At 38.7% G+C, this 288,358-nt stretch overlaps 3 protein-coding genes and 2 long non-coding RNA genes across 7 annotated transcripts in view; 4 read left to right on the top strand and 1 right to left on the bottom strand.

Moving 5' to 3' along the window:
• The first annotated feature begins 31,369 nt into the window (after nucleotides 1–31,369).
• RAD21 (RAD21 cohesin complex component) lies at nucleotides 31,370–60,799 on the top strand. 3 transcript variants are annotated; one of them, XM_033203561.1, is made up of 14 exons: nucleotides 31,370–31,623; nucleotides 39,393–39,568; nucleotides 42,902–43,031; nucleotides 44,206–44,305; nucleotides 48,071–48,177; nucleotides 49,049–49,255; nucleotides 49,742–49,867; nucleotides 50,222–50,344; nucleotides 52,069–52,292; nucleotides 53,796–53,955; nucleotides 54,399–54,547; nucleotides 55,724–55,873; nucleotides 57,784–57,867; nucleotides 59,045–60,799. In XM_033203561.1, the coding sequence occupies exons 2-14, from the start codon at nucleotides 39,425–39,427 to the stop codon at nucleotides 59,234–59,236; spliced, it is 1,896 nt and encodes a 631-aa protein (XP_033059452.1). In that variant the 5' UTR covers nucleotides 31,370–31,623; nucleotides 39,393–39,424; the 3' UTR covers nucleotides 59,237–60,799. The 3 variants fall into 3 exon arrangements, with proteins under 3 accessions (XP_033059452.1, XP_033059453.1, XP_033059454.1); XM_033203562.1 differs by having other exon boundaries at nucleotides 31,617–31,871; XM_033203563.1 differs by lacking the exon at nucleotides 31,370–31,623 and adding an exon at nucleotides 31,897–32,115.
• Nucleotides 60,800–141,050: 80,251 nt separating this feature from the next.
• On the bottom strand, nucleotides 141,051–146,430 carry UTP23 (UTP23 small subunit processome component). The gene is made up of 3 exons (XM_033202477.1): nucleotides 146,143–146,430; nucleotides 142,595–142,769; nucleotides 141,051–141,495 (listed from the first exon to the last, which is right to left on the bottom strand). The coding sequence occupies exons 1-3, from the start codon at nucleotides 146,328–146,330 to the stop codon at nucleotides 141,109–141,111; spliced, it is 750 nt and encodes a 249-aa protein (XP_033058368.1). The 5' UTR covers nucleotides 146,331–146,430; the 3' UTR covers nucleotides 141,051–141,108.
• A 15,662-nt stretch (nucleotides 146,431–162,092) lies between these two features.
• Nucleotides 162,093–272,162, top strand: EIF3H (eukaryotic translation initiation factor 3 subunit H). The gene is made up of 8 exons (XM_033203381.1): nucleotides 162,093–162,261; nucleotides 193,692–193,848; nucleotides 257,949–258,116; nucleotides 259,611–259,710; nucleotides 260,921–261,070; nucleotides 267,817–267,937; nucleotides 270,381–270,513; nucleotides 271,883–272,162. The coding sequence occupies exons 1-8, from the start codon at nucleotides 162,130–162,132 to the stop codon at nucleotides 271,978–271,980; spliced, it is 1,059 nt and encodes a 352-aa protein (XP_033059272.1). The 5' UTR covers nucleotides 162,093–162,129; the 3' UTR covers nucleotides 271,981–272,162.
• Nucleotides 221,327–225,049, top strand: LOC117079482. Its single transcript, XR_004435471.1, has 3 exons — nucleotides 221,327–223,229; nucleotides 223,490–223,610; nucleotides 224,114–225,049. It is a non-coding gene; the product is annotated as an uncharacterized LOC117079482 (long non-coding RNA).
• Nucleotides 272,163–286,905: 14,743 nt separating the features above from the next.
• The window catches only part of LOC117079479, a 19,885-nt gene continuing 18,432 nt past the window's right edge, over nucleotides 286,906–288,358 (top strand). The window contains exon 1 of the long non-coding RNA XR_004435470.1: nucleotides 286,906–286,955. This is a non-coding gene — a long non-coding RNA (uncharacterized LOC117079479). The remainder of the gene's footprint in view (nucleotides 286,956–288,358) is intronic.

The raw sequence follows: 288,358 nt of genomic DNA, 5'->3' as shown, positions 1-288,358 counted from the left end.
CTTCCTCCTCCGCTATCCTGATTTTATCTAGGAATTGAACTATTAACATCATCCTGTTATTTTGCAAGGTAAGACACCATCATCAGACCTGCCACCATGCATCCTACAAGAGCATGAATCTAAGAACAAACACCCTCTCTCCCACCCTGTCCCATGCCTGTGAAAGCCCTGTTGGGTAGTTGAGAAAGTATCAAAATACCTTCCTATCCTCTCCCCAGAAAAATTATAGTTAATTTTACCATCTTAGAATGATATTAAATTAAATTAAATTACATGTAATTTACCAGGCCACCCAGGCCAGATAGAATAACTCTTGAGACTTTTCTGGAAATATGTGAATAAAAACTTGGAGAATAACCCCAAATCCTTCAAATTTGTGCTGGGTACAATAATTCCAATGCTTACCCACCTCCATTAAATCAGTCATCTCTTCTTTTTTTCATCTCAATTATCTCCACCCTAGTGCCAAACCCATCATTTCACCCCAGTGAATCATTTGAAGACTACTTGACCACTGCAACAGCATTTCTCCCCACTGCAGCCAAAATAATTTATAAATATTCAAATATGATTGCACCAACAACCTGATGCAATTTCTTCAATGATTGCTCATTGCCTTTAAGACAAAGTCGGGACCGGGCACTGTGGTTCATGCCTGTAATCCCAGCACTTTGGGAGGCCGAAGCGGGTGGAGCACGAGGTCAGGAGATGGAGACCACCCTGGCTAACATGGTGACACCCTTTGTCTACTAAAAATACAAAAAATTAGCCGGGCGTGGTGGCACATGCCTATAGTCCCTGCTACTCGGGAGGCTGAGGCAGGAGAATGGCGTGAACCCGGGAGGCGGAGCTTGCAGTGAGCCGAGATCGCACCACTGCACTCCAGACTGGACGACAGAGCGAGACTCCGTCTCAAAAAAAAAAAAAAAAAAGACAAAGACTCGGCCTTGACGGTGGTTGGTGGCTCACACCTGTAATCACAGCACTTTGAAAAGCCAAGGCGGGCAGATCCCCTGAGCTCGGGAGTTCCAGATCAGTCTGACCAACATGGAGAAACCCCACCTCTATTAAAAATCCAAAAAAAAAAAAAAAAATTATGCAGGCATTGTGGCGCATGTCTGTAATCCCAGCTACATGGGAGGCTAAGGCAGGAGAATCGCTTGAACCCAGGAGGTGGAGGCTGTGGTAAGCCGAGTCATGCCCTTACATTCCAACCTGGACAATAAGAGGGAAACTCCATCTCAGAAAAAAAAAACAAAAACAAAAAAAAACAAGAAACAAACAAACAAAAAAGATAAAGTTTCAAATTCTTCATATGCTTTACAAGACCCCTCACATGTGGGTGGTGGGGTGACAAGCAGAATGAGTTCTGGTTGGATGGATTCCATCACCATGTGCAAATGTGCAAACTTATCTAACTACATTAACACATTGTATTAGTCAGGGTTCTCTAGAGGGACAGAACTGATAAGATATAGATAGATAGATAGATAGATAGATAGACTCCCATCTATATATATTTTATACACATACATATATGAGTTTATTAAGTAGTATTAACTCACACAATCACAAGGTCCCACAATAGGCTAGGGAGAAAGGAAGCCAGTCCAAGTTCCAAGACTGAAGAACTTGTAGTCTGGTGTTCAAGGGCAGGAAGCATCCAGCACAGGAGAAAGATGTAGGGCTGGGAGGCTAAGCCAGTCTAGTCTTTTCACATTCTTCTGCCTGTTTTTATCCTAGCCATGCTGGCAGCTGATTAGATGGTGCCCACCCAAGTTAAGGGTGGGTCTGCCTTTCCCAGCCCACTGACTCAAATGTGAATCTTCTTTGGCAACACCCTCACAGACACACCCAGGATCAATACTTTGCATCCTTCAATCCAGTCAAGTTAACACTGAGTATTAACCATCACACATACAGGCTCAAGCCTGTAATCTCAGCACTTTGGGAGGCCAAGACGGGTGGATCACGAGGTCAGGAGATCAAGACCATCCTGGCTAACACGGTGAAACCCCATCTCTACTAAAAAATACAAAAAACTAGCCGGGCGAGGTGGCGGGCGCCTGTAGTCCCAGCTACTCGGGAGGCTGAGGCAGGAGAATGGCGTAAACCCGGGAGGCGGAGCTTGCAGTGAGCTGAGATCCGGCCACTGCACTCCAGCCTGGGCGACAGAGCGAGGCTCCGTCTCAAAAAAAAAAAAAAGAAGTGAATTTAGCAATTAGAGTACCCAAGATATATTAGGACTTTAATAAAATATGCCTACCAGTGTTGTTGTCATTATCATGATCTTCATTATCATTGTTTACATAATATAAAGAGCATTTTAGTTTTCCTAATTTCTGCAAACTGAATGTCTCCAGCTCCCATTACATGTTGCTATGTAACAAACTGCCCTAAAATATAGTTGCATTTAAAAATCAGTCTGTTATGCTCACAATTCTCTGTATACAAAATGTGGTTGGAGGAAAATGGACGTGGCTCATGTCTGCTCCAAAATATCTGGGCCCTCATCTAGGGTAGCACAAATGGCTGAAGAGGGATGAGGTGACTAAATTGGGTCCATATGACAGTGGTCTTGATTTTTCTCCTTACAGCACCTGCCGAGGCTGGAATGTCCAAAATGTCTTTTTTGCTCACATTCCCTGTTCATTGACTGGAATGGCTGGAATAGCTAGGGGCTGACCTACATCACTCTCTCTCCATATGGTTTTACTATATAACTAGTTTGAGTGTCTTTATGTAATGGTGGTTCATAGTAGTTAAACTTTTTAGATAGTGACTGACTTTACTTGGAGCATTCTAAGAGGCCCCATAGGATGCTGAAAAGTTTGTTATGATCTTCCTTGGAAGTCTCAAAACATCACTTCTACTGCACTCTTTGCCAGACCAGATTTAAAGGAAGGGGAGAAGTAGACTCTACCTGTTGATAGAGAAATGGCACGTGTAGGGTAGAATGAATTGATGGTGACCATTCTTGCATTCAGTCTGCTACAGCTCCTCACTGCCTCTCTGGCCCTAACAATCCCTTCCCTTCTGACCTCTGGATAGCACGTATTTATACATCCAGATTTGAAAGTACTACACTTTTCAGTCACAGTACAGAACCACATTAATAGTGATAGCTAAGGCTGGGCGCAGTGGCTCACACCTGTAATTCCAGCGCTTTGAGAGGCTGAGGCAGGCAGATCAGGAAGTCAGGAGTTTGAGACCAGCCTGGCCAACATAGTGAAAACTCATCTCAACTAAAAATACAAAAATTAGTTGGGTGTAGTGGCATGCACCTATAGATCCACCTACTTGGGAGACTGAGGCAGGAGAATCGCTTGAACCTGGGAGGCAGAGGTTGCAGTGAGCTGAGACCACACTATTGCACTCCAGCCTGGGTGACAGGGTGAGACTCTGTCTCAAAAAAAAAAAAAAAGAAAAGAAAAAAGAAAACAGTGATAGCTAACATTAACAGAGCAACAACTCTGTACCAGGCACTATCCTCAGTTCTTTACATGAAAGAATTCATTTAATTCTCTCAACAATCTTATATTTTTATTATGGTATTTTTTAGAGACAATAAAAATGAAGTACACAGAAGTTAACTAACTTTCCACACAACTAGTCCGTGATACTGCCAGGATTGAAACCCAGGCAACATTGCTTCAAAGTCATCTCTCCTAACCACTATGCTGTATTATAAAGATAGTGCCTTTTCATCCATTCATTCCACATCTGTTGAGTACCTGCAGTTGTTCTAGAACATGAGGGATGTAGCAGCAAGTATAAAATAAAAAGTTGCCATCATCATAGAGATAATTTGCTAGTATGTGCACAGGGGGAAGGGAGATCAGACAATAAACATGTAAATAAGAGAATGCGTAGTGTATCAGATGGTAATAAGTCTATCCTAATTTCCTTGAACACAGTAAGGAGTATCTAGGGTAAAAATGGTAGTTACTGTATTCAAAAGAGCAGTTAGGAAAGGCTGATTTGATAATGTAACACTTGAGCAGGACCTGAAGAGAGTGAGTTAGTGAGCCTTGTAGATACTCGGACGAAAAGCCTCCTGAGTAGACGGGACAGCAAGTGCAAGGACAATGAGTGTTATGTTCCGGGAACAATGGAATAGGAGCACGGAGGCCGAGTTAGCTTGCATGGAATGAATCCAAGAAGACATTTATGTTCCTCTAGATCATTGTCATGCTGGACAAGTTTAAAGAGCTTCATTACTAATCCACGTTGGATTCCATTGTGGGTCTTATCCTTCCACACTTGCTCTCCTGTAGCAATTTCTTTTTCAAAAAATTAATTTAGTTATACGTCTGTAAAATTATTTACAAAGTGTAAACAACCCAGATCATAGCCACAAATAGATATAAAAGCTACAAGGAACTTATCCACCCAACCCCTATGATGTTTTGGAGCCAATGAGAATTGAAAGGTGAGGCTGAGCTCTTCCATTCTCTGAATGAAGATATCCAGGCTTCTTAACTTGAAGAATTCCCCAAACTAACTTTGCCTCTTTTGTATCTCAGAGTGGTAGGACATCCTTATCATCATTTATCATTTCCTTTCTAAATGTTTTTCGACCCTGTACTTTCCTGGTTCTCCTCCTTCCTCACTGATTTCTTCTTCTTTGCCTTCTCTTTATTGTCAGGTGTTCTAATAGGTAGTGTCTTGCCAAGGCTCCCCTTTTGGCAAGCAGCTCTTCTCTTGATTTACCCATTTAGCCATTTCATCCACTCCCCGGACAGATGATTTCCAAATTTACAACTTTACCTGTGTCCTCTCACATGGATTCTGATTTCATATTTTCTATTACATAGAGGATATCTTTTTTGGTTGTTTAGTTGTCAGACTCAAATATGACACTGGAGGCCCCTTTTTAGCTCTAAAATGCAAAAAGAAAATTCCTATTACCAATAAACTTTGACCACTTTTCCAAGTAGCCATGCCATCAATGGAACAACTCTTCCACCTCCATGTATTCCTTCTAATCCCTAGGCTATTATATCCTTATAATTACAAAGAAATAATTTTTGCAATTTTGTGGGGTTTTTATTGAGATAAAATATACATATAAAACTTACTATTCTTACCATTTTTAAATGTACAATTAAGCAGTAACGGCTCCATTTATATTCTTTTCTTGTCTTCAAACCCTTCTCCCTTATACCCTTCCTGGCCTTTGGTAACCAACAATCTTCTATCTTCATGAAATCCACTCTTTTATTTCTCACGTATGAGTGATGGCATGTAATACTTGTCCTTCTGGGCTTGGCTTATTTCACTTAACATAATGGCCTCTAGCTCCATCCATGTTGCTGCAAATGGCAGGATTTCATTGTTTGTTATGGCTGCATAATATTCAATTATGTGTATATTCTACATTTTCTTTACCCATTCATCCATTGATTGGCACTTAGGTTGATTCCATATTTTGGCTATTGTGAATAGTGCTGCAATTAATGTGGGAATGCAGATATCTCTTTGATATACTGATCTCCTTTCTCTTGTATATATACTCAGTATTGGAATTGCTGGTAGTTCTGTTTTTAGTTTTTTGCAGAAGTTCCATACTGTTGTCTATATTGGCTGTACTATTTTACATTCCCACCAACAGTGTACAAGGGTCCCCCTTTCTCCACATCTTTACTAGCATTTATTATTGCCTTTTTGATACAATCCATTTTAACTGGAAAGAGATGATATTTCATTGTGATTTTGATTCGCATTTCTCTGATGGTTAGTGATGCTGTATTAATTCATTTTCATTCTGCTGATAAAGACATACTCACAACTGGAAACAAAAAGAGGTTTAACTGGACTCATACTTCCACATGGTTGGGGACGCCTCAGAACCATGGCAGGAGGCAAAAGACACTTCTTACATGGTGATAGCAACAGAAAAATGAGGAAGAAGCAAAAGCAGAAACCCCTGATAAACCCATCAGATCTCGTGAGACTTAGTCACTATCATGAGAATAGCATGGGAAAGACCAGCCCCCATGATTCAATTACCTCCCCCTGGGTCCCTCTCAAAATGCGTGAAACTTCTGGAAGATAAAATTCAAGTTGAGATTTTGGTGGGGACACAGCCAAATGGTATCATTCCACCCCTGGCCTCTCCTAATCTCATGTGCTCACATTTCAAAACCAATCATGCCTTCTCAACAGTCCCCCAAAGTCTTAACTCACTTCAGCATTAACTTTTGGGTCCACAGTCCAAAGTCTCATCTGAGACAAGACAAGGCAAGTCCCTTTCACCTATAAGCCTATAAAATAAAAAACAAGCTAGTTACTTCCTAGATACAATGGGGTTACAGGTATTGGGTAAATATAGCCATTCCAAATGAGAGAAATTGGCCAAAACAAAGGGGTTCCAGGGCCTGTATAAGTCTGAAATCCAGGAGGGCAGTCAAATTTTAAAGCTCCAAAATGATCTCCTTTGACTGTAGGTTTCACATCGAAGTCACACTGACACAAGAGGTGGGTGGGTTCCCATGGTCTTGGGCAACTCCACTGCTATGGCTTTGCAGGGTACAGCCTCCCTCCTGGCTGCTTTCACGGGATGGTATTGAGTGTCTGCAGCTTTTCCAGGTGCATGGTGCAAGCTGTCAGTGGATCTACGATTCTGGGGTCTGGATGATGGTGACCCTCTTCTCACAACTCCTCTAGGCAGTGCCCCAGTAGGGACTCTGTGTGGGGGCTCCAACCCCACAACTCCCTTCTGCACTGCCCTAGCAGAGGTTCTCCATGAGGGCCCCACCCCTGCAGCAAACTTTTGCCTGGGCATCTAGGCATTTCCATACATCTTCTGAAATCTAGGCGGAGGTTTCCAAACCTCAATTCTTGACTTCTGTGTACCCACAGGCTCAACACCATGTGGAGGTTGCCAAGGTTTGGGACTTCCACCCTCTGAAGCCATAGTCCAAGCTGTACATTGGCCTCTTTCAGCCATGGCTAGAGCAGCTGGGACACAGGGCACCAAGTCCCTAGGCTGCACACAGCATGGAGACCCTGGGCCCAGCCCACAAAACCACTTTTTTCTCCTAGGTTTCAGGGCCTGTGATGGGAGAGGCTGCCGTAAAGGTCTGTGATATGACCTGGAGATATTTTCCCCCATGGTCGTGGGGATTAACTTTAGGCTCCTTGCTACTTATGCAAATTTCTGTAGCTGGCTTGAATTTCTTTCCAGAAAATGGGTTTTTCTTTTCTATCACATTATCAGGCTGGAAATTTTCCAAACTTTTATGTTCTGTTTCCCTTTTAAAACTGAATACTTTTAACAGCACCCAAGTCATGTCTTGAATGCTTTGCTGCTTAGAAATTTTTTGCCAGATACCCTAAATCATCTTTCTCAAGTTCAAAGTTCCACAAAACTCTAGGGCAGGGGAAAAAACGCCGCCGGTCTCTTTGCTGAAACATAAGGAATCACCTTTGCTCCAGTTCCCAACAAGTTCCTCATCTCCATCTGAGATGACCTCAGCCTGGACTGTATAGTTCATATCACTATCAGTATTTTCATCAAAGCCGTTCAACAAGTCTCTAGGAAGTTCCAAACTTTCCCACATTTTCCTGAGCCCTCCAAACTGTTCCAACCTCTGCCTGTTACCCAATTCCAGAGTCGCTTCCACATTTTGGGGTATATTTTCAGCAATGCCCCACTCTACTGGTACCAATTTACTTTATTAGTTCATTTTCATACTGCTGATAAAGACATACCCAAAACTGGAAACAAAAAGAGGTTTAATTGGACTTACAGGCCTCCACATGGCTAGGAGGCCTCAGAATCACTGCAGGGAGTAAAAGGCACTTTTTACATAATGGAAGCAAGAGAAAAATGAAGAAGCAAAAGCAGAAACCCCTGATAAACCCATCAGTTCTCATGAGACTTATTCACTATCATGAGAATAGTATGGGAAAGACCAGCCCCCATGATTCAATCACCTTCCCCTGGGTCTTTTTGGTCCCTCCCACAACACATAGGACTTCTGGGAGACACAATTCAAGTCGAGATTTTGGTGGGGACACAGCCAAACCATATCAAATGCTGAATATTTTTTCATATAACTGTTGGCCATTTGTATGTCTTCTTTTGAGAAACATCAATACCAATCTTTTGCCCATTTTTAATCAGATTAATTTTTTGCTATTAAATAGTTTGAGCTTCTTATATATTCTGGTTATTAATCCCTTCTCAGAAGGATAGTGTGCAAATATTTTTTCCCATTCTGTAAGTTGTCTCTTCACTTTGTTGATTGTTTCCTCTGCTGTGCAGAAGCTTTGTAGCTTGAAGTAATCCCATTCGTCTATTTTTGCTTTGGTTACTTGTGCTTTTGAGATCTTATGGAGTAAATCTTTGCCCAGACTAATGTCCTGGAGATCTTCCCCCAATGTTTCCTTCTAGTAGTTTCATAGTTTTAGGTCTTAGATTTAAGTATTTAATCCGTATTGATTGAATATTTGTATATATGAGAGATAGAGGTCTAGTTTAATTCTTCTGCATAGAGATATCCAGTTTTCTAGCACTGCTTATTGAAAAGACTGTCCCTTCTCCATTTTATTTCTTGGTGCCTTTGTCAGAGATGAGTTGGCTGTAAATGTGTGTATGTATATCTGGATTCTCTATTCTGTTCAGTTGTCCTATGTATCTGTTTTTATTTGAGTACCATGATGTTTCGGTTACTATAATTTTATAGTAAGTTTTCAAATCAGGTAGTGTGATACCTTCAGTTTTGTTCTTTTTGTTCAGTATTACTTTGTCTATTCAGAGTCTTTTGTGGTTCCACATACATTTCAGAATTTTTTTTCTGTCTCGGTGAAGAATGTCATGATATTTTAGTATGGATTGCATTGAATCTGTGCATTGCTTCGGATATTATTGTCAGTTTAACAATATTAATTATAATATTAATTTGATTTCTTTTCAGAGGTTTATAGTTTTCCTTGTATTGACCTTGTACTTCTTTGGTTAGATTGATTCCTAGGTATTTTATATTTTCTGTAGCTATTGTAAATGCAATTACCTTCTTGATATCTTTTTCAGATTGTTTACTGTTTGTATATATAAATGCTACTGATTTTTATATGTTAATTTTGTATCCTGTAAATTTACTGAAAAAAAATTTTTTTTTTGCCTAGTCACTCCAGTCAAGACTTGCAGTATTATGCTGAAAAAAAGTAGTGAAAGTGGGCATCCTGGTGTTGTTCCAGTCCTTAGAGGAAAGGCCTTCAATATTTCCCTATTCAGTACAATGTTAGTCATGGGTTTGTCATATATGGCCTTTATTATTTTAAGGTGTGTTCCTTTTATACCCATTCTGATTAGGATTTTCATCATAAAGAATGATGAATTTTAGCAAATGCTTTTTTGGCATCTATTGAAATAACCATATGGTTTTTGTTCTTGATTCTGTGACTGTGATGTATCACACTTATTAGTTTGCATATGTTGAGCCATCCTTGCATCCCTGGAATGAATACCACTTGATCATGATGAATGATCTTTTTCATTGTTGTTGAAATTGATTTGCTAGTATTTTGTTCAGGATTTTGTGCATTTATGTTCATCAGTGATATTGGCCTGTAATTTTATTTTATTTTTTCTTCTTGTGTCCTTGTCTGGTTTTGGTTTCAGTATAATGCTGGCCTCATAGAATGAGTCTGGAAGTGTTCCTTCCTCTTCGGGTTTTTTTAAGAGTTTGAGTAGAATTAGTATTAGTTTATTATCTTTAAATGTTTGGCAGAATTCAGCAGTGAAGCCATCAAGTCTTGAAATTTTTTATTGATGGAAGGTTTTTTATTATGCCTTTGATCTTATTACTCAATACTGGTTTGTTGCGATTTTCTATTTCTTCATAGTTCAATATTCATCAATTGTACATATCCAGAAATTTGTCCATTTCTTCTAGGTTTTCCAGTTTATTGGTGTATAGTTGTCCATAATACTGTCTAAAGATTCTTCGTATTTCTGAAGTCTCATTTATTGTGTGTCCCTTTTCATTACTGAATTTATTTCTTTGGGTCTTCTTTTTATCTCAGTCTAGCTAAAGGTTAATCAATTTTATATTCAAAAACTAACTTCTTGTTTCATTTATCTTCTGTATTTCTTTGTCTCAATTTTATTTATTTTGGCTCTGATCATCATTATTTATTTCCTTCTACTGATTTGGGGCTTGGTTTCTTCTTGCTTTTCTAGTTTCTTCAGGTGCACTATTAGGTTGTTTATTTGAAGACTTCCTACTTTTTGATAAATGTATTTATCGCCATAAACTTCCCTCTTAGGACTGTTTTTGATGTATTCCACAGATTTTGGTATGTTGTATTTCCATTTTCATTGGTTTTGAGAAACTTTAAAAATTTCCTTAGTTTCCTCATTGACTCATTGGTCTTTCAGGAGCATGTTGTTTAATTTTCATGTGTTTTTGTATTTTCTGAGGTCCTTCTTGCTACTGACTTCTAGTTTTATTTCATTGTGGTCAGAAAAAAACATTTGATACAATTTCTATTTTTTCAAATTTGTTCAGACTCACTTTGTGTTCTAACATATGGTCTATCCTGAAGGATGTGCCATGTGCTGATTAGAAGAATGTGTATTCTGTAGTAGTTGGGTGAAATGTTCTACAAATTTCAGTCAGGCCTAGTTGATCTTGTATATAGTTTAGCTATGGTGCTTCTTTGTTGATTTTCTGTCTGGATGATCTGTCCATTACTGAGAGTGAGATATTAAATATCCTATTATTATTATACAGCAGTGTATCTCTTCCTTTAGATCTATCAATGTTTGCTTTATATACTTGGAAGCTCTGATGTTAGGTGCATAGATACTTATAATTGTTATATCCTCTTGCCAAATTGACTCCTTTATCATTATATAGTGACCTTCTTTGTCATTTTTTTATAACCTTAGCTTTTTAGTCTAGTTTATCTGTTGTAAGTGTATCTACTTTTGCTTTTTATTGGTTTCCAGTTGCATGGAATATATTTACCACCCCTTCACTTTCAGCTTATGTGCGCCTTTATAGGTGAAGTGAGTTTCTTGAAGGCAGCATATAGTTGGGTCTTGTTTCTTTATCAGTTTAGTCACTTTATGACTTTTAATTGGAGAATTGAGACCATTTATAGTCAGTGTTATTACTGATAAGTAAGGACTTACTACTGCCATTTTGTTGCCTATTTTCTGGTTGTTTTGAGACTACTCTCTTCCTTTCTCAGTCTCTGTTTTTTTTTTTAATGTTTAAGTGATTTTCCCTGGTAGTATGTTTTAATTTCTTGGTTTTTATTTTTGGTGAATCTATTAAAGGTTTTTGCACTGTGGTTACCATGAGGCTTACCAAAAAAAGCATACATATCACAAGTTATTTTAAATAGATGACAATTTACCTTAGATCACACAATAAAGACCAGAAACAAAGGTAAAAAACACACATACAAAAAAATTTACACTTTAACTCTATCACCCTCATATTTTGAGTTTTAGTTGTCTCAATCTATATATTTTTATGATCTATATCTTTTAATAAGTTGCTGTAGCTGTTATTGTTTTTGACAGATTTGTCTTTTGGTTTTTATTACTAGACGTGTGAGTAGATTGCACACCACCATTATAGGAATAGAGTATTCTGGGTTTGTCTACATACTTAATTCTACCAGTGGGTTTTATGCCTTGAAAATTTTTCTTTTTGTGCATTACTTTTTTTTCTATTTCAGATTGAAGAGCTCCCTGCAGCATTTCTTGTAAGACAGATCTGCTGGTGGTGAATTCTCTCAACTTTTGCTTGTCTGGGAAAGACTATTTCTCTTTCATAGTTGAAGAATAATTTGGCTGGACACAGTATTCTTGGATGGCAGATTTTCTTTTCTTTGAACACTTTGAAAATGTCATTCCATTCCCTCCTGGATACATCTATGCTTTTGTATTGAAAGATTAATTATTTTTTCAAATTTCCTCTGACAGGCTTGTTTTGTTTTTTAGTGGTTATATTTGCCTAGCAAAGCTTTACCACCAGGTTGCAGCCTTCTTTTTGGCCCTAGGTGATGTCTTAAGTCCAGGTTCGCCTTGGCTTTGGTAAATGATTACAGTGACGTCTGTTTTGAAAGGACAAGGTCCTAAAGGGACCTGGAAGTGTGAGAAGGCTAGCTAGGAGTTTATGCCCAAGGAAACTATGAAACGTACCTTCTATGGTGTAATGCTCCTGAACAGCCACTCTGATTTGGTGACTTCTTTTGCCAAGTTGCAGAGCAGAGTTTCCAGGGCTGGGGTTGGTAGTTCCACTTCCCTCCTTTGTCTCTGCCTGTCCTCTGGGATGTTTCTCCCTTCAGGCAGCCACAATGCTTCCCTTGGGTTAAGACAATAACAGGTCTCCTCCCAAGAAATCCAAGATGGTAGAACAATTGGTTGGCCATCTCAATCTCACTTTTTCCTTTGTAGAAACCATGAGTTGGAAAAGATTGTCCAGGAGCTAGTTGACATGCAGAATGGGGGGAAAGGGTGTCATGGATGTGGAAGTCTGATTCTCCCACCATCTGCTCAAAGTATTCTCATTTCTCTATGTCCCCAGGATCTGTCTCATCCTCATATTTGATTCTGGGTTGTTGCTGTATATTTGTTTCTGGTTTTCCGGCAAGAAGGTGGGGTAATAAGACCAGCTTGCTTCTATGCCACCATTTAAACTGAAAGTCTAAGATCACTTTGTCTCACACAAATACTTACCTTCTTAAAATAGGTGTATAATGTGTGAGAGTGAAGTGGTTTGTCAAAGAAAAACAAATGTAAGTCTCTATCTCCTACAGAAATGAGTTTATTTTCTCACTTTTAACCTTCCATTGAAAAAAAGCAGTTTTTCAAAGCCAGCCTACTTGTTATTCTGCACCCTTAAGACACATTTCAGTGATGAATCTGACAAGTTATACTCAGATTTTTTTCAGCTATTATAACTGTGCTATTATAAAGATGAAGTCTGTAAAAATCTTTCAAAAGGTAGAATTCAATCATGTAACTCATTAATTCCACACAAAAGAAGTCACATCAAAGACAGATATGTATTTTTTTATGATTAAAAAAGTCTTATAAAAAAAGGAAAAAGGCCAGGCATGGTGACTCATGCCTGTAATCCCAGCACTTTAGGAGGCTAAGGCAGGTGGATTGCTTGAGCTCAAGAGTTCAAGACCAGCCTGGATAACATGGCAAAACCCTGTCTCTATAAAAAAAATACTAGCTGAGTGTGGTAACATGTGCCTGTAGTCCCAGCTATTTCGGAGGCTGAGGTGGGAAGATTGCTTGAGCCTGGGAGGTGGAGGTTGTAGTGAGCCATGATTATGCCACTGCGCTCCAACCTGGGCAACAGAGCAAGACCCTGACTCCAAAAGAGGGGGAAAAAAAAACCAAACCAGATAATGGCATTGTTAATAGCATGGAATATTATTTAAAATAACAGTAGCTTCAAATATACTGATATTGGTAGCTCTGTCATTTAAAGAAACATACATTCATTTAAATTACATCAAAATCTTTGAATATTTTAGTTCAAAATACTTACGCACTGTCTATATAGAAAACCAAGCAACAGATTACTTAGGAAATTTCTACTTTGAAATAAATGTGAATTTCTGACAGCAGGCTCATTCCTTCACTTACTCCATTCCTTCCATGCTGGCCTCTTTGCTTTTGTTTGCCTTCCAGGGAATCTCCTGTCTCACAGCCTTTGCATTTTCTCTTCCCTCTCCTAGACACTTGTCCACTAAAGACTCACATGGCTCATCCTCTCCCCTTCTTCAGATCTTCACATAAATATCACCTTCTGAAGGAGGTCTTCCTTGACTCTGCTATGGTTTGGATACTTGACCTCTCTAAACCTCATGTTGAAATATAATCCCCAATGTTCAGGGTGGGGCCTAGTGGGAGGTGTTTGAGTCATGGAGGTGGATCCATCATGAATGGCTTGGTGCCATCCTTGAGATAATGAGTGAGTTCTAGCTCTATTAGTTCCTGTAACAGCTGGTTATTCAAAAGAGTCTGACACCTCCCTCTTTCTCTCTCACTTTTTTTCTCACCATGTGATCTCTGCACACGCCAGCTCCACTTCTCCTTCTCCTTCTGCCACAAGTGGAAGCAGTCTGAAACGCTCACCAAAAGTAAATGCTGACATCATGCTTCTTGTACAACCTGCAGAACCATGAGCCAAATAAACCTCTTTTTTTCTAATAAATTATCTAGCCTTGGGTATTTCTTTACAGCAACACAAACAGACTAACGCAGCTGCCCTCAATATCTCTACTCCCATTCCCTGCACTATTTTTCTTCATTGCATTGATCCCTTTCTAATGTATTATGTTTATCCCTTTCTAATGTATTACATTTATCTCTTTCTAATGTATTACATATTTTACTTCTTTATTACAATTCAATAAATATGTATTGCATTAATCAGTAAATAAAAAAAAGGAAGGTGACATACATTTTGCTTGAATTGATTTGTAGGCACCATGAGGCTCTGAGTCTATAATGCTGGTGGCAGCTTCTTACTCCAGTTAATAGCTAAGGTGGTGTGATAGTGGAATCAAGTGTTTGGAATAGTGTCCTCCTGATTCCCCAGCTTTCTGAAGGTTGCAGAGGTAGCCCTTTCTTTGATGAGCTCGTTCTCAATTGACATTCTGGAAGTCAATCCTGGAGACATAGGCTAAAACCAGCTCTTCCCTGTGATTAACCTCTTTCTTTTCAGATTATCCTAATGTTTCCTGTCACCTAAAACTAAGCCCCAATTATACCCCCATTTTACAACAAGAAAACCAAGTATCAGGAACATAAAATGACAACAATAAGTCAAGCCCAAGTTTATATGATCCCACAAACAAAATGAACTGTAAGATATTACAAAGGATATGGATGAATAGCCAGACAGAATACATTCATAGGGCAATGTATGTGGAAGCGAAAGTGAAGTTTCCATGCCCTCTGTGGGTGTGTCACCCTCCAAATACCTCCACATGTTCAGCAATCCAGAAGCTTTTCTGAACACTGTTCTTTTGGTTTTTTATGGAGGTTTCATTACATAGGCATGATTGATTACGTTATTAGCCATTGGTGATCAACTAAACCTTCAGCCTTTCTCTGCTGCTTACAGGGATTGGGGAGTAGGGTTGGGGAGGCTGAAACTCCCAACTCTCTAATCATGCCTTGGTCTTTCCAGTGACCCCTATCCTGAAGCTACCTAGGTGCTCTTAGCCACTGTTATCTCAGTAACATACACAAAAAAACTCTTATCACTCAGGAGATTCCAAGGATTTTAGGAGCTGTACGCCAGGAAATGGAATGAAGATCAAATATGTATTTCACAACATCACAGAACAATTCTAGCTCCCTCTGCCAATGGCTCAGAATATTTAAAACCTACTCAGTCCAAGAAATTCCTCTTCTAATCCTCAGAAACATAGATTTTTGGAATTAATGATAAATGCGTTCCTTCCAGACCACCTCTCTTTCTGGAATTCTTTGCATTTCCTACCAATGCCTGTTAAGGGTGCTCCCAAAAACAATAAAATCTTGCCACTCAATAGTTGAGTGTTTGGCATAATGTACAATGTATGATATTTTAGGAATTTTCAAGAAACATTGCAGTGGAAAACTCAAATTCAGTCACAAAAGTGGCTCTTTGCTTATAAAACAGTCATTGTGGGCTTACAATCTATATTAGAATCAAATCTTCTTTCATCTGAAACTGGCTTGTTTTCCTTTTCTGGTTATTCAGTTGATGACGTGTGATTTGGGACAATCAGGGGCTGAGAATCTGGCCATTACTTCTAGTCTTTTCCACAATCTAAGGCAACTAAACCTATTTCCATGTTTAGTTTTTTTGTGTGTATTTGTGGAGTTTGCTTTTGAAATAGAAACTTTTTTTTTTTTTTGAGAAAACCATCTCAGAAAAAACATGGACAGGGAAAATTCTATCCATTATTTACATAACATCAAACAGACAAGCCAAGGACAGGCTGCTTCTCTGAAGAACTAAATCTGGAAACAGGAGATTTCACAATGTAGAAAGCAAATGAAGTTGGAGAGAGCAGAGGATGAATAGGCCCAATAGGTTTCTTCAGAAATATTTGAAAGTTAGCAATGCAAAGTTATTGAAAAATACGTGGGTTAATTTTATTGTACTTTTATTACACTGTTTCCTTGTGAGTGCAGTCTCAGCTCACTATAGCCTCCGCCTTCCGGGCTCAAGCAATCCTCCCACCTCAGTCTCCTGAGTAGCTGCGACCAGAGGCATGCACCACTATGCCCGACTATTTGTTTGTTGGTTTTGTATTTTGGGTGGAGATGGGGTTTTGCCACATTGCCCAGGCTGGTCTGGAACTCCTGAGCTTAAGTGATCTGCCAGCCTCAATCTTTCAAAGTGCTGGGATTACAGGCAGGAGCCACTGCACCTGGCCCTGTGTTTTTTCTATGTATTTAAAGAGTTATTTCGTAAGTTTTTAAAAAGTGGTCCAAAAAAGTACAGAAGGAATGAATAGTCCCTTCAAAGTTATAAATTAGATAATGAGAAATTGTATAAAAGCTAATAAAAGAAAAGAGAGATTCTCTCTTTGCAATCGCAACATTAAATTTTCCACTGCTCAAATGGAAATCAGATCCTAACAACAAAGAGAATGCCCTTTAAGAACTGCAGTTTCCTATGATTTAATCATTTATTAGATTTAACAGAGAGGGAGACTAGAAAAAAGAATAAAATCTTTGTTACCTATATATATTATATACTAAAAATACAAAAATTTGCCGGGTGTAGTGATGTGTGCCTATAGTTCCAGCTACTAGGAAGGCTGAGGCAGGAGAATCGCTTGAACCCATAAGGTGGAGGCTGCAGTGAGCCAAGATCGTGCCACTGCACTCCAGGCTGGGCAACAGAGTGAGACTCCATTTCAAAAGAAAAAAAAAAGTTTTTATTCTTTATTTCTGAAATCTCTGTTATTCAGGTCATTTATTACATACAGCAAAAAGCATTCCTAATTGATGTATTTCTTTTTCTCTTTTCTCTTTTTTAGTAATAGCAGTGAATGCAGCACCTAACTTATGTACTTCTATTGATGTACTTCTAAAAGGAGGAAATTTTATTTTTTCAAGATCCTTGAAAATATATCCACTCTGATTTGATGGCTCCTTCACCACAGCAGCCCAAAACAAAACAAACAAATAAAATAACTTGCTTGCTTATATCTGCAATTAGTCATTTCATAGAACACTTCACCTAGAACATGTGGTATCAATTCTCACTTGATAGTATAGGACCTACCTTTGACCTTGTCTTTGGGATCTGCTTTAAGAGAATTTTCTGCTTTGGAGATTTTTTGGCTCATAGATTCAGATTATCATCAACATATCTGTTTTTTAATTTAATTAAATCATCAAAATTAAAATAATTTTAATTGTTTAATTTAAACCAGGTTTTCTGGTTTAGCCATTATTAAGCTTTTGTCTTCAAAGTAATCACACTGCTACCCTGCGTTGTATAAATAACCATTTCTGAAATTTTCCTCATAAACCATTTTTTTCTGGATTCTTCCCTCACATAATCACAAATCTCCATCTGTGCCACTTATCAATTTATAGCATCCCAGTTTCAAATTCACCTTTGTCCTGCTTTGTGATAAGGGAGCTGGACTATGCAAAGGGTTCTCTTTTGTCAGAGGGTGCAATGTTAGGCTTTGTCAACAGAGGGCAGAAGAGGGACATTGCAGGGGGAATAGACTTTTCCTGATTTTTGTGTGCCTTTTTGCTTCCGTAGCACTTGACAGCAAGCAGTGTGTGGAACACCCAGCGGCGTTCGTGCTCCAGCAAGTTTTGCCAGCACCACTGTAAAGTCTTGTTAGCTCCTTAAAGGGTGGGTTTCCAGTGAGTTTCACCAGCATTCCAGAGGCCTGATTCCCAATTAGTTCACTGGTAACCCCAACAGGCAGTTTCTAGCCATGCCGTATCTTTGGGACCTCAGCAAATTTCTCTACCATGAAGTGGGCCACACCCTCTCCATGGGAGTTTAGATCTCAATGTTGGCCTCCTTGGAAGTCTCTTCCCTCCGTGGGTTCTTGGCCTCAGCTACAGAGGTAATAGTTACTTCCAATATCTGCTATTATTGTATTCTGTAGAGTTACCCTTATCGCTTCATAGTTAACCCTATCATTAGTTAATTCTTAGTTCATTATAATAATTCTTTATATTTGAAATGTTCCATTCAAGTTACTGAGTAGTTTCTATCTCCTGACTGTACCCTGACTGACACAACATTTCTAGAAGGTTCATATAAATTCTGCATGGTGTTTCTTTTTTGTCACAAATGTCAGGAGCTTACCACATTCCAAACTAAATTAACCTATGTGGTGGAATGTCAGGCATGTAAGGCCAAATAATCTAGTACATTAATTAATCAACATGTATTATTTTGCAAAGATCCAAGAATCAGAAGAGTCTCAAAGAAATTGAACTTCTATTAGGGTAGATTTCCTTAAACCAATTAACTTGTATTTTAATTGTGTCTCCAAGACATGATTTTGAAGATCAGTCTGAGAATTAAATTGTACATCTAAATGCTTTAATGTTTGGGAGAGTGTTTAGACACCAGAAGTAGACTCTACTGTTGCTTACAACTCAAGAGTTTGAAATATTTTTTACTTCTACTAACGGTGAGCATATAGACAAACTGCTCTTGTAACCTATATACTTTCAACCCACACAATTGAATATCAGAATATTTACATTTTTTAAGTTTGTGCTACTCTTTCTCAATAATGACTAATAGTGGAGAAAATATTTGCAAATAATATATCTGATAAGGAATGTCACAGGAGTCTAAGATTTTAAACATATTAAAAACTCATAAAGCTCAACAGTAAAATGACAAACAACCCAATTAAAAATGGGCAAAAGATTTGCATAGACATATTTCTATAGAAGATATACAAATGGCCAACAAGCACATGAGAAGGTGCTCAACATTATTTAGTCATTTGGAAAATGCACATTAAAACCACTATGAGATACCATTTTATATCCACTGAGATGGATCTCTCTCTCTCTCTCTCTCTCTCTCTCTCTATATATATATATATATATTTTTTTTTTTTTTTTTTTTTTTTTGAGATGGAGTCTCACTTTGTCATCCAGGCTGGGGTGCAGTGGCTCAATCTCATCTGGCTGCAAACTTCGGCTCCCAGGTTCAAGTGATTCTCCTGTCTCAGCCTCCCAAATAGCTGGGACTACAGGCATATGTCACCATGCCCAGCTAATTTTTGTATTTTTTTGTAGAGACAGGGTTTCACCATGTGGGCCAGGCTGGACTCAAACTCCGTACCTCAGGTGATCTGCCCACCTCAGCCTCTCAAATTGCTGGGATTATAGGCGTGAGCCACTGCACTTGGCCTGAGATAGATTTAATTTTTAAAAACAGAAAGTAATAAGAGCTGGTGATGATGTGAAAAACTGGAGCCCTGATACATTATTAATAGGAATGTAAAATGATGCAGTGCCATGGAAAAGAGTTTGGCTGTTCTGCAATAAGTTAAACATAGAATTGGCGTATGATATAGCAATTTTACTTCCAGATATATACCAAAAAGAACTGAAAACAGATAGTCAAACAAAAATTTTTGTACACAAACATTCCTAGAAACACTATTCATAGTAGACAAAAAGTAGAAACAAGACAAATGTCCATGAATTAATGACTGCATAAACAAAATGTGATAGACCCATTTAGTGGAATATTATTCAGCCATAAAAAACAATGCTTCAGTGTGGATGAAACTAAAATGTTACGTATTTTAGAGCAGCATGCTGCACATGCTGCAATGTGGATGAATCTGAAAAACATTACACTAAGTGTATTAGTCCATTATTGCATTACTATAAAGAAATACCCTGAAACTGGGTAATTAATAAAGAAAAGAGGATTAGCTCTGGTTCTGCAGGCTGTACAGGAAGCATGGCAGCATCTACTTGGCTTCTGGGGAGGCCTTGGGAAACTTTCAGTCACGGCAGAAGGTGATGGAGAAGCAGGCACATCTCACATGGCTGGAGCAGGAGGAAGAGAGCAAAGGGGAAGGTGCTACACATTTTTAAACAACCAGATCTCATGAAAACTCACTCACTATCATGAGAACAGCAAGGGAGAAATGCACCCTCACAATCCAATCACCCCCAGCAGGCCCCTCCTCCAACACTGGGGGTTACAATTCGACATGAGATTTGGGCAGGGACACTGATCCAAACCATATCACCAAGTGGAAGAATTCAGACACAGAAGACCACATATTGTATGATTCGATTTATATGAAATATACTCAATAGATCACTCCATAGAAAAGTAGTCACCAGGGGCTACAGGGAGGAGGAAATGGGAAGGGACTGCTTAATGAGTAGAGAGTTCCCTTTTGGGTTAGTGAACATGTGCTGGAACTAGATGCTGGTGACTGTAACACAAAGTTGTAAATGTATTAAGTGCCCCTGAATTGTACAATTAAAACAGTTAAAATGGTGATCCTTATACTATGTGTATTGTACTATAATAAAAAGATAGATTATGAGAGGGAAGGGATTGGAGAGGGAAAACATGGACATTTCTTTCAGAACTTTTGCTGTAAATGGAAGTTGATAAATGGTGCAGTGGATATGGAGCAAAGGGAAAAGTTTTAAAATATTGAAGATGTTGCATTTTATAATTATTAAGTAGATGCTGTTGAATGAATGAATAAATGATGTGTGGCTACTGGACAGGCATAGAGAGTGCCAGAGTTCACCTCAAGATGAATAGATGAAGACTGACATTGAATCTTTAGAGCTGTAAGAGGTGATATAACAGATGATATCATGACCCACTTTTTCCACTGACACTCATGGCCTCACTATGCTAAAGAAATGAATTATGGTACTAGGAAAGCAATATAAAATATAGATGACCATAGAAACTAACTGGCACATTGCTTAGAAAAGCAATTAGAGGCCGGGCGCGGTGGCTCAAGCCTGTAATCCCAGCACTTTGGGAGGCCGAGACGGGCGGATCACGAGGTCAGGAGATCGAGACCATCCTGGCTAACACAGTGAAACCCCGTCTCTACTAAAATAATACAAAAATCTAGCCGGGCGAGGTGGCGGGCGCCTGTAGTCCCAGCTACTCGGGAGGCTGAGGCAGGAGAATGGCGTAAACCCGGGAGGCGCAGCTTGCAGTGAGCTGAGATCCGGCCACTGCACTCCAGCCCGGGAGAGCGAGACTCCGTCTCAAAAAAAAAAAAAAAAGAAAAGCAATTAGATTTCACCCCGATTTGTCTTCCTCTAGTGAGATAGTGGATAAAGCTCAGTCATGGGTGCTAATAGCCAGTTGTGTGAATGAGAAATTCTATTCCTATTGATACATTGTTGGTGAATATATCAGATGAATGATCCATAGAATTAGATGGTTGCATATAAATATGCTCCAATAAACTCCAAATGCTGATTGAAAATATTCTATGAATCTTTAGAAATCTGCCTATTGAAGATTCCCATTATTAAATTATTAAAATTAGTATTCATATCTCTATCTAATTGTTTTACTTTTCTAAATCATTTTATTATGGATATACAAAAGTAAAGAGAGATATACACAAAGGTAGAAAGAGGATTAAAATGACCCTCCACATATGTATCACCCAAGTTCAACAACTGTCCACCCACAGCCAATCTTGCTTGGTTTATAACTCCATCCACTCCTTTTCCTACTTATTGGGGATTATTTTGAAGTTAATCCCAGATAATGTATCATTTTACCTGTAGCTATGTTAGTATATATTTTTAAGCACAAGGTCACTCTTTAAAAACATAACCACAATACCATTTTCACATAAAAAATAAACAATACTTGCTAAACATTATCCCTTTTAACCCAGCCTTCCACTGTCTAGTTGACAAAGAGTTTGTCCAGCGTGAAAACCTAAATTCTTCAACTTAAAATTCTATCAGTGGGTTGAACTAACATTGACATAAATTGAATCCAGTTAATTTCAGATAAGAAGTACACAGTTCGTAAGGGAAAGGTTTTATATCAGATGCAACTGAGCCAATGAACAGTGATTGATTCTGGAACATCCAGAGAAAAAGGCTATAGTTACCTATATTCAATAGTGTATCAAAGAGGAAAGGTGCTAGCTAGAAAGTTCTATCCACCCACCCCGTATCCTGATCATTTTATTGAGATGCTCAGCAACTGCCATATGCGGACTTGACATGGCCAAAAAGAGATGCTTTTCGGTTTTAAAGGCAACACCTTGGAGAGAGAGATAATAGAGAGTTTTCCAGGATTCATTAAATTCATCAAAGACTAGCCATTTCAGATAAAATGAAATGCTGCCTGCAGAGGAAACTCATATTGTCAGGGAGCCAAAAGTCTCCAGATGTTAGGGAACTGCAAGTTTTGAGATTAAACATGTAAATTCAGTTTTTCAATTGTGAAGGTACTGACTCTGAAAATAAAAGACATTAGATAAACTGGCCATATAAGTATTGATTTAAAGGTCTTGATCTTCTTCCCCATAGTTTATGTTTTTAAAGAGAAATGGAATGTATGATTAGACTTGGAATAACACATTTTGTGGGAGACTTACCAGAATGATTAAAAAAAAAAAAGAATAATAAGGGAGAAAGAGTATTTGGAAGTGAAGTTTATAGGACGGAAAATTCTCTCAATGAAGTTATAAAATGGTACTCTATGAAAGACAACTGATACGACATAGAAGGCTGAACTTGCAAGGAGAGATCAGACATTAACTTTTGTGCCCCCTGTATTTCATCTTTCTTTGAACCAGGTAAGTGCTTGTATCAGTGAGGATTAGAGTAAGCTACATATAACAGGAAAAAATCCAAGACAGGACTTTATTTCTCATTTACATAAAATAAGTCTGGAGGTAGTCAGTTGCTGGTTTATGAGACAACTCTACAAAGTTGTTATGTGCTCAGATTTGTCCATATCTCTGATTTACTATCCTTAGTTTATCCTTTGTCTTCATTGCCCAAAATGGCTGCTGGAGCACCAGCCATTTCATCTATATTCCAAGCAGCAAAATAAAGAATGAGAAGAACGGTTGCTCCATTTTGCAGATGTCTTGTAGTAATGCCCACATAAAATTTGAGTAAAACATATTCTCTTCGCCACACCTAGATGCAAGAGACAGTGGAAAATGTAATCATTTAGCTGGGTGCCATGTGCCAAACTAAAAAAAAAAAGACAAAGATATTGGGAAACAATTCTCAGCTTTTGCCATAGAACTCCATATAGAATAAAGATAAATTAAGGAAAGAGAGAATAAGTACATTTCAGGAGAAAAAATAGTAAATATGTTGAGGAAAATAAGTATGTGATTAGAGCTGGGCATAGTGGCTCACATCTATAATCCCAGCACTTTGGGAGGCAGAGGTAGGAGGGCTGCTTGAGCTCAGGAGTTTGAGACTAGCCTGGACAACATGGTGAGACCTTGTCTCTATGAAAAATTAGCCAGGCATGTTAGTGAATGCCTGTAGTCCCAGCTACTTGGGAGGCTGAGGCAAGAGGATCACTGGAGACAGGAGGTCGAGGCTAGAGTAAGCTGTGATTTCTCCTGCACTCCAGTCTGGGCAAAAGAGCAACACTCTTTTACCATTGTTTACTGATATCACATAACATGCTAAACACTATGCTAGATGCTTTATACACATCATTGCATGTCATAAACAACACAGCACTGAGGTGGTAGATACAATTAATCTGATTTTACAAATAAGAAAACTCAACCTTAGAGAGGTTGGGCAACTTGCTGAAGGTTACACAGCTACTAGATAGAAAAGCCACGATGTAAACCGAGTTCTACTTGATTCCAAAATGTATTTTTCAAAAATTCTCTTCATATAACAGGGTTGGAGAACAATATAAAATAAAAATAAAGTAATATAAAATAAAAGAAAATAAAAATAAATTGAAAATGATTTAAAATTAAATCAAAGAAAAATCCTCAGTGTGGTCCACGTAGCGGCAGGCAGCCTTGGAGTTACTTGGAAGCTGTTAAAATTAACCAAGACCCCAAGGTAAGTAGTAAGCCCATTATAATTGGAGAAATATCACTCTTTACCACCCTACTATAAATATATCAGATCTCACGGATAATAAAACCCCAAATTTAGTCTTAGGGACTAAATTGCAGTGTGAGTTTCTATAATAACACTAATTCCTCATATGTCATTAGCAAATAGGGGAATGATTTCCAAACAGCATGGAAGTCACCTTGACTCAGGTGTGACTTTTTTTCCCAGCACATTAATTTTTTGATCCCATCAAGTCCATGTAAAACAAATTAACACAGCTGAGCATCTAGCCACAGAGAACAAAGCACGGCACATGGTGCCCATTCACTTCAATTTAGCTTTTGGCTCACTTTATCTCCATGTTGTGTCTTTGAACTGCTTACTGCAGCAAGCACTTAATCTCTGCATTTGACTCTCTTTTCTTATAACTCAGCAACTTCTTCCTTTTCTTATACCCCTTCCACCAAGCACTTTCACCTTCTTTGTAGTAAAAGTACTATATTTGCTATATTATTTCCTTGATTGGTGGCAATTTAACATGTCTTTAGTAATTCTTACTAGGATTGTTAGCACTTTTGTTAGTTGCATTGGTTTTAAGAAATCTATCTCAATCCTATTTTTCCTTAGTTTTCCCAGTAATTTTTCCAATCAATTTTGCAGAATGAAAGGAACAATGTATATTGTATTAAAACAAAAATGTCTGCATTCTAGAATGGCGAAAGGATTTCAGAATAAACACTAACCTTCTGCTTTTAGAAAGCACCCATTATTTTTTATTTCTTTCTTTTTTCTGTTTTTGGAGTTGAGGTTTGCTACATTGCCCAGGCTGGATTTGAACTCCTGGGCTCAAGCCATCCTCTCGAGTAGCTGGGACTACAGGTGCACACTACCGTATCCAGTTAGCACCCATTATTCTCAAAGATGCGGCACAATTATGAAAGATATGATGGGCTTTAAAATAGAGGAAATGCATCAAACTACTCACTGAGAAAAATTCCCAGATAGAGTTAAAAATGCTCCCAGCGGCCGGGCGCGGTGGCTCAAGCCTGTAATCCCAGCACTTTGGGAGGCCGAGACGGGCGGATCACGAGGTCAGGAGATCGAGACCATCCTGGCTAACACGGTGAAACCCCGTCTCTACTAAAAAAAAATACAAAAAAACTAGCCGGGTGAGGTGGCGGGCGCCTGTAGGTAGTCCCAGCTACTCGGGAGGCTGAGGCAGGAGAATGGCGTAAACCCGGGAGTCGGAGCTTGCAGTGAGCTGAGATCCGGCCACTGTACTCCAGCCTGGACGACAGAGCGAGACTCCGTCTCAAAAAAAAAAAAAAAAAAAAAAAAAATGCCCCCAGCATTGAAATATCATCATAATGAAGTTTTCTGAGAAAAGTCCAAGTGATTAACACAGACCTTGACCCAGCTTCTGCCTCTGAGGCTTCCCCTGGTCTCCACTTCAGTTCTTGACAAACTCACATTTCCATTTGGCACAGAGACTACCCCCTATTATCCCTGGGCCCACTCCTGGGCCCTGGTGATTTTCCATTGCTGATACATACCTGCCTGAGCAGACCCTTAGCCAAGCCATAACAGGGATGCTTGCAGCTGCTCTCTGGAGTCCTGCCTCAAACCCCAAACCTCAACTCAAACGTTAAAACTCAAACCTCAGCTTCTGCTTGAAGTTGAGGATGTGACTGTGAATGAAATCTATGTTTTCTAAGGCTTACAAAACTCTTTCTTTCTCTCTGTTTCTCTCTCTCTCCTTTTCTCTCTCTCTCTCACACACACACACACTATTACCAGTAATTTAATTAATATCTAGTGAATTAAGAATTGTTGTTTCAAATAATGACATTTTGTCTTTAATTCCTCTACATCTCATATAATGCTTATGTCTGATTATGACATTTCTTCCTTGAATTTTGTCCTTAAAATGCATTCTCTTTTTGATCAAAACCCCTTGTAAGGATAGACAAGATACTGTTGGCACTAAAAGAAAAGCCAGAGTCTACAATTTTTTAGTCACTTTCAGTCCATTTTTCTTTGCTTGGCCCAAAATCTTAAAGAGGCTATTCAGTCTTTCTGAACTTTTCTTTGATCACCTTTAGAAACCTCATGTAACAAATATTTTATACCTTGATTTTTATTTAAATAAAAAATTTAAAAAATCTAGTGCACCACATGTTTAATACCCATCTCCCAAACACCGAAATATCTATTTTCTTGTCTTATTCTTCTCTTCATCTAACTCTTCCTACTTACTATAATAATATATATATGTATTCTTTTTTTTTTTTTTTTTTTGAGACGGAGTCTCACTCTGTCGCCAGGCTGGAGTGCATGACCTTGGCTCACTGTAACCTCCACCTCCCAGGTTCAAGCAATTCTCCTGCCTTAGCCTCCCAAGTAGCTGGGACTACAGGCACGCGCCACCATGCCCAGCTAATTTTTGTATTTTTAGTAGAGATGGGGTTTCACCATGTTGGCCAGGATGGTCTCGATCTCTTGACCTTGTGATCCACCTACCTCGGCCTCCCAAAGTGCTGGGATTCTATAATTATTTTAATGTTATAGAGAATCCTGTTTTAAAAGTTTGCCAGTTCAGAGGAACAAGTCTACAATAGTATAGGTAAATCTTAAACGAATCTGCTACTGTAAGTTTTATCGTCTTTTTCTATAACAGTATTTTTTCTTTTTCTTCTTTTTTTTTTGGTATAACAGTTTTTATCTCACAAAAAACTCTCAGTTGTGTGTGTGTGGGTGGGGGTGTCGTCATAAAATAACATGATATAGACAGAACACAGCTGTTTTTATAGATATACTCAAGACAGTGACAACACCCAGTTTCTCAGACAGTGATTTCCCCAAATTATACAAGTCATCAACTGAGTAATCAGAAAAGGAAAGCATACCATTTACAACTGAAGAAAGACAAAATCTGTAATTGAAATCTGTCCTCTCATAGTTTTAGTCAAACAAATTCACAATTACTAATTTTGACAAATGCACATTCCAGGGAGAAGAGATACTGCAGCTAACTCCTGCAATACGAAATTTAACTTGACATTTTAATACAAGGAGATGGATGAGTATGTTGATAAGTGGAGACTCCAAGCCAGAATAAAACATACACTTTGTTCAAAAGAATCAAATCCGGCAGTTTAGGGGATTAGGATTCTATGTGAAGAAACTATATCAAAATCTACAAATGGGAAGGTGGGCTCAGAGTTGAGAGCTCTGAGTAAGAATAAATAGTTAAAGAGAAAAGAAATGTAGTACTTTGGGAGGTAACTTGGGGTAGGAGAACAGCATGTAAGAGAGAGATGGAGAGAGAGAGGAGAGAGAGAGAGAGAGTTTTCAAATATAGACATGAAACAGGACATAGTTAGAATGGGGCATTTAGAGTATCTTGGTGTTTACTGATGTTCTTATAAATTGAATATCTGATAAATATTTCCCATACCTTGCTGGATATCTTATTACTCGGAAAGCAGGTAAAACTAGAGTAATAGCTGCCATTTGTTAACTACTCAGTTCCAAGCACTATACTAAGCACTTTGTGTATGTGATCCTATTGAATTATTTCAACCATCATGACAAGTATTATCCTCATTTTATAAATAAAGAAATCAAAGCCCAGACATTAATTGTACATGTTAAAACAGCTGGGAGGTAGAAGAGAAGAATTTGAACCCAAAGCCCATGTTCATAACCATCCCCCAAAAGTAAAAAAAAAAAATGTCGTAAGAAAAAGGTAAGCCTGTTGATTTAAATATTAGAATCAGACTCGCTGCTAGAAATGAGGAAAAGAGAATTGTTTTTATTCAAATACAGAGGAAAAACATATGGTTCCATGAACAAAAACTCTAAAAGCTAATGTAATATAAGATAGACAGGAAGTACCAATGCATATCCACCTGGCCATCTTCTGAAGCTAAGATTGATTTAAACGGAAATTTAATATGAACAACAACATCTTCACCATGCAACATGGTTGTGTGATTCTTAACCTGACAGGAGACTTTTCCCACGTGATTAGTTTTGAGGTCATTTAGCAGCTGATACGCTTAAATTATTTTGAAGTGAAGGATTAAATTGTTCACTGACAGAAATCTAATTTCTGCTGTAAGGAGTTTGTCAATGAGCGTGTTTTTTTTTTTTTCTTGAGATGATGCAACAACTGCCACTGTTGAGTTTGCTTAAAGCCACACCAGCAGGAAGGATTTAAGTGCTTTGAGTGTCTAATCTATATTGGTCGAGGGAAAGCATGTTTAAAATGTTAAAAGTGCTTGTACCCCTTCACTCTCCAGCTTGGGATTTTAACAACTAGCCTTAATGCCAACTTCTTAAAGTCTCCACTAGAAAACACACCAAAAGAACCTAACATATTTGGCTAACTAAAACAGGAATTCACTTGATGAAGCTTTGAGCTCTGGCCAGTATGGCCACTTAGCTAATGGACTCCAGCCAGTGAGACTAACCTTGCCCCAACCCCAAAACAGTTGACCCACTGCGAGTGGAGCACAAGACTCTCCACTTTCTTATCCACCCCCTATAGCAGCATAAGAAGGGTAAAAGTGAGTTGTTCTGTGTGTCATTAAAACCCTGGAAGTGTCCAAAAGTAGTGGTTGCGGACAATGAGGAGTATATGGACTTAAATGTCTGCTTTTCCTGTTTTACTTTAAAATGAAAATACATTCAGAAACTGGACACAATTTCTTTTTAAAAAACATTTTTATTATTATGGATTTATAACAGGTGCACACAATTATAAGGTACATCTAACATTTCAATACAAGCATACAATGTGTGACAAATCAGTCCAGAAGTAGTGGTTGCTGACAGTGAGGAATATATAGACTTAAATGTTTGTTTTTCCTGTGTGTTTTACTTTAAAATGAAAATACATTCAGAAACTGGACACAAAATTTCTTTTTAAAAAACGTTTTTATTATTACAGATTCATAATAGTTGTACATAATTATAAGGTACATCTGATATTTCAATACAAGCATACAATGTGTAACAAATCATGGTAATTGGGATATCCAACACCTCAAGTATTTATCATTTCTTTGTGTTAGAAACATTCCAATTCCACTCTTTTAGTTATTTTGAAATACACAGTAAGTTATTAACTATAGTTTCCCTATTGTGCTACCAAACACTAGATTTTATTCCTTCTAATTGTATTTTTGTACCAAATCTGAGGGGGCAGATTTTGTACTGATCTGCCCTCTCCCCACTACCCTTCCCAGGCTCTGGTAACCATCATTCTACCTTCTATCTCCATGAGTTCTTTTTTTTTTTTAAGCTACCACACATTAGTGCGAACATTCACACTAATGTCTTTCTGTGCCTGGTTTATTTCACTTAATGTCTTCCAGTTCTATCCACGTGGCAGCAAATGAAAGGACTTTTTTTTCTTTTTTATGGCTGAAAAATATTATCTTATGTATATGTACCACATTTTCTTTACCCATCTATCCACTGATGGACACTTACGTTGATTCCGTATCTTGACAATTGTGAATCTTGCTGCAATAAATGTGAGACAGCAGCTACCACTCTGATGCACTGATTTTTTTTTTTTTGTATTTACGCAGGAGTGGGATTGCTGGCTCACATGGTGGCTCTATATTTAGGTTTTTGAGGAATTTCCATACTGTTCTTCACAGTGCTGTACATTCCTACCAACAGTGTACAAGTGTTCCTCTTTCTCCACATTTTTATCAGCATTCATTATTGCCTATCTTTTGGATAAAAGCCATTTCAACTAGGATGAGATTATACTTCATCCCAGTTTTGATTTGCATTTCTCTGATGATTAGTGATGTTAAGCATTTTTTTCACATACCTGTTGGCCATTTGTATATCTTTTTTGAGAACTACCCATTCAGGTCTTTTGCTCATTTTTTAATTGGATTATTTTCCTATATTGTTTGAGCTCTTTATATATTCTGGCTATTAATCCTGTGATAGATGAGTAGTTTGCAAGTATTTTCTCCCACTGATGGTTGTCTCTTCACTTCGTTGTTTCCTTTGCTTTGCAGAAGGTTCTTAACTTGGCATGATACCATTTGCCAATTTTTGCTTTGCTTGCCTATGCTTTTAAGGTCTTACTAAGAAATATTTGGTTCTGAAGCATTTCCCTAACGTTTTCTTCTAGTAGTTTCAAATCTTAGATTCCAGTCTTTAAGTCATTTTGGTTTTTTTTTAATACAGCAAAAGATAGTGATCTAGTTTCATTCTTCTACATATAATTATCTAGTTTTTCCAGAACAATTTTTGGAAGAGACCGTCCTTTTCCCAATGTATGTTCTTGGCAGCTTTGTCAGAAATTAGTTGACTGTATATGTATTGATTTATTTATAGGTCCTCTATTCTGTTCCATTAGTCTATGTATAGTAATGTAGTATAGTATAGTAATACTATACTATGTTTAGTAACAAACAGCACCATGCTGTTTTGTTTACTATAACTTTGTAATATAATTTGAAGTCTGGTAATGTGATGCCTTCAGCTTTATTCTTTTGCTTAGGATTGCTTTGGCTATTCTGGGTCTTATTGTGGTTCCATATAAATTTTAGGATTTTTTTCCTCTTTCTGTGAGGAATGTCATTGATATTTTGATAGGGATTACATTGAATCTGTAGATTGCTCTGGGTAGTATGGAAATTGTAACAATATTGATTCTTCCAATCCATGAACATGGAATATATTTCCATTTTTTGTGTGTCCTCTTCAATTTCTTTCATCACTGGAAAGATCTCTACAATATTTTAACAAAAGTAAATTTCTTACAAGTAAGTCTTTTAAAATAAGAAATTTTAAGATTCCTCCCAAGCTATACTGAAAATTTCCAAAGAGCAGGTATTATCTCTGTTATATTAATCACTACATCCAGAGCCCAAAGCATAGCAAACAGAAGACCCTCTATAATACAGGTCGACTGAATAAATGAACCTCTATATTTGAAGGAGTTAGTTTGAGGTTTTTATGTTACCTCATCCCTATAGAGCCATAAAATGAATTTTTTGGTGGGGGCACACAAAATTGCACCACTACAGCTTTTTTCTTTAAAACAAGCACAAGAATAAAGCTAAACGCAAATATTCGCCGCACTGGAAAGCACTCGGCGTGCGCTATCCCGCGCTATTGGCTAACACCGCAACTCTCAAAGACCCTGTCGCAAGAGAATCACCTTTGCGCTTGCTCAGTTGCGGACTCCACAAACAGGGCGGGTTCCAAAGAAAAGGAAATAGTCATTGCGCCTGCGCCGCTCCTTCTGCGGCTTAGGCTGGCTGCGCAGGCGCACAGGTACCATTTTGACCGTAAACATCCTGCCGATTTGAACCGAGGATTTGGGCGGCAGGAAGAGCCGCGGCGTAACGGCAGCCATCTTGTTTGTTTGAGTGAATCGGAAAGGAGGCGCCGGCTGTGGCGGCGGCGGGAGGTGCTCCGAAGCTACACCTCGCTAGGGCTCCCCCCTTTCCCCGCCCCCTCCCCCGACCCTTTTCCCCTCCCCGGGCCACCCAGCCCGCCCAACTCCCGCGGAGAGCAAGGTAAGAGACTCGGCCGACCCCTTCTTTTCCTCCAGCTCCCTCCCCCCACCCTTTCCCCGCCGCGCTGCCGTCGGGGAGCCGGACTGCTGGGGGCTGGAGGGCGAGGGAGAAGGCGGCCCTCGCCGCGCCCCCGCTAGCTGCCACCCTCCCGGCGCCCAAGCGGCGGCGCCACCCGCCCAGCCCCCTTCGCCCCGGGCCCGCCCTCGGCCCGGACCCATGCAGCTTGGGCCCGCATCATCGCTTGTTCGGTAACAAATGGTTCTGATCCATTATGAGATCTACAAAGGCTGTTACTCTGCGGGTCCATCTCACGTCCCCCAGGAGGCCGGGGAAACCCTGGGCTGCGGAGGGAGGGGAGGAGGTTTGAACGAGCCCGCTCTGGGGACCGGGCCGCCTACTCCGCGGGTAAAAATGGCTGTCTGGGAGGAGGCGGTGGCGGGCCCGACGCCCGCGGTGCCAGCCCCAGGAGCAGCAACCTTCCGCCAAACTCGGGTGCGGGGCTCAAGAACGTGCGGACCTGGTGGGGCGGGCGGTGTGGGGGAGGTCGGTGGGTGCCCCTCAGCCAGTGACTGCTGCTGCCCTCCTTTTTTAAAAAGATAATTTTTACGTTGGGAATGCTAAATATTGCCCCGACCCGTGGAAAAAGCGACGGAGGGAAGTTGCTTCTTATTCCAAGGATATTTGCATAATTGGTTTTCCCTTCAACTTTTCCAATCATTCTTTAAAGTGATTAAGGATATCGGGTGTTGTAGAGACTCTCTGGGGAAGTGTGTGTTTCTGATAAATGCTTGATGCCCTTTTCGTCGCTGAAAAAGGCTTTTTGCGAATGATCCGCTCTGATAGTGTGGGGTGACACTGTCGGGTTGTGCTGCCAGACTTAGCGGCCTTCTTCAAATTTGTAAGAGGGAAACATTGGGGGATTTACTTGGTCACTCTGATTTGTCAGTGTCTTCAGCGTGAAAAAAAAAAAAGCGTTTGTGTGAAGGGTTTCTGGGAAAGGCTCGTGTTTATCGGCTTCTTTTTGCAAGGGAAAGTTAATCTTTGCTGTCATTATACTGGCTAGAAGAGTAATTGGTTTTCCGGCAAAAATTTCTATTTTCTTAAATTGGATGTAAATGCCAGCGGGCTGTGCGAGTCTGTAGGATTTTAGAGACAGGCAGGAGAAGGTTTCTGAAATCGTGAAGTCATTAAATACCTTTGTTAATGTCGGAGGCAACCAATTATTTTTGGAAAGGCGTTGATGAGGACATACGCCGTATCTAATCTTCAAATAAGTTAACAGTTTGTATAGTTCAGGTGACAGCAGTGTATAACTGATAGATATAGTGCTTTTTATACACAAGTCGGGATTACAAAAGATAATTTCTGGTGAATTATTATTTTGTGAAACATACAAATTCTGAGAAACTCTGTCTTTTACGTTTGGTACAGAATGGAAGTTTTCTAATTCTTGAGGAATAAAAGTTGTGCTTTTAGTTTAAATGTCATACCAGAGTTGGCAGGCATGATTATACTAGCTGGTTAATGTTTTGCTGCAAGATTGTCTTCAGTTACTCTTTGCATCAGCAGTGGTACTATGTTAGGTGTGCCCTTGTATTTAATTTTCATAATCTTTTTCGGTGAGTATTATCCTACTTTATAGTTGAGAAATAACTTATTCACCGTTACAGAACAACCAAGCAAAGAGGGAGCTGAATTTGAACCTAAGGCTGTCTGATTGTAAAACCTTTAGTCAAAGAATGTTAGAACCAAAATGGAGTTCTAGTGTGCAGGGTTAGAAATACCTTCTGAGATCCTTCCCACCACTCCCCTGCAGAGGTAGCTCCATTCTGATCTGAATTAGGTATTGATGTTTTCAAAGATTAGGTAAATCACCAGATTTCAACCTTTCAGGTTTTTATAGTAGGGAAACTGAACTGCATAAAGGTTAGGCAGCTTAACCTGCTAGTTAATGACAATAGCAGGATTATGTCTTTACTTCTGAAATAGTTTTTACTTTGAATAGGTGGTGTACATGTCCCGAATTAAAATATATGTGTGTGTGCGCATAAACAGTACAAAAAGGTAGGTCTCGCTTGCCCAGCATACCTACTTTCCAGAGGTAACCAGTATCACCAGTTTCGTGTGTACATCACAGATATTTTAAGCTTATTCAAGAACTCGTAAATATATAGAGAAAGAGCATTCTTTTTTGAAACTCCAACTTTTCTGCACTTAACCTGGAGATTTTCCATGTTAGCCGAAATGTTGTATTCTTGTTTAAAGCTGTATTGTACAATCGTCCCTTGGTATTAAAGGGGAATTGGTTCCAGAACCAAAACCACGAATGCCCAAGTCCCTTATATGAAATAGTGTAGTATTTGCGTATAACCTACTCACATCCCATATACTTCAAATCATCTCTATTTATAATATTACAATGTAAATGCTATGTTAATAGTTAATATAGTTGTTATAGTTTTTAATTTGCATTATTTTTTGTCTCCTCCCCCCCGCCAACAATTTTTGATCCTGGGTTGGTTTAGTCCATGGATGCAGAAGCCATGGATAAGGAGGACGGACTGTATTCCGTTGTTTGGGTATATTAATTTTTCATATCCTTTATTGATGGCCAAGTAGGTTATTTCGAATGTTCTATTCTGCTCTGGCAAGGCAGCATAGTGTTGTACTTAGAAGTGTGGATTCTGAAGTTCAAGTTCCACTTCCATTAAATACTAGTGACATTTACTTATCTTCATCTGTTTTCTCCATTTGTAAAATGGGCCAATATTTACTTCTGTAGGACAGTCATGAAGAGGTTGGATACATAAAACACGTAGTGCTTTAGTAAGTTTTTTGGGGGTTTTTTGGTGTTTGGATTTTTGGTTTTGTCTTTAGTAATATGCATCTCCAAGTATATCTTTTGTATTGATTACTGAAAGTGCAATTTTTGGCTAGAAAGTGTAAGTGAAATTTTTATAAAATGTTGTCATATTGTCCTTCAGAGAGGACAGTACCAATTTACACAACCACTGTCCTGCCATGCTTTCTAATGAGTGAAATTTTGGTAATGACATACTATCCTAGAAGCATGAGCCTCAGTTTGACTGATTCTTTGAAACAGTCTTAAATTGCCATTTTTTGCATTCTTGAATATGTTCTAAAATAGCAGTCTTTCTGCTGTTTCACATCAGATTTTAATTTTTTAGGATCAATTGAAAAAAAATGTTGCCGCTTTAGAAAAAAATGATTCTCAAATCATGAAATGCTAAGTTGTGCTCTGGTATCAAATGCAGATTTTCTGCACAGGGTTTTCATAAAGGATTTAGCAGAATATAGAATCTTCAAAACCTGAAGAGATTAATCGACTTTTTAAAAGATTGGGTAAAGTTTGGTGTTATCAAGGAAAAAAAAATGGGCTTAAAAGGCAATTATAATTACACTTTCTCCTTATTCAGATACACACCAGGAGTCCATCCACCACTGCTCCTTTGGCTTCCTTTGGCTATTAGAGTGATTTCCTCTTGCTAATTGTTTCCCACATTAATTTTAGCATCGCTCTGCCTTCCTTAGCCCCATCCTATGCCAAACAGACATCTATTTAGGAATCTCTGCCTCTGCATAGCTGGGATATTTTAGGCACGATGCTCTGATCAGCAGCTGAAGTGCTGGCCATGAGCTACTGACACCTGTTGAAAAATGCCAGTAGTTTTAATTTTTAAAACGTCTAAAATTTTTTACATATGTCAATTATGAGATCACTTGGTGGATCTTATTTACTTATTCATTAAGCACATATTTAGTAATTGTCCTGCGACAGATAGTATTCTAGAAGCTTAGTATTAGGGAGTTTTTTGTTTAGGATACAGTTGCTTGCTTCCGTAGTGGAACTTGGGGCTTGTCCTGTACAACAGTGATTATATTTCTCAGAAAACGCTGCCATGTTGGATTTCTATGAAGTTCTCTAGATTTTATAACACAGTAAGAGCAGCTTAAGTTTTGTTAGAACATTTTAAGACTTGAAGTAGGCACTGATTTGAAACATAGGAGGCTCTCTTCCAGTACGGGAAGCGTGTTTTAATCTGTAAAATACTAAATGGCAAATAAAGCACCTTTTAGGTGTTATTAGTTAATGCTCGTACGTTAAGAGTATTTTGTCTGAGTTCTTAGTGTAGAACATAGTATTTCTTCATTTTTTTTTTTTTTTTCAATAAAAACAGAGTCTTGCTATATTGACCAGGGTGGTCTGGCACTCCTGCCCTCAAGCAATCCTCTTACCTTGGCCTCCCAAAGTGCTGGAATGACAGGTGGGAGCCACCACGCCTACCCAATTTCTTCCTTCCTTAACTCCAAATTTAGGAGGAAGAGTTTACAACATTAGACAGTTGACAAAGCCTGTTTGTTTTTCTTTTGAGAGAAAATTTTTTTTGGTATGAATTAATAATCCTTTAGGAACATTAGATTGAGAGAATGAGAATTTCAAGGCTCTTTACTGTTAAGTGATGGAAATGGAGATGAAGCAAACCTGACTGCATTAGTCTTACACCACAGCCCCCCACCCTGCCAAATATTTTTGACATGTAAGAAATCTGTTGCTTGTGATATGCTTAATTAAAATATATTTTCTCTACATCATTGGAAAGAATTGGCACATTTTTAATTGAAAGTACAGTAAGCAAAATTCTCATTTTAAGATTTACAGACTCTGAAAACATGAAAAACAGTTACTCTGTGTCTTTTAGAAAAAAGCTAATTCAAAAGAGATTTTAGTCACACCTGCGGTGTAAGAGATCCAGCTTCTCTGTCTTTGCCAGCATTTGATGTTGCCACTATTTTTTAGTTTAGCTCTTATATTAAGTGTGTGGTGATAACATTTTTGGCCTTAATTGGTATTTCTCAAATGCCTAGGATAAGTGAACGTCTCATGTTCTTATTTGTCATCAGTAAACTTTTTCTGTGAAATTTCTCTTCTTTGGCTCACTTTTTTTTTTTGTTTTTAGACAGTCTTGCTGTGTCACCCAGGCTGGAATGCAGTGTCGCTTTCTCAGCTCACTGTAACCTCCACAGCCTGAGTTCAAGCAATTCTCCTGCTTCAGCCACCTGAATAGCTGGGATTATGGGTACATGCCACCACATGTGGCTAATTTCTGTGTTTTTTGGTAGAGACGGGGTTTTGCCAGATTAGATTGCCCTGACTGGTCTTGAACTCCTGGCCTCAAGTGATCTGCCTGTCTTGGCCTGCCAAAGTGCTGGGATTACAGGCATGAGCCAGCATGCCTGGCCTCTTTGCTTACTTTCTAATTGGATTTTTTTTTCTTTTTACCCCTGAAGTTTTGAGAATTCTTTACATATTCTGTATCTGAGTTCTAGTCAGATGTGTGGTTTGCAAATATTTTCCCTAGTCTATAGTTTGTCTTTGCATTTCTCTCGTAGAGCAGAAGTGTAATTTGATAAAGGCGAGTTTATTGAGCAAGAACTTTTCTTTCATGGGTTGTGTTTTTGGTGTTGTGTCAAAATTTTTACCAAGCTTTAGATACTGAAGGTTCCCCCTGCCATTTTTTAAAAGTTTTGTCTGTTTTGAATTTTTATATAATGTGTGAGATTTAGGTGGAGGGTTTTTGTCTTGCCGTTTTTGTTTTGTTGGGGGTACGTGCGTGTGTGTGCGTGTGTGCGTACATGCGTGCATGTTTTCTGGCCTTCAGATCGTATTTAATCACTCCAGCACCATTTGTTGAAAAAATCTATCATTTCTCCATTAGATAGCTTTTGCATCTTCGCAAAAAAAAAAAAAAAATCGGTTGAACTTAGTTGTGCGGGCTATTTCTGGGTTCTCAGTTCTGTTTCATTGACTATGTGATTCCTCTGCCAATACCAATCTTGAGTATTATAGCTATGCAGTAAGTCTTGAAATCAAATAGACTAATTTTTCTCACTTTAAAAAAAAATAGTTTTAGCTTTTTTAGTTTATTTTCTTTTCCATATAAATTTGATGATCTTGTCTATAAATGTAAAAAAACTCACTTATTTTGATAACTGTATTAAAATTTCTTTAAAAACTAAACAAACACGATACTTGTCAGCAGTCACACTTCGGGACAGTTGTCCTAGAGAAATGAAAACTTAACGTTCACCAAAAATACGTACATGAATATTTATAGCAGCTTTATTTGTAATAGCCCAAAACTGGGAAACAGCTAAATGTCCTTCAGTAGGTGAATGTCCAAGCATATGGTGGTACATGCATCTCATGAAATGCTGTCCAACAGTTAAAGGGAATATACTATTGATAAATATAATAGCTTGGATCACAGAAGCATTGTGCTAGATCCAAAAAGCCATTTCAGAAAGTCACATAGTATATGATTCATTTATATAACTTTCTCAAAACAACAAAATTAAGTCCAGTGTGGTGACTTATACCTGTAGTTCCAACTACTTGAGAGGCTAAGGCAGGAGGATTGCTTGAGCCTAGGAGTTCAAGGCTGCAGTGAGCTATGATCACATCACTGCACTCCATCCTGGCAGACAAAATGAGACCCCATCTCTTAAAAGAAAAACAGTGACAAAATTAGAAACGTAGAATTAGAAATTAGAAATGGTGCTTGTCAAGACTTAGGAATGGCAGGAAGAGAGGGATGAATGTGAAGAGTTTTATAGTGATGGAATAACTATGTATCTTTTTGCAGTAGTGATTCTACAAATCTGCACATGTGATAAACTGTTATAAAAGTCTATAGACATATTGAACCAATGTCAGTGCCCTGGTTTTGATACTATATTGTGGTTATTTAAGATGTCACCATTGGGAGAAACTAGGTAAAGTACACGGGGCCTACTATCTGTATAACTCCCTGTGACTATTTCAAATTAAAATTTTAAAGTACTTTTTATGTATTGTACATGTACTTGATTTTTGTTTCTGTAAAGCAAGGCATATATTGTTTTCTAGTCGTGGACATTTTAGAAAAAAATTAATAGATTTGTTTTAAATCTGGAAATTCATGCAGCTGATATACTCTTCTGAACTGGGATTTGCAGGCTGCCTTTCTTAATACATTAGAGTGCTGAAGGAAAGTAAAATGTCAGTAACATATTTGTGATTCCAAGACTTTCAGTCATAAGATAAATCTTCTGCTCTACCATTGTCCCTGATTTCATATTTAAATTATAAGTAGACAAATGCTTTGTAAGTTCTTGAGTTAAGAAAACTATATATATAATTCCTTACCTTTTTTGAACCTCGATTTTTCTAAACTACCCACCTGTAAAATGGGGCCAGCCCACCTGCTTAGCTTTGCTTGGTGGAATGTGAAATGCTTACTACAGTACTTTTTGTGTGGTAGCAATTTTAGAGATAATTTATCCCGGAATCACGATTTTTAATGGGATTCTAAAAATAGAAATTTCCACAGATTGATACCTGTATCTGAGTATCTTTCTTCATAGATTTTCTTTTCTTGCTATGAAAAATATATTCTCTTAACTTCTGGCCAGTAAACAGACTATTTCCACTGTCAGTCATGATAGAAATGAAACAAGGCATGAAAGCAATTTGACTCTTGGCCCTTTTACTTTCAGCTCTTAGTATTTTGGGGTCTATTTTTTTTTTTCTTCTCTCAAAATTAAAGCAATAGATTTGTGTTTAATCTGTTGTTTTTAAAATACATATTAAACATTTACTCGGGCCTTTTATAGTTTTTATATTAGTGAAGAAAAATTTTAGATTTCTTATGTCTTAATAAGTATTTCAATTGTCAGATGATATTTACATTAACTGCTTTTCCCCTTAGGTTTTCTTCTATTTTCATAGCCAACCAGAACAATGTTCTACGCACATTTTGTTCTCAGTAAAAGAGGGCCGCTGGCCAAAATTTGGCTAGCGGCCCATTGGGATAAGAAGCTAACCAAAGCCCATGTGTTTGAGTGTAATTTAGAGAGCAGCGTGGAGAGTATCATCTCACCAAAGGTATGTTTGATGTTGACATTTTTATTCACTTTGTTGATTTTTTATTGATATGTGAAAATAGAACTTCTAAAACAGTTTTAGGTGCATTGGAGGGCAAGGAAAATCTTTTGAAGTTTTTATTATGTGAAGTCCTTATCATCTCTAGATAAATTTGATATGATTACGGTGTGATTCTCTTTTTCTTTAAAAAAAATCTCTATATGCCCTGATATTTTGATTTGCCTATTTTGAATGGCAAATAAGCATCAGTCAGGGCAGTGCCCAAATATTGTTTACTGATCTGTTCCTTAGAGGAGCTTTTATTTGAGACCCTGTATCAAAAAAAAAAAAGAGGTAGAAGTGCTGTAAATGCATATTACTTAGTAAAATAAGCCAATCTAAAAAGGCTATATATTATGTGATTGCAGCTGTAGGACATTCTGGAAAAGCCAAAACTATACAAATGAGACAGTAAAAAGATGGGAAGTTGGGGAGAGAATGGAGGGTTGAGTAGGCAGAGCACAGACGATTATTTTTAGAGCAGTAAAACTGTTTTACCTGATAGTGTAATGCTTAACAAATGTCATTTACATTTGTCCAAACTCGTAGAATGTCTAACACTAAGCGTGAACCCTGTTGTGAACTACGGACTTTTGGTAATGATGTGTTACAAGTTTATCAATTTTAATAAATGCTACACTGATGAGAGGTGTCAATTGTGGGTAAGATTATCTGTGTGTGAGGAAGGGGGTGTTTATGAGAAATCTGTGCCTTTTCCTAAGTTTTGCTCTATTTCCTGGATGCAGCCTTCTAACAATCGTTATGTTAGTTTTTACGTATATACACAAAGAAAACTTGTGTACATGTACACAGGAAAGCCTAGAAGGCATATCAAAAGATTATTACAGATTTCCTAGGTGGTAGGATTACAGGTTGTTTTGTTTTCTTTTTAAAGACTAGCCATTTAGTAAACATTTCTTGTTAAATGTTTGTTCACACCCTTAAGTGTTTCTTAAGATTTATTTTTAGCATTATAATTGATAGGCCAAGTGATGTACATGTTTTTGAGATTTCTGATACATACTAACAGTTTGTTCTGGTGAGATTGTACCAGTTTGCAGTGCTGGTCAAATTGTATGAGAACATTGGTATTTTCCATTTTTTTTAAATAGGTATGCTTACTGGGATAAGTTAATGGAAAAGGCAGAAATTGTACTCTTTTCTGGAAAGTATATGTGTGGCTAATCTTTAACATCCGTAAGCAAGTATCGAGTGTTCAGCTTAAAAGGATAACAGATTTTTTCATGATATGTACCGAGTACTTTGTGCCCCTTTAGGGTGGGGACACTACAAAAGAGTATGAGACAATCTGATAATGAACATATACATGAACAGCCACAAATGAAAGCAGACAGTTCAAGAATAATGTAAAAGATTGTAATGTGTTTATGAGAGAAAGTGATTTCTCTTACTTCAAATTTTTTAAACCATTTCTGATTGAGCTTTTATCTATTTGGTAACAAGATGTAAAGATATTTCCACAGAGTGAACTGGCCTGAAATTTCTAATGTTTGCTTTGGTGTGCAGTTCGTGTCATGAAAATGTTGGTTTAGTTGTTTAGCATAAGTGTCACATGTGGCTCATTTGCAACTGCGAGCTTGCATACTCTTTTTCTCTTCTCTCTTCCACTCCCCCACTGGAAGAGCCACGGGCCCCCTTTGCAGAACCTTCCCAGAATATGTAGCCTGAAATCTTTATTATATTTATGTTTACACTTTAACACACACTGGCTGAAAAACATATACCATACCTCATTTTACCTACTGCTAGGCTAAACTCTGAACCAAACTAATCCAGAAAGAAAGCTTTTGCCCAAACACCACTTTTTGAAAGTTGCTAGTGCTACATAAGATAATAGTTAGCAGAGGTTTTTTTCCCTCCTCCATTCTTAGGTGAAGGTTCAGTCAATATTAATTTTAAATTTCATAGCACCACATAACAGATTCTGTTTTTCCATTAGGAGCAACATTTTAATTTGAATTTTTTTTTAAATTAGGGATTCATCATCTGATACATTCTGAATCTGATCACACATTTGGTATAATTTCAGATGTCTAAAAATGTATGGCCATAGACATCATCCTTTATGCTGTAAGTCACATAAAATGCTCACAAATACAGAACCTGAGTGTCATAAGCAGGGTCCTAGAGTGCTATAGAGAATACACATAAAATTTAAAATACAATATTTTCTTTTACAAATAACAATAAACTAAGCGTAATTGAAACATTAAGCAAATGTTTAAAAGCTTTTTTTGTTACCTTAGAACTTGTTGCGTTTTATGGCATGGTTTGGGAAAGTGTCTGGGGATGTTTGAGTTCATATTGCCTTGTTCTTTCAGTAAATTTTCCTTATTGCTAGAGTAATTTTGAATACTTGTGTTTAGATGGAGTCTTGTCTCATTATTTTATCATGTACTGCTTTTCTACCTACTGTATCCCATATTAATGTTGATCAAGATCTGCCTTGAAAAAAGGTTGGGAGTATATTTTCTGGTGAAAGGCTATGGCTACTATTGTTCTTTATCAATTAGTATGCTTTCCAAACTTTGTTTTTAAATCAGTATGCTTTCCAATTAATGGAAACTTAGTAAAAAGTAACTTAAACAATAAGGGAAATAACAGACTTAATTAACTAAACTTTTGGAAACAGGGAGATCTGAGATTGGTTCAGCAGCTTGATTATGTCATCCAAGGATTCTCCATCCTTAGAGTGTTGGCTTCTTGTCCTCATACTTTAGCATTGTGGTTTACAGGGTGACCGCATGAAGCACCAAGCAAGCCCTACCTATTCACAAAGCAGGAAAGAGGGAAGGAAGAGAGAGATGTTCTTTTTGGGGAAAAATCTTTCTCGGAAACTCTCTGGCATACTTCACCTATTACTCAATTGACTGTTTCATGCCCACTCAGGAACAGGTATTAGTAGAGAGGAATGAGACATCTGTCAATGTGGGGACATTTGCTTCTCAAACAAAATCAGAATTGATGTAGCCAGCAAGAAACAATGGCTCTGGTCTGGCAACCAAAAGTGTTACGTGCTCCTTAATGTGCTAATGACACAATTCATGGAATGGTTTAGTGCTTGCTTCCTAGCTTCCTTCATATTTGTGTTAATTCATGAATTACCACTCACTGTGTCTTTTCAGGAGATTCAATTTTCAGGGAATTTATAGATAAGGACAGTGAGAAATGTACGTGATTATAAGGCAACTTTAAAGGAAAAAGATAAAAAAATAAAGACTATAAATAGCACGAAATGCAGGTTTTGAAATATGATTAATGTTTTATTCATAGGTGAAAATGGCATTACGGACATCAGGACATCTCTTACTGGGAGTAGTTCGAATCTATCACAGGAAAGCCAAATACCTTCTTGCAGACTGTAATGAAGCATTCATTAAGATAAAGATGGCTTTTCGGCCAGGTATTGTTGAACTTGTTTTTTTAATTTTTTTTACTTTGGAGTTTGTCTTGTTTTTTTTGTGTTACTTAGCTAAACGCATTTTCTAAATCTACTTGCTTTATTATAATTGCAATACAAGGAACCCTGCAAAGATAGTGCAAGGCTTGGGGAGGCAGTGCTTCAAGGGAGGAAACCTACTTGCATCTCTTCTCCCTGTGAGGTAATGGAGCTCACCCCCTTTTTTGTTTTGCCTTTGGAGCTGCCTTTTTAATACTTTTTTCAGCAGCTTACATGACTGAGTCATCAAGAGGTTGAAATGTTGAAAGCTAATTGTTATGTAATGATTTTTTAAAATATAGCTCAGAAAAGACAATTTTAGGATTTTAAACTTTTTTCCTAAGTAAATATTCTTTGTAGTTTTTTTGTTGTTTTGTTTTAGGTAATAATCGGTTATAAAACTGGAGTCTGCCAACCACACCACCGTCTAAGTAGATAATTAATATTTAAATTCACGTATCTTTCTATAATTTTTAAAAAGCATTGATGAAATTTTTATTCTAATGAAAATAATGTGTATAGTAGAAACACCTTAAACAGTTTCTACTGAGGATACATTCTAGTACTTCAGTTTATGTCAATATTTGAACAGTAAAATGTTTGAGATCTAAGATTTTATTTAAAAGTAAAATATTTAGGAAAAGACTACAATACTTAACATGTGACCAATAAGCACATTTTATCTAAATAACATGCTTTTTGTCTTTCAAAGTAAGGCATATTTATTATAGACAACTTGAAAAATGTAGGAAAAATATAAAGAAAATTAAAATTGTGTAATTCTTTCTCTATAATAACCAGCTCCTTTTAACATTTAAGGTACTCTTTTGCAGTCATTCTTTTTCCGCCCTCATAAATATCATGTTTAATTAGGAAACTATTACTGGTTATTTGTTGATGTGTCTGTTTAAACATTTATGAGCTTAATGCATAATTAGCGCTTTGACTTTTTCCTAAAGCAAGGAATACGATTTATGAGCATGGTAAAAGAGAAATAGTTGTGCTTCAAGGTATTTTGCATATGTTATCAACCTTTCTATTAGAATATAAACTTAGGAAATTATACCTACTTGTCTCTCTCTAATCCCTAGATAATTTATGGGTAGCTGGATATTCACGCTTAGCATTTCTTTTCTAGGTGTTGTTGACCTGCCTGAGGAAAATCGGGAAGCAGCTTATAATGCCATTACTTTACCTGAAGAATTTCATGACTTTGATCAGCCACTGCCTGACTTAGAGTATGTGTCTTCTTTTAAAAAAGATTGTTGACTTGGTCTACAAAAAGCAGTAGTATTAGCTTCCAAATGTATAGTTTTCCTTGGAATGTTTTACATTAACAGGTAGCTAAAATGCATATATATGTTTATTTAGGATAGTATGTAAATATGGAACATAAAACCTAGAAAGTTGTTCTTCTGTAAGAAAATCATGTGGATATCAGCTTTAACACAGCTAAGATGTGAGAGTTTTGAGGCGCTTAGGCCAAAGCTTATGTAAACTGAAACAGTCAGGTATGCTTGTTACATAATGATAGCAGGGATTGTAAACTGTTGCTTCATGATATTTTTCAGAATTATATGTTAAAGTCAGCTACTTGTTATCTGCTTGGCCAGGCTATACTCAGAGCCATAATTCTGTTCTGGTTTGTTTTTTTGTTTTGTTTTGTTTTAAATGAACATGCGAGATAACATTTTATGAAGAGCAACAAAGGGTCATTGTCACGACACACATTTGAGAGGAGAGAGTTACACAGAAATGGCCGTTATAGCAGAGTACTGTAGTATGTTTCCCTTTTCTCAAGCCCTTACCACCCAGCTATCATGCCATGATGTTGGAACGTGACTATAGCTTTCCAAGGGACTTAGTAGCATAACTGACAACCAAGCCACTCTACACCATTACAAATTTCTCTGCTTTTTGAAATGATCTGTGACTTCTAATTAGAGTAAATTCATGACCTATTTTGTTATTGCATATGTATTGATTAGTTCTAGGCTCTATCTAGCTATTTAACTTTTTTCTCTCCTTTTGACATTGTATTTGAAAATTTTTTATTGTGGAAATTTTTAAACATAACTAATAACTAGAGAAATTAGGATTATGAGCCATATATGTCAGTTATTCAGCTTTTAAAATTACAAGTGTATTGCCAGTCTTATCACATCTATTTTTCCCCCAGCTTACCTCACAGCCCCCACCAGATTATTTTAAATTAAGTAACAGATAATCTTATTTCATCTGTAAATAGTTCGATATTTGTCTCTTAGAGGTAAAAGAATTTTTAAAACCTCCATAATACATCACACCTTTAAAAAAATTATCAGTAATTCCTTATTATAGACATACCTTGGAGATACTGTAGGTTTGGTTCCACTGCAGTAAAGCAAGTTACACAAATTTTGGGGTTTCACAGTGCATATAAAAGTTATGTTCACACTGTAGTCTATAGTCTATTAAGTGTGCAGTAATAGCATTATGTTTAAAAAAGCAGTGGGCGTATCTTAAAAATACTTCACTGCAAAAAAAAATGCTAGTGATCATCTCAGCCTTCAGCAAGTTGTAGTTCTTTTGGTGGTGGAGGATTTGCCTCCATGTTGATGGCTGCTGACTGAAATGGGTGGTGGTTGCTGAAGTTTGAGGTAACTGCGGCAATTTCTTAAAATAAGACAACAGTGAAGTGTGCTGCATCGATTGACTCTTTCATGGGAGATTTCTTTGGAGCATATAATGCTACTCGATAACATTTTACCCCAATAGAACTTCTTTCAAAATTGGAGCCAATCATCTGAAACCCTACCACTCACTGCTTTATCAACCAAGTTTATGAAATATTTTAAACCCTTTGTAGTTGTTTCAGCAGTATTCACAGTATCTTCACTAAGAGTAGAATCCATCTCAAGAAACCACTTTCTTTGCTCATCCATAAGAATTAACTCCTCATTTGTTAAAAGTTTTATTCCAAGATTGCATCAATTCAGTTACACCTTCAGGCTCCACTTCTTTTTTTTTTTTTTTTTTTTTTGAGACGGAGTCTCGCTCTGTCGCCCAGGCTGGAGTGCAGTGGCCGGATCTCAGCTCACTGCAAGCTCCGCCTCCCGGGTTTAGGCCATTCTCCTGCCTCAGCCTCCCGAGTAGCTGGGACTACAGGCGCCCGCCACCTCGCCCGGCTAGTTTTTTGTATTTTTTAGTAGAGACGGGGTTTCACTGTGTTAGCCAGGATGGTCTCGATCTCCTGACCTCGTGATCCGCCCGTCTCGGCCTCCCAAAGTGCTGGGATTACAGGCTTGAGCCACCGCGTCCGGCCCAGGCTCCACTTCTAAGTCTAGTTCTCTTGCTTTTTTCACCATATCTGCAGTTACTGCCTCCACTGAAGCCTTGAACCCCTCAAAGTCATGCATCAGGGTTAGAATTAATTTCTTCCAAACTTTCTGTCTATTCCACTGAAACTTGCTCCGTATGAGCAATAAGGTAGTTTTGTTTTCTTATTCATGTTCACTAGAGTAGTATTTTTAATTTCCTTCAAGAACTTTTCCTTTGCATTCACAACTTGGCTGTTTGGTGCAGGAGGCCTAGCTTTTAGCCTAAATCAGCTTTAGACATGCCTTCTTCACCAAGCTTAGTTATTTCTAGCTTTTGATTTAAAGTGAGATACGTGTGACTCTTCGTTTTACTTGACCAAATGATAGCCATTGTAGGGCTATTAATTGGCCTTATTTCAATTTGTTGTGTCTCAAGGAAAAGGGAGGCCCAAGAAGAGGGAGAAACATTGCAGGGGGCAGGGTGAGCAGGAGGGCAGGAGCAGTCAGAACACACAGAACATTTCTTAAGTTTGCCATATTATTTGGGCATCCTTTGTGGCACCCAAAATAATTAAAATAGTAGCATCAAAGATCACTGGGCCGGGTGTGGTGGCTCACACCTGTGATCCCAGTGCTTTGGGAGGCTAAGGTGGGAGAATAGCTTGAGGCCAGGAGTTTGAGACTAGCCTGGGCAGTATAGTGAGATCCCGCCCCCCCATCTCTACTAAAAAATAAGCAAAAAAATTTAAAAGATCATTAATGAAGATCACCATAACAGATATAATAATGAAAAGTTTTTAAATAGCATGAGAATTACCAAATATGACACAGAGACATGAAGTAAGCTTGTGCTGTTGGAAAATGGCACCAATAGACTTGCTCGAGGCAGTGTTACCACAAACCTTTGGTTTGTTAAGAACTCAGCATCTGCGAAATTCAGTAAAAAAAAGTGCAGTAAAACAAGGTATGCCTATATGATATCCAGTCAGCATTCAACTGTCCCCAATTGACATGTTGGCTTCTTTTTTTTTTCCTCTTTCCAGTTTGAGTTGAGGCTAAACAAAGTCTACAAACTGCTTCTGGTTGATACAGCTTATGGGTCTCCTAAGAATCTATTACAGCTTTGCCTCCCTCGTATTTTTTTCCTTGCCGTCTATTTTTTTGTACAGACTTGGTCAGTTGTTTTGAGGTATTAATGTTCTGGATATGGCTGATAGTGTTTAGATTGGTGTTTAGCATTGTACACTTTTTATTTTTTAGTATTTTTAAACTATATGAGAGATTATTCTTTATTAGAGGAAGAAACTGAGTCTCAGGGAAGTCAGGGAACTTTAGAGTTTACACCGCCTGTAAGTTGCAGAGTCCTAATGAAGACCCATGCCTATCTAGCCCATCATTTCTAATTTTTTCCTCTATACTTGGTTTAGTGACTTCTGCATATTACGTTGTATTTGCTGATTTTTGATGCTTTTCAAATTTAAATACAAGTTAATTTCCAAATCACTTGCATTCTTGGATTACACTGGAATGTATGAAGGTATTAAATATTAAGGCTTCTAAAACTTGGTGGGTTGTGTGTGTGTGTGTGTGTGTATATATAGATATATATATTTTTTAATTTTTCTTATAGAGAGAATTGGGATTTTTTTTTCTTATAAATACAGTGAGACTTGAGACTAAAATGTATTTGACCTTCTTTTAAAGTGACATCGACGTGGCCCAGCAGTTCAGCTTGAATCAGAGTAGAGTGGAAGAGATAACCATGAGAGAAGAAGTTGGGAACATCAGCATTTTACAAGAAAATGATTTTGGTAAAAGAGAAACAAATTACTGGCCATTAGTTCATAATGTTATATTGTGCCACTAATAGCAATTTCAGAAGAAAATCAGACTATATTCACATTGACAGAAAGACTTAAAATTTCATGTAATGCATTTTCATCAAGAAAAGAATTTGGCTTTCTTACCAGTATATTAAGCATTAGTTTCATATTTAGAGCTAATTGTTTACCTATTCCTCTCCCTATATACAATCATAGAACCTATATGTTGATTTCTGCGAGGAGTCCCAATATTGAAGTAGTGATCATGTTTAAACCAACCATTTTGGAACGGTTAGTTTCCCTATTATACTTGCTATTCAAAAACAGGTATTCAAAACTAGTAGCAAGTCATATTCTTTTTTAAAAGACGGGGTCTGTGCTGTGTTATCCAGGCTGGAGTGCAGTCTTCACAGGCAGGATTATAGTACACTACAGCCTCGAACTCTTGGATTCAAGTGATCCTCCCACCTCAGCCTCAAGTAGCTGGGACTACAGGCACATGCCACTGTACCCAGAACCAGATTATTTTCTTGATGAAACACATTATAACAAAGTTTAAGCTGTGACTGTTAATGTAACTTCACATATGTACATATTTAGAGTTTAACATATTTTAGGATCATTTAAATCTAGATCTAAGGTTGAGTTTGTTAGTCATGCCCAAGTATTGTAGCTGTGTGTAATTGAGTCATTTTAAAAAATTCAGATGCTAAGATTTAAAGTTTAAACTAGATATTTTAACATTTGAAGATAAGACTTCAGTAAGCAAATATGACATAATTATAATAAATCATTAGCTGTTTTCTTTTATCACAGTGCTATTTCTAATCTTTCTAAACTAATGACAAAATTTGTTTAGGTGATTTTGGAATGGATGATCGTGAGATAATGAGAGAAGGCAGTGCTTTTGAGGATGACGACATGTTAGTAAGCACTACTACTTCTAACCTCCTATTAGAGTCTGAGCAGAGCACCAGCAATCTGAATGAGAAAATTAACCATTTAGAATATGAAGACCAATATAAGGATGATAATTTTGGAGAAGGAAATGATGGTGGAATATTAGGTATGTGAGAAAATGATGGTTACTCGAACATAAGCAGAATTTCTTTATTGTAAAGTTTTGGAAGCAGTTGCTAATTCTGAGTCTTGAACAGCTTTTAGATATGTATGAGTGAATTGTGATCAGTTGGTTCAGTAAGACATTTTGGTAAAATTAGCCTCTTAAAATATAACAAAACTTAAATATGCTTATCAGAATGCTAAATTTTATTAGTACTTAAAACTGTTCTGTTTGTGTTTGATAGCTGTGTTAAGTAAATATTTTTTAAAATAGATAAATGAACTAGAAAATACAAATGAAGAATGAGAATTTTTTTATATACTAAGTGTTTTATACTTTTATAAACTACCTGGAGGAGAAACAGATAAAAATTGAATATATGTTTAAATTTTATCCCTTTTAACGTAATTTTGTTTTTCCATTGATTGGCTCTTGTGGTTTTGGCATTTCTTCTAGAAATTATAACTAACTTAACATTCCTTATTTCAGATGACAAACTTATTAGTAATAATGATGGCGGTATCTTTGATGACCCCCCTGCCCTCTCTGAGGCAGGGGTGATGTTGCCAGAGCAACCTGCACATGACGATATGGATGAGGATGATAATGTATCAAGTAAGCGTTTCATGTTTAGTGATTCTAGGGATGATTGTATGGCATCCAAAAAGATACTTACCATAGAAGATGACAAACTAGAAGTTGTAGTTTTTGATGAATAACAAATATCTTTAAGTACAGTGCTTATGATTGATTATTGGTTCTGATTCTGTGTTTAATCTTGCGCCCCTCCCCATTTTTTGGCCAATTGAGTTACAAGTCTGGTGGGGCTTTCCCATTAACTAGAAAAATATTTTTTTTAGTAATAATAGGATTTCTTTCTATTTCATGAAGAGATTTTTCTCCCACCATTTGTAGGATATAACATACCAAAGCTTTTTGTGACTGTATTTTTTTTTTTTTTTTAAACAGTGGGTGGGCCTGATAGTCCTGATTCAGTGGATCCCGTTGAACCAATGCCAACTATGACTGATCAAACAACACTTGTTCCAAATGAGGAAGAAGCATTTGCATTGGAACCTATTGATATAACTGGTGAGCATATGAACCCTTAGATTTATACAGCATACAACATAAGGTCTTACTTCTGGTTTTTGCCTGTCTTCTGATCTGCTACTGTTGTTTTAGATAACTAGGCTTCTTGCTTTTTTCTGGTTTTTTGCCTGTCTACTGATCTGCTACTGTTGCTTTCGTTAACTAGGCTTCTTGCTTTTATGTCACAGTCATCTGTCATAGTCTTTCTTCTATCCAATTATAATTTTGAGTATTTTGTAGAATGTCTGTGCAAGTTGCTGTGAAATATAAAAGTATAGAACAAGCTTTCTGATAATGCGTATCTTAGTCTCCTGGGGTTCCCAAAATGTTAGCAGCTCACATGTGTAACAACTAGAAAACATTGGAAAGCATTTTTCAATAAATTACAATTCTAAATGCTGTACAGTTGGGCTACAAGCTGGAAAAAAACTAAAAGTATTCTTTAAAAAAAAAAAAAAAATGGAGGCTGGTGTGGTGGCTCCCACTTGTAATTCAGTACTTTGGGATGCCCAACCAGGAAAACCATGTGAGGCCAGGAGTTTGAGACCAGCCTGGGCAGTAAATATAGTAAGACCTGTCTCTTCAAAAAGAAATTTTTTTTTTTTTTTTAATTTTATGTGCTCTTAGAATTTGCCTTTTTCCACACGTTCTGAAAAAAATCTTTTTAAATTTAAAAACTAGAAACGTCAAAAATTCTAGAATAAGTAATCTTTTTATTATAGTTTTTTTAAGTAACATTGCAAGACAAATTATTTAATTTGAGGAGGGCTGCTTCTAAATGACAGACAATTTGAGATAATGGGGATATAAAACTTAGTTTCTAGATGGTTTATGAGGACAGTAGGATAGAATACTTGAAATCGATTACAGTGTAATTTAGACATAGTTTTTACCTTTAAGTAGAACAAGATTACCCTTTTGGGTTTCCCATTGATGAGGGAAATGGACAATTAAGTAAAATATATACTTCATTAGATAGATTAGAGAAGAGACTCTCACTGTGTGTAACATCTTTTTGTGTATATATATATATATATATATATTTTTTTTTTTTTTTTTTTTAAGTGTTGATCCAAAAACCTTTGGGGTATGTCTGACAGGGTGAAATTTTGAGGATTTTATTTAACCCCATGAGCTTTTCTGCATTTTAAAAAAGTGAGACAATACCACCTACTTGTAAGTTTTAAGGACTAGAAATGACTCTTTTAAAATGTCTAGGATGGAGTTACAGGTCTATCTGACTGGGCTTGGGCTTGTTTCATTCTATCAAGCAGCTTCCACAACTGCCGTATATGAATTATAACTTTCTAATAAAAATAATAGTATTTGCAATCATTAAAGAAAACTCAGTCTGTGAGTTTGAGTGATGGGCCCTGTTTCAAATGAGAAAATGAGCCCAACTCTGAAGGGTATGATTGTTCATTGTTTGCGGTATAACACTACATAGGCAAAAATGTATTGGACCTTACATAATTTTACTTATTTTGTGCTAAAAGTCTATACTTATTCAGCAAGTTTTTGTTGGATGCCTATTGTGTTCCAGCCTCTATTCTAAATGATGGTTGGAAAACATCAGTTAAAACATTCTATACTCATGAAGTTTAACTTTTCTGCTAGAGTCTGTGTGTAGAAAAGCAGGGGAATATAGTCAGTCCAGATCTTGTAACTGTGTGTTCCATGCTGGCCTCTCAGGAAAATGATCTTATTTTTTATTATCATTCCAGTTAAAGAAACAAAAGCCAAGAGGAAGAGGAAGCTCATTGTTGACAGTGTCAAAGAGTTGGATAGCAAGACAATTAGAGCACAACTTAGTGATTATTCTGATATTGTTACTACTTTGGATCTGGCACCGCCCACCAAGAAATTGATGATGTGGAAAGAGACAGGAGGAGTAGAAAAATTGTTTTCTTTACCTGCTCAGCCTTTGTGGAATAACAGACTACTGAAGGTAATACAGTTTGCAGAATTTTTACTTCATATACATTCTGAGTATCTAAAAAAAAAAGATTCTAAAACCTTTGAATCATTTTTGATCAAGTATTTTGCAACCGTATGTCACGTTTTCTTTTTTCTGCCTTAAATCACAGTGTACTGGGCATAACTTCATTTGAAATATATGGATAAGTGATACCTGCATTTCTAAAAGATGTAAAATGAATTTTCCTTATTTTAAAAAGCCACTGACATGTTTAATAATACTTCTCTCTGTAATAAACTATTAGTTATATCGTCTTAGTGTGTTTTACGTCTGAATTCTTGAAATGTTTTCTGAATAAAACATGAGTGGTTCTGCTTTTTCCATGGTAAAGAATTCTGGCTTCAGGAAGTATTTTGGTTTTTTTGTTTGTTTTTCCATTTATAGGCTCTTTTCTGCTTACATTCCACAATATTCCAAAATAAGATTCATAGGTATCTGGTGAATGAAGCAGTGCTGTTAGGCTACTATTCTGTCTGAAGTTGAGATATGCACAGAACCTATTGATTTTACTGTGTATTTAGAGTATAGTAATATATTCTAAATCTAAAGTATCCGAGAGCAACAAAGTTGTGCTCTTTATTGTAAGCACTGTCATATAATTATTTTTAAGAAGGTCGTTAAACTGTTTATTCTTTGACTCAGTAATTTCATTATTAGAAATTTTTCCTAAGGAAGTAATTCAAAGTATGGAAAAGCTACCTCTGTTAATATTGATTACATTCTTGTTCACAGTTTTAAAAAGAGAGAAGCCTGACATTTTAAGAGTAGAGGAATGGTTCAAAATGAAATATGTAACCATTAAAAGTAGTTTAAATGAGACTGGGAGCAGTGGCTCACGCCTGTAATCCCAGCACTTTGGGAGGCTGAGGCAAGTAGATCACTTCAGGTCAGGAGTTAGAGACCAGCCTGGCCAACATGGTGAAATCCCGTCTGTACTAAAAGTATAAAAATTAGCCATGTGTGGTGGTACACTGTAATCCCATCTACACAGGAGGCTGAGGCACAAGAATCACTTGAACCCGGGGGGCAGAGGTTGCAATGAGCTGAGATTGTGCCACTGCACTTCAGCCTGGGCAACAGAGTGAGACTCTGACTCAAAAAATAAAAATAAAAAATAGTTTAAATGATAGCTAATAAGGTTACCATGTAAGTGAAGAAAACACAATTTAAAGCTGTTTGGTATGAGACCAGTTAGGATGAGTTTTAGTTGATGAATATAAAAATAAACTGCAGGCAGATAAATGGAAAATCCCTTAAGGTTGTGAGATAATGGATACACTTTTTTTAGTTTATCTAAAATGTCTGCAGTTATAATTTGAAAACTCATTTAAAATCCTTTTCAGATGGAATAAAATGTGAATATGATAAAAGCTATGCTAAATTATACACTTAGAATATACTTTTGGAAGATATAAATCAGTGATGACTTTAGATTTATTTTATCATTGAAATTTTTCTTTTTTTTTCCTATAGCTCTTTACACGCTGTCTTACACCGCTTGTACCAGAAGACCTTAGGAAAAGGAGGAAAGGAGGAGAGGCAGATAATTTGGATGAATTCCTCAAAGAATTTGAAAATCCAGAGGTTCCTAGAGAGGACCAGCAACAGCAGCATCAGCAGCGTGATGTTATCGGTTTGTTCTGTTGGAATAGTTCCTTGATGAAATTCACATGAGTATTTGGCTTAAAATTTACCTTTATAGTGTCAGACTGAAAGAAATGAGGAATCAAAGATATACTCAAATGTTTGGGCAGGGAAATGCATTGGACCTGATTGCCTTATTTAAGTATGAAGCTTCCTGTCTTTCCAGAGGTTTAAGGTTCAGAACTGGCCGGGGAGATAGTCTGCTAAAGAATTGTCCTACATTGTACTGGGGGTAGGACTTCTCCTTTTAAGATCCCCTTTATGTATATTGCTAAAAAATTGGCTAAACCTTTATGGAACTAAAATTTTATCTGGCCTTCTTCATTAAAGAAAACATTACATATGTCTTAGTGTACTAGTTTAAAAAATAAATGGTTCTATAATGTTCAAAACTGTATGACCTATGTTTTGTCTTCATATGACCAATTGCAGATGAGCCCATTATAGAAGAGCCAAGCCGCCTCCAGGAGTCAGTGATGGAGGCCAGCAGAACAAACATAGACGAGTCAGCTATGCCTCCACCACCGCCTCAGGGAGTTAAGCGAAAAGCTGGACAAATTGACCCAGAGCCTGTGATACCTGTAAGTAAGCAGATCTATCATTAAGTCATTTGAAGGTATTCATACAGTCAGTAGCAAGTGGTATTTAGGGAGGCCTTGTAAAGTATCTTGGTTTTGACAGAAAATGGTAAGGAATGAGTCCCGAGGAAGAAGAACAACAGGATATAGACAGTCCACTCCTAATGGGAGAATATGTTCTGGGAGTCTCTGCAGTCTTTCTGACTCTTTTTGAATAGTACTGCTTTAGAGTGCTCCAGAGTGAGCGTCCTTGACTCTGAAGTTGGTTCTGATTTATTATTTGGCAAACATTCCTGCATACCTTCAGTACTAGGCAGTTTTAGGTCATCTTATTAAGTAATCAGAATAAACTTGTCAAATACCTGAGAAAATGTAAAGCATTATCTGTCTGCTTCATTCAAACTTTGACTACCATTAAGTTCAGCTAGGATAGGAAAGCTAAGCAATTATGAACGAGGAAATAGTAGCGTTTGGTTTAGGGCTTTCCAATCTTAAGTCTATAGAATAAATGAATTTGAGCAAAGGGAGGCTTTTTGATAACTTCAGGCTTCTTGTTCAGCCTCCATCAAGAATACTCTGCCAATTTTAAGAACTAGTTTTCTGTGCCCTCTGGTGGTAACAGTTGTCAATAAGAGCATTTTTCTGTATGAGCTCAGGACTAGGAACACAGTAATGAGTAGGTGACTTTCATAACCACCCTCCTTCTGGTAATTCTTTGGTTTCTTAAAGACTTTGGTTTTAATGTTCTTAACTCTTTATATTAAGCCTGAGAGAAAATAAATATAGGAAGTGGACCCAGAAAAGCAATGTCCTCACTCCTATTATTTGCTGCCGTGAGACATTCAAGACTCTCAGAGTGAAAGCTTATCATTTTTAAGTTACAATATAATAACCTTACAGAAGCTTTAGTAGTTAAAAAGCATTTGACTCCTAAAAAGTAAGTATGAAAATGAAACGTGGTTTAAGGTAACGGTCAGTTTCTTTTGTAAGCTACTTCAATGTAGTTTTATAAAAAATCCAAAAAATATATACTATAATAAATTGTTGCTTGTGGGGAAGTATGGAGATATAATCTCAGTATTTTCGACTAGAAAACTTCAGCCACTGTGTATTTGCGTATTTAAAATAAGGTACTTTAAAAACATACATCTTAAATTGTCTTATTTGTATTGCTTTAAGCCTCAGCAGGTAGAGCAGATGGAAATACCACCTGTAGAGCTTCCCCCAGAAGAACCTCCAAATATCTGTCAGCTAATACCAGAGTTAGAACTTCTGCCAGAAAAAGAGAAGGAGAAAGAGAAGGAAAAAGAAGATGATGAAGAGGAAGAGGTAAACTAATTAATAATTTTCATTCCAGATGTAGCAAAAACCTCCAACCGGCTTTTTTGTTTTTCATATTGGGGCTAACTTAATTGATGTTGAGCATCAGAGTTATATTAAAAAAAGAATATAAGCAAAATTTTACCAAATTCGTAGTGGTATCGATCATCGTTAGAAACATCAAATTTTATGCTGTGCTGTAACTCATTGGCTCACTTGTGGGCTTCTGAAGGACATGGAATTGCCCTTACGCTGATTTCTTGCCTGACTTCTAGACTGCTTGTAGCTGCTCTTACTATCTTGTGATCAGTGGTCGATTCTTAACTGCTGTTATCTACTTCTGCTATAACCTCTTCTGTATCTGTGGTGGCCTGGAAATAAGATAAGCATACATTTTGCACTTGTCTGCGTTTTGTTTTTTGTTTTTCCTTTAGTTGGACCCCAGGGTAAAGCATAACTTTGCTAAAAACCTAGACTGAGTGAAGGCTTGAATGACTTTCTTTTTACAAAGTAAGAGGTGTTTTAGGAATCAATTTCTTTTTCCTGGGGCGTGTTTATGCTGTTGAAGGTCCTCCTTCTTCTCCTTCTCCTTCTCCTTCTCCTCCTCCTCCTCCCTTCCTCCCTTCCTCCCTCCCTCCTCCTCCCTCCTCCCTTCTTCCCTCCCTCTTCCATTCCTTCCTTCCTTCCTCTCTCCCTCCTCCCTTCCTCCCTTCCTTCCCCTTCCCTTTCTTCCTCCCTGCCTTTCTCCCTTCCTTCCTCCCTCCCTCCCTCCCTCCCTTTCTCCCTTCCTTCCTTCCTCCCTCCCTCCCTCCCTCCCCCCTTCCCCCTTCCTTCCTTCCTTCCTTCCTCCCTCCCTCCCTTCCTCCCTCCCTCCCTCCCTCCCTCCCTCCTCCTCCTCCTCCTCCTCCTCCTTTCTTCTTCTTCCTTATTTCTGGATCGTTGAGGTTGTTAAGACTTAGAATTTATTCTTCTGTTTGATATTCTGTCAGATATGTTACTTAAACCTTTTAATTTAAAATAAGGTGTCCTTTAGGTAGCATTGAAACTGTTTAAATTTCTTCAGGACCAAAAAAGGTTATGGATTGGATAAATTTTCATTAACATCTGTTCTTAATTCTAATAATAGTTCATATCTTTAATATGAATACCTTATTTTACAACCAAAATTAGCTTCAGAGCTATTCCTATGTGTGAGGGTATGCCATTATCTCAGACTTAGTTGTGAATAAGTATTAAAATACTGTGGTTTCTGTATATAGTTTCAGCATAGCCTGGGAACATCACAGCTGCTACCTTGTACCCACCTTGGACTTCAGAAGTCATTTAGGCAGCACGTGGCTGAGAACTATGTTGCTCAAGTGAAATATATAATAAGGGTTATAGCCCATTCATTTTAAAACGCTATATAGACCAATAATAAATCCTCAACTTAGCTAGTCTGCAGGCTCTTTGGTACTGCTCCACAATGAGATTAGGGGTCTGCCAGAACGTAAGTCATCTGGAAAATCATGTTGCAATATTTGTGTATGTATATTTAGTTGAAATAGACATTATATTTAGTGGTACAGTTGATTTTTATCCTTAAGTTCTTGAAGAGGGGCCAGTAACCAAAAGCTCCGTGATCAGCAGCGTCCACAGACCACATAGTGTGTGTAGACAGCATCCTTATAGTGCAGTATAGAAGCATACTTATAGCCAAATGTTTGCTTGCATATAAACAGAGGACTTTGCCTTGTAATTTAAGAAAAACTCTTCAGTTTATACTCTAGATGCTAAGTGATTGCTCAGCAGCATTAAGTACAGTTTTCTGTTCAAAATACACAATCTCAAGGTAATTGAGGAGCTTTTAGGAGATGTAGAAGTACTTCATTTTGCATTGGACTTGTTTTGTCAGCTTTTTGGGGGTCATTTTCATTCAGGATGAAGATGCATCAGGGGGTGATCAAGATCAGGAAGAAAGAAGATGGAACAAAAGGACTCAGCAGATGCTTCATGGTCTTCAGGTATTGCTGCTGTTGTCTTAGAGGAAAATGCTTTATCAAAGGGTTTTAGCATTGTTCCCCGGAAAAAAAAAAGTTACATGCTGGAAACAGAAAGCATGCTTTTGTGAAACTTTTCCCAAAACTACATTATTTTTAAATGTTTTAATTAAATACATAAACTGTTGGGCCAAGAGTAAAGCCTGAAAAGCAGAACCATAGTGACATATTACACAACTCCTTTGTATGCCTGCACCTTCTTGTTTTTCGTTGAGTAAATTTAATGTGATGGATCATTACATTTATTGGGTCATTGTGTAACATCAGATGTCACTTTTTCTTGTGCTTTAATGTCCTAGACACAGACAAGATACCTTGAACATCTGCAGAATGCCAAGCAAGTTGCTCAAGGTTTCTTAAAACAGGACAGTTGACATTTAATTTTTTTTTTTACTTTAAAAACTGTAAGTGCTAGATTTTACTATTATATTACATTAGCTGTCTAAATAAATTGATTATTTTAATAATACATGTCAGAACAATTTTGCTGGTTTCTTGGACTTTCTTATTTAGATTATAGATGTACCATAACATACTTTGGCCTTTTACCCTCTTGATTAACATGAGAATCATATACTGTTTTAAAAAGTGCAATCTTTGTCCTGAGCAGAATATATAGTTTGTTTTTTCCGGTAACCAAAATTAGCATCTGTGTTAGTCTGTTTTGTGTTGCTCTAAAGGAATACCTGAGTCTGGGTAATTTATAAAGAAATGGAGTTTATTTGGCTCACAGTTCTGCAGACTGTACAAGAAGCAAAGCACCAGCATCTGCTTCTGGTGAGGCCTCAGAAAGCTTATAGTCATGGTGGAAGGCAGAGGGGGAGCAGGTGTGTCACATGGCGAGAGAGATGGCTAGGCTCTTTTAAACAACCAGCTCTCTTGTTAACTAATGAGCAAAAATTCACTGATTGCTGCGGGGAACCATTCATAAGGGATCCACCACCACCCCCATCCCCACCCCCACCCCCACCCCCACCCTGTGACACAAACACCTCACTAGGCTCCATCTCTAACGCTGGGGAATCACATTTCAGCATGAGATTTGGAGGGGACAGATATTCAAACTGTGTCAGCATCCTCACTGAATTACTACTTTATTTTACAGGTTACTTTAAGTTATCCTTTTTTGGTTTTATTTCAGCGTGCTCTTGCTAAAACTGGAGCTGAATCTATCAGTTTGCTTGAGTTATGTCGAAACACGAACAGAAAACAAGCTGCCGCAAAGTTCTACAGCTTCTTGGTTCTTAAAAAGCAGCAAGCTATTGAGCTGACACAGGAAGAACCGTACAGTGACATCGTTGCAACACCTGGACCAAGGTTCCATATTATATGAGGAGCTAGAAACATTATAGCTAGTGTTTGATTCACTAGTGCTTACGAATTGCCCCCATGTGTAGGGGACGCAGAACCCTTTGAGAAAAACTTAGATTTTTGTCTGTACAAAGTCTTTGCCTTTTTCTTTCTTCATTTTTTTCCAGTACATTAAATTTGTCAATTTCATCTTTGAGGGAAACTGATTAGATGGGTTGTGTTTGTGTTCTGATGGAGAAAACTGCACCCCAAGGACTCAGAAGATGATTTTAACAGTTCAGAACAGATGTGTGCAATATTGGTGCATGTAATAATGTTCAGCGGCAGTCAAAAGTCATGATTTTTATCTTAGGTCTTCATTACTGCATTGAAAAGGACAACCTGTCTGGGAAAATGCCTGACAGTTTAATTTAAAACTATGGTGTGAGTCTTTGACAAGAAAAAAATCAACAACGCCTTTCCATCAGTAACACTGGCAATCTTCCTGTTAACCACTCTCCTTAGGGATGGTATCTGAAACAACAAAGGTCGCCCTCTTGAGATTCGTTTTAAGTGTAATTCCCTAATGAGCAGAGGTGTACGTGAAATTGTGTTGTGACTGATAACCTTCAGCTACAAAAAGATAGGACTGACTCGGTTTAAGTGTTCTATTTTGTAAATCATTCCATTTGAGTCTTTCTGATGAACTTGGCTATCCTGAAATCTGTTACTTTAGTGAGGCTCCAAAATGAGCAAAGCTAGGCCTGATTAGAGTAGAGTGACTATTAAAAAACATAACTTTCTAGGAGCTATAAATCAAAGTTTTTAAAAGATGTTTGGATATATTTGAGTATTCAGATCATGAAAACAGAAATTGCCCTGCCTACTACAAGGACAGACTGATGGGAAATTATGCACCTGGTCAACTTAGCTTTTAAGCAGACATTGCTGTAAAAACTAATGGCTTCTCTGGTATTTATTATAAGTTTTAGTACTGATCTCCTTTTCCAGTGTTGCACACTCCTGTGTTTGGAACTTTAATAGCATTGCAACGAAATCTTATATCCAGTTTCCTGTAATTTAATTGAAGAAAAATACATCCAAATAAAGACTTTATTATTAACAGACCAGATAGCATCAGAAATCATGTGACTATTATGATTATCAGAATATGTCTTAACTTTTTAGGGCAAAGTTAACACTGAAAGTTACAGCTTAAGTGTTGGAACTTTTGTGGCAAAAACATCACTTTTGAAACTCAGACTTCAGTGTATACCCAATAATTTAAAATTATGTGAAATGTTTTAAATTTGTGAACTCGTAATTACTGTTTTAATGATTCAGTTTCTTGAGAGTGGTAATTGTATAAAATTGCTTTTGCAGCTTTATATTCAATATGACGTGCCTGTAAACCAAGGAGTTTTTCCCCGTTTGTAAAAAGACATTGTAGATAATTGAATGTTTGATTTTAGAAAGGTCATTAGTTTCTTGTTACACATTTTGTTAGTCTGATTTTTGTTGCTTATCGGGTTTAATATTGTTCTTGAAAATAGTTGATGCTATGTTATGTATAACTTTTCTAATAAAAGTTGTGTTATAAGCTGTACTTTCTTGAGTATTTGTTATTCAGTTGGTGGTGGTCCCCAAGGGAAAGTTGGCTGAGAAAGTTACTATAGCCCAACACCTCATTTATTTGCTTTATCTAGAATAGTTGTCCGTATAAACCAAATGAATTTTTCAAAAGAGGTCTTAGACTACAAATGGAAGACAGACTAGCTTGTCTCCAACCTTCTTTGTTAACAGAACTATGTGATCTGAAATTTTAATAAATGTATAATTGTTATGTGTGAAGGTATTAAGAATAAAAATGAAACCAGCAAATGGCTGGTACAGAGGAAGCTTTGGGACATAAATATATCTCTGTAACTGCTAAGTACATACAAACTGACATGCTGTGGGTGTACATCCTTGGTGCTCCAAACAAGCTAGGTGGGCAGGCAGGTGCTAGAAGTACCCTAGGTCAGTCTCAGAAGCCTAACTGAAAACCAGGACATTCAGTAACCTGACATGTACCCACTTTTACATTCTAGCCTCTGACTAGTCCTGCTGCCCCTGCCCCCCCGGTCCCCCGGCCCCCACTGTGAGCTTTAAAGCAGTGAGATTTTATGGTTTAAACCCCGATTTGAGTGTAAATATGTTGCTGTTTTTAATAGAAAAAAAATCAGATTTGACTAAGCACCAATTATCCTGAAACCCAAAGCAGCTTGAATTTGGGGCTCACTGCCATAGATACCTCTAGTAAAGAGTTATGATTAATGTGAAAGTGCTGAGAGCCTAGAATGCAGCATGCCACAGTACCTGGGGGAAGTTCAGAAAGAAAAGATTCTCAGATGATAAAAAGCTTATGCTAAAATGTAAAAGATGGCTTCGCATAGTAAAGTGAAATGATGTTTAGAGCAGAACTATGAGTGTTTGACTTGGAATTCAAAGGCCTAGGTGTAGACAGTGGAATCCAGTCTCATGACTGTCCTGAAACTTGGAGTTACCAGAGTGGTATAGTGGGAAGAGCAATGGGCCAGAGGCCTAGGCCCCAGGCTATAATCCTAATTTGATTATAGAACCTGAAACTTCAGATGCTTCATTCTGTATCTGGGTCTAAAAATGAAAATCAAGTCCCACCAATTTCCAAGAGTTGTGAAAACCGTATGAGCTAATTAAAAGCAGTTTGGAAAACAACTAATATTTGTATGATGAAGATAACATTGGCTTTCATTCAGGCTGCTTAGGCGCATGCCGCTTAGGTGCACTTAGGTTGTAAACTTCTAGAGTACGTCGTGAGGTGGACATTTCTACTTGCAGGGACCACATACACTTTAATTTCTGTAAAACTGAATTAATTCTACTTTACTACTTTAGACCTTCCTAATGCTTCATCTTTGGTGAGTGGCTCCTTCACCTTCCATGTCCTCTCGACCTGGTGATTCAGTGTTCCTACATTTCAAATAACCATTCCTTTGCTCACACTATTGAAGACTTGCAGAGATTACTTCAACAGCTCCAGTTACTCAAAATTTAGACTGTTTCCTCTAAACACATTAGAGTCAACTGCAAGTCAGCAGACGGACTTTGAAAAAGGTAGGACAGGAAGGTTTTTATTTCAAGACTATGCCCTAAGAGCCATCTGCCCGGCTTTCTCACCGTGCTGTCCTCCCAGCTGTGCTCCAGGTCATGCGTGCAAATGCTCAGGTGGCCAGGCAGGTCGTGGAAATGAGTGAAGCAGCCAGGTGACCAGCAGTGGAGGTTGAGGAGGAACAGTGCTGAACTGGATGAAATGGGGCAGGGACCCCCTTTGAGCTGAGTACAGCATCTGCTCAAATGTTACTAACCGCTAGTTCAGAAAAGGAGACAGAGCATTGCCTCAGGAAAGGCCAGAGGTCCAGATTCTTCTCACTCCTGATTTTAAAATGTGATATATGATTTAAAACTGTTTGAATACCATGAAGGCCACACACACCTTGGCAGACAGATCCAGCTCATAAACCTCAGGTTTGTGGCTTCTGTTGAGCTGACTTTGAGGACCACAAGGAAAGCAAGTTGTGCCACTTAAAGAAGCAAGGCTTTCTGGGCTCTTTCCTGTCACCGCTTCAAAGGCCACAGGCTGGCTGCTTCCTTTTAAAGAATGCTGTCCAATTGTTTTAAGGCCCTATTTGATGTTCCAGGCCCACAGGCAGCATCCTCACCTGAGTTTATGCTTCATGTGTGCCCTGCTAACTTTGTGTGACAGCTGTTGTATAACATTCCCAACCTAACGGAAATATTTTCTGAAAAGCAGGACTTGAAAAATGCAAACCTGAAGACAAAAGTCTCATTTCCTCATATCTTCCAAAGCCAAACAATGCAAGGATTCTCAGATGTTAGCTCAAGAGTCAGATGGAAGATTGTAAACCTGTAGGCTTGACATTTAGCCAGGGAATCTGCATTTTTAACAAGCACTCCAGTGGTTCTCAAGCAGACAATTCTCGGATTTTTCAGATACCAGAATTCAGCCTTACCTGGGAGCTGCCATCTCAAATGCTCGGCCAGCGTCTGGAGCTGCGGCTCGGGGGAGGACGTGCCCTCCATGATCAGCTGTTACTTATGCTCTAGGACTAATTAGCTCTCAATTGGCCAACAGCTGTTCAGGGGGAAATTCTCATGCAATTCAAGGAGAGAATGAAGCTCTCCAACTTGAGCAAACTGGTACATTGTTATTTCCAGAAGGCATCTGGCCAAAGGGGTTCGCAGGTCCTGTTCTGATTACTCCAACTGTGACAGTCTGCTATGTGCTATGAAAATGAGTTAAGGGCACCAATGGGTGGCCAGTAATCACACCAGCAATGATCATCAAAACAGCAACACAGCTTCTCTAATTGACCTAGTGAGTTTGGTCCAGTGGTTGAGAACATGGGTTGGAATGCAAGAGTAGGGGAGTTCAGGATTAGGTCTGCCTCTAACTAGAAACTGTGGTGACCATCTTCTTTAACTCTTGGTTCTCTCCTGAGGAAGCTTGTAAGGCTCCTGTGAGGATTAAATAACACAATGCAAAGAAAGCACTTAGCATAGTGCCTGGCCAGTGGTCGCTGCTATATATTAGCTGGTTTTCAGGCCAAAATACTTCCTGAGTGCTTTACTCTGAGCAAGGAATGATGCTAGAACTAAGTGTACTGATGGGAACAAAACACACAGTTGCTGTTAAGTTTTGATAAGTTTTTGGTAAATTCAAGAAAGGACGTCTCCAAAGAAGTAAACCTTCTTTCAATTCCCCCAGAGAAACTATTCATCTTCTCTATTTCCACGATATTTTATTCATAACTGATGAAACTTTTCACGATATATCATGCTTCGCCTGTCTACTTCCCTTGACTAGCTGACTATGGATCTTTGGAAGACTTGTCTATAATTCTAGAACTACCTAATCCAGTGTGTGACTCTGAGTTAGGGCGCAATCAGTCTTATTGGCTTCAGCATGACCACGGTAAAGGATGAAAACTCCTATGAAGCCAATTTCTGTGAAAATTGGTTTTGAGAATAGAATATGAATTCTTACAGTTTCTAAACATACAGTTCCTGTAAGCTTTGGTAAGTGTGTGTTATTTTGCTTAGAAAATAAAAAAGGGGCTGGGCATGGTGGTTCACACCTGTAATCCCAGCACTTTGGGAGGCCAAGGCTGGCGGGTTGACTGAGGTCAGGAGTTCGAGATCAGCCTGGACAACATAGTGAAACCCCATCTCTACTAAAAATACAAAAAAATTAGCCGGGCATGGTGGCACGTGCCTGTAATCCCAGCTGCTTGGGGAGCCGCGGCAGAGGAATCGCTTGAACCCGGGAGGTGGAGGTTGCAGTGAACCCAGATCGCGCCACTGCACTCCAGCCGGGGTGAAAGAGCTAGACTATGTCCCCCCCACCCCAACCCACCGCCCAGCCAAAAAAAAAAAAAAACAAACAGAAGAGAGAATAATTTACCTGCCACCTTCCATCTCCCACGAGTCAAACGTTTGCTCTTGGAACATTAGTTACCCATTTCTTCCAGGGCCACCAAGCTATCCCCTACCTCACCGATCAAAAGGCTCCTATGGGGTGTGTCCTTTTGAAATTGGTTCAGAACCCACCTAGCGGAGGTGGTTGGGTCAGAACAAAAGGCTAATGGCCCCCGATTCAGTTGCTACATTGGTCAGTTTGGAAGCGAGCACCTCAGAGTTTAAATATGTGGTAAAATACAGAATACTTGATTTGGGATTTCAAATCCCTACAATAATTCTTGGGTATGAAACCTTGGTTTCCAGAAAACAACAGTATCATTTTCTTCATGCTGTTTGGAGGATTATAGCAGCTGGTAAATTCTGAGTTTCTTTCCCCCAAACCATCCAAAATCTGTTTAGATTGACTCTGCTGAAATAACAGAGACTGCCAGATTCCCTAGATTGTAGGAGTTGTGTATGAAATGTCATCCTCTGCTCAACCAAGCCCCAGGATCACAATGAGTGCTAAACAAGATAATGTATGCACATATACTTTGCAATCTGGAAAGCTCCACAAAAGTAGTTGCTATAATAACAAGGTAGCTTCCTTGGGAAGAAGAGTCCTCATATGAGATGAAGATAACATTATGCCTTCATTTGAAAGTCAATTTCAGCAAGGTAAGAGGATACAAGATAGTTCGGGTTGATTTCTTGGGGGAACCACTGCAAGTGTTACAAGCTTAAACGTCTCAGGGAATTTCAGCACTTAAGGCTTTTCTTGAAGGGACTCTGGGGCAGAAGCAGCTTTCCCCAAATTTCTTGAAACACTAAAGGATAAAATGAATGAAGAAAAGAGGGGGATTTCAACTCAACATTACTGAACACCAGACACCATGCTAGGTGCTAACAGCATACAAAGACATAATCCTTGTGATTACACCTTCAAAGATTAGAAGGAAACAGTGAGTGGCATTTAAACTACACCTTGAAGAATTAGTGGGATTTATTCAACAGGTGGCGTGCAAGGGACAGGAAGAAAGGATGTTCCAGGAAGAAAGAATAGCACAGGCAAAGGCATGGAGGTAGAAAGGCATGACACTGATTTGGAAGACCAAATTAAGGAATCTAAGCCAAGGTAGCAGTCAGAGGACAGAAATCACTCTCAGGCTAAGCAGCTTGGCTAAATTTGCTACTAATTATTAGGCTCAAAGACCACCTTGCCTTCAGATAGTCTGCTGTGCATTTGTATGTTTACAAGAAGTATGACCTCTCCTACAACAGCCTTTTTGGCTTTTAATCAGATCCTGTAGGTTTGTTTTCGTTTTTGTTTATTTTTCTTTTTTACCTCCACAAACCACCAAACAGAATAGAAAGCTGAAAAATATTTCTAGACAAGAGTGTGCTTGTGGAGTGGGACCATTTTTATAATTCCTTCTGGTTCCAGCTCTGTTTGCATATGAGCCTTACTGCCAGGAAACCTGAGTGGGCCCATCATGACTCTGGAGACCACAGGAGTGTCTCACACTGACAGCAGCAGGGGAACACTGAGCCCTGGAAAATCATGTAGGAGAAGAAAGAGCTGGAGGCTTCCAATGTCCTCAGACTCTTCCCTGGGTTGCTGACAGGGGCATTCATGGCCAGGATTGGCAGAAGGGGTAGGACCAAAGGTAGAGTGGAGAAGGGCAGCCACTTGAACAATAAGCTTTCCTAGAATCTTTTGTCAATCTCCCTTTTCTTGATCCTTGAGCACAGTGTACAGCAGAATGCCTTCAGGATGGCCCAAAAGTGACAAATGGTTAAGAGCTTAGGCACAGTCACTTTTGCTTTTAGAAGAATTATATAGTGATAATAATGCTATAACTTATTGCCCACTTAATAATAATAATAATATATTTATTATGGCTAGAATTTGTGAAATACTTTCTATGAGCCAGCACTATGTTAATCATGTCACATGCATTCGTCTTCCCAACATCTCTGTGAGGTAAACCATATTATTATTATAACTTTATCAACAGATGCGGAAACTCAATATGGCCTAGACTATAATTGTCACTGAAGATTCCATTTGTTCCTCTATATTTCACAGCTCAACTAAAGTTAGGCAAGGTCCTGTGACTAGTTCTGGCCAATGGGCTCTGAGAAGAAGTGAAGCACAGCTCTGAATTAAGGCTGTGAGAGCCCATGTGCACGTCTCCTCCATCCTTCTCTTTCCTGGACCACTGGTGGCTAAGGAGGGGAGAAATGCCACAGAAACTACTAGGTGATAGAACCTCCATCAGGCTGGGTCCCTGAGTGACTGGAGGAAACAGAGCTTTTTCGTAGACCTGGAATAGATACACATGAGGACCAAGAGATAAGCCTTTGTTGTGTGAAGCCACTGAGAGGTCAGTGTTAATTCATTATTGCTACATAACCTAGCGTATCCAGGCCTCAAGAAATTTAGTAACTATAGATTGAGTGAAGTGATTGTGCTAGAACTAGAAGCACAATTTCCTGGTTCCCAGACAAGTCTTTTTTTCTACTACACAAATCTGAATCTGTGATAAGAGCCATGGCTTCCATTGCACCATCCACTCTGGTATGTAGGAATGACTTCAGAACCTATCCATGAAAGACCCAACTCATTTGGGATGCCTCTTCATGGCAGCTAATCGATGAGCTCTGACAGGGCAGGCTGGTTAGAGGCAGATGTGCAGACTGAATTTCAAAGTAGACCCTCCTTGTGACAAAGCTTAACTGTCACTAAAGCTATTGTACAAGCACAGTGGTCGCCAAACAGCCTCACAAAGTAACAGAAATTTACCGTGGTTCAGACTCTGAGGCTTGCCCAATTTGTTTTTTTTTTTCAGGCAGGGTCTTGCTCTGTAATCCAGGCTATAGCGCAGTGGTGCGATCACAGCTCACTGTAGCCTCAACCTCCTGGGCTCGAGCAAATCTCCCATCTCAGTGGCCCAAAGTGCTGAGATTACAGGCGTGAGCCACTGCACCCGGCCTGGGACTTACCCAATTGGATAAGGAAACTCAAAGCAGATTCTTTGCTCTAAATGCTCCAACTTGGAGTAAGTATCCAGATCATAGGAGACTTAAATCAGAAATCCAATTTATTGACTGGGCATGATGGCTCACCGATTGGAGATCAGTGATAACCAAGACACCATTCCTGCCCTATCACAGTATCTTAGGGAACACAGATTAATAAGAATGCAATTGAAACGATTTTATAGATGCCAGGATTGGGTTATGCAGCAGGTATTAGGGACTCGGACTGGGGAGTCAGGAAACATTTCTGGACGAAGTGACAAATACTGAGCCTTGAAGGATGCACAAGACTTAGGAAAGGAGAGTGGGAAGCAGAGTTCCGGTTTAAAGGGACAGTATGGGTGATGGTTCAGGGTGTGGACAAGCTTGCTGAGCTGTTTCTCTCCACAGAGTGGGGAAAACCAGGGCTGGGCCTTTCTGGAAGCAAGAGAAAGTCTGTCTGTTACCTGGGCTTCTAGGTGAGTAGCCAGGAAAGGGAGAAACAGCTTGAGATTTTGTTTGCTCTCAATCTTTGCCCGTCCTAAAATGCAGAACACTAAGTCTAGTGGCCTGGGACACATTCGTAGTTTGTCTTTTGATCCTTGCCAGTATTTAAGGCATGTTGAGGGTGGGCATGATGGCTCATACCTGTAAATCACTTTGGGAGGCTGAGGTGGGAGGATCGCTTGAGCCCAAAAGTTCAAGACCAGCCTGGGAAACATAGTGGGATTCCCTTCACTACAAAAAATAAAAATAAAAATAAAAAATGGCCAGGCTGGGTGGCACATGCCTGTGTCCCAGCTACTCGGAAGGCTGAGGTGGGAGAATTGCTTGAGCCAGGGAGTTTACAGCTTCAGTGAGCCAGTGCACTCCGACCTGGAAGACAGAGCAAGACCCTGTCTCTAAAACATAAATGAATACATTCAAGTTATTAGTTTATAATGAAAAATACGGTTGTCACATGGCTCACAATGATTTTGTTGACCTGACTAATCAGCACGTTCTCACAGTTAATGCAGTTGATCACTAGTTCATCCCCGAGACTAATTCTTGACCTGACTTCTGCAATATCTCACTCTTAATCTCTTTGATGTTTGTTTTTCCTGCTTCACTGGAAGCTCATTCTTAAATTCCTTCTTAAATTCCTTTGTTGATTCCTCTTCATCTCCCAGCTCTTAATACTGAAATACCGCAAGGCTTAGTCCATGACTTCTCTTTTCCATCTTTACATTCCCATGACAATTTCTTCCACTCTCAGGACTTCAAATACCATCTACGTGCTGATGACTCTTAACTTGATGTCTCCTTCCAGCTGTGACTTTTCTCCTGAACTCTTGGCTGACTGATTGATATCTCCCCTGGGACATCTAACAGCCATCTCAAATTTACCATCGCCAGAGCTGACCTCCTGACCTTCACCCACAAATGAGCTCTTCTGCTGCTTCATCACAATAATTAGTGGAACTGTCCTGTCAGTTGCTCAGACCCACAACCTTGGAATAGCCCTTAACTCATTAGTTTCTCTCACACACACCACTTCATGCCCTCCGACAAATCCCACTGCTCTAGCTTCAAAAAGTAGCTAGAATTCAACCACTTTTTACCACTTTTATCGCTACTATCCAAATTCAAGTCACCATCCTCTTTTTCCCTAGATCATTGCAGTCACCTCCCAACTGGGGTTCCTTTCCACTAGCATACTCCCCTCCCTCAAACTTCCCAACACAGAAGTCAGAGTGATTATGTTCGTCAGATCACATCATCCCTCTGTTCAAAACCTCCCAGTGGCTTCCCATCTCTCTTGGAGTAAACGACAGTCATTACAGTGGACAATAAAGGTCCCATGCAACTTCTATAGGTCCTGGTTCCTGTAGTAATTCCTTCTCCCCCACCCCACGCCATTATCTCTCTGATAGCATTTTCTACCACATTCCCCCCTGTTCACTCCACCCCTTGTTATGTCTAGAACAAGCCTCCTTGTTACGTCTAGAACAAGCCAAACCCATCCCACTTCAACATTATTTCTACTGGCTACTTCCTTTGCCCAGAACGGTCTTCCCTCAGATGGCTACATGGCTCATTTCCTCGCCTTCTTCAAGTCTTTGTTTAAATTGACCTTCTCAAAGAGGGTTTGCCTGACCACCATAACAAAAACAGAAACACCCCTAGCAATTCCAATACCTCTCCTCTGCTTTAGTTTTCTCCATGGCCCACAATTAGTACTATGTAGTGTGTGTGCATGTGTGTGTGTGTGTGTGTGTGTGCATGCGTGTGTGTGTGTGCCCATACATGCATGGATCTCCATTAGAATAAATGATAAATGTAAACTTCATGAGGATTGGATGTTTTGTTTTATTAATTCACCCCTGTATCTTCAAGACCTAAACAAAAATCCCTAAAGCATAGAAGATATTTGATATTTGTTTTAGATAAATAATTATTCTACAGCTTATACATATAGCAAACTGTGTGTAGAATATTGCCTGGTGAGCATGGATTTGAACAGGGACAGTATCTGATGAGCTAAATATTTTAATGACATCATCTTAGAATGCAGATGTACCTGTCATAGTGACCAAAGTATTCCAGACTGGCCACTGATTTTCCACTGCCAGTGTTAGCTTTCAGAATGAAGTAATTCCCCTGAAAAACTGATCTATTTGTTTTCTTCAAACATATTGTTGTCATCAACCTGGTGATAGTTGAAGCTTACTTTGGTTAAGGAACCATTCTCTGTCTTCTGTAGAGTTACATTGTGTCCATTATGTGCTGATTGTATAATTTAACTCTCAAAGAACAACTCCATTTGAAGTCCCTGTTCCCAAGCTCTTGAGAGCACTGCCCTTTTATGGGGAGTTCATTCTCACATTTTTCTCCTAGGGTCTATTCAGCTGAACTAAGTTCTTCCCTACCACAACATCTGGCAAAGACAGCAATGGGTGTTTAGGTAAGTGAGCAAGCACTCTTGTGTAGCATCGTTTTATCTTTGGCATCAAATAGATGCATGTACAAATTCCAACCAGCAGGGGATGCTATAGTCTGATTCTCCTCTTCTATCCCTCTATGCCTTCCTAAGATGTGTGGTAAAACTTCATGATCAATGATGACGGGGAAACCCTCTCATTGTCTCACACACACAGGATTATGCTAACCAATTATGGATTGGTTTCTACCTTCAGCACTAATTGATACTACTGGTGAATTCCTTCACGAGTGCCTGTACTTTTAATGATTAATTTAAAAGACTTTCCCCAAATCTTCTGCTCATACTCCCTCCCTCGGCTTCCTTAAATTTAGCAGACAACTTGCTACATGCTTATAAGAAAACATTCAAGCACTCACTCTTGTATTTGTGGTCAGCTGGTGGTCCATAGTCTCCCTCACGTGTCTGGTATTTGGTGACTGTGTTCAAGGTTGATGGACGTAAATAACTAGACAAGGTGCCACATACAATCTAGCAGGCTTAACAAGGTTGTTTAAGAGCAGCAAGTGAGGACAAGCCCCAGTGCACAAACATTGTTCAAAGCTCAGCTTTTCATCATGTTTCTTATTGTCTAAATAGCCTAAATAGCCAAAGCAAATCAATTTTTTTTTTGAGATGGAGTCTCACTCTGTTGTCCAGGCTGAGAGCAGTGGCACGATCTTGGCTCACTGCAACCTCCGCCTCCCAGGTTCAAGTGATTCTCCTGCCTCAGCCTCCTGAGTAGCTGGGATTACAGGTGCACACCACCATGTTCGGCTAATTTTTATATTTTTAGTAGAGCCATGTTGGCCAGGCTGATCTCAAACTCCTGACCTCGAGTGATCTGCCCACCTGAGCCTCCCAAAGTGCTAGGATTACAGGTGTGAGTCACACCCGGCCACAAATCAAATTTCTAAGCCCAGACTCAGTATGAGAGGGTGGTACTCAAGCAGTGTGGATTCGGGGAAGGGGATTATTATTGTGGACATTTGAAAAAATAATCCAACATGATGTTGTTGTTTTAAACTATTTGGGAGCCCTCTGTACTATAATTCTCCTCAAAGCAATTTTTAAAATTATAATAATTCAGGGTAACACCAGAAAAAAAAAAATACTTCTTCCCTGTACACTGTTGCAAGAAAACAAATTATTTGAAAATGCATTGTTTTAATTCTGCAGGGTTTATGCATTGTTTTTGTCTCCCTAGCATCCTTTCCTTTGAAGAACCACTTGTCTCCATACAGTGATTCTAGTGGGGTTGTCAGTCACAGTGCCCTATCCTAGTCTTTTCCATCCTACCTCCTGACTTGAGTCTGGCTAAGCCTCAGAGGCTAGTCCAGGAAGAGAACACACGACCAAGGAGAACCAATCAGATGCTTTCCCTGGGAGTGATAGGTTGGGGTAGGTTGGGGTAGGGTAGAGGGAACCCTCTGTCTGCTGGAGGATATGAATCTGGAGCTAAGAGTCAGCCGCCATATTTCCCAGCATATAGAGAAATCTTGTCCACAGAGTGAAACAAATCAGCAAAACAGGGAGGAGAAATTGGAGGCAGTGACCCAGGGGCGTTTAATTCTGGTTCTAGTTTAAGAGGTCCTGGTTCCTACAGTAATTCCTTCCATTCTGCTTTACCAAAATACCCTTTTCTGATGAGTGACCCAATACATTCCTTTTTCCTTAAGCTAACTTGAGCTGAGTTTTCATCACGTGTAGCCAAGAGCCCTTACTGATTTGAAACCCTGTAATAGCTATTAAATCAGCTTATCCTCTCATTCCAGCCCAATCACCGTCTTCAACCATCAGCTCCTGAATGCTTTAAAACCATGGAATACTATGCAGCCATAAAAAAGGATGAGTTTGTGTCCTTTGTAGGGACATGGATGCAGCTGGAAACCATCATTCTTAGCAAACTATCACAAGAACAGAAAACCAAACACCGCATGTTCTCACTCATAGGTGGGAACTGAACAATGAGATCACTTGGACTTGGGAAGGGGAACATCACACACCGGGGCCTATCATGGGGAGGGAGGAGGGGGGAGGGATTGCATTGGGAGTTATACCTGATGTAAATGACGAGTTGATGGGTGCTGACGAGTTGATGGGTGCAGCACACCAACATGGCACAAGTATACATATGTAACAAACCTGCACGTTATGCACAGGTACCCTAGAACTTAAAGTATAATAACAATAATAAATAAATAAATAAACAAAAAAAACAAAAAAACTTCACTAGAGAAAGTGCTGTCATGAAGAGGGCATGGAGGAGCAAGGAAAAGCAGCCTGAAGGAAATGAATGGACCATTGGGATAAGGAAACAGACAGGATGAAAAATTACCTCTCAGACAGCAGAGAGGGGAGACAGATAAATGGGAGACTTTTGGCAGCCAAGAAAGTAAATGAAAGGATAAGAAAGATGACATGGAATGCTAAGAACAGTATTACCCAAAACACTCACAGAAGTAAGAGCTCGGAACAATGGCTCTGGGGTTGTCAGTGGTTGTTTTTTGGGAAAAAAAAAAAATACTTAGGATGATCATGAAAAAGAAAGAGAAAGAGCAATGAGTGAGCCACCCCATTGCACACTGAAATGAAAAATGGGTTGTGAAGAGAATTACTTCTTGAAGGAAGCACAGCCCTGTTACTTTTAAATTTTGGTATTCTATCAAAATTCCATTAAAATGATACAGGCTTATCCTCACATACAGAAGCTAGATTACGCGCAGCTTTCCCCAAGGATCATATTGTAACGTGTGCTCTCGGGTAATTATGTTCCAACATTCTGTTCCTTTGGCGTAAAACTAAATCCTTTTCAGCTGCCTACCTTGTTTTCTCATACCACCTCAATGTTTTTTTTTTTCTGCAACTTTTACATTTGTTTGCCAGTGTCTCCCAGGATCTCAATACCCGCACATTCGTCCACCAAGGGCCACCCCAGGTTTTTCAAAAGCAACACTCTTGCTATCACCCAGAAACCATTTCTATAATGATGCGCACATAATGTAAGTATTCCACTGAACTATGTTCAGGAATTGGCCTAGCATCTGTGTGGTTTTTTTTTGCAGTCCTTTGATTAGGGATGAAAGGGCTCCTGAGAGGCTAAAGGGAGGATGACTCATGGTAGCTGTCAACAGTATCTGACCCACTCTAAATACAGAATCTCTGCTATGCTACTGGAATTAATTGGCCATCCAATAAAATCATGTATGTGGAAATGCTTTAAAAATTAACTTCTAAATGTGCTGATAATTTTCATTATATTTTGGTATTTCCTACCTTTATCCCTTCACTCAATTCACTCAGACTATGGTCTGTTTCTGAGTTATAGAGAAGTATTGCTTGACTCATGACCCACTAGATTTATGATGTGATGACCCTTTCTCACCTGTCCTCAAGAGGTAAATCCTGACATTGTGGAGATGTGTCCAGCACTCCTGCCTCAGTGCAACAGCCTCCCTGTGGCTGTTCCTGGAGGTGCCCCGGCATCCAGAGCTTAGCCCTTCCTGTTCTACCCTCCACCATCCAGAGCTTAACCCTTCCTGTTCTACCCTCCACCCGCCCCTGTGCACCCTACCCACGCACTGACTGGCTCCAGCCTCTGGAGACCTGTTCTGGACAGGATATTTATCAAATAAAGTAGAGAAATTAATCTTAAGAAAAGTTATTAGGGTCAGGCACTGTGGCTAAAATCTGTAATCCTAGCACTCTGGGAGGCTGAGGCAGGAGGATCACTTGAGGTCAGGAGTTTGAGACCAGCCTGGCCAATATGGTAAAAAGTCTACTAAAAATACAAAAATTAGCCAGGCATGGTGGTGCATGCCTGTAGTCTCAGCTACTCAGGAGGCTGAAGCAGGGGAATTGTTTGAACCCAGGAGGCGGAGGTTGCAGTGAGGCCAGATCATGCCACTGCACTGCAGCCTGGGCAATGGCGTGAGACTCTGTCTCCACAACAACAACAACAACAACAAAAACAAAAACAAATAGAAAAGAAAAGAAATGTTATTAGAACCAAAGGCAGAATGGGGGCCAGCATGGGACCAAAAGGAAAGACAAAACAGAGCCCTGAGAAACAACTGTCGCATGGGTTTGAGAATCAGAAGGTGAGATTCAAATTTTAAACTTTGCCACTTACGTACTCTGTGCCATGTAGCTGCCCAATAAATACTAAACAGTTACTTTATTTTCAGAGCTTCAGTTTCCAACTTCTCATATGTAAAATATGGAAGTAAATACTTACTGCAGAGGGTTGTTGTAAAGAGTGAATAAGATAATGTATAAAAAGTGAAGAGAGGAGTTCTTGCTACAGAATTAGTGATCAATAAAAGGTATCTACAACTACTACTATCATCATTATTGTTCTAAAAAGCCTGAAAGAAAACACATCTCTGATTCCCATAAATAGTTGGCCCAGACAACAGGGTATTCAGCATTATAACAAATTTGTCTTTGGTGTAAGAAAACTGGCAGCAAATAAATTACAAGAAAGTCCCACTTTTTCATTTTTGCCTTAAGGTATATATGTTTATCTCCAACCTAGGCCATCCTGATCTGGTTTTTAAAAAATTCTCAGAGAAAAAGTCCAGTTCTATGAAATGAAGTCCATATTGGAAGACTCATATTTAGTACTTAGGAAACCAGTGTTCAAGCCCTGATTTAGTCTCTGTTCCTTCTTATACTTTTATTAATATTTTTCATATTTAGAAACTGGAGATAGGGAAGGGAAGTAACTTCTCAGAAATGCTGAATGATTTTAGGTCTCTGTCTTAGTCCATCTGGTGCTACTCTAACAGAATGCCACAGACTGGGTAATTTACAAAGATGATAAATTTATTTCTCACAGTTCCAGAGGCTGGGAAGTCCAAGATCCAGGCACTGGAAGGTTCAATCTTAGGTTTCAAGAGGGAGCCTTATTGCTGTCATCCTCTGGAATGGAGATATACTGTGTCCTCACATGGTAGGGGGTAGCATGGGTCAAACTTACTCCCAGAAGCCCTTTTATAGTTGGCATTAATCCATTCATGAGAGCAGAGCCCTCATTACCTAAACACCTCCCATTAGGCCCCTCCCAACACTGTTGCATTAAGGATTGCTTCCAACACATGAATTTTGGGGAACACATTCAAACCACAGCAGTTCCTTTCAGCATGAATCAGAATATTGTTCTGTGATTAGCCAAGGGGTAGGAATCAGCACTAATATGATCTCCTGATGCCTTTTTTGTTGGTGACCTTATAGGCCAAACCAGGAATCAACTGATGTTCCATGTATTACAAACTCCAAATGGGTTGTTTCTACCTGGCTGCCTTCAGCTAACAATCAATTTGTGGCTTACCTGGGTTTCCTAGCACAAGGTTGTTAAAAGAACCTCGGAGGGGCCGGGCGCGGTGGCTCAAGCCTGTAATCCCAGCACTTTGGGAGGCCGAGGCGGGCGGATCACGAGGTCAGGAGATCAAGACCATCCTGGCTAACACTGTGAAACCCCGTCTCTACTAAAAAATACAAAAAACTAGCCGGGCGAGGTGGCGGGCGCCTGTAGTCCCAGCTACTCGGAGGCTGAGGCAGGAGAATGGCGGTAAACCCGGGAGGCGGAGCTTGCAGTGAGCTGAGATCCGGCCACTGCACTCCAGCCCGGGCGACAGAGCGAGACTCCGTCTCAAAAAAAAAAAAAATAAAAGAACCTCGGAGAAAGTGACATCTCCTTTCCTTCAGAGCACATCCCAAAAAAGGGATCATAAGAGTTAAATCAGTGGTTTCCCAATAAGAATAATCTGGGGAGTTTTAAAAATTACAGATTCCTAGGGCTCACTCCTGCAGATTCTGATTCAATGGGTCTGTTGTGTAGCCCAGATATCTGTATGTTTTCAAAGCTTCCCAAATGATTACAATGGACCCACGCAATTCAGTCTAAAAATAAACAAGAAGTTATCTAGGTTCATATTTTGTTTCTCCACTTTTGAGATGGAAGTGAGTTCCAGAACTGTTTTCCTTCCTCTTTTAAATCCACTATATGAAAAACAACAGCACAAAGACAATAATAAATGATAACCGATAGTCATAATGTTAGGACAATAGTTAGTGGTGGACTCCACAGTATCTGGAAAATTCACATGCCATCTAAAAGGAGCACCACCACTCAGACCAAGCTATTGGTTGCCTTGGGGTAACGTGGGTCCTATATGGCCATATCTTTTAATTCATTTGAAGGGGGAAAGATCAGGAATATAGATTTTGGTTTGTGATATTTTTGTTCTATTTTTGAGATGGAGTTTTGCTGTTGTTGCCCAGGCTGGAGTGCAATGAAACGATCTGGGCTCACTGCAACCTCCACTTCCGGGGTTCAAGCGATTTGCCTGCCTCAGCCTCCCAAGTAGCTGGGATTAAAAGCATGCATCATCACGCCCAGCTAATTTTGTATTTTTAGTAGAGAAGGGGTTTCACCATGTTGGTCAGGCTGGTCTCGAACTCCTGACCTCAGGTGATCCACCTGCCTTGGCCTACCAAAGTGCTGGGATTACAAGCGTGAGCCACTGCTCCCGGCCAGGATTATAGATTTTGATGTGAAATTTACAAATTTTTAAATGTTGGAAAGTCATACAAATTCTTATAAAACATTGTTTGAGAGAAACAAAACCAATATGCACAACACAAAGAGCAGACAAGCCAGCAAACTGAGGTCTCATGTGTTAGCACATTTTCCTTTTCCTATAGCAAGGAAGTACAGGGCTGTGGAACTAGCATTGCCTCTGGAGGCAGGAATACTAGGTTAGCTCCTCATTCTAGTGCATTTATAGAGCTAGCCTTGAACCTTTCTGGGCTCATATATCTCATTTGTCAAATGGGAGCAAGAAAACTTGATGTCCACAATTGCTCTAAGAATCAAATGAAATCATAACTAAGAAAGCACTTTATCATGCTCATAACTCTTTCAGCTCTGTATGGGATTCCCAAAGTGAACCTCATGTGTATTTATGAACTCGGCACTCTCAGATTCCATGCAGCACCCTTCATTTCCTTGAGCTCCGCTTGCTGAGGTGAAGACTCTGCTGCAAAGGGGCCCCTGCTCCAGTGAAGCTGGTCCCCTTGCTGTGCCTATTCTAAGGAATGGCCATTGCTGATGAAGCTTGCTGGTCTCTGCCCAGGCATGGTTTCCTGTTGCTGCAGAAGCCACTGGATGGTAATATGCTCACGAGGATCCACAGACCCTCAAGTACAGAAATTTGCCATCCTTGAGTTTGACAGGCATTTTAATGGAACACTCTTTCAGCGTATCTCCCTATCATTCAGGTATGCATTTCAGGGGCCAGGCTGGAGGGTGATCTAAGTGACAAGCATGGTACAATGGTAAGTTTTGACCATTGCGTCAGCACTGATCCTCTATTCTTAGACCATACCAACGTGGCTTTTAAAAATTAATATATGATAATAGTTGTACCTATTTATGGGGTACACATGATATATGGATGCATGCATATAATGGGTAATGATCAAACCAGGGTATTTAGGATATGCACCACCTCAAACATGTATCATTTCTATCATAACAAACAAATATTCTTTTCTATCCCTTTTGAAATACACAATACGTTGTTGTTAACCATAGTCACCCTACTGTCCTATCTATCATTAGAACTTATTCATTCTAGCTAACTGTATGTTTGTAGCCATTAGCCAACCTCTCTTTATCCCCCATCCCAGCCCTCCACACACACACATCCTTCCCAGACTCAGGTAGCTGTCATTACGCTCTCTGCCTCCATGATATCAAATTTCTTAGCTCCCACATGAGTGAGAACATGCAATACCTGTCGTTTGGTGCCTGGCTTATTTTTAACATAATGTTCTCCAGGCTCATCCATGTTGCTGAAAATGGCAGGATTTCATTATTTTTACATCTGTTCTCTTAATTAGTGTGACTTCTTACAACTTAGATTTAACCAGAGGCTCTTCCACATATAGTTGGAATTTTATATGTCCACATTTAAAGAGAGTTACCTTGGGATTGACAACATACTTCTTTTGCTTCTAAGTATAAATTTTTATTACTATAATATATTTCACTAATGTATCAAAAATACTACAATTAAAACTACTGCTTTGATCAACAACAAAAAAAGAAAGCACTTTATAAACTGTAAAATGTTCATTTTCATTACTACAGTTAAACCAGAAAATGAGATGTGTGCAGTAAATATGTTCTCAGGTAACAGAGACTGAAAAGTTTTGTCATTGAGTTAATCTTAGAAAAAGAGAGTTCTGGGTCAGCGAGTTTTGTGGTCAAAGAATGACAGGATCAGAGACATAACTCCACATGGCCTTTGCTTTTGGCTCAATTTTGTTTCCACTCTCTTTTTCTCAAATAGTGCAAGCTGATAGCTTGTCTCAGCAGGGGCCTGAAGGCTTAGATGCTGGAATCCTCCAGTATCCTGGCATCACCTCTGCCACAGCTGGAGGGAGTGTGGACAGAGGAGAAGGAGGATGGGGAGGGCAGAGGCAGTGGTAGAGGCGAGTGAGATGACACAGGCCCTGTGCCCTGAATGCAATGGATTCCAAGACAGAGGATGAAATTGGTGCTGATTAAATGAAAGGAGGCTGCAAGCTCAGAATGTCAGATTTAAAGCTCTTTCACTGATGTGGAAAGTCATCTTGGCACCAGCACACAAGGAAAGAAGAGAGGCAAATCTGTCATCAGCTAAGCCTTGCAGAGTAGTTTCAGCCCCAACAACCTGGTGAGCCCTGCCGCTGGTGGAAGCTATTACATCCGATGTATAAACTGCTGGTTTCCTACAGTGTACTGAGCCTGCAATGAGTGCAGAAGTTCGGACTCTCTCGGAGTTAGGTTACATTCTCAAATTTCCAGCTGGGGAGGAGCTGGAAATGAAAAGCTAGGAACTGCTTTTTGCTACCTCTTCTCTTTTTGAGGTGACTCCAGCTAGGAATTATACGAAGCATAACTAAAATAAGGGCTCCTAGTCTATTTTATCCCTTTAGCTGTCTCCCAAAGCCAATTCTTGTCAGAATAATGTTTATATATGAACAAAACAAAACATCTGATTACAAAGAAAACTCATTATACTGAAATACAGTTGCCAAAAGATTTTAAAAACATTATTTGTGGCTGGGTGTGGTGGCTCATGCCTGTAATCCCAGCACTTTGGGAGGCTGAGGCAGGCGGATCACTTGAGGCCAGGAGTTCAAGACCAGCCTGGCCAACATGGTGAAACCCCATTTCTACAAAAAAAAAATACAAAAATTAGCCTGGCATAGTCGTGTGTGCTTGTAATCCCAGCTACTCGGGAGGCTGAGGCAGGAGAATTGCTTGAGCCAGAGAGGCAGAGGTTGTAGTGAGCCAAGATCACACCACTGCACTTCATCCTGGGTGACAGAGCAAGAAAGACTCTGTCTCAAAAAACAAAACAAAATAAAAATGTGTTTGTGATAAAATTGTAATAGTGCTTCTTATTAATGAATTAAATAACAATAACTGGTACTAAGCCTAAAAGCTACCATAATTTTGAAGTAGCAATGAATAGTAATTAAAATAAATGATATTTGCATATAGCTGCAGTAATTATACTGTGATATAAAAATGTGTATGCTTTCTTATTGTTGACAAAGTCACAGGTATTATTAATTAATACTCTTGTGATTTGTTGTCTACATTTATAATTGAAGGAAGTGCTACATTTCAGATTGAAGTTAGTAAAGATGCAATCTTTTTGCTTTCAAGCCCAAAGATCCCATAGGAGTCTGTGGACTTCAGTTTTATTTGTTTGTTTTTTCCTAGAGACAAGGTCTTGCTCTGATGCCCAGGATGGAGTACAGTGGAGCGATCATAGCTCACTGTAACTTCAAGTTATTGGGCTCAAGCAATCCTCTTGCCTTAACCTCCTGAGTAGCTGGGACTACAGACACACACCACCACATCCAGGTAATTTAAAAAAGAAAAAAAGTTTTATAGAGATAGGGCTTCACTATGTTGTCCAAGCTGGTCTCAAACTCCTGGCCTCAAGCAATCCCCCTGTCTCAGCTTCCCAAAATGCTGAGATTACAGGTGTGAGCCACCTCACCTGGCTGAGGTCTGTGGGCTTCACATTAAAAGCCCTATTATAAAGTAATAGAAACTAATTCAGTTGATGCCTCTCCCAACAGAGAGGCAATGATATAACTCTTCAAATTTCTTACTTTGGAGAGCAACAAATTTGTTAACCACTGGTCAAAATATTTGTAAAGAGGGTGGATCTCATCTAAATATTAAGATGTCTTTATTTTCTATAAACTGACTTAATTTCAAGTTCAAGACTCCCTACAATCAAGCTAATTCAAAACCTCATGCCGGTCATTCTTGGTGTCTTCCCCCACCAGCTATAGGAATTTGTCCAAATTCCAGAGTCTTCCCTAGTCACACATGATTCAGGAAGGGCCTACAGGCCGGTTGTGCATAGAGGGTACCATTGTGTTGTCCCCTGTCCTTCTCTTAGAGTTACTTTCAGTGCAGTGGTTCTGTGTTCCTTGGGACACAGACATTTTTCTTTACATCTGCCTAGTGCCTTTCTTCATACAGGTACCGTACAGCCATTCCGATCCGGAGCCCTCAATCTCCCCATGATAGCTCTGCCACATATGTCCTCCAAGGCAATTAAGTATAGGACAGACCACCTGCTTAAATGTGGTAAAGGGAAAAGAGGAATAACAGGAGGGAAGGAATGTTTAAACCTATTATCCAGTCACACATTTCTAAAATTCCACTTTAGGCTGGGCCTGTAATCCCAGCACCTTGAGAGGCCGAGGCGAGCAGATGACTTGAGGCCAGGAGTTCAAGACCAGCCTAGCCAATGGTGAAACCTTGTCTCTACTAAAAATCCAAAAAAAAAAAAAAAAAAATTAGCCAGATGTGGTGGTGAGTACCTGTAATCCCAGCTACTCAGGAGGCTGAGGCACGAGAATCACTTCAACCTGGGAGGCGGAGGCTGTGGTGAGCCAAGATCACACCACTGCACTCCAGCCTGGGTGACAGAAGGAGACCCTGTCTCAAAAAATTAAAATAAATAAAATAAAATTCCACTTTGGAACCAACTTCAGAACAAATGCATGCTCTTGATATAAAAATCAGTCTCTCAACCACAAAAAAAACCTCACGATTTACTCAAAATTATTATCACTCAATTTGTTGTCTCACCTTATTCACCAGCCTTTATTCCAAATAATTTTAGTATGTTGGTAAAAATCAAATATATTCTCAACAAACAAAGAATTACAGCTCTGAGGACAATATGCATCTTTAACATATCACAATCTACTTAGAGTAATACTGTACTATTTCAATAAAGGTCAAATATAAAACCTTTGCTACAACAACCCAAGCTCAGTAAAAGAAAATATTGACAAATTTGACTACATAAAAATTGAAGCAACATACATAAAGTAGAAATTACATAAGCAAATTAGATACATAAAGTAGAAATTACATAAGCAAATTAGAGACTGGAAAATTTACCCAAAAAAGGGAACTAATCTCTATAATATATGACGAGCTTCTAGAAATGAAGAAGAAAATGACCAACAATTCAATGAGCCAAAAAGGAAAAAACAAAGAACATAAAGAAAGGCAAAAGAAATAAAAATAGCCCTTAAATATAATACTGGGTTCTTAATCTCACACATAATGGATAAACACACATTTGAAAACATCTCTGAGAGTATCTTCTTTCAGTCAATATGGAGCTTAGGGATTGGGTTTATCCTCCTGCACAAAGCTAAAAAAACAAACAAAACATATGATACAGTGGGTTTTAGACATTGATCATCAGGCAGCTTAGGACGGCAGTGCCCAAGAGAAAGAAAAGAGACGAGTCCCCTGGTGCCCAAGCTTACCGCCTAGAGACACCTTCCAGGTTGCACTGAGAAAGGGGAAACCAAAGTAGAGCCTGACAGTCTTCCTGAGTTGAGGGGATGAAGCTGGGAGTCCAACAAGGTCAAGATGACTAGAATTCAGAGGGTCAACTTCAAGAGGAGAAGCGTAAAAAAAAAAACTTCAGCTTTTTGAAGAGGGTCCACCTTGAGTCTTCAGCTGAATACTAATCAGTGCATGCATGTGAGCATTGGGAAAGCATCACTCAAAGAAAACAGGGGGTCAATACCGAGAGATCACATGAACATGGGAAGAATTTGTGTTCCATCATCCATAGTGGTGAATCTTGTAATCAGGGGAGATTGGGTAGAATCCTCAGAAGATTATTGCCTCAGCAGAATTGCTTGAACCCGAGAGGCAGAGGTTGCAATAAGCCGAGATCACACCACTGCACTCCAGCTTGGGCGACAGAGCAAGACCCCGTCTCAAAAAAGAAAAAAGATATTGCCTCACTAGTAGGGAAAAGTTAGTCTGAGACTGAAGATTGTTCTGTATCCGCCTAACAAAGCTCATTACCGAGGGAAAAGTTAGTCTGAGACTAAAGATTGTTCTGCATCTGCCTAATAAAGCTCAAAAGCAAGACTTGAAGGAAGCAAATCCCATAAAAGAAGCTCAATACAGGAATATGAAAATATCCAACCAGGTTAAATTCATAGGTTTTGTTCGGTGAACCAGTACAAAAATTCTAGACATGCCTAAAAGGAGGAAGGTGCAATACATAATGTGCCAGAAATGACACAGATTATAGAATTAGTGGACAAAGATAATAAAACAGTTATTATAACTATATCCTATATGTTCAAGAAGATAAAGTTTGAACATGTTAAGTTCAATCAAGTTAAAGACAAGTAAAATCTTTGTGTGTGTGTGTGTATATATATATAATTTTACTTCAGTAGCCATGCTGTAAAATCTTTTTTTTTTTTTTTTTTTTTTGAGATAGAGTCTCACTCTGTTGCCCAGGCTGGAGTGCAGTGGCGTGATCTCGGCTCACTGCAAGCTCCGCCTCCCAGGTTCATGCCATTCTCCTGCCTCAGCCTCCTGAGTAGCTGGGACTACAGGCACCTGCCACCACGCCTGGCTAATTGTTTCTATTTTTTTAGTAGAGACGGGGTTTCACCATATTAACCAGGATGGTCTCAATCTCCTGACCTCGTGATCCACCCGCCTTGGCCTCCCAAAGTGCTGGGATTACAGGTGTGAGCCACCACACCTGGCCATAAAATCTTTTTTAAATGATCAAAATTGAACTTCTGAAAATAAATTTAAAAAAATACAATAATTGAAATTTAAAATGTACTAGATGGGATTAACGGACTATTAGACCCTGCAAAAAAAAATTAGTGAACTTGAAAACATAGCTATAGAAATGATCCAAAATGAAACACACAGAGAAAAAAACATTTTTTAAAGTTGAACAGAGCACAATGAGCTCTGGGGAAAATTCAGGCAGCCTACTATATAAATAGAGTCCCTGAAAAATGTGGAGGGAGACCAAAAAAATATTGAAGAAAATAATGGCCAAAATTTCCCCACATTTGACCAAAAATATATAAAGAAGCTAACAAGCCCCCAATACAATAAACATGAAGAATCCTGCACTGAGGTACATCATAGTAAACTGTTAAAAATTACTCACTGATAGAAAAATCGTACAAGCAGCCAAAGAATAAAGACAGACTATGCAGAAAGAAATCAAGATAAAAATAACAAGAGAATTCCAACAAGAAACACTGCAAGCCAAATTTCTTGCAACATACAGAAGTCCATTTTTACTGTAGAGACACAAGTAGATTAAAAATAAAAGCATGGAAAGAGACATAACATGCAAACACTAAAAGACAACTAGGGCGGGGCGCGGTGACTCAGGCCTGTAATCCCAGCATTTTGGTAGGCCGAGGTGGGCGGATCACCTGAGGTCAGGAGTTCGAGACCAGCTTGACCAACATGGAGAAACACCATCTCTACTAAATATACAAAATTAGCTGGGCATGGTGGTGCACACCTATAATCCCAGCTACTCAGGATGCTAAGGCAGGAGAATCGCTTGAACCCAGGAGATGGAGCTTGAAGTGAGCCGAGATTGTGCCATTGCACTCCAGCCTGGGCAACAAGAGCAAAACTCCGTCTTACAAAAAAAGAAAACTGGAGTGACGATATTAGGAGCAGACAATGTGGATTTAAGAGCAAAGAATATTACCAGGATCATTTCATAATGATAAATGGGTCAATTCATCAAGAAGATATAAAATCCTAAATATTTATGCACCTAATAACAGAACTTAAAAATATACGAAGTAAATCTGCTAGGGCTCAAAAAGAAATAGGCAGATTCAGGCCAGTGCAGTGGATCACACCTGTAATCTCAGCATGTTGGGAGACCAAGGCAGGCAGATGACTTGAGGCCAGGAGTTCAAGACCAGCCTAACAAACCTGGTGAAATTCCTTCTCTACTAAAAATACAAAAATTAACCGGGTGTGGTGATGGGCACCTGTAGTCCCAGCTACTGAGGAGGCTGAGGCAGGAGAATCACTCGAACCTGGGAGGCAGAGGTTGCAATAAGCTGTGATCACAGCACTGCGTTCCAGCCTGGGTGACAGAGTGAGAAAGAAACAAAGAAAGAGAGAAAGAGAGAAAGGGAGGAAGGGAGGAAGGAAGGAAGGAAGGAAGGAAGGAAGAAGGAAGGAAGGAAGGAACGGAAGGAAGGAAGGAAGAAGGAAGGAAGAAAGGAAGGAAGGAAGGAAGAAAGGAAGGAAGGAAGGAAGGAAGGGAGGAAGGGAGGAAGGAGGAAGGAAGGAAGGAAGGGAGGAAGGAAGGAGGGAGGAAGGAAGGAAGGAAGGAACGGAAGGAAGGAAGGAAGGAAGGAAAGAGAGAGAGAAAGGAAGGAAGAAAGGAAGGAAAGGAAGGAAGGAAGGGAGGGAGGGAGGGAGGAGGGAGGGAGGAAGGAAGAAGGAAGGAAGGAAGGAAGGAAGGAAGGAAAGAAGGAAGGAAGGAAGGAAGAAAGGAAGGAGAAGAAAAAAGAAATAGGCAAATTTATAATTAGAGTTGGATATTTCATTGCCCCTTTTATAAAAATTGTGAGAAAAAGTAGACAGTCAGTAAGGATATGAATAACCTGAACAAGACTATTAATCAACTTGACTTAAATGGCATTTACAAAGCTCTCCTACCAACAACAGCAGAATACACTTTCTTTACAAATGTACACAAAACATTTAACAGGACAGACTATATGCTGGGCCACAAAACAAGATTCAAAAAAATTAAAAGGGTTAAAAGCAAATGAAGTATATCCTCTAATCACAATGAAATGAAATTAAAAATTAACAAAAAGATGTGCTAAAAACTTTCAAATCTAAATAACAGCCTTTAAACAATCCAAGGATCAAAGAAGAAATCAAAAGGGAAATTATAAATTGTTTTAAACTGGTAAAACTAAAAACACAAATTACTAAAATCTATGAAATTCAGCTAAAGAAGTACATAGAATGGCATTTATAGTACTGAAGCATGTGTGTCTGATCAATGACCTAAACTTTCACTTTTAGTTTTATTTTATTTTATTTATTTTTTTATTTTATGTTATGTTATTTTATTTTATTTTTTGAGACGGAGTCTTGCTCTGTCGCCCGGGCTGGAGTGCAGTGGCCAGATCTCAGCTCACTGCAAGCTCCGCCTCCCGGGTTCACGCCATTCTCCTGCCTCAGCCTCCCGAGTAGCTGGGACTACAGGCGCCCGCCACCTCGCCCGGCTAGTTTTTTGTATTTTTAGTAGAGACGGGGTTTCACCGTGTTAGCCAGGATGGTCTCGATCTCCTGACCTTGTGATCCGCCCATCTCGGCCTCCCAAAGTGCTGGGATTACAGGCTTGAGCCACCGCGCCCGGCCAACTTTTACTTTTAGAAGCCAGGAACAGACGAGCCAATTAAACCCAACGTAAGCATAGGAAAGGAAATAATAAAGATAAATTTTTAAAAAGTGAAATCAACAGGAGAAAAATTATAGAGGAAACATTAACCAAAAAGGAAACTACACACCAATAACTCATAAACATAGATGCAAAAATTCTCAACAAAATCTTAGCAAATTGAATCCAACAATATAAAAAAGTATAATACACAGTTACCAAGTGGGGTTTATCCCAGGAATTCAAGGTTGTTTAAATATTGAAAATTAAGCAATGTCATTTACCATTTTAACACACTAAAATTCTAAAAAGCATATGATTATCTCAATAGATGCATAAAAAGCATTTATTTGACAAAATAAAAAATCAATTTCTGATCAAAATTATCAGCAAACTAAGAAGGAAATTTTCTCAGCCTGGTAAAGGGCGTCTGCAAAAACCCTACAGCTATATTTAGAGGCAACATTGACTATTTAAGTAAAAAATTCTAGGACATATATTTTTAAATGCTTTAGCAAGGTTGCAAGACAAAGAACTCCTCACTGTTAAAATGTCAGTATCTCCAAGCTGATCTATAGGTTTATTTTATTATTTTTTATTTTATTATTATTATTTTTTTGAGACGCAGTCTCACTTTGTCACCCAGGCTGGAGGATAGTGGCCCACCCTTGGCTCACTGCAACCTCTGTTTCCCCGGTTCAAGCGATTCTCCTCCCTTAGCCTCACGAGTAGCTGGGATTACAGGCACCTGCCACCACGCCCAGCTAATTTTTGTACTTTTAGTAGAGACAGGGTTTCACTATGTTGGCTAGGCTGGTCTTGAACTCCAGACATCAATCGATCTGCCCGCCTTGCCTCCCAAAGCACTGGAAGATCTATAGGTTTAATGGAATACCAGTCAAAAGCCCAGCAAGCTATGGAACTGCAAAGAACCAGGTATAAGTTAAGTATCCCTTATTCAAAATGCTTGGGTCCAGAAATGTTTTGAAGTTTGGATATTTTCAGATTTGGGGATACTTACATAACAGAATGAAATATCATGGGGATGGCACTCAAGTCTTAAACACAAAATTCATTTATGCTTCACATATACCTTATACACATAGTGTGAAGGTAATTTTATACAATATTTTAAATAATTTTGTGCATGAAACAAAGTTTGTGTGCATTGAACCATCAGAAAGCAAAGGTGTCACTATCTCAGGCACTGATGTGGCATCATGTTGGTGCCCAAAAATTTTCAGATTTTTGGAGCATTTTGAATATTGAATCTCCATTTTAGGAATGCTCAACCTGTAAACTAAAATAACTTGAAAAAGAATACCAAAGTTGAAGGAGTTATACTATTTGGTTTCAAGGTTTATTATAAGGTCATAATAGTCAATGCAATGTCATTTTTGGCATCAAGAGAGATAAATAAATCAAGATGATAGAATAGTGAGTCCAGAAATAGACCAACACATAAATGGTCAATTGATTTTTGACAAAGGTGCCAGAACAGTTCAGTGAAGGAAAGAATACACTTTTTAATTAATGGTGCTGGAGTAATTGGCTAGATATATAGAAAAAATGAATCTTAACCATTACCTCACACCATACACAAAAACTAACTTAAAACAGGTCATAGATCTAAGTACATAAGCTAAAACTGTACAACTCGAAAACAAAACAAAGGAGAAGTTTTAAAGACCTTGGGTTTGGCAAAGATTCCTTGAATACAAAAAGCGTGAACTCTAAAAGAAAAAATATCAACAATAGGACTTCATCGATATCATAAACTTTTGCTCTTCAAGAGTCACTGTTAAGAAAACCAAATACTGCATGTTCTCACTTCTAAGTGGGAGCTAAGCACTGGGCAAGCATGGACATGAAGATGGGAACAATAGACACTGGGGACTACCAGGGAGGGGAGAAAGGGAAGGGGGCCAAGTGCTGAAAAACTACATGTTGGGCACTGTGCTCACTGCCTGGGTGAGGGCATCATTCATACCCCACACCTCAGCATCATACAATATACCTGTGTAACAAACCTGAACATGTACCTCTTCAATCTAAAAGATAAGTTGAAGTTAAAAAAAAAAAGTCACTGTTAAAATGAAAAGGCAAAAGATAGACTAGACTAGCAGAGTATACTTTATATGTGCACACACATAGCAATGGACTTGTATCTAGAATATATAAAGAACACTTACAACTCAATAACAAGACAGACAACCCAATAAAAATGGACAAAAGTTCAAATAGACACCAAATTCAAATCCACCAGACAAAAGATATGGAGGGCAAATTATGGCCATAAAAAAAATTGTTCCACATTAGTTATTAGGGAAAGGCAAATTAAAACCACAATGAAATGCCACAACATGTAACTTGTAAAATGGCTAAAATTCAAAGTTTTACCATATTTAATAGTTGGTAAAGTTATGGAGCAAGTGAAAATTCTATTCGTCATTGATGGGAATGCAAAATGGTACAACCACATTTTAGAAAATAGTTTAGCAATTTCTTAAAAAGTTAGATAGATACTTAACATATGTCTAAGTCTTTCCACTCCTAAGTATTTACCCAAGAGAAAAATAAATCATATGTCCTATATAGACTTACACATAGAAGGTTAATTAACAATGGCCCTAAATTAGAACAAATCCCATAATGTTCAGCAACAGGTGAACTTATTCCTCCTCGCTGAAATTTCTTATTCCTTGACCAATATCTCCCCAATCCTCCTCTCTCTGCAGTCCCTGGTAACCAACATTCTACTCTCTGCTTCTCTAGGTTCAGTTTGTTTAGATTCCACATGTAAGTGAGATCAGCCACATTTATTTAAAGTCACTCCTCACTGAGGGTGTGGCAGTCTTTTCAGCCATGTGTTTCCATGTATGGGTGAGTACACACACAAAATAAGCAGGCATCAGATCCACTGCAGAGTCAGACTTCAGAATCTCAACACCCAATTGTATCCATCAAATTTCAAGTTTAACAATGTAATGTAGAGTCTGACTCCATTTTTGATGTTTGACTGTTAACAGCTTTCAGGCCCCATGACTTCCCTTTCCCTTTTAGCCGCAGGTCTGGAAAAGTTGATGAGAAAGCCTATACATGCTCTTCATTGACTCTAATAGGCAAGAACGCAAGCCCCAGGCCCCACATAGAAACCCTCCTCTCAGCCCCAGATCCTAACCAACATAAAACCCCATGCCAGTCTTCTTTCCTTGCCCTCTCAAGCTGTTTTTGGACCAACTTGGGAGCCAGCTCATTATCCTCTTGGTGCATGTGTAGTGGCATCAGTTTCAGCATGTAAAACAAATTTGGGAACAAGGGAGGGGAGAGTCCATCCCATCTATACAGAATGACTACAGCAATTGGGTTCAAGAAGGTATCTGGGCATGGTTCCTTTTATTCACTACTTGCAGGAAAATAAATTGCTAGCATAGGATGGGGGAAGCAACGAATGTGAATATGGTAGGCAGTTTCCAAGGTGGTCCTGAAGATTTTCCCCTCCGGACATCCATACCTTTCCCTCCACTTGAGTGTGGGCTGGGCCTAGGACTTGCTTCGAATGAGTAGAACATGGCAAAAGTGATGAGATGTCACTCTGAGATTCGGTTACAAAAATACTCTGACTTCCATTTCGCTTGCCTTCACTTGCTCACTCTAAGGGAAGCCAGTTACTAAGTTGTGAGCTTCCATATGGGTGAGGCCTCTTGGGACTTGGTCTTCCCCCATTAGAGTCTTCAGAGGAGATGGTAGCCCAAGCCAAAACCGTTGCAGTATTATGAGTACCCATGAGCCAGAGGCACCCACAAACCTGCTCTCAAACTCCTGACACAGCACAAATAATGTTTTTGTTTTAAACCACTGCATCTGGGGATAATTTTGTTACTCAGCAACAGATAACCAATACAAAGAATGAGTTCCTGAGTAGGAGGATTTCTGGAGAATGAAAATAATTATCATTAAAATAAAAAAGAGAGAAGATTCATGCCTTAGAGGATATTGGGAAGAGAAAGAAAGGGGCATAAGCAAGTTTCAAGGAATAAGCTGAAAGCAGGTCTCACATTGACTAGACCAAGGTAGCCAGAGATCTAAGTGAAGCAACAGACTACCACCAGTAACCAGGAATCACGGTGTCCCCTCAGACTGAGAAATCCAGTGATCACATCATTTTGCGAGGAAAGCTATCTGTTTTGTCCACTGGCATGAATCTTTGGTTGATCCTGTGGGAACACTAAGACATGAAGCAATTGCTCTGTTTCTGTGAAAGTGGAGTCCATGAAAACAGCTTAAGCCAGTATCCCTTCATCATCCACAATCTCCTTTTACTAACAGTTTCACAGAGAGCAATTTCACACTAATTGCAGCCTGGTCTTGATTTCCTGTCATTGTTACTTATTGCCTATAAGAAATTTATGTCTTAAATGAGGTGAAGTTCAGCCCCCTGTTCCCTGTTTCAGTCCTAGCAAAACATCATTTTATCTGACATCATTTTTTTAAAGCAGAATTTTCCTCAACATCATCTGTAGAGGGCTTCACCTTGCTATTATCCTGGGATGAGCAAGGGCATGCAATAGGAGCTCTCTCAATTTCTCTTTCCTTCAGATCTCTCTTCATAATTGTCAATCATTGCCTCCCTTTGCCCTGTTTCAGAAACAATAGCAGCTCTCCTTTTTTGCAAGGTTGGCCCTTCCACTACAGCTCTTAGCCCAATTCCTCTCTCTCTTTGCTAAGCCATCAATCACCTCCACTCAGATCTTCCTCTCCACTTGCTCCTTCCTCTTAGGCTGTAAACCTTTTCACCCATAGATATATTCCCTCACCACAGATGCCTCTTCCAGCTACATCCTATATCTTTCCTCTCCTCATCTGAATTACTTCTTGACTTCTCATCCGCTCCTTGACCCACAGCAATTTGTTTTATATAGCTACCATTCTACTAAATTGGATTCAAAATCACCACTGCAAGCAGGATGGATCCTGAGTAGCTGTCAGTTCTAATAAGCTTACAGATATGCCCATGATTCCATCATTCTCCCATGGATCTTTTCACTGCCTGCTGTGTTCCAGGCGCTATTCTACATTTATCATAGATGTGTCATAGTTCATAGATGTGCCAGGAAGTATAACTATTCCAAGAAAACATTAGTAAACACGAAAGAGATCTCTGCCCTCTTGGAGCTTATAATCTAGTGTGAGGAGACAAACAAAAAGGAGAAACAAACAAACATGATCAAGCAAGTATCAAATATGTCAGCTATGAGAAATGTCACAGTAAAAATGAAGTAGAAAAGATAATTAGGCAATGCAGTGGACGTGGAAAAATCGTGAGGCAGAATTTTAGAGAGAGCCTCTAAAACACAATGGTTAGGAGAGAACATTGTGGAGCCAGAGGAACAAGGTTTTTTATCCCATGTCTCTCATTTTTTAACTTTGTGCCCTTAGGCAAGTCATGTAACCTCCTGATCCCTTCATTTCCTCATCTGTGGAATGAGAAGGAGGTTAGAACCTATCACACAGAGCTGTTGTAAGGATTAAACGAATTTAATACAAGTAAAGTATTTAGAACCATGTCTGAGTTCACAGCAAGAGCCCAGTGAATGTTAGCTATGACTCTGCAAAAGCCTGTTTTGAATCAAAAACTGCTGATTAACTGTGTGACCCTGGACAAATGATTTCACCTCCCAGAGCCTGAGTTTTCTGATGGGCAAGATGAACACAATTAGTTTTAGTTCATAAGTTTCATGCAAAGGTGAAATGAGATAATATCTATAAAGCACTTTGCAAATCATTCACCCATAATAAGCACCCAATAAAATGGTAGCTTTAAAAGAAAACAAGACAAAGAGACACACCTCCCTCTGTTCTTTCCGTTTGTCTGCAACTTGATGAATATTTGTATGAAGACTCCAACTCACCTTCAGGCTCAGGAGACAGCCTGTCCATATATCAATGTGTACAGAAATGAAATATGGGAGCCATACCTGAATCCATAAGAATGCATTCCTCCCAAACCGATAATTTTGGTAAACTTCTCATTTTCTTGTAATGCCTATAGTACCAAAATATCATATTTTAAAACTATAGATATAGGGTTTTCTTTTTCCTTTTTTGAGATCTGTACTCAAGCCCTGCTAAGCAAGGATTTCAAAACAACACTGACAATTATGGATATGGTTTGGTTGTGTCCCTACCCAAATCTCATCTTGAATTGCTATCCCCATAATCCCCACGTGTCTAGGGAGAGACTTAGTGGGAGGTGATTGGATCATAGGGTCGGTTTCCCCCATGCTGTTCTCACGATAGTGAATGAGTTCTCATGAGATTTGATGGTTTTATAAGGGGCTCTTCCCCATCACTCCCCATTCTTCTCTCTCCTGCCGCCATGTGAGAAGATCCTTGCTTTCCTTTCGCCTTTTACCATGATTGTACGTTTCCTGAGGCCTCCCCAGCCATGTGGAATTGTGAGTCAATTAAACCTCTTTCTTTTATAAATTACCCAGTCTCGGGTATTTATTTATAGCAATGTGAAAACAGACTAATACAACAGTGCTTGACTCAAAATATAAACTCTTGAAAAGCTTTTGTGTAAATTAGATTTTGTACATCATCTTAAAGGTACAAAGGCAGTTTCAATATAAAGAATATTGAGAGTGGATCCTTTAGAAAAGCAATGGATTGCTGCTAGTTTGACCCAGTTTACATATTTTATCTGCTTTCTATGTGCAGATGTTCAAATATCCAGCTGAACTAAAGTGGTTATCTCTCTTGGATGAAAGCCAGATTTCTTTCTCTAGGAGAGTGTAGCACGAGAGACTGGTGAGAGTGCTGTTTCTCAGAGAGTGGAAAAATGTGTTTGTTTTTAGCAGCAGATCCAAAGCTTAGGAAATTCAGTTTCCACAACCTCATGAAAGCTGTTCGTGGGGGACTTTTTTGGCTAAAATAGGTCCTAAGAAATGTGAGTCTGCACTGAGATAATGAACAATGACCCGGGATGGCACAAAGTTCTCAGACTTCAGCACCCTGGCCATAACCCACATCAATAACTTAGTCCTAAATTCCCCCTTGGTGTCCCAGCTTGCAATTAGAAATGACAATGTGACTAGTAATATCTGACACTTGTATCAAAGGACCTATGATCTTTCTGCATCAGAGAAAGCTTCATGAAAAATGGCAACTCACCGGTCAGAACCATCAGCAACATGTACAGAAACCTGACTGAGAGGCAAAATGAAAGATGAGACCAGACATTACCAAGTTCCAACAAGACATGAAGGTAATGATGTTGGAAATGGAGGAACTGGGCACACAGGTAATGTGTATTCAAAGTATATTCTCGAAGTAGATTTTGTGACTCACAAAAAGGCTACTTAAGCACAGCTGAGGCAACTACCATTTAAAATTATATTTTCCAGATCACATTGCTACAGTTTTTTGTTTTTTTGTTTTTGTGTTTGTTTTTGTTTTTGTTTTGAGACGGAGTCTCACTCTGTCGCCCAGGCTGGAGTGCAGTGGCCCGATCTCAGCTCACTGCAAGCTCCGCCTCCCAGGTTCACACCATTCTCCTGCCTCAGCCTCCCGAGTAGCTGGGACTACAGGCGCCTGCCACCACGCCCGGCTATTTTTTTGTATTTTTTAGTAGAGACGGGGTTTCACCGTGTTAGCCAAGATGATCTCGATCTCCTGACCTCGTGATCCGCCCGTCTCGGCCTCCCAGAGTGCTAGGATTACAGGCTTGAGCCACCGTGCCTGGCTGGTTTTTTGTTTTTGTTTTTGTTTTTTTGGCTGGACCAAAGTGGCAAGATCTCGGCTCACTGTAATCTTTGCCTCCAGGGTTCAAGTGATCCTCCAACCTCAGCCTCCCAAGTAGCTGGGATCAAACACTACCATGCCTGGCTAGTTTTTGTGGTTTTTGGTAGAAATGGGTTTCATCATGTTGGCCAGGCTGGTCTCGAACTTCTGACCTCAAGTGATCCACCTGCCTCGGCCTCCCAAAGTGCTGGGATTACAGGTGTGAGCCACCGTATCCGGCCTTACAATGTTTTGCTACTTGTTAAATTGGGTCTTTTGTTTCAAGGCTTCTATAAGCAGATCTAAATCCTTAAAAGAAAACAAGGAGGTAGGGGGACTTAATTGTGTTGGGCAGGATGACTGGAGAGAGATAAAAAGAAAAAGCCCAATTTCTTTATTAACTAATGAACACCACTTAGATTGCACTTCATCACCATTTGTGGCGCTGGGGTAGGCTCCTGAACTCAGAGAACCAAGGTGGCTCTTGATGTTGGAATAATGAGGCTCTTCCTACCAATGTCCTGCTGGAAATGGCTGGCTTCACTGGCTTCCCTAGCAACAGCCCAGATTATGTCCAGAGACATTAGAGTAAGGCAGTCCTGGGTTTGGATCCTGGTTCTTCTACTTGATAGTGGTGTGATTGGGGTAAGTTGCTTAGCATCTCCAATCTCTGTGTCTTTACCGGTAACACTGGGATCATGATACCCTACTCAGGACCGCAGAGCTCTGTGGTGACAACTGAAGGACGTAATACACGCAGAGCCCCAGGGCAGAGTCTGGCATAGAGCTAGGGCTCTGCATGTCAGCACCAGGTAAGGATGCCACTCAAGCAGGATCATGGACACTTGGAGGATTTTTCCAATGGTGACATTCTTGCTGTGATAGTAAGAGATAACAGTTAAACAGCACTTACTATGTACCAGGCAGGCCGTGTTCTAAGTGAATTACCATGAATTAACTAATTTAATCCTCACAACTTCCCTGTGAGGCAGGTATAATTGTTATGATGGCTTTGTAGAGGGAGGAGACTCAGGGAGGAAATAGTTATATTACTCACGCCAGGTTGCTCTGCGAGTGAGGGATGGAGACAGGGTTTCTGCCTAGGCAGTCGGGCTCCAGAGGCCATGCACATGACCTCAACACTGTACGGCATTACACTGAATGCATTAACATGGCATTCAAAATGGAGCAAAGAGATAGTCATAAACACATGGGTGATCACTTAGCCAAGTGGAGATCAGTACATATTTCAAATTTACATGCACATGCACACACGCATTTATACACAGAAGATGTATAAAACTGCATTCCTAGACTAGAAGGACTTGTACAAGTCAACAAGCTGTCTGCACCATGGACACTGGTGCCTTATTTACATGGCAACCTGAAAATTAGCAAAGGAACACCCAGGGTGATTTTCTATGGTCCCTGCAGCATCACCACGTGGCAACCACTTAGGTCACTAAAATCAGAAACCTAGAAGTCATTTGGAATTCCACTCTTTTTTTTTTCTTCAACACTCTGCCGAGTCTCAGGAATTACCATGAATTACGTAATTTAATCATAAAATTGGGATCTGGAATCCTAAAATGTAATCCTTAATTTTTTTATTTTTATTTTATTTTATTTTATTTTTAGGCATGGGGTCTTGCTCTGTCGCCAAGGGGATGTGCAGTGATGGGATCATAGTTCACTGCAGCCTCATGAGCTATCCTCCTGCCTTAGCCTTCTGAGTAGCTGGAACCACAGGTGTGAGCCACCACGCCAGCCTAATTTTTTTTTTATTTTTTGTAGAGACTGGGTCTTGCTATGTTGTTCAAGCTGGTCTCGAACTCCTGTTCTCAAAAGATCCTCCTGCCTCAGCCTCCTAAGCGCTAGGATTATAGGCTTGAGCCACCATGTCAGGCCTCCACGTTTTCTAATGCTCATCATCTAATGCCGCAGTTCACATTCTATAGATCTGTAGACTCTATCTCCTAGGTTTCTCTTGAATCCACTCCTTCTCCATTCTCAACACCATTGTTTTTAGTTCAAGCACTTATTTCCTTTTAGACAACTGGGCTTGACTCCTAACCTTGCTCCCTGACAATACTACTGTCCACCTCATCCCCAAAAAATCCATTTGCCATATTGCCGTTGAAAACCTGTTCTAAAACACAAACCTTACAATGCTGAGTCTTTGCATAAAGTCCAACATCTCTGAAGTTCAAATTCCTTTTTTAAAGTACATATGTGCCTTTGTAATCTGACCTTTTCATCTCTGTCCATTCCCAGAATGTAACCACACCTGCACTGGCAGATGCTGTTTTTTCTGGAAAACAGCTGGAGATCCCTTTCTCTGCTCCATATCCTCCCCTCTAGCTTCAACCTCCTGTAGCCTTCATTCAGAAACCCCCTACTCAATCGTTAAGTCTCAGGTCAAACATCATCTCCTCCAGGAAGTCTTCCGTGATTCCCCAGATGAAGTTAGATACCTTCACCTCTATGCCTATAGCAGCCAAATCATAACTTTTTCCCTTATACTAGTGTGTATATATATGCATATATATATGTGTGTGTGTATATATATATATATAATTTTGAGATGGAGTTTTTTGCATCTCCAGCTGGAGTGCAATGGTGCGATCTTGGTTCACCGCAACCTCCGCCTCCTGGGTTCAAGCAATTCTCCTGCCACACCCAGCCAGGAATGTGAGCTCTTACGAGTCAAAGACAGTCTCTTTTGCTTCTGTATCCCAACACCTATCACAGAGCCTGGCAAAACGTGAGTGCACAATGTTTGTTAAATGTATTAATGCACAGGCAAATAAATGAATAAAACACACAGGTCTCCAGAGTTTCCATTCCAATCAGCATAACCTAAGCCTGCTGTTTCAGTAGTGGTTAGAGGGAGCTCTCACCAGATGCAAATCAAGTCCAGCTGGAAGATGCCAATAGAAAAGAAACAGATCCCAAGAGATCAAGAGGTGCATTGCTTGCATGTGTCATGAACATAAGTAAACAGATTAATATGTGGCTGGACATAGTGGTTCATGCCTGTAATCCCAGCACTTTGGGAGGCCAAGGCGGGTGGATCACGAGGTCAGGAGATCAACACTATCCTGGCCAATATGGTGAAACCCTATCTCTACTAAAAATGCAAAAATTAGCTGGGCATGGTGGTGTGTGTCTGTAATCCCAGCTACTCCGGAGGCTGAGGCAAGAGAATAGCTTGAACCAGGGAGTCAGAGGTTGCAGTGAGCAGAGATGGCGCCACAGCACTCCAGTCTTGTGAAAGAGTGGACTGTGTCTCAAAACAAAAACAAACAAACAAAAAATTAGTATGTGAACTCTCAATTGTAATATGAGAAAAAAGAACTTTTTCTTTTTTTTTTTTGCAGGATGCCTATTTAGTCCTATTTCTTCATCAACAGGAACTTGGAAAAGCTGTGATTTTATGTGTGGCCTAAAGAGGGCAGAAATTCCACTCAGTTGAGGGTTTATAGAGAATTTCTTTTCACAACCACTCCCAAAACTTTCACGTTCACTACATCACCCACCTGTGGGGTGGGCATTGGGATCATCACTAGGATAAGGAAATGAAAGCATGGAGGGCTTCAACAAGCTCATGATGGAGCAGGCCCTGTGGTCTTATATTATTAAGTCAGGGTGTTATGGGCCAGACATGTCCAGTTACATCACTAAAGCTCCAGAATGACAGGCTGTCTCATGCAAAAAATACCCTGAGATGGGACCTCATTTCCTGAGAGATTCCTCAGTACCTCTGCCAAACACACTCCCACTCATCTTAACACCGGAGCAGGCTGTGGAAACGGCTGAGTTGTTCCATCCCATTTACCTCATTGAACACCTACTATGTTCCCCGAGAGCCTACTGTGCACAGGGCATAATGTGATTTCTGTAAACAGAGAAGAGTGTAGTTGACCCTGAAAGATATAGATGATGCACCAAAACCATGAAAAATTCCTGGTAACGTTGCTGGACTCAATAGAGATGGTGTTCTTGAAGAGGTATTTAAGGATAAGGGAAATTTTAAGTATTAAAAAACGGGGATGTTTATAGTGCTTTGATGATCATATTGGAAGTAAAATCAAAAAGTTTTTAAAGTAAAAATGTTTTGGCCAGGTGCAAGGGGCCATGCCTGTAATCCTAACAGTCTGGGAGGCCAAGGCAGGCAGATCACTGGCACTCAGTCATTCGAGACCAGCCTGGGCTGGCAAACATGGCAAAATCCCATCTGCATAAACAATACAAAAATTAGCTGGGTGTGGTGGCATGCCCCTATGGTCCCATCTACTCGGGAGGCTGAGGTGAGAGGATCGCTGGAAGATCAAGACTGCAGTGAGCCATAATCACACCACTGCACTCCAGCCTAAGCAACAGAGCAAGACCCTGTCATAAAAATAATAATAATAATAATAAAATAAAAATAAAAAATTCAAATTAAAATGAAAAAAACTATTAGAACTAAAAATCTACTAAGGGTTAAAATGTTCCTGGAAGTGGGAAGGGGAGAAATCAAACATACTCATTTCGTGTTTGTAACTTTTTCTCTCCTTTGCTTTCCTGCTAGGACCAGGATCACCCAGACTCATCCATCCCCAAGATGTGGGATTTCAGCTTCCAAGACAAATCAGCCAGGTTTCGTGGTTGATTTGAAAAACAATATTTCCTGAATTGCTACTTCACCAATGTGGTATATTAAATCATAATCAGTGTCAATGGCCAGAACCCCAAGCCTGGAATAGCAACGCCAGCTCCAGCCTGGGAGCCCTGCCTTTGAGGGATTTTAGGTTCTCAGAAGATTTGGTTTCCCTGTAGTGTGGTGTTGGCTTCCAAACCAGGAGGCAGCTGGCAGTGCCACTGCTGCCCAGGAACCAGAAATCCACCATGAAGTCTGAGGGACTCTGCGGCAGAGGGTTTTATTCCTTATGGTGTCTTAATATTGACCAAAAAACACAAGGTCTCAACCCACTTCTTTCTGACATGATAAAGAAAACTCATCCTTCCAGCAAAAGGGCTGAGTGGTAGAGGAAACAGATCAGAAGACATGGCAAAAGGCAACTTCAGTTCTGTCCTCCCAGAGAGCCACGGACCTGCTCTGAGCACCAAAATCCTTCATTTATTCATTCAACAAAATTTGCTGAGCAAGCTGGGTGCAATGGTATGCACCTGTAGTCCCAGTTATTTGGTATGCTAAGGCGAGAGGATGGTTTGAGCCCAGGAGTTTGAGTTCAGCCTGGGCAACATAGGAAGACCCCATCTCTTTACAAAAAACAAACAAACAAACAAACCAAAAATAAAAAATGATTAAGCCTCTGCAACAGCTTGGGCCCTGTACTAAGCCTGGGAAACACAAAGGTGTCTAAAACATGGTGAGTGCCCTGAAGACTCACAGCTTGTGAGTGAGGAAAGATCAGAAAGAGATTGAGTACAGTATAATCTGCAGGGTATGACAGCAGAGGACTGAACCAAGGTGACAGCAACAAAGAGGAGGAAAGGACTTATTATTGGCTGCCATTGTTACCAGGCTTGAGATAGCAGGACTGTCTCTACTTTCCTGAAACCACCTGTGAAGACAGGATTTTGAGACAGCAGGACTTTCTCTATCCTCCCGAGGCTGCCCGTGAAGGCAGGATAATGAGTGGTTAGATCTCACAGTTCACAGTAACTCAGAAAACAAGCCAGTCAGAATTAGCAAGAAGTTTGCATTGAGAATATTTCCTAGGAAATTTCTTTTTTCAACTGGTGAATACATACAATGGTTCAAACAACTTGCCAGAACTGATTTTCAGCAGAAATTATATCAGTACAATGTTTGATGGGCATAGGAGGTTCTGGGAATGGTGGAAAGTTCTCACTATATTATGGTATCTAGTTGTAGTTATCATATCAGCTTCTTAATCTCAGCACTGAGTAACCCAGTATTCCTTAACCCTGACTATATGCTGGGTTAACCTGAGTCTCTTTTACATAATACAATACTCATTGATGTTCAGGCTATATCCAAACCATTTGGATCAGAATCTCTGGAGAATAGATAGGCATTGATCATATTTTAAAAGTTCCCCCAAGTTATTCTAATCTGCAGCCAGCGTTGAGAACATAAATGCAATTTTCATTCATTAATGTATTTATTTTTGAGATAGGGTCTTGCTGTTGCCCAGGCTGGAGAGCAGTGGCATGATCATAGCTCACTGCAGCCTCAATCTCCTGGGATCAAGTGATCCTTCTGCCTCAGTAGCTGGGCCTCCAGGCAGGTGCCACTATGTCTGGCTAATTTTCAAAAACTTTTGTGTAGAGATGGGGTCTTCCTAAGTTGTCTAGGCTGGTCTCAAACTTCTGGCCTCAAACAATCCTCCCACCTCAGGCTTGTAGGTGTGAGCCACTGCTGCAGTTTTTAACAATTGAAATGTAGCAATTCTTTGCAAATGTTTACTTCATGGATTGTTGGTGTGTTGTAGATTGAATATGACCCGGGATCATATAAGTTTCTTGGTGAACAGTCAAAACTGTCTAACTGTTTGTCATCAGCTCTGATCTGAGAAGCCCAAAGTAATATCTTTAGTTTACTATAGTATGAAAATTTATAAGCATCACACATGTAAATGTCATAGAAACCCAAAGTACAAACTGTAGCTGTAAGTTTGGCTGCCCAAGGAGGAAGAAGAAAGGAAGTTCATATTTATTGGCCTTTTTTTTTTTTTGTGAGCTAAGCACTTTATGTGTAATATGCTTTTTAATGGGCAGATTAATCTACCATAGCATTTTTGAAACATTAAGTTATGAAACCACTTTAGTGGGTTACAACCAGTATTTCTTAAATAAAACGTGATGGAAAAAGAAGCATTAAAAAATATGAGTGCATCAAATTCAGTTCTGGGGCACACTATTTTAGAAAAGCTTTGTTTCAGTTATATAAGTGTGGTTATATGTATCTAGCATATTACATTGTAATATTAGATATTTTTTAAGTCAGCTTGCTGCTGAAATATTTGAAAACTACCACCTATAGATACAGTTATTATTAAATCCAATTTACAGATGGATAAACTGAGGCTCAGAGATAAATAATCTACTCAGTGGGCAAATGGCAGAACCCCTTTTATTTACCATTTTAATATACCACACTCTCTCCTGGAGAAGGCAAGCCTTACTGATGAATAAATTAAAGATATCTGCAGAGAGGAGACACACACAAGTTAATTATTACTATTTTTAAGTAACACTACTTTTTTGTTTTTTGTTTTTGTTTTTCAGACAGAGTCTCACTCTGTTGCCTAGGCTGGAATGCAGTGGTGCACTCTTGCCTCACTGCAACTTCTGCCTCCAGGGTTCAAATGATTCTCCTGCCTCAGCCTCCCGGGTAGCTGGGACTGCAGGCACGCACCGCCATGCCCAGCTAATTTTTTGTAGAGATGGGGTTTCACCATGTTGCCCAGGCTGGTCTCGAACTCCTGAGCTCAAGTGATCCACCCGCCTCGACCTCCCAAAGTGCTGGGATTACAGATGTGAGCCACTACGCTGGGCCAATAACACGCGTTTAATGACAGTATGGGAATTTCCTAATTTTATTGTTGAGACTTAACATTTTCCAGACTCACTGATTTATTAACTGTCATAACCCTAGCCACAGTTTGAACTCCAGCTAAGTTTTCTTTTTCACTTTCATCACTTCTCAGCTTGGTAGGAACTCATATGCTGTGGGTTCCTTTTGTTGTGATTTCTTCCCTTTGTGATTCCAGACACATCATTTCACAAAGAGGAGCCAGGCTCCCTTCTTGGCTCCCACCAGCTCTTTGCAAGGTGCAGCCTCCCCAAGGCTAAACCGGCCAGCCCAGGGCTCACCTGACTGTCTTGACAGACCCTTATGGCAGAGTGGCTGAGTGGACAGATTTGCACACAAGCACTGCATCTGGACAAACAGGACTCAAACTTGTCTGCTCCAAGGGCAATATTACTCCATGGGATCATTTTACTGGCTGCATCCTCAGCCATCCAACAGAGAAATTCCTTCTCAACTCAGTTTCTGTAAACCCCAAGAATGCCTCTTGTGAGCAAGACAGACCACAGTGGTTTTGACAATTTGGAAAGACCATTAAAGTGAAAGGTTAGTGATTTTATGTGTTTTTCATCTTGAGCCTCCTGTTTCTTCAAGACCCCATTTTTTTTTTTTTTTTTTTTTTTACTGTGGCTGAGCAGAGCTCTAATCCTGTCCACAAAATCTTTTCTGTCTAATGAGAAACGATCAAGCAAAACCACCCAAACCCACAAAGTTGGAGGGAAAACCCTCGACCCATATACTCACAAGCCCACAAAGTTTTCATGTGAGAGTAGATGTTATTGTGGTGGGATCTGGGGAGACTCTTTGAATGAATGAGGAGGTGCACAAAAAGAAGGGGCTATGGTAGCACAGCTCTGCAAGCAGAACTCTCTCTAATTGAGTTGAACTAACAGCCCCGGCTGCTGGGATACTGGGGAGAAGTCCCATTGTCCTCTACTCTGGAGAGGAGGTAGTGACTATCAGTCTTGCCCTCTCTGGGGAAACACTGCCTTTGATTGAGGGAGACAGGACCAGCTACATAATTGTGGGCCAGCGCCAAAAGAAAAAAAAAGAAAAAAAAATGTGTGGCCTCTTGTTGAAAATTGGTGACGGCATGTGATGGTTAATATTGTCAACTTGATTGGATTGAAGAATGCAAAGTATTGTTTTTAGGTGTGTCTGTGAGGGTGCTGTCAGAGGAGATTAACATTTGAGTCAGTGGACTGGGAGAGAAAGACCCACCCTCAATGTGGGTGGGCACCATCCAATCAGCTACTAGGGCTGCTAGAAAAAGCAGGTGGAAGAAGGTGGAATAAGCTGGCTGTGAGTCTTCTGGCCTTTATCTTTCTCCCGTGCTGGATGCTTCCTGCCCTTGAACTTCAGACACCAGGGCAGGAGTCTTAGACTTACACCAGTGGTTTAGCCAGGGGTTCTCCGGCCTTCAGCCACAGACTGAAGACTGCACTGTCAGTTTCCCCACTTTCAAGGCTTTTGAACTCAGACTAAGCCCCTACTGGCTTCCTTGCTCCTCAGCTTGCAGAGAGCCTATCGTGGGACTTCACCTTGTGATTGTGGGAGTCAATTCCCCTTAACAAACGCCCTTCCATATATACATACATCCTATTAATTCTGTCTCTCTGGAGATCCCTCATACGTAGCAGAACATAAAACCCAGCATGTGACCCTGTAAGCCTGCACAAGCCACACACCCATGAAGCCTGCCTTGAGAGGACACAGCATTTTAAGGACCCACACGGGCCCTGTCACCTGGAAGGAGAGTCATTAAACAAAATGAACGCTCCTTCTAATCCCATCCCCTGTAACCATGTGTGCACATTTTTACATAGACACTCTGATTACCATGTTCTGATATGGTTATATAACTAACATTTAACTAGAATTTACTATATACCAGGCCCTGGACTAATTATTTTACATGCATTATCTCGTTTAATCTTGACAAAAACCCTAGGAAGTGAGAACTCCTGTCATTCCCATTTTGCAGATGGGGAATTTGAGGCTTAGAGGGGATACCTTATTTGCCCCAGATTTACTTGCTAGAATGAGGCACTCAGCCTGAGTGGGGGATGAAATTGAGAGAGGCAGGAGAGGCACTAGCCACGGGAGAAAAATTTAAGAAGCCACAAAAAAACCCTCTCAGTAATCAAGATAGTTACTACTTCAGTGCAATGTTTTAATAATTTTTGTAGATTCACATGCAATTGTGAGAAATAAAACTCAGGCACCCTTTACACAGTTTCTTCCAATAGTAACATACCATAGTATGATATCACAACTAGGTTGTTGGTATTAGTACGGTCAAGATACAGAATGTTTCCATTCCATCCACACAAAGATCCCTCATGTTGCCCTTTTATAAATACCCCCAACATTGCTCCCCATACCCCATTTCCATTCTACCTATTGTCCAAAAGATCCCTGGAGCTCTACCTCCTATCTAGAGTATTAGAAGGTGTAGTCGTCCATTTTCACACTGCTATAAAGAACTGCCTGAGACTGGATAATTTAGGTAGAAAGAAAAAGGTTTAATTGGCTCACAGTTCTGCATGACTGGAGAGGCCTCAGGAAACTTACAATAGTGGCAGAAGGCAAAGGGGAAGTAAGGACCTTCTTCATGTGGAGGCAAGACAGAGAGCAATGATGTAACTGCCAAACACTTTTAAACCATCAGATCTTGTGAGAACTCAGTCACTATCATGAGAACAGCATGCGGAAAACCACCCTCACGGTCTAATCACCTCCTACCATGGCCCTCCCTCAACACGTGGAGATTACAACTTGAGATGAGACTTGGGTGGGGACAAAGAGCCAAGCCATATCAGAAGGAAAATGCGACGATTTCCGTTCTCTGAAACATATCATTGTACCTTTAATGTTATTTCTACTTCTGGTAATGAGACTTATATTTGTTTTACGAGAAAAGCCATAGGAAAACTTTTTGTTAATATGTCAGAGTGACTGTCCCTTCTCCTTAAATCCTTCTCTAGCACCACAGAACCCAGGCATAGAGGAATCTATGCCCTTTTCTACTCTGTGACAGTAAGGTATATCCAATACCAAGGTCCATATTGCCTAGTCATATAGATGTAACCAATTATTTTATCTGAAGAATATTTTAAAATCATTCTTCTGCAAATTTTCTTAGTGTTTCCTCTATGTGTTACTCAAGGTTGGATGTTTCCCTGGTTAGTAAGAGAGTGAAAACTACATGCTTCTCAAGAGGACAGGAGGGCTGGACACAGTGGCTCATGCCTGTAATCCCAGCACTTTGGGAGGTCAAGGCAGGTGGATCACCTGAGGTCAGGAGTTTGAGACCAGCCTGGCCAACATGGCAAAACCCCACCTCTACTAAAAATACAAAAAAAAAAAAAATTAGCCAGGTGTGCTGGCGGGTACCTGTAATCCCAGCTACTTGGGAGGCTGAGGCAGGAGAATTGCTTGAACCTGGGAGGTGGAAGTTGCAGTGAGCCCAAGATCGTGCCATTTCACTCCAGCCTGGGTGACAGAGCAAGACTCTGTCTCAAAACAAAAAAAAAAAAAAAAGAAGACAGGAATCACAGCAGCCCCAGTTGTAAGTCCCTGCAGGTGATGTTTGTAGAATGGAAAAGAAGCCTCATAGGTAATCAATACAATGATACCACACTGTGCTGGCTTCACCCTTGTCTACCCATTTAATTGCAAACACATAGAAGGGCAAATCAGCTGACTCTCTGGGGTGAACCAGGCAGGGACAGAGCCTAAACTGGAGAGATACCAGATTTACTTGGCAAGATCATATCTCCCTGAGGTGCCTCAGGCAGCTTACAGATGACACAGCTGCAGGTCTTGACTATTTGAATTTAGCTGCCTCATGGTCCAAGAAACTGCTATGCAGAGGCAATGATCATCGGTATGAGGATGGTTCTCAAGAATCCGTGGAACGATTTGTTTTTGCTCTGTCTTGCTAAACTGCCCTTACCTGTTCCTGTCCTACATCTATAAACCTTGATTGCTGGTCAGTCAACACAGGCTTTGTCCACATCCACAAAAATCAAAAGACAGAAGTAAGGCAATTACTAGAATGGTGCTTCACAAACATCCATGGGCATTCAAGCTGCCTGGGATATTGTTACGATGCAGACTGTGATTCACTGTGTCCTGAGTGGAGCCTGAGTTCTGCATTTCTAACAAGTTGCCAGGCATTGCTGATAGGCACAAGGACCCAGCTCACCAAGACCTGCAATTGAACTCCCTGAGATTAGATTCGGGCCATGACGAATGAAACTGGGGTTTTTCTTTCTTTTTTTTTTTGTTTAAGGGGCTGGGATTGACCTAATTAAACAAAGGGCTTGTGGTCAGCTAGTGCCTCTCCAGTGGATGAGATCATAACATGTGAGAGAGTGTGAAAAGGACATGAAGGTGAAGTTTGTCCTGGCACTATTAGAATCCATGGTTTCAGTGGCCCCTGAAGCCCTCTAAATCCCATGGAGGCTGGTTGTTAACAGTTCATTGGATTGCCAGAGCCAATAACTTCCTTGCTTTGCTTAACCAGCTTGAATTGGACTCTCTCTCTCTTAGAACCATAATTCCTCCAACCATTGCATCCAAATTGTGACGCAATGACTTTATAAATTATCATACATCCCTACAGAAGAATCAAAAAGTATTATTTCAAAAAATATATTTGGATGGACAAATAATACAAGGGTAAGTGACAAAGGCATAATACCAATGTATAAATACAGAATAATCTGAATCATATAAATTTGAGAAGAATACTAAGTAAATGCCCCAAAACATAGATAGTAGTTAAGGTCTACTGAATAGCCCCCTCAAATATTTCCATATCCTAATCCCCTGAACATATGAATCTTATTTTATATGGCAAAACAGACTTTGCTGATGTCATTAAATTAAGGATGTTGAGATGGAGAGATTGTCCTGGATTACCTGGGTCGGCCCAATGTGATCAGACTGGTCTTTATAAGAACTCGGGAGAAGACAGAGTCAGAGGAAAAGGGGATATGATGACAGAAGCAAAATTGAAGATGAGGGAAGGAGGTTACAAAGAAATGTGGGTAGCCCCCAGCAATAAAAAGGCAAGGAAACATTTTCTTTAGAGCCTCTAAAAGGAATAAACCCTGCCAACACCTTGACTTCAAGCTGGGAAAGTTGATTCAGAATTCTGACCTCCAGAAGAATAAACTTCTGTTATTTAAAGTCATTAAATTTGTGTTAATTTGTTATAGGAGCAATAGGAAACTAACACAATAATTGGCTCTGTACTTCCACTTAATCAACATATGCTACTTTTATGAGAAAAAAACAACTTAATTTAAAGGAAGGAATAAGTATAGCTTGCTATAAGAGGTATTATGAATAAGACTTTTAACAGTTTAATGTAGCCTGGTTGCTGTTGTTTTCTAGGACTGTAGGATATAATCACAGTGTAGTCTAATTTCAACACAGCAAGAGAATGTCACTCTGTAGTAATAGAATTCTGATCTCATCACTCCCTTGGGTAAACTCTTGGCTTCTGCTATTAATATCCAACAGGTGACTTAGCAATGTGTATTCACAAGATCAACACCTTTTGATAATTAAAAGGCCCAGTGGCGTACTCAGGTCACAGAGCACACTGAAGGCAGAGCAAGCTCCTGAGTCTATTTGGAATTCTCCTTTCTCCTCTCAGTATATTCCCAACACTGTGGCTTGGGGATCAGCAAAAACAAAAGGAAAGTGATATGACTGCTATATGCCCTAGGAAGTCTAGTGTAATATTAAAAATCTTAAAACTCTAAATGCTGCTCACGAAGCAAACACACAAGGCTGCAGGATCCTGTTGTAACATTCCCAACCCCAGACTGGGTTCCCCGGCCCCACCTCTGAACCCTCAGAGTCCTCTGTGTACGTTTGTCGTGTCATATTTATCCCATCCTATTGTAATTATTTGTTTATGCACCCACTTTCCCAGCTAGACCTTTGGTTTTCTCTAGCGTAGGGGCTGTGTCTTATTCTTCTTTGATTTTCTAGCCTAAAACAGTGTCTGGCATAGAGAAGGCATTTAATAAATGTTTGTTGAATTAAATTAAATTAAATTGAATCCTGGCCTTAGCAACAGAACGTTAGAGCTCTTACCCAAGATAATAAGAATTCAACTTTCTTGATTTTATCTTCAAAGCACTTTGCTAAAGTGGAACGACATGACGTCTTGACCAACTCTTCCCCCAGGCTTTCGGCAAACATGAGATTTCTCCTGGGAAAGCCCTGTCAACCTCTGTTCAACTTGAGTTTAGATTTCAAAGGTTAAAATTCAGACAATGCCCTGGAACTCCAAAAGCATTTATGATGAGTGAGAGTCCCATTCAAGTTCCCTAGTTTCTCTTCCCTAGGCTTGATTCAATCCAGGCCAATGTTGGTTAATGCCAGCTCTATCTCTTCCTCCTCAGGATGTTTTGCCAAATGTGCAGAGGTGCAGAAATGCTATGGATTTCTTGATTCCTTAGGATCTTTTCAAGAAGTTTCTAAAGTGGCTGTACAGAGTTCTTTTAGCATGCCATAGTATATAAGCATTTTGGCTTTGAAATCATATTGATCTGGGTTTAAATTCCAACTGTAACTTTGGTAGCTATGAGACATGGGGTGTGTTATTTTATCTATCTGAGCTTCAATTCCCTTATTTAAAAACTGAGGGTAAAGTATCTACCTACTGAGATTGTTGTATACTTATATAAATTTGTGTAACATAGCAGGATTCCTGTACATAGAAAGTGCTCAAGAAGTAATGGCTGTTACTATTATGAATAATAATAATTATCCCACACAAGAGTCTCCAGAGAGAATAAGGCCCAATGCTGCATATGCCTAACTACTCTAGGTTTGGAAGACAGATCGTCTCTGGTATTTTTGCGTTTATATAGCCCCGTCTACAGTGAGACCATAAGGAAAAATATGCTCTTCTTAGTCAATAGAACTTCCACCACCAAAGAGAGAAGACTCATCCCTAATAACCAAATAACTCAAATATTCTCATTTGGACTAACCTTGTACATATCCATACAGTTTTTCCTCTTCTTTGAAAATTAACCCATGATTGACCTCTTACCTCCACCCATTCATTTCCAAATATCACTAATATTTTAGGATTGAAGTCTCAAAACACCACAGTTGAGAAACTTCTGTTTTTAACCAAGATGGAATAACAGGGACTAGATTTACTCACCCAGCTGAAATAACAGCAATATATACAAAATAATGGTTTTCAAGATAATTGAACATCAGCAACAAAGTTATGTTTCCTGAGAAGTAAAAAGAAATGAAATGACCTTTATAGCTGTTGTAACTTTCTGCCTAGAGAGAGTTTCCAGGCTACAGAGCACGGAAGGGGAACCCAGGTAGAGCCCATCAAACTTCTTGAGACAAAGTTGGAAGTCCAGAGAGATCAGCTGGCTCGTGTTCCCAGGACAGAGTACCAGAGATGAGTGAGCTGCAGAGAGAGAAGTTGGGAGATCTGCAGAGGGTGCTTGAGTTTTCAGCTGAGTGCTGATCCGCACATATAGGTAAGGAAACTACCTAAGGATAGGAAAAGAACCATTTGAAAGCATTATAAGGGGCAACACTTAGAATTCAAACAGAGCACCCCCCCACCAAAAAAAAGTCCTGTTCCTACCAGCCAGAATGAAGAATATCACAATTTACAGAATGTTGGGTAGGTGCTCCAAAAAAGTGAGGCAGAATTAGCCTTAAACCTAACACAACTGTGATCTCACCTAATAACATTTAACAGCAAACCTAAAATGACATTGTTTCCAAGTAACTTAACTGCCTAAAAAGTCTCAATATCTATAGGAATACAAAAATATAGCCACCCAACAAGGTACAATTGTCAAATGTCTGGCACTTAAATAAAACTTCCAGTCATGCAAATAAACAGGAAAATGTAATGAGGAGAAAAACCAGTCGATGGAAACAGACCCATAAATGACACAGATATAGAATTAGTAGAGAAAAAACACAAAAACAGTTATTATAATGTATTCCATTGTTCAAGAGCCAGAGGAAAGATGGAGCACATTCAATAAAGACACAATGTAAAATTTTTTAAAGATCCCAATCAATCATCTAGAAATGAAAACTATAATGTCTGAAATAAAAAAAAACACGAAGACAAACAATTGAGTGAAATTAATAGCCAACTGAACATTGCAAAGGACAAGATTAATAAACTTAAAGTTATAGCAACAGAAATGATCCAAAATGAAATGCAGATAGAAAAAGACTGAAAACAAAAAATGGAGCATCACTGAGCTGTGGGACAATTTCAGGAAACCCAGCGTATGTGCCACTGGAGTCCAGCAAAGAAAAGAACAGAAGCAGAAAAAAACACGTGAGAAAATAATGGTGGAAAATTTTTCTAATTTGATGAAAACTATAAACTCACAAACTCCAGACTCAATTAATTCCAAGCTTAAGAAACATGAATAAAACTATACAAGGGTACATTATAATCAAATTGCATCTAACCAGTAATAAAGAAAAAAAAAAAAAAAACCTTAAAAGCATCCAGATGAAGAAGACACATTAAATATAGAGGAACAAAAAAAAGAAGACAGAGGTTACATATTGGAAACAATACAAAGCTAGAAGAACGTGAAGCAACATCTTTAAAATCCCAAAAGATAAAAACTATCACCTTAGAATTCTATACCTAACAAAAATGTGTTTAAAAAACGAAGGGGAACTAGAAATCAATAACAGGAGAAATGTAGGAAAAGTTAAAGTTAAATTGAACAACATGCTCCTGAACAAACAATGGGTCAAAAGAAAAATGAAAAGGAAAAATTTTAAGTATCTTTAGAGAAACAAGAATAGAAACAAAACACATCAGAACTTATGGAATACAGCAAAAACAATTTTGACAGGGAAATTTATAGCAATAAATGACTTATTTTGAAAAAGAAGGAAGATCTCAAATAAACAGCCTAAGGTTACCTCAAGAAACCAGAAAAAGAAAAGCCAGCTAAGCCCAAAGTTAGTAGAAGGAAGAAAATAACAAAGATCAGAGCAGAAATAAACAAAATAGAGACTAGAAAAAAAATTGATCAATTAAACTAATAGTTGGCTTTTTGAAAAGAGAAGCAAAATCGACAAATCTTTACCTAGACTAACTAAAAAAGAGAGAACTCAAGTAACTAAAATTAGAAGTGAAAGAAGGACATTACAACTGATATTGCAGAAAAACAAAAAATCATAAGAGATTACTGTGAACAACTATATGTCAAAAGACTGGATAGCCTAGAATAAATGATTAAATTCCCAGAAACATACAACTTACCATAAACCATAAAGAAATAGACTAAATCATAAAGAAATAGAAAATATGAATAGATGAGTAATGAGTAAGGAGATTTAACCAGTTATATAAAATTTCCCATCAAAGGTAAGCCCAGGACCAGATGGCTTTATGGCTAAATTCTACAAAACATTTAAAGAATAACGAATACCAGTCAGGCGCAGAGGTTCATGTCGGCAATCCCAGGACTTTGGGAGGCCGAGGCGGGTGGATTGCCTGAGGTCAGGAGTTCGTGACCAGTCTTACCAACATGGTGAAACCCTGTCTCTACTAAAAATACAAAATTAGCCAGGCATGGTGGCACATGCCTGTAATTCCAGCTACTTGGGAGGCTGAGGCAGGAGAGTCACTTTAACCCAGGAGGTGGAGGTTGCAGTGAGCCAAGATCATGCCATTACACTCCAGGCTGGGCAACAAGAGTGAAACTCCATCTCAAAAAATAATAATAATAATAATAACTAATACCAATCCTTCTCAAACTCTTTCAAGAAAACTGAAGAAGAAGGAATACTTTCAGATTTCAGACTAATTTTACAAGGCCAGCGTTACCCTGACACAAAAGTCAGATAAGAACACTATAAGAAAAGAAAATTATAGGCAAATATCTCTGATGAATATAGATGCAAAAGTTTTCAATGAAAAATTAGCAAGTTGACTCAACAGCACTTTAAAAAGATTATTTACCATGATCAAGAGGGATTTATCTCTGGGATATAACTATGGTTCCAAATATACAAATCAATAAATGTGACAAATCACAATACTAGAATGGAGAATAAAAGCCATATGATCATCTCAATAGATGCAGAAAAAGCATTTGACCACGTACAATATCCTTTCATGATAAAAACTCTCAACAAATTAAACATAGAAGAAATGTACCTCAACACATTAAAGGAAATATATGACAAGTCAACAATTAATATCATATTTGTTTTGACGAACGGAGGCAAGATGGTGCATTTCCGGGTTTTTCATCACCAACTTTTCCCCGTGTGCGCGAGGATGCAGCTGGCGCCCGGGAAGGTGCAGACCAACCAGGCATGCGCCAGGTGATGTCAATCCGAAGAGATCAAGATTTACCTGGTGGCACCTGCGGCGCCTTCCCCCCACCTCCCCTGACGCGTCCGTGCCCCGCCTATTGCCCTTCCACTCCTAGAAAAGCCACTCCCGGCAGATGCACGGGGCAGGCTTCCTCAGCCCCTACCTTTGTCGGGACTGCATTAGGAACTCTGCCCGAGAGCTCTACTGGGTGACTCTCTCGGCCTCCTTTGCCGGAGGCCAACAGACTTCACCCCCATACCTTTTTCTCTGGAGCTAGATGACCAAAGAATAAATTTGCAGTTTTGTTTTTAGCCTTGCCTACTCGCTGGTTCTTTTGTGCTCGCTCTGGTGGTCTTAGAAAAACAAATCAGTTGGTGCCGAAGACCCGGGAGGAGACCCCTCCTCAGGCCTCTAAGGGTTGAGGAAACTCCTCCTGCTCCCACGCGGCAGACGGACCAGGACCTGAGACCCGCTTCCCTCACTCTCACGGCCTTTCTGGGGTAAGTGCCCTTGTCTCCTCTTTACCTCCCTCGGCCAGAAATCCTGCGCAGGTCCGAGGTCCATTTGGAGCCACTATGTGGCTCGGGAGACCCGTTCAGGACGGAGACGTCCGCCTGAAGGTAATTTCCACTTTGGCTCCATGAGCCTCCAGTCTGTCTCTGCTGGTTCCAAAGGATGCTTTGAAGCCAAGCAGAGATCCACTTCCATTTCCATTGTGTCCATTGTGTAAGTAAAGAGGAAACAAACGGGAAACCCTCCAGTCCAAATTTCCAAAGAGCACCCCCTTAGGGTGCCTCCTAGCCAATTTAAAAACCTTACAGCTTGAACAAGACCTTAGGAGGAAGCGGTTAATTTTCCTTTCCACTGTGGCGTGATCGACCTCAGCAATTTCTGCCAGCGGCTAGGCAAGTGGTCCGAAATTAATTACGTACAAGGCTTTGGGCCTTATGCTCTCGTCCCGACCTGCCCTATATTCCTCCTTCTCTCCCCTCTCTCTCCAACCCCTCCCTTCCTGCCCAGACTCCTCCTTCCTCCTCCTTATCTACTAGTAATTCACTCGGTCCCGTGCCTCCTTCGGGGCCCCCAACTGGCTGTCTTGAGTCCCCTATCTCTGCCCACACCCTCCTACAGTGTTAGCACCTTTGCGAGAGGTGGCTGGGGCGGAGGGGGTAGTCAGAGTACATGTCCCTTTTTCATTGGCCGATCTTTCCAAAATTGAGAAGCGTTTAGGCGATTTCTCAGCTAATCCCACCATCTACATAAAGGAATTTAGATACCTTTGTCAGGCCTATGACTTAACTTGGCATGACCTCCAGGTTATCCTAACCTCTACCCTAAACTGACTGAGGTTCTAACCCAGTATACCCGGTTAGATCCGGCCTCCCCCACAGGGGCCACTATTTTGGCGTCTTATTTCATTTCTCAATCAGCTCCTGACATTCGTAAGAAACTTCAAAAGGTAGAGGATGGTCCTCAGGCACCAATACAAGACCTGGTTAAATTAGCCTTTAAGGTCTATAACTCCAGAGAGGAGACGGCAAGCTCGCCTTGAACAGAAGTTACAGCTCCTAGCAGCGGCTTTACAGCCCAGTTGTAACCCCAGGCCAGAGAGTACACACTCCGCAGACTCCAAGGCTACAAAAGGAGTCTGCTATAAGTGCGGCAAAGCAGGACACTATGCCAACAGGTGTCCGCAAGGTCCCCGAGCCCCAACGCAGCCTTGCTATAAGTGCAAGGCATCAGGACATTGGACCAGTGAATGTCCTAACCCTCGTCCACCAGCAACTCCCTGCCCTGCTTGCCAGCAGGGAGGACACTGGAAGTCTGATTGCCCCACCCTGAGAACAGGTGCTGCGTCTCCACGTGACCCCCTTTCCCAGGATCCTGGGAGCTCCTTCCAGCTCCTACATCTAGACGACGACAACTGAAGGTGCCGAGACTCGGGGACCCCCATCACCCTCGCCGAGCCGCGGGTAACTCTCCTGGTAGCGGGTAAGACAATCAACTTTTTAATCAACAGCGAGGCTACCTATTCTGTTTTGCCGTCCTTCTCTGGACCTAGCCTTCCATCCAATATCTCTGTAGTAGGAGTAAGCGGAAAGCCATCCACTCCACAAAAACTCCACTCCTTAATTGCTGCCTGGCCAACAACTACTCTGCGCACTCGTTCCTCATTCCCAGCTAAAAAGGGCCCCTACCGAAAGCAATCAGTGGAAATCAGTTTGGCTTTCCCCCACTCGCCTCAAACTTACTAAATTTTCTTATCTCATACTCCTCAACCTTGCTGGGACCTTCCTTCTGGGTTTTGCCCCTATTCCAACAAATGCTTCCATTCCTCATTCCTATACTAATACTGTGCCTTATTTTATTCTTCATCCATACATCCAAATGCCAACCATGGGCCCCGGCCTTGATGATGCCCCTTAACAGCAGGAAGTAGCCAGACAGACCACGGCGCCCCTTATCACTATTACCAATAAAAGGTTGGAATGTTTTGACGAACGGAGGCAAGATGGTGCAGTTCCGGGTTTTTCATCACCAACTTTTCCCCGTGTGCGCGAGGATGCAGCTGGCACCCGGGAAGGTGCAGACCAACCAGGCATGCGCCAGGTGATGTCAATCCGAAGAGATCAAGATTTACCTGGTGGCACCTGCGGCGCCTTCCCCCCCACCTCCCCTGATGCGTCCGTGCCCCGCCTATTGCCCTTCCACTCCTAGAAAAGCCACTCCCGGCAGATGCACGGGGCAGGCTTCCTCAGCCCCTACCTTTGTCGGGACTGCATTAGGAACTCTGCCCGAGAGCTCTACTGGGTGACTCTCTCGGCCTCCTTTGCCAGAGGCCAACAGACTTCACCCCCATACCTTTTTCTCTGGAGCTAGATGACCAAAGAATAAATTTGCAGTTTTGCTTTTAGCCTTGCCTACCCGCTGGTTCTTTTGTGCTCGCTCTGGTGGTCTTAGAAAAACAAATCAATATTCAATGGTGAAAACATGAAAGCTTTTCCTCTAAGATCAGGAAAAAGATGAGGATGCTTACTCTCACAATTTCTATTCAACATAGTCCTAGAAGTTCTCACCAGAGAAATTAGGTAAGAGAAAGAAAAAGTGTCCAAATCAGAGAGAAGTTAAATTGTATCTGTTTACAGATGACATAATCTTATATATAAAAAATCCTGAAGACTCAGCCAAAAAACTCTTAGAAATAATCAATTCACTGAAGTAGCAGGATATAAAATCAACATACCAAAAATCAGTAGTATTTTAATACAATACCAACAACCGATCCAAAAAAGAAATCAAACAATCCCATTTATGATAGCATAATAAAGCTACAGCAATAATTTTAAAAAAAGTATAGTACTAGTATCAAGATAAACAAATAGATCAGTAAAGCAGAACAAACAGCCCCAACATTGGTCAATGCATTTATTTTCAATTGATTTTTTACAAAGGTGCAAAGGTAACTTGAAGGAGAAAGGATAGTTTTTTCCCAAATGATGCTGGGCAAATTGTATATCAACATGCAAAGCACCACTGCTGATAGATATCGTCGTTGAAATCTTCTCAGTGACACTTCCATGACTGCTTTTTGGACCTTAAGATTGCTGTCTGCAACACCTGCTGGGTCATATATCCCACCACCACCGGGGTACCATGAAAGCTTCTAGTTCTCTGCCGAGTGCAGGATTGTCCATCTTCCTCAGGATTTCCGAAAGAAGCAGAGGGAAGATACAACCACTATAGAAGAGGTTAAAAGCTCTAAGCCAAATTCCCAATTAAAAAACTAACCCGTTAAAAAAAGTAGGCAAAGGATATGAACAGGCACTTCTCAAAGAGATACATGCAGCCAACAAACATATGAAATAAAAGCTCAGCATCTCTGATAGATAAATGAAAATCAAAACCACAATGAGATACCATCTCAAGCCAGTCAGAATGGTGATTATTAAAAAGCCAAGAAACAACAGGTGCTGGCAAGGTTGCGGAGAAATAGGAACGCTTTTACACTATTGCTGGGAATGTAAAGTAGTTCGGGCATTGTGGAAGACAGTGTGGCAATTCCTGAAAGATTTAGAACCAGAAATACCATTTGACCCAGCAATCTCATTACTGGGTATATACCCAAAGGAACACAAATCATTCTATTACAAAGATACATGCACACGTGTGTTCACTGTAGCACTATTCATAATCGCAAAGACATGGAACCAACCCAAATGCCTATCAATGATAGACTGGATAAAGAAAATGTGGTACATATACACCATGGAATACTATGCAGCCATAAAAAGGAACAAGATCATGTGCTTTGCAGAGACATGCATGAAGCTTCCAGTTGTTCCAGGAAAGGAACAACCAGTACCAGCCACTGCAAGGTTGAGCCATTATCCTCAGCAAATTAATGCAGGAACAGAAAACCAAACACCACATGTTCTCACTTATAAGTACGAGCTGAAAATGAGAACACATGGACACAGGGAAGGGAACAACACACACTGGGGCCTGTTGTGGGAGTGCAGTGGAGGGGAAGAGCATTAGGGAAAAGAGCTAATGCATGCTGGTCTTAATACCTAAGTGATTGGTTGATAGATGCAGAAAACCACCATAGCACACATTTACCTATGTAACAAACCTGCACATCCTGCACATGTACCCCAGAACTTAAAAAAATAAAATAAAGTGAGTATAAATATCATTGCTGAATTGCCTCTGGGTTGCTATTTTGGGTCCAGTGCCTATGGCGTGGCCCTGCTCTGTAAGCAGCAGTACCTGTGCTACTGCTGTCTACTGCCACCTCAATAAAACTTGCTGTTTAAAACAAATAAGCAAACACACACACACACAAATCAACAACCAAAAACCAAACTTAAGTGAAACCATTAAGTGAGACAAACACAGAGGGAACAAACTGGCAAGTTTGTAAAAGACTGTTGTAAAAGATTGTGGCCCAATTATCAAGTATTTCAAAAAAGGCTGAAAATCCATATTTTTATGTAAAATCCCACAATGTTTAAGTGTTGGCAAACAAGTCAACATGTTTTAAATACTGTCCAGGATCAGTAGACAAACTACTAGTATGTCTTGGGAAACCAACCTTACTGGTCTGCATTTTGAGACAGGAGAAGATTAAGAGCAAATAAAATCCCAAGCCATTTCTCCCTTTCCTGGCTCTCACCTAGACATTCCATGTGACAGACTTTGTGCTGCCTCCAGAAAGGCACAGCCCAAGTACTTCTCTCTAAGAGGAGGGAAACAGCTCAGCCTGCTTGCCCACCCACTCTGAGCCATCACCCTTACTGTACCCTTATTAAACCAGAACTGTTTCTCATTCTCATTTCCTAACTCTTGCACATCCTTCAGGGTTCAGTTTATGTTACTTATTCCAGAAATGTTGCCTGCATCCCCAAATCCAAGTTCCTAATACCTCCTATATATCCCAATACTAGCATCTATCAAACTGTTTCCATTGTGTTTTTATTCATCGGTCTCCCCCAGAATCCTGTAATAGGGCAGGGATGGTGTCTTGGATACCACTGATCTCCATTACCTAATCCAGTGTCTGGCAAAGAAATTTTTATGGAGTGCGTGAATGAACACGTGTGTCCCAGCTCTTCATTTTCACCTAGCTAAGCTCCTTCCCTGGGCTTTCCCTTCAAAGACGGAGATGCAGCCTCAGCCAGGCACAGTGGTTCATGCCCCTAATACTAGCACTTTGGGAGGCCAAGGTGGGAGGATGCTTGTGCCAGGGGTTCAAGAACAACCTGGGCAACATGACAAACCCCGTTTCTATAAAAAATATAAAAAATCATGTGGTGGTGCATGCCTATAGTCCCAGCTACCCGGGAGGCTGAGGTGGGTGAATCACCCCAGGAAGCTGAGGCTGCCGTGAGCTGTGATCATGCTACTGCACTCCAGCCTGGGTGACAGAGTGAGACCCTTTCTTAAAAAAAAAAAAAAAAAAAAGGAAGCAAAAGATACAGCTTCAAGATAGTCTCCCAGATGGAACTTTCAGTTAAGAAAAAACTGTAGCTTTAAAAAAAAAATTACATGTCTTTGCTGAGCGCGATGGCTCACTCCTGTAATCCCAGCACTTTGGGAGGCCGAGGCGGGTGGATCACGAGGTCAGGAAATCGAGACCATCCTGGGTAACACGGTGAAACCCCGTCTCTACTAAAACATACAAAAAATTAGCCGGGCGAGGTAGCGGGCGCTTGTAGTCCCAGCTACTCGGGAGGCTGAGGCAGGAGAATGGCGGGAACCCGGGAGGTGGAGCTTGCAGTGAGTGGAGATGGCGCCACTGCACTCCAGCCTGGGCGACAGAGCGAGACTCTGTCTCAAAAAATAAAAATAAAAAAATTTTAAAAATGCATGTTTTTTAAAACTACATTTCCAGCTACTCTGGGCACACTGCCTATGGGGTAGCTCTGCTCAACAAGGAGCAAGAAAAAAAGGATAAAATATATTTCTATAGAAAAATAATTGTTTAGAAAAAGAAGTAAACAGAACGAAACACGAAAGTCCCATATTAATTCATCTCATTTTCCACTCCATTGTCAAAAGTTTGGTGAGCAATTTTTCCTTCTGTTTGCTATATGCATTTCTATACTTTATACACATATATGTACATATATTCACATGCATCTTCTTGTTTTAAACATACATGAGATCATATTATAGTATGTTCTGCCTCTTGTTTATTTACCTTCCTTGGTAAAGCTCTTCCTGTAGTCATACATGTATCTTTTTTTTTTTTTTTTTTTTTTTTTTTTTGAGACGGAGTCTTCCTCTGCCCCCCAGGCTGGAGTGCAGTGGTGCCATCTCAGCTCACTGCAACCTCCACCTCCCAGGTTCAAGCAAATTCTTCCTGCCTCAGCCTTCCGAGTAGCTGGGATTACAGGCGCCCACCACCACACCCAGCTAATTTTTGTGGTTTTAGTAGAGACAGGATTTCCCCATGTTGGCCAGGCTGGTCTTGAACTCCTAACCTCAGGTGATCTGCTCGCCTGGGCCTCCCGAAGTGCTGGGATTACAAGCATGAGCCACCACGCCAGGGCAAAACATGTATCTAATCTTTTTAATGGCTATACAGAATTCTATAAAAGACAGACGTGCCACGTTTTATTTAACCACTCCTCTATTGAGAGTATTTAAGTCATTGACTTTCATTTTCCAACTCACATTTCCGTGTTTTAATTTTTCCTATAAATATGTAATACTTTTTATGCAAAAAAAAAAAAAGAGAGAGAGAAAATCTTCAAAACAAGCAAAAATACCATCTCTCAAGAGCTGGCAGTGTGGTCTGCCTCACGCATTGGAGGTGCCACTATCTCTGGCCCTCAGGATTTCAGCCATGTTCTCTGTACCTTTTCCTCTGCAGGCAAGTCATTTAGAATAATTGCTTAACATGCCTCAAATTAGACTCTTCAGTTGTAAAGGCCTAGAGCTACATGTAAATGTTGAGAGCACTCAGCCCCTTGTACTCCATTTTGTCATTGGTAAACAAGTTAATAAAAATTGTGCCAGTGGGTCCTTATGTGAGAAGAAGGCTGAAGTAGACGGTGGTCCCTAGGAGGGGGCTACATGTAATCAGTCATTTCCCAAGAAAACGATAAACCACAGAAAAAAAGAGTAAGAATCTCCTTTGTTTCTTCTCTCTTCACAGAGTTTTAACGCCAGGGTATGCAAGAATCATAGTCAGCCGGTGTTTGTTAAAGATACATTTTAGGAAAGAAGTCATTATATGAAAAAGAGACTTGCACACGCATGTTTATAGCAGCACAATCGCAATTGCAAAAATATAGAACAAGTCCAAAATGCCCATCAATCAGCAAGTGGATAAAGAAACTGTGGTGTATATGTGATGGAATACTACTCAGCCATAAAAAGGAATGAATTAATGGCATTCACAGCAACATGGATGGGACTGGAGACTATTATTCTAAGTGAAGTAACTCAGGAATGGAAAACCAAACATTGTATGTTCTCGCTTATAAGCGGAAGCTAAGTTATGAGGATGCAAAGGCATAAGAATGATACTACGGACTTTGGGGACTCTGGAGGAAAGGGTGGAAAGGGGGTGAGGGATAAAAGGCTTCAGACTGGTTACGTGCACACTGCTCGGGTGATGGGTACACCGAAATCTCACAAATCGCCACTAAAGAACACACTCATATAACCAAATACCACCTGTTCCCCCAAAAACCTATGGGAAAAAAAAAAAAAAGATACATTATAGGTCTCACCTACAAAGGTTTCTATTTCGTTGGTTTAAGTGGGGCCCAGGAATCTGCATGTTAAGCAAGTGATAGTCCAAGTAACGCTGAGGCAGGGGGTCCATGCACAACTTTGGAGAAACACTGGCTCTCCTGGAACTGCAGAGCTGGCCACAGCAGAGCAATTCTGCCTACTGCAGTGATGCCCACACATCACTGGTGGGAAGGAGGAAAAGCAGGCTCAGTTTGGTGGCTCCCGCCTGTAATCCCAGCACTTTGGGGGACCAAGGCAAGAGGATCACTTAAGCCCTGGGGTTGGAGACCAGCCCAAGCAACATGGCCAGCCACCATCTCTGCAAAAAAAAAAAAAAAAAAAAAAAAGCCAGCCATGGCATTGTGTGCCTGTAGTCCCAGCTACTGGGGAGGCTGAGGTGGGAGGATCCCTTTGAGACCCGTAGCTCAAGGTTGCAGTGAGCCATGATTGCACCATTGGACTCCAGTTTGGGTGACATAGCAAGAGCCTGTCCCCCCCCAAAAAAGGAGGAAAAGTGGGGTCCAGCTCTTGCTTTGTTCCCATCCTTGTGACTTCACAAGGGAGGGCCTAAATATGTTCAGAAACAGAACACTGAAAGACAGTTAATCTTGAGTAAATACCGAATACACAACCTAGGAAAGAATAAAGACCCTGAAAACTGTGCCCTAATGCTAGGAAGATCTTAGGGCTGGTTTAATGAAACAGCTGAGACAAGAAATCAGGCTGCTGCGCATTGATTGTACCTGTCAAAGCTTTAGTGTTGAGCCACATAAATTTATTTGGCCTACGTTTGGTTGTTTATGTTACATTCTTTTATTCATTCAGTTAGCCAACTCTGCCAACTATATAATAAGACTTCAAAAGGGCTTTTTCTACCAGAATGGACATAATTTAAACAGGATGGTCAGCTTTTAGACAGGCACAACACTATATATACAGATTTCCAGAAAAACTGGTGCTTGCTTATGCCATTGGTTCATTTGAGAAACATTTATTGAATACCTCTTTGTCTCTGGTGCACATTTTTGTAAAATCACCTTGAGTCCCAGCTCAAATGTCACCTCCCTGTCAAGCTTTTCCCAAAGCTCTCAGGCAGAATGACTCTTTGAAAACTGTATGTAAATAAATGTATTTATTTACCTTTCTGTAGTTTATCTTGCCTGGTATCAAAAAAAAAAAAAAGAATTTAGACTGATGTCACATATTATACAATCCAGTGATTTTATGGTTGGAAGGAGTTTTATTATACCACTAATCTCTGCATAATAAAAGTCACTATTTACCTACCTGCCTCCCCAAGTGGATCACAAACTTCGTGAGGGAAGACTGTATCTTGCTCATCACTGAATCCCAACACATGTAGGTGTTCAGGAAATGAATACAGACACATATATATGAGCAAACACCAAGTGAATGTTATCTTTCAAAGTAGTACCTTGGGAAAGAGTGCGTTTTTCAATAATGCTGACACTGCATAAAATTCCTGTCAAATTTGAAATTATCTTCAGAACAAGTTTCAAAAGCACACAAGAGAACAAAAAATATTATTTTAACTTACTCTTTCATTTTTCCCCGAAACACTTTATTCTCCAGAATTGATTATAAATTTATTTAGGCAGTTTCCAAAAGTCAAATTTCATTTTTCCCCGAAACACTTTATTCTCCAGAATTGATTATAAATGTATTTAGGCAGTTTCCAAAAGTCAAATTCCTTCTCAAAGGATGGTGAATCGCCAGAGAGAAGGTACAAATCTCACTGTAGATGACCTCTAAATATTTTAGTCTTGTCCTGTCACAGCGATTGCATCCCTGTCCCTTACCCAGATCCCCCAAATGACTTAGATTTAAAGATTTCAGTTCAAGCCCAGCTCCATCACTTGTTATTGGTTTAAATATGGGCAAGTATTTGAGCTGTCTGAGCCTCAGTTTTCTCATCTGTGAAACAGGGAAAATAAGAAGCAATATATTTTGATCATTGTGCTAACTATTTTTTAATTAATTAATTTTCACCTGAAAATTAAAATTTTTGTTAGTAATATTATTTTTCATTGACAAATCATAATTGCATACATTTGTGGGATACAATGTGATGTTTCAATATATGTACATTACGTGAAATGATAAATCATGTCAAATAACATATCCATCACCTCACTTACCTATCATTTTTATGGTGATACATTGGAAATTTACTGTTAGTTATTTTGAAATATCGAATACATTATTATTGACTATAATCAATAGTGCAATAGATCTCAAAACCTATTCCTCCTGTCTGTCGAAACTTTTTCTCTTTTTTTTTTTTTTGTTCAAACTTTGTATTTTGTGGTCAACATCTCCTGGTTTCCTCCTTTTCCACCTCCCTAGCCTCTGGTAATCAGCATTCTACTCTCTACATCTATGAGTTTGACGTTTTTAGATTCCACATATAAGTGAGGTCATGAGGTATTTGTCTTTCTGTACCTGGCTTATTTCACTTAGCATAATGTCCTCCAGATTTATCCACGTTATCACAAATGACAGAATTTCTCCCTGTTTAGGTGGAATAGTATTCTGTTGTTCATATATACCACATTTTCTTCATCCATCTATGTTGATGAACACAGGTTGACTGTATATTTGGGATTGTGAAGAATGCTGTAATGAATGTGAGAGCACAGATATCCACTCAACATATTGATTTCAGTGATCCACACTCATTGGAGTGATCCACACTCCTACAAACATGCCCAGGAAATGTTTTTGCCCTTAACAGTTTCTTCTCAATTCTTCTCTTTTAATGTACAGTAAGAAAACCCTGGAGGAGAGTGCCGAGGATGAGATTTATAGAGGAGGCTAGCGCTCCCTCTAGGGGCCAAAACAAAGTATCCTCAACACTGTAGCACTGACTGTGAAGGCAAATTTTTCTTTCTTTTTTTAACAATAGAGACCAAGTCTTGCTCTGCCACCCAGGCTGGAGTGAATTGGCACAATCATACTCCCTGCAACCTCGAGCTCCTGGGAATAGCTAGAACTGAAGGCACACCACCACCATGACTGGCTAATTTTTTAAATTTTTTGGTAGAGATGGCATCTCACTGTGTTGCCCAGGCTGGTGTCGAACTCCTGGTCTCAAGCAATTCTCCCACTTTAGCCTCCCAAAATGTTGGGATTACAGGTGTGAGCCATTGCACCTGCAAATTTCTTTTTTAAGAAAACATTAGTTGATGTGATAAGATATGGCAACATCACCAGAAGTACCTCACAGAGTGACAGATGTAAAAACACTCCTTTGATCACACAGTCATTCAGCAAACATTAAGTAACTATTACATACCAGGCACTGTGTAAAGTACAGGATACTTGGATGTTGAAGTTGATGTTGCTTTTTTAAAAATCAGTCTCAGGGTGTACCGTGCATAGTTGCTGTCCTTCTCTACATATTGTACATTAAATTGTAAAGGAATGTTAGTATTAAATTGAACCTCAGAAGGCATCTAGTTCTGCCACCAAGATATTTCTGAAATTCTCAAATTACATAAATCTTTCTAATGATCAAGATCATGACAGAATTTGGGGGGTTTTGTTATTAAATGCTTAAATACATACATGTTTAAAGTTTTTTGCAATCTACTTTCTAAGGTAATCTTAGAAGAAAGTAAATTTTTAAATTTTTTAGGATGAAATTCTTCAGAAAAAGCAAATGTATTTGTCTCAATATATGTCCATTTTCTGTTCATTGCACCTGGAGACCAAAGCCAGATGAAAGAAATAAGAAGGATGGGCAGCAGCAGATGAAGATAAGTTATAAAGTTCTTTATTTGGATGTTGGGTATTGTCTTAGTCCATTTGACCTGCCATTTAAAAATATCATAAACCGGGTGGCTTCCAAACAACAGAAATTTATTTCTCACAGTTCTGGAGGCTGGGAAGTGCAAGATCAAGATGCCCACAGAGTTGGTGTCTGGTGAGGGCTTGCTTCCTAGTTCATAGGTGGCGTCTTCTCACTGTGTCCTTGCATGGTAGAAGGGGTAAGGCAGCTCTCTGGGGCCTTTTTAACAAGGGCACTAGTCCCATTCATAAGGGTTCTACCCTCATGACCTAATCACTTCCCAGTGGTTTCACCTCCTAATACCAGCACAATGATGGTTAGGTTTCAACATGTGAATTTGAAGGGGACACAAACATTCAGACCATAACAGATGTTGTCTTCATATGATGATGACAGTGAAAGGTCAGTTAAGCATGCTGAGAGCTGACAGTAAGTTTTACCATAGTTTACACAAACTCTGATGAGTATGAAAACATAAAATAATCTGAGTAAAAATTTAATTCACCTCAAATGCCCACATATCAGTAGTGATCGTTTGCTTCTTACGCTCCAGCTTTCACTCCTTCTTCTAATAGTGTTACAGTTTCCCTTGAGGAAACACCTCTTACCCATTCTCTGTTCATGTGATTTAAGTGGAGTTAGCTCCATCACCAGAGCAAAGTTGGTCATGTGACCCAGAGCTAGCCAATCAGAGCATCAATCACATACTGTTGACCTCCATAATTGGTGCAGAATGTGTACATTCTTGGGATATACTGAGACAAGTATGAGAGAAATGAGGAATGAACTCTTTTCTGCATCTTGAAACTACAGCCTCCCAGAGGCTACCAGATGGGAAACATCTACCTGAGCGTAAAACCAGAACAAAGCAAAGCAGAAATGAAAAATGGATTTGGAGGGTGGTCTGAATGAAATCAAACACCTAGATCCAGCTGAGACTGAAGCTAATTCTATCCCAGGACTTTTAGGTTATCATGTGACCCAATAATTAATTGGTAAAAGCCAATTTTCTGTCATTTGCAACCATAAGTGTCTTGACTACTGCAATTTCCATTCTTCATTGGCTCTAAGTCTCTTGTTGCTCCTGTTTCAGATCCTAGCCACCCTCAACCTAGCCCATTCTGTTTCCAACCTAAACTCAAATTATAACTAAGATAATAGTATGTTCCTAAAGCACATAGATTTGTTTATAATAAGACTAATATCTTTGAAAGTAAATTCAATTAGTAAGCTTATAATTAGCTGAATAAACTTCACTTCTGCTAACTATGTGTTTTATGGGCAAAACAAATGACAGACTAATCCGACCTGAGATTCAATTTGACTTCTGAGTAAATGGTAGATGGAGCATGATAAGATATATAAACTATTAATAGAATGATTGTCACGTGTTGTGTGCTGTGGCGTGTGTGTGTGTGTGTGTGTGTGTGTGTGTGATGAGAGAGAATTTGAAAGTTTGCAATGTGATCAAGATTACCCAAGAATAATTGGATTTGGGCTCAGAACAAGGTCATAAACAGATACCACGAACACATCAGATTCCTTCTTTGATAACGTGAAAGACATCTAGACACTTTAAAGAGTTTTAGTTCTATAAATAAGGAAACTAACAGTTGTAAAGATTTCCAAAATAGCCACAGAAGTTGGTTATCACTTTGTCTTTCTTCCTTTTTTCTTTCTTTCTGATCTTTCTTTAACAAGCATTTATTCTGTGTTTACCACATGCTATGGACAGCGCTTAGGCAACAGGGATTCAGCAGTGCACAGAAGAGCAAAAACTTCTGACCTCCAAAAGCTCACAAGTCATAAATTCAAAAAATAAAACTATTGTAATGATATAATTGCATAATTTAATGGAAGTATATTTAAAGGATATTGTGGGAGGTAGGAAGGAATGATCAACTCTGCTTTAGGGGAGGAGAGCTCACAGAAGGCTTTATAAGGGTTGGACTTGAAAGATTTTAGTGGAGATTTTTAGGAAAATCCACTGTAAGGAGCTTTGGATCCCACCACGCGCACCCCAACACAATATCAAAGGTTTTCTTTCAACTAGAGATAGCAGATGGGATCAACAGACCACAATTACCTCAGAGTCTCTTAGAATTCCCTACCATCACAAGTGCCTTTGAGTTGTGTATTTTAGTGGTTAAGGCCATGGGCTTTAGTAGTATCTTCCTTTCACCACTTGCTTGCTGAACAAGTTTGGGCAAGACACTGAAGCTAGGTTGAAGCTAGGTACTCTAAAGGTTGCTATGGTCTTTTCAAAAAGGTAAGTTGTGGGTCTTGAGGGAGGAGAACTTGTAACTCCCACAAGTCCTCTGCTTAAGGTGTTTTTGGTTGAAAAGCTTGCCTGCTTATTCATTTAAGGTACAGAGTTCTATAAATCAGAGTACTTGTCACTTTGCATCCCAAATAAGGTGGATGAAAAGAATAACTGGACATCTCCATGAACTTTTAGTTTCTGTCTGGGAAAGATACTAGAAGTAGTTAGAAGCTTCAACCATCGCCATCTCCAGGGTGCCTTGGAGATCATGTAATTTAGTGACTGTTCCACTGACTCTAGGTTCAAATCCTGGCTCATCATTTGCTAACTGAGAGACCGTGGGCAAGTCACTTAATCTTTCTGCTTAATTTCTTCATCTGTAAAATGGGGACCTTTCCCATGGCGTTGTAAGGATTAAGTAAGATAATACACATTATCATAGACCACTGCAAAGTGACATTGTAAACCCTCCAGAAAAGTTTATTCAGCCCCTTACTATTATTATAATTTGATAGAACAACCAGCTGGTTAGCTGAATACAGGTTTGCCTGGGGACTGGAGCACACACCCCACCCCCACTTCCCTGTACCTGCTCCTATCACAAAAAGCTCTGGTCAGCCCTGGGGCAGGAATGGGTGAACGAATGAAAAATCTCACCTTCTAAGCAGCAAATCTCTCTGCTTATGTTAAGGCATAAAGGGAGAGTGAGTCTCTTTGCTGCAATTGCAATTTTTAAAAAATGAAAGTATAGCCTAGCCCAGACAGATATGACATCTCTTATTTTGGCAGAATTCAAAATAGAATATTATCTTTGTAGGATGTCTGTCCACTCTGCCCTAACACCAGCCCGTTTCATACACATATACACAGGGTGGAAAACGGACACCTTTCCTCAACACCAATGGATTTTAAGCTCCACTGAGAGTGGGGACTTTACTCTGCAATATCCATATAACCTATAAGAGCAAGAGGCTCACAGTAGGCACTCAGTAAACATTTGTCTAATGAATGAACATGACCACGGCCCCCTGACACAGCTGATTAGACAATAAGTAAACACTTTCAAACCCTGGGCCAATCAGATTCCATCTTGTGAAGATGTGAATTCAGGTTCTGGAGAGAATAGATTCTTGAGCAGTCAGCCCTGGCTTTGTAGAGTGATATAAACTCTGAGGCTAAGGGCACCACTGGAGGAGGGGGAGGGAGCATGAGCAGGCAGAAGAGGGGCGACTGCCCATTTGGGAGGGGAAAATGAAGCAAAAACACAGAGCAGAGCAGACACAGAGACAAGAACCCTTGGAACCCTAGAGAGAGACATGGGGCTGGAGAGGGCAGCTGCCTTAGGCCATGTTTCCAGTTCCTGATTCCTGGTCTTCATGAAGCCCAGCTTCTCTCCCCTCCCTGGCATTTTGGGAGATGCTCCAGTAGAGCCTTTCCTTTGTTTACGTCATTTTGAACAGATTTTAGTCTGTACAATCGAATAATCCCTAGGACATTAGAAATATGCCAAGGTGTTCAAAGAAAGATGAAACTGTCTGAAAATGATTCAAAGCTATGAACATTCAGTAACTTTCAACTGAAATATTATAATGACTTTGGCACCCACACACCAAATTTACATAATGAGCTAAGTGTTTACTTAGACTCATCCCCTAAGAGTCATCTCTGCCTACTTAAAGAGTTCAGAAAGCTTTTATAGATTTTCAAAAAGAGTTTTTCCTCTTCAGTGCCAAAACCACCTGTGTACTAAAGGTAAATTTGCAAAAAAAACACAAAGGGGCGGGGGTGGGTCCTGACAAATATGAAAAGCAACTTCCTATTCATTTAAACAATTTAAGCTTTTATTCAGGAAACTGAATAACTGTTTCCTGAATACATATGATTTTCTTATGAGAGCAGTTGCTCTCGGAATTATTTTTGCCATAATCCACATAAATTTACAAGAATGTAATTCTCCCCTCCCTTTTTAGTTGTGGAACAAGAAGCTGATTGTGTATGTAGTACGAGTTGAAATACTTTGGAAATCCTGATCTTCACCCCCAAAATGTGCTTTGTCTGCAGCCTTCTCCATTTTGGCCGATGGCAACTTTATCCTTCCAGTTGCTCAAGCCAAAAACCATCATTTTACCTCTTTTCTTTCCATTCTGGGATGGGTTGAATCATGTTCCTTAAAGAGATTTGTTGAAGTTCTAACTGCCAGTACCTAGGAATGTGACATTATCTGAAAGTTGGGGCCGGGTGCATTGGCTCACGCCTGTAATCCCAGCACTTTTGGAGGCCAAGGTGGGTTGATCACCTGAGGTCAGGAGTTGGAGGCCAGCCTGGCTAAAATGGTGAAACCCCGTTTCTACTAAAAATACAAAATTAGCTGGGCATGGTGGTGGGTGCCTGTAATCCCAGCTACTAGGGAGGCTGAGGAAGGAGAATCTCTGAATCCAGGAGGCAGAAGTTGCTGTGAGCCGGGATCGTGCCACTGCACTCCAGCCTGGGCAACAAAGTGAGACTCTGTCTCAGAAAAAAAAAAAAAAAAAAAAAAAGAAAAGAAAGTAGGGTCATTGCAGATGTAATTAAAGTTGGGAATGAGGTCACACTGGAGTAGGATGGGTCTGTAACCCAATATGACTGATGACCTTATAAGAAGAGGAAAAGAAACTGAAAAGAAAAAAACAACCAACAAAATCCTTCCAGTAGGAGATATCTAAAATAAATAAATAAATAAAAATTTTAAATAAAAATTTAAAGGAAAAAAATAAAGAGGAAAAGAGATGCAGAGACATAGACACAGATGGGGACAGCGCCCTGTGACTGCAGAGGTGGAGGTGGCAGTGCCGCAGCAGGAGGCCTTCCTTAAGTCTGAGGATTGCCAGCAACTGCCGGAAATAAGGAAGGGGCAAAGAAGGATTGATTCTCCCCTGAAGGTTTCAGAGGGAACCTGGCTCTGCCAATACCTCGATTTCAGACTTCTAGCCTCCAGAACTGTGAGACAACACATCCCTTTCTTGGTTTTTTGTTTGTTTTTGAGATGGAGCTTCAGTCTGTGGCCCAAGCTGGAGTGCAGTGGTGCGATCTCGGCTCACTGCAGCCTCCGCCTCCCAGGTTCAGTGATTCTTCTGTCTCAGCCTCCCTAATAGCTGGGATGACAGGTGCCCACCACTACACCCAGCTGATTTTGTATTTTTAGTAACCATTTTAGCCAGTCTGGTCTCAAACTCCTGACCTCAGGTGATCCACCCACCAAAAGTTTTAATGGCTGCATAGTATTCCACTTTAACCTGGAAACTATTTATTGACCATGTATTAGGTGACAGACACTATAATTATTTACACCCCTATCCGTCCTAGTTTACCTATTAGAAAACTGAGAAGGAGAGGCCCAAGTTGATTATTTGAACCTGGAATTACCTGACTCTCAAATTCAAGTTCTTTCCTACACCAGAGATTGTCAACCAACCTGCACATTAGAAACATCTGGAGGACATTTACATTACACAAATGCCCGGACCCATCTCGGACTGAAGAGATCTAATTCTCTCAGGTTGGAGTTGGATATCTATTAGTTTTATTAGCGTTCCCCATGATCCTGGCACACAGAGCTGAGAATCATTGTCTCACAGCATTCTGCTTCTCACACTGATTGTACATATACCTCTTTCTGACTTCCTTTTTCTTTTTCAGACTTCTTTTTTTCAGAAGGTCCTGGGTGTGTTTAGCCAGAGCATGGTAGGGAGCAGATGCATAATGATAGGCTATTATTTCCAGAAAGGTTACAGCACTTTCTCATTGCGGAGATAAATAATGGAGGATGGTTAGGGATCTTCCAGGAAGCCAGGGCAGAGCAGATGTCAGTACAAAGGATAATGACACAGTAGGGAGGACACTGAGTCAGACACTGGTCAGATGATGGCTCTCTTATCAGCTTTTTTTGGTTTACAGAGAGAGAAATGAAACAGTATGTCTCTGTCCTCTTGAAATTAGCAATGATCTCTGGGAAACTGTTTCAGGATTGCTAGAAGGTGAGGGGCAGTAGGCAGTCTTGCACTATTAATTACACTTGTTCTAAAAAATAATAAGTGTTTTATGTGCAACAGAGTGCATGCACACACACACACACACACACACACACATATTCAGAATACTCCCAATCAAAATAATCCATAGAATAGAGTGATGAGGGCTGGGTGTGGTGGCTCATGCCTGTAATCCCAGCACTTTGGGAGGCCAAGGAGAGTGGATCGCTTGAGCTTAGGAGTTCAAGACCAGCCTGGGCAACATCCAAAACCCTGTCTCTATAAAAACTGCAAAAATTAACTGGGTGTGGTGGCACCCACCTGTAGTCCCATAGTCCCAACTACTCTGGAGGCTGAGGTGGGAGGATCACTTGAGCCTGGCAGGCTGAGGTTGCAGTGAGCTGAGATGGTGCCACTGCACTCCAGCCTGGGTGACACAGTGAAACCCTATCTCAAAAAATAAAAATAAAAAAAATGCATATAATATACATATATATATAGAGAGAGAGAGAGAGAGAGATGAGAAAAGCAGTAAATAAGTTTTAGAGGTAAGTTAGTAATATTTCAGTTAAGATACGTATTTGTAAAAAAAAAAATACATATTTGCCAACAATAGATTTCTAACTATTTCTTCCTTTTGGCCACAATGTAAGATTCTTTTCTCTAACTGCTGATTATTTCCAAACGTACAAGTGTTCCAGGCATAAAGTTTTGAACAATACCTATGCTGTATTGACAAGAAAAGTTACATAACTCCTGTTTTGTCATACATAAAAGAAAGAGTGAGAACATGCCTGTGATACTGACAGTCATAAATCAGGAAGGCTGGAGATCGTATGAAACAGGTAATAATAATAGACTTTATTTACTTCAATTCAATTTGTTCATTCATTCATTTACTCATTTATTCAACATTTATTAAGCACTTAGGTGCCAGAAATGACATCAAGCACTACTGGAAAACAAGAGTGGAATAAAATAATGTCTTTGAACTTTAAGCAAAGAAAATCCTAGTTACAGCTTTAAGTGTCAGAATGTATTGTTTCAGGGAATGATGATGAGAGAGAAAAACCCAGAGCTGTCAAAATCAGGGCTGCTGCCCACCTGACTAGCTACCTCGCTTTACAACCATTCTCAGGGGCCTCGGATAGGGAGAGCACATGCTAATAGCAAACATGGGTCTTCTAAACTTCAATGACATTCCTTTCATGCCCTGCTCTTTCTGAATGCAGAAAACTAAGTAAGTCCCAGGATGAATGCTGTTACTTCCGATAGCTAAACTGCACCATGTTCATGTTGCTCAGCACATAAAAGATGTATGTTTACTAATTCAGTTTTGGAGATCAAAGTATTTCATCACATAGGGATTATCATTTTCATATAAAGTTGAACAAAATATCATTGTAAAATAGTTGGGCAAAATGACGAGCATCTGGAAAATTTATCTTCTCAGCATTTAGTACCTGTGTGTAATCTGTAACACTTTGGCAACTGAAGAGAACAGATGGCATCTTTCTGACTGCATGATGTGGTGGACAGTGAGCATTATTAGTAAGCTGGCAGAGACCCACTTGAGATTAATTCATAGGAGAAAAAGAAATCAAATATTAGCACCCAAATAGCTTGTCAGTAAATTTTGCTCCTTTCCCCCTTTAAGGAAACTGGAAACAATTGGATATATTTGCTTTTCTTCTTTACCTACCAGTAAATACATCTAAAGTGCAGAGGTATGTTTTATTCAATCCACTTGGTTACTTGACTAATTCATGAATAAGAATGTATTGTATGCCAGCCGGGTACGGTGGCTCACGCCTGTAATCCCAGCACTTTGAGAGGTCGAGGCGGGCGCATCACGAGGTCAGGAGATCGAGACCATCCTGGCTAACACGGTGAAACCTTGTCTCTACTAAAAACACAAAAAAATTAGCCAGGCATGGTGGTGGGTGCCTGTAGTCCCAGCTACTCGGGAGGCTGAGACAGGAGAATGGCGTGAACCCGGGAGACAGAGCTTGCAGTGAGCCGAGATCGCGCCACTGCACTCCAGCCTGGGCGACAGAGGGAGACTCCATCTCAAAAAAAAAAAAGAATGTGTTGTATCCCTACTGTGTGTACAACACTTTTTAAACAGCGTTATTGATTTATAATTTACATAATATGCAAATTCACTCATTTAAAGTGTACCAATTCAATGACTGTTAATATATTCACATTGTTGGGCATTAATCATAACACTTGACTTTAGAATTTTTTTCACTATCCTCCCAGAAAATTCCTATACCTCCCTCTTCACCCCCATCTCCTCTAGCCCAAGGAATCCACTAATCTGCTTTCTGTCTCTATATATTTACCTATTCTGGACATTTCATATAAATGGAATCATACTGTATATGATCCTTCATGACTGGTTTCTTTCAGTATATTTTCAAGATTCATTCATCTTGTCATGTGTAGCATTTCTTTTTACTGCTAAATAATATTCTATTGTACCACCTTTTGTTTATCCACTCATCAGTTGATGGACATTTGGGTTGTTTCCATTTTGGAGTATAATCAATAATGCTGCTGCAAATTTTCAAGTACATGTATCTGTTTTCATTGTTCTTGGGTATATGTCTACGGGTAAAATTGTGGGATAATATGGTAATTCTATGCTTAACTACTTGAAAAACTGCCAGACTGTTTTCCAAACCAGTTGTACCATTTCACATTCTCACCAGCAATATATGAGGATTTCAATTTCTCCATATCCTCTCTAAGAGTTATTTTCTATTTGATTATAACCATCCTACTAGGTATGAAATGGCATCTCATAGTGGTTTTATTTGCATTTCCCTGATGGCTAGTGATGTTGAAAATCTTTTCATCTTCTTATTAGCCATTTGTATATTCCTTTGGAGAAACGTTTATGCATATCCTATGCCAATTTTTTAATTGGGTTTTTTTTAACTTTTTATGTTGATATAATGTTGGGTGTTTTAAATTATTGACTTGTAGTTTTTCTATATTCTAGATACAGGTTTGGTTTTTTTTTGTTGTTGTTTGTTTGTTTTTGTTGTATTTTTTTTTTTAATTTTGAGACAGAGTTTCACTCTTGTTGCCCAGGCTGGAGTGCAATGGTGCAATCACTGCTCTGTGCAACCTCCGCCTCCCAGGTTCAAGCGATTCTCCTGCCTTAGCCTCCCAAGTAGCTGGGATTACAGGCAAGCACCAACACGCCCGGCTGATTTTTTTGTATTTTCAGTAGAGACGGGGTTTCTCCATATGCTCAGGCTGGTCTTGAACTCCTGATCTCAGGTGATCTGCCCATCTCGGCCTTCCAAAGTGCTGGGATTACGGGCGTGAGCCACCATGCCTGGCCAAGTTTTTTAATCAAATATGTTATTTGCAAAAGTTTTCTTCCATTCTGGGGGTTGTCTTTTCACCTTCCCAAGTTTAAAGATAAACGTAGTGCTTAGATATGATTTTTTTCTGATACCTCCTCACCTCTTTTGGTAATAGGACCTTATATTTTTCCTTTAGTAGACTATGCCTTATTCAATCTCAGTCTATCTAATTTAGGTAGAGGTGATCTCTTCCTCTAGCTCCAGAATGGACACAAGAAACAAGGCTGGCCAAGCAAAATTCTTGTAGTCATCAGGGTCTAGTTAAGAGAAAAAACACAGCAGTAATGTAAACAGAGAGCATTTAATACAAACACATATTAATCAGGTACAAAGTTATTAACCAGATAACTAAATAGCTAAAAAGTGAACTCGAAGGATTCTGGAGGTAGTAACTGGAGGAAGCAGTTTCTGTTCCTAAGTCAAGGAGGACAAAAGGAAAGGGTTACAACTCTTAAAATTTAAAAGCTTGAAAAAGGATCCCTATGGAGCTGAAACCCCTGAGAAGCTAGGCTTTAACCCACAGTTGCTGATGTCTCTCAGCTTAGTGGCAGGGCCAGCTACCCAGACAAATCTCAGAAGAGTGGGCTCCAGCCAACTAGAGCTGGTGTCTGGTTCTCTGGTGGGAGGGAGGTGGGTTGAAGCAATACAGCAGGTTCTGCAAATGTTGCAAACTTGATCTGAAGCCTACTTTGATGAGAAATTGCTGCTGCCTGAAGGGAAGAAATGATATTTACAAAAGCTACAAGCAGTAAGCTCACAGGAAGCAACAGGAGGAATTCAGTCTTTTCCTCCCCCACCAGCCTTCCAGATCCTGCCTCTAGAGTCCATTATTGGCAGAACCCAACAAAAAGTAGCTGTCACTGGAAAATTGTACATTGCAGAGTTCCAGCTTCAACATCACAATGCAGAATATAGAAAGGTGAGCTTGGAAGTGGCACAGCGCACCCCTTTGCCTACACTGCATTCATATGCACCCTTCTATACATATTTAAACTTTCATATATTAACAATCTGTTTCCTTCTTTTTTTTTTTTTTTAGAGATGGAGACTCACTCTGTTGCCCAGGTTGGAGTGTAATGGTGTCATCATAGCTCACCGTAGCCTTCAACTCCTGATTTCAAGAGAACCTCCTGCCTCAGCCTCCTGACTAGTCAGGACTACAGGTGCATGCTACAGTGCCTGGATAATTTTTTTAAAAAATTGTAGAGGCAAGGTTTTTGCCATGTTACCCAGGCTGGTTTCAAACTCCTGGCCTGAAGTGATCCTCCTGCCTCAGCCTCCCAAAGTGCTAGGATTACAGGAGAGAGCCACTGCACTTGGCCCTCCCTCTTTCACCTAAGATGGTGCAACTATTCCTCATACAAATAAATCATTGTAGTGGGCCAGCGTGATGTTGTGTAGAACGTCAAGATGATCAAGATCTCTGCAGACTATATTATGGCTGAGAGCCTATGAGCCAACATATGCATGAAGCAAGACTGTGAAGGTGTACTACTGACCTTGTCAAAGAAAAACAAAGTTTTATTTATTTATTTATTTATTTATTTATTCGAAACAGAGTCTCGCTCTTGTCACCCAGGCTGGAGTGCAATGGCATGATCTCAACTCACTGCAACCTCTGCCTCCTGGGTTCCAATGATTCTTCTGCCTCAGCCTCCTGAGTAGTTGGGATTACAGGTGCCCACCACCACGCCAAGCTAATTTTTGTATTTTTAGTAGAGACCAGGTTTCACTGTGTGGGCCAGGCTGGTATCGAACTCCTGACCTTGTGATCCACCAGCCTCGGCCTCCCAAAGTGCTGGGATTACATGCGTGAGCTACTGCGCCCAACTGAAAAACAAAGTTCTTTTAGTCGTCCTAGAGCATTGATAAAGAGCAGGATATGGGGAAGGGGCCGAGGAGGGTGGGTGTGGGGGAGTGGTGCACATTTTGTATCAGAGCTGTATTTATTGTTCCAGTAAAGACATTACATCTGAAAAAAACTGCTGGAAATAAACCATGCCTGATTAACATTAAAATATTCCACAGTCGGCCGGGCACGGTGGCTCAAGCCTGTAATCCCAGCATTTTGGGAGGCCGAGACGGGTGGATCACGAGGGCAGGAGATCAAGACCATCCTGGCTAACACAGTGAAACCCCATCTCTACTAAAAAAAAATACAAAAAACTAGCCGGGCGAGGTGGTGGGTGCCTGTAGTCCCAGCTACTCGGGAGGCTGAGGCAGGAGAATGGCGTGAACCCGGGAGGCGGAGCTTGCAGTGAGCTGAGATCTGGCCACTGCACTCCAGCCTGGGAGACAGAGCAAGAGTCCGTCTCAAAAAAAAAAAAAAAAAAAAAAAATTCCACAGTCATTGGTTTTAAGATCATCTACCTTCTGCAGAGGCCCAATAGATGCATTAAATGGAGCTGTAATAGGAATGAACACTTCTACCTTATTCTAGCATTTGATGATAGTAGTGTTTAATCTCTGCAATTCCTCCAGTGATGTCCTATCTTTTGGTTTATTATACAGGCAGAAAAGAGAAATTCCAACAGCTTCTACTTGACCCTTCCTATCCTAATGACCCTTAGTCCATAAATGAGAGCCAATATGGGGACATGACCAGTTACCAAGTATGTTTTTAACAACTATACATTCTGAATTAGGAATAAACAGGATGGGCTCAAGTACCTGCTGAGCCCACCGGACTCAAATTTGACCTATAACTCAATTTTTCTGTCACTTCACTACCATAAACTCCCACTTTAAATGGTGGTCCAGTGGCATTTTGAGACCCTAGCAATTAGCATCAATTCACAGCCAGAAATACTCCCAAAGGTCTGAGTATTTCTATTCCCCAATACACAGTCCCTTTAGAAAGTGGCCACAGGTCCCTTTGGGGAAGGGGTAGAGGAAAAATTTTTATATACTGGGTTCTTTCTCAAGAGAACCCAGCCTCCCTTTAAATTAAGGGGCTCTGGCCCTTGAACTGTTTTAGTCTGGAAATTGGATGAGAGGTCATGACTCTCCCTTCTGGTAGACCTGACCTTATTTCATTTTCTTTTTGTTTGTTGAGACAGGGTCTTGCTCTGTCGCCCAGGCTGTAGTGCAGTAGCATGATCAAGACTTGCTGCAATGTCAACCTCCCAGGCTCAAGCGATCCTCCCACCTCACCCTTCCATGTAGTTAGGACCACAGGCATGTTCCACCACATCCGGCACTTTTTTGATTATTTGTAAAGATGAGATCTCCCTATGTTGCTGAGGCTGGTCTCAAACTCCTGGGCTCAAGTGGTCCTACCACCTTGGCCTACCAAAATGTTGGGATTACAGACATAAGCCACCACACTTGGCTTTCATTTTCACTCATTCAACAAGTATGTATTGACACATCCTACTCTTAGTACAAATTCATGTATTATACATTCTATATTCTTATATGGAATATGTATTTTCATAGAATATATTATATGGAATATACAGAATATATTCCTGTATGGAATATATATATAGGGATAGTATTCACAAAAAACAAAACAAAACAAAACAAAAAACCTGAAGTACAAGGATATGAGACTTTTGTTAAAATATCTTCTAATTTTACTGGCAAAATACATCAATGACTAATATATTCCCGTATGTAATATATACAGTATATTCTTATATGGAATATATTCTTATATAGAACATGTATATATACATATGTGTATATACCTATATACATATATCTTGGAGATATAAAACTAATTGGGAAAAATGTCATATATAGAGAGAGATAGTAAGCAAACATTTATAAAAACATTTTAAATATTCCAAACTATTCATTCCATCCACCCACAAAAAAACTAGTAATTAGGATTAGGCCAGGCATGGTGGCTCACACCTGTAATCCCAGCACTTTGGGAGGCCAAGGCGGGTGGATCACGAGGTCAGGAGATCAAGACCATCCTGGCTAACACGGTGAAACCCGTCTCAACTAAAAATACAAAAAATTAGCTGCGCATGGTGGCGCACGCCTGTAGTCCTGCTACTCAAGAGGCTGAGGCAGGAGAATGGCATGAACCCGGGAGGCGGAGTTTGCAGTGAGCCGAGATCGTGCCACCGCACTACAGCCTGGGTGACACAGTGAGACTTCATCTCAAAAAACAAAACAAAACAAAAACTAGTAATTAAACCTGTCAAATGACAGCCATCTTGCTTTACCCAGATTCAGAAACATGAAATCCTTTTACCTTTGAAACTCTAGTTTCAAAGCTGTTCTAAAGTGACTTGGTTTTAATTTCTATACTTGCAAGGATGAGACGTAGATGTAGGGCTATGAAAATGTAAGCAATACAGTATCGTGCCCATACACAACTGCAAACACTTATTTTCAAGTGTTCCTAATAGTGGTCTTCAGAAACACCCTTTTTCAGACTGGCAAACTTTCAGAGTTCAAAAGTGAATGTATTACACTTTTATCCCCAACAAAGCTAGTAGCTGCCCTCTAAAGCAGAGGTTAACATTTTCTTTTTCCAAACCACAGAATGGATATCCCATGTGCATACTCCCATGGTTCCCCTCACCCAGTTTTATGAAAAAATAAAGCAAATAATTATGAGGATTTTAGGGGTAGTGGTATAGGAACAGTATTCACACACAAAAAAACTGAAGTGCAAGGATATGAAACTTTTGTTAAAATATCTTTTAAAGTAATTTTACTGGCAAAATGCATAATGACTAATCAGTTTTTTTAAAACTGATTTTTTATATTATTTTTATATATATTTTATATTTTATATATAAAATATAATTTTTATTAAATATATATTTATATACAAATAAAAATATATTATATATATTAAATATATAAAAATATATATTAAATATATATTATTTTATATTAAACATACTTTTTTTTTGAGATGGAGTTTCGCTCTCTCGCCAGGCTGGAGTACAGTAGCAAGATCTTGGCTTACTGCCACCTCCGCCTCCTGGGTTCAAGTGATTCTCCTGCCTCAGCCTCCCAAGTAGCTGGGACTACAGGCATGCACCACCACACCCAGCTAATTTTTGTATTTTTAGTAGAGACAGCGTTTTACCATGTTGGCCAGGATGGTCTTGATCTCTTGATTTCATGATCTGCCAGCCTTGGCCCTCCAAAGTACTGGGATTACAGGCGTGAGCCACCACGCCCCACCAAAATATTAAACATACTTTCTAATACATTGTAATTTTTAGTACTTCTATAATTACTGCTTCATAAAAAAGTGGATTTTTCCAGCTCTCCAGTTCAGATGCTATTAACAGGTAATCAGATAGCACTGATTAAGTAGAAATAGATTGAGTAATACCTAAAATTAATGTATTTTAGCATATTGAAATGAGTGTCATCAGCATATATTTCATTTGCTTTATCACTGTCTACACTTTATTAGGTGGCCTTAACGCTTGTCATTATTGACAAATGTTAACTTTCCTCACAAAAACTACAGTATTCAGTTTTTTCCAGTATTTTTGCCTTCCTTATTAAAAATGTTTCTACTGTCAAGAATTTAAAACAGAATCATGACACTGCAATCCAAACACTACCTTGGCTTGCCAGATTAAATAGTCTATGTCTTACCCTTTGGTGTAAAGCTCTAATTCCAATTTCCAGCAAAGAAGTATCTCTGAATTCAACTGAGAATGACATTTCTATGGGAATAAATGTGAACTTTCTCACATTTAACCATTAAGAACTTACTCGTACCTCATCATGATAACCTAATGTTAGACTGAGAATCACTGCTCAAGGGCGACTCCAGAAGTTGCCAGTCAGGAACTGTCTTGTCCAATAATTTTATACTTCCATCTTGTAGTACAAAAACATTTTAATTTCGGCCTGATAAATGACTAAAACAATTGCTGGGGGATTGAGACAGACAGGTTTGATTATTCAATTCCTAACCGAATTGACCCTCATTGATCCTCAGACTCATTTAGACACTTTTCAATAATATTCACAATCTTATAAAGAAAATATTATTTTTGAATTCTTGCTATTGAAATTAACATTTACATCTAAAAGAAAATCATCATCCTTATTGGACAAGTGGAACTCAAACAAACAAACAAACAAAAAAACCCTAGTCATAATAATGAAAATACTGAGTTTCTGATGTACAAAGAGTAAAATACTCATGTACCAGAAAAAATGGTGCAGTATAAATGGGCAAAATTTCATTCTTTCTAGTAGGAAGTCAATAAATAATTGATGTATCAAAAAGTAGCAGTATGATCATATAATTTGGAAATATAAATTCTTCAACTACTAGAATTGAAAGAGGAAGTTTCTTCTGTTATTGTGAAAGACGGACTGCCTCTTTTTTGTCACAAGCCTTTTAGAATTAACTATATGATTTTTTAAAACTGTTTGCGCATGTTTGAAGGTGGGAATGGGACCAGAGAGGCAACAATTTTACCTGGAAAAACAACCCCCCAAAACCATTTAGTAAGTAAAGTGAATACCATCATACCTAAACCCATTCACTGTTTTTATTTTTTTTATTTTTTATTTTTTTGAGACAGGTTCTCACTCTGTTGCCCAGGTTGGAGTGTAATGATGCAAACTCGGCTCACTGCAACCTCTGCCTCCCAGGTCAAGCGATTCTCATGCCTCAGCCTCCTGGGTAGCTGGAATTACAACTGTGCACCATCATGCCCAGCTAAATTTTGTATTTTAGTAGAGACAGGGTTTTGCCATGCTGGCTACACTGGTCACTGTTTTTATTTTATATTTAATTTTAGCTAAAACGTATGGGTTCATGTACAAAAATAAGTTTGGCCTTCTTATACAAATACTTCTAGCCGGGCGCGGTGGCTCAAGCCTGTAATCCCAGCACTTTGGGAGGCCGAGACGGGCGGATCACGAGGTCAGGAGATCGAGACCATCCTGGCTAACATGGTGAAACCCCGTCTCTACTAAAAAATAGAAAAAACTAGCCAGGCGAGGTGGCGGGCGCCTGTAGTCCTAGTTACCCGGAAGGCTGAGGCAGGAGAATGGTGTAAACCCGGGAGGCGGAGCTTGCAGTGAGCTGAGATCCGGCCACTGCACTTCAGCCTGGGTGACAGAGCCAGACTCCGTCTCAAAAAAAACCAAAAAAACAAAAACCAAAAAAACAAATACTTCTAATTGTAAAAAATTCATTTTCACACTTGAATGTCCTTAAAAGTATCCAAAGCATTCATTCTCCTTCTGCATTCTGCTTCTCAGAAAGTACTTTTGAGTTAGATCTGTTCCGAATTCTTTTTCTTTTTCTTTTCTTTTCAGAAGCATATGACTGTGTGTCCGGTGCCTTTTTCTTTTTCTTCAAACAGCTAAGAGGATTGGGACCACTTATTTTCTTGTGCTTTTTTCTTCTTCTCTGTTCAGGGTTTTTTACTAAACCCTGTTCCTCTTTGAGATGTTTGATACTTTCTTTCTCATGCACTGAGACAAGCTGACCTGACTCCACCGCTTTTACAAAGGCAATTGTTTTGGGAGAAGGTTTGTCCAAAACCATAGTGTTCTGAATAATAAACATGAGAGGAACTCCAGGCTCCTTCTTTACTTTCATAGACAAATTCTGATCCTATTTAAAAGAAAACAGAATTATTTAGTTCAAATGTCAATTAAAGTACCTGAAATAGGTTTTCAAGAACTGTATTAAAAATAAAAGAGATCACAGATTTTATTTTTCAAATGAGTAAGCTTCACTTATTCATCTGAGTAATGGGGGTATATTTTATGATAAAGGAAGAAAAACATAAAAACTGAGCACAGTGTTAGTAAAGCTGTGTAAATTGGATTTACTGATACTCTAGAGCCACAAATTACAAACTAATGCAAAGGTAAATGTGTTAAGTGGGTTTCTCCTGTTTCCACTCTAAGATATTCTTTGGAAAGGGTCAAGAATGCTTGAAGAGGTTAAAGGAAAAGAAAGTGCGTAGTAATTAGCTACTCAGATTCTAAATTCAGCTCTGCCTCTGTGTAATTTTATAATTCTGATAATCAAATCTGTATGTATGTGAACTTAATATCACCCCCGAAAGTCTCTCTTCTTCTGCCTTCAAGAAGATGGGAATGTTTTTCTTTAAAAGCCTGAAGTATTTCATACTGTTGGTACAGTCTTAAGCAGTATGAAACATGACTTTGAGAAACAGTATGAAATCCAGGAACATGAACAAACATTAACAGAATATAGGAACTTTGCTCTACTTATCTTCTGTTCAAGAACCCTACAACAAATCATCACATCTCATGTCAACGATTTCTCGTTTTAAAAAAAGAAACTTCTGCCTGTGTCCAGCATGATGGCAAACGCCTGTAATCCCAGGTACTCAGGAGCTGAGGTGGAAGGATCACTTTAGCCCAGGGGTTCAAGACCAGCCTAGGCAACATAGTGAGACCCTCAAGTCTCAAGAAACAAGCAAACAAAAAAAGCAAAACAAATGAAACATTAAAAACAACAACAACAAAAAACCAACCTTCCACTACTAAAAAGAATATCACATGCTTAAAGTTTTCCTCAAATTATCAAACGACAATTGCTTTTACTGACTGCAAATTAACTTAGAAGCCTGTATTTTTAAAAGTCTAATCACTCTAACTGTTTTCTGATTATAAATAGTTGCATATGAAGTATAAATAGAAATGGTTAAAATTGCCTGTGGTTTTAAAAGTAGTATCACCTGTGTTGCCACAAAATAATGATGAGGATTTCCCTCTTCAACCATGGAAAGCAGACATTCTGATCCGCTCACTGCATTCTTGAAATGAGGACAATTTCGAACCTGGCATTTTTGTGCAATCAATTTTGCCCCATATAAGTCGTTTCCCAACGTTTCTAACTCTTTTAACACACACCTGAAAAGAAAAATTACAGCAGATACATTTCAGTTGTTTACATAAAGTGTAAAAAACAATAGTCAATTTTTTGTTAAAATAAAACTATGCTGTTACAATCTAAATTTGTCACCTGGTAACCATTTACTTTAAAAGATGACTTGAAAAATGCATTTACCAAGTAGGAAGAACAACAGTTAAAATTTACTGAGCACTTATTATGTTCCATGCAGCATGCAAATTGCTTTTCACATAAATTCTTGCTTAATCTCAAAATAACCCTATGAAGTTAGGTCACTTACCTTGAAATTATCCTTATTTTAGAGCACCTCATTCTGAGATTTCAAGTCACATGCCAAAGTTCAAGTAACTAGTAAGTGGTACCGAGACTTGTAGTTTGACAACAGCTCCCTTGTCCCAACCACAGTGTAATAAGCTTCTGCTTCAAGTACAAATTGGTACACTTTCAAAATATTTTCAATTCAGCACAGTAAAACTTCTCATGTCATCAAGTTGTTTTTAAAAAAACATTCAGTCATATGAGTTCCTCGACCCTAGCCAGCCTTTGCCAGATTCTTTCTCGCCTCATCTCCTTTATCATCTTTCTGTTTTAAGAAGATTTTGCTGCTTTAGTCATTAGACTTGACCTCTATATTGAGTACTGCCAGCCTGTGGATATCCCGCCATCAACTCTTCAAATTCACCATGTCTAAGATCAAACCACTTTCCTGCATCCATATTTATCCTCCAAGACTTGCTATCTCTTTGAAATTATTATTTTCCCAGACACCCTAGACAGAAATCAGAAATCACATTTGACCTTCCTGCCCTTCTTCACCCATACTCCTACGCCATCAGTTGCTGGACCTATCTATCTCAGTAACGGTTCTTTGGAGAACCCTTGGGTTCCTGACTTTCCTCTCCCAGGTTTAGGCTCCCCTTACTTCTTGATTGAACAACTGCAATTCATGCCTTTGCTCTCCTGTTTCTCCTATTTACCCTTCACATCACTGCAGTTACCTTTTCTAAAATAAAACCCAGGCCTGATGACATTCTCCTGTTCTACCTCATCAGTTAACTCCACGTATCTTCAAACCTTCTACCTCTGTAGAGACCTAACTACTAGTGGCTAAGGAATATATTCAAACGAATGACCTGATTTCTTAAAAACATAAATTGCAACATGTAAAGGGAGGGAAAATTGTTAAAATATTTAAAAACTGCCTGGCGTGATGGCTCAGGTCTGTAATCCCTTCGCTTTGGGGGGCTGAGGTGGGTGGATCACCTGCGGTCAGGAGTTCAAGACCAGCCTGGCCAACATGGTGAAATTCTGTCTCTGCTAAAAAATACAAAAATTAGTAGGGCATAGTGTCACACATCTGTAATCTCAGCTACTTGGGAGGCTGATGCAGGAGAATCACTTGAACTCGGGAGGCGGAGGCTGCAGTTAGCCATGACTGCACCACTGCACTCCAGCCTGGGCAATAAAGTGAGACTCCATCCCAAAAATAATTTTTTAAAAAAAACTTAAGCGACATAGAAATCAAATGTAATATATGTGTTTAGTTTGAATCCTGATATTTAAAAGGCTTCTTTCTCTTTTCAAGATACATGCCAAAGAACTGATAGAATAATACGCTCCAAAGTAACCCATCAGTAAGGAGAGGTGAGGGATTCAACAAGGTTGGCCATGTTAGTAACTGCAAAAGCTGGAGAGAGGTTTCATTATATTATTCTACTTTTGAGTTGTCTGAAAAATTCCAGAGTTAAAATAAATTTGTTAGAAAAATTGCTGTAGAACATAATTTTATGTGGCACTTCTCAATCTTTTTAATATCATAGCACTGTATTTAAAATGTTAATATTTCTATGGCACACAGGAGTATATGGACAAATTGCTTGTAGACAAAAGCAATCAATTGAGGGGCAAAGACTACTGAAGGATTTGTTAGCCCTAAAGACTAAGAGAATCAAAACTTTGGGGTTATCTGTAACCCAGCCGAGACACTGCTTGAGAAATTCTGAACAAATACAGAAAGCTGTTTATTAAGTAGTGGTATGTGAGAAAAGGAGACTATTAACACAGTATACACAGAAAAAGCCCATACTTTGTTATGGTTGTAGTTAGAGATGGGGGTTTCCCTATGTTGCTCAGGCTCACCTCAAACTCCTAGACTCAGGCAACCCTCCTGTCTCAGCCTCCTGTGTAGCTGGGATTACAAGTGTGAGCCACCTTGTCTGGCTTAAAAGTCCATTCTTGTGCTTGTGTGAGTGTGTATAAAGAACTGGATGGATGACAATGCACATGTTAACAGTGATTATTCGTGAGTAGTGGCATTATGACTCATTTTAATTTTCTTTTTTTTTGCTTTTTAAAAAGTAAATATTCTACAACGAAAAAACTACTAAATTTCTTAATAGTTCTTCATGGTCTAGCCTCAATTTGCCTTCTTCCTAGTTTCATTCCCAAATATATTCTGTGCTGCAACCTCTTTCCCAGGCATCTCATAACTCCATTCTGTGTGAAGAGGTCTCCACAACAAGAAGTGTCATTCTTTTCTGTCATTCAAAATAGTTCTTCCCCTCAGAATTGAACAAGTGAATGGGCTCAAATGTTATCTGAAATCTGTCACAAATCTCTCCTCCCCCATCTTCATCCCCACAAGCTTCCATCCTAAGTGTTCCCACATTTCAGTGAAGTGGGGAAACATCAGACCTCGAGTGAAAACACATCCACTGCGGACTGACGTATGCACTTTACCGGCCATGAGGGAGCAGTGTGTGGCATATAGGGGGTACTTAATAAAGCGAGTTGAATAAACAAATGTCCTTAGGCAGATTCCTTAATCTCAAGTACTGACTTTTTGCCTTGGACATCAAAGATGGTAACTCAAAGATTCACTGTGAGGCCTGAAGAGTTTTGGTTTAAACTAAGAAGAGCTATGCAAATGACGGCAACCATTTGAAGAGGGGTACACTTTGGATACCGAAAAATGCTCTAGTACGCTATACTCGTTTGAGCTTACAGCAATCTTATAAGCAGTTATGACCTCTATTTTACAAATGAGGAATCCGAGGCTCAGAGAGGCTATATAACTTGACCGAAATCACAGAGCTGGTAGGACTGGGATTAAGATTCGAAGTTAGATCTTTCTGCTATAATGTGCTCTCATTCACCAGGCTAACGACACGTGATATTCACAGGGCACTGTCCAATCTGCCTCTATTACAGGTATTCGCCGGACCACCTTCACCTCTCCACTTAACTGTCAACTCCACGTGGGCGGGGCGTTTTGCCCCTCCTGAGCTCGCAATGAAGGTCTGTGGGCAAGGGCCTCGCCTCTACAACACCCGACGGACCCCCTGTGCCTCCTCCCCGGCCCCCCGGGCCCACCTTGTGGTGCACAGCTGTGTCTCCCCCATGAGGTAGCGGGGCAGCTGCTCTCGCAGCTGGATGCGGCCCCGCAGCGCCGCCTGACAGAAGGTGCCGTCCAGCAGGATCTGGTACGGCTCGCGGACTCCGAAATTATTGCGGAAGAAGCCAAGATGCTTCTTGGCATGTTTCTGCCTTGTGATCTTCATGCCTGGCTTACCGGGACCGAGGCCACCGGACCAGGAAGCATCAGCAAACGCCTCACGCACAACCCAGTACCCTCAATGCCAGTTTCACCCGGAAATGAAGTGCCTTTGGCGCCGGAAGCAAACGCCCCTGTCTTCCGGGCCTGCCCACTGGCTTACGTCATGTCCAGACTGGCGCGCGCTTCCACCGCGGTGCCCGCGCTTAAAGGGGCGGTCCCTTAGGGCGGAACTTGTGCGTACGCGGGAAAATCGCTGGGGTGAGCGATTCCGCATGGGGGCGCACATGCGCAGTCTGGGGCTACGGCAGAAGAAAATCACAGAACACATTTAGCGTGTTACCTACGTTTCAGAGACACGTATCAAGAGCTTCTCTGAAAGACTGGCAGTATCGTAGTAGTCAGTGATAATATTGAGCCTTAATATGTTCCAGACACTGTCCTGAGTGATTTACCTTACATTATTCCCTTGAATGTTTATAATTCCCAAGTGAAAGAAGGAAATGATATATTGGATAGCTATGAGTGGGGAGGTTTGTACTGGCTGCTTTCCCATAAAGAAATTAAGCTCGTTTACGAAGAGCACGTAGTTTGTTAGTGTTTGGAACCCAGTTTTCGTGCCTGAAGTTCAAATGTTCTTGCTACACCACCATAGAAACTAATGTCACTCATGAACCATTTGTCAGGGCAAAGGGTGCCACCATTTTGTATTTCCTCCTGCCTTAGGACTATCCTAAATCACTCGCACGGAGTGTTTTGGAAGAACTCTCAAGAGCTTCGTTTGCCTAGAGTCACAATTCCTAACCTTGAGTCCTGGTTCTGCCACAAACCCAAGCCGTTTGATCTTGGGCAACTCCCCAAGAAAGCTGGGTTCAACTTCCTCACTGTCAAACTGGTTATAGGTCTAGATGAGTTTCAAGGACTCTTTTTATGGCTACAGTCTCTGACATAGGAAGACTACATATTGGGCCGGTAACAGGAAGGCACAAAGCTGAATGAAGGTTTAAAAATTACTTGGTCAATTTGATTAATGAGGAGAATGAATCAGGAAATTTCAAGTTTTCCCATGGCTAACTGTCGAGTATCTACTTCAAGGCAAAATAATCAAAGAATGGGGAGTATGGAATTTTGCATTTTTGTCCTGGCCTGGAATCTGTCCCAGATCTAGTTTTGGCTAAAGATTGAAAGGACCAGCACAGAAAATGATTTACAACGTGATTGAGTGCATTGTTTGCATTTGGGGTTTTATTTCAATATATAGGTTTATGAAATTGGAACTAAGATCTATAATGTTAGCCCTGACCTGAGTCCCAGCACATCACTTAGATGGTTGCTTTCATTTAAACTTAAAATAAATTTAGGAATTGGAAGCCATGAAAACTTTTGCAGGGTTGGATTCATGGTCTTTGAGTGTAATTGCTCAGTACTTTTCAATTTCAATCCTCTTTTTATCCCTGTATGCCAACTCTCTGCTCCAACTATGCGCCTACCACAGACAGAGAAACGAGATACCACCTGAGTCTTGCAAAAACAGTTAAAACATTTTTTCTTAAATAGTCTCGGATTTATCTACCAGCTCCTTGGCCACTTTTCTGTACTAAGAAAAATGTGGGGCAGCACTAGGGATTTTAGTCTTATCTTAGTTTTCTATTGTTGTTTTTTAATTTACCAAACTACAGCATATTTTGTCCCCCCAAGCTCCATGTATATGACAGTGCCAGTTTGCACCCTATCTTTATTATGAAAACATGAAGATGGTCTATAATGGTGATTATCAAGTTTAAAACAAAGTTTTTGGCCGGGCGTGGTGGCTTATGCCTGTAATAGCAGAACTCTGGGAGCCTGTGGCAGGAGGATCACTTGAGCCCAGGAGTTTGAAACCAGCCTGGGCAACATAGGGAGCCCCTGTCTCTACTAAATTAAAAAAAAAAAAGAAATGAGAAAAAAATAGAGTTTTCTATTATAGCAGTGTTTCTCAAAACATGGTCCTGAGATATGCAGAAAAAGCTCTTAGTGTGCTTGTTTAAAATGCCCATTTATGATTCAGAGTAAGTATTGAGGGAAAGGGGTACTATTCAGTGAGGAGGTGACAATTATTACAATCTCCCCAAGTCATTATTATGCTCATTAGTGTTCCTGAAGGACCTTTTTTGTAATAAAGCATCGTTTAGTCAATAAGATATTTGTATTAATTGGTTCACTTAATACACTTTTGTTTAGATGTCAAATGATCTGTAATGGAAAATCAATATTTAGCCACAACCAAGGCGGAAGACAAATACTGCCATTATTGAATGAACTATTTGAATATAAATTTAAATCTGAAATTTTATTTTGAAAATTATGTCATTATTAAAATATTTAATATTCGTTGAAAAATTTTTGACCTTATACTGAAGGAACAATAATTCATAACAGCATTGGTAGCTTTTAGCTTTTTTCTCAAGTCAGTCCACTGGACATTTTCCATGCCAAATAGAAATCCACATTCAGCTGGAGTAAGTAGGCGATTAATTTATTTTTCTTTATTTTTTATGTTCTTCATTTTATTATGTCTGGATCAAATATAGTTTTATAATATTATACTGTTGTACATGATTTTGAAGTTTTTTTCTTCATGAAATTTTGATGAAGCCATGTTGACATGAGAATAATTTATTTTTGAAATGTGTGACTAATTCCCAAATAGCACTTTCTCATGAAAGATTCATGGCCTAAATGGAATTAAACAGGTAAACATTAAACATAATTCATAAAGGTTACTTTGTTGAATTTCATCAATGTTAGTATAATTTTGTTTAATTTCATAAATGTTCGACAGTTTAGCTAACATATCTATTGTGGTATTATTCTGCCTTATATTCATATCTGAATATTTATAAACATTTGTTAATATTCATTAGCTCAAAAAAAAAATTTCTTCCTAACATTATCTAACATACTGTCTAAATAAATAATTTAGCTAAATAAATATTTTAAGACAACTTAGGTAAAGCACTTTTTATTTGAGGTCCTATGAGGTTCTTCGTTAAGATCCTCTAGGATAGGCTCTGTCATGGAATGCCTTACTGCGAAATTTCATATATGTCAGAAGGTGTTATGAAGGTCAGATATGGAGGCTGTCACATTTTTAAACAATCTTTAAAATAAAATAAAATAACAAAAAACTTTATGTATTTCAAATTACAAAAATAACATATGCCTTTTAAAACAAGTGGAACAACACGAAGATAGTAATTTCTTCTCCTCTTCCCAGATAACACCTTGATGATCTATTATGTATCTTTCTGCAATGTTACCGTATTCACATATTGATATATCATATACATATATATACAATTTAATATTTATGTAGAGATACTGTTATGCAAAATTGAATCGTATTTTACAATTCTATACATTTGCTTTTCTCACCTAACAATCCTGTAGAAATCCCTACACACATCTCCCCAAAGTCAATTGGCAGAGTTCTCATTCATTATTTTTCATGGCTGCGTGACATTTCTCACAAAATCACCAAGTATAACATAATAGATATGACACAGACTATGAATTTTCACCCAATATCTCTTCTCTTCTTTATAGGAATAGACTCCTGATTTTATTCTGGAGTGTAATGTGCCCACATAAGCAAATCCATTCCCCAGATTTCTTTTTTTTTTTTTTCTTTTCTTTTTGAGACAGAGTCTCACTCTGTCGCCCATGGTGGAATGCAGTGGCAGAATCTTGGCTTACTGCAATCTCCACCCCCTGGGTTCGAGCGATTCGCCTGCCTCAGCCTTCCAAGGAGCTGCGATTACAGGTACGGGCCCCCATGCCTGGCTAATTTTTGTGTTTTTATGTAGGGACCGGGTTTCACTATGCTGGCCAGGCTGGCCAGGCTTGTCTTGAACTCCTGACCTCAAGTGGTCCGCCCACCTTGGCCTCCCAAAGTGCTGGGATTACAGGCATGAGCCACAGCACCTAGCCCATTCCCCAAAATTCTGTGCAGTTAGGTAGAACCATGGGATTAAGTTCTAGCCAAAGATATGTAAGTGTAAGTGTTGCATGGAATTCTGGGAAGCCAGCTTAAAGGAAGTCAACTTAGCTTGGCAGTGGACACTTTTGTGTTTTATATTTCCTTCTTTCCTACTCCCCGGAATTTGGATGGGATAGACTTAACTCTAGCAACCTATTTTAGACCATGAGGTTTTGAGAATGGAGGTCATTCACTTAACACTGGCAGAGCAGATAAGAGGAGCTTGGATCGCTCGCAACTGTGAAACCGTCTTTCCAAATGTAGACTTTCTACTTCTGGACTTCTTTTACGTGAGAAGAAAAATAAACTTCTACCTTGGTTTTTTACTAAAAAATGTTGTCATAAGTTTATTTTATATGTAGCCAAACTCAATGCTAACTGATAGAAGAAGTTAAAACTACCTGCCAGAATTAGATAATTTTATATGGGCAAATACATTTGATGAAACCTTGATGTTAGTTCTTGTTAGTCAATACAATTGCCGTTCCTTTGAACAGGTTCAGAACATTAGTTTATACGTTTCCTCTAAAAGGGAGAAAGTCTTCAAAGTTAAATAAACCACATCTTTCTTTACATACTATAGAAACTGTCTTGACATTTGTTTCTCTTGAAAGTATAAACAATTTGATTTGAATTTGGTATGTCAGTGGGATATATCTCCTGTTGAGGAAAGTTAGTTAAATGTGAAGAGCCCCAGCTGCTTGGGTAAGGAACATCAAGGAAATGTTAGTGTCACCTGGTTGTCAATTAATGAAAGCAAGCAGAATTCATGCATGTCAGTCCTGCCAGTATCAGTGAGCTCTTCTTTCAGGTCAAATGACAAAGGAGAAGCTGTGTCTTAGAAAAAGATTTCAAGAGATTTCTGTTTCTCGAGGATATTTCTAAACTAGACAGTAAACAGGAAGTGCCCATGATTAGTTATCAGATGACTATTGTCAGATCACTATAAAATTAGACTAGCAAGTTTGCTTTCTGTAATAATGTATTTGGATGAAATCATACTTAGAATAAATACTGCCATGTTAGGTAAATTGAAATATATCTGTTTCTCTAACAGATATATGTATGTATGTATGTATGTATGTATGTATATATGTATTTGAGACAGAGTCTCACTCTGTTGCCCCAGCTGAAGTGCAGTGGTGCAATCTCGGCTCACTGCAAACTCTGCCTCCCAGATTCAAGCGATTCTCTTGCCTCAGCCTCCAGAGTAGCTGGGATTACAGGTGCCCACCACCACGCCTGGCTGATTTTTGTATTTTTAGTAGAAACAGGTTTTTACCATGTTGACCAGGTTGGTCTCAAACTCCTGACCTCAAGTGATCTGCCCACCTCAGCCTCCCAAAGTGCTGGGATTACAGGTGTGAGCCACCTCACCCAGCCTGTCTCTAACAGATTTAAATAGTGCTCTCCATTGGCATTTTACTACAAAATGTTTAATGGCATTAATTTAAATGGTTAAAAAATAAAAACTATTGGAGCAGAGCAAAAAGTTAAGAAGTAGTACCAATGGCAAACAAGTTTTAGTGTAATGCAAAGCCAACTGCCATTTGAAATTTAATTACATTATTATTGAAACTGATAGAGAAGTTCACACTAAATGGGTCTTTCATTTTAATCTACCAAAGGACTTTAGAAGGTTAATGAATCCTTACAAAATTACTGTAGGTAACCAAATATTATTACTGTTACTTAAAGAAGTTTAAAGATTAGAAATTATGTCAGATTACAGCTTTGAAAGGATTTTCTAAGAATCACTATTTATATTTAACAAAATGTTGAAGACAACTCTTTCACTCAAGGTTTTGTATATATTTTTAAGCAGCAGGAGGACTCAGGGCAGAAACTGAACTCCTGATGGCAAGAAATTAAACATGCTTTCAATAATTCAGTAGAATATTATTTCAAAGTCTAGTACTTGTAATTGAATTACACCAATATGAAGTATTAATTGCATGATATACAAAATAAAAGTAACTCAGAATCCTCTCAAATTGCTTTTTTTTTTTTTTTTTACTGCAAGATTACTTTGTTTAAATATTAGTTGGTAAGTGATGAATCAAAATACTGGGATGAAAAGTCTAATGTCATTTTAAAAATTATTATTATTTTAGCAAACATATGGAAAATGCCCACATGCTAATTCTTATGTGTAAATGAATATTATTTTCTTTTTATTGGCTCCAACTTTATACTCTCTATTGTTTCTTTCATAACACTGAACAAATTACTTAGCTCTTCAAAGTATAACCTCCCATAGTCTCGTTTCACATGTGTACACAAAAGGAGGCCAATGACTTAAATTGATCTCAATAAGGCTAATGAGAAAGACCTTTTCTCTATGGCTGGGGGAGAGGTTTTCTTGAAATAAACAAAACAAAAAGTGTATTGTTTCCATTGCTCCTGAGAGCTTGAGATTATAGTGGTAGCCAGTCTGCAGTCAGAACCCAAACATGGCAGGAGACAGAGTCCAGAGAGTCATCAAGTAATGAAACTGGAGTCTTTATGTTGCTTCACTTGGAGTATGCCCTTCTCTAGACATCCAGATCCATGATAGCATATATTTCCCTCTTGTTTAAAATAATTAAAATTGGCAGGCTGAGCATGATGGCTCACACCTATAATCCTAGCACTTTGGGAAACCAAGGCAGGAGGATCACGTGAGCCCAGGAGTTTGAGGCCAGCCTGAGCAACATTGAGGAACTGGTTCTCTACAAAAAGTACAAAAATTATTCAAGTATGGTGCTCTGTGCCTGGAGTCCCAGCTATTTGAGAGGCTGAGGTGGGAAGATCACCTGAGCCTGGGGAGGTTGAGGCTGCTGTGAGCCGAGATCGTGTCATTGCACTCCAGCCTGTGCAACAGAGTAAGATACGGCAAGCGCTTACACACACACACACACACACACACACACACACACGCACACACACACACATTTCTTTTGGCTCATCTGAATATAGAACAAGCCAGATGAACTCCCAAATTTATACTCTCTGTTGTAAGTGAACGCTCTCTATCGTAATAAAATGACATTTAACAATATTTAGGGGTTCATCTTTGGTGTCCTGACTCCCATTTTACTGCATTGAAAGCGATTTAAGTGTCTTAGCCAAGTGAGGGAAAGCAGCTCCAATACTGGGTGGTTCTGAGGCATGGAATGGTCACAGCCTGACTTTTACTGGGCTGTGTTTTTCTAGTGGGTAGAGTTATTATGCCACAAAAGCTGAACTAGTTAGACTGTTTATTTTTTATTTGCTCACTCAGGTGTGACAGGCTGTCCTCTGCTTCCTGTCCTCATGCAGTAATCACACATAGGCAGCACCCACAGCTTAGTTTGGAAGGCCCTCATCAGCCTCTCTCTTTTCGCCTGTAACTAAATTAGAAATATTTCCAGCAATTGGAGAAGTATGCTAAAAACATTAGTTTCTGTGACAAAGAGAATGAAGAACATCTTGTTGTAAATACAGGATAAATTTATTTTATATAATAAATAAATATCCACAATGAAATTAATATCCACAATATTGAACTTCCTTACGAGAGGCCAGAAAGACAACTTTATGGTTGTGACCAACCATCTTTAAGTGATTAAATATATTTAGTTTCTTCTACAATCTGTTATTTACTTTCTTATGCATACTTCAGGTTTATTTTGTTCTTATTTGTCTAGGATGTTAGAGAGCTTAGATGATGGATTTGACACATTTCCTTTTTCTAATGTGGGCAGGTAGCTATAAACTTCTTTCTCAGCACTGATGTATCTGTGCCCCACACATTTTAATATTTTATATTTTCATACTCATCTAGTTCAGTTTGTGTATCTGTTTTAAAATTTTCCTGGAGACTTACTCTTTGATCTGTGGATTAATATTACTAGAAGTATGTTGTTTAGTTTCCAAATACTCAGAAGATTTTGTTATCCTATGTTTTAATTCCCTGTTTAAATATATTGTGATTTGAGAACATACTATGAATAATTTCAATTCAGAAATCATTAAATTTGGTGAGGTTTAAGCTTGCTGAGATTTGTTTATGGTTCAGGATATGACCTGTATGTTCCATGGACACTCGAAAAAAGTGTGTATTTTGTACTTTGAGGGTTCCATAAATACTGATTCGATCCTGTTGGTTGATGGTATTGTTGAGATCTTTATATCCTTATTGATTTTCTCCATAGTTGTTCTATCCATTGTTGACAGAGGGAGTTGACATCTCCAACTATAATTATGGATTTGCCCATTTTTTCCTTTCAGCTCTATGAGATTTTTCTTCACATAAGTTCTGATTTCTGTGGGGGCATACACATTGAGAATTCTCAAGTGTTCTTTGTGATTGACCATTTAATTATTGTTTGTTGTCTCCTTCTGTCTCTGATTATTTTCTTTTCTCTGAATTTTGGCTTATTTGATATTAATATAGCCACTCCTGCTTTCTTTGATTAGTGGTTACATGGTGTATTTTTTCCATCGTTTTACTTTCTTTGTACTTATATTACTATGTTTGAAGTGAATTTCTTATAGACAGCCTATGAATAGATCATGTTTTTATCCATTTATTCATTCATTCAATTGTTTTCCTTGAATTGGTATATTTAAAACATTTATATTGGCTGGGCGTGGTGGCTCATGCCTATAATCCCAGCACTTTGGGAAGCTGAGGTGGACAGATCACCAGAGGTCAGGAGTTGGAAAGCAGCCTGGCCAACATGGCAAAACCCTGTCTGTACTAAAAATACAAAAATTAGCTGGGTGGGGTGGTGGGTGCCTGAAATCCCAGCTATTTGAGAGGCTGAGGCAAGAGAATCGCTTGAACCCAGGAGGTGGAGGTTGCAGTGAGCCAAGATCACGCCATTGCACTCCAAGCCTGGGTGACAGAGGGAGACTCTGTCTCAAAAAAAAAAAAAAAAAAAAATTAACATAACTATTAATATATTTGGGCTTAAGATTGCCATTTAAGTTACTTTTTATTCATTCTCTCTGTTTTCACTTCTCTCTTTTCTTTTTCTTCATTCCTCTGGGTTACTTGAACATTTTAAATCATATATTGATTTATTTATGTTATTTTAAGTGTATCTCTTTGTAAAGCTTTTTAGTGGTTTCTCTAGGGTTTACATTACATTTAAAAAATTTATCACGGTTCAGTGCTTTGTCATTTTACCAGTATGAGTGACATGTAGAAGCTTTACCTCTTAGCCAAGTGAGGGAAAGCAGCTGAATTTCAATGCAGACATGTAGAAGAAACTAAGAAACTTACTTTAAGGGCCATATAGGCCCTTAAACATGTCCATTTAGATGTAATTGTCTTAACTATTTCTTCTACAGACATTTAGAACCATGCTGGACAATCTCATGATTTTTGCTCTAACCATAAAAAATAATTTAGAAAACTCAAGAGGAGAAGGAAAGGCTACCATAATTATCTGTATTTTAATATACTGTGTTCTTTCTTCTTTAAGAAATGTTTGGTTTGTTTGTTTTTTTGTTCTTGTCCTTTCCTTTCTTTATAACTTCTTTTAGCAGGTCTTCCAGGGTAGGAACGCTAGTGACAAATTCTCTCAATGTTTTTTCATCTAAGAATGTCTTGATTTCTCTTTTATTCTTAAAGGATATTTTTTGCTGAATATTTGCTTCTCGATTGACATTTTTTTCTTTCAGCAGTTGAAAAATGTGTAACTTCCTCCTGACTTCTGTGGTTTCTAATGAGAAACTCACTTTAATTCTAATTGTTTTTCCTGTATAAGTAAGGTGTTACTTCTTTCTTCTGCTGTCAAGATTTTTTCTTTGTGTCCAGAAGTTTGACTTTGATATGTATTGGTATAAATTTCTTTAGGGGGTGTCCCTTTTGGAGTTTGCTAAGCTTCTTGAATTTGTAGGTTATGATAATATTCCATTTTGCCCGATTTGGAATGTTTTCAGTCATTATTTGTTCAAATACTTTTTTATCCCTGTTCTTTTTTTCTTCTCCTTTTGAGATTCCTATGATAGGATTGTTTGATTTTTTTCTTTTTTTTTTCTTTTTTTAAGTTAGGGTCTCACTTTGTCACCCATCCTGGAGTACAGTGGCATAATCTTGCCTCACTGCAACCTCCGCCTCCCAGAGGGTCTCACTTTGTCACCCAGGCTGGAGTACAGTGGCATGATCTTGGTTCACTGCAACCTCTGCCTCCCAGGCTCAAGCGATCCTCCTGCCTCAGCCTCCCTAGTAGCTGGAACCATAGGCACACGCCACCACCACCTAGCTAATTTTTTGTATTTTTGGTAGGAATGTTTTTTCGCATGTTGCCCAGGCTGGTCTCAAACTCCTGAGTTCAAGCAATCCACCTGCCTCAGCCTCCCAAAGTGCTGAGATTATAGGTGTGAGCCACTGCACCTGGCCTGATTTTTTTTTCTTACAGTTCCAAAGTTTCCCAAGGCTCTGTTCATTTTTTGTACCAGTTTATTTTTTTTGTTATGGTAAGATATATGTAACATTTAATCTGTCATGAAACTAGAGTAAAATTTTGAAAAATCAAAAAAAGTATATGTAGCATAAATGTTAACATTTAAACCCCTGAGCGTACGATTCAGTGCCATTAAGTACATTTACATTGTTGTTCAACATTATCACTATCCATCTCCAGAACTTTTCCATCATCCCAAACTGAAACTTGGTACCCATTAAATAATAACTCCTAGTTCTCCCTCATCCCAGGTGCTGGTAAACACTATTCTACTTTCTTTCTTGATGAATTTGACTATTATGGAAATCTCATAAGTGAAATAATACAGCACTTGTTCTATTGTGTCCAACTTATTTCAATTAGCATAATGTATTCAAGGTTCATCTATGTTGTAGCATGCATTAGAATTTAATTCCTTTTAAGGCTGTATAATATTCCATTGTATGTTGTATTAGTCTGTTCTCAGGCTGCTGTAAAGAACTGCCCGAGACTGGGTAATTTATAAAGGAAAGAAGTTCGACATGACTGGGGAGGCCTCAGGAAACTTACAATCATGGTGGAAGGGGAAGCAAGCACATGATGGCAGGAGAGAGAAGTGGTGAGCAAAAGGGGAAAGCCTCTTATAGAACTGTCAGTTCTCATGAGAACTCACTCACTATCATGAGAACAGCATGGGGTAACTGCCCCCATGATTCAATTACATCCTACTGGGTCCCTCCCATGACACATGGGGATTATGGGAACTACAATTCAAGATGAGATTTGGGTGGGGACACAGCCAAACCATATCATATGTATATACCACATTTTGTTTATCCATTCATCAGTAGATGAACATGTAAATTGTTTCCATTTTTTGGCTATTGTGAATAATGATGTTATAAACATTGATGTACAAATATGTTTGAATTTCTGCTTTCAATTCTTTTGGATGTATACCTGAAAGGGAAATGCTGGATCATTTGGTAATGCTATGCTTAATTTTTGAGGAACTGCCATATTGTTTTCCACAATGGTGCATCATTTTACATTCTGTTAAGCTGCTGTACAGATTAGGTCATTTCTTTTTTTTTTTTTTTTTTTTTGAGACGGAGTCTCGCTCTGTCGCCCAGGCTGGAGTGCAGTGGCCGGATCTCAGCTCACTGCAAGCTCCGCCTCCCGGGTTTATGCCATTCTCTCGCCTCAGCCTCCCGAGTAGCTGGGACTACAGGCGCCCGCCACATCGCCCGGCTAATTTTTTGTATTTTTTTAGTAGAGACGGGGTTTCACCGTGTTAGCCAGGATGGTCTCGATCTCCTGACCTCGTGATCCACCCGTCTCGGCCTCCCAAAGTGCTGGGATTACAGGCTTGAGCCACCGCGCCCGGCCCAGATTAGGTCATTTCTATCATTCTATCTCTACTTTGCTGACCTTTTTCTTTTTTCCTTTTGATTCTGCTGTTAAGCCCATTCATTTAGCTTTTGGTTTTGGTTATTGTACTTTTTAGGTTCTAAATTTTCATTCGCATTGCATTTTGGTTCTTTTTTTTTTTTCCTTTCCTTTCCAACTTTTATTTTAGGTTTAAGGGTTACATGCACAGGTTTGTTACATGGGAAAATTGCGTGCTGTGGAGGTTTGGTGTACATATAATTTTGTCATCCAGGTAATCTGTATAATACCTGATAGGTAGTTTTTCAATCTTTGTCCTCCTCCCATCCTCCACCCTCAAATAGGCCCCAGTTATTGTTCTCTACTTTGTCATGTGTACGCAATGTTTAGCTCCCACTTATAAATGAGAACATGTGGTATTTGGTTTTCTGTTTCTATGTTAATTCACTTAGGAAACATCCTCTAGCTCCATCCATGTTGCTGCAAGGTCATGATCTCATTTCTTGTATAGCTGCACAGTATTGCATGCTATATATGTACCACATTTCTTCATCCCATCCACCACTGATGGGCATCCAGGTTGATTCCAAGTCTTTGCTATTGTGAATAATGCTGTGATGAACAGATATGTGCATGTGTCTTTATGGAGAATGATTTATATTCCTTTGACCATATATACGTAATAAGATTGCTGGGTCAAATGATAGTTCTATTGTAAGTTCTTTCAGAAATCTCCAGACTGCTTTACCTTCCTACCAGCATTGTACAAGTGTTCCCATTTCTCTGAAACCTCACCAACATTTTATTTTTTGACTTTTTAATTATAGTCATCCTGACCAGTGTGAGATGGTATTTCATTGTGGTTTTGATTTGCATTTCCCTAATGATTAGTGATATTGAGCATTTTTTCATATGCTTTTTGGCCACGTGTGTGTCTTCTTTTGTAAAGTGTCTATTTATGTCCTTTTGCTGGTCCTTATTTACATCTTGTATATCTTAGATAAGCTGAATTTGTTTGTTGAGACTTTGTTTCAAGTGTGTTTGTAATTGTTTATTGAAACATTTTATGAGGGCTGCTTTAAAATCTTTGTCAGCTAATTCTAACTTCTCTGTCATTTCAGCAGCATCTTTTGATTGTCTTGTTTCATCTAGTTTGAAATCTTCTAGTGCATGTACATCCTGGTTCTTGAGGAGATGAAAGATTTTTAATTGAAACTTGGACATCTGGTTTTTTTTTAATGAACTCTGGATCTTATTGAGTGAGACCTTATGTTTTGGCTGACTTCCACTGACACAGTTCTGGCAATACAAGGGCAGGGGAGTAGGCCCTCCTCGTCACTTCCTAGAGAGGGTACAGTAACACTGGGCCTCCATTGACTCCCTTGGGAGGTGGTTCTTTGTTACTGGTAGAGGGATAGGAGTTCTAGATCCTGCTAGACCTTCACTGATACCTCCTTGATGAAAGGGCTAGGAGAGCCTCATTACTGCTCTCTGTGTTGCCCCCACTGACACATTGGATGGGTGACCTCATAACCACTTGGCTGTGATGAAATACTGGTTCTCTACTAGGCTTCCTCTAACATCATTCCTTTGGGGCATAGCATGGGTGCCTCATAGCTGTCTGGTAAGTGTGGAATTGCAAGCTCCCACATGGTCTCCAATGACAGCGTGCAGAGAACAGGATTTTTTTAGAGGTTTTAAAAATTTGTTTTTGTTTTTGTCTGTTGTTGTTTTCAGGTCACTGAATGTCAGCTCCAAGCCTGGGATATATGTGACAAATAGAAACCTTGGGAAATCACCACCTTGTTGTACTTTGGGTCCTGAGGTCCCTAGTCGGTCTTCTTTCTTCTCTGCATTTTTCAATCTCCTTATGTTTCTTTTATACATAATGTCCAGGCGTTTAGTTGTACTTACTAGGAGGAAGTAGAAAAAATAGGTCTACTTCATCTTTCCAGAAACAGAAATCTGGATTCTGAAAACATTTTGAAGATGGAGTCTATAGGATTTTCTGATAGATCAGGGGTAGGGCATGAAAAAAACAGAGTAGTAAAAGATGACAGAGAAGGTTTTTGGCCTTATCAACTAGAAGAATAGAGCTGTCATCAAACGAGATGAGGAAGACTGTGAGAAGAACATTTTGGGGGATAAGGGTGGTGGTATCTGCAGCTCAGTTCTGGAAAGATTAAGTGGGAGGTGCCTATTGGATATTTAGATGGAGATGTTGAATAGGCAGATGAACATGGTAGTGTGTTCAGTGGAGAGGTCTGGGGATAAATTTGGGAATCAGAATATATGCGATGTTGAGAGCCCTGAGAATGGATGAGATCACCATAAAAGGAGCAAAAATAGGGAAAAGAAGATGTTCAAAGTCTAAATTTTGGTGCTCTTCAATATTTAAAGGTTGAAAAGGGGTAGAAAAATCAGGAATGGGAACTGAGAATAAAGGAGGTAGCCAGTGAGATACGAATGAAATTAGGAATCCAAGTGAAGGAAATGTCATTGCTTCTGGGCCCTTTCTTGTCAAGATGATCATATTGATTTCTTAATTCAAATTCTTCATATTCTCTGTCTCTCTGTCTCTGTCTCTCTCGTACCTCTTACATCTAGTCTATTTCATAATGAGGACCCACATGAATTGTCTCAGGACAGATGAAAATAACCCATTGTAGTGTGTTTAGCACACATGGCTGCAAAAGCTTAGTTGGATATCTTCAAGGACAAAAAAATTGCAAAGAAATGTTAAACTTTACTTTATAGTTTTACTGTTATGAGGATATTGGTATCATAATTCTGAAACAAAACTGTATTATGTATGTTGTAGGATAAAGCAATAAATAAATGTGTCATTGCTCATAAGTAGCCTAGCTGTTTTCTAATGCTCATCATTCCAGCTACCTAGTGGTAGGCAAAAACCTCCAGTCTGTTCTTCCATGAGATATTTTCTTTCTTCTTTTTTTTCTTTTTGTGAATGCTCTATTACCAAATTCTAGTGTAGTTCTACGTGGATCAACCTTTAACACCTCTAAATTTGTGGACTTTCTCTGTGACCTAGGATGTAGTCTATTTTGATAAATATTTCAGATACACTCGAAATGAGAGGATATTAACTTTTCATTTTGTAGTGTTAAGAATTTGTAACATGTAATTATTTCTTCTCCCAGATTGAAATATAACACCACATCTCAATGACAAAGCAACAAAAAACTTCAGGGCAGGACATGCCGTTTATTGATTTAACTATTTCATCAGTTCTGTATATATATTGATTGAATGAATAAACATTTCAAAAACAAGGGATAGGAAAAAAGTCATTTGGAAGTAGAAAAGAATGTTTTAAATTACTTATCTAAAATGGCTTCTTACAGTTGTCACATATTCTTTTAAGGACTTGAGATGTGTATTTCAGAGTAATGTGTCATAAATCAGCGTGATTTTTAGAAAGTATGTTCTGCATCATCCTTCAACAGTACCTAAAATAACTTCTTTGTACTTTACTCATGTAAATCTCTACATGAAACTAATAGCAGAAGGCTACTATTTCTGGTAATTCTGATAAAAGTTTCCATGTATTAATTTCTGTATAATCTAAGTGGTTACAAGTAGCTATCTAAAATTACGTAAAACAAGTTGCGCAATACTGGCTCACCGCTAATTAACAGAATAATGTCGGACAAAACACTCCTCAGTTTTCTAATATGCATAATGCGAGTTAGTACAGCACTTCATTGCGAGATCAGAAATGAAAGCATTTTTACATAAGAAACACTACAGAAATAATGTAAACTGTAATGCTATTATGACCGTTTGCCTAATGGTGAATGGAAATAAGGTAAAACTGGAAAAGAGGAGGGAGGTGGGGCCTAATATTGGCTTCTCCTTCCATCTCCGCCCCTCGAACGCCGGCCTGCGAGTGACGTCACGCGAGACTTGTACTTCCGCTTCCGGCAACTCACGTTTCTCTTTCTTCCTGTCTGTCCGGAAAGATGGCGTCCCGCAAGGAAGGCACCGGCTCTACTGCCACCTCTTCCAGCTCCACCACCGGCGCAGCAGGGAAAGGCAAAGGCAAAGGCGGCTCCGGAGATTCAGCCGTGAAGCAAGTGCAGATAGATGGCCTCGTGAGTGCTGTTCCGTTTCCTCTGGCCTACGTGGGGAGCGCAGTTCCCAACCCCGTCCCACCAGCCGTACTTTTCAGCATTCTACCCCCCGGGCTTGGTGTGGCTGGGCCAAAGTTTTTCCCTAGTACTTTTCTCTTTCATCTTCACTTTTTGTTCAGGAGAGGCGAGAACCTTCTCTTGTCTTCTAACGGGACAGTTGGGGCTTCAGGAAGGGGACTGAGAATAGGGGTGTGAGTGACAGGTTCCTGGGGTCTTTGTTTTGAGATGCCCGGTGGGGGGGATTTGGAGAAAGACTCCTGGAGACAAGCAGCTAACAAAGGTGTCGAGTAGGATTTAGGGACCTAGTAGGGCTCTGGGAAGGAGAGAGTAAGGAAACTCCACTGCTTCCCTGCTAGGATCTGACATCTATACTTCCCAAGTGGAGGTGTACCTTGTAACCACTCTTTTGAGCCTGTACTTCGGCGCTTTATCTGAAACCAAATAATTTAAAATAGACTCTTTTGTAGGGTTCATTCTGAAAAACATAAAAGAATATCAAAGAGAAGGGCCTTAGATGTGTTTAATAGTTAAGGTTCGTGAACTAGGACATCCAAGGAAATTCTCGATAAGGAAATGGACTCAGCTGGGAAAAGGAAAATCTAGAATGAGAAATTTTATTTCTGTTGTTTGGAAGCAAAATGCATTTGTACGACGTTCTAGTTTTAAAAGCATCCTTCCTGCTGCTTTTTTTAAAAAGCATCCTCTCTTCCTTTGATTTTTTTTTTAAAGGTTATTTCCTATTAATGCAGATCTTAGATATTTGTAATAAGGAAGTACTTTTAAATTCATGTGAAAATTGTAATTGCAAGGGGGGTATTTTTAAGTGGAAACTATTGATAATTAAAACCCAGCGTATAATTGAATCAGTTGAACTGACTTAGTTAAACTGGATACCAAAGTGTAGCCTGGTGGTTAAGAGCTCAGTCTTCTAGGCTCTTCCACTTAACCAGCTCTGTGACTTTAGGCAAGTTAGCCTTTCCAAGCTTTGCTTTCCTCATCTGTCAAGTGGGAATGATAAGTATCTATATCATAGAGTTGTTTGGATTAAATGAAATAATTTATGTGGTGACCTGTAGTACAATGTAATCATTTAATGTTATGATTATTATTATGAGTTTAATGTCTGTGGTTAGCAGAGTTTGAAAGATGCAGGCAAGAGATTAACTTTGGGATGTTTTGTTCTAAATGTCACTTGTGTAATACTTTGAAAATGCAGAACGGGCGCGGTGGCTCAGGGCTGTGATCCCAGCACTTTGGGAGGCCGAGGTGGGTGGATCAGGAGGTCAGGAGTTCAAGACCAGCCTGACCAACACGGTGAAACCCTGTCTCTACTAAAAATACAAAAATTAGCCGGGCATGCTGGTGTGCGCCTGTCATCCCAGCTACCCAGGAGGCTGAGGCAAGAGAATCACTTGAACCTGGGAGGCGGAGGTTGCAGTGAGCCGAGATCCTGCCACTGCACTGCAGCCAGGGCAATAGAGCAAGACTTTGTCTCAAGAAACAAAAACAAAAAACAGAAAAGAAAATGGAGTACTATTTGGTCTGTGTACTGGCACTCTGGCTTTCCCTGGCTCATGGGAGGCAGATGTGTGTTCAGGAATAAGTGACGTGTCTTTAGAGATTGCAAATCTCTAAAGCTAGTGGGTGGAGTTAGATTACACTTGTTAAAATAAGTGACTTGGCCGGGTGCGGTGGCTCACGCCTGTAATCCCAGCACTTTGGGAGGCCAAGGCGGGCAGATTGCGAGGTCAGGAGATGGAGACTATCCTGGCTAACACGGTATAACCCCTTCTCTACTAAAAGTACAAAAAATTAGCCGGGCGTGGTGGCGGGCGCCTATAGTCCCAGCTACTTGGGAGGCTGAGGCAGGATAATGGCGTGAACCCGGGAGGCGGAGCTTGTAGTGAGCAGAGATCACGCCACTGCACTCCAGCCTGGGTGACAGAGTGAGACGCCGTCTCAAAAACCAAAAAAAAAAAAAAAAAAAAAGAAAATGAGTTCCACTTATACACTTGGAAATGTTTATTTCTTAGAAACATATTTCTTAATAAATTTGCTATGTCACAACAGCACTCTTTGAATCAGTTTCCAGAGTTGAAAAAGGCAGCAGGTCGGTGGCATAAATCTATTTGGAGGTCATTTATTCAGCAAATATTTTAGGACGTTCTTTTAAGTGCCAAATACTGTCTAACATAGGGCAGTGATAAAAGCACTTCCATAACAATATCCTGGCAGCTTTAAGATGGATTGTTGAATTAAAAAGAGACTTGAAGGTGGAGATGGACTGGATCACTTCAAGTTTCACAAATAGGCAATGAGCTTAGGAAGGTTAAGAAACTGGTTCTCAATTTTGTGGTTTCACAAATTACTCTTTTTTTTTAATCAGCTCTCTCAGAATTGATTAATGCTAAGGAACCGATTAATCCTTCTCACAGGAGATTGGTTTATATACATGTAAATGTTGATTTACTCATTTACTGTGGAAGACATTCCTTTTCAGTGGTGAAAATGCTCGTATCTACCACCAAAAAGACCCTTTTTGATTACCAAAGCACCTTGGAAATCGGATAAAAAATCAGAAGCTTACTAGTGACTCCAAAATCAATCATAATAAGAGCAGCTAAAGGATTATTTTACGTGAGGGTTATTTATATCCAGATTCTTGATGAACTTAGTGAATTATTTCTCATTCACAGTAGTGGGTACCTCTCTGCTTTTTTCTCCATCGATTGGGTAGATATTAACAAAATAAATTCCTAACAACTTTCCCTATCTTTGGACATCTGCTTTTCTGTCGTTTATATAATTTTAGGCAGCTAGATTATAATGCAGTTGCAAGGTTCTTTTATCTTGGTTGCCCATATTTTAATTGTGAATGTTTTCCAGTTACCATAAATCATGTAGGAAACATTGAAATGGTATGTTCTTTATGCCTTATACATTATTAGATACAAGGAGTACTGGTTACTCTAAATTTTATTAATGGATGATTGTGCATGGAGTGACCAAGAATCATCCATCTTTAATACTGTCTCTACATGGATGTCTTATAAGTATACCCACCTTTGCCCAGATACAGTTTAAAAAAACTCTTACACCCTCCCCTGCCCTCCCCTCCCCTCTATCCCTCCTTTCCTCCCTCTCTCTCTTCCTCTCTTTCTCTCTCTCTTTCTTTCTTTCATCTTGATTAACAGTGTTACTCTTAGGAAAGTAGTATTATATATTAGCCAAGAGAATCCTGAAGACAGACTTGTATTCAGATCTTTATTCCAGCAGTAAGCATGACCTTGGGGAAGTTATTAATTTTTCTAGGCCTCAGGTTTATCCTTTATAAAATGGGGATGATGATAAAGTAGTAACTCATAAGGGTTGTGAGAATGAAATTCTGAGGTATTTAAAGTGTTTAGTGCCTGTGTCATCGTAAACACTCAGATTACTGTCAGTGTCTTTGCCACTCTCATCCTTATTAATGTTTCTCAAATCATTCCGAAAGCTAACTTTGCTAATGTAGAATTGTAGAAAGAGCACTGAACTGGTAATCAGGAGACATGCGTTCCAGTCTGCAACCACCAGTAACTAACAACACTTCTATGATTGTTTTACTCCAAAGGTACATTTTCTCATCCACAAAATGATTGCCACTATCCCTATCAATTTTAATAGTTTATGATTTCTTTCTTTTGCTTTCATACCTAAATCCTGAGGGTTTTTACTGGTGTATGACCCCAGTCAAACACTATCCTTCCTTTTAGGCCACTTACTCCTCACCTTTTATGTTTCTTCCCTATCTGTGTATGTTGGAATGCCTCATGGTTTAGGTTTTGGCTTTTCTTTTAGTCTCTGCTTGACATAGGTAGTGTAATGAAGTTAATAAAAGTACATACTCTGGAGCCAGACTGCTTGGGTTTGATTCCCAGCTCTGAAATTCGCTGAATGACATTGGGCAAGTCTTTGTGCCTCATTTTCCTCATCTGAATTGTTTTGAGACTTTAAATGGCAATAAGACTTTATATGTCAATAAGTAGAACAATGTCTGGGACAGAATAAGTCACCATTTAGGTGTAGCTGCTGCTTTATTTGCAGTAATTATAGTAATATTTTTAAAGGTATTCTTATCTGTGCTCATGGCTTTAAATATTATTTATATGCTGGTAAGTCCCAGATTTATATTTCTGCCAGTAATGGCTCTTGAATGCTTCTCTTGATTACCCGTTGCCTGTTTGATGTCACTATTTGGATATCTCATAGGCATCTCGTGTTTAACATGTCCAAAATAGAATTATAGGCTTGTTCTTCTCCTTATTTTTCCATCACAGCACGCTGTATTTCTGTCTAGGATTTTCCACAGCCTGTAACTATCTTGTTTGTTTTCTTCTTTGTTTTCTCCATCAGAATATATGCTACTGAGGGCAGGGACTATGCTTTTTCACCTGTTTTATCTCCAGTACTGAACCTGTTAATTGACAGAGTAGGGTAAATGAATGAGTATATATTCCATTTTATTATTTATACCACTCCTAGTTTATGTTCTAGTATCTTATATAGGTTATTTTAATATTGTTTTCCCCTGCCCTCTTCAGTCTACCATTCATACTTTTATTAAAACGTTCATTTAATGTGAACATTCAGATTTTAACTTCTTTCCTTAGATGTTTGCAGTGACTTTCCATTGAATTTAAAGCCCACCAAAATGTTGTTCTTGTTTCTTGCATTTATGTTCAGGTTTATTTCCTTTCTTTCCAAGCTTTGTAGGAACTGTAAATTCCAACCACTCAGACTACTTGTTTTTTTCTTTAATAAGTCATGCTAAAGGCCGGGCATGGTGGCTCACGCCTGTAATCCCAGCACTTTGGGAGGCTGAGGCAGGCGTATCATGAGGTCAGGAGATCAAGACCATCCTGGCTAACATGGTGAAACCCCGTCTCTATTAAAAATACAAAAAATTAGCTGGGTGTGGTGGGCGCCTGTAGTCCCAGCTACTCGGGAGGCTGAGGCAGGAGAGGGGCATGAACCCGGGAGGTGGAGCTTGCAGTGAGCTGAGATCGTGCCACTGCACTCCAGCCTGGGCGACAGAGCGAGACTCCATCTCAAAATAAACAAACAAACAAATAAATAAATAAATAAAGTCATGCTAAAGACAGACCTAGATTCACATCCTTATTCAAGCAGTAAGCATGACCTTGCTTTTGGTTCATGAAGTTCTTTCTCTTTGAAATTCCTCTCTTTCATCATCACATATTGAATAAAAAATGTGACTTAATCGACTTACTCTGTTTTTTAAGAAATCCTCCATATAGTTTTACTTGAATCTGTAGATGTATTCTGTTCTTCATTCATGTAACAAATATTTATTGATTGCCAACCGTATGCCAGGTCTAGGTCTGCTACATGCTGGGATGTATTACAATAACCTATATGAGATATTATATAGGTGAGCAAGGTAGAGCACAGTCCCGACTCTCATGACCATTCTCAGCCATATGTAGATGTAGGTGAACCCAGAGATTAGTCTCATCCTATGTTTAGCCTGATGTTTTAACACATTTGTTCCTTCCTGGCACATTGATAGTGGCCAAGACCAATTTTTCTTATATTCTTGAACCCTTCCTTTCGTATTTTAGACCTATTTCATCAATTCCTCTGTCTCTGTGATATAGCAGTCTCTCAGTATCCACAGGGAAAGCAGGACCCCTGTGTATACAAAATCTGGACATACTGAAGTCCTACAGTTGGCCCTGTGGATCCCTGTGGAACTCACATATAGGAAAAGTTGGCCTTTCCTATATGCAAGGTTCACTCCCTGGACCTGTGCAGTTCAAGTCCATATTGTTTAAGGTCAACTGTATGTTCCCTTAGTATATAAACATCATCAGGACTTTCCCATATTAAAATTTTTAGCATTGTCTCTTTTAGCTCCCTGTGTTCCATTTTTTTTTGCCCTGACTTTTTTTCCTCTTTAAGTTAATGGTTAAAGGACTATTTTATATTTGTAGTCTTTCATACTTTCTAAAACTCTATTGCTGTTAGAATCTGCCACCACAGACTCCCCAAATTATTATTACTTTTTAAAGATTATTGATAACATCAGCAAAGAACTGTAAAGTACATCAAAATGTCATACATGGAAGATAGTGTCTAAACAGGATGTTTAGACACTTCCCTGCTGTTCAACTTGAGAAACAGAACATAACAAGTATCTTTGAAACCCCTTCCTCTTTTTCATCCTTTCCTCCAATCCCTTCTCCCCCTGTATTATGAATCACTATTGATGAGCTTTGTTTTAATGATTCTTTTGTAGCTTTACCACATGGAGTATTAAACAGTTTGATTGTTTTCACCTGTCTGTATGAATAAATATAAGTTAAATCATAGTTTATATTCTCCTGTGTTTTGAGTCTTGATATGTCTGTCTCACAACATGATTGGTAGGACTTAGGGATGCTCCTCGACAGTTATGCTAAGTACTATAATGTCAAATTATTTTCCTAAGTATTTGTACCATTTCACATTTGTCCTAGCACTTTATGAGGAATCCCATTGCTTCACATCTCTTTTATCTTTAGTGTGGATAGATACCCATTTTTGTCAGTCCATTAAATTGAAATGTTCTCTCTCAGTAATCTTGTAATTGTCCATTCCAATAGACTTGTCAATGTGTCTCTTACTGTGTACCTTGCAAGTGTCACTGCTTGGTACTTCCTTGTGAATTGGGAGAATGGTTAAACTGAAGGAACTTGATGGAAGGAACTCTCCAGAGGGCTTGTTTTCCAAATAAAAGTATCATTTGGAGGAGCAAAGTTATAAGCCTACGTAAGCATATCATAAAGCAGTTCAAAAGTAACTCAGAGCTAGTCTTGTGGATGGAAATGTAGTGCCTGAGTCACATTCTGCTTAAAGTTGTAGCAAATACAGATGAGTTAAAAGAAAAAAACAAAAAAAACCCAAAGATAAAGAAATGAAAGAATGGGTCTTCATTCTGTCAGGTGGTCTCATTGTTCCTAGACAAGATCAAGCTAATTCTTCCCGTTAAACTTTTCATGTTGAACCCACTTTGTTCCCTAGAACGTTTGAATTTTACCTTTCTTATGTTCATTAGACTCTTGCTATTCAAAGTATGATCCATGATCAGTAAGATGAGCAATGCTGGCTACACTTGAGTTTGTTAGAAATGCAGACATACATTTCTCAGAATCTCAGGCCCCTCTCCTGACCAGTCAGGTGATTTATAGCATATTAATGTTTGAGAAGAAACGTGGCTGTCTTCCTTTCTCTGAACTTTTTAATGACAGCTTGTGTCATTCACCTTGGTATGTGATCCATACTGTTAGTGATTTACTGTTAATATATTTTCCCCTTCTCATTGAGATAATAACCCTTTTGAAGGCTAAAGTGTGAAACATTTGTCTCCTCCACAAGTCAGTGCTTGAAACCCATTGCTGTTGAAATTTCTTACCTTTTAAATTTTGTTTTCCACTTTATGTAAGTTATCTTATTAGATGCCTTATTCCCCTGGTTTTGTAAGTAAGGTAGAGTGTGTTATTAATAAATGGAAAAGTATGAGTTACATATACAGTTAACTCTCCATATCTGTGGGTTCTGAATCCAGCAATCTCACATCCATGGATTCAACCAACCATGAATCGAAAATACTAGGAAAAAAACAATTAAAAATACAAATAACCAATACAGTATAATTATTTACATAACATTTACATTGTATTAAATGTTATATGCAGTCTAGGGATGATATATAGGAAGATACACCTAGGTTACATGCAATTACTAATACTACACCATTTTATATAAAGGACTTGAGCATCTGCAAATTGTGGTATCCAGTTTGGTCCTTGTTTCTGTCTAAAACTCTTTTTACTTGTTGCTTATTTCTTCACACTAGAATATCAGCTTCCTGAGAGTGGTACCCACTTCAGATTTGTTCACTGCAGTATTTCCAAGTATCTAGAATAGTACGTTGTGTATAGAAGGCACTCAGATGTTGTGAATGAATGAATATACTGCTGTTGCGTGGAAATTTTCTTGAAAATCAGTCATTAAGAAACTGGATTAGTAAATGCTTTGTAGAAATTAATAGAGTATTGGTGAGAAAAGAGCACACAGTTGGGGATAAACTAGTTAGCTTTATGGGCTTGTTCGTATGTCTCCATCTTTTTGTCGATTTCTTATCTGTTTGAAAACTCACTAACGTTAATTGAGCACCTATTATAAGACCCTGTGCAGGGATGTTTGGTTAAACTTTGTGTTGTTTGGTTAAATTTTATGTTAAATTTTAGATGTTGTGATCCTCACAACAACTTTGGGGATAAATGTTATTGCTACCTTACCTACCTGATGGTTATTCAAATCTAATGGAAAATTTTTGGTGGAAGTACTGTGGTTTTTTTTTTTTTTTTTTTTTTTGAGACAGAGTTTTGCTCTTGTTGCCCAGGCTGGAGTGCAATGGTGCAATCTTGGGGACTGCAACCTCCACCTCCCAGGTTTAAGCAATTTTCGTGCCTCAGCCTCCCAAATAGTTGGAATTACAGGTGTGTGGCACCACGCCTGGCTAATTTTTTGTATTTGTAGTAGAGACGGGGTTTCGCCATGTTGGTCAGGCTGGTCTCGAACTCCTGGCCTCAGGTGACCCGCCTACCTTGGCCTCCCAAAACGTTGGGATTACAGTCGTGAGCCACCGCAGTGGGCTGGTGGGAGTGCTTTGTGACCTGAATCCAGTAATTTGGATTTGTAATGCCAAGCCTGGCATTACATGTGTCTCTGTAGATTTTTTGTGATACTCTTTTTTTTTTTTTTTTTTTTTTTTTTTTTTTTTTTTTGAGGCGGAGTCTCGCTCTGTTGCCCAGACTGGAGTGCAGTGGCGCAATCTCGGCTCACTGCAAGCTCCGCCTCCCGGGTTCACGCCATTCTCCTGCCTCAGCCTCCCGAGTAGCTGGGACTACAGGCGCCCGGCTAGTTTTTTGTGTTTTTAGTAGAGACGGGGTTTCACCATGCTAGCCAGGATGGTCTTGATCTCCTGACCTCGTGATCCGCCCGTCTCGGCCTCCCAAAGTGCTGGGATTACAGGCTTGAGCCACCGCGCCCGGCCGTGATACTCTTAAGAAGTTAAAGAGACTAGACAACAGCTTGTTAAATTCCATTGAAATGGAAGCTTTTGTCTGAGATCCTGTTCTGAAGTAGAATATAATTTGGCCTTTTAATGTTTTGACAGCAAAACAATTATATGACCCTTGGCCTCTTCTTTGAGTTTTCTGACTTGAGTGGTACATACATAAGTTGTTTCACATGTGAGACAATTTTTTCAGTCAGATAATTTGAAATCCTTTCAAGCACTAAAACTTACATATTGTAGCTATTTTAATTATATATCTTTCTGAATTGTAATACATAATTTTCTCCTGCTTTAGTCAGAGAATATTGAACACAACCTAACCATATTTTGATTGCATAGTATTATCATTAAGAACATGTTATTGGGCCGGGCTCCCGCCTGTAATCCTAGCACTTTGGGAGGCTGAGGTGGGCAGATCACCTGAGGTCAGGAGTTTGAGACCAACCTGGCCAACATGGTGAAACCTTGTCCCTACTGAAAATACACAAGAAATTAGCTGGGCTTGATGGCGGATGCCTATAATCCCAGCTTCTCGGGAGGCTGAGGTAGGAGAATTCCTTGAACCCGGGAGGCAGAGTTTGCAGTGAGCCGAGATCACACCACTGCACTCTGGCCTGGACGACAGATGGACACTGTCTCAAAAAAAAAAAAAAAAGAACATGTTATTGAACCAGACGAGACAGTAGATCTGTCAAGAAATCCCTTTAGGTCGTCTGTTACATCTATAATAAATGTCCCCTGTTGTTGAATTTTAGGTGCTTTGAGTAGTTGATATTTCTACTTGGTGCCTTTTTTGGTTGTTACATTTATCTGTTTCTTATCCCCTTGCTTTTCAGGTTTTTATTTGCTGTGAGTGAAAAACCAGTTATGCAGGATTATCTCTAACCTGAGTGTGTGTGAGTGAGGATTAAATTCATTATGCAGTCTGACATTTTGATTGCTTAGTTATATTTTTTGCTTAGCAAGTAAGATGTTATTGCTTACCAATAGTGACTTTTTGTAATAGAAAAATCATTTAGCATACTTTATTATATCTTGGTAGCTCCAGGAACTGGGCAACTAGTATTATCTGGATTATACAAGTGATTCTCCCACTCCAGGAAGCTGAATGGCTTTTCAAAGACATAGAGTGAATATATCCTAGAGCTTGAATTCAGATCACATCAGCCATCCTTAACTCATTTTCTTTTACATTTTATAGCAGCTTCATACACTTTAAGATCCCAGTAGTTGCTATGTGTTGTGTGACAGGTACTGTTTTAAGTATTGTGTGTTTATTAGGGCATTGACGCAATACAACAACTCATTGATACATCCCTATTTTATCAATGAGGAGACGTGGGTACAAATAGTTTATGTGATTTCATTAATATTCAGATGGAGGAGATAGAAGTTAAGGTGTGTAGAGAATAGTTAATCTAGTGCTTCTTGTTTGAGTGTTGGGAAATACATTTTTCAAAACTCAGGTGTGTTACAGACTTCTAACTTTAAAATGCATGAGAAAACAGATATTAGAATCTTTATGTTTAATAGTCAGTCATATTGTAGCAGATTTGTAGCTTTAAGAAGTCAATTTAGCCGGGTGCGGTGGCTCAAGCCTATAATCCCAGCACTTTGGGAGGCTAAGGCGGGCGGATCATGAGGTCAGGAGATCGAGACCATCCTGGCTAACACGGTGAAACCCCGTCTCTACTAAAAAATACAAAAACTAGCCGGGCAACGTGGCAGGCGCCTGTAGTCCCAGCTACTCCAGAGGCTGAGGCAGGAGAATGGCGTAAAACCCGGGAGGCGGAGCTTGCAGTGAGCTGAGATCCGGCCACTGCACTCCAGCCTGGGCCACAGAGCGAGACTCCGTCTCAAAAAAAAAAAAAAAAAAGTCAATTTAGTAAATATTCTCAAGTTTGGAAAAATGCAACCTTAAACTGCTGAGTTGACATATGAAGATACTGGGGATCAATAGTAAAGAAAATCAGTATATTAAGGAGCATTGGGAAGAGTACTGGTAGGTGTTCCTAAGTAAGGTAATTTACCTACATTAGGTAGATGGTAATTCTTAGTCCATCTGACTTTTCCTTTTTTTTCCCTTTGAGACAGAGTCTCGCTCTGTCGACTGGGCTGGAGTGCAGTGGCCCGATCTTGGCTCACTGCGATTTCCACCTTCCAGGTTCAAGCAATTCTCATGCTTCAGCCTCCCAAGTAGCTGCGTGCCACCACACCCAGCTAATTTTTGTGTTTTTAGTAGAGTTGGGGTATTGCCATGTTGACCAGATTGGTCTAGAACTTCTGGCCTCAAGCGATCCACCCACCGCGGCCTCCCAAAATACTGAGATTATAGCGATGAGCCACCACACTGGGCCAGACTTCTCCATTTTTATGTTCCTCCCAAGATTTGGATAAACCTGCAAACATCCTGGGCCATTGGTCCTTTCCCTTAGGGTCAGACACCTTCTTGAAATTCATTGCCGTTTGCTTTTTGACCGTGCTTACTTTGTTTGTGGCATACATGCTAGTGATGACAATCTGTCATTTGTTTCTTGTAGCTGTCTTCTTGGGTATAATTTAAGGCAGCATACACAGTACTTCTCATGGGGGAGATAAATCAGTTATGATCTCTAGGTTTGACATGAAACCTAGATATGTTTGATATGAAGATAGTGAATGACCTTCCTACTGTAATAAACAGAACCTGAATGGGTAATTTCTTACATTGTTGATATGATTTTTAGTAGTAGATACTGATTTTAATAGTTGGTAATAGTTACTGTTGAATTCCAAGCTGGATGGTTTCCCAAGTAAATGGAATATGATTAAAAAATTTTAACTTTAGTTGTTACAGCAAATCTGGCCTGGATTTATGTCGTTAACACCTCAAATATCTATTTAACATTAAAAGGTGTGGGTGTACAATAAGCATTTTTTATCTTTTGCCTTCTTGTCACTTTTTGCTTCACCTGGTTTCTGTATATGATAAATTCGGATCTTTTGTTCAATATCTTGGACTTCACTGGTTTGGCTGAGCAACTCCAGATATTTTAAGTCTTGGCAGCAATGCTCTGGACTTGCAGCTCAATCCTAGCCCACACCTTGGAGAAAAAAGCCTCTACAAAACATGAAGCTTTGAAAAGAATCTTTGCAAGTTCTTATTTTTGTGTTTAGATTTTCTTATTTTTGCTTCAAGTCTACCATAGGTCATTTCTTAGATAAAAGCTCCTAATTTGTGCACTTACAGAAAACTTGGTTGCATTTGCTTTTTTTTCAAAAGTAGTTTGTAATTTTTTTGGTAAAATATTTAATTTGTGGTACTTGAATGTTATTTTATTTGGCAAGGTTTTAGATAATATCTTAAAGAGAATATAGCTTCCTTTTTTGTAAACTACTACTGGTAGGTAGATCATTCTTTAAAATGGTTATATCCAGTAAAGATTAGGTTTAATAGCAAAGTGTAGTGTAATTTACTTGGCTCTTTGATGACAAACTACTTGTTTCATCAAAACTGAAAGGGCTGAAGTGGATACTTAAATATGCTGCTAGTATGCCATATTCTTGATAATGTTGGTACCATGCTAAGGCATAGAAGAAAAAAAAATGGATTCGGGAAAAATAGTGATAACTCAGTATTAGTAAAAAAATATGTATTTTTAATCCTTTGAGTCTTTGAGCCTTTAAACATCAGCTGCATTTTGGCATAAAATTTTAAGATTTTCTTAATAGTACCTAAACTAGTACTTAAGTGCCACAGATGTTTGTTGTATCTTGAGGCTTACTATGAATTTTTAAAAAAATACTTTCTATATTTCCACCTCTTCCCATCACCATCTAATTTTATTTCCTGTCCATTAGTGATACCACTGTCTACCCAAGTCATGCAGGCTTCTGGTATCGTCTTTGACTGTTTCTTGAGGTTTTCCTAAGATCACTTACTTAGTTCTTTGAGTTTATAACTACATTGTCTGTACTGTTCAGTTCTTGCTGCCTTTCTCTTTTTTTTTTTTTTTTTTTTGCCTTTCTCAGCTATCACCAAAGCCTGTATAACTGGTCTTAACAGCCTTTATTTTGTACTTGTACAGTGCTGCTAAGTTATCTTCTCAATGGACAGCTGTAGTCTTAAAACTCAACCCTTTGGACAATCACTATTATACACAAAATCAAACTTTAATTCCCAACTTATTTATATATGTGTGTGTGTGTGTGCACATGTGTGTGTGTGTGTACATATTTATGTATGTATTTTTGAGATGGTATTGCTCTGTCACCCAGGCTGGAGTGCAGTGGTGTGATCTTGGCTCACTGCAGTCTCCACCTCCTGGACTCAAGCAATCCACCCACCTCAGGCTCCCTAGTAGCTGGGACCATAGGTGCATGTTACCACACCTAGCTAATTTTTGTTTTTGTTTTCTATTTTTAGTAGAGATAGGATTTCGCCATGTTGGCCAGGCTAGTCTTGAACTCCTGGCCTCAAATGTTTCTCCTGCCTCAGCCTCCCGAAGTGCTGAGATTATAGGCATGAGCCACTGTGCCTGGCCTATTATTGTTTTTTGAGGCAGGATCTCGCTGTGTTGCCCAGACTGGAGTGTAGTGGTACGGTCATGGCTCACAGCAGCTTTACACTCCTGGGCTTGAGTGATCCTCCTCCTCAGCCTTCTAGTAGCTGGGACTACAGGTGTGGGCAACGTGCCTGGCTAATTTTTTTATTATTCTTTTGTAGAGATGGGGCATCTCTATATTGGTTAGGCTGGTTTTGAACTCCTGGCCTTAAGGTAATCCTCTTGCCTTGGCCTCCCAAAGAGCTAGTATTACAGGTGTCAGCCACCACCACCTGGCCTTGCCTGCGACCTTTTGTTTTCATCCTCCAAACGAGGGCTTGTAGATGGTGTTTTCAAGTGTGGTTTACTGGTAGCCTTTAAAACGAAATAGAAGTATTTTCCTTTTGGAGAGAAGAAAACTCCCATTTTACATTTTACACAGAAATACATCAGCTTTGGTCTCATTCTAAAGGCCCTCTTGACCAGAAAGAAGATGAAAAACCACCTTGTGGACTTAAACTGTGGTACGCTTTTTATACAGGAAAATGGAAACCCTTTTAATTTATTAAGCCTGTTTAAACACAACCATTACGCTGGTAATACATGCCTATGGCACACAAATGAAAGACAAAGTAAAAGTATACAGTGAAAAGAAACTCTCACTGTCATTCCTGTCTTCCAGCCACCCTCTTCCCAGAGGCAATCATAGTTGCTTTTCATGTGTTTCCTTCTGCATCAGGAGGCAGGAACAAATTATAATGAGAGTGCCCCCAAATCACCTAAAGTCCTGCCTTCTATTTAAGCAGTGGCCAGTGCTCCTGAATGTAATAAACTTGAATGTAATAAACTTAGAATGTGTTAGAAGGTAGATAGTTAATAACAATTCTGAACAGTTTTTTTGTTTTATGAGAAAGGAAATGAATTTTGTTTCAGCTAAGCTTTTTAATCACTCATTTTATTTTAGAAAAATTACCAACCAGGTACATGTGGGCAAATTTGCAGGTTGGTTATATATATTGAATTGGTAAAGCAGAAACGTACACATTAAACATCTTATCAGTTAATTCTTAATTATGATTATATATTTGTACATTTGATTGCATCATTATACTTATATGTGACTAATTTTTATAAGATTATTACCATTCTTTTGAATTTCTTGAGGCTAAATTCTCTATCTTCTCTTTTTCCCAACAATTATTAGTTGATTTAACTTTAAAAATGTGGACCATCAGTGAGCATTAGATCCAAGAGAATAATAATGAAATATGCCCTTTCAGACTGAAATATTATAGAGTGGATATTGATTAAGTGTATTGAAGCATTGTAATTAATCCCATATGTGTCAGAAACAATCAATCTTTTTTTCCCCTATTGAAGTAACTTAAATTTCTTTCACATCAAAACTTAACAGCAGTGATTTAAATCCCATTTATTATTTGACTCAGCCAGTTATGAAATGGAACCCTATCCCACTTGAGCCTTAAAATGTGTTAAATTTAAGACTAACGCAGCTTTCTGCTTTTTGAATTTACATTTTGGCAATAACTACCATCTTTGTTCAGTGTTAGAAAAAATGATCTAGGCTTAACCAAATGAGAAAACTGCCAAGTTCACGATCAGTCAGTGAAAGAAGCCAGAATTAAATGAAAGTCTAGATACTGACTTTGCAGAATATGCTAAAGGGAGGTTTTACAGCATTACAGTTTCTTTGAGAATAAAAATCTTCTACAGCAATAGCTGTTCTTTGACAGTGATTGATGTGAGAAATTCAGGCTGTGGGACTTACCTCCCAGAAGCTACAAAACTGTAGTAAAGCCAAGTAGGAATTGTGCATCCTGCCTGACCTCTTCTTCAACTAGGCAGTGACTGGTATAGTTTGAGCTTTGTCTTTTTTATTTCAGACTTTTAAGAAACTTATGGACTGTACTTTGTCTTTAATGATGTTTTAAGGGAAAATTACATACAGATAAACACACATGTATACAGAATATTTTGAGTAAATTTAATTGAACTCTTGACTTTTTAATGCAGATTTAAAATATCTTGTTGTAAAACTTTGTGGTATGGGTTGTTATAAGGATAGTGTCCAGGTGATTGATGCGTCTTAAAGAAAATGGAAGTTTGGCATCAGTTGGGTTAATAAGTTACAATTCACCTCTTGTTAGGCTGAAAAAAACTCTCTGAGGAATGAACTGTAAACATTCTGGGAAGACAAGTGTCTGTACCATAAGGGTACCTAGGCATATTTTAGTCACTAAATATTCCTTGGATGGACAGATAGATGACTGAATGAGAATAGGTGAAATATGACAATTCTAAAAAAAAGATGGAAAAAAATTAAAGAGCTCAGACTTCTAAAAAATAAAAAGGAAGAAAAAAGAGAAGAGGTGAAATGTTTGTTTTAATAGTTGTTATAATAGTAGCTAACATTTACTGAGGACTTACTAGTAATTGTGTACTGGGTAGTTTGAGTGTATTTTTTTTAATCTTTGCAACAGTGCTTGAGATTGGTACTGTCTTTATCTCTATAGGAGGAAGGTATGGCTAGGGCAGATAAGGTAACTTACCTAAGGCCGCAGAGCTGGCACTCAAACTGTATTTTGGATTCTGGTTCCCAGCCCGTCAACCACTATGCTATAGGATTTTTCTGTTTGTGTAGACTGCAGGGTTGGGGAGTCAGTCACACTGGTGTATACATTCGTAAGAATTCATGTTTAAACTTTTACTAAAGCTTTTTTCTTTTACTCAAACATTACATTTTTACAAAGAAATAAAGATTTCTAGAATTACTGTGTACTAGACAACAAATGGAAGACAGCAGTGAGAGGTTTGAATGTTGGGGTTTCAGCTGGGCTTACTCACTGAATAAATAAATCACTGTCTTATAGAAGTTGTGATTCAAAGTGGGCCCTGCTGCTGAAATAAGTTTTTTTTTTTTTTTTTTTTTTTTTTACCATTCTTAAAAATACAGTGTTCAGAATAGAATTGGAGCTAAGGGAGTTGTGATTTGACCTCAGTGGAGGAGTATGCCTGTCATCTCCTGTAGAAGCAGCAAGGAGTGGCAGAGAAAACTATTCATTTCTTACTCTCTTCTCAACTATTGCCACAGTCTTATGCCACTGGGCTTACAGTTACATAAGTGCTTAATACTACACAGTTTGGAGCTCACGTCTATTGTGTTCATGTATTTTGAGAGACTTCGTGACATAAATGTGTTTGATTCTGTAGTCTAAATGCTCAGTTTTGGGGGTTGGGAAAGAACTGTTTACCTGCTTAATGTTACGGATTCTGTAAACCAGTGCTATTCAAAGTACGAGGAATGGTTTGGGAACACTGGCCTGCACAGTATAAACACAGGGTTAAGATAGAGTGTTTGGAAACTTTTATTATAGTAGTTTGACACTGCTGTGATATCCAAGTGATACCCCTGGGCTTGTGTGTGTGTGTGTGTGTGTTTAAATTTTCATCTTTTTAGTAAGTAAGGTTTATTGTATTTTACTAAAGTATTGGTCTGTGTAGATTGAGGGAAAATGGGTTCTTCACCACTGATAACTTGAGAAGCATTGTTGTAAACTATTTTCATGTCTGTTTTGGCTAATAGCATCTTTCTGTAACCAGAGTTGCTGAGACCAGCTGGGTCGGGGAGACCCTAACCCAGTGGTGCTAGAGGAATTAGACACACATGCAGAAACATGGAGTGTGGAGTGGGAAATCAGGGGTCTCACAGCCTTCAGAGCTGAGAACCTAGAACAGAGATTTACCCACATTTTTATTGACAGCAAGACAGTGAAAAGCATTGTTTCTATAGGTTATAGATTAACTAAAAGTATTCCTTAAGGGAAATAAAGGGATGGGTGGAAATAAAGGGATGGGTCTGGCTAGTTATCTGCAGCAGGAGCATGTCCTTAAGGCAGAGATCGCTCCTGCTATTGTTTGTGGTCTAAGAACGCATTAAGTGGTTTTCCGCCCTGGGTGGTCCAGGTATTCTTTGCTGTCATTCCAGTAAACTGACTACCTTCCAGTGTGGCCTCAAGGCCATCAGAAGCATGTCACAGTGCTGCAGAAGTTTTGTTTATGGCCAGTTTTGGGGCCAGTATATGGCCAGATTTTGGGGCCTGTTCCCAACAAGAGTACTAATTTAAGAATTTAATTGAACTGTATTTAAAATAGTATTGTGACCACTGAATACCATTAGATTTACTTATTTTTTAAATTAGTTTTAGTGGTAAAACATTTTAATAATTGAGTGTTTTTGAATACTGTGAACTGTTTAAAAAGATGAACAGGTTGTAACCTCAGCATTCCGTAGCTCAGCTTTATAAAGCAGGATTAAAAATGATAGGTGGTATGGTTGTAACAGTTTAAAGTTACTTCTGTCCCTAATTATTTTAGTAGGGCTTTTTAGCAAATCTTTATTGTGTCTATTACAAAGATGATGGGAAGCCTGCTTTTCCTGGTGAAGGTTTATTGTAATAAATTTGGACAAATTGTTCAATTGTTGAAGCATAGGTTAGGCTTCTCTTAAACAGGCCTCTCTGCTTGTTGAAAACCAGGCCAGATGTTAGTTACCTCTTTAAGTTGATGGTGTGTGTATGTGTGCATGTTTTCTGGCAATTTGTATATGTGTGTGCAGTGATATTCATAGAGTTAAAGAGGAGTCAGGTTAACAAGAGATGAGAATTTAAAATCAGCAGGTGCTTTGGCTTGTAGTGTGTGGGCTTCTTTTTCTCATCCTTTCAAGTCTTAACTGCTTCATTCAGCTCATATTTTACAAATGTAAAGGGACCTGCTAAAATCAAGATATGTTATGCCTCCATCATTGTCAACTCAGTAGCACTGTCAGAAAAAAATGAAACATTAGTTTGTTCTATTTTGTGAAACTCCACATAGCAAATCACAGTTATTGCTGTATTTTAAAAATCTTTTTCCTTAGTTTTTTTATTTGATGCTTTTTGAATTAAAAACAAACACATGCTCAATTCTATTATAATTAAAATACAGATGTATAAAGGAAGAAGTATGTCCGTCCATACCCATTCTTCTTCTTTTTTTTTTTTTGAGATGGAGCTTCACTCTGGAGTCGCCCAGGCTGGAGTGTAATGGCATGATCTTGGCTCACTGCAACCTCCGCTTCCTGGGTTCAAACGATTCTCCTGCCTCGGCCTCCAGAGTAACTGGGACTACCAGTGCACACCACCAGGCCTGGCTAATTTTTTGTGTGTTAGTAGAGATGGGGTTTTACCATGTTGCCCAGGCTGGTCTTAAATTTCTGAGCTCAGGCAGTCTACCCAATTGGACCTTCCAAAGTGCTAGGATTACAGGCATGAGCCACCCACATCCGGTGTCATTCTTCTTCATTCAAACACGTAACTACATGTAGGTAATAAGTTTTTATTACCGTTAATTTCTTTTTTTGGTTGAGACAGAGTCTTGATCTGTTGCCCACGCTGGAGTGCAGTGGTGGGATCTCGGCTCTGTGCAGCCTCCGCCTGCCAGGTTCAAGTGATTCTCCTGCATTCAGCCTCCTGCGTAGCTGGGGTTACAGGTGCCAGCCACCATGCCCGGCCAATATTTTGTATTTTTAGTAGAGATAGGTTTCACCATGTTGGTCCGACTGGTCTGGAACTCCTGACCTCAGGTAATCGGCCCGCGTCAGCCTCCCAGAGTGCTGGGATTACAGGCACCAGCTACTACACTTGGCCCTATTAATTTTTAAAACTTTCTTTTTGGGTTATGGGCTTTTTTGGGAATTTGAAGAATGACAAAGCCTTTTTTCCCCCCCCCAGGGAAATGCCTTCAAGTACACAGGAAATATTGCTGATGATTTTAAGAGGTTCATAGATCTTTTCAAGCGCATATCTGTCCTTCAGGTTTGAATGTTTGCTTTTAGGGCTTGCATACTTTGAGAAGTATGCTTTTTGATATAGAATATTGGGTAGTGTGAATTTAAAAAAAAATCATGTCTTTTTGGGCAGGGAGATGGTAAATATTTTAACATTTTCCAATTTCTTTGAATTTGTTTTACATAAGCAGGCTTTTCTAGGAACAAATTATCTATTGTCTAAATAATCTCATTAAATTCCAAAATACTGTAAACAGGAAAATTCTAAGTAGTATACTTTGTCTTCTACAATAATACAATTTATTTTTGGTGACCTAGGTTTATTAAAAACATGAGTCAATAGATGTTTATTTTATATTATACATAATAGATGGGGTTATAGTTGTGGTTTTTAGCTTTGCTCTTTGGGTATTATAGCATTGTTATGCCCAGACCGTTTGTTCCCCGAAAAAGACCACCAGAGTCCAGAGTCAAAGCCAAGCAGCAAGGATCTTTAATGCAAGTTCGAACTTGGTCCCTCCGTTCCACAACATACAGGAGGGCCCTGAACAATGCGTGCGCTTGCCTTTTATAGCCTAATGTAAACAGGACTTGTAAAGTTGCAGAGGAACGAGGGAATTCTCTAGGTTACAGCATTACAATTGGTTAACATTTTAAGTTTATACATTTAGCAGTTTTTTATTGGTTCCCGCGCTCTCACAAACGGCTGTGTTCTTATCGGGGATTTTCCAGGTGGTGTCCTTCTAAAGTTGAGATATATGGTAGTCTTTGAATTGAAAGATATATGGTAGGGAGACATATGGTGGGATGAGCCCAGGAAGTTGAGGGATATATGGAGGGGAGACATATGGTGGGATATGTTTATACTGGGCTCAGGAAGTTGAGAGATATATGGCAAGCACTAGTAATTAGAACAGAAAAAGAACAAGACAGGGACTTTCACATTGCTTGTCTATACAACATCTGAAATCTATAGATAACATTATCGGTTAGGTCAACTTTTAACTAGGCTCAAGGCGCCGCCCGGGCTGTCTGCCTGTAGGGTCAACTTCTAACTAGGCTCAAGGCGCCGCCCGGGCTGCCTGCCTGTAGATTTCATTTGGTCTCTTTCAGCATCTCAGGGGATCTTTGCATTCTGAAATTGAGAGTAAAATTAGGAGTCAGTGCATGTATGAATTGTTTCTTCATCAGACTTTTAAAGTGTGTATGGTTTTGTTCAGTTACGGTATTATTTATACACAATAAATTCCACTCTTTTTGTGTGTGTGTGTGAGAGACGGAGTCTCACTCTGTCGCCCAGGCTGGAGTGCAAAGGTGCAACCTCCACCTCCCCAGTTCAAGCGATTCGTCTGCCTCAGCCTCAGCCTCAGCCTCCCAAGTAGCTGGAACTATAGGCACGTGCCACCACGCACAGATGATTTTTTGTATTTTTAGTAGAGATGGGGTTTCACTGTGTTAGTCAGGATGGTCTCAGTCTCCTGTCCCCGTGATCCTCTGGCCTCAGCCTCCCGAAGTGCTGGGATTACAGGCATGAGCCCCTGCGCCTGGCAATTCCACTCATTTTAAATGCACAGTTGGATGAACTTTAGTAATTGTAAACAATTGCTTAACTGCTACCACAATCAAGATGTATTAATAGAATAGTTTCCCACTTGGAGAGTTTCCTGGTATCCTTCTGCAGTCGGTATTTGCCTTCTCACCTTGGCCCTAGGCAACCACTTATCTATCAGCTTCCTGTTACTATTGTTTTCCCTTTTCTAGAATTTCATATAAATGAAATTTTATGCGTAGTACATAACATTTTGTTTAACTTCTTTCACTTGGTATGTTTTTGAGATTCCTCCCTGTTTTGTCTATTGATATTTTATTCCTTTTTATTGTTGAGTATAATTCCATAGAATAGATATACAGGTTGAACATCCTTAATTGGAAAATCCAGAATTTGAAAAGTTCCAAAATGTGAAGCTTTTTCAGCGCTGACATGATGCCACATTGGAAAATTCTATACCTCACTTCATGTGATGGATCATTGTCAAAACACAGGTGCACACCATACAGTTTATTCGGGGTCTCCAAGGGGAAAGAGACCCTCCCAGTCTCCTTCAGCTATGTTACGAAGTTTTTTTTTTTTTTTTTTTTTTTATCCTGCATGCCCAAATTGTCCCCTGCAAGCATACCTGCAGAGTGTGATAAAGTGGGGGCTTGATACATCAACAGCAGATTCCCCATGATGATCCACATGGGGCCAAGACGACCTATCTGCATTACTCACTGTGTAGTAGTGGTGGTGGTGGTGTTTTTGCTTATTCTCTGCCCTGTGGTGTAAAGATAGGGTTGAAAATGCAAATATTCCAAAATCTGGAACACATGTGGTCCCAAGCATTTGGGTGAGGGATATTCAACCTGTGCTGCAGTTTATTTATTCATCTGCATTTGGTGGTTTGGGTTGCTTCCAGTTTTTAGCTCTTACGAAGAATGCTACCATGAACATTTGTAGACATGTCTTTGTGTGGATGTTTTTATTTCTCTTGGGTAGATTCCTGGGACTAGGTATAGTCATTTGGTGCGTTTATGTTTAGCTAATAAGATATTGTAGTTACTGTTTTCTGCTTTTGCACTAGCAATTTTCATAGAGTTGAAGCTTTTTAGAAAGGTCTCAGTTTCTACTTTCGTGGCTCAGACAAGTTCAAAACTCCATATCCTGGCCCAAGAACAGAGATTGGATTATTACTCAGCTCCTGGATTTTGCTGATTATATCTAGTCTGATGTATTTTGGGATGTGACAGCATCAACTTGCAGGTCCTGAAAGTCCAATATGTTTCTTAAATAGTTTTCTTTTTACCTCTGAACTTTATTGGAGTTGCAGCCTTTATTAGAGGAATTCTGGTGTTAGCTTTATAGACATGCCTACTAGGTAAAGATTGACCCTGACCCTGGCATCAGGAATACGCATATTGCCAATTAAAAGCTATGGTAACTTTTCCTGAAAGGATTTTACTAGTATATTGTATTTTATAATTCATGAACAAAAAATAAATGAAATTGGTAGTTTTGAATTACTTAATGTTATTTTAAGATACAACTATTCGTGCTTGGCATGGTGGCTCACGCCTGTAATCCCAGCATTTTTGGAGGCCCCGGGCGGGTAGATCACTTGAAGCCAGGAGTATGAGACCAGCCTGGCCAATATGGGGAAACCCCATCTCCCCTAAAAATACAAAACAAACTTAGCTGGGTGTGGTGGCGGGCACCTGTAATTCCAGCTACTAGGGAGGCTGAGGCAGGAGAATCGCTTGAACCTGGGAGGCAGAAGTTGCAGTGAGTCGGGATCGTGCCACTGCCCTCCAGCCTGGGTGACTGAGCGACATCCTGTCTCGAAAACAAACAACTTTATGCCAGTAAGTGGGGCTATTATTTATCTAACAGTTCTTTTAGTAAAAATGTGAATGCGTATCACTCCCACCCTAGTGCTTATCCATCTAGAGACCTTTTTCTTCCCCTAAAATACAACTTGTGTGCTTTATGAAATGTAAATATTAGCATTTTTATTTAAAAGATTAAAAATCCATAGTCATTAAGTATTCTCTTCTCCCAAGTTTTCCTAGGGCTGATGGCTTGTTCTTCAGTTCTCTGGTCAGATATCCTCTCAGAAGCCCTTCCTGGATCCCCCTCAGTTAAGGCTGCCTCCCTGCCCCTCCTCGTTACATTTCCCCTTTTCTTCTTAGCAATTTCCACAATCTGTAATCACATTAATTTTCCTAGTTGTCATTCTAGAATAGTGGTTCCTAAAATGTGAGGATCTTGGACACCCTTTTAGAGAGTCTCCAAGGTCAAAACTTATTTTCATAATAACACATAATTTGTCATTTTTACTCTCATTCTTTCACGACTGTTTGATGGAGGTTTCCAGATGCTACATGATGTGTGTGATATCATAAAGGATTGACTGCAAGAACAGATATCATTATCCATCTGTTTTCTATTAAACCAGATATTAAAAAGATTTACAAAAATGTAAAACTACATCTCTCCTCTCCTGGATTAAATTTTTTTTTGAAAATGTAAATTTTTTACAAAAATGTGAAACGTTGTCGTTCTTATATCCTGAGAAAATTACCTTGTTTTGTAAAATGTTTTTTCATTAAAACGTAGTTTATATTAACATGTAATGCATTTATTTTTATTTTTTTTCAAAACTTCCAATAGAAGTTATTTTTAAGAGAAATAAATATTTCAGACATTTCTTGGTCTGAATTTCTGATATGCAGATATCAATGTATAAGATTTTTGGGGGGTCCATGAAAATTTTAGGGATTTTTAAAATGTTTTAAGAGTTGTTTTTTTTTTTTTTTTTTTTTTAAATTTTAAAGGGCCTTGAAATAACATGAAATGTCTTTAGTCTTTGTTCTTGTTCCTGTCACACTGTTCCCCAAACCTTTAGGATTTCCTGAGTGATGGGACTGTCTTTTATTCATAATGCTTCCTCTTTGATCACACCTGAGTTAATGCTAATGAGGTGATTTGGGTCAGGCCCCTCAGGATGGAGCTAGTTACTACCCAAAAGAGCAAGTGATTAGAGGGTTGGAACCTTCAGCCCCACTGACCTGTGGGAAGGTGGGTAGCTGGGCTGGAGATTAAGTGCCATCCATTAAGCTCTATAAAAACTCTTGTACAAGATTTGATGAGCTTTTGGATTTCCAAACACTTGGAGGAGCTGGGAGGATGGAGGCCCAGAGAAGCTCTGCCCCCAACCTCCAATATTTTGTCCTGTGCATCTCTTCATCTGGCTTTTCATTTGTATCCTTTGTCATGTCCTTTATAATAAACTGATAAATGCAAGTAAAGTGTTTCTCTGAATTCTAGTAAATTATTGAATCTGAGGAAGGCTTTTTGCGAACTCCCGATTTATCGCTGATTGGTGAGACGTACTGGAGGCCTGGATTTGGAATTGGCATCTGAAGTGAGGGCAGTCTTGTAGGACTGTGCCCTTAACTTTTGGAATCTGACACTAACTTCAGGAAGATAGTGTCAAAAATTGAATTAAATTGTAAGATACCCAGCTGGTGTTTGGCGAATTGAAGAATTACATGGTGTAGAAAGAACCCACACATCTGGTGTCAGCAGTTGTGTGAGAGTAAAGAGAAACTGTGTGTGAGACTTGCTGTTCTAAAAATATGAGCCTCATGAAAGTAAAACCTATGTGTTTGATTTAGTTTCATATTTCCAGGGCCTGGCAGAGGTGACTGATCTGAAAAGTCACTCAGTAAATATCTAAGTGAATGAATGAATGAATGAGTGAATGGATGAGGGAATGAAAGAAGTCAAAATAACAGAAGCCTAGTGATTCTGTGCAGAAAGATTTCAAATCTTTCTGTAGTTACTGGTCTATGCAGACATTATGTTTGAAGGGAAATTATTCTAGTTCATCAAAAAACTGTAATATTTATTTTGGTCAAATTTGAACTGTTCCCTGCCATGCAACTGAGTCTTTGATATGATTTGGATAGGGAGGTCTTAGAGATTCTGTTAAATCTTTCCCTTTAGGAAGGATGGAAGATTTTACCTGCCATTCTTAACTCTTCTAAATTTTAGATTTATTGAATTAATAGTGTTATTTATTTGGCTATTTTAGATTGGTATTTATATTTTATCCTATAATACAGAGAATACTTGTCAGAGAAGTTAAATCCTTTCTTTCTTTTAGATTTTCGGGCAAAAATCTAAAAATCTAATCTAATAGGTTTTTTAGATTTAGATTTTTAGATTTAAAAATCTAGAATCTAATAGGTTTTCATTTCTTTTTTTTTTAAACCAGACACTTTAAAAAATAACTTTGTGTTCATTAGAGATTGCGTAATAGTCTGCTTTGCTTTTTCAAATAGTTTCACTGAATAATGAACAATAGTAGAAAACTGTTCCCTTCAGGGTAATTTCAGCAGACAGGACATCTGTTTACTATCTTGCAGGCTGGGATTCCTTGAAGATCTGCCCAACTTAAGACTTCAGAAATCTGGGAAACGGTTTGAGAGGCAACTGACCTAATCAGAGAACAATACTTACTGTTTAGGGCACATAGAGTAAGTTAAGCATTTAGACCCAGAACGTGACAAAGTTTCAGAAGGTGTAGAAGAATTTGATGAGTTAGGTTTCTACTGGCAAGTTTGCTTCTGTCTCTTGAGGCGTAATTCATAGTAGAATCCTCATTTACCCATTAATTTATAGGATAAACAAATCTAGTCAGCAACGGTTCATAACAGTCTTAGATACGGGGTCAGATCCTATGGTGTCTTCCTGTGCTGCAGAAAACATGAATATTTCAAGATGGGTTGCTGGTATTACCTTCCCTCTTGTTTATATGTTGTAGAGATTCTTCCAAGTAGGGCTTGAATTCCTCTTGTTAGGGTGATATTTATGCTTATTTATAAACAACATGTTCACTTTTGGGTCTGTATTTCTCAGTGTCTTCACTTTTCAGCACCCCACGAAGTCTTTACAGAGGAAAGGAAATTGGGATTTGACCAGCAGTGTATTGTAGTCACCTGAGGAGTTACAACAAAACAAAACAAAAACAAAGGAAAGCTAGGCTGTACAACTTCATTAAAAGTTAGAATTAAATAGGATGTTAGAGTAAGTTGGAGAATCTAAAAACAGACACCGCCCACCAAACCCAGTATAGGAACCCAACCCATATCAGTTAGCTGAATTTCAGGAGTGTGCTCAGTCATTAGTATACTTTAAAGCTCCCCAGATGGCTCTAATGTGTATCCAGAATGAGGACCCCTCTTCATTTATCTAAAAAAAGCTCTTTAGGTGATTTTTCTTAGCTGAGAATGAGTAAATAGGGCTCCTGAGTGTATATGTATCACAAATGCGGGGTCATTTGTGATACATATAAACCAAATATAACAGGAGAGTGTTTTTGTTTTGAAGAATGGTTAAGCTTTCCATGTGTCTTTTTCAGCCTTTGCTGTTATCACCATGTTTGGTGCGCTCAGCTTGGTGTCTCTCATTTATTGTGAAGTAATTAGAAGTGCTTTGGACTCAGAAGTCAGATCTCACTTCCCTGGCTGGATTCCCTGTCAGCTTATCTCTGTTTCCTTATGTAAAATGGGAAAATAATATAACTGACTTCATAGGGTGGTTGTAAGGATTCAGTGAGTCATTGCGTGTAAGACACTTAGTGGTCTTAGCTTGACATATCATAAGTGATTGATAAGTGTTTGCCATTCATTCCTTCAGCAAAATATGTTTTGCATATCATTTGTCTGCCCGTATCTGTGTTAGGTGTTGAAGATGTGGTGAGTAAATCATCCTTTCATTTTTATGGGAACCTTTACAAGGGGAAACAATGAGCACATTGATTCTGTCTCTTATTAAAGATACTTCAAATCTGTGAAATTTTGAAATACATGTACATGGGAAATTCTTGGTTATCTACGTAGAGTAGCAGAAGTATGTATGTCATTTAGTTCTATTGAATCAGGAATTTCCTTTCCTTTGAACATCTAAATCAATGTCCACAACCTTTCTGGCACCAGGGACTAGTTTCGTGAAAGACAATTTTTCCATGCAGGGATAGTTGTGGGGAGATGAGAGGATGGTTTCTGGACGACACTGTTCCACCTCAGATCGTCAGTCATTAGATTCTCCAAAGGAGCATGCAACCTAGATCCCTTGCATGTGCAGTTCACAATAAAGGTTTGTGCTTCTATGAGAATCAGTGCCACTGGTCACCTGACAGGAGACGAGCTTAGGCAGTTTACCTCCCGCTGTGCAGCCAGGTTGCTATCAGGACACGGAGCAGTACCCGAGCAGTACCCGTCTGTGGCCTGGGGGTTGGGAACCCCTGCTCCAAATGAATCCTACTCTAAGGCATCTCCACGACATTACTTCTTGAACTAAAGAATTGAGGTTTTAGTGTGTATGTAGGAAGTAGGACGATCATAAAATGTCACAATGAAGAATGAACTAACTTAGTTTTGATAATGGTTTTTTTTCCTGAGTACTTTATCAGATTATATTAAAATGACAAGATCATAAATATTAAAGTTGGAAATTATTTTAGTGATCGAGTCTTTCCTGAATGCTTTCTTTTTTTGGACAGCCTTAGAGTTGAAATCTTCTTTCCAGAAACTATCACCTGTGGTCCTTAGGTTTTACCTTCAAAGTAAGACTAATCCTCAAGCAACCAAAGAGCTCTTCAGTGTTTGGAAAGTGCTTTTTTTGAGTGTCCCTTGCCTAGAGAGAGGTTTGCATTAATTTTACTGATTCTCATCATAGGATTTTAAGCTTTCTCTGTTGTAATTACCCTTTTCTGTGGATTCTTACTTATACTGATTGTTTTTTGTGCTTTTCTCATTTCTTAGTTGGGTACTGTTACTGGTAAATTTTCTCTTGGGTCATTGTGAAGAACTGAGGATAACAGTTCAGTGATGTTGAAAGAGTGAGATAATTATTTCTTTTACTTGGAGCACTGTATTCTATTGATATTACATAAAATTGCATTGGCTGTTTGGCAAGCATGTCAAGCCTGGTGTGCTGTTTGGTTACGTTATCCTTTTTTTTTTTTTTCTTCTTTTTTTTTTTTTTTTTTTTTTATTATACTTTAAGTTCTAGGGTACATGTGCATGACGTTTATATCATGTATAACTCCCCAATGCAATCCCTCTGGTTACGTTATCCTTACTGATCCCTTTAGAATTCACTTTGTTAGAGTTAAGACAGTTTCAATATAGTTTGAACTGTAATAACTTGTTTTAAAATATATTAATAATTTTTTTATTGCTATTTTCTTCGTAACTGGAAATGAGGTTATTTTCACCTGGCTTCTTTATGAAACTGTGCTGGTACTAGTCACCAGTATTCTCTTTTGCATATGTAGGAATCAGCTATTTAGGAATCACTTCTAGAATTTGTCTGAAGAACTGTGTTAAGCTCATATATCCCTTCTAGTATCTCTTGTTTACTTTGATTTCAGTAGTGGTTCAGCAATCTCATTAGTAGGGGTTAGTATAAAGGAATCTAGGTAACCTAGATGAATTGGTAGATGTGTTTGTAATAACTATCAGTTTAGTTAATCCCTTCTTAATCATCTGTGTTTGTTCTGTTTTTTAAGTGTAAAAATGATTTTTCTTGGCAGAGAGGTATGTTGAATAAGCATTAGTTATTGACAAAAATCAACAATATTGGTCATTTATTGAGCAGTTAATATGTGGCAGACTCTGCAAAGGACTCTATACTGTGTCATTTTTAGTAGTGTCGGTAATGATACGAAATAGTGCTCTTTTGCAAATTAGAATCTAAGGCTTGAGAAGATTAAATAGCTTTCTCAAGGTCACAGCTAGTAAATGCTGGAGCTGGAACTCATACCCATACTTGTATGACTCATCAAGTCCATTTTTGTGCCTTTCAAGAAGTGGTCTTTCATACAGGAATGTGTAGGTTGTGTACTTCTTTCATTTCATAGTATTGAAGGTCTGCCAGTCTTATTAGTTGGTGTTAATCCATTTTGAGCTCTTTTCCCTGCTGACTGCTTGCTCTCCTTTGGAGTTACATATCTTACTGGTGTAGTCTTTTTGGATCTATTCATAACACAGTTTTTACTGCATGTCTGTTGTCTATTACTAACCGGGTATTTTAATTATCAATTTAGTAATATGAAAATCATCTCCTTGTTATTAAAGTATACACACAAGCTTTGAACTTCAACTAGGTTTCAGTCTTGGTTCCACTACTTCCTAGATGTGTGACTGTTAGCCATTTACTTAATTTCTCTCTGCCTCAGTTTTCTTATCTATAAAATGAGTATAACTGTACCTTTCCCCTAAGGTTGTTGTGAAAATTACATGATAGGGTAATATGTGCGAAATAATTAGATTATTGCCTGTCATATAATGTTTAGTAAATGTAATATGCTGTTATTAACTGGTCATTAATTAGTTTCTTTTTTTCTTTCATAATTGGTTTATTGGTTGTGTTGAGGATCAGTACACAGACATTTCAATTTGTTCGCAATTCTTAACATATATACTGAAGATCTAAAAAGCCATGTGTTGTAATTTTTAAAGTTATTTCAGTGACTTTCCAGCTTAAAATTGGGAAGCAGACTTTCCGTAAGAGGCTATCAAGTGCCAGTATCTTCACATGTTAGTAAGCTGTTACATAGATCTCACCAATTCACAGTATAATACTATATGGACTACATACTCAAATTTTCGATCTTCCACAGCACATTAACAAAGTTAATTAGAAAAGCAGGACTACCACTACCAAAGATGTTACAGTGCATACAATTATGACAGGGAGAGTCATGATCAAAGAGTGTTTTTCTTTAGGAAATAGTTCTACTAAAAATAATGTGGGAGTGAAAGTAATTTAAAATGTTCAAGACATTAAATGCAGGACCGTAACTCCATATTGTCATTTAATATGCTTTGTATTACAGGATATAAAAACTAACCCCCAACTATGAAATGTTAAGCTGACAAGACAGTCAAACCCTCCCATAATTCAATATCTCACACAAACTTGTATTTACAAACTAGTTGATAACAGTATTCCTCTGGGTTGTACAAGAAGGGAAATAGGGACTACTGATAAAATGCAGTGTATTATGATATCAGTTAAACTTGGCTTCTTTATCTCTGGCGTCATCAGAGGCTGGACTTTTCTCAGTTTTAGTTTCTTCGTTTTGTGCAGGTAAATTTCTTTAGTTTCCTGGTTGGCCACTTTGGCCTGTTTTCCCTTTGCTCCCCTTTTCCCTTTGTTTGCACTTTTTGTCTGAAGATTTATCCTTTCCTGCTGCCTTTTTTTAGCTTTGTTTCCACTTTTGCGGGAGCAAGTTTAGCTGACAACCACATTGATTCCCTCTTAGGCTGTTTCTTCACCACCCCTGTGGCTGAGCTGACCTGTGAACTCAGGCTGCACACAGAAGTAGCTGCCCGCCCTGTGTGTGCCTGGCCCACCCATTACTTAATTTCTAACAGTAATACATTTGTTTTAATGGAGCACTAATGACGTACAAATAAATGGTCATTTTCTTGTTAGACTTCTTTTCCCTCTGAGAACTTTACATTACAATTTTGAATGTGTTGCCTTTTGGGTCTTCAGGCCATGGGCTTATATAAAGTATTAATGTTATTATTATTAATATGTGTCAGGCACTATAAAAAGCACTTTACATATATTAAGTCCATGTTGTAGGAATTATTAGTATTATTATTATTGCAGACTTTAATTGCTTATCCACCTGTGCACGGTGTTACCTCTTTTATCTTTATGGGAATATTAAAGGAGAGAGTAGTATAAGATCTGGTTATTCCATGAGAGGTTGTTTAGTGAATCCTTCTGATTGAGGAAAACTAGATCATGCTGGGGACTGTACCAACCAGATTCTTGTTGTTGCATCCTCTGACTATGGAGATGATCTGTTGAGAAAGGCAAAATGAGAATTTATCAGAAGGCTCTGCTTTCAGGTGTCCCAATAATTGAGACCTTTATCTCTGTATCTTACTGATTTTTGTCATTTACTTGTCTATTAACATGATCACTTTCTCAATAATAGCCGCAGGTTGAGGGGGTATTGATTGTTTGATTTGGCTGAAGGAACTCCTAGATGCCAGACCATAGGGGAGCTTTGATTTAAGAGCATAAGTGCTGTACATGGACGTTTTTGACATGTAGTCCAACTCCTGGAGTTTCAGATCTACATTTAGATTATGTGAGCTTTATTGTTTATGTAAGGGTAAAGGAAAGGATTTGTAAGATATTTATTTATTCCTCTTATTTAATTTTGTGGTTTTGCAAACCTAGTGCAGTTTATTTTGTTTTTTCTTAGAAATAAAGGAAATAATAAACTAGGATGGTTGTTAAGCTCCTTTCTGTGTGTGTGTGTTTTAGGTGGTATTAAAGATAATCAAACATTATCAAGAAGAAGGACAAGGAACTGAAGTTGTTCAAGGAGTGCTTTTGGGCCTGGTTGTAGAAGATCGGCTTGAAATTACCAACTGCTTTCCTTTCCCTCAGCACACAGAGGATGATGCTGACTTTGATGAAGGTAAGGGTGTTCATCACAAGTGTGCCTTTGCAGTGCATACAAATGGATATTAACACAGGTCTCACCGTAACTTTTGATAATGTGTGACCTGGGAGTCTGTCAGGCTAGCCTACTTCACTTGATATCGGATACTTTGGGAAAATTATATAGATTCTGGGAAATGAGGGTTTATACCATAGACTTAATTAGTTTGGCCTTTACTTATTTGGAATTTGTGATTCCGATTTGTAATAGATTGGATAGAAACTCTGCTGTTGACTTTGTCAACCTGAAATCAGCTTGCTAAATAAAGTTTTGAGGGACAAAGATCATCCTTATGTGTCTGGTATCCATTCCCTTCTATCCTCTTTTGATTAAGTCGGTGTTTAGAAAGAGATGGAGTTATTTTCTGCTTCAGAAAGAATGTACTCCTCAAGCATTTCAGAAATACTTTGTTTTTGTACTATGGGTGTAATTGTTTTGTTAGCAAAGGCTGAGAGTAGTTAAAAGCTCACATCAAAGGCTGAAGTCAGCATCTAAAAGATTTTTTAAAAAATCAGGTTGAAAATAACTTCTCACTTATTTGAACTCTCAGGTTTCATTTTCTGTGTAACTTTTTATTGTGGTAAAAAGCACATAAACATTTTAAGTATACATTACAGTAGTGTTAAGTATATGCATATTGTGCAGTAGGTTTCTAGAACTATTTCATCTTGCAAAACTCAAACTGTGTATCCATTGAACAATCCTTTTTCCACCTCTTTCATCCCTTCATCCCCCATTCTACTTTGTGTTTCCAAGAGTCTGACTATAGATACTTCATGTTAGTGGAATCATGTGGCATTTATTGTTTTGTGAGTGGCTTATTTAGCATAATGTCCTAAAAAGTTCATCCATGTTGTAGCAATGACACGATTTTCTTCTTTTTTCTTAATGCTGAATAATAATTCATCATCCGTATATACCACTTTTCCTTATCCAGCCATCTGTCGATGGAAGTTTAGGTTACTCCCACCTATTGGCTATTGTGAATAATGCTGCAGTGAACGTGGGTGTGCAAATATCTCTTTAAGATCCTGTTCCCGGCTGGGCGCGGTGACTCAAGCCTGTAATCCCAGCACTTTGGGAGGCCGAGACGGGCGGATCACGAGGTCAGGAGATCGAGACCATCCTGGCTAACACGGTGAAACCCCGTCTCTACTAAAAAATACAAAAAACTAGCCAGGCGAGGTGGCGGGCGCCTGTAGTCCCAGCTACTCAGGAGGCTGAGGCAGGAGAATGGCGTAAACCCGGGAGGCGGAGCTTGCAGTGACCTGAGATCCGGTCACTGCACTCCAGCCTGGGCGACAGAGCAACACTCCGTCTCAAAAAAAAAAAAAAAAAAAAAAGAAGAAAAGAAAAAAGATCCTGTTCCCATTTTCTTTTGGACATGTACCCAGAAGTGGTGTTAAATAGTAATTCTATTTTTAAGTTTTTGAGGAACTTCTGTATGTTTTTTAGTAGCAGCTGCACCATTTTACATTTCCAACCTTGCACAAGGGTTCCAATTTCTTAATGTCCTTGTCAACCCTTGTTATTTTCTGTGTGTTTGATAATGGCCATTTTAACAGATGTGAGGTGATCATCTCATTGTGGTTTTGATTTGCATTTCTGATGATTACTGATGTTGAGAATCTTTTCATATGCTTGTTGGTGATTTGTATATCTTTGAAAAAATGTCTATTCAAGTCCTTTGCTTATTTTAAAATTGGAGGCTTTTTTTTTTTTTTCCTGTTGAGTTGAAGGAGTTCTTTATATTCTGGATATTAACCTCTTATCAGATATGTGGTTTGCAATACGTATTTTCTCCCGTTTTGTTGGTTGCCTTTTTATTATATTGATTGTTTGCTGGGCAGGAGTTTTTACATTTGATGTACTCAATTTATTTGCATCATCTTTTAGCAGCGTTTTGTAGTTAACCAAAGTGTTTTACCTCTTTGGTTAAGTTTATTCCTAAGTATTTTATTCTTCATGCTGCTATTGTAAATTGGATTTTTCTTAATTTCCTTTTTGTCATTTTTGATATGACTTTTAACTGATCATTTTAACTTTGATAGAATGTTACTTACTTCATTTGACTTCATACCTTCATAATACCTTGAGCATATGATAGACACAAAGTATATGCTTACTAAAGTGAAATACCTTGCAATTTGTCTGCAAAACAGTTTTTCATAAAAGTAATTCTTCTGGAAACTAACCAGGGCTACTTTTGTTCTAGGCACCTGAATACTAGCATACTTGGATTTTTTAAACCTTTATGCAGTGTGCATCCTTTTTTTTTTTTTTTTTCTTTTAAAAAAACTGGCTGTGCTCTTATTTCATCTGAATTACCTCCCACAGAATTAAGGTTGAGATTTCTCTGCAGTTCATTCTGGCAGTATTAGAATATCTCTTTCTCTATACATGTACATATCTGGGTGTACTTAATTATATTTAAATAATCACTAGGGCTGGAAAAGAAGAGATTGTTAATGCGGTTTCTTTGGTTTACAAGTGAGGAGTTTGAGAGGTTTACTTTAAGTTTTTTGTTAGGTTATTGGGTTGGTGGCACAGTTGAGAGTAGAATGTGTTCCAGAACAGTTAACACTGTCACACAGTTTTCTCAGGTAATTTTTAAAATAATATTCTTGGTTTAGAATATGAAGAAATAATACTCATTGCAATTATGGTAGGCGAATGAAACAATATATTAATAATTCTAGATCATTGCAAACCAACTTCTTTTATGAGCCTGAAATACTTGAATTGACCAATATGTTATTTCACGAACATGCACTTGATTTTTAAAATTTCTATAAGCTCTTTATTTTCAAAGTCTTAAAAGAATGTTTATTTCAAAAGTTTCACATGGAGTAAGAAGCACAGATTATTATCCTAATTTTACAAATTGGAAAACTAGAACAGAAGAATAACTGTGTGGATTTATGTAGGTAGACTTTGCGAGAATAGATTTTTTTAAAAAAGTGATCATTTAGGGCCTTTTAACTGATGAGAAAAACAAAATCTCAATTCTTTAGTTTTCCTGCCAGTTTTCTCTGCTTCTTCACTTGGGTTAGAGAAAAAGCAAGTTCCAGAATATGTACTACATGCTGCTATTTGTGTGAAATTTAAAAAAATATAATACTACATACTGATAAAAGATACACATGTAGTAAGAGTATAAACATGCATGAGAATAATAAACACCAAATTCAGGATAATAGTTACCTCTGGAAGGCGAGGTATAGAGGGGACACAGAGGACTTCAGCTTTATTGGTAAAATTACTTAAGTTGGTTAGCAAGGACACAAGTGTATGTTATTTGTGTTAGTCCATTTTCATGCTGCTGATAAAGACATACCCCACACTGGGTAACTTACAAAGAAAAAGAGGTTTAATGGACTCACAATTCCACATGGCTCGGAGGGTCTGACAATTGCGATGGAACATGAAAGGCACGTTTTACATGGCAGCAGGCAAGAAATAAAATGAGAACCAAGCGAAGAGGGTTTCCCCTTATAAAATCATCAGATTTTGCAAGACTTACTCATTACCATGAGAACAGTATGGGGGCAGCCGCCCCCATGATTCAGTTATCTCCCACTGCGCCCCCTCCCACAACATGTGGGAATTATGGGAGCCACAATTAAAGATGAGATTTGGGTGGCGAAACAGCCAAACCATATCATGCCACCCCTGCTCTTCCCAAATCTCATGTCCCCACATTTCAAAACCAATCATGCCTTCCCAACTGTCCCCCAGGTCTTAACTCAGTTCAGCATTAACTCAAAAGTCCGCAGTCCAAAGTCTCATCTGAAACAAGGCAAGTTCCTTCTACCCATGATCCTGTAAAATCAAAAGCAAGTTAGTTCTTCCTAGATATGATGGGGGTACAGGCATTGGATAAATACACCCATTTCAAATGGGAGAAATGAGCCAAAATGAAAGGGTAGAAGGCCCCAGGCAAGTCTTGAAATCCAGTGGGGCAGTCCAATCTTAAAGCTCCAGAAGTGATCTCCTTTGACGCCATGTCTCACATTCAGGTCAAGCTAATGCGAGAAGTGGGTAGCTCTGCCCCTGTGTCTTTACAGGGTACAGCCTTCCTCCCGGCTGCTTTCATGGGCTGGCGTTGAGTGTCTGCGGCTTTTCCAGGTGCATGGTACAGGTTGTTGGTGGATCTACCATTCTGGGGTGTGGAGGACAGTGGCCTTCTTCTCACAGCTCCACTAGGCAGTACCCCAGTAGGGACTCTGTATGGGGGCTTCAACCCCACATTTCCCTTTTGCACTGCCCTAGCAGAGGTTCTACATGAGAGCCCTGCGTGTGCAGCAAACTTCTGCCTGGACATCCAGGCGTTTCCATACATCCTCTGAAATTTAGGCAGAGGTTCCCAAGCCTCAATTCTTGAATTCTGGGCACCTGCAGGCTCAACACCACATGGAAGCTGCCAAGACTTGGGGCTTGCACCCTCTGAAGCCACAGCCCGAGCTGTATCTTGGCTCCTTTTAGCCATGGTTAGAGTGGCTAGGATGTGGGCCACCAAGTCCCTAGGCTACACACAGCAGGAGGGCCCACAAAACCTTTTTTTCCTTCTAGGCCCCTAGGCCTGTGATGGGAACTGCTGTGAAGGTCTCCGACATGCCTTGGAGACATTTTCCCCACTGTCTTGGAGATTTGCATTTGGCTTCTCATTACGCATATTTCTGCTTGAATTTCTCCTTGGAAAGTGGGCTTTTCTTTTCTATCACATTGTTAGGCTGCAAATTTTCTGAACTTTTATTCTGTTTCCCTTTTAAAACTGAATGATTTTAACAGCACCCAAGTCACCTCTTCAATGCTGTGCTGCTTAGAAATTTTTTCCACCAGATACCCTAAATCATCTCTCTCAAGTTCAGAGTTCCACAAATCATTGAGCAGTCTCTTTGCTAAAACATAGCGAGAATCATTTTTATTGCAGTTCCCAGCAAGTTCCTCATCTCCATCTGAGATCACCTCAGCTTAGATTTCATTATCCATGTCATTATTAGCATTTTGGTTGAAACCATTCAACAAGTCTGTGGGAAGTTCCAAACTTTCCTACAGTTTTTCTGTCTTCTGAGCCCTTTCAACTGTTTCAGCCTTTGCCTGCTATCTGGTTCCAAAGTTGCTTCCACATTTTTGGATATTTACAGTGGCACCCAACTCTTGGTACCAATTTACTGTATTAGTCCGTTTTCATGCCACTGGTAAAGACATACCCGAGACCTGGCAATTTATAAAGAAAAAGAAATTTAACGGACTCACAGTTCTACTTGGACGGGGAGGCCTCACAATCATGGCAGAAGGCAAGAGGCATGTCTTAAATGGTGGCAGGCAAGAGAGAAAATGAGCATGAACATGCACATTAAACATTTAAATGAAAACCTTTAATATTTGTCAGTGTAAAAATTTAAATTTAAGAACATTACAACAAGTCAAGTTTTTAAAATTTCAATTAAAAAATATTTTAAATTTAAATCAAACAGTTGTAAATGTTAAAAAATATTTTAGCCCTGAGACAGAGACTTATGTTTATCATTAAATAATAAAAAATAGGCATTGTATTCTGTGTACTGTATGTAAATTGCCTATGATTAGTTGTTAATCTGCACAGTTGAAGGTCTTTTCAGTCCCATTTTCCGAAATTAGGATACTGATGTTTAGTGACATAAGTAACTTATCAGAAATCTTAACTAGGATTTGGTAATATAGGGATTATAACCAGTAGCTGGCTGAGTTCCAAATACCACGGTTTTTCTACTATAATATGTTGCTCTTAGACTCTTAGTGAAGTGTATGCCAGAAGTTAAAGGGTGTTGAGTGTAGGCCATTATTCCGTATGTGAAATCCACTTTTTGTGTAAAACAAGTAAATAAGTTTTTCTTGGTCTACCTTTAGAAATTAATGGGAATTGCCATTTTTCTTATACATGTGAAAAATCTAAGATAATAGTATTCTTTAGTTTTTCATAACCTCATGTGATAGATTTAAATTTTAGCTTCTTTCACCTAACCCATATATTCTTTTTGAAAAAATATTTGCATTGATCTCTCCATTTTATTTTTCGTGAGAATTTTAAAAATACTCATACATTTTTCTGACAACTATTTACTCCTCAACCCTTTAGAATGACTGTGTACTTGGTGATGGTAACATTCCCTCTTTTTTATATGTGTGCTGTCCTCTGTCTGGCCTTTTTCCTGGGTGACTGTGCTTTCCATTGAAACATTTTGAGGGTGGCCGTTCCCATATTACATTCTCTCCATTTAAGTTTCCCTACTTCTATCCTTTCCTCTTTTTCTTTTTCATCTCAGATTATTCATTCTCTATAAAAATTTAGTTGTTCTGTCTTCCAGAGCCTTGCCATAGTTTCTCTAAGAAGTTGGTGAGATGACAGGCTTGATGGTGATAGCCACAGTTTCCATTCTAACTATAATTCTGAAAAATGCAAAGTTAGGAACTCTTTTATTCAGAATTAAAAGGCCCATAATTATGCAGTTGATATTTCACCCAACTCTTAGTTGAGAGATTACAAACTTGCCAAGTGCTGTTTCTCAATCCATTGTCCTCACAAAAGCAGTGAATTCTGATATGATCCAATGGTCAGTTATTAAACTAAGGCTCATTTCCTCCTGGCCTTGAATGTACTGTTCACATATTTCTAGATATACAGATATTGGACATAATTATTTCTGTCTTCGTTTTCTTTCCCACCATAGTAATTTTTCTTTATTCTTTTGTGTTTTTATCACAATTAGCATTTTCAATACAATGTAACTCCTAACATTTTTTTTTCTTTTTTGGGGGAAGCAGGTTTTATTATTAATTTTAATATATGTATTTTTATTTCAATAGGTTTATAGGGAATGGGTGGTGTTTGGTTACATGAATAAGTTCTTTTTCTGAGATTTTGGTGCACCCGTCACCTGAGCAGTGTACACTGTATGCAGTGTGTAGTCTTTTAACCCTTACCACCCCCCGACCCTTTCCCCCAGTTCCTCAAAGCTTGTTGTATCCTTCTTATGCCTTTGCATCCTCATAGCTTCGCTCCAACTTATGAATGAGAACATATGATACTCAGTTTTCCATTCCCGAGTTACTTCACTTAGAATAATCGTTTCTGATTCCATCAAGGTTGCTGCAAATGCCATTATTTTGTTACTTTTTATGCCTGAATAGCATTCCATAATATATGTATGCATCACATTTTCTTTTTCCACTAATTGATTGATGAGCATTTGTGCTGGTTCCATATTTTTGCAATTGCAAATTGTTCTGCTATAACATACGTGTACAACTATCTTTTTCGCATAATGACTTCTTTTCTTCTTGGTAGATACCCAGGAGTGGAATTGCTGGATCAGATGGTAGATCTACTTTTAGTTCTTTAAGGAATTGCCACACACTGTTTTCCATAGTGGTTGTACTAGGTTACATTCCCACCAAAAGTGTTTTCTTTTCACCCCATCCACACCAACATCTATAATTTTGTTTTTTTGTTTTTTGTTTTTTTTTGATTGTGGACATTCTAGCTAGGAGTAAGGTGGTATTTGCACTGTGGTTTTGATTTGCATTTCCCTGATCATTAGTGATGCTGAGCATTTTTTCGTGTGTTTGTTGACCATTTGTATATCTTCTTTCATGTCCTTAGCCCACTTTTTGATGCAGTTATTTTTTTCTTGCTGACTTGTTTGAGTTCATTGTAGATTCTGGATATTAGTCCTTTGTTGGTTATATAGATTGTGAAGATTTTTCCTACTCTGTGGGTTGTCTGTTTACTCTGCTGATTATTTCTTTTGCTGTGCAGAAGCTTTTTAATTTAATTAAGTCCCATCTATTTATCTTTGTTTTGTTGTGTTTGCTTTTGGGTTCTTGGTTATGAAGCCTGCCTAAGCCAGTGTACTGAAGGGGTTCTCCAATGTTAGCTTCTAGAAGTTTTATGGTTTCAGGTTTTAGATTTAAGTCTTTGAACCATCTTGAGTTGATTTTTGTATAAGGTGAGAGATGAAGATCCAGTTTCATTCATCTACATGTGGATTGCCCGTTATCTCAGCATCATTTGTTGAATAGGGTGTCATTTCCCCACTTTATGTTTTTGTTTGCTTTGTCGAAGTCAGTTAACTGTAAGTATTTGGCATTATTTCTGGATTCTCTATTCTGTTCCATTGGACTATATATATGTTTTTATACCAGTACCATACTGTTTGGTGACTATGGCCTTACAGTAGTTTGAAGTTGGGTAATGTAATTCCTCCAGATTTGTTTTTTTTGCTTAGTCTTCTTTTGGCTGTGCAGGCTCTTTTTTGGTTCCATATGAATTTTAGGATTGTTTTTTCTAGTTCTGTGAATAATGAGGTGGTATTTTGAGAGGGGATTGCATTGAATTTGTAAATTGTTTTTGGCAGTATGGTCATTTTCACAACATTGATTCTACCCATCCATGAGCATGGATGTGTTTCTATTTGTTTGTGTCATCTATGATTTCTTTGAGCAGTGTTTTGTGGTTTTCCTGGTAGAGGTTTTTCACCTCTGTGCTAACCCATATACTCTATATTAATGGGCATTAAAATGTAGTCACCAGTAGATTTTTGTTAAACTTAGATAAAAACTGTAATTTTCTATTATATGGAATAGTCCTGTATGTTGATTTTTAAAAATCATAGTAAAGACCCATTGCATTTCTTACTGCTTTTCTATTGTTTTGTGCTCTCTAAAACTAGCATTTATTCAGAGAAAGATCTTTTTTTGTGCCATCCGCCTCAGGGAGGTAATATACCAAATATTTCAAAATTTTAATGAGTATATATTTCAAGTGTTTTGTTTGTTTGTTTTGGTGTCTTATGTAAAGAGGATATTTTTAATCTGTTGTCCAAAAGTGAAATATTAATACATGGTTTAAATCAGAGATTGACAAACAATGATCTGATTTGTAAATAAAGTTTCGTAGGGACACTGCGATGCCCTTTCACATATTTTTTTGTGGCTTCATTCCCGATACAGTGGCACAGTTGAGTAGTTGTGACTGAGACCATATGGGTCCTAAGCCTGACATATTTACTGTCTGATCCTTAAAGAAATTTTGACCACCTGTGATTTATATAACTTCATGTCTTATTGTTCTCTCTCTCCTGTAAAGTTAAAGAATAAGGCAGTAAATCCTCTCTTTCATCATAAATTGATAATTTTTTGTGCGATATTTGTTCTTGATGTTACCTTTAATCTTGGCTGAGCTCAGAATGTATTTTGCGCACTGAAACGAAAATACTGATACTATAGGATGCTTGTTTCACTGGCACACCTAGAAAGTATCAGAATAGGTAGTTTTTGCTTTAGTTTTAGTGCCTTTTTCATTGAAAAAGAAAACACATATGAAGTTGTAATTCATGGTTGCTGACCTGTGACTAGGCATTGTGGGAAGATAATGGTATGAGGCCAGAAAACCTGGGTGGAAATCTTAAGCTTTATACTTTGGAGCTGTGCAACATAGAATAACTTCTGAACCAATTTTTTCTGACTCTGGTATCTTTTATTTAGCACATAGTAATTGCTCACTTGAGTACTAGAAACAATGAGAATGATAATTTCCTTATGAGAGTAATGTTTTGTATTGTGCTGTGTTAGATTATGTTACTGGATGATTCAAAACCTAGAACACTTTTGTTCCAAGTTTTCTATTTGTTTCTGTTAATTCACAATTTGTTTTTGTACATGTGGTAACTCTCCTTTGAGTGGATTCAGTCTTCATAAACTTTTGTATTACAGAATTTACCTTCTAGTTGAAAGTGAGATAATTTGATCATATTAGAGAATATATGCTTTTTCAAAACAAAACAAAAAAAAAGAGTAGAAAAACTCATACTAAAATTCCCATTAGGGGGCACTATTATCAAGCTTAGCAGAACTGAAGACTAATTTGTTTTCTCAGACATGCAACCCAAGGCTTGCTAAAAGGGAAAAATATTTTCATCTGATAAGATTCAGATACTGTTTTATACAACTGAATTCCCTAAATATGTTATAAAGTGCACTGAATTAAACACAGATTCAATAACTCACTGCCTTGCTTTTCAGCACACTAAATTGATTTAATATTTCAGGTGCTATAAGAAGCTTACTTTATTTTGCATCAGAGCCAAATCCATAATTTTCATATTTGAAGTGGCCAATTTTGCTTATTACACACAAAGGATGATCCTTAGCCTTCAAAGTAGGTTGATTTCAAAACGAAGCATGAAGAGTGCATTGTATTCCTAAAATTCAGTTAGGAGAATAAAATAATGTCTTTTTACTCAGACAGTATTCATGTGTGCACCATGTGTAATTATTAAAGTGATAATACTCATTGTAGTGATAAATACAACACATAGCTTTTATCTGTTTTTGTTCATTTTCAGTAGGAGAAAATTGTTACTTGAAAATTATTTGCTCTTGTATTAATCAAGTTTGGTGTTGCAGTAAGAAATACTGGCGTCAACTGTTTACATATTTTGTTTATGTTTTCAAAAGAAAAGCAGAGTTGTACAATCAGTCCTTTCAGAGGCTAAAATATGAATTGACAAAAATGTAATTAAAATATTGATGTATTCAGAGTAATTTTTCCCAGCATAGGGTTATTTTTGTGTGACCGACTTTGGAGAGAATAAATTTGTATGGTGATGTTTTTTGCAGTGCTCTCTGTGCAAGTTAGTCATATTTTACATTGGAGAAAATCTCTGCTTAGTTACTTGCTTCCTCAAATCTCACCTTCCTTCTCTTCTTAGTTTTCCTGCAGCCCACACCCAGGGTAAAACTGCTGGAAACCTAGTCTGTAGTTACTACTTCGCCTTTGTATTGCTTTTAAGCTCAGTGAAGAGTTGAATTTGGACAGAGAAAGCATTTGATATTTTTTAGACAGATGGGGACTTTTTCTGAATAGACATGTGTTTACTTATTATTTTGTCTTACCCCCTATCTGTATGAATAGTCAGTGATCATTGTGGTCTGTTTGACACATTCCTCTTTTGAAAACTTCTGTTTCTTTTGTTACATTTTTTTTTAAATGATATATTTTTGGTAGAAATGTTAGAAACGATATGTAGACAATTTTGGGGTATGTTTTGAAATTTACTGGAGAAATAGCATGTTTACCTAGTGACCTCATATCATGTGGTCAGGTGTGGAGGTATGATAAAATGTTTCAAATATCCAGAAAAAAAATTAGTCCAGCCTAATTCACTTCAGCATGTAGCCAGCAAATTACTTGAGTGGGAAGTCAAAAAGATATAAAGACACCAAATCTGGTTACTGCCTCAAAAGATTTTAAATGGGAGAGACAAGTGCGTACATAAAAAGACTGTAAAACAGAATTGATGTAAGTCTAGACTACAAAAGGAAAAAATGGTGGGAACACCCAGCTATCAACCACTAGTTCCTTTTGGGGGATGACTTCACAGGAGAGGAAGTTTGATTCTATACATAGATGTCAGTTGCAATTTTAAGTAACTGTTAAACAAGAAAGTTGTGTCTTTTGAATGTGTTCTGATTATTTGTATATCTGGGTCCTCATAAGTGGCACACACACCTCTAGAAATCAAGAACAAACTGATATGTATATATTTTTAATTTTGACATCTTTGTTGTTCAGATTCCTTGAAAATACTTTTCAGATATTGCTGTTGCTTTAGTATTCAGGTAGAGAAGTTGTTTTTCACGTTTGTTTTTATACATGAAAGTTCTCCTAATAATGATGTTAGTGCCATGTTTATAGAACCTTGGGGCCCATATTGCAGTTCTATTTAAAATATTTAGTAAAATACTTGATAGAGACTTGATTTTAGAAGCATTATGTAAGCAGGTAACGAGAGAGAATCTGTACACTGTATTATGTAATTCCTCTTGGTGCTCATCTTTGTGTTGCTCACGTAGTATTTTGAAAATGTTAAACTGTTCACGTTTAGTGATTTACTGCTAAATAATCAGGGCAATGAACTTTAGATTACTGCTCACTTACATTTTTTTGAATCACTCAGAAAAGCCTGATTTGTGAGGTGAAATTTTAACTTAAAAACCTAAATTTACTTTATGTGTTTGGCTTTTGGTTTATTAAGGTGATTAGAATATACGAGAAGCAAAATCCGAATAGGAAGCATCAGTTCCTGTATTTTCATGGCTTTTTGGTTCTTTCAGTTTGAGTGTCTCAAGATTTTAAATACAATAGTAGGAACAAAGTCTAGCTTCATTTTGAAAGCTTGAAAAATATTTTTGCATTTACTTCATGTTTTACAATTTAGTTCTTTTTCTTTTCTTTTTTAAAAATAAATTGAGAAACTCTTGTGCGTGGAAGGATATACTTTTGAAAATGTGGTCAAGGTAAAAGATTTTTCTGCTTAAAGAAATTAAAGCGCTTTACACTCTACTCTCCCTTAGTCCCCAAAGCGTAAGTGCTATGGTTTGGAAAGAAGCCAAGTAAAACCTGTTCAAATTTTGTGCAGACTTAAAGTAATACTGTAAGATTTGAAAATTACAGGTGGATACAGTACTTAAAGAGTATTTAAAATTCCTAAGTTTCCCAAGTCTAAAAATGTAATCCTTAAATTACTGTTCCCAGTGGTTTAAATTTTAATTAAATAAAAACTGTCTTACTTTTGACCCACAACAACTTTAGGTAAAGATATTTGAATTTATTACTAAACTTTAAGGTAATAACCATTAAAATGAACTGCTTTAGTACTAATTAAAATGTCAGAAAGTCACAATTACAGTATGTAACCAAAGATCCTTGCTATTTCTTTTTTTCAAGTTCAGAGTTGCTTCCTATCTTGCCCAGGAGAAACGGTACTCAGTTTCATTCCCCCAGTTAGATATATTACCTAATGTATGTTTTACAAATCAATAATTAATTATAATTACATTTGATGTTTTGGTGCTAATACTGAGTTTTCCAAATTGCCCTTTATCCTAATAGAGTGCTATCTTAGTTATGCCATTAAAGTGTTCTCTTTGCTTTATATTCATCTCTCTCCAGGTGAAATTTTCATAGTTTGTGGAGCTTTTATCTGTTTTGAGGTTGTTCTTTTATCTGTTTGAGATTATTCTTCGTGGCTTACCTATTAGCAGTTTCAGAATTGTGTTTTCATACCATTAACGCTTCTCCACCACGAGTATTATTTAATGCTTTTTTCTACCAGTAATTTTTACTCAGTACATTTTAGATGCTTTCTGATATAGTTGAAAACAAAGGCAGTATTTATTTTGACTTTAAGTAATAATGTTATGGTATAGGTTTATAATGATACCCGACGTCTGCCTCTTTCCTTACCCCATATACATATTTACGGTTTTTTTTTTTTTTTGCCCTCTAACATCTAACCTACAGACATCATCGTTTGATATACAGACAGCCCTTCTTTCCTATGTGACGGATGAGAGGGCCATACAATTCTTCCAGTGGTCTTTGCAGAAATGTGTTCATCTTTTTTCTGGTTTATAGAATTGAATGGGCAACTACCTTGTGGAGACATACTTTGGTGGTAGGCTACTAACCTCACAAACCAGCAACTGTGGTAGAAGGAGTTTGGCAGCAGAGCCCTTGATGGGGCTCCCTAGACTTGTGGCTTGCTGTACCCTCAGCAGACAGCAGTGACAGTAGCAGCAGCAGTGGCGGCGGCGGCGGCGGGAGCAGCAGCAGCAGTAGCAGCAGCAGCAGCAACAGTCCTATGAAATCCAGTTGCTCTCAAGTCACTGTAGATTCCAGGCTCATCTGCTCTCCCTTCAGTGTCTCCTTTTTGCTTTTCTTTGTTTCTTCTTTTGTTGTTTATTCATCACACCAATATTTGAGTGGAAACTGTGTGCTGGGCACTTTGGCCTTTGCTAACCTACATTTCTGCTACAGATATTTTTTGAAATGTTTGTTATTTATAGAACTTAGCGGTTTTAAGCAGTGTATTTGACTTGAACGTGAGAAGCATGAGGAGACTTGTTTTAGTGTATTATGTTAGTGAATCAGATTATTGAAAGGTGAATATTATGTTAATATGCAGTTGAACATGTCTGGAACATATTTTTGTTTAGCTGGAGAATGTCTTGGGGTTATAAACACATATTTATGAAACTGTGTGTCTCCAAGTTTGTAATTCAAAGTGATTCTGGATGTATGTGTTTCATACGATACTTTTGTTCTTGAAAATTTATAAGTTGATCATCTTTTTTTCTTTGTCATATTAGAAGTATTTTATTTTCATTTTTGATTCATTGTCATTTGGTAGCAACTCCCAATACTTTAAATGTACTCAGTTTTTTAAAAAGTCTGTTACCAGGATTGTTGGTAATGTGGATTGTTTCTTCTTAATATTTTAATTTCTCTTCTTCCTCCAACTACCAGCCTCACCAACCCCGTGAAAAAAGATAAAACATTAAAAAGATTCAGTACTAGAAGAGGATGAGGGGTTGTATAAAGGATAATAGAATACCTTGATGGGTATGAGCTATTTTCTCTGTGGATAAAATGGGAAATGCAGTGGTATAGACGTTATATGCAGTGTTAAGCTGTATATGGTTTGCCTCCCTGCCCCTTTCGGAGATATTTGATGTGACCAACAGTGAGACTCTGATGTTTTTCATAATCCAGATTTACATTTCTGTCTAAATTGTCTCCTCATCTTCTGGGCAACCTGAAAAGATGCTAGTATCCAATTATGGAAGCAATGTGTATACACGTATACCATTACAGTTCTTAGTTGAGAAAATTTCTAAAATAGAATATATTTCTAAAATGTATGTATAGCAAATATTATATATTTCTTATATATGGGAAACTTTCTGATAGGCATAACAGGAAATCTAGACTGACTTCTGGCTACTGATAAAGTTCTGGCTTTACTGCTAATTGGAATCTTGAATCTCTACAGCTTTACTTTTCATATTTACAAAGAGAATCACAGGAGGAACTTTTGTAATTATTTTAGCAGATGGGAAACTGAGTCCCAGAGATGCCCAAGTTTAAAATTAATGGCAAATGCAGAACCAGAAACCCCAGTATGCCCATCTAATATATAATCCATCACAATTTAGGGAGGTGGCAGTAATTCCAGTATGTTTTCAGAAGCACAGTGAGTGATGCAGTTGCCTGCAGTTGTGACTTGTAGACATATTGTATTTACTTAAAAGCCTACTTCTTGGCATTATCATTTACTGTCAACACAAATGAAATCAAATGAGTATTAAATTTAACACCAGATTTTTAGAAAGTTAAGTTTGTGGGTGTACACTAGGTATTATATTAAGTAAAAATGAAGGTCAACAGAAAATTAGCGGTGGTTGAATATATACAGACACTAAACCCATTTCACTGCTGAAAGTCAGCACAGCCTCTACTATTGTGCTACATGGAGTGGAGAAACTAACTGAAAGTACAGATCAAGCTGGGTGGGGTAGGGGAAGAAAAATATGTTCTTATTAAATATCACTGAATGCAATTACAAATAATAGTTTGAATAGATGGTTTAATTTGACTTAGGAAATCAGTGCCTGACTGATGACACAGGAAGACTTTCTAGAATACATTGCTTTGCAGATGACTTAAACAGACAATACTGATAAAGCCTGTCATGTGAATTTCCTTCTTTACTGAGTACACAGTATGGTTAAGTAGTATGTTGTGCAATGCTTCCAGTCTGCTGTGGCTGCCATCTGGGCAATCAGAATGAAAGAGAAGAGAGCATGGAAAGGAAATGGATCAGTTAGCTGTAAGGAATCTGTGTGAACGCTGGGTGCCACTCATGAAACACTGAGCAGTTAGTGACTCCTTTGTAACCAGTCCAACTAGCTCTTTATAAGAAATGGAGGTGTGTACCGTGAACAACTCTCACAATTCATCTTTTCAATGTCCTGGTACCTGTGGCTGAGGCAGACCAGTCAATCCAGTGGCAGTAATCATGATCACACTGCCCTTTTCTTATTTATCTCTTTGTAGTTTTTGATTTAGTTTTTTGCTGCTTCAGTGTTTGGTACAAGTGTTGGGGTAGATTTAATAATCCTGGGGCCGGGCGCGGTGGCTCAAGCCTGTAATCCCAGCACTTTGGGAGGCCGAGACGGGCGGATCACGAGGTCAGGAGATCGAGACCATCCTGGCTAATACGGTGAAACCCTGTCTCTACTTAAAAATACAAAAAACCAGCCGGGCGACGAGGCGGGCGCCTGTAGTCCCAGCTACTCGGGAGGCTGAGGCAAGAGAAAGGCGTAAACCCGGGAGGCGGAGCTTGCAGTGAGCTGAGATCCGGCCACTGCACTCCAGCCTGGGTAGCAGAGCGAGACTCCGTCTCAAAAAAAAAAAAAATAATAATCCTAGCATTTTTGCTTTGCCTAAATGGAGTCTTTTTGTAAACAAATTACGTGTAAAAACAAGTTCCTAAGAAACATTTAATTATTTAAAGGCAGTAAGAGCTATAGCTTCAAAATCTTACAAGTTGTAACCAATAAGGATCTACATGAATGATGGAGAAGTTGTGTATGGATAAGAGGATGGGCTAGCAGAATCTAACCTGTATACTTTTGTCAGTGGATACATCTCTTACTTGAATTTTAACAATTTGTAGAATAGTTATTTTTGCATACGTGCATATGGTTACCTTTTTGATAAAACATGTGATCCCTTACAAAATTGTGTTAACCATGAGTCATCTATTACCTCCATAGAAATTAACATACCCTTATATAGACGGCTAATAATGCAAAGCCACCGTGGTTTCTGTGGTTTTACTAACCGTGGTTCCATTTCTAAAACATTTAAAATAAGACCTGCTCCTTTTTAAAAAATTTTTTGGACAGAGGGTTGTCTTATCAGAAAGTGCAATAATTTAATCAGATCCATAACTGGGAGGAATTAATAACAAAGTTTTTGTTGACACCAGGAAGTAGGTTAAATAGTGCAATTGTGGTAATGAGTACCATAGATGATAAGCCTGAGCCAGCTGGGTTATATTAGGCTGCTTGATACTTTGATCACAGTATTTATTTCAAGGCTTGTCTATTTAAATTGCTAAGGTTTCTTGTCATCTTTGCGGTTTAGACCATAATTTCTTTTATTGCAAATTTTTTTTTTTTTTTTTTTTTAAGGAAAAGCTCTGGCTTAACCAAAATTCTAAGGAGGTACAAGTTCAACATCTAGGCAAACCTTAGAACTAGAAAACCTGTTCAACATAAAAAAATGGAAAGCTTGAAAGTACAGCAGTTGAATATTAAGTTCATCTGACCTTGCTTTTCTTTAGTTTTTTGCTTGGATCATAATTATCATATGGTAGGGAGTACCATAAGGATGTTTGGTATAATTTAATTAGTTACTGTTTGATATAAATATGTGCATTTAAAATATATATTTCATGTTTTAAGAATAAAGTACTGCTCTCGGTTTCCCTTCAACTGGTATTAAGTGGTTTTGATGAACGTCTTTGAGAATTAGGAAAGATTTTTAGCTACTTTACCCATAGTGAATGAATTATACTAATCACAGAATTTAATTTGCTTGGTAAATTATCTCACTTGGCCTTTGAACTTGAAATCTTTAAATTTTAATTAGCCTAATATAATTGAATGAAATTTATAGTCATCAATATCAACACTTTTACTAATTTTCTTTACTATAGAAATAGTCTTTTACAGGTATTTATTGGTATCTTTGTGACGTATTTAAGTGACTGTTTTGTCTTGGAAAAATATTCATTTTGACTAGTAAATGGAAGACTATGAAGGTTTATAATTTTAAGATACTGTTGTCCTTAGCATAGTAATAATAATAATACTAATGAGGTGATATCTTGAAAATTTACAAATAAGTTGCTTTGTACTTTTATTCATGTGCCCATTATTTTTTGCTGTTTTGATTTTTGAGTACTCTGTTATACTGTTGTGATTTGGCTTGAAGTTTCCAAATTCCAGTGTAACTTAAAGACACCTAAAAATGTAGTAGTCTTTTTGGAAGTGACCATCAACAGCCTTTTTGCTTCTCCTGATAAAACAAAGAGGAAGAGTATTTTAAAAAGGAAAAGATTTGAATAATGCAAATACTGCTTACCAAGAGTTTGTAATTTTTTTTTTTTTTTTGAGAATAGGACTGTACTCAAAGTTTTAGAAATTCGTGACTGATTGAATCAGGAAACATGAACTTATATGAGACAAAGGTATAGAATTAGAAACAGCATGTATTATAAGCATAGAAAAATGAGATTAGTTAGCTGAGAGACTTAGTTCGGGAAATGGTCTGAAGTAATAGGATCAGATTATGGAAAACTTTGAACTCTCGAAAATGAAGCTTAGATTTGAAGTAGTTGTAAATCATTCTGGGTTTTCTGGCAGAGGTGTGTTGATATAAAACCAATATTTTGTGACTGAAGGTGGGAAAAACATAATAAGGGCTTTACTGAAATATGAACAGTAGCAATGAAAACGAAAAGATGAACACTAGAGAGAGGTGGAAGAAGTCACAAAAGATTGCATAGACGAGTACACTCATGTTTTGGGGGCTTGACTGAATAATAATACCAAATAACTTTAATATCTCACAGAAGAGATATTTGACTGAATATTATAAATAACTTTAATACCTCACACATAGAGAATTAAATTCCTGTTTGCCTTCCCTTCTATCTTGAATACTTTGTGAAAAGCACCTGTTCTGTGATGATAGTATGTATTACAGAGCAGATGAATTTAGTAAATGTAAGCTGCTGATAACCAGCAGGGGAATTCCTGTACTTGTAACAATATCAGCTTCACTAAAATATGAAATATTTAAGGTTTTTCAATTCAGAAATTATTGATATCTTTTTGGATCATTTAAAAAGTACATTCATTATGTGGAGTAGTGAGTCAGTGTAATACGTATGCGGACTGATATTTTTTAGGCCTGTTTTCTGGAGAGAGGATTAATTTTTACTATCAAGCTCCGAAAGAGAACTAAGATTACTAAAAGAGAAATAAGATACTTTTTCAACACAATATTCCCTTTATAGGATGGGATTCCATGGATAATTCTGCCTTATCTCTGGAATAACATGATGAAAACGTAGAGGAGAGAGACATTAGTTAACCCAATAAAATACAAGTGCTCCTCAATTTATGATGGGGTCACGTCCTGATAAACCCAGCATTTAATACACCTAAACTACCAAACGTCGTAGCCTAGCCTGTCCCACTTTAAATGTATTCAGAACACTTACATTAGCCTACAGTTGTGCAAAACCATCTGACACAGAACTTGTTTTATAATTAAGTGTTGGCTGGGTGTGGTGGCTCATGCCTGTATTCCCAGCACTTCGGGAGGCTGAGGCAGGCAGATAACATGAGGCCAGGAGTTCAAGACCAGTCTGACCAACATGACAAAACCCCTGGTGAAACTCTGTCTCTTAAAAGTACAAAAATTAGCCAGGTGTGGTGGCATTCACCTGTAGTCTCAGCTACTCATGAGGCTGAGGCACAAGAATCACTTGAAACCGGAAAGTAGAGGTTGCAGTGAGCTGAGATCGTGCCACTGCGCTCCAGTCTGGGTGACAGAGTGAGACCCAGTCTCTAAATAAATAAATTAATAAATAGTTAAATATCTCATGTAATTTATTGAATGCTGTATTGAAACATGAAACACAGAGTGGTTATATGGAGTGTTTAGGGAGTCCCTGGAATGGGGATATGCTCAACTGAAAGATAAGAAGAAACTAGCTGTGCGAAGAGACAGACGAGGAAAACCAAGTGCTAAAGGCCCTGAGGTGGGAATGAGCTTGACATTGTTCAGGAACTTTCAGAAGGTTAATCTGTCTGAGTAAATCCTGCTGAATGAAAACCAAGTGGCTGTGTTCTTCAGAGCTTATAAGAGTTTAGGTTTTATTCTGTAAACTGTAAGACATTACTAAAAAGCTTTAAGCTATCTATAGTAATCTAGTTGAATTGATGACTGTCATCAACTGTCATCAGTGTCTTTATAATTCTGTGACTTAATCTAGGACTTTTCACTTGACATTTGAAATATTTATGGAAACTCAGCTTGGTGGTTGGATTTATTGGTGGTAGTGTTTACTTCAAGAAAGTTTATCCATGGCTACTAGATAACCTTTGTAAACAAGTGTGTCTGGAGTCTTTTTTTTTTTTTTTTTTAATAAACTTTGTTTTGGAATAATTTTAGATTTTACTGAAACGTTGCAAAGATAGTACAGAGAATTCCCCTATATCCTTCAACCAGTTTTCCCTTAGTATTCTCATCTTATATTACTGAGATACATTAGTTTAAGAAACCAACATTGACATCTTACTGCTAACTTTATCTGGATTTCACCAGTTTTTCCAGTAATGTGCTTTTCTTTTCCAGGATCCAGTCTAGAATACCACATTGTGCTGATTGTCATGTCTCCTTAGGCCCCTCTGGTCTGTGACTGTCTCAGTCTTTTCTTGTTTCTCACAATTTAGGCAGTTTTAAAGAGTGCTGGTTAAGTATTTTGTAAAATGTTCCTCAGTTTGGATATGCTGGATGTGTTTTCATGATTAAACTGAAGTTGCAGATTTTTGAGGAGAAACCTCAGTGCTGAAGTACCCCTTTCATTGCATTCTTGCTGGGTGGAGGGGTGGTGTAACATGATACCCACATGACATCACTGGTGATGCTAACCTTGGTCACTTGGTGAAGGTAGTGTCTGATGTCTTTCTGAGTTACCTTACTATCTTGTGGATCTTTATCACCTAAGGAAGCATTAGGACATGAATCTTTAGGTTAAGAAATTAGAAATTCGGCCGGGTGCGGTGGCTCAAGCCTGTAATCCCAGCACTTTGGGAGGCCGAGACGGGCGGATCACGAGGTCAGGAGATCGAGACCATCCTGGCTAACCCAGTGAAACCCCGTTTCTACTAAAAAATACAAAAAACTAGCCGGACGAGGTGGCAGGCGCCTGTAGTCCCAGCTACTCGGGAGGCTGAGGCAGGAGAATGGCGTAAACCCGGGAGGCGGAGCTTGCAGTGAGCTGAGATCCGGCCACTGCACTCCAGCCTGGGCGACAGAGCGAGACTCTGTCTCAAAGAAAAAAAAAAGAAATTAGAAATTCATCTCTCTTGGATAAAACAGCTTGAACAACTTTTCTTCTTATACTACTGATTCTTGCTAATATTTTCATAATCTGAACAACATGGGTAAATGTGTAAATATATTCTGTGTCTTAATCTATAACTTTTCACAAATATCATATGAAAATATGTATATAGGTAGTATCTTGGTCATACTGTTGATTATCTAAATTCATATGGGTGGATTAGGATCCATCTCTGATCTAGTATGAATTAGACGTTGAAGAACATTCTTTGTAGATAATAAGCACTTCAGCATCAGGAATGTTGGATACAGCAGTTAGTGTTTCCTGTGGGCAGTGCTACAAAGTGTTATTGGCATAATTGGTTTCCACTGCAAAGTACCTTTTGTACAGAAGAACTCTCTAGACCTTTACATTTGGTATAATGTACCTTTGGCCACTATCATAGAGTACATTATCAGCGTGAGAGCTACTCATTGCATACAGTCTACGAAATTATTTAAATAGTTGAAGAAAAAAATGCTTGAAGTAAGTTGCTTTAAAATAGCCATAAGTAGTTTGTGTTTTAGATATTTGACATGTATTAGCTTGACCTCTTTTAAACTCTTGAAGTTAAAAATAGTAGGAAAGGAAACAGTAAAATTTTAGGGCTGTTCCTTTGTTTTTCCCTTTTATGCAGTTGTTCTTCAACTTTTATTTGATTATTGACACCAAGGATATCTTACTGTTTATCGATTAACCTTACTCTTCGGTATGTGGAATGAAACACCAACTGTACATGAAGATTTTACTTTTAGTAAAATAGATATTTTTACTAGCTTTTAGGAAGAACACAGCAACAAGGAATTTTTCCCCTCTATCTTTTAAACTAGAGAAGGTTATTAAAAAGTAAAAGACTTAGAAGTGAGCAATGGCAAGGCAGTACTCTTGAATGGTATCATCATCCTCACCGTTATTATAGTGGTGATGATGACATTACAGTCACAGTTGTAATTGCTAACATTTGTTGAGCACTTGTCATGTGCCAAACATTGATTGTGTTGAAGATTTGCATGCGTTGAATCCAATGGTTCTTTTAAGAATTGAGTATTGTTACTGTTCCCATTTTACTAAAGGCTAGAGAAGCTAAGTACTTTGTCCAAGAACCTTTGCTACAGTGTTTGGAATCAGGATTCAAAGTCTGGATTCTTAACCACTTTATAGGACACCTTTTTGTTGATTGTTAATTGTCAGGAGGTAGAATGGAGCAGAGTATCAGAATGATAGGCAGAAATGATGTTATGTGGAACAGTTTTTATCTTCTTAGTCCTTAAGTTCTGTAAGGCAGGAGTCCCCCCAGGCCGTGGACCAGTACTGGTCTGTTAGGAACCAGGAATGCTGCCTCCTGTCAGAAAAGCTGTTGGATTAGATTCTCATAGGAGCACTAATACAGGGTCCAACCCTACTGGGCCTGTGGATTTTTCTCTGCGTGTGCGGAGACGAGAGATCCTAGAAATAAAGACACAAGACAACGAGATACAAGGAAAGACAGCTGGGCCTGGGGGGACCACTACCACCTAGATGTGGAGAGTGGTAGTGGCCCCGAATACCTGGCTGCGCTGTTATTTATTGTGTACAAGACAAGGGGGCAGGGTAAGGAGTGTAAGCCATCTCCAATGATAGGAAAAGTGACGAGAAAGAGAGAGAGAGACAGAGAGAGAGAGGACAGCTTACGTCATTATTTCTTCTATGTATTTCAAAGACTTTAGTATTTTCACTAATTCTGCTACTGCTATCTAGAAGGCCTCGGAGCCCAGGTGTACAGGGTGGAACATGAAAGTGGACCAGGAGCGTGACCGCTGAAGTACAGCATCAAAGGGAGATGTCAGGTGTCAGGCCTCTGGTGGGCGGGCCCGACTGATGTCAGGCCTTCCACAAGAGGTGGTGGAGCAGAATCTTTTCTGACTCCCCCCGGGAAAGGGAGACTCCCTTTTCCGATCTGCTAAGTAATGGTTGCTTCGCAGGCCCTGGTGCTACCGCTAGACCAAGGTCTGCTAAGTAACGGGTGTGTTACCAGGCACTGGTGTTACTGCTAGACCAGGGAGCCCTCTAGTGGCCCTGTCTGGGCATGACAGGGCTCACGCTTTTGTCTTCTGGTCACTTCTCACCGTGTCCCTTCAGCTCCTATCTCTGTATGCCCTGGTTTTTCCTAGGTTATAATTGTAGAATAGAGTTTATTATAATACTGGAATAAAGAGTAATGCTATAAACTAATGATTAGTAATATTCATATATAATCATATCTATATGTCTAATGTAACTATTCTGATTTTAAGTGTTTTCTTTATTGTACTCAAACAGCCTGTGCCTTCAGTCTCTTACCTTGGCACCTGGATGGCTTGCTGCCCACATGCTAACCTTGTTGTGAGTTGTGCATGTGAGTGATCTAGGTTGCACCTTCCTTATGAGAATCTAATGCCTGATGATCTGAGGTGGAACAGTTTCATTCCAAAATCACCGCTGCCGTCACCCCCCCAACCCCCCCACCTTCCATGGAAACATCGTCCTCCAGGAAACTGATCACTGGTGCCATAAAGGTTGGGGACCACTGCCCTAAAATGATTTCTAAGGTTTTTAGTACGTTGTCCTTTGTTATTCGTACTCGATTTTGGAAATATCTGTACCGTTGTTCCCTGTGCACCCTCCCCCTCCCCAGGGAAGCAGCTTATGATGATTAAAATCAGCTTCTCATTGATACCGTATTCTTCAGATTAATTCTGATGACCAGTTTATATTATATATTGCTCATCCATTGAGTCCCTACAATGCTAGACACTGTGTAAGGCAGAAACCAGTAAAGTGAATTTCAGCGGATGTGTGAAGCTTGGTTCCTACTATCTCACTCTGTGTAGTAAGATTTAAATTGGGAAAATTAAAATAATAGGACAAACTTAACACAAGGCAGTACCTGGTTATGGCCAAATGATTGGTATAGGAAATGATGTCAGGAGAGGAAGTCACTTCAGCACTAGATTGATATGATATATGTGGGATTTGAGGCTGGATCTTGAAGACAGGTAATTCTGGCTTTTCTCTCTGACCTTATTTCTTGACACTACTTCGATTTCTTCTCCCATTTTGCCAGCCATACTGAACCATTTGTTAATTACAGAAACCAAAAACTGCCTTGTTCCTGGATAGTGGATTATTCTGTTTTTTCTACCCCCTTCCTCATTCCAGCTGATCAACTCCTTCCCATATTTCAAGAGTAAGTTGAGACATTATTCCCAGATTTCACACACATAACCCTTGATGCTGACCCTGGCTGCATGTCTCATGGATCATATGCTTATCTCATGATGATTCTTATCAGACTGTATATATTTAAATCTTTTATTTAAAAAAATTTTAGATTTACAGAACTTGGAAAGACCATTAACATGTAACCATGGTGTATTTGTCAAAAGTAAGAAATTAGAATTGGTATAGTACCATTAACTAAAATGCAGAATTTATTCACATTTCTTCAGTTTTTACTCATGTTTTCTGTTGATATAGGATGTAGTCCAGGATGCCACGTTCAATTTCATGTATCTCTTTAGTCTGTTCCAGTCTGTTTCTTTTTCTAGTTTTTCCTGGCCATGACACTTTTAAAGAGTGCTTGTCAGCTGTTTTATACATTATCTATCAATTTGGGTTTGTCTGATATTTTCTCATGATTATGTGGAAGAATAATCCCCATGATTTGGGGAAGTATACAAGTGAACTGGCCCTTTCATTGCATCATCTCAACATGTCTTAATGATGATGATGTTAACCTTGGTTACTTGGTTTAGGTGGTGACTGCCAGGTTTCTTCACTGAAAAGTTACTTTTTATTCCTTCCTCTACTCTATTCCTTAGAATTGAGTCACTAAGTCCAGCCCATAATTAAGAGGAGGGGAATTAAATTCTGTTGCTTGGTGGGAGGAACAACAAAGAATTTCTGGAGATATATGAAAAACACCCTAGTAATTAATATGGGGACTATCACACTATATCATCAATTATTATTCACTTCTGCTAGACTGGATGCTCACTGAGCTCAGGGGCTGAGATATATTTATCCCCAATATTTATTGTTAGAATAGTGGAATATAATACATGCCCAATAAAATATTTGTTGAGTGGATTAAATGGAGATTGTGAATTGCATACAAAGCTAAAGTAGCTACATTTAATCTTGTAGGTATAGAACAATATTAACTGAATGATGTGACCCCCCCCCAGTCCCCCCAAAATTACTGTGTCAAATTTGTTTGAAATTAAGGAATATATTATTTCCTAAATTTAGCACATTATTTAGAAAGTAATTTTTCTTTCTGGCTTTGGAGAACTGATTAGAATAAAGTAATTTAACAATGTAAATTTAGACCAGAAGTCTTACTTTATGATTAAAGATAGCTCAATGCTTTGAGTATACCCTGTATTTAGAAGGGTGGACTGACTTGGGAAAGCATATAATTTGTAAGTAAATTAGCAGTGATAGAAAAATTCTTTCCCATTTCTCAAAAAAGGTGTTTAAAAGTGTCAATTTATTATGTTTACCCTAACTTTTGCATTACAAATGGACTACCTGAACCCCAGCCATGCTAAATTTAACTTTCATAGTAGTTGCCAGTTTTACTTATGGATGTCTTCCGGCCTCCCTGATCAAACTGTATAAATCTTTTTCTTTTCTTTATGTTGCTTAATGTACTAGAAACAGGAACAGTAAGCCATACTTGCATTTGATCTTTGCCTTTTTTTGCTAAGTAGTAGGTAAAAAGTAGAGAGGATTTTCCCTTAATAACTTGAAAACTTCAGGACAGAGATGTCCAATCTTTTGGCTTCCCTAGGCCACACTGGACGAAGAAGAATCATCTTGGGACACACATAAAATACACTAACACTGTTGATAGCTGATGAGCTTAAAAAAAAAAAAAAGAAAAACAAAAAAATCTTATAATGTTAAGAAAGTTTACAAATTTGTGTTCGACTGCATTCAAAGCTGTCCTGGGCTGCAGGTTGTACAAACTTGCTTTAGGAGACGGATTTTAATATTTTGTTTCAGCTGCTATTGCCACCATCCCAAGAAGGTTGAGTTTTCTCTACCTCCATTTTTCCCTAGACAATTAATTTAAGGAGCTCTTGCTCCAGTGCCAGACTTCTGAGTGGCCACTTGGCACTGTTAAAAATACTGTCTTCTATTTTATTGTTTCCGTTAAAAATAAAAATAAAAAACCTGTGGCCGGGCGCGGTGACTCATGCCTGTAATCCCAACACTTTGGGAGGCCGAGGCAGGCGGATCACCTGAGGTCGGGAGGTCAAGACCAGCCTGACCAACATGGAGAAACCCTGTCTCTACTAAAAAATGCAAAATTAGCCAGGTGTAATGCTGCATGCCTGTAATCCCAGCTCTCAGAAGGCTGAGGCAGGGGAGTCGCTTGAACTCAGGAGGCAGAGGTTGCAGTGAGCTGAGATCGCACTGTCGCACTCCAGCCTGGGCAACAGGAGCGAAAGTCCGTCTCAAACAAACAAACAAAACAAAACAAAACAAAAAAACCGGCTAGTCATTTGACATTAAGACCCTCACTCTTAGAAGAGAATAATTAGAGCACCCATGCATTCATTTATATGTATATTTATGTTTATAATTTCACTTCTAGATTCACAGAGTAAATGTCCAGATTTGCCACATGAGTGTATTGCATGATGCAGAGGTTTAGGACGTGGATGATCCTGTTACCCATGTAGCCGTCATAGTACCCAACGGTTTCTCAATACTTGTCACCCTCCCTCCCTACCCCCTCTAGTAGTTCCTAGTGTCTTCTCTTCTCATCTTTATGTCCATAAGTACCCAATTTTTAGCTCCCACTTACAAGTGAGAACATGCAGTATTTGGTTTTCTGTCCCTATGTTAATTTGCTTAGGATAATGGCATGCAGCAGTGTTCATGTAGATTACCTGTTTTGGCAAGATTTAGAGAAAGTTTGTTGAATTGAGTCAAATGTCTAAATTCGTCTGACAAAAATTGTTGAGAAACTGAACTGTGAAATGGATGAAGATTGAAGTGTATGTCATGGTATCAGTAATTTTTTGTAATTCATATGATACAGTTGGGTAGTTTAAGAATGGTGGACCTATAACTCAGTGGATTTAGGCATGTACACCCAAGTAAATATGTGGATATATGTGTATTCAATTTTTTTTTTTTGACACAGGTTCTAGCTCTGTTGCCGAGGCATGATCTCAGCATGCTGCAACCTCCGCCTCCTGGGCTCAAGCCATTCTGCCATGTCAGCCTTCAGAGTAACTGGGACTGCAGGCACATGCCACTATGCCCAGCTAATTTTTGTATTTTTTATTTGTAGGGATGGGGTTTTGCCATGTTGCCCAAGCTGGTCTCAAACTCCTGAGCTCAAAGATCTGCCCGTCTTGGCCTCCCAAAGTGCTGGGGTTACACATGTCAGCCACTGCACTCTGCCTATATATACTGCATTTTAAACAGCTCCACCTCTATTTCTTGCTCTAATGAGCCACTGGTATTAACAGTGATTTATGTCTCAATAGAAAAAAAACATCTTAAACAATGAAAGTTAGTAGTTGGCAGCATTAAGTTGGAGAAAGAGATTGGTAGTGGCAAGAGGTTTTGAAATAGAGGCTATGGCATGGGCAAGGATGCTGAGAGATGCAGGGTATATTAAAATTTATTCTTTCAGCTTCAGTTTCCTCATCTGTAAAACAGAGACAATTGATATCTACAGCATAACCTGTATTAGTTGTGATCATTTTGGTCAGGAGTTTGGCTTTTATACTATTGACAGTGGGCAACCATGAAGACTTTTTGTAAGTATCATGACAATATTCAGATCTGTTTTAAGAAAAAAATAATAGTTGAATGCAAGAAGACAAGTTAGTGGTGGAGGGAATGAAGATGGGGTAGATATGAGAAATGTGGTGTCTACTGAGGAGACAGGTAATTTTCATTCATGAGTGACATCTAACTTGTCACTCATGACTTGTGGGCTAGGCTCATAAGTATCTGGAAAGTTCTACCTTATGCCCCTTTTGAATGAAATGTGTATGGTTTACTTCTTTGAGTAATCCATCTTGTGAAATTTATTTTACATCATATTGATCAGCCTGTTAAAGTCATGGTTAAAAAAAAATAATTGCTCTTATAATTACTTTGCTTGTGAAATTGTAGCTACCTAGTAGCCATGATAACGGCCCTCTGATATAATGATCAAGAACTCCAATATATAACTCCAATAGTCTCTGGAGTTAAACAGACTTGGTGCATTTGAATCCAGTCTGATCCTGAGCATGATAATTCTGCCTACCCTTTAGAGTTGTTCTGAAGATTAAGAAAGAATACATATAATGCATTAAGGCAGTGCCTGCCTTTTAGTAAGCACTTAATGTGTAGTAGATATTATTATTTTTCACAGAAGTCTTGGTACAGTTATTAGTTCATTGTGTGCCTGGAGGTATTTGAAGTATATAGGGTATGCCCCCCACTAAAGCATACTTTAACTTAATCAGTTGAGATGCTCATCAAATTTCAAGACCAATCTTTATTCAGTAGACTAATTTGCATTGCATAATTCAAAGTAATCAGGGCAAGTTGAAATTTAGCAGCTTTTAAAACAGAATAATATTTAATAGGAACAAATAAAAGTTTAGGCCCTGAGGGAAGAAACAAACCATTACTCAGTGTGAAGCGGACAGGCTCAGCTAAAGGTCTCTGGTAAGGGGGGTAAACATAAATTTGTAACATAATACAGTGGGAATCTCACCTCTTTGTAGTGGCTTTAAGGAATATAGGGATAGTGCCTTGAGTACAAAGTAGGTTGTGGTCATCCCTACAATTTCAATTTAATTCAAAAGCTGACTAGTGAAAGGACTCGACTTCCCATTTGTTCCCAGTCATTAAGAAGATGCAGGTAGTAAAACAGAGGGAGGACAGCAAGCAAGTTTGTTAGCACTGATGCTGACCAGCAATTGGGTTGGTGCAAGCAGCAATAGTTCTTCAGTATCCCATATGTTTGCAAGCAGGCATGCAATGTTTTTCTTTTTACACTTAAAAAACAACCCCTAAAAATCTATTCTTTTTTTGTTTCTTCTGATTTCATCTAGGCCCAGTATTTCCTTTGGGGTGGTCTGCCAACCCCTTGGAAAAAAGGGACAAGCACACACAGGAGAGGAGGCACAAGTTTGGGAGGGAAGGGAAGCAGAGTTCGGTTGGACACTGAGAGGGTGAAATTCACCAGGGACAGCTGGGTGGTGATGGAGACCTCTCAGGAGAGAGATCCCAGCTGGAGAGGTGAGCCAGGGCTGTCCACAGTGAGACTACTATTACCTCTGTGCCCTAATTGTATTAACATGTAATATGGAGAGAGTTGGTGTCCTAGCTTTTTTTGTTTGCCTACATGTTCTGCCTTAACTGTTGGTTTTGTGTTGTTTTCTTTTACAAAAGTTTTGTCACCTGTGCTTTTGACTTTTTTGTGCGTGCAGGGCTGTTCTACCTCGTATGTTTTGTAGTCAAACTTATACTTTATTATTTTGCCCTTACAAATTATTTAGATTTTATTCCTCAAGAAGACTAAGCATGATACAGGGATTAAATAAATGAGTACACAGTAGAGATTCAATATCACGCTAACAACAACAACAACAACAACAACAACAAACCCCCTGCTATTTTGTAAGTATTCTGAAGTCTTAGTCATTGAACTCTGTATTTTAGGCAGAAATAAATTATTTCAAAAACAATATGTTTAGTGCATTGGAATCTGATCCTTGATGCAGTCATGAAGTACGCTTATCTTCTTTCAAACCTCAATCATTATTCCTAATTATTAGTTGTGTTATAGAGCTAGTAAACTTTAAATAGTCTCAGGAGAGAACCATTCCCAAGTATTTTATAGGGGAACTTTGTAAGTATTCTCTTTTAACACATTTTCAATTTAGTCATGTATCTATATCTGTATATACTTATGGTTTCCTGTTTTATTCAGTGGGCTGTTACAAGTTACTGTCATTATTTAATGTTCAGTTTATCCCCAGTTTGATCAGTGGAATCCCATTCAAGGTAGCTTGTGCCCTTTTGCAATGTTTCCATCAATTATCTGAGCATTCCTCCCTCTTTGGCATAATGTAATGTTCCAGGCTCATTTTGTACCTTCCCTGTCCCATTTCTGGATTCAGTCATTTCTCAAAGGAGCCCTGGATCCTCCAAGAGAAGAATGGTATTTAGATGCCAAGAACACCCTGAGTGTGCTCATTGCTCTTGGGATATTACTACCTGAAGGCCTTTTGAGCTGACTGAGCATGTATTTGAATATACAAATCACACACAGGTAAACACATTTACATCTGTATTTCTGTATTTATTTATATTGAAAACTATGAGTTTACACTGATAACTCCAACTCCAGTTCATTACAACAGAGTTTATTCTACTTTTCTCCCTTTTCATATTTGTAATTCCCTTTTCTGATAGTGAAAACACATGTTCATATTATTCTTAATACATTTACTTATTTGGTTAATTTCCTTTTTATGTAACTAATTTATTTCTGCTCCTAAGCTTTTTACTGTTCAGATGCCCTCCTCACCTTGCTCAGTCTCTGATTCCACATACCATGCCACTTGGGCTCTGAAGTCCTGTGCCAGGGCACCCATGCATGGGTTGCCCTGCCTTCCTTATCCTGCTCAGATGCTGACTCCTTGTGCTATTCCTCCTCCTACCCACAATACCTTCCTCACTTTACTGAATCTCTGAATCCCTGTGACAACCACCATCTTGTGGGGATTCCTTTCTTGCATGATCTGGTCTCTGACACTCTAAAATGGACAGGCTTCCTACTCTGATACCCTACTTACCTAGTTGGGCTGCAACACTGCTCTGAGCCGTTGTATTTTCCTCTCCCCCCAAGCTATAGACCTTTTCTTCAGAAAAAAATGTACCTGTGTTCCAAGTTACGCATAAGAATTCAGGAGCAGCGGACATGGTGGCTGTGCAATCCCAGCACTTTGGGAGGCCAAGATGGGCGGATCCTTTGAGACCAGGAGTTCCAGGAGTTGAAGACTAGTCTGGTCAACATGGTGAAACCCCATCTCTACTAAGAAATACAAAAATTAGCCGGGCATGGTGGTACATGCCTGTAAGCCCAGCTACTTGGGTAGCTGAGGCACGAGAATTGCTTGAACATGGTGGTGGAGATTGCAGTGAGCCTAGATTGCTCCACCACACTCCAGCCTGGGCGACAGAGTGAGACTGTCCCCCAAAAAAAAAAAAAAAATCAGAAAGTTTACCTTAGTTTTTTTGCACTACATCATTTTGTTGCTGCTGCTTTGTTTTGCTTTCTTTTTAAAGACAGTGGGCAGGACCATGGGATAAACAGAGGAAGTATGGAGATACATTTTTATTTTCTTATTCTCTGTTGCTATGTTGGAATACAGCTATACAAGTCAGTTCTGGCTCATTCTTCCTTCTTTAAAGGATTACACTATCTGCCTTGCTAGTATATATCTCCATCTCCTGTAGTAAATATCTCCCATCTCTCCTGAACATAATTTAGTTTTAAGAAAACTTCTTTTGGTAGAAGTTATAGATCTTTTCAAAAATAATTTACATGTAGGTCAAACATTTCAACATATAAAACAAAAAAATTGTGAAACAGTTAAAGGAAAACATGAATGAATGATTTCACTGCAGTGTGAGACTAGATACGACCTTTCTGTGTAAGACACAGAACCCAGAAGGCACAAAATAAATGGTCTATACCTAAAACAGATAAAAATAAAAACAAATAGCAAAGTGAAAGAGAATATTCGCAATTCAGCACTGACAAAAGGCTGAATTTTTAATATATAAATGATTTTTTAAACTAATCAAATCGAGAAGGAAAACAAACAGACAGACCAGTGGCCACAACAGGCCAAAGATGGTTTAGACAGTTTACAAGAAAAGATAGAAATGGCACTTACATATGCAAAATGATGCCCAACCTTATTCATAATGAAAGAAACGCAGTTTCAAATTATAACAAAATATGACATTTCACACTTTAGATTTGCAAAGATTAAAAGTTTTATAGCATGGTGAATTTGACAGAAACTGGAGGGAAACGGACACACTCATGTACTGCTGACTGCTGATAGGAGTGTCAATTGGTACAAACTGTGTGAAGAGAAGTTTGGCAATGTAAAAAAAAAAAGGTTTGCTCATAATTCTTGACCTTGTAGTTTCTCTGAAAGGAATTTGACTTACTCATATTCATATACATATGTAAAGTGATATACATACAAGAGTATTATAGGAATGTTTAATATCAAAAGAATGATTGAAATATGATACATCTGGCCAGGTGTGGCAGCTCATGCCTGTCGTCCTAGCACTTTGGGGGAGACCAAGGCAGAAGGATCCCTTGAGGCCAGAAGCTCGAGGCCGGCCTGGGTAACACAGGGTGACCCTGACTCTACACAAAATAAATTAGCCACGCCGTGGTGCACTCCTGTAGTCCCAGCTCTTTGGGAGTCTGAGGCGGGAGGATCTCTTAAGGAATTCAGAGCTGCAGTGAGCTATGACCATGTCACTGTACTCCAGCCTGGGAGACAGAGCAAGACCCTGTCTCTTTAAAAAAAAAAAAAAAAAAGAAAGAAAAAGGAATATACATAAACTGGAAACCGTGGTTACCTCTGTATGAGAGAGATACCAGCAGGAGGGGGACTGAGTTTTCAGTCTGTACTGAATTTTGAAACATAGGTTTCCATTTAAAGTGCCACAGTGGACTGTTGACATTAATACATTTATCATTCTTACTTCCAGCATGGTGTCAGAATGTATAACCATTTGGTGAAATTAGCTTAGCACGCGGCCCAGTTCAACATTCAACATCTACTTACCAATGCAGCAGTGTGTTTCTCTATTTGTTACCATGTAGGTGGTGTCATTTTCAAAGTGATTAAAACAAAAATTTCTGGGGAAAAAAAAAATGGCCCTGAAGAGTAGCACTTCTCACTCTTAGGGAGCTCTGTCTGTTGAGCTAACAAGCCGTTGCTAAAATTTTCTGATTTCAAATGATACTAACTTAGTTACAAAATTAAGAATGTAGTTTCCTAAAAATTGAACGTTCTTTATATTTCAGTTATACTTTAGGTCTATTTGATTATTTAACATAACCAAATTTAGTAATTTGACTTCCAGATATATTCCTGCCTTATTGTCACTGAAGGTGAAAACTTAGGGTTCAGGAAGGATAACATTTTTATTTAATTACATGCTTTTCAGGATATGAACTTTGCATGTTTAAAGATTTGAGTTATAAGAAATCTTCTCTACAAAGTAAGTTACTTTGGCAGATATAAACGAATTCCATTTTATTCCCAAGTAGAAAGAGCAGGAAGTATGGTATTGATACAAAGATAAAATAATTTATATTGATACAAAGATAAAATTAACTTAAGCTTTGTGCCAGTTAGAAGAACTTGGGGTTTATTAAGAAAATAGCTTCTCAACAGATTGTGAAAAGCAGCTAAAGGCTTATTGTTTTCTTAGTGTCTCAAATTTGATATTAAACTCCTATTTTAATATTTTAGTTTGGAGAATAAACTCGTTAAACATTATGAATACAGTCTTTTAAAATAAATGTCTGAGTGCCACAGTATAAGGTGAAAATATAATGTGAGTGGAAGGAAAGGGGTGTGTTTTCTGTAGGACAAACTGTACTTTTCCTGAGTGCTCTTCAATTGTGCTGTGAAATCCTGTCTTAATTAAGTAAGTCTCAGTCATTTATCATATGAAAGCATTCTCTAAATGTTTTGCCCAAGTTCCAGTTAGGTTAGTTTTAAAACAGTATTTACCTTTAGTCAAAGTTAATAAGCTAGGTAGTCTTTTCTCTAAATTAGAAGATTTAATTGGTCTTTATCATATTGATGCTTTTTTTTGTATAATCAAGGCCCTAGAAAAATCTGCAGCTTGTATTTTTGTAAATGTATAATCTTTTAAATGTGCTGAGAATTTGCTATTGAGAGGAATCTTGGGAAGGTCTTTATAAAGTGAATAGTAATGGTTCTTTTCTTCCAGTTTCTTCTGGATTATTTCATGTTATTGAAATTGTGGAATTATTGGACTTAGGGAGCCTTTCAGAGTGCCTGCAGAGTTGCATGTGTATCTGTCTAATGCTTACCCCTGTAGTCTGTTAGATTTAGTTCAGTCCAATGAGTAAAAGAAGGTAGTGCCAGAGTGGGATCCTAGGAAGGATTTCTTGGGAGACTGGTAATCTAGAAAGCTGTACTTAAACTGACAGCAATGTGAAACAGTGAGCATTTGAGAAGACGGAAGTTTATATTAGTGTTTGGACAAGCTATCAGAAAACCTCTTTTCCAGGAGGAATAACATAAAAGGTAATTGTGTCTAATCCAGAAAACCTTAACATTCAAAATAGAAACTTTAAATGTACCTCCTTTTTTTTTCTTCTTTGAGACACCCCTTCTCTGTCACCCAGGCTGGAGTGCAGTGGCGTGATCTCTGCTTGCTGCATCCTCCGCCTCCCGGGTTCAAGCGATTCTCCTGCTTCAGCCTCCCAAGGAGCTGGCATTACAAGCTTGCACAACTACACCCAGCTAATTTTTTGTATTTTTAGTAGAGACAGGCTTTCACCATGTTGGCCAGGCTGGTCTCGAACTCCTGTCCTCACATGATCCTCCTGCCTCGTCCTCCTAAAGTGCTGGGATTACAGGTGTGAACCATTGTGCCCAGCCTAAAAGGGCATTTCTTTTATAGGCCTTTTTCCCCCCCTACTAAAATAGAGCTTTCTGTTGGTGGTATTTTGAGGCAAAATTTAGATGACTGAAGAACATGGTATGTCAGATAGAAAATGCATGGAGATTATGTGGTACATGTTAACCAAAGGAAATAACACTTGAGAGTCCATATATTTGAGATGTCTTAGGGCTTTTTAGGCAGAATCATACCCAGCGCCTCCCCGCACTCCTCTTCCTCCAGGTTTGTAGGAGCTTGGGGAGTGAGTCAAAACCAAAAGGTGGCATTTGGTCTTGAACTGCAGTCAGCTGTTAGTACTGCTGGCAACGTTTCTTTCAAAGTGTGGTGTATGTGTGTTTTTCATGGATGACCTCTACAAATCGATTGTTATTTATGAATGGTAAATTAAAGTTGTTTTTACATTTCCTAACTAAGTAGTTTAACCAATGTTTGCTCTCATTGGGAGTTGCCATCAAACTTAGTAACGTAGTAAAATGTGTTTGAGCTAGGGCTATAAAATGCCCCTTTGATCTAAGAATACCGAGCGCAACAGAGTTGACTGAACAGTAAGCATTAGGGTTGAATGTATTCCCAGAGACACAGCAGCAGTATCACTGATTTTGGTGAAAATTAGTACAGACTTAGCCATGATAACTTGTTCATTTTGCTTATCAGAGCCTTTAATGTGTTGAGAATAATGGGTTTTTGATTTATTTGCTTAATTTAACAGAGGAAAAGTATTTTCTGCATGTTTTTACTTTTTATTTAAAATGAATGCAGAGAGCAGAGGTAATCCTTGAATATTTGCTGTGTCTCATTATAGTAAGCATGTTTTCTTCTGCATTCTGAGAATTATAAGAAAAATACGTTATAATTGGATCCTAATGTAAATCACACCTGGAAATGGCAGTTAGGATCAAAGTAATGTTATAGCAGTCTACAAGGATTAATACATTCTGTGCCCCTTTTCCTAGGCTTAAATATCTGCTATTACAGCCTTTTCAGTAAGTGCCTTAGCTCAGTTAGAACTTCTTTTCAAATTGTTTTGTTTTGTTTATTTGGAGATGAGGTCTCACTATGTTGCTGTGGCTGGTCATGATCTCCTGGGCTCAAGCAGTCCTCACTCCTTGGCCTCCCAAAGTGCTGGAATTACAAGTGTGAGCCGCTCTGTCCAGCCCATTCTTTTCAAACTTTATGGCTTTTTTTTTTTTCTAGTTTATTTCCAATAACCATTACTACTGGTGGGGTTGAGGGATAAAGGAAGAGAGGAGCTGTTTTTCTTTTGAATTATATTAGCCCTTCAATCTGATAGTTTTATATTGCTGTATTTTCAGTAATAGAGCATGTGACTCTAGTAGTTTCTGTTGTGTGGTCCATCAGAGATTTGTCATCTCTAAGATCTACCAGCTCTTTGCTTTCACTTAACACAAAAGAGTATAATAGTAGGAAACAGAAAAGAATAAACGGAGAGCCAGTGTGGAGAAGGACCTGAAGCTTGGTATCCTCTGAAAAGACAGATATGACTGACTTTTAGAAATAATTCTAAATGTAGAAATTATTTTAAGCAGATATTAAACTGATAGGGATTGTTATAGATATGAATATGTTATTATATATGGGAGGGGTAGATATGGCATTATCAAGTCACCAGCTGTCAAACCCCTTGCATCTTTTGGCTTGTGTTCATATTATATATACTTTTCCTATTGTGCCATTCATTTTACTCATACTAGTTAACTAAAATCAAGGAAATCTGACTTTTCAATGTGATAGAGCCTCTGACTACATTGGAGTTTTTAATAAATATAAACATCATTTCCAGAGTTCTTGATGATTTTGTAATAGCAATGCATTGGTCTTAGTACTTTCATTAATGAACTTATATACAACCCATATTACTGAGCTCTTTTAGATTACACTTATTTTCTTTGGCTTTAGTTTTTCTTGGTTCTTAAAAACAGTCAATTGTAATTAATTGTTAGATGAAAAGAATGAAACCTGTTTCTGCATTCAGCTCATGAATGCTTTTTATATAGTTAATTCAGAAATTTGTAGTTATTAAAATATATAATTTGATTTGCTCTATCTGCATTATTATTTCTAAACAGATGAGGCTAAAACATTACCCTCACTTGTATTGAAATATTTTACACATTAGTTTTTGATAATTTTATTGAGGTGTAATTCTTATACTCTATAGTTCACCCATTTAAAGCGTACAATTCTGTAGCTTTTAGTGTATTCACAGATAAGTGCATCCATCACTAGGGTCAATTCTAGAGTATTTTCAGCACCTTAAGAAGAAACCCTGTCACCCTTCCTTCCCAGTCTCTGGTATCCTCAAATCCACATTTTTTTTTTTTTTTTTTTGAGTTTGCTCTCTCTAGATAACTCATGTAAGTGGAATCATTACAATATTTGTCCTTTTGTCTCTGACTTTTTTCACTAAAATAATATTTTCAAGGTTCATTCATAGTGCAGCATACATGAGAACTTCGTTACTTGTTATTGCTGAGTAGTATTCCATTAAATGTATGTAAGTAATACACTTTTGTTATTCATCTGAACATTTGCCTATTATGAATAATGCTGCTATAAATCTATGTGTACAAATTTGTGTGGACCTTGCTTTCATTTCTCTTGGGTATATCCTAGGAGAGAATTGCTGGGTCATACGGTAACTCTCCATGCAATCCCTTGAGAAGCTGCGAAGCTGTTTACCAAAGCAGTTGCACCATTTACACGTTTTTGTTATTTTTTAAATCAAGATACTACCCATTAGTTTTTATTACTTCTCGTATTTAAAAACTTTTTGTTACAAAAGATATTTGCAAGAGAAGTACTCAAACAGATGCACAACTTAATAATTATGAAGCAAATATCTATCTATGTAACCATTACTTTGGTCAAGAAATAGAACATAGGTAGCACCGTGGATTCTCCCTGAGTGTTCCTGTGCTACCCCTTATTTTCAAGCAGCCAGTATATTGACTTTTATGAAACTCAAGTTTTTCGTAGTTCTTGCAGCAGCATTTACATGCATTATGAATTTAATTTTGTGGGTTTTTAAACTTTATAAATGTAATGACAGCGTATCTTTTATGTCTTGCTTCTTTTACTCAGCATTGTTTGTGGGTTCGTTTTCTCTAGTTCATTTTTCATTGCTATATCCTTTGGTATGAATATATCACATTTTATTTTTTCATTCTACTGTCAGTAGGGATTTTGGCTCTTCCCACTTTTTATGTGAAATTTCTAGATTATTTTAAAGCCCTGTATATGTCAGAACATTTGTATGCTGAAATTGTCCTGTAAAGCTAGTCATTTTACAACCCTTATCTAAGGTCTGAATACCAGCGAGATAAGACATCATTCTATGTTTCAAGCATATTGCATATTCTGTAGAAGGTATTTCACTACTGTCTAGCTTGTGGTAAGTTTGTCAGTAGTGGCGTGTAGCAAAATTTTTGAAATGTTTCCCTTAGAATTCAGGTATGTTTCTTCAGTTTTCCCCAATGATGTTATCTTATATAACTAAGGAAATTATGAGTTAAATTGGACTGTTCAATATGATATTTATCTTCAGATTGTTTCTTTGCATTGGTAGTAACACTTTATTTTGAACTTAAGCTGTAGTCAATATTTAGAAGGCCTGGACCTTCTAAAGTACTTTATTTTTTACAAATATTCTTAGCTTGTATCATTAAATATATGCTGACAGTAGTCAGAACTGATTCATTCTAGATGTGCATCTTGGACATTTCAGGTTCCTTATTTAAATGAGTGATTGCTTTCATGATACTGTTTCTAAGTATCTTTAAAAGGAATCATGGAGTACACAAATAACTTAGCAACCCTCATTGTTAGAGAGTTTTTTTTCCTTTAAATTTAGGTGGTTTACCATAGATTTGAAAATTATTTCAGAAATGAAAGCAGCATTGGAAATGATGCAGTTTTAAAATCCTATAAAAATGCCCCAAATTAAACAAATGTTTCCTGACCCTTCATAAAGTACGGACAAATAGACAAATCAATTTTTTGTGAATTCCTAGTTTTGTCCTTATGTGATACAGTAATGAAACGCTGTAATTAAACATTGTAGCAATTATTTAAAAATTTGGAGATTACACTGTTGATTTGTGAATTTAGTGCTATCAGTTTGTGATTTGCTTTTCTTTTGCTGGAGCTCCAAAAGTTTCAGCAAGTAAGATGGAGATTTTTAGTCATTTTTGTGAATGTGTAAACTTTGTTGACGCTTACTAATTGAATTTGTTTTGGAATATTCCTTTAGTACTGTATCTGGCCTAAAATTCTTTCTGGAATTTTGATGTTTTCTTGTTGAAGCACTTTTCCGTGAGCACCTTTTAAAGGTAACACATAGAGTTCTTGCTTATGTTCCAGTTTTATTGCTGACTCTCTATTCACATTTCCTAACTCCAGGCTTTCATTATCATCTTGTGCATGAATTACTGCCGTAGCCTTTTAATAGGTTTCCTCATCCAAGTCTTTTCCTTTTTAGTCCATCTTCTCCTCCTAGGTAATGTCTTACAGCAGAAGTTTGAGTGTCACTCTCCAACTAAACCCTTCTCTGACACCTCCTTGCCAGTTCAGTAAAGTCTAAGTTTCCCTGGCCTGTGGCCCTTTTGAGATATGGCTCAGGCCTGCCTCCCCAGCTTTATTTTTTATTCTTTCTCCTGTATATAGTATAAGATTGTTTGAAGATTACCCTAAAAATTTATTTACATTTTTATGCCTTTGCACAGTGGTTTCCTCTGGCTGAAATACTGCTTTCCCTTTTTTTTTGGTCTGGCAAACTCTTGCCCATCCTGCAAAACCTAGCAGAGGTATCATTTCCTCTGCAAAGCCTTTCCTAATTCCCCTGTCCCCATAGTCATCCCCTTTGCATTAATTCTGTACCCTACAACCTGTTGATCACCTAGTATTGTTTATGTGACTTTTTTTTTAAAACATACTCTGAACTGCTCGAAGGCAAGGAATGTGTCTTAATTTAGCTGGCTGTGTCAGCTTTTACCATAGATCCTAGAAACAGAGCTAAGCGCTCAGGAAATACTGGCAGAAATCAAGAACTGGAGTTGGGAACTGACTCTGTAATGACTGATAAATATCTTTCCACAACCTTTTTATTTTTATTGTAATATGGATGACTCGAGCACATTTAGTCTCCAGGGTATGTAGATTGTATTATTCTTTCTGATAAGTAGATAGTCAGGATACCCACAGACAGACAAAATTCATTCCATGGGGCTTATCATTGACTTGGAACTTGATGTAAAATCAACTCCTGATGAGATGCTTTTATATTTTAAGTAATAATGCTTTGATTCAGAATATGGAGCCCAGAAGAAGCTTCATGAGTAACATTTGTAAACTGTTCTGTAAGGCTTTTGTGATTGGTGTAGTCCAGTAGGGAAGAGGTAGAAGTGTTCTTTCTCTGTATTGATTACTTCCTATGTTTAATAACAGGATTAGTTTGTAATTGTATTCTCTCTTCTACTGTCAGTAAAGTTTATTGTATTAAAATGCTGGGTAAAATCCAGTGTCTTTTTCATGGGTACTAATGGAAGTGGCTGATAGTGTGAGGTGATGGAAACATTTTATTTCCAAACACTTTTCAGTTTGGGGTTGATTTCTATTACTGTAGGAGACTGATCCTTCACAGCTGTCAGAAAATCCAAGTAGGTTCTTCTCCTGCTGTGCAGATCTTTCCTTGTTTGGGAGCCTTTCATGATGCAGTAGGGGCTTTTAAAAATGTCACAGAAGTAAGGCAGTTTAAAGTAAGTGTAGAATTTGGTTGTTGCTGTTTATGGTAGAAAATTGAAAGTTAAAAACAAATGGAGGAGCAAGGCTGCTGAGCATTACATGCCTTTTTGAGTTAATAATGCCATCTCTCCTGGTCCCCTGGACTTGCTCAGCTTTTCATTCCTATTTCTTCTGCTCCAAATTCTTTTATTTGTGGGTTGAAAAATAAAAGCAGAATACATTGATGAATCACAGACAAGCAACAGCATACATCCTGTCTTGATGAATGCCTAGGTTAATATATTTGGGGAAGGGATGTAATCAGCAGTCATATGAGAGAAGCAGTCTATTGAACAGCTACGTGTTCTGAACCAAAGTGTATACTTGTTACGGAACTATTTCTCCAAATACTGTTTGAGGCTCAGTGTTAACACATTGCTGAGAAAAAGGAAGTATTCTGTGGCTGAAGAACAGGCTTCTTACTGCCTGGTTCTTTGTTATGCTTTTACTGTTTAACACGGAGACTGCAGCTCTCACAGTGGACACTAACCTTAGTAGCAGACATAATCCTGAGGCATGTTACACATTTCACCAGATGTTCTGTTTCTCTGTAGGGTATCCTCCTGGTTAGTTTCTTACATCAAACATCATAAGAAATCAGAATTTGAAGTTTATCTTAAACAGATAGGAGAGCGAAAACAGTCTTTTATAACCTAAAGACTGAGTGATTTTCATAATATCAAATAAGTTGTGCTACAGCTACATTTTATAAATGTTTTTCTGATTCATATTGCATCTATACTCTGTATGAAAACGTTGGGGAAAAAATACCTTTTAAGAAGTATCCCTTATGAATAAATAGTAAATTAGTATTCTTTCTTGACTGTACAGCAAATATTTATGATTTACATATGCCTTCCAAAAAAGCATTTGAAGCAGATATGAGTTTCTTGTTAATATGACAATTTAAAACATTTTATAATTGAACAAATTGTGGATATTCCTAATGATAACATCTGCAGGATGTTGATTTATAAACACTGTAAAATACTGTGTTGTTTTGATGCTATGCGTATTTCCTGTAGTGTATGTGTACAGTTCAAAAGAATTATTTTCTTATCTGTGTCCTTCGATCTTTGAATTTTAGCACTGGTCATAATTCTGAGTCTGGAAAAGATTTCATGATATTCCAGATTTCTGTGTTTTTCCTTCCCATCAATAATTGTCTAGCGGTTTTATGTAACATTAAGGACTGTTGCTTTAAAAAAATAGCAATAGTAGTTAAGGAGAAATGCATCATCTTGTTTCTTTGGAATAATAGGAATAGAATAGCTGCAAGGTAATTTTAAACTTTGTATTAATTGAAGAAAGGGAAGAATCACGTGTCTTTTGGAAACTGCTTTAAAACTGTTCATTCTAGATCTTCACTTTAGGGGGGATCCATAAAGAACAGTTTTACAGTGGATATATTTTAGAAGATTCACTCTCTGTTTTTTCCACTTTCAATCAAATATTTTGGAAAAAACCCTCACGTCTGCAGGACTTCCATCTGGGGAGAACTTGATCCTTTCTGCCCAGTTTCATCTTGGCCCTCTCCAGTGGTTGTATAAGAGCATCTCTTTGAGATTAAAACATAGAACAAAGACAGGCTCCTTTTATTAATAGTCAAATGAAAAGCTACAGATTTTTGACTAGTTCTTTTTGCAGAAATGGAATTATTAGTGACACGGCTTATTTTTCTCTTTTCTAAACTCTATATTTTAAAGTTGTACTACTGTAGGGGGCAATGCTTAGACTTCCTTATCTGTAAAATGGGGTCAGAAACAGTAACCTTATTTTTGAACTATTGGGAAGATTAACATAAATACATGCTAAGTGGCTACTGTGTAGTAAACTATGCATAAATATGGGCTACTATTAATCATGCCTGTAGCTTCAGAAAAAAATGATAGCTAGAATTAGAAAGAATTGAATGTATGTAACTTGCCTGGATTACATAAATCAGCAAGTACTAATGTGACCTTTAGCATTTATAAAATAGCATCTTCATAACCAGAGATTGTTTTTTGCTTTACCCAGCTTTGGTATTATTTTCTTATATAGTCTTTTTTTGTGAATATTGATAGCAACCATTTCTTATTCCAAAATTTATAGTTTAAATAAAAAATTTTAATTTATGTCATCTACACAAGAGAGCGTGACTCTTCCTTCTGCCACCTGAGGACACAGTGAGAAAATGACCGGCCATCTGCAAGCCAGGAAGGGTCTCTCAAAAGGAGTATAATTGGCTGGGAGCTTTGATCTTAGACTTCTCAGCCTCTATAAATTGTAAGAAAATACAATCCTGTTACTTAAGCCACCTAGCCTATGGTGTTTTGTAATGGCAGCCAGAGCAGAGCAATACCCAAGTGAAACTGAAAATTGGAGCAAATATGTATGAAGCAGGTTGATCTCTGTCTGTACGAAGGACATAAATTCATTATATAGAACATGAAACAAAAGACATTCTGCTTAATGTGTGGGGTATAGCTTTATCTGCCTTTATTCCTGATGGAAGAGCAGATGTCTATTGAAATTTTTGTTTTATGACAGCGTCTGTAAAATGTTACTGTTCAGTAGGTGGTAGGTAGCCTGAGATGTTTTGACCTTTAACATTCATGGAAATTTAATTGATCTTCTCTGGACAGGCACTTAATGTACTAGTCATAATTCAGTGTCAGATGATTATCATCTAAGCATAGTTCTCTATGAAAAAGTTCATGGGTCACAACCATAGCAAACCACATATTACAACATTTCATTTTATATATTCTCTTGATTAGGTTGTTGACTAGAAGTAACAGGCAATTGGAAAGGAAGACTTTTACCCCTCAAAAAACCAAACATTCCCAGCTTAAGTAGCTACATACTACTCTGTATAACCTTAATTCCATTTTAATTTTGGAAGCAAGGTAAATTTAATAGGTACAGACCACTTGGAATAATTTTTACTTTTTACCTATTGTGAGTAATTTAACCAGAGTATGCATCTTTTATCCTCTTGAAAGGTGATACAGACCTAGGAAGTGTTTTGTGAGAGTATTTGAACTGTGCTGCCTCTGGAGACAGGAATATCTTTAGGAGTTTTTCATCTGGTTTTGAGAGGTTTTCGGAGGGAGCGTCTACAACATTATCTACAGCATTGCCTTTGTAAAAGTCAAGCAGGAGAGAGATACTTGCAAAGGAAGGCATGATGATGGCAGCAAAAGCAAGTAAAATGGATCTATACCAATCACTGTTAGTAACTTTTTAAAGCTTCAAATGAGACATTATTGACTTAAATTATGCTTTTGACCTCTATGTATTGACCCGATTGCCAAGCTTCCGTTTACCAGTGAAATGTTTGAGGAAGCAATCTTCTCATCTTTCCAGTACTTTCTTAATCAACAGCCTTCAGCTGATTTTAATTTTGGGTTTTGCTGAGAGCATAGAGTGGCCTGATCCTTTGAGTATAGTGGACATTTCTGTAGTGGATAGACACTACTTTTATGCTCTTTGATCTGAGTACAACTATTGACATTATGATTTTCTGTCTGCTGGATTCTATGCTGCAATTCCATAGGAACATCTGGTTTACCTCTTGAAATGCTTCAGTTACTGAACTCCTTAAATTCTTGCATCTCTCATTTGCTTTTTCTCTCCCTATCTTATCTGTATCTTTAAACTTAACTATCACTTTTGTGAGCATGTGAATTTTGTTATGAATTAGAGAACAGAATGTACTCTCTCTGAACTTTTAGCTCTTGGTAAGTTTTTCTATTTTAAATGTTTTTTGAAAAATAAAATTATCAGAACAGTATTTTACAGAATTTAGAAAAGAATTATCTTGCATCATCTTTAGCACAGTAGTTATTAGGTTGGTATAATTCTTTCTAAATGTTTAAAATATGCTTTAAAATTGTAGAGTTTTTTTTTGTGTTTTTGTTTTGTTTTGTTTTGTTTTTTGTTTTTTGTTTTTGTTTTTTGAGACGGAGTTTCGCTCTTGTTGCCCAGGCTGCAGTGCAGTGGCACGATCTTGGCTCACTACAACCTCTACCTCCTGGGTTCAAGTGATTCTCCTGCCTCAGCCTCCCTAGTAGCTGGGATTATAGGCATGTGCCACCACGCCCAGCTAATTTTGGAGTTTTAGTAGAGACAGGGTTTCTCTGTGTTGGTCAGACTGGTCTTGAACTCCCTACCTCAGGTGAGCCACCGCACCCGGTCGTAGTGTTTGTACCTTTTCTTTTAGATAGAGTCTTGCTGTATTGCCCAGGCTGGATTATAGTGGCCCAATCTCGGCTCACTTACAACCTCTGCCTCCCAGTTCAAGCAATTCTCGTGCCTCAGCCTCCTGAGTAGCTAGGACTACAGGCGTGTTCCACCACACCTGGCTAATTTTTGTATGTTTAGTAGAGACAGGGTTTCACCATGTTGTCCAGGCTGGTCTCGAACTCCTGACCTCAGGTGATCTGCCCACCTCGGCCTCCCAAAGTGCTGGGATTACAGGTGTGAGCCACTGCGCCTGGCCAGTTTTTTTACCTTATGTATGTATTTCAGATTAAGTACATTTTTGTATTATTGAATGATCTCATCACCATCATTATTTAAGCTGTACTGTAAACTCTTGAAGGCATGAATATATTACATTTTACTTAGCATCTCCTGTCATCAGACCTGTTAGGTAATTTCTAATATTTTTATTAGTATACATAGTTTTTGGTAACCATTTAAAAACAAATATTTTTTCTTTCAAATTAGAATTGTAACCGTATTCTAGATTTCTATCAACAGAATCAAAGAATCACAGGACATAAACATTTTATGGTATATTGAAAGGAGCATGAGCTTGGTGACTGAGAAAGTCTAGCCTTGAGCTGTAGTTGTCACTGTTATACGGGCAAGTTACACATATGACGATTGGAAAAACCTACCTACCTTACATGCAATATGGAAACTATCAGATTTATTGATTGAAGTGTAATAGGTGCTCAGTAAATGGAAGCTATTATTGTTGGTGCCAGCATTTTTTCTTCAACGTTGTTGCTCTCAGTATATGAGAATGGCATTTAACTGTGACTATATAATTTACCATACAAACTGGAATGCCTTACTCCCAAGTAAATGCTAAATCATGTGGGACATCAGGACAAGTAAAAATGGGGATCCAGCCACATTAGAACATATGTCCCTCTATGGTTAAAACACATCTTAACCATCGTCGAACATTTTTTTTTCAGTAGCACATTTTTCAGGTGAAAATTACATGTTTTAGTTGAAAATGTATTTGATTGCAAAATACGTTGATTTGTAAACTGCTTATTTGGATAAGCCCAATGGAGTAAGATTCTGAATTTAAACATCATCTAAAATATTATTTTTATTTTTGCACAGTGTATTTTTCTGCAAAAGACGTAAGTAAAATTAGCTATATAATTTCAGTTCACCCCTTCTAAATATAACAACCGTTATACACAGAGCTCATTGAGATTTATAAAAATTTAGAGTCTTTGCAATGTTTTAGATTGCTATCAGGAATTTTCCCCCTTGATATTCTTAATTATGCTGGATACATTTGTATATGTTATTTCTTTTACATTACATAAGGAGAGCTATCACAGTATTCATATGAATCTTTTTTTTTTTTTTTGTTTTAGCAAAGACTTAGTAAAGCACCCACTGGTGCCAGTCACCTGCATGGTGCTGGGTACACAATGGCTTATTTGGGAAAATGTAGACAAAACAAGACAATTATAGCATAAGGGGCCAATCTTATGAAAACAGAAATACAGTGCACTAAGTGAAGGAACTGAACCTGAATTTTGGGGAACTAAGTACGTTTCTAGAAAGAAGAGACTTCTGAGCCAAGACCTGAAAGATGAGCATCCTATGTTTAGCCTTTCTCTTCCTTGCCATTTATATTAGTAGTACTGTCATACTAATTCAGGCTTGTGGTCTGATATGGTTAGGCTTTGTGACCCCATCCAGATCTCATCTTGTAATCTTCATAATCCCCACTTGTCAAGGGAGAGACCAGGTGGAGGTAATTGAATCATGGGGGACGGTTTTCCCCATGCTGTTCTCATGATAGTGAGTTCTCATGAGATCTGATGGTTTTAAAAGAGGTTCTTCCCCCTTGCTCGTCACTTCATCCTGCCACCTTGTGAGGAAGGTGTCTTGCTTCTCCTTCACCTTCCTCCATGATTGTAAGTTTCCTCAGGGCTCCCCAGCCATGCTGAACTGTGAGTCAATTAAAAGTCCTTTCTAGATGACACAGTCTAGTCTCAGGCAGTTCTTTATAGCAGCATAAAAACGGACTAATACATGTTCTTCTCCACCTTGTATTCTTTCTCTCTTTAGTATTAGTAAATAGTATTGTAACAAGAGACAAGTTTTATGAGAAGTCCTAATTGCTGCAGTTGACAACCAGCTTCAAGATCTTAACTGCGTATATGTAACTGTTGTTAGTTTATCTAACCTTTTAAAGGTTCCTGCGTGTTCCTCGGCCTATATCACATTTTGATGTTAGTGAATTAGGTTAAATACTTATTATTTAAAATAGCAGTTAATTTTTTTTTTAACTTGGCCTTTACTTTCTAAAAGATCCTCATATTTTGATGTTTTCAGAGGATAAGACATTGAAGCAATCTTATTCATATACATTTTACACATTGAAATATAAGATTGTTTATGCATTTTCTAGAATGCTTTTTTATGTTCTTAGTAATTATTAACTTTTTAAAGGTTGTATGTGTACCACAAAGGATAGTAAGTTGGTTACCATGTGTCAGATAATATTCAATTAATAGGGTAGTTTGTTTTGGTTAGCATTTTTACATCAATTACATATTTTGTTGCATTCAGATGCTTCATTCTCTTTGTGTTGTAATCCCCTTTCAAAAGTGGATCAGCAGTAGATTATCCAATCATAAAAATAGTAACATAGCACTGTTCTATTTCACTAAAATAAATTTGACATTTAAACAGAATTCCAGTGCTTAAATCAGTGTTCAGGGCCGGGGGGGTGGGGGGAGGTATTGTGATTACTCCCCAGAGGACATCAGGAGGTGTTTGGAGACACTTTTGGTTGTCACAACTTGGGAAGAGGTGTGTGTGTGCTCATTACTGGCATATAGAGGATAGAGGCTGGGGCACTGTGAATGAAACATCTTACAATGCACAGGATAGTCCTCCACAACAAAAAATTAGCCTACCCAAAATATCATCATTAGTGGCCAGGATGGGAAAGTCTGGTCAAAATGGAATGTAGATCTGTATATACTGGGAATAAGAATCTAGGAGTTTGATGATTTTACACAGGCAGTTGAAAAAGAAGTGTGTAAATAGGAATTACAGTGACACATATCTGAAATAGGTTTTATTGGTTTCTTGAGTCATTTGATCCTAGTTCCAAGAATCTTTGTGTATTTATGACTTTATCAAGTGGTAGCACAGTGCCATCAGAACATATGTGATTTAAAAATAAGTTACAAAGACATTTTTTATAAATCAATAAAGTTTTTGAGGACAGATGTGAAATGAGATATTTTATATTTTCTAAAGGATTATTTCCAGAAATAATGAGTCTTGTCTTTAAAGATGGACAGGAGTCCCAACTACAGGAGCGTTGTTCAAAGTAGCACTTTGTTTAACACAAAAAAGCAGAAGTCTCACTATAATAGCAGAGAACTTTGTAAAAACATCTACAAAGTTACTGACAAATATTATTTGGAGAGAAAGTAGAGTAATTATATTTCCTTTACAAAATGACTGTTGTATAATACTGGTTAATATCAGTCACATACAATACGCAAAAGCACTTATTTTAATTGTGCACATTACTAGATATTCAGGTTCGTAGTTGATCTGCACAGGAGCGTTCATTCTGAGCATGTGTGTTCTTGTATGGAGAGGTACTAGGTGTTTTCTTTTTTCATTCATAACGGAAAATACCTGATTCAAGGGAAGAGACTGTATTTAACAGTTGTATTGAGTTATGACATAGACCGGAAAAAGTGGGATGGATAGAATGCATATGATAGAATGCAGCTGTGCTTCAAGAAAAGGCTATTGCTACCACAGTGCCTACCCATCCACTACGTCATTTGCTGGGAACAGCTTTATCTGCTTTAGAATCCCTTCCCCACCCCCACCTCCACCTCTAGGCCTCTTTTTTGCACCCGAACTCTATGAAATTGGGATGCGTCTGTTAATCTGTGATGTCTTAGAATTAAAATTACCAGCTCTCTTTCCTTCTTCTACTCAGTAGAGTCTTGGGCTTTATGAAATAATGTATTATACTTTCCAATCTTAATTCATTGTGGAAGGAAGTAGTCAAAATAATAAATTTTAAATTTCCACCTTTAAGTATTCATCTTTACAGTGTGCTGAATGAAAAACATGTGTCATGAGCTTAAGTCTGACCCTGCTTTTCCATACTGCCTGTGAGGAGAGAGACTTGCATGAATCTTTGACGTTAGAGAAGAGATTACATTTTTACCCCTTCTTTATGACACAGTTAATGCCAATAAAGCTATTTCTATTTTTATAAATAATTTGCCAAAGTGACATTCTTAGCTAAACATACAGTTTTCTGGGTAGCTTGACAGCATTATTTCTGAGCAAAAATATCACAGTTTTTAACATTGAGGTTATCATATTGGAGTTAGTAAGATGTTCTTACTTTACCAAGCTTTGATAATTTTATTAGAGGAAGAAATGGATGAGATTGCTGGGCATATTTTTGAAAACCACATCTAAATACCACAGTATGATATGAATAGCTTCCAGAGCTTTAAAGGATCAGAATCAAATCCCCATAATTGAAATATTAATTTTTAGATATAGTGTGTTCCTTAGACATTTAGGATGAAATCTTAATTTTGGATTCTCTATTTTGTTTATATATCTGGGATCCTCCAACAGTGACCAAATGCTTGCTGCTTTTGCTGATGTTTTAAAAGTCTGAGTAAAGAGCTTCTAAAGGAGTAGAAATAGAGAAAATAAGCTTCCTAGACATGGAACCTATAGTGCAAGCCATTGCCTCCTGGCTGTGTATTGAAACCCTGGGGGAGAAGTACACATCATCTTTGTCCCTGTCATTGGCACACAGCAGTTTTTCATGTTTTTTTTTTGTAATTTTATTAAAACTTTCAGTTATATAATTAAGACTGGGATAACTTAACTTTTTAAAACTTGAACTCAGTGGATTTCATGAATGCCATATGTCTGTTAAAGGGTCTGCAAATGATAAACGTTTGAGAGAGGCATTCTTGTTTGTCTGAAATAAAAATGAAAGTGTCGGGAGGAAAATCTGATGACACCTTTTGAGCCTCCTCCTTTTCAGATTAGCTTGAGGCCAGTTTTCTGTCAGGGAACCCACATAAGCTTTTTGGTGTCATCTTTAGACTAGAAATGTTGGCATTTCTTAAATTGTGATTCTTGTTGCTATCCCCCGTCTCCTGACCACTGACCACTGTTTTAGGTTTTTTTGTTCTTTCTTTCTTAAGAGACAGGGTTTCACTCTGTGGCCTAGGCTAGAGTGCAGTGGCATGATCATAGCTCACTGCAGCCTCGAACTCCTGGGCCCAAGTGATCCTCCTACCTTATTCTCGTGAATAGCTAGGACTACAGGCATGTGCCACCATGCCTGGCTAATTTTTAAAATTTTTTTCTAAAGATGCTATGTCATCTGCGCTGGTCTCGAACTCATAGCTTCAAGCAGTCCTCCCACCTTAGCCTTCCAAAGTGTTGGGGTTACAGGCATGAGCATCTGTACCTGGCCTGTTTTGAGTCTTTCATTTTCTGTTCATTTCAGGTTATTAGGATTTCTAAACCATATTTTTAGTGAAGCTACCTTTTTCCACTTATCTCTATGGAATATAAGTTTTTGAACACACAGTAGAGATAATTGATTCTAATACCAAAACTTAGCAAAGACATACATGGAATTCTATTCATGGCAGATTTTTATCTGGTCTCTGCTTTAACTCTTTTAAAATGTCAGCTTTCTCTACCTAACAAGGATACTCGTTGCTGTTTTACTATTTTGTCTCCATACCATTGTAATAAACATTAAACCAGACAATTTTTTCATTTGGAATAAATTAAAAATTAGTTTATTTTTAAAGTGTATTTTAAAGGGCATTTAGGTTTTGGGGAGGCTTTTCTCTGCTTTGGTTTATTACATGTAATGGCAGAGCCAAAATTACCATTCAGATCTTCTGTTTTCTCAGCCTGCAACTATTCTTTGACACTGTATTATTTTACAAGGTTTGAAGCCAGGCCTTTGACTTCCAAGCTTGATTTTTTGGTGGTTCTTGACAGAGATAGTTTGTTTAATTTAAAGGTATGGAGAACTCTGTGGGCTTACCCAGGTATTTTCTTTAGGGAACAAACATTAAGCATTTGTGTAGACCCTAGAATGCTATCAGCCTGTGTGTCCTGTCTGCTCCTCTACACTACTGTGTCAGCTGCAGGAGCTTTCTCTGTCTTTACTGACCTATGCTGGACAGCACCTGGAAGGTCTGGCACAATTAGAATACAGAATAAATAATTCTCGTGGGAATGAATGCATAAATTCATTCTTTCAGATTTTTCTCCCCCAAAATATAAGGAGAAAGCATGTAAGCCATTTAACACATTGGTCTAACTGAGCCTCATAATCTTTTCTGCAAGGAAAATATATATATTCTTCAGGGGAAAAGGAAGATTTTGTTGTTAAGATGATATTATTACCTGCTTTGAAATGCTTTGAAACATTGCAAATACTCTGATTAAACTTAGCTCCCTATGCAGATATTGTTTGGTCTGCCTTTGACACATTCTCAAAAGCCTTGGGATACACTTCCGGCTTAGTATCAGTGGATACTACATTGAAGGACAGTTTTTGTGCTGGGTTAGGGGATGACAAACAATCTGAAATAAGTTTAGGGAAAGTAAAACAAAGATAGCCCTTCCCTAGACAGTTATTTATGCTTTCCTAGATGTTTATTTATTTATAGTTGTACAGTTTATTTCTATCAGTATAGCCCATAGAAGTTAATTCTATTTTAAACATCTGACAGGAACCTGTTTGCTAACTGCAGAAGATAATTATTTGGCCTGTTTTGTAGCCTTCGGACATCTTTCTGTAGTAATGTTTTTGCCGTCCAATATTCTTTACTTCCCCATATATACTGTGTTTCACCTTCCTCTAATCCTAGTGGCCCTCCATAGGAAAGTATCTTCATAAGCTTCAGATTACCTAATGACAGCTGATAAGGCTAATCTCAGTAATGACTTCAAGAGATCTGTGTGTAACAACTCCAAAAATTTTGTTTGTTTGATGGTTGCTTGAAGTTAGTATTTAGTATGTGACTGTATAGCTCTTTATATCTAAGGTACATTTCTAACAGAATAAAATTTGTCCTGAGAGTATTTCAATAATGTGATAATGTGATATTTTTGCTAGAGACTAACTTTCCCCCAAATTATAAACATGTATTCTTCTCAAATGTAGAAGTCTCTGGTGGGTAAGGGCATGCACAGCTTTGTCTCTTTCTCCACCTTGGAAAGTAATAGTCTGGATCACAGAGTAGTTAGGTGAAGCCTCCATCCAGCTTCCCTCATCACGCACTTTGTGTTTTTGGTAGAACAAGAGCAAGGGTAACGTCACATTCTGTTGACTCTCCTGCTGAAAGCTGGGGTTTTCTCTGAACCCTTGGTCTGTCATTTTTACTTGTCCTGATAGTGTATCTTTGGTGATCTCAGTACTGATCTCTGCTACTTTGTAGCTGCCCCGGAACTGGATTGATAACTGCCTCACACCTAGCCTCACCTCAGCATTCTCCGCACATACTTGTGGGGCATTGGGAGTTCCAGGAGCACATTTGGTTTGTTCTCCGTTGCATCTCAGTACTTGTTACCCTTTTAGATCTTGAGCCCCTTTGAGAATTTGGTGAAAGCTTTGGACTGTCTCCCCAGTAGTGCATATGCATTTGATTATAGGAAATTAACAGATTCTTTGAAATCCCAGGATAAGGATTCCTGGGTTAGATATTGTCATAACAGGAAATGTAACGTGGCCCCATTTAAAAATACACCATAGGTTCCTAACCTCAGATTTGTCGTTTATCATGGGCTGCAATGAAAGTTTCTGCTTGGTCATTTTTCTTAGCTTGGAATGCTGTATTTCCGGTCCTACGAAAAGTGTTTGGAAGAAGCAGAGTGTGTAGGGAAAGAAGTGAGGAAGTGAGGGAGGACAAGAAAGGATGGATGGAGTGTGTGGTTATAAAAACTTCTATTTTTCTGGTTTAACTAAACCATAGGAAATTATTTGCTCTTCCTAACCTTGTCTATAACTCCTGTCACTTTCCATTCTTGGCAGCTTCCACTTCTTTAGGTTGCAGTTAAGGATAGTCTTCAAAAATTATATTCCTCAGGCTTTTATAATGTCTTTAATACTGTTTTTTAAAATCCAAATCGTCCTGATGTTTGCAGGTAAAGGAGCTTATCTTTGGGCAGTTGAGGTTGCTGGAGTGGACCCTTCTCCTAAGCAATACATGGTGTATCATAAAGCTGTTTGCTATATTTAACTGACTTTAGCTATTCACTTGGGTGGGCAGTTTTTCCAAATAGCCTTGACCCAGTTCCCTGAGTAAGCTGGCATTACTGCTCACTCCTCCTTCCCATCCCCACCCCTGTTCTCAATGTTTTTCTTTTTTTAAAAGTCACCTGTTGGGGATAGGGGCAGGAAGCTTATTTCCTCTCTTTGGAAGAGTTATTAATGGAATCAGGAGATAGAAACTTATATGGCACAATGCAATTATATTGTTATATGCACAGTAATAATAGAACACCCAAGATTACCTTTTCTTGAAATCTAATTTCTGTAGCTTGTCTCTTTCTTTATTGAATCTGTTCTTTATTGTACTGAATATAATTAGCTTAGTGCTTTTAGTATCTTAGAAGTATTTTTTTCTCATGGTAGATTGTTTTTTGATCATATTCCTATTTGTACATATGAATTCTGTTTCATAATATGAATGTTAGAAATGCATAGACTTTGATTTTTGTAGTGACACATAAAGTCTCCAGTCCCCCTCCCCATTTTCCTGATTTCCCCCATCGCCAATATGGAGATGAGAAAAGGGGAGCTTGCATAACACTCCGTGGAGACCAAGTTAATCCAGTCCAGTTCTACACATATATTTCCTTCTGACCCAGGTGAGTATCATAGTACCTGGGTTCCAAGTAACATTTCTGAATAATAGGTGATGGTGGTAAGTGTTTGAGCTCTTCCTGAGGTTTCCAGTGCACCAAGCTTTTGATGTAAATGATTTCATTTAATCTTAACTGCCTTATGAAGTAGATAGTATTGTGCCCACCCCCTCAGCCCCCACATCCCCCACATTCCCCATATTTTCTCTTTTGGCAACAGAGGAGGCCAGTCTAGTTAATTTGTCGCCGGTCACGCAATTAATGTGTGGTAAAAATGTTATTCAGACCAGGTTAGGTGCTTCAGATTCAGAGTAGTCTGGTACCCTATCCTGTTCCCTGCTCCCACAGTTTAGGAGCACTGGTAACCAGGTTATAGGTGACCATGGGAAAATCAGCAAGTTGGCAAGCAATAGAAAACTTTTGGCACTATGTATGTATATATATAAGTATGTATGTATGTTTGTATGTGTGTACTTCTTTTAACATCATATGCATTGAATAATGCTTTTGCCAAAGAAACATGGGAAAATGATAAGAGTAAATGAGAAAGCAAAAACCTTGTATGATCTCACTCTTTGGAGAACAATTCCGTTACCATTTTAGCATATTTCTTTCCAGTCTTTCTCCTTAGGAGGAGACTGCAGTCCTCATTGTTTACGTATTGGCGTTTATAGATGGTTTACAGTTTTATATTCTGCTTTTTTCTCTTAGCACCTCACGAGCATTTTGTGTGCCATTTAAATTTTTAGAAATGTTCTAAATGATTTTGCCTTGAGGAAAATGAATTCTACTCAGAAGGTAGTTGACTGTTATAAGCCGGGTGGTGGAGAAACAGTCACAACTGATGGCACAAATCTCCTAACTGAGGGAGAAAATATAGAAGTAGTAGAGTTTGAAGGTGGGGTTAATAAACTCAGTCTATGCCTTTATGGTGTGTGGTACCTATGGGACTTTTGAAAATGCTCATTAAGCAAAGAGCTCTTGGGCTTGTAGGAAAGTTTTTAAAATTGCCATCATCATGTGTTTGGAAGTTGAAAGGATTATTTTCTAGGTGAGGAAAGTAAGGCCTAGAGAGACAAATGTGTTAACTACCACTGGTTCATTGGACAACCATGTTGAAGAGGGTATCTTTTAGAAGATGAGGCCACTTTAGCACTATCAGGCTCCTAGTGCAAGCAGTGCCCAGTAAATGATTTCAGAACAAATGAAGTGAAGTGATTCTGTGAGTCATTTATTATCACCACACTGTTGTGTGTACACTATAAACTGTACCTCCAAAAAGTGATTCATTTGTTCTCTTTTGAATGTTTAGTGCTCATTTCTTATACAGCGTATTCTATTTTGTAAACACGTGGAGTTTGAAATTTACAGATTGTTTCTATAAATTTGATTGTAGATTGTTTCTGTAGATAGAAAGAACCTGTTAATCTGTTTTGTTAGCCCCTTAATCTTTTTTCTTTTTTTTTTTGTAAAATTGTGCAAACAGTTTTCTGTGTTTAGAAAAGTACTCAGGTCGTTCTCTCCTTGATTTACATTAGAGACTGAGATTTATAGGAAAGGCAAATCAAGCATGATTTTTCTGTAACAGAAATGTCTTCTTAAAATAGTTTTCGTTGAAGCCCCATGTGAAAATTTCATTTAGGGTTAAACTAATTTCATTTAGGGTTAAGTAGTAGGAAATGTTTTACCTACTTTTAAGATCTGATATTTGTCTCCCTTTGGATATGAATGACCATGTTTTCCTTTTTGCTTTGATTTGGCTTGGAGCCGTATTATATGTTTTAATACATACATGGCCTGATTCACTTTGTTCGGGTCTCTGCCTCTCCCTCAGTTTCTACTTTCTGTATTCTAATTTAGATGTTTTGTGGTTCTGGTACTACTTACCACTTTGTGTTGTTTAATGCAAGCTACCTCAGGTCCTTTGTAAGATGGGGCAGAGCGTGCACACATGCACACAGGTGCATGCACACACACACGTATACTTTCCCAATAGTTGTGACTTTTTTCAAGTACATTAACAACAATCACGTTTTTGAAATATTCCATTCTTTGGGAATATTTTCAGCACCGCTGTCCTAAGATTAATCTAGTACCTGGAAATATGACAGGAGGTGTCACTTGTCTTCGTGAAAGAGCCTATTACATAGTGTAATTTTTTTTTTTTTTTTTTTTTTGTCTAACACTAAAGATTCTCATTGGGTCTTCTAACATACCATGCTCTTAATTGTAGCAAGAGGTAGCATTGGTCAGTAAGCTGTTCTTTATGTGAGAGTTCTTCATGGTGAGCCCTTCCAGGTAAATTCAGTTTGTTTGTATAAACACATCTCAAATGACACACAATTAACTTCCTGATGGCTCTCTATCTTCTACTGTGTGTATGTGTTTTCATGACCAAGGCCATAAATATATTTATGTATTTCAGATTCATATAACCTCAAAGAAATAAGATCTCATGGTTTCATGATTTGGTTAAGAAGATAATATAAATTTGTTACAGAATGTAAGTGTTATTTTGTGTGAAGAATCCAATTTGTTTCATAGAAGACTTCTTGAGACACAGGAAAACCTCAAAATACCTGATTTCGAATAATCGTCAAAGTTATTACTAGCATTAAAGATAAAATAGAGCAACAGTGCGTTCCCCCTCCCAATTCCCATTCCATTATCCCCCAGCTTGGCATTTAAAAAAAATATTTTTTCAGAATTTATAAACACTTCAAAGAAGACATTAAACCACCCACGATTTTAAAAAATATTTCTGTAAGATTATTAAGAAAGGCAGTATTTTTGTTACTTCTTTTACAATACAACAGATTAGTGTCTAGGTAGAATAGAACTTATATTGGACACTTCATTATGAAAAATTGAACTGTTACTAAAATTTTTAAGCAGTCACAGGTTGATATTAATAACAGATGTATTAATTGAAACGAAATGAATACGTAGTACAGACTGGATGCAGAGAATATGGACGTTTTAAGAAATTTGTATACTCCATAATTCTTTCCACCCAAAGTAGACTCTTATTTAATTCTTTTTTCAAATGCACATTCTGTTTGCCTAAGTCTACATCTGCTAGTAGCTTTGAATATTGCCTGAAACGTATGTGCAGCTTGGCAAAAAGTCTGATATGAAGAGGAAAGCACAGAATAAAGTTTGTCTTGTTAAATAATGGCACAGAGCCTTCACTGTTCACAGCCTCATGCTCACTCATGTCCCATGTTGCAGCTGGGAAAGAGGCCTCTAATTATATTCTTAAAAGTCCTACTTTGGTTAGCTCTCATGCCAGAACAGATAGGAGATTTTTATGCATTCCACCTCCCTGTCGTATTTGTTGAGATCGTTGGTTTGTTTCTGGGACATTGTGGGGTTTTGTTTGTTTGCTTGCTTTTTAAGCTATTTGCATCTCCTGATCTAGCTTTGTTTTTTTGCTGCAAAGAACATATACTAGATCTGGTCTCTGTTCAGTCTGTATACCTGTACAGGTCATCTTTGATCTAAGCCAGTATTTAGTTACAAAGTAGTCATGGCACAAGCCTCAAATAGTAACATAGAATGCAGCGTTTTAGGAGTTTGATTATGTATTTGTGATAATTATCAACTGTAGTATTTAACAATCTTTGGTGGTGGTTTTATCACTTAAAATTTTACTGGTACGGCTAAATTATTGGTTAATTTAATGTAAAATATACACAAGATGTGATTTCTGAAAACCTAGAAATTTGTTGTATATTTCTCTTGTATTTGTGCTATGCTTCAATGATTCAGAAATAATTTACTGTATACTTCACCAATAAGAAGTAATGAGGCTCTCAAAATGGGTGGCTGGCTAGCCTTTGGAGTCAGTCTGAAGTCATAGCTGTGGTAAACAGCTTTTCTAAAAGGATTTCAATAATCATGATTAGCTCATTAGAGTTATTGTGAGAAATACAAAGTTAGATAACATGTGGAACAGTTAGCAGGAAGTCTGACATAATAAGTGCTCACTAAGTGGTAGTTTATTTCTCTGTGCCTAGCTCTACTCTTTCCCTGCAGGCTATGTTTATTTTAGAAATAATTTTATTGTATTTTTAAATAATTTGGATTTATTTGGTAAAATATTAAGTCATTAGATGGTAGATTCTTAAATTGTTTTTAATTTTTAGAAGTTAAATGACTTTGTTCATTAAGAGTTCCCTAATAACATGTCTGCAAAACACTTTTTTCTTGATCTACTGGACATATCTTGAGTTTTCGAGTTTGAATAAGCTCCATTTTTAGTTTTCTACTTAATCCTCATCCCAGCCTATCCATCGGTGGCAATTCTTTGTACCTGTTTTTCAGTGAGAAATTGTATTTCACGAGGGCTTACTTAAAATAATACCATCAAAAAGATTTTTTAAAAATGAGGATGAAGAGGCCGGGCGCGGTGGCTCAAGCCTGTAATCCCAGCACTTTGGGAGGCCGAGACGGGCGGATCACGAGGTCAGGAGATCGAGACCATCCTGGCTAATACGGCGAAACCCCGTCTCTACTAAAAAATACAAAAAACTAGCCGGGCGACGAGGCGGGCGCCTGTAGTCCCAGCTACTCGGGAGGCTGAGACAGGAGAATGGCGTGAACGCGGGAGGCGGAGCTTGCAGTGAGCTGAGAGCCGGCCACTGCACTCCAGCCTGGGCGGCAGAGCAAGACTCCGTCTCAAAAAAAAAAAAAAAAAAAAAATGAGGATGAAGAATTGAAGGTGAGAAGAATGCTGGTTGGTTTTTCTGCTGAACTGAAAAGCTCAGGATTTTGAAAGGACTACTTTCAAGAAAGACTACTCTGTTGTCCTTTCCAGTGATCTTCAGGAGCACTTGGATCTCATACTCTTACTTGGTTGGTTGCCATTGCAACTCCAGATATACATAACATTTAAATGTAAGACAGCATATTATTTTCAGTGTTTTCATACGTGGCGGTCAAACAAGAGAAATCCCAACAAATGTGGTTGATGTTTGAAAGGGAGAGTTATTGGACAGTCCACCTCAGTTAAGACAGATTAGCTCTAGACACTTTAAAATGGACTGTTTTGCGAAGAGGTTATCTGGAAAAACTGAATATGAATATACTGGTGCTGAACCTCAAGCAGTTATTCAGTGTTGTTAAGCAGCCTTTCCTTTGCTTGGGACATGCGTACCAATTAAAACAATTGCAGAAGTTGAAGAGATTTATAAAACTTCTCATTTTTATAATCCTTCCAAATTTTGTAGCACCAGCTCAGCTGCATCCAAGTGTGACTTTTTGTATTAGTAGTTTCAGTTGGCTTAATAGTAAAGACCGGTTTGTCTTTTTTGTTTGTTTGCTTGTTTTTTTGAGACTGAATTTCTCTCTATCGCCCAGTACACTGGGCATGATCTCGGCTTACTGCCAAGTATCGTGCAGTGGCATGATCTCAGCTCACTGCAACGTCTGCCTTCCGGGCTCAAACAATTCTCACACTTCAGCCTCTCAAGTAGCTGGAATTAACAAGCGCCTGCCACCATGCCCAGCTAATTTTTGTATTTTTTAGTAGAGACGGGGGTTTCACCATGTTGGCCAGGCTGGTCTCGAACTGCTGACCTCAAGTAATCCACCTGCCTTGACCTCCCAAAGCTCCGGAATTACAGGCATGAGCACAGCCCAGCCGACCAGTTTGTCTTTGAAATTTATGTGTTGCATACTACTTTTCCTCAGTGGGGATGTTTGCTTTTTTGTACTAAGAATGCCTAAAAGGTTATTTTCTACTAAGTCCTTCTCTTAAACATTATGAATTTAAAAATAGTTCTCCCTCCCTAAAGGATTATCCTCTTGCCATTCATCTTTGGGAAATTTCTCCAGGAATATTTAGACATTAACTCAGAAGAGAATGTCATTGGTTGAAATTGCTCTTTTGACTTCCATTAAATATGAGAACTTTAGAACAAAAATCGAAGCTTATCTAACCCTGGACCAACTCTGCAAATTTGCCAATCAGTGCCTGTTTCTTCATTGATCTGCATTAACACAGCAGTAGGCAACTGGCACTTTGAATCAAGGAGCCTCTTTTTTTCTTTTCCTCCTTTTTCCTTTTGTTTCTTTGGACATGATTCTCTTCCTTCTTAGGTGTGAGCCACTCCTGAGCCTTATTTCTCAGGAGTGAAATACCCTCCTTTTAAAACCAGCCAGAAAAGTGAGGACTGCCTGCATATGAGGAGGTAAATAGCATTACCTCACAGTCACCAGTGCCTGTGGGCTGTGACATGGCGTCATCATCACAAGACAATTCCAGGTAGGCAGAGGCTTCTCCCCTCCCTCATTTTACCTGTTTTGTAGCCAAACTGGGTCTCTTGTGCTCACCTTACATACCCACCCAGTATAACTCCTGAGAGAAATTAGCATAGCCACAAAAGCAAGGGTGTTCATCCAGGAGATTGGAATCTGGAACGACCATTTCTTACTTCCTGTATAAAACTTAACCGGCATGTCATCATTTCACGATTGTTCCCTTGTCCCTACCATAGTCCAGAGGGGTAAATACATGTCAGCTGGTGTGGCAGCTTAGCTCCATTGATGGTGCCTACCAGGAGCATGGTTTTGACACAGGTCACTGGGACAGTTGCTGTTCATTTAGTTTTACCAGGAAGCTTTTGCAGGAGTTGGCTTTCTACTTTTTGAAAATTTGAATGGGAAGAGGAGGAGAAACTGGAGGTGAAGGGAGATGGGATTCAAAGAATGGGGACACAGACCTGAAAGTCTACAGAGATAACACAGTTCACATTGGCTGTTTGTGAGTTGTGTCTCTTGTTCCTTGGCTTATAATAAACAGAAACAGTATTATAATTTTTTTTACCTTATTAAATCAAAGTGAGCTCTTTTCAAACGTTACATTTTTTGGCGCTTCATGTGAGCAGTCATGATGAGAACTGGGCCTGTGTGCACTGTGGTTCATTTCGGAGCTCTAGCATCCGCAGCCCCACCTTTTTAAGACTCACTTGCAGACTGTTTAGGTCCTTTCTTTATATGATGCCTCTGAGAGGGCACTTAAAAAAAAAAGTTTTGTTTTGTTTTAATTTTAAAACTGGGGTGGTAAGTCCAAACCAAGATAGAGAATCTCCTGGCACTTTACATAGATTAGGCCAACACATACATTGTTTATTAGTGAAATTCTAAGTACATTGTAGATTTTTGAAGTGATTTTCTTAATTGACCAATCGTTGCTCTTAGCCCCTTTATTTTGATATTTAGGTGATATGAAAAACTCTTAACGACTTATAAATGTGTCCAAAATCTTGCAAAATGTTTTGTCATATTCTAAACCATGGAAGAGGAAATGGAAATGCTCCCCTCATTCCTCCTAATAAAGAAGCTGATCTCTCTTTACTCCTCAAGTCCCCAGAAACATGTTGGAGCAGTGGTATCTCCACATGGCTGTAGGCTTTCTTGACTTTCTTCCCTAGTTTAGGGGAACACTTCATTTTCATTCTTATCCTTATCAGAGGTGCTATAGAATAGGTAAGCCTCTGGTTAAAGAAGAAATTTGAAAGTTTGCTACTAATCTTGGAGATTTTACCTCATGTATCCTGAAATGCGGTTAGAGAGTTTCTTGTATTCAGGCTGTTTGAGGAGAGACTTAGCAAGATTATAGAATATTTTTCAGAGGAATGTATTTTTATTTTAAATCATAATACATGCTGGAAGCCCCTTTAGCTAATATAAATACTTTATTTATAATTAGTATATCCAATGAACAATGTGGAATAATAGCATTTTGACTGGGATTGGGTTCTCAGATCTCTTTGGAGATGGGAAAATTAAACATCAGAGAAGAATTGTTAACTGTACAGCAAGATCCCCACAGGGGAAATCTCGGAGCTGGCATGAGAACCTCAACCTCTATATTCCAAGTCTTTCTTTTCTGCTATTACAAGTTGGCAGACTCTAACCTCTGCTTAATATTGTAGCTAAATTGAATACTAATATGTTTCGTAAGTATTGATTTAAAAAAAATTTTTTTTAAATCTTACTTGTTCTGTCAGTTGCTTAATAATCTCTCCTCTTCCCTTTCCCTTTAAAATAAATAGCAAATTTAGTTTCAGCTCCCATTTTACTTACAATACTGGGACTTTTCACTCGTAAATTAAATTTGATTAAAATTTATTAGCCAAATCGGTGATCTTACTCTGATTTAAAAGAATTATGGAATTTCAAAACAGAAGGAGATTATAGCAATGATTCTGTCCCACTTGCCAAATTTATATGGTTGATGTGAATCTGTTAAACTAGCTGGGGGTGTGGGGTGAGGTTCCTCTTACATGCTAGAGAAATAAAATATGAAGATAAATAATTGGTGTAAGATTATCATATTTCAGAGTGCTTTTTCAGGCTATCATATTATGTATAAAATAGGTTTCTAAGGTAGAAATGGTGGTTTAGAGTATAGCATAGATTATATGACTTTGTTTTTGTATTTTATTCATAAATATACAGAAACACTGGCTTAGTATGTAAAGTGTCTGGTGTATTAGTATCACCTTCTCCCCCATACTCTTGGTAGCCTAACTTCCTCTATATTAACACTGGTTTTCCTTTTTATGAATGAATGAGCCCACTTTCAAAACAGGCACTTAAACTGGGTGCATCTTGACAGTAGTGCAGCTTCCAGCTCTGTTGCAGCATTGCCATAGGCTTAAGAAAGTTCAGATAGTGGCAAAATAACTTTTTTTTTTTTTTTTAGCTTTTCTACATAGCAAAAAAAAAAAAAAAAAAAACCCTCAAAAAACACACAATTCTTGAGTAGTTGATGAGTTGGCTGCCATCTTTTAGCATGAGAACTGTAACCTTCCTTGGCATAAGCAGATTTATAACTTCTTCACCTACAAGTAATGAAAAATCAGACTGTGTACATCTGAGGAACACTCTTTTATACTTTATGATCCTGAGTCTCATTGGCTTTGTAAAACCATAGTGCTCTAACCAAAAGAATGACAGATGTATAACTTTACTTTTGCTAAAACTTGAGTAAGAATTTTGAAAATGAAACAGGTTTCAAGTTAAGCAAATACGTTTACTCAGCGTGGTCATGTATTCATTATAATAGAAAGAGTTTGGGGCCGAATCCAGTGGCTCATGCCTATAAACCCAACACTTTGGGAGGCGGAGGTGAGTGGATCCTTTGATCCCAGGATTTCAAGACCAGGCTGGGCAACGTGGTGAAACCCCATCTCTACAAAAAAACAATACAAAAATTAGCTGGGTGTGGTGGTGCACACCTGTAGTCCCAGCTACTTGGGAGGCTAAGTCAAGAAAATCACTTGAGTCTGGGAGGCGGAGGCAGCAGTAAGCCAAGATCATGCCATTGTACTCCAGCCTGGGCAACGGGAGTGAAACCCTGTCTCATTAATAATAATAATTAATAGTAATAATAGAAATAGTGTGGCTATTATGTTGACTATAAAGTTTTCTCTGTATGATACATTTGTTGTGCATTATTGTGCTATATTGCTTTTTAAAATGTCATTTATTATATTGTTTTAATCTGTTTTTCTGGTAATGCTGCTTTAATATAGTATACATTATAGTCATTAGTATACATTGTAGTCATTAATTTGACAAAAGTAAAAGTCACTAAAGCTTTTCATTCTATACATGGTCATTAAAATATAACTTTATTCTAAGGAAAAAATAGTGTCTGTTACTTAACAAAGGAACACACAACCAAGAAAAAATAATTCTTTAAAAAATTTAGCATATGCAGCAGGGGGCACCAGATGAAGGCAAAAATGTATTCTTGTGTTTTGAATCAACTGCAGCCTGTATCCTCTTCATATATAAGCAGTGTGGTTGGTAGTTAATTGTTTCCTCTTAGTTTTCCTAATGGTTTTAGTTTTTCAGCTCTAAAAGCTGTGTTGAACAAGAGATTGATAACTCTTCCTCTTTTATTAATTCAAATGAAACTTCTTACAACCAACCAATTTAGTAATTACACAAATTTTTCTTAGACATTTACTATTTTGAGAGTTTCAAAAAGGGGAGTAGAAGCCACATTTAACAATTCTTTTGTTACAACAAGGCATTAATATTGTGCGTAATACATTTTCTGCAAAATCTTTTTTCATTAAAGAATAAAAGGAAACCCGATGATTTAAAAGCCTAATTTTGTTTTGCTTTATATATGAATTGAATGAATTTTAAATCTGGAATCCTGTTCCCTAATGCTAATAAATTGTTATGTAGACATTTGTTTCCAAAAAGGCTTGTTTTTAATGTTGGTAATGTCATTAAAAAGTTTTTTCTTTTAATTTCCTTTTCCCCATCATCCAGTCCAATATCAGATGGAAATGATGCGGAGCCTTCGCCATGTAAACATTGATCATCTTCATGTGGGCTGGTACCAGTCCACATACTATGGCTCATTCGTTACCCGGGCACTTCTGGACTCTCAGTTCAGTTACCAGCATGCCATTGAAGAATCTGTCGTTCTCATTTATGGTTAGTAGGAGGTTTATTATTCTTTTTTTCCCTTAATATTATTACTACTATTTTTGCTTTCTGTCTTTTTTGCCTGTAAGAGCAGTCTGGCAGGCCTTCTCAAGTAAATACCAACCCTGTTTCTGCAGCAGCCTCAGCAGCAGCTCAGTCTAGACAGGGTTTCCTTCTTTCTGTTTATTTTTCTTGCTATCAGAGCCCTGATGTGTACATTTTGGAATGCTGGAGTAGCTGCTTCATTTTTATTCCTCCATCTCCCCTCCCTCATTGAAGGGGCTGGTGGAACTAGACCAGATGTCTAACAAACCCCGATTGCTAGAGTGTCTGGCTCTGTACGTGACTGACCAATCATAATACAGTGTGCCAAGTTTTTTTTATACCTCTGACAACAGTGTACAAAACCTGGACTGTTTCTTAGCACAAAGATTTTTTTCTTTTCGGCCTATTTAATGGTGTTTCCTCAAGCTCTCCAGACCAGATGTTCTGTGCTGTATCAGAACTGTAGGCAATTTAACAGCTTTATAGCCTTCCCCCTCCCCAAACACTCACAGTTTGCCATATCTGGCAGACTTGCATATAGTTTCCAGCTGAGAAGTAAATGTAACGTCCTGAGTATCTGTCAGAAAAAATACTAATGAATACGATCAATCTTATGAGCTGCCCCAAAATTGTTTCAGTATGTTAACAATTGGATTACAGTAAAGAACAAGTTGTTAAAGTGTACTTATATTGGCTGGAAACATTGCATCATCAGACCTTGATGAATTTTCCACTTGTTTCAATCTATTTTGGTTTTCATTTTATCACCTATTGCAAAAAGTTTCACTGTGTTAAGTTTCAGACAACATGAATGTTAACACAGGTTTTAGGCGAATATTGGCATGCCAGAGCCGTTATCATGCAGCAAGTGCTAAGCTCCCTTACTCATGGAGTGTTCCAGCGGTTAGTTTTGACAAAATTAGTTTCTCCAAAAAGACACTTCTGTGTGATAGCAGTTTGACTTGAATGGTTTTTACAATCTGTTTTAATGAAGAAATGTGAACAGTGATTATTAGGATGGATAAGTTTTGTGTGCAGGGCTATTCATTTTATGTTGAATGAAGAGCGCTACCCAAGTATATGCAGTGGATTTTCATGTTTAATAGTTATCAGTGATTTCCTAATTATACAAGATGTCTAGAACATATGATACATTTAATTTTCAGCAAGATTACTGGTTCTTGCTGAGGAATGAATTTGAAAATAACTCTTTTGTATGTTTAGTTTTTGACAGAGGAAATTACTCTATCGTAGGTAGGATAGAGGTATTCCTGCATTTTCGAGTGGTATTTGCTATATAGTGGTTTGAGTCTGCTTCAAGTTGTTTTCTGGTTGTTTATTTTGATCTTTATTTTGCAAAGATTGTGTGATATGCAACAGAATGTGCCTAGAACCAATGCTATTCAAGCATGGTAGTGACAAAATTCTTAGTAATTTGTTTCTTTTTCCTTGTTTGAGATCCCATAAAAACTGCCCAAGGGTCTCTCTCACTAAAGGCTTACAGACTGACTCCTAAACTGATGGAAGTTTGTAAAGAAAAGGATTTTTCCCCTGAAGCGTAAGTGTTTGGGGGCATCTGGTAAAGGGTTGGGTATTTTTCTGTTAAGATTTTTCTTTGCCACGTCTCTTGAATCCTTGGTTGTGGTGTAGTAATGCTTTTGCCATGTGGACTGTGGAAGTTTTCTGCATGCCGAGTGCTGCTTGCTGTCTCCCTTTCCATGTTTAAATTATTCTTTAGGGAATGTCTCATCTGTTGTTCTCACCAAGGGTGAATTCAGTTAGAATGGGAGTTAATTAGCCACTGGATTCGAAGAAATAAATGATTGAATAAAGGGAGGTGGAAAGAGTGATCAGGGGCTGTCAGATGGTAAGCTCTGTGTCAGACTGGTTGTGAGCTGTGTGTCTTATTTTCCGAACCCTTGTTTAATGAGGGGGTGGGAAAGACATAAACATTTTAAGAATTTGTTAAAGAATGTGGCTTATTGGCAATTTTATGGGTGACAGGTATGCAGAGAATTAACGGATGGAGCTGTTTTGGGATCCTATTTAATGGCATTGTAATATTTACTTTAAATCAATTAAATACTTAGAATTCTTCCATTTTCTGTTAATTAGAGAAATTTTTAGTTCCTATTGAATCAAAATTAATGGCTTTGACTTCATGCAGGACAGTTCATCTCTAGTTTCCCATTTGGCTCCTAAAAAGTTAAGGTGCAGAGAATTTTAAAAGAAAAGCTACCTCATGGACAATTCCTGGATGTGGTAGTTACAACTAAACTATGAGAAACTGTGTTCTTGGCGTCTTCTAACTATTGTATCTGGAGTCTCCTTGAGTGTCCTGCCACTTGTTAAACTCTTAATTCAAGAGGCTTTTAAAATGAACTTTTCAAGAAATAGAGTATTTCTCATTTCTAGCTATTTTAAATTAAGTTGTAGATGTAGGTTGTGTAGCATAACTTACTGTGACATTTACATTTTAGTATGAGTGAAATTTTAAAGATACCTGATTACAAAGAATGAGTAGTTTCTTCTGCCAAGAATCTTATTTTCTGGGCTTTAGCTCAAATTCAGATCATTTTCAAAGTTAGTCAAATGACCTAACTTATGCTTGACTCTGTAAAACTCTAGTTTCTCTACTTTTTTTTTTAAGAGTGTTAATGAAACAAAGATCTTGGATAGGACCTATAATTAGGTAAATTTTATGAAATAGTCAATTTAGCACCTACTTTTGACCATCAGACTAAAAGTATTTTTAACATGCTTCACAGTTTGAAAAAAGCAAATATCACCTTTGAGTACATGTTTGAAGAAGTGCCGATTGTAATTAAAAATTCACATCTGATCAATGTCCTAATGTGGGAACTTGAAAAGAAGTCAGCTGTTGCAGATAAACATGAGTTGCTCAGCCTTGCCAGCAGGTAAGTGGCCCTGCCTAATCAAAAGTCCCATTTTTTAGAACTTTCTGCAAAAGATTCTTTCACATAAACTTTACCTGTGAAACAAGAAAACAATTACTTAAGAACATTTATAGGTTCTTAAAACCTGTATAACATGGAGTAATAGTCTAGCCCTGTTAGGATCTCAGGGAAAAACGCCAAACTGATCACATGAAACAACACATTGTTTGAATACTAATTGCTCATATTAGAAGAACCCTCTGCTGCCTTCTTTGCTGTATCATTTGTGCTTTGATAAGGTCAGTGCCCATGAGGGAGGGCTTTTTTATATGGCTCAGCTTTATTTCTTGTACACGATCCTAAGAGGCTTAGCGTGTTATGTCTGGATATTTAATAATGCTCAGGAAAAGAACAGAAATGCGTTTTTCTTCTACTGGCTGTTCTTGCCCTTGTTCAGATGCAGACTCTTGCAGTTGTAAAGTTCCAGTTGTTTGAGTTTTCAACTAAAATTTGAATTTTCTGAACCTTATACTGGCTTCAGCTATTTTAGTTGGTGATACGATTTCCTCCAGCGTAACTGCCTTAGCTATCTAGTCACTGAGATAATGTTTATTATATTTGTAAAATGCAGACTGAGGTTTCCAAAAGGAAGTATTGTTCCCTTTGTGAAATTAATGTTTATTTCCCCCTTCATCTATTACTGTTAACAGAAATGTGAATAGAGTCACATGTATAGCTCCTCTTAAATGCCCTTTGAGCGTTATGTTAGTGATTATTTTGTCTGTGGTGGAAGGAGGCTAGCAGCAGACCTGTGGAATGAAATTAAATGGTCAGACTAGGTAACGAATCAGTATATGCTTGTTGGCTGAAAGAAACAAGGTGTGTTTTCTTAAGCAACCAGTTTGGAGCAGACTAAATTATTTATCAGATTTCTAGTTATCTTAGATACTTGTTAAAAAAAAAAAGTGTACAGGCTGTGTATTTCCTCGATACAAGGCAAGTGGGATGAACCCAGAAGGGCCAGAGACGTCAGTGTTCTTCTTCATGCTCTGGCATGGATAGGACTGTGGTTGAAGTGCCACCTTCCATTGCATTAATTGATCAAAAGGCCACAGGAAAGTCTTAACAGGGCAGGGAGATGGACGATGAATGTAAATGGAGTGCTAAGTAACACAGCCAGGTTGCAAGGCTAATTTGTCACCAAAGAGTATACTGTTTGACTGCAAACATATATTCATAATAGTCCTTTAATTTGTCTATTTTAGAAGGTCATATTTTTCTTTATTGTTTTTACAAACGCACTCGGCACACCTGTATTTAAAGCGTTTAGCTAAGAACCTTTTTCAGCATACAAAGTTACAATTTGATGTATTAAATATATAGTTATATAATAATTTTAAATTTACTGCATGAAAGCTTTTGCTTATATAATTCATGTCTTCACCTTTTCCCAGGCTTCCTTTGTTGAGCATACAAAAGAAATACATCCCTGCTGGTGCTTTAACATTACCAATGAGCTGGTCTGTAATGTCCGTTTGTCCGAAGCAGCGTTTATAATAACCAAGAAAATGTTCTGAGTTTGCCCTAGCAACTGAGACCTACACAAATATTTTATTATAGTTTTTGTCTTCTGTATTTTTATGTAAACGAGGAAAAGAGGCCCCATTTCTTTGCTTTCCACATGAAATTATTGAAAGTGTAAACTGGTGTTCTGTTAGGAGGAAGAAAAATGAAGCAACCTTGAAGCAGTGCGTTTTTGCTACTAGACTCTTACATTGAACCAAATTGATTATAGTATTTTAAAAGATAGAAAGATACATTTTGTACATCTCAATTTTTAATTTCTAACAGTAGTTGTGTGATGATGGCTCAGGCCAGTTGACATAAAAGTTTTTATAAGACACCTCATCAGAAATCATTCTTATACAGGTCCTTAAACTTGGTCTTTCCTTTTAGTGCCTATACATAGGCACCAGTTTCTTTGATGTGACTGATAAATTTGTTCTGTGTGACAGCTAAAACATACTGCATTTGCTTTTGTTGAAAAATTCTAATTTTTGATTTTAATTTTATTAGATGGAAGTTCTAGCAATAGTTATTCCATAACAGCCTTTATTAGTTTTTAAAAATGTGTAACACAGTCGTTCAGCTTTTCACACATATAAAACAATTCTGTTTTTATTTCTTCTTTTAAAAAAAGTAAACTAAGGGTGGGCATCATACATTAAGGATTGTAAGCATACATTGATACTGTAGCCAGAGCAGACTTCATACTTCATGTGCTGGTTCACATCTGTTTAAGTTATCTGTTTTCAGTTCTTTATTTGCTTGGCAATAAAAGAAAAGGCAATGTTACTGAAACTCCTAACAGTAAGTCCCTGTTTCAGCATCCTAGTTAAACTGGTACTGAAAAGGTTCCCACAAAATTGGTCTTGGTAGTGGTCTGATTTTCTGTCAGTGTTCATTTCTGATGCCCCTTTAAGGCCTGTAGTACACAGATTTCTGTGTGTGTGTGTGTGTGTTTCTGATTTGTTTTTTCTGAAGAACATTATCATAATATAAAAGTTATGAAATACTTAAAGTCCACATATTTGTGCTTGTGGCAGTGTTCTTTCACAGTAACTTCATATACTTGGAGCAGATAATATTAGTACTTTATATTAAAGACTTTTCTGGTAGAAACAGTGGGTCTGTTTTAGTAGTGCCTTTCTCATTACTGTAAACAACCTCCAAGAGTTAAGGTCTGGGTATAAATAATAGATTTTTCTCTGCGTATGGCAGTACTTCTCCTGTGCTGTTATTTTTTTCCCTGCTGTCACTGCTTTCCCCTTAACCTCCCAGCCACAGCATTGGTGACGATCTTTTCTTTCTCTTGATTTCCTTTTGCAATTAATGACATAAATGACTTAACAACTAATCACGTAGCTAATGACATTTCTTATACTTAACATAGCCCTTTGGGCTTCATGTTGCTCACTGGTAAAAATGAAAGGATCAGAAACCTGAAGCCAGTGCCCCCTGTCTTCTTGCCTTCTCAAGACCTCATTAGATTGATCTACTCCTTCCTTCTTCATAGATTTTCAGTTTCTTTCTATACTAGTTTTTTTTTTTTTTTTTTATCTTTATAGGCTTGTTTTTCCAATTAAAAATTTAGTTTTAAATTTTCAACTCTTTAAACAGTTTGAAAGAAAAACACTGTGAACATCCATCCATACACCTTTCATTTAGATTCACCAATTGTATATGATGCCACATTTGCACTCTATCTACATAAGTAAACACCACTTTTTCTTTCTGAACCATCTGAAAGTAAATTGTAGACATGACTTTTAACCCCTAAATACTTCAGCATGCATCTCCTAAAAACAAACACATTTGAACTTGTTTATGTCCCCCATCTCAAAAGAAAACTTCTGAAAAGAATACCTTTTGATCTCATGCCATTCGTGTCCATCTCCTTTTGTCTTCTGCTGAATTTTTCTATTTGTTTCATAATCAAACTTCGCAATAGAATTTTGATGTCACTGTTTCCTCATTTCCCACTGATTTCCCAGTGATTGACAAGTTTGTGGTGTTCCACCCATGGTATGTAGTAAGACCTCCCTCCAAAGTCACAAAAGACTTTGATGTCACTATGTCACTGAGTAGTTTAGACTCTTCCTTCTTCCTGAGATCCTTTCCTAGGACCCTGTGAAACTACAGCTCTTCTGGTTTCCCTCATTTTCCACAGTGAACCCTCCGCTCCTCTCTGTCCGTGTCCCTCAGGGTCTGTCTTCTCACACATGTGCTCATGGGACGATTTTGTCTTACTCCCGTGACTTTTAACGCCTTAGTCTAGGACCTTATTTCTCTTCCTCATTACTTTCACAGTTTCCTGACTTCCTGTTTTTGACCTTTTCCTCCTTCAAAACTGTAATGATCTTGCTAAATGCAAATTAGATGCTCATGTTACTCCTTTGCTTAAAATCTTTAGCTGGTTTCCCACTGTCCTGAGGATAGATTCCAGACTTATAGTATGTTTTTAAGTCATTGCACTTTGACCGCTGTCTGCCTCTCTTTTCCCCAGCCTTGCCCAATTCAAATACTTAAGTCTGAGTAAATTTAAATCAACTATTTAGAAATTAGGGTAAAACAGAAGCCAATACACTGTATCCAGAGAAGAATTGTTTTGAAGTTAAAAGTGATTTAAAAAATTATAACACAATAAAATGAATAAGAAAGAAGCACTTAATTCCTCAACAGGTGAAGTCATCAGACCATTTACTGGACCAAGGTTATCTTTGCCAGGCTGGGATTAAAAGGTAAATTTACAGCCGGGCGCGGTGGCTCACGCCTGTAATCTCAGCCCTTTATCCTTCTCGGTAAATGTAATAAACAGCTGCCAGAAGACTGAGAGTCACCCTCCATTCCTCTCTTATGCCCCCTATCAAATAAAGATTGCCTGTTCTGCCTCCAGAATCTCTCTCAGTTCCGCTCACTTTTCTCTATGCTCACTGCCACCATCCTAGTTCAAGTCACCACAATTTCTCTCTGTAATATCACGATAGATTATTTGCCAGAGGTGCAGTTTTTAAAATAGAGAAAAAATTGACCATTTAAACCCTTTTCAAATGTACACTGTAGTCGTTTTTAGTATATTCACAATGTTGTTCAACCATTACTAGCTCTAGAACATTCTCATCACCCTGAACAGGAACCCAAACCCATTAAGCTGTCATTCCCATTCCCCTAACCCCTGGCAGCCTCTAGTCACTTTCTATCTCTACAGATTTGCCTATTCTGTATATTTTATAAAACAGAGTCCTGGCCAGGAGCCACTAGTGGCTCATGCTTTTGTAATCCCAGCACTTCGGAAAGCCGAGGTGGGAGGATCTCTTGAAGTCAGGAGTTCCTGGTGAAACCCCATCTCTATTGAAAATAGAAAAAATCTAGCCAGGTGTGGTGGCACATACCTGTAGTCCCACCTACTCGAGAGGCTGAGGCACAAGAATTGCTTGAGCCCGGGAGGTGAAGGTCGCCCCGTTGCACTCCAGCCTGGATGATGAGTGAAACTGTCTCAAAAAAAAAATTGTGTCTACCTTCTTTCCCATAGCAGATGTTTTCAGGGTTCATCCATGTTGTGGGGTGTATCAGTACTTTATCCAATTTTAAGGCCAAATAACATTCTACTGTATGGATGTATAATATTCATCATTTGATGGAATTTTAGATTGTTTCTAGTTTTGACTATTAAGAATAATGTAGCTATTAACATACATGTACAAGTTTTTGTGTGAGTATATATTTTTAATTCCCTAGGGTATATGCATATTCATAGGGTGTATTCATAAGAGTGGAATTGCTGGGTTATTTGGTAATTTGGTTTAGCTTTTTGAGGCACCACCAAACTGTTTTCCACAGTAGTTGTATCACTTTACCTTCCCATCCCAATGTATGAGTGTTTTCATTTTTCCACATCCTCGCCAACACCCTACAGTAGACTTTTAACCTCCTGGTTTCTCCTCTCCAGTCTATTTGCATAGCAGCAGAATGATCATTTTAAAATTTAAGCAAAATGTGTCATAAACATGTGCAACTCCAGGGTATCATTAACATTGCAGTTGTGAGATCTCATTCACAACAAACTGCATTGCTGGGGAGCTGTATGGTGCTAATGAGCTTCCCACATGTGCTTGTCTGGTCTTCCTGACCCAATCACTGTGCTCTAGCCATGCCAGGCCTCTTCTTTTTATCAAATCTGCCTAATTCTTGCTCATCTCAGGCATTCAGGACTTATACTTTCTTTTGCTTAGAATATTTTTGGCATAGCTGGCTCATCTTTCACTTTCAGTCTGTCATCTCCTCAAAGAGATATTCTGATTGTGCTATCTAAAGTAAGTGTCTCTTCACCTCCGCCTTCTCTTTCTCCTCCATCCCTAATCAGTTATAAGATCAATGAAGATACAGAACATGTATGTCTTATTCACTGTTGTCTCCCTGTTTTCTAGTACTAAGGCTGTCACATAATAGGAGTTTAGTAAATATCTCTTGGCAGTTAATGAATGGGCACTACTCTTTAGAAGCTTGCTATTTTAAAAATATAGTAGCTGTCCAGGCGTTACCATGGTAGGAGGTAAGTTGCAGGCAGAAATCAATGAATATGCTGGTCATTGTGTCAATCATTACATCACTTTATAAAGCGATGTTGGTAACTGAGCTGCAATAGAAATTTCTGGAGAGAATAAGAAATATGAAAGACTGTACTACAGATTCTGGGAAAGGTAAGAGGAAAGGAGCCTGTTCATCAGGTTTTGTAGAATAAAGGTTACTATTGCTCATTTAAAACCTTCTAGATAGAGAAATCATGTGCCAGATGTCATAATCTGTATGGTTCTTTCCTGTGACTACTGATTTAAATGTTATGGAATGCATTTGGGCAGGGGTAAGTTAATGAAAAGAGTTTGGGAATACTGAACTTGGTGTAAGAAATATGTATTATAGATGGCTCACTAGATATGTTTCACAGTTCCTACCCTCACATACCTATGCTCTCTCAATAAGGAACTCAGCTATTTCAGGTATCCCTGAGATTACAGTTGGAAGTTCGGTATGGAAAGTTTAGTAACAAGTTGACTCAGATTTTTTCCTCTGCCCTTGCTCTTATGCATATGTGTGCTCTCATTCTTTTAGCAAAAGCCAGTTCAAGTTCATATCTTAAAAGTGTTTAGAGCAGTAGCAAAGCTATAACTTAAAGTAAGACCTGTCAGTATGTTTACTTTACATTTCAGCAATCATTTGGGGAAAAATCTACAGTTGCTGATGGACAGAGTGGATGAAATGAGCCAAGATATAGTTAAATACAACACATACATGAGGAATACTAGTAAGCAACAGCAGCAGAAACATCAGGTTGGTATTGTGGAAAAATTCAACAAACATGTATTTCTAAGTTTCATGTATTTCAAGAGTCATGTTCAAAATGGCCTAAATTATCTTTGGTAAAGCACTGACTATTAGCTAGTTACTCTATATCATATTTTTAAAAGATTATTATTTATATGGCATATTCGTAACATATTATTTACATGTTATACTTAAAAATGCCTGTGTTAAAGAGAGCTGTTATATTAAGCTCAGATTGTAATGCCAAGGTTGTGCAAATAAGAGGTACATTTATTGAGAAAATCAGAAGCAAAGAGATTCCAGAATGTCACAGCTCATTTCTTTACTAACTATAATTGGTGTGGCAGTGGCTCATTGCGGCATAGTTAGCAATCTTCAGTTCATTTAAAAAACTGAGCAATTGTGATTAAGAGCAAGCAATTTTGATAGGAAATAATAGACCAACTGCTGTGAAGTAGATAGTATAATACAGACAAAAACCCTGGAATTATCCAAATATTCTCATATGCACACATCTGTGGCTGTGGCCATTTAACCTTTATTCATGTTGCCTGCAGGCCACATGGTTTTCACAGTTCCTGGAATATTGTATTTGGACTATACTGCTCTAAAGTGTTCTTAGCATTTGATTCATAGATAAGTTGATTCCAGAATGTTTATCTGTGAAAGTAGTATTTATATATGACTACTCTGTTCATTACAATGTACTTTAAACAGAGCGTTGTTAAATATAGAATTCTAAGCACAACTAAGTGATTCTGAGAATGTTGTATTTAAATTTTTTCTTAATATCAGAGTTCATATATAATATATAGTGAAATTTAAAGTACTTTGTTTCTGCCAGCTTAGAATTGAGAAAACATATGTAAATCAGTATATATATATAATTTTTTTTTTTAACTGAAAAGATGGGAGTGGTTACAAATGTCTGATAAACTGAGGAGGAAAACGATCATCTCAGCTGGATTTCATTTTCCTGCTGGTTTTTCCTGTAGGTGAAGGACTCACCCAGGTTATCAAATTGAATATTTGTTTCCTATGAGTACCCCATAATGAATACAGGAATCTTCACAAAGCAAGTTACTTTCCTTCACTAGAAAGAATTGTTGTTTCCTTTGATTTTCTTAGGAATCCAAAGACTAAATCATTACTAGCCCACCTTGGTTTCTCATTACCTGACATTTTAAGGTTGTGTATGGGATATTATGTGCTTCATTGTTGTCGAGCAGTTGTAGCTATTAGCTCTTATTGTAGTTGATCTATAAGTTTATAGTAGGCCGGGCGCGGTGGCTCAAGCCTGTAATCCCAGCACTTTGGGAGGCCGAGACGGGCGGATCATGAGGTCAGGAGATTGAGACCATCCTGGCTAATACGGTGAAACCCCGCCTCTACTAAAAATACAAAAACTAGCTGGGCGAGGTGGCGGGCGCCTGTAGTCCCAGCTACTCGGGAGGCTGAGGCAGGAGAATGGCGGAAACCCAGGAGGCGGAGCTTGCAGTGAGCTGAGATCTGGCCACTGCACTCCAGTCCGGGCGACAGAGTGAGACTCCGCCTCAAAAAAAAAAAAAAAAAAAAAAAAGTTTATAGTAAAAGTTTATATATATCCCTACTTTCTCTTCAGCAAATCGTAGGAATCCAGAGTTTGAAAGTATTTGAAGCATTATCTGAGCTATTAATAGTATCCATAACAATAGGCCAGGAGTGGTGGCTCTTGCCTGTAATCCCAGCACTTTGGGAGGTTGAGGCGGGTGGATCATGAAGTCAGGAATTCAAGACCAGCCTAGCCAAACCCCGTCTCTACCAAAAATACAAAAATTAGCCGGGTGTGGTGGTGGGCGCCTGTAATTCCAACTACTAGGGAGACTGAGGCAGGAAAATTGCTTGAACCGGGGAGGCGGAGGTTGCAGTGAGCCAAGATTGTGCCACTACCCTCCAGCCTGGGCGACAGAGTGAGACTGTCAAAAAAAGAAAAAAAAAAAGTTGTAACAGTAGTGAACACAGCAGTCTGTATTGTTATTTTAGGTCAATAGGAGTAAAGGTGAAAGAATTTCCAGTGTGGTAGTTCATTACTTAGTCATTAAAATTAGGATGAATCATTTATTACCCCATTGTCATAAATGGTAAAGAAACTCCCTTTACCTTACGAATCATGAGCTTTCCCTTTAAGCCCCCTGTTACTTACATAACTAGTTTTGTTTTCTGAATCATTAGTTATAGACTCTTAGAGCTCAGAGTGAAAACTCTATAGACACTAGAGTTTTCAGCAAAGGAATTTTCTTCTACTGTTGGCGTATTTAACTTCTTACACGTAAGTTACCAAATGTTGCCACTGTTAAAAACTGAGCTTGTAATTCAGAGCAGTAGGGTTCTGTTGGTTGTGTAGCAGAAGGACATCTTTTTTTTTCTCCTCAGAGAAATATAACCAAATCATTTTCCCTTTGAATTTCAGTATCAGCAGCGTCGCCAGCAGGAGAATATGCAGCGCCAGAGCCGAGGAGAACCCCCGCTCCCTGAGGAGGACCTGTCCAAACTCTTCAAACCGCCACAGCCCCCTGCCAGGATGGACTCGCTGCTCATTGCAGGTATTGTTGCCCAGTGCAAAACCTGGCGGTTTTATTCATTTCTTAGGAAGCAGAAGACAGTGAGAAATTTACAAACAGAAAAGCATGCCATAAAAGCTAGTATATTTGAAATAGTTGCAGGATGAATTTGAATCTAGCACCTGTAATCTCTGAAATCTAAGAACTTGTAAGAGTTTGTTATTTTGTCCAGATCCTTTCAGTGCTTCACTCTATGTTTCTAAACATTTTTGAGATGGCATTATAAACTTTGTAAAATGAGTCCTTTTTCATGGAAAGCCAGAAAAATTGTTTACAGTCTTAATGCAGAAGATCACTTAGCTCAGGCCTCTTACTGTTCCTCTTCCAGCCCAGCACTGTACAGTTGGTACTTGACTTGAATTTAGGAAATTATTTCCCTTATTTGGACTTAAATTGTGGCAGCATGAATATATTTCTGGATGAACTTTTTCTGGTTATACTTAATGTTTAATACCACCTTTAAGCAGTAGAGGTCCTGTGTCCTGTGCTAGGACTTGATTTTGAATATATGGCATTCATGCCCTTATTTGGCTATAATCTTATAGAAATGCTAAATGCCATTTGATTCAATCAGATACTTACCTGTGAGAAGATTTTATCAAAGTGAAAATCCTACTCTCAAAAGCTCATTGGCAATTTCTCAATTCTGTTGATACATTTGTAATGTGGGAGGAAGTTCCAAATCCCTTAACATTTTCTAATGTACATACAAATTAAATTTGGAAATGAGACACAATTCCTTCCCAAAGGTCCAATTCAAACAGAATTGAAATCCTTGTATTTTGAAGAAGGCTGTAACTGATGTAACTGTTGGATGGAGTAGATCATTAAAGACATAAAAAGCAATGATGGAGCCCTTTCTTCAAGAACTCTCTACTCTTACTCTGTCTTGACTCATTGGAAAACTCCTTAACATTCTCAAAGCACAAACTGAAACTACCATACTTGTTCACATCTGGGTCCAGTGGGTCTGGCTGGTTTGCAGCTCTGTGATGTATTGTTAGTATCTCCTTTCTATCTGTGAAGGCTAGTTAATGCTGTTTTCTCTGTTTTCTCAGTTGTACAGCATTGGTTTGATCTACTTAGTCCTTTTTACTGACAGCTATTATGTCCTTAGGGCTGATAAGCTTTTGAGGAGTAGTTTTTCTTTATTCTCCATGTAATTAAGAGTGGACGGTAGCTTATTTTCAAAAGAACTTGTATTTCTTATTCCTTATGGAAAACTAAACTCTGGATTCAAAACAATATACAGGTGATTCTGTTTTATGCTGATTTTTCTGTTTGACTAGCTTTCTGGATCATTTTACAATTTGTGGACCATTATGGCTCTATCTCTTTCTCAAATGCACAGGCCAGATAAACACTTACTGCCAGAACATCAAGGAGTTCACTGCCCAAAACTTAGGCAAGCTCTTCATGGCCCAGGCTCTTCAAGAATACAACAACTAAGAAAAGGAAGTTTCCAGAAAAGAAGTTGACATGAACTCTTGAAATCACACCAGGGCAACTCTTGGAAGAAATACATTTGCATATTGAAAAGCACAGAGGATTTCTTTAGTGTCATTGCCGATTTTGGCTCTAACAGTGTCTTTCTAGCCATAATAAAATAAAACAAAATCTTGACTGCTTGCTCATTTGATTTTAGATGTATTTTCTCTTTTTCTCTAGCTTACTTTTGTTTGCTTATACTTGTTTATTTCTGAAAGCTAAAATAAGCCTTGACCAGAAGTTTCACCACTTTTGCTGCCTCTCAGGTGCCACCTTTCAACCCACTTCTCCCAATTACTTATCCCAGCTCCTGACTCGGAGGCCCTGGCACCTACTGTGAATTTTTTTTTTTTTGGATTTTTATACTTCGCTGCTCCCAAATGAGCACCCCGAGAGATGTCCACGCTTCATGTACTTGCCCAGGAATTCCTTGTCTCCGGACCTGGAATCACCTGGCGTAATTCCGGTCATTCTGCCTTTTCATTTCTGCAGGTGATGGTCAACCAGTCTCCATACTCATAGGCCATGGGACACAAGATATATATATTTTTTAAAGACAGAGTCTCACTTTGTCTCTCAGGCTGGAGTGTAGTGGCGTGATCTCAGCTTGCTGCAACCTCTGCCTTCCGAGTTCAAGCGATTCTCCCACTTCAGCCTCCAGAGTAGCTGGGACTACAGGCATGTGCCACCATGCCTGGCTAATTTTTGTATTTTTAGTAGAGATGGGGTTTCACCATGTTGGCCAGGCTGGTCTGCATCTCCTGACCTCAAGTGATTCGCCTGCTTCTGTCTCCCAAAGTGCTGGGATTACAGGCATGAGCCACCACTCCCGTACAGGACACAGAAATTTTAAAGAAAAGAATCATGTCACCGCAAGTAAACTTCATCTTGTTTATATTATTTAGGACTTCACATTTGTCTTCCCAAACCATGAAATAAATTCTGCTAACAGCAAGTGTTGTGAATGAGGAATGAGGAATTAGGAGAGTAGTAGTACATTGGGAAAAATGTATTTTAGTAATTTTTCTATTTTAAAGATTATCACAGATTTTGCTGTTTGTGCACCGCCAAATCAGTGAGACGTGCCAGCTGGTGGCGGTGTGCCTTTGAGAATTTTACATGATGATCCCCTAGGAGGGTTATCAAAAAAGGAGATGGGTGAAAGATCAGGAGAGTCAAGAAATCCATTTTTTGGACAGAATTGTTTTGAAGGCAATACTGGGGCTCTGGGATCAGGCAGCCAGATTGAAACCTGGCTCCTCCTTTTCATGAGTTACTCAGCCTCCCTGTTGACACTTTTTGTCAATCGGATGAGATGAGAAAAGGGAGCAGGTCTCTTACCTCACAAGGTAGCTGCAAGTGTTGAAGACATTTGTTGGGAGTTGGGGTGAAGCATGCAGAACTCTGGTTGGTATGCGGCAGCCACTCAGCATGTATTTATGATGAGGGAGGCACTCTAGGCACCAGGATATTGGGTTGTTAGCTGGGTTTTACTTTAAAAGGCTCAGGACCTAGAACATTCTAGAATCCAAGCACTTGCTCACATATATAATTATTTCTTTAGGATAATCTTTGATGTAGACTTGGAGTCAAAGGATATGTAAAAATGTCAGCCCTTTTACCTGTATTGCCAAATTGCCTTGAAGAGTTTCTGCTATTTTGTCCTCCTACCCATGGTGATACCTTAAATTGGAGTCAACACAAATTTGAGTGTGACTGTGTTAGACAGAAGGGATATATTAACAGGTAAAACTGGCCATGGCCCCTGCCCTTGTGGAATGTATGCTCTGTTGGTTCATTTCCTCTGCATTCTAATTTTCTAGACTTGGGATCTTACTATGGAGTTAAACAAAGCACTCTTAAAGTAGCAAGCAAGCAAAATAAAAGCAAGGAAAATCAGTTTGAACATAATCTACGTATTTTTTAGGATGTAAGAGTCATTTAACTGAATCAATTCAACTATGTTGTTAGAGGTGTGATTTGTAAATTCTTTATGATTGTTTAGATTTCTATAACTTAGTAGCATGAATACACACTTAATGAAAGATTTCAGTAATTTTTGATTTGGGAATTAATCATAGTGGGAAAAACTGTTTAGGAAAACATGTCAGTGGAAATTAAATCGCCACAGTATGTAGTGTTAGGGAATAGCTTCTGTTCGTCATTTAATTTGAGTGCTGTATTCTGACATTTTTCAGGAACAAATACATGTGATTCATCTTCTATAAATATTTGCAGTTTCTTCAAGTTGAAATGAGAAAAGCCCGTAAATTGAGCACCAGCTCTAATAAATCATTCACTTACGCAAGAACAAAAAGACAGGAAAAGCTAGCATGTTAATCTAATGAAAAAATCGAATGTTGAAACACCAAGAAAATAGAAGATATTTGACATTAACTTTATAGTCATTGATAATAATCTAATAGTCATAACATTATTCTTAAAACCTGAAAGAATGGATTCCTGCTCCCAATGCATTATTCTTTTTAATATCAACTTAAACTAAAATAATTTTTTAACCTATTTTTGGAGGCTTGGAAAGTGAGATGTGGTTATCTAATGTTAACCCAATTAAGAGAGCTTGGTGTGATTTCTCATATACAGCATCTAAATATTTAAGTTTTAGTGTCTTCTAAAACATTATTACATTCTTCATACTATAGTTTTTTAACATCCTTTACGAAACTTGTATCAGCTTCACTTTTAACCATGCTGGCATCAAACTCAAGTGTAGTGATATCAGAATGTTATGAAATAATTTTTTATTTTCATTATAAACTCCATTTTTACAACAAACATTTCTCAACCAAATTAAGTATGTAATACACTGTCATTTTGAAAAAAATATCTTACTGGGCATCTTTTTCTATGCTAGTTCTGTACTTTTAAAAATTCTCTCTCTCTCTTTTTTTTTAATTTAACAAGTATTTATCAGATACCTACTATGTCAAGCACTTTTGATGTTCCAAAGCAGACAGGACACAGATTCTGCCTCTGAGCTTATTAATCAGCATATGACTCAAGAGGGGAACATGAAGTCATACAAGCCGATAGAGGATGAAGTCGTAAGTGCCTTGGAGAGTGCTTTGGGCCAGCTCAACAGAGGATCCTTCTGCAATTGGGGTGTACAGAAGGGGTGACAGTGGTTAGTAGTCATTGTGGTAAGAGGATAAAGATCTGAGTCTATTATTGAAAGTGGTGATTCCCAAGTTGGAGTGAGAATCTCTTTGGATGGACTGGAAGAGGGGTTCATTTGACTCCAGATTACCCGAGACAGGGAGTGAGAACTGGGAAGCCAGAGCTGTTGGGAGATTGCAGTTTGCTGAAACACACGGCTGAGGTCCAGTCCTCACTGCCTTGAGACTTCATTTTACATAAAAAGACACTTCCCTGTAATGCACTCTGAGCCTGCTCGGCCCCACAGCTCCTGGCTGAACCTGCACTGGCTTTACGTAAGCCTCAATGGTGGTTTTAGGGATATAGTCCAGGTATGCAAGGAATGCTTTCTAAGTGCTATACCCCTGCTCCAGTGTGGGGAGTTTGGGCCATTCGGTAGGAGTTTGGTGTTTCCCAGACATTTCTTTGTCTGAGTACCTGCATTCTTGTTCTTATCGGCTGTTAAGGCCTCACGTAGTTGCCATGTGATCAATTTATTAGACTCAAAATTTGATTTCTACACCATAGAATACCCCTCTGCCATAAAAAAGAATGAAATAATGACTTTTACAACTCGGATGGATCTGGAGGCCATTATTCTAAGTGAAGCTGTGGGCACACAGAGTATAATGAACTCTGGAGACTCAGAAGGGAAGAGAGTAGGGGGGCGTGAGGGATGAAAACTGAATATTGGGTATAAAGTACAGTACTCAGGTGAAGGGTGCACTAAAATGTCAGACTTCACTATACAGATTAGCCATGTAACCAAAAACCCCTTGTACTCCCAAAAGCTATTGACATTTTTTTTTCAAAAGGCTAGCCTGGGTAGCATGGTAAAGACTGCATCTCTATACATTTTTCTTTTCTTTTTTTTTTGAGAAAGAATCTCACTCAGTCACCCAGGCTGGGGTATAGTGGGCACAATCACCGCTCACTGCCGCCTCGACCTCCCAGGCTCAGCTGATCCACCTCTGCCTCCCGAATAGCTGGAACCCTAGGCACATATCTTCAGACCTGGCTAATTTTTTTGGGTTTTTTGTAGAGACGGAGTTTCGCCGTGTTGCCCTGGCTGGTTTGGCTCCTGTCTTGGCTTCCTAAGGAGCTGGGATAACAGATGTGAGCCACTGCACCTATCACTAAAAAATTTTTGATTCCATGAGATCAGATGTTGAGGCCAATTGCATTTTTGTATGAGGTAGGCAACCAATTTTCAATCTTTTCATTGAATCAATGGCAAGCAGTCTGCTACAGATTGAATACATCCTCAGAGTCTTACTAACTTGAGTATTCCCTGGAACCATCATGAGTTGAGGGGATAGGAGATGGAATGCTGAATTCATGCTTATTCTAGGACTTGCTTGAAGTCTTTTTAAATAGGATTCAGGGACATGTTTGCTTTCTTTTCCTAAGCATTCCCCGCCCACCCATCCCCCAAAATAGGTCTCATCATTGTCTGATGTTGTCTGCAAAGAAAATAAATTCTCCTTTAATCCACAGATTACTGTTTTTACATTTGAGCGAAAGTGAAGGGCTCTGCCACTTCTTCCTCAGACCCTTAACAATGCAGAATGGCCAGTTTCCAAGTGTCCTTGTTTAACGTTGATTGCAGTAGGAAAATACTGCTTCTGGCATTTATGTCAACCTCAAGACAAACTCAGGTGTCACTTTTATTTCCCTCAGTAATATTTTATTTCATTGACCCTTCTTCAGGGCACAGCCATTTCTGGCATCTTCCATCTTCCTTTGTGGACATGGAAGCAAAGGATTTGTTTAACTTTCAGCAATGTTTACCGCTTCTGACAGCAAATGGTCCTTGCCGTCGCTTCTTGGACTGTAGTCTCTCTTGCCAGTGTCTTACTTTGTGTGTACTGGAAACAGTTCTTATTTTGTCAAATCCCCTGGGTGATCTTTCTCTGCCTTTGTTTATCTTGTCATTTGGCTTTCATTTACTTAACTCATTCCTAATTTCAATCTGCCTGTGATTCTTGAGTGTTGATTCTTGACCTCCATTTTGAGGTTTTAAAATTGCATTTGTTAATTTAAACAGTCACAAAGATTTAAATTTTTCCATGATCTAATCATGCGTCTCTGAATGTCATAATTCTCCAATCAGGCAAACAAGTGTCAACCTCATCTAGATCACAATGGAGAAGGTCTATTTTTCCCTTTGATGCGTGCAGCTCCCATTATTGCTAATGAAAGGTCTTCATGTGCATTAAGGGGAAACTAGACCTCTAATGAGATACAGAGAGGAATTGCAGCTGATGATTTCTACTTCTGGCCCACTGTACTATAACAAATGCACAGTCAGGAGGCAATGGGCCAAAGAAACCAAAATGCATGTGCTGCTTATATAAAATATCTTGCCTAGTCTTATTGTAGGTATTGTTTTGGCTTGTAGCGTCTGATATTCCATACCTGCTGAAGGGGGCCCTCATTATGGAGGCAAAAGACCCAGGTACTTGGAGAAGAAAATGAGTAGACAAATTATATTTCAAGTAGCTTTTTAAGAGCAATCTCCAAATTAATATTTTATAGTTCACAAAGTACTTGCTCATGTATCTTCTCATTTGGAATGAGAGAAGAGTAAAATGCATTATGAATCCAGTGCATTTGATACAGAAAATACTAAGGGTTTGAAACACAGTAACAGCCCAGGAATGATGAAACCAAACTTCAAAAAGATTGTGATTGATTAAAGCTAACCCACCCCTAGGTGGCAGGACCGGGACTGGAGCTCAAGGCGTGGGTGTCAGTGCCATCATACTCTTACCAATATGTGGCACAACCTCCCTTCTCAACAGGACTGGAAAAATAGTTCTTGTTTTGAGATATCTTCCTATTTATGTGATATCTCTTCTGTAGTGAGCTACTCTCTCTCCTTTGCCCACCAATTTCTGGGAACTGTTTCACCTCCTAATTCACCCTGATTCCGAGATTCACAGGATCCCAATAGTGAGCTCCCAGTGTCTGTGTTTATAACTGGACCAAGGTGAACATCTTAGTTACCCTCTTCAGATAAACAACAATTAAGGGATGCTAGTGTCCATCCAGGCTCATTTCTTGAGTAGAGGTGGTCTAACCTCTTGACTACTTTGTAATTCAGGGCCGAGCCGAGTAGCAGAGCACAGGGGAAGAATCAGCTGGAGCAAGAATAAAAGAATGTTGCCTGGGTTCCTAACACTGGCGTTTTCTGTTTCCAATATCTTTCAGACGCCTGTTTAGATTCTTGCCTTTGAACCTCATGAAAACACATTTGAGTCTTCTTAACAACACTGCCTTTTTTTTTTCTTCAGCATGTAGGAATTGGTTTCTGTTGCTTTCAACCTAAAAAAAAAAAAAAAAGGGAAAACCTAACCCAACTCATGTAAATGCCAAGGCTTATTTGCTATTAGGCCTCAAAAGATTTTAGAAGGTGCAGCCTTAAGTGGGAATTGGAGAATAAAAGCTATTGTATTTTGCAAATATATTAACAGAACTTTAGAGCAAGAGAGGACCTAGCCCTATCTCTCTATGACCACTAATGCCCCCATTCACAGATGTGGAAGGAGGTACCAAGAGCTTTAAGTATTGTTTCGAAAATAGCCTATTCACCATTCTTTTGTACTGTTCTATGCCTCAACATTTCCTGCAGAATGTTGTCCCTTATATGCCTGAGGGTTTCTGTTTGCAAAGATGATCCCTGATGTACTCTGGAGTTGAAGTGTGTAGCATTTGGAGCTCAAGGGTAGCACATTTTCTCAGAAATGAACAAGGAGTTGGAGGCTAATTTAAAACATCTCACAACTCCCATCACCTTGACTGTTCCAGCTGGGAAGTGAATCGAAGAGGTAAGCTTTTGCTGCGTTGCTGGAGATTGGTATAAACAGGTGGTGGGTATTCTAAATTTGGTCTGAGATGAAAACATTTCAAGCAAACAAAATTAAGCTAGATTCTTTTGACAGTGAAGTATTTCTTTAGAGATGCAGATGTCAGTTTATTAAAGTACAAATCAGTATTGGAAAAATAATATTTGAGGTTGTATGTGTTTAAAAGCTATCCCTGACCAAAAAGAAAAAAAACTTTGGAAAACTATCTCTCACCTTTGCCTGTGGCTTCTAAACGCATGGTGATTTTGCAATGGTAATGTGAGGTCCCTTCCCTCCCACTCCCAGGCTTATGGAAGAAGGGAAAACTGGAGTCATTTGTTAGGAACAAAGACATTTGCATTTGTAATGTTCGTGTCATTCTGTTCATGCTTCTGTGAATTCACAAATGTACAGAAATTCAGAAATCATCTGGAGTAGGAGAGAGAGAAAGGGAAGGTGTTGATTTTGCATTTTGATGAATCCCTGATGTGGCAAATCTCAGATGACAATCTCCCATTTTGTATTAACAGACTGTAGCAATTTTGGGGTACTCTGCTGAGAAGTGATTAGAGGCTGGCAATGCAAAACCTCTGTGAATTCCAAATATATTTGGTGTTAGCAGTAAATCATTGCTCCTGATTTAAAGCACACTTGGACAAAAAGATTATCTTCTGCTGATGCTCTTATGTACTAGATGCTTGTGTTTCATTGCCTCTAGAAAAAAAAAAGACTAGCCAGTCAACCAACAGGAGTGACACTTTTCCATCTAAAGTAGTGCGTGTTGCTTACCTTCAGCCTTTCTGAGTCTCTATCTCTGATTTGATGAGTGGGTTTTAGCTTTGTAAATGGAGCACACTGTAGGGGAAAGTAGAATTGCAAACTTACACTTTCAGAATGGTGATTGTTGTGGTGGTTCTTCTTCTGTAGTGTTAGAGCACCTTTTGGTGTTCATTCAACAAACAAATGTGCCAAACACTGCTCAACACAGGGTGAAAAGGCAGTCAGTCCTGGCCCACATGGGACTTAACTAAGCGCAGTGGTTCCCAAAGTATAGTCCCTGGGTAAGCACCATCTGCAAACTTGTTAGAAATGCAAATTTTCAGGCCTCAACCCAGACTTAACTGAATCAAGAGCTTTGAGGATGAAGCTTAACAAAGCACCTGTCTTCACCAGCACCCCAGGCGACTCTGTTGCTTGGTGAAGTTTGCTCTAGTACAGATGCTCCTTGACTTGAGGTGCAGTTACATCCAGATAAATCCATTGTAAGTGGAAAATATTATATGTTGAAAATGTGTTGAATACACCTAACCTACGTCATAGCATAACCTAGCCTACCTTAAACATGCTCGGAACGCTTATATTAGCCTACAATTGGGCAAAATAACACAAAGCCTATTTTGTAATAAAGTGGTAAACATCTCATGTGATTTGTTGAATACAATACACTGTATCTGTTGTTCACCTTGTGACTGGGTGGCTGATTGGGAACCGTAACTTGGCTGCTGCTGCCAGCATCATGAAAAAGTATTACACTGCCTATCACTAGCCCAGAAAAAGATCAAAATTGAAAATTCAGGCCGGGTGCAGTGGTTCATGCCTTTATTCCCAGCACGTTGGGAGGCCAAGGCGGGAGGATTGCTTGAGCCCAGGAGTTTGAGATCAACCTGGAAAACAGCGAGACCCTGCTTCTACAAAAAAAAACAACAAAAAACAAAACAAAACAACAACCATGAAACAAAATTCTACTGAATGTGCATTTTATACCATCTTAAAGTTGAAAAATTGTAAGTTAAGCCATCCTAAGTCAGGAGTTGTCCATACAGTGGTTCCTGAATCTGACTGTGTTGCCAAGGGATTTTGTTGTTGTTGTTGTTGTTGTTTTGAGATGGAGTCTCTGTTGCCTAGGCTGGAGTGCAGTGGCATTATCTCAGCTCACTGCAACCTCCGCCTCTTGGGTTCAAGCGATTCTCCTGCCTCAGCCTCCTGAGTAGCTGGGATTACAGGTGCACACCACCACACCCAGCTAATTTTTTTATATTTAGTAGAGACTGGGTTTTGCCATGTTGGTCAGGCTGGTCTCGCATTCCTGACCTCAGGTGATCACCCACCTTAGCCTCCCAAAGTGCTAGGATTATAGGTGTGAGCCACCGCAACCAGCCGAGTTTTTTCTTTTAAACTAAATGTTGCAATAAGGCCTGGACTTTTTTTTTTAAGTTACCAGATGATATTGGGAAGACGTAATTTAATAGCTCATTATAGAGTAGCCACCTCTATGGAGAGGGTAAGAGTAATAGTTATGTCAGGCTGTGGAGGAATAGGACAAGGACAGGGAGGAGGAGGAGCAGGAACACAGAAGGCTGGAGGGATCCAGGTCCAGAGAGCCTCATATGCCATAAGCCTGAGATAATAGTGGAGCGTTGTTTACCTGACTGTGCTGATTGCAGCAGCCACTGTGCAGCAATAGTGTAGGTACCACATCCGAAAGGACAGCAAGCGTGTTCCACTTCAGAACCTTGCACTGAAAAAAATCCTCAGTGACGTAAGTTCTATTTTGAAATCTATGTTGAATCTTGGCAGTGGGAAGGAGAAATTGTGACAGTCGGCCTTCTACCGTCACCCTCAGCGCCCCCTAATTAGGATCAAGGAGTCAGATGAAAAATGAAAACAGAGAAGATTAGAAAATGTGTTATTTTTCTATCAAAAATGTAATTTCTAAGCACCAGCCTCATAATTTAAGGTGAAAAGCATGTTGATGTTGAAAAAAAAAAAAAATCACACTGTTCTCCGCCTTCCTGTTCAATTGGAACCATGTGCAATTTTGTTTGAATTGGTATCTCCAAAATATGACCTATTAAGGCTTTTGAGAGATTTCTTGTGTTTTTGAACACCATTGACAGAGTGGTACAGCAGAGAATATTTAACGTTTGGTGAAGGAATTTCTTCTTGGGCACCTTTACAAAACTGCAGGGAAAAGTACATTTTTAGCAAACTGCAAAGTCTCGGCACTAAGAGCCTATGCAGAATGGAGAAGATTTGGATCACTTAGGGGTCAGCATATCTGCATACCTGAAGGCCAATGAAACAAACCATTGGAGGCCCTGAGAATAAAGTCCACTGTCTTGCCGCCAATATCCCTTTTTTCCTCTCCATGATTTTTTTTTAACAGTATTTTCTGAAAGTCTTTTATTTTTTAAAAGAGAATATAGAAATTTAGATTTAATTTGTTGCAGCTTGCATTTAAGTCTCTGGAAAAATGAGAAGTCATTGAAAGATAACAGTAGCAGCTGCCTAACCAGTTGTTTCAAAATATGGCAGTAAAATATTAAATTCGAGACTTGCTGTTTTTGTGCACAGATGTCTGTCATTGGTTGTGATAGATTTCCAACCTCCCTACCAAGTTAATATTTTAGGAGGGGGTAGGGAGGATGATTATGACAGATTATGGACTTGTATTACTCCTAAGGAAAATAGGAATCAATGGAACCTTGACAGTAAGCTTTATATATATAAGCAATTGTTCTCTCTTTTAAAAAAGAAGAAAAGCACAGTTAAGCATATATTATGTTGCTTAATTGACCTGGGCTAGAGGGCAGCCTCAGATTTTGGACACTACTACTGAGAAAAAGTCTACAACTGATTTGGCACATAAATCGTAAGAACCATGAGCTTAGAGGGAGAGCAAGCAGTTTTGATGGAACATGCAGTTTATTTGCATCACAAATGGGAGGTATGGGATGGGTCAAGTGTAAGAAATTGACATCCGAGGCCACACAAGGATAGAGCTTCGTTATTCCTGTAAATGGAATTAGCCTGCAGCAGTAGCATGGACTATTCAGGTTATTTCAGTGAAGATGGAGTTTCACTTGCCAGTGGAGCAAGGCACGGTGTGTTTCAAATTGGGCATGCATGGGTGTTCTGGGTAGGCAGGAGATGACTGCAGCCAGGGGCCAGACGTGGCAGCACCTGTGAAATGCTGCGGGCAATTCGAGGGGGATGAAGGAAGAGGAAGTATTTCCCAAAGTCTGTTGAGTTTTTTGGTTTTTTTTTGAGACAGAGTTGGAGTCTCGTTCTGTCGCCCAGGCTGGAATGCAATGGCACATGATCTCGGCTCACTGCAACCTCCACCTCCTGGGTTCAAGTGATTCTCCTGCCTCAGCCTCCCAAGTAGCTGGGATTACAGGCACATGCCACTAGGCCCGGCTAATTTTTTGTATTTTTAGGAGAGGCGAGGTTTCACTGTGTTGGTCGAGAGCGGTGGCTCACGCCTGTAATCCCAGCACTTTGGGAGGCCAAGGCGGGTGGATCATGAGGTCAGGAGATTGAGACCATCCTGGCTAACACGGTGAAACCCCAAAGTCTGTCCTAAGGAACTGTAGTTTTGTGGAATATTCATAGGTACTACTTGGTAATAAAAAGACAAACAGAAAACTTTTCTAAAATAAATTTTGGGAAAGGCTTTCTTAAGCATCATTGGACTGAGTTTTTTTACTTCAAAATTAGCAAAACTTTGAATAAATAAAGTGGAGTGTAAAGTTTTAAGAAGAAAAAACATTCTTTCATTTATTAACTGTGTGCCAATGCACCACTTTCTCCTGTTTTCTCAGCTCTAAAATGGAGATAATGGTATTCTCTTCATCTACATGAAATTGCCACTATTCAACCGACAAAAAAAAAAAAATGACAATTTTATACGGTTCAGGCCAATTCTAGTATCACATTATGTATGCATGTAATAATGCACATCTCATAGGGTTATTGGGATAATTAAATAAGATGATGTGGTAAAGCTTTTTGATTTCACAATAGCAAGCACTCATTAGTGGTCACTGATTGTGGGGGCTTTGTGACCAAAACAATGTAACCATAGAGCCCTTGTTTTGTTTTTGTTTTTGTTTTTGTTTTGAGATGGAGTCTCGCTCTGTCGCCTAGGCTGGAGTGCACTGGCATGATCTCATCTCACTGCAGCCTCTGCCTCCTGGGTTCAAGCAATTCTTCTGCCTCAGCCTCCTGAGTAGCTGGGATTACAGGAGTGTACCACCATGCCCAACTAATTTTTGTATTTTTAGTAGAGATGAGGTTTCACCATGTTGGTCAGGATGGTCTCGAACTCCTGACCTTGTAATCCACTCGCCTCAGCCTCCCAAAGTGCTGGGATTACAGGTGTGAGCTGCTGCACCAGGCCCATAGAGCCCTTGTTTCTAAAGGTAGCTCCTGGGACTGATAAGGGATTCCAGGGGAAGGAGAATATAGAGCAGGCATCAGCTAACTTTTTTTCTGTAAGGGGCCAGGTAGTAAATATTTTCAGTTTTGTAGGCCATATGCTCTCTATGGCAACTACTCAAGTCTACCACTGTAGTGGAAAGGTAGCCATAGACAGTCTGTGAATGAATGGGTGTGGCTGTGTTCTGAAAACTTTATTAATCAGGTATTGGTCTGGATTTGGCTTTCAGGGCTGTAGTTTTCTGGCCCTAACTATAGATAAAGGGAAGCAGTGAGTTGTTAAGGCGGGAAGACAGAATTGAGTGTTTGGAGACCTAGCTTTTGGTTCCACTTCTGCCACTGACTGTCAAGGCTCAATCTGAGGCTTAATTCACTGGTTTACCAAGTTGCTCAGTGTTTTCTGCTCTAATAAACTCATATATTGAGGACAGCATGGAAGGAGCTGCTATAAAGCAACTATGCAAACATATAACATTTTTTCTAGAGCTATCGTTTCTTTTATTCATTCATTCAATGAATTTATTTTTAGCATGAATCAGTACTGTGCTGAGCTCTGAGGATATGGTGGTGAATAAGACAGATAGTGGCTTTGTCTGGATGAAGCATACATTCTCCTGGGGGTGTTTATTTTTGGAGTATTGTTATATGATTTAAATGAAAAGTGATGCTATAAGAACTATTGATTCCTTTACTTTTGACAGAAACCCCTTTGTCCTGAGTAGAACAGAGCAACGTAAAGGAGAAGGTGAGTTCTCCAAACAGAACCTAACTAGAGGAGAAGAGGTTGGCTTTTCCCCAGATACCCACTGCACAGGACTTAGGATGAAGTCAGGCTTAGTTAGTATTTGAGCTTTAGCTACGGTTGTGTGTATAAGAATACCATATTCTGTTTATACAGTAGATTTGCCTCCAGCCACAGATGTTTCCGGCACCTGGTTAATTTATTCAGGAAAGGCCAATGCTCATTAAGACTCCCAAGTCCCAGAGCTAAGTTTTATGGGTGGGGAAACGGAGGTACTGAAACGGTTATGGAATTGACTCAGATCACAGCTTGCTGGATGTAGGACTCAGGCCAATGCGACAAGCCCTAGGATTGGGCCGAAGGCCTCTCTCCCTGGGACTGCCTTACTCTCCAGGGCAGCTGAGACTTCTCTGACCCACTACTCCAATTAAACCTAAGAAGCATTAGAAAGACTCGAAGTCCTGCTGGGAGGGAACCCGTTTTGACAAAGGAGAGGCTCTAATCAGGAAACCAGATGCTGCTTCAGGGCGAAAGAACTTTGGCAGCCTTGGGGCTGTGAGTCGGGAGGCTGCATCTGTCAGAGATGAGCGGCACAGTGCGGAAGCAGCCTGTCTCTTTCCTTTCGTGGGCTGGTCACTTCTGTCCCATGTGTGGCCTGTAGTAAGATTGGGTCTCAGTGGAGAAGGGTCCTGGTACCAAAATGGATTCCTGCTGAGATGGTTGGGATCATCTGCCACTTTCAATTTTTCTGAGCCCATCCAGTGTTGGAGGAAAATGTCTTAGCCCTTCACCCCCATCCATGGCAGAGGTTACCAAGCAGGAGAGCTTATCAGAATCTCCAAAAGTGGGGGCAAGGTTGGGGGATTGGGAGTGTTAGGTACAGTTTGAATACCTTTATTTAATGCTATAGTTCAATTTTGTATTTTGGAAATGAGAGAGAGAGAGAGAAAAAGAGAGAACCTATTGGTTTTGTAATTTGCCTACTTTGGCATTTGCCAAAAGTGAACTACCAACAGCGGAGCTCAGTCACATTTTCCTGGCCACTTGGCGTAACCAGTGATTCTAAACATTGTCGGGAGGATGGAAGATTTTAATGTTTATGAAAAGGAAACATGGATTTAAAAACAAAAAAGAGGATGAATGAAATAAAACCAGACTCTTTTCTAGATGCCTGGCTGATACAACAAACCCAGAGCAAGGAATTCTGGATACTGTCATGGAGATAAGATAAAGACTGAAAATAACAAGATGTCACGTCTGTAAAAGGGCTGAGTGCCAGCTCTCATCAGGGACAAGAGTGGGTCAGCAGTTGTGCTTTGCATGGCGCTAGGAAAGCCAACTGATTTGGATTTGCCAGAACTAGTAAGAGAAGGGAGTTTCAGCACAAGAACAAATCTATAGACGTGACCTCAGGTCCCTGAATCTCAACTCCAGCAAATATGAAATATGTCATAGGTGTTCCTGAGTGGAGTGAGGCCTGAGCCAGCCAGGGCCTCATCTCCTCCGGATATGGGGGTCCACGTTTATACCTTGTGTGTTCCGAAGCCGTAATAAGGCTTCTGTCTTTGAAAAATGAGGAGGACAATACAGGTTGTCCAGAACAGAATTCAGATTTACAGATGAGCGTTTTAAGCCACAAAGATTTGTTTTTTTTTTTGTTGTTGTTGTTGTTTTTTGTCAACACAAGAAAACTCAAACTATTCGAATCAGACAAATGAATGCTTGTAAATTGTATAGTTCAATGCCTAACACATACTAAGTGCTCAGTAAAAGATAGCTATGTTGGTGCTGATGTTAACAATGTTGAGAACAGCTGTTTTCTTTTTTCTTTCTTTTCTTTTTTCTTTTTTTTTTTTTTTTTGACAGAATCTGGCTTTGTCTCCCAGGCTGGAGTGCACTGGTGTGATCTCAACTCAACCTCTGCCCCCTGAGTTCAAGCGATTCTCGTGCCTTATCCTCTCGAGTAGCTGGTATTACACGCGTGCACCAGCACGTCTAGCTAATTTTCATAGTTTCATTAAAGACAAAGTTTCATCATTTTGGCCAGTCTGGTCTCGAACTCCTGGCCTCAAGTGACCTGTCCACCTCGGCCTCATGAAGTGCTGGGATTACAGGAGTGAGCCACCATGCCTGGCCTGCAGTTGTTTCCTTTAGGTGTGGTCATTCATATAACACAAACACCCTGAGGATTAGGGCACTGTGATTGATTCTGTAGGGAATGCCATTGGAGGAGTTTCCCAGAGGCTCAGTCATGTTTGCTCTGACTGGTCCATCCTCTCTCAACTGGTTTCCGCCATGTCTGTGAACATTTATGCATTTTACACATCTTAATTGAGCACCTGTTTTGTGCCAGGCCCTGAGGAAACAGAGGGGAATAAGCAGAAACTGCTGCTTGCAACAGTGCAAATCCTGAGGATCTATTTAGATCCTCAGGGAAGGGAGCCAGAGGAAGTGGCACAAGCCATTGAATGGCCTTGCAAGTCTGCCCTGTGAAGGAGGCAGAGCAGGAAGGAGTGGTGGGGAGGAAGGGTCTCAGGCTGAAGCCCCATGCTGGGAAGGTTTTGGTTAGGTGACTACCGAGCCGTCTATGTAAGGCAGCTTGTCAGAGGAGTCCCAGAGGCCAGAAGGGCCTGCATTCAGTTCTGGGCTCAGCCAGTGGCTGGGAGTAGCCCTTGGGAAGCGTGGTGTGGGCACATTGCTGTGGTGGGTTCAGAGTCGAGCAGCTGGGGCCGTTTGTTCACTTATCTTCCCTATAGCAGGAGACCCGAGTGGCACATGTTTAGGGCTGTCATACTGCCCATGGTTTTCACAGTCAGGGAGGGGAGACAGGCATTCAACAAATAATGACATCACCCATCCGTGATTTGCAATTGTGATTGGCACCACGGAGGAGTGTAGGAGGCCGTGAGGTAGTATCATAGAGGGTTGTATTAACAAAGGTAGGGACTTCCCTGAGGAAGGGACTCCTCAGGGGTGAGGTCTGGAAGACGAACAGGAGTTGGCCAGGTGAAGAGGGGAGGGAAGAATATATCAGAGAGAGTGAGAGGCTGGAGCAGAGAGAGAGACAGAGGCACACAGGGCGAGAGCATGCAGGCACAGTTGATGTCTGACAAATTGTCATAAAGTTCTAGAGGCTTAAAAAAGGATCATTTTTGTTCTTAATGTTTTAATGTTCTTTTCCTTGGAATTCAATGGTTGTGTATTTTTTCAGAAAAGAAGACTTTCCACTCACCCCAAAGCATACACTCCAAGGAGATCCAACTGAAACCTTGCACATAAAATATCAAAGGAATCAGGATTTATCTGTTCCTTGGGGGACACTGGCTTTATGGATGAAGACTTTCTTCATCAAGTCGTTAATTCCAAGGCCGTC

This window comes from Trachypithecus francoisi, unplaced genomic scaffold (assembly GCF_009764315.1).
Source record: "Trachypithecus francoisi isolate TF-2019V2 unplaced genomic scaffold, Tfra_2.0 Lachesis_group7, whole genome shotgun sequence".
Lineage (NCBI taxonomy): Eukaryota > Metazoa > Chordata > Mammalia > Primates > Cercopithecidae > Trachypithecus > Trachypithecus francoisi.
The sequence above is the reverse complement of the archived record's forward strand: the minus strand, read 5'-3'. Positions and strand labels throughout refer to the sequence as shown.

Coding starts and splice junctions, on each gene's coding strand:
- RAD21 (XM_033203561.1), top strand. CDS start 39,425: ATGTTCTACGCACATTTTGTTCTCAGTAAAAGAGGGCCGCTGGCCAAA. Junction 43,032..44,205: donor AAAGATGGCTTTTCGGCCAG/GTATTGTTGAAC, acceptor TTTCTTTTCTAG/GTGTTGTTGACCTGCCTGAG. Junction 54,548..55,723: donor ACCCAGAGCCTGTGATACCT/GTAAGTAAGCAG, acceptor TATTGCTTTAAG/CCTCAGCAGGTAGAGCAGAT.
- UTP23 (XM_033202477.1), bottom strand. CDS start 146,330: ATGAAGATCACAAGGCAGAAACATGCCAAGAAGCATCTTGGCTTCTTC. Junction 142,770..146,142: donor ACACAGCTGTGCACCACAAG/GTGGGCCCGGGG, acceptor TTTTCTTTTCAG/GTGTGTGTTAAAAGAGTTAG. Junction 141,496..142,594: donor ATTATTTTGTGGCAACACAG/GTGATACTACTT, acceptor TCTTTTAAATAG/GATCAGAATTTGTCTATGAA.
- EIF3H (XM_033203381.1), top strand. CDS start 162,130: ATGGCGTCCCGCAAGGAAGGCACCGGCTCTACTGCCACCTCTTCCAGC. Junction 162,262..193,691: donor AAGTGCAGATAGATGGCCTC/GTGAGTGCTGTT, acceptor TGTGTGTTTTAG/GTGGTATTAAAGATAATCAA. Junction 267,938..270,380: donor AACAGCAGCAGAAACATCAG/GTTGGTATTGTG, acceptor TTTGAATTTCAG/TATCAGCAGCGTCGCCAGCA.